Genomic DNA, 245,162 nt, shown 5'->3' on the forward strand with positions numbered 1-245,162 from the left:
TGCAGGATTTGGAGAGGGAAGGAGGTCCCGGCAGCGGCTGCTTTCCCCGGGAAGACCCCCCCGCAGGACCTGGGAGGGGGGAGCAGGAGAGGGGCTGGGGCAGTATGGGGCACCCTGAGGCTGTACTGGGGGCACACGGGGCATCCCGGGAGTGCGTGGGGGCACAGCAGGGCAGCTGGAGCTGTATTGGGGCAGTATGGGGCATCCTGGGGGTATATGGAGCAGTATGGGGCATCCTGGGGCTGTATATAGGGCATCCTGGGGGCATCCTGGTGCTGTATGGGGCATCCTGGTGCTGTATGGGGCACCCTGGGGTTGTATGAGGGCACAGTGGGGCACCGGGGGCTGTATAAGAGGCACATGGGTTATCCAGGGTGTATATGGGACAGTATGGGGCATCCTGGGGGTGTATGGGAGCATAGAGGGCCACCTGGGGCTATATAGGGGCACAGGGGCATCCTGGAGGTGTACGGGGCATTGTGGGTTTGTATTGGGCAGTATGGGGCATCCTGGGGGTATAATGAGCATCTTTCAGGTATATGGGGGCATAGGGGGCCACCTGGGGCTGTATAGGGGCACGTGGGGTATCCTGGTGCTACATGGAGCAGTATGGGGCATCCTGGGGCTGTATATGGATACCTTGGGCATCCTGGGGGTATATGGGGCATCCCGGGGCTGTATGGGGGCACATGGGTTATCCTGGGGGTATGTGGGATGGGACGGGACATCCTGAGAGTGTATGGGGGCACAGAGGGCTACCTGGGGCTATATAGGGCACACGGGCATCCTGGGGCTGTATGGGGCATTCTGGGTGTATATGGGGTATCCTGGTGCTGTGTGGGGCACTATGGGGCACCCTGGAGCTGTACGGGGGCACAGGGGGGCAGCCGGGACTGTATAGGAGCACCAGGGTCATCCTGGAGGTATATGGGGCATCCTGGGGCTGCATGGGGGCCACCTGGGACCGTATAGGGCCACATGGGCATCCTGGGGGTGTATGGGGTGGTATGGGGGGGCAACCTGGGGCTGTTGGGGGCATCTGGGGCTTTATGGGGCACCCTGGGGACATGGGGCACCCTGAAGCCGCCTGGGGCGATCGGGGGGGGGCCATGGGACAATTTGGGGTGTGTGGGGTGGGTATGGGTCATACCCGAGCATACAGAGGCACCCCATGTCCTGTAGGTCACCCTAAGGACGCATGGGGCACCCTAAGGACACCATGTGTCCCCCCGCCCGGGGCTGTGGGGCAGGCGGGGGGGGGGGGGGGGGGGGGGAGGAAAAGGAGGAGGAGGAGGAGGAGGAGGGAGGAGGAAGGGGCGGTGATGCCGGGCGGCTCTGCCCCCCCCCCCCCCGCAGCCCGGGCAGGGCGCGTTCGCCGAGCGCACGGAGGGACCCGCACCGGCCCCCCCAGGTAGGGGTCAGGGACAGGGACACCCCCCTCTCCAGGGGCAGGCGGGGCTGAAGGGTCACCCCCGGGCAGGGATAACCCCCCCCCGGGTAGGGGACCCCCAGGAAGGGGATGGGGGACACCCCCAGGTAGGGACACACCCCACACACACACCCCCGGTATGGGTTAGGGGCCAGCCCCGGGTCGGGGACAAGAGATGGGACATGGGACACCCCCTTCCCCAGGTAATGGGATAAGGACCACAGAGGTGTGCCGGGACAGGACAAGGGGACCAAGAGCCACCTCCGGGTAGGGGACTGGGGACACCCCCGAGTATGGGACTGGGGACACCCCCCAGGTATGGACTGGGGACAGCCCCGGGTATGGGATTGGGGACACCCCTGGGTAGGGGACGGGGGCTCCCAGGTAGAGGGGGACACGGTGGGGCCACCGCCACTTAGGGGACGGGGCACCCTCAGGTAGGGGACAGGAGGCTGTGGGGCTACCCGAGTGGGGGAGACGGGATTGCGGGGGGGGCTGTAAGGCCACCCCCCAGGTAAGGGACAGCGGGGCCCTTTGGGGAAGGGACATGGGGACGGCAAGGGCTGTGTCCCCCCAAACCTGTCCCTCCTCCCTTGGGCATTCTCAAAGTGCCCTCCAAGGGGTCCCCAGGTCAGGGGACAGAGTTGGGGGACAGTTCTAAGAGGGCCATGTCCCATCCCAATTTTAGGGGGGGGGGTGCCCCATAAGCGGCCCTGGCCCCGTCAGTCCCCCCTGGGCTCCCACCCCAGGAGATTTTGGGGTGACGCTTGTTGGGGGGGGGCCTTCCCAACCCGGTCTCAGCCATCCCAAACCAGGACGGAGCTATGGGGTAGGGGGGATCCCATTAAAAAAAAACGGGGGGGGGGAACCCCATTAATGCACCCTGAGAGCCTCGACCACCCTGAGAGCCCCAAGCTGGGGGGGCAGAGGGGGGGGGATCCGGGGGGTGCCACGATGGGGCCGCCGCGATCCCGTCAGCACAAAGAGGAATGCAATGAGCACATGGTTCCCATTAGCCCTGTAGAGGTTGGGTTTTTTTTTTGTCTTTTTCTGGTTGGTTTTTTTTTTTTTTTAAATGATTATTAATATATATATATTCCCCCCCCCCCCCATTTTCTGCAGCTCGGCCGGGGGAAGGAGGAAAAGCGGCGGCTCCTGCGGGCGAGGATTTGAGCGGCCGGGCGAAGGCTGGCAGCGCCGGAGCCCGTTTGGGGTTTCGCCGGCGGGGAGGGAGGGAAGGAAAGGGAGCGAAGCCATTTGGGGTTGGTTTGTTTTTTTTTTTTTTCCCTTTTTAATCCCTTCCCCTGCTTGACTCAGAGCCTGAACTCACCGGCGTGCACGGCCCGAAGCTTTTCCCCCCGCCTTGAGGGGGGGGACCGACCGCCCCCGAAACGATGCACCGACGTCCGTGAGCGGGATTTTGGGGGAGCAGAGTCACCCCGTGCCGGGTCATGAGACCGGGCAACTCGTCACACAGGTATTTTTTACCTCCGTCCATTTGTCTCAGAGATGAATCCTGCTTCACCGGTGCGGCGCCGCGGTTAAAGCCTCGGGGTTCCCCCCCCCCCTCCACCCCCAAAACCGTCCCATTTGGGAAGGGGAAGCTTCGCTACAGCTGCTTTTCCCGTTGGGAAGCTGAATAAACAGTCCTTTTCCTTCCCGAGCCGGGGTTTATCGGGGTCGGGCGCATCCTGCTTGCGCCACCGGGGCGATGTTTGGGGGGGGGGGGGCAACGGGATGTTTTGGTGACGGGCACGCAGCAATTCCTGGCACGGTGCCTCAGTTTCCCCATCTGCAAAAAATAAAGGGGGGACAGGAGGATGCCCCGAGCTGGGGGTGATTAGCGGGGAAAAGGGGGGGTAAGCAGGGAGGGAACGGGGAGGCGGGGGAACCTAGAAACACCCCCAAAAAAAGGGTTTGCAAAAAAAAACCCACCCAGTTTTTAAGAGGAAAGGTGGGGTTTTCCTGCTGCCCGTAGGGAATTTAATCCCAGGTGGGGGCAATAAGAGAAAATAAGGGGGGTTAAAACGCTTACAAAAGGGTGGGGTTTGGCCACAGAGGCATGAAAATGGGGGATTTTGGTGCTGCTTCGCTGGGACCCTTTACCCTATGTCCTCCCAGGCACGAGACCATTTATTGCTGTGACGTGGGATGGGGACGGGGACGGGGACGAGGACGCTCATTCCTTCTCCCTTTCCGGGAGGGCGAGGAGGGAGGCGGGTTGAGGCCGAAGGGCGGCGTGGCTGCGGGAGCTGCCGGTGTGTCCGTGGGTTTTGCTCCTTTTTATCTTATTTTACCCCCCCCCCCCCAAATCAAACGCAGGTCCGGCCCTTCCCCGGCTTCGGCGATGCTGTCGGGGAAAGCGGAGAAGAGGATCGCTTCGTCCGTCTTCATCACCCTGGTGCCACCGCGGAGGGAGGTGGCCACCAAGGACCAAACCCCCAGGGACACACGGCCGGTCGGTGCTGAGGTCCCGAGCACCCATCGCCCCCGGACCCCACCGCCACAGCCCCCTGTGGTGCCCAATGGAGGTGAGGGGTGTCCGCGAGGGGCAGTGAGCGGTGCCGGGAGGATGATGACGGAGATGTTTTGCTAAAGGATGTGCATGCAGATGGGGAGGGATGTAGGGGTTTTTTTTTGGGGGGGGGGTTATTCCCCAAATCCCTGCACCCACCCCGGGATGGATCCGGCTGCCAGGGAAGGGCTGTGTTTGCTCTCCATCACCGGGCGCTTATCGGTGTTGTTTGTCCCCTCTGGCCGGGATGGCGTTTGCTTTTGGGGCAGGTCAGCGAGCGCCGCTGCAAAGCTGTCGGGGCGTTATTGCGGCGGGGGGTTACTGGACGTTATTGCCCCCTCCTAAACCCACCGCGTATGGCTTTCACTGCAGAAACGCACCCAGCGGCCCCCATCCCTTTGTCTCCACCGGTCCTCATCCTCTCCGAAGGTCCCCAGCCCTTGTCTGCGGAGGCGCTGGGTCCGGCGCTGCAGCAACTGGACTTGGCAGCATCCACCACTCTCCAGGTGAGGACGATGGGGTGCAATCCCCCCCCAGTGCCTCAGTTTCCCCACCTGCAAGAACATAGATGTAACGTGTTTTTCCCCCGCTCGCCAGGCCCCTTCTGCCTTCCCTGCCGAATTGAGGCCGCCCAAATTTTGCCAGGAGCAAGCAGGCACGCCGCAGCGGCAGGATGCGAATGGGTATGCGGAGAGGGATAGCTCAAGAGGTAAGGGGCTGGGGGGGGGAAACCCAGCTGCGCAGTGCAGGCTCATCCCTGGTTGGGGAAACTGAGGCACGCAGCGCCGAACCCCTCTCCTTTCTTCCCGCAGACATCTGCGCCTTTTGCCACAAAGCGGTGGGGCCCCGGGAGCCGACGGTGGAGGCGATGCGGAAGCAGTACCATGCCGATTGCTTCACCTGCCGGACCTGCCACCGGCTCCTGGCCGGTCAGCGCTACTACCAAAAAGACGGGCGCCCCACGTGCGACGCCTGCTACCAGGTACACGTCCCCCCTCTGGAGACAACCAGCACCCTTGGAGGGGTGGTGGGAGATGCAGTCCCTCAGGAGCTGGCATCTCACGGCGGGTCTGTGTCCCGTGTCCCCCTCTGCAAATGCCAGGCCACGCTGGAGAAATGCGCCAAGTGCCAGGGGCTGATCACGGAGCGCATCGTCCGCGCCCTGGGTAAGGGTTACCATCCCGGTTGCTTCTCCTGCGCCGCCTGCGGCCGGGCCATCGGTGCCGAGAGCTTCGCTGTGGACGAGCGGGACGAGGTGTACTGCGTGGCTGACTTTTACAGGTTGGGGAGTGCGGAAATGGGGGAGAAACCCCCACTTTGGGGTGGTTCGCCTTGTCCCCGTCTCCCCACAGGGCTCACATCGCCTTGGTTTGCTCCCATCAGGAAATACGCCGCGGTTTGCAGCGCCTGCGAGCACCCCATCGTTCCCCGCGAGGACAAGGACACCTACAAGATCGAGTGCCTGGGACGCAGTTTCCACGAGAGCTGCTACCGCTGCGAGGTACGGGCCCCCGAAAGCCAAAGGGTTTGGCACCAAGCCTGCGCAAAGCACGGCCACAGGGCTCACGGCGTCCGGGGTTGCGTTTTAGCCACCAGTTTATTCTGCAAGCGGCGGGGACGGGGATGGGGACAGGAAATAAATCGGGTGAAAAGGAGGATGCGTTTGGCCAGGAGAGCTTCAGCTCCTCAGGCTTTTGACGTAGTTTGTCGCTTTTTCCGAGTGCTGGTGGGTTTTGCAGGAAAGATGGGGGATGCGAGGCAGCACGGAGACCCCTAAAACGTGGCCTTCCTTTCTCCTCTCGCCCCCAGAGCTGCGGGACACCCCTGTCACCAGAGCCGACGGAGAATGGGTGCTACCCCCTGGGCGATCACCTCCTCTGCAAGTCCTGCCACGTCCGTCGGCGAAACGAGTCGTCCTGCTAAAACGCTGTGGCTCCACCTCCGTCTTCCAGCGCTGAACACCAAAATAAAGGGGTGCACCCACCGGGATGCACCCCGCAGCTGGTCCCAGGTGCCCGCTGCACCCTCAAATAGCTGCAGGACCGGAGTTTTCATCACCAAAATGTACTCTGGACCCCGACCTGCAGGGCTGGCCAGGCACAGAAGGGCAGATACGATGTCCCAGCACGGCTCTGCGCTCGTCACAAACATAAAACGCCCTGGCAGAGCAGCGGTGGCAGAAAGGCTGAGGTTATATTCGCTTATTTCTTTTTTTAAACTCCTTTTCCGAGGCCAGTTTGGTTTCCTCGGGTATTTTTTTTCTTTTCTTTCTTCTCGAGCTTCCTCGGAGTTTCACTTAAACATTTCTCTCTGTGGTGACGCAGAGAGCGGGCACTGATTTAGTTACTCGCAGTTAAATAAACCCTCCGAATTTGAAAAGCCTCTCATTTCTTTCATCCGCCCTGCGCTCCAAACCCATGAAACGCAAATTTTAAAAAAAGAATTTTTTAGATTTTATAGACACGGCCAGGAGTCGGGTCGCTCGGGGCAATCGCACTTGGGGTGCAGTGATTTGGCCGATCATCCGCAGGAGGATCGTTTTTGGGGGCTGGATTTGGTATTTTGTGATGTGCTGCGGTGTTAAGAGGGTGTTTGGGGGGGCGAGGGGGGTGTGTATTTTTTTGCTGACAGCCTGCACTGCCTGGGCTCCATCCTAACCGAGTCCCGGAGCCAGCAGAGGGCAGCCGGAGCACAAATTCCTCCATCGCGCAGAAAAAATCCAGCTACTCTCTCTCCTATATCTGACAGCGCTGGGATGCCAGGAATGACCCGACAGCCCCATTTTTGCACCTTATCCAAGATAATATCGCTCCGCCATCGGAAGCTTTTTGATCTTCTATCAGTCCAAGCCCCAAACCAGCAGAAATTAGACCATTTTTTTCTGCATGCCCAACATCTGCACAACCGATGTCACCGGCGCTTAGCGGTTTCGTTTGCAAGGGTGTCGCAAACCAGCCAGAGAAAGAGGGGTTTTCTTTTTAACCAAAAGCACTTAAAAAGCCACAAATTGAGAGCAGAAAATAGCAAGAGCGTCTGAGACGATGTTTAATGTTTTCCTGATTAAAAAAATTGGAGGTGCTTAAAAAAAAAAACAACCACCAAACCAGCAGCCATACGCTTCTAGGTCACGGTGTATGTCTTTCCAGTGCGTGCTGTATTTATGAATGAAAGGGTTAAGATATATTTAATGTACGCATGGGATTAATCACACCAACCCCACAACTATTTCCTGCCGACTCTCCCCATCTACAAAGGCTATTACTCACTGGTTGTTAATGTGCGTCTACGACCCATCAATCAGGTCACAACTTGCTATAAACTTATTTATAAATAGGATGTTAATGTAAAGTTGCTGTCTGTCCTGGTCACATAAGTAGGTGGCTTTGGGTCTGGCCGGGTGGGGACCCCGCGTCCCACGCCGGGGAAGTCCTGTGCTCGAAGTCAGCTCTTGCTTTCTAAAGCCCTCGCACCCTGTGGGGAAAACCAGGCACCAAAATAACGCTAAAAAAGTAAAAAAGACGTGAGCAGGCTCGGCGGTGGCCAAAGGGAGAGGGGAAGGGAAGCCCCAGAGAGCGAAGTGTTGTGTTTTATTTCTGCAATATGGGCATTTTTTTCAAGCGAAGCTTTTTGGGGAGGATGGAAAGACCGATGCTGAGCGGCAGTTTTGGATGCGTTATCACATTGCAGGCTGGCTTAAAACCCTCGGCACGGCACCCTTGGGTGCTCAGCTGTTTGCATCGGGACTGCGGTGATTTTTGATCGGAGGCAGGCAGGGAGATAGTTTTCATCAACACAAAGCCTCAGAAAAGGCGCTGGAGGGAGAGGAGAAGAGCAAGGCGTAGCTGGAGAGTTTGGCAGCACAGTGAAGGGGATGCAGAAGTGGTCAGATTTGGCGTATTTTTCCAGGAGTGGAGGATGACAAGGGCCAGGGATGGCCCAACATGGTGGGGTAAGATGATAAAAGACCCATTTAAGCCATTTTCTTCTTCACTAATGGGAGAAGCATTACAAGCTGAGGCCCGGGGAGCGTCGCTAAGCCTGAAAAGCACAGCCCCGCGTTTTCCCCCAGGATGATCTCGAGGAATTTCCAGCGCCGGCCAAGCCGTGTGTGTGTGTGTGCGTGCGTGTGGAGGAGATTTCGCAGAGGCTGTGGGAGCTGGGTCCTTACCCCACTGCTGAGCAAGCCCACGTCAGCTGCGACAATTCAGCCCGACCTTGAGCTCCTTGCCCTGTTGCAAGTGCTTTTGCAAGCACTCAGCTCCGCTAGCAAAAATAAAACACATAGAAATCACGCACGGAGCAATACGAAGCTCCCGCTGTGCCCTGGGAGCTCCCCAAAAATCTTGCAGAGCCCCCCCCCAAAGCCATCCCAGGTGTAAAAACCCCCTCGAGGTCTCTCTTGTTTTATCCCGGTGTCAGGGCAAAAGGGCAAAAAGAATCGTACGCCTCCAAATTGCACCGGCCGGGCCCGGCCCTTCCCTTCCCTCGGCTGCTGCAATAAGCGCGTTTTTTCTTGCAATCCCTCTTGGCAGGCCTAGGAGAGCGGGGAGGGACCTGGCTGCCCTCCAAGGAGAAGCAAACACAAATATTTCTTCACTTCGGGCCGGGTGCGGCCCCGGGAATAAAATTTCCCCGGGCTTTCCCAGTGAAGGCATCCGATACCATACTCTGCTGCAAGCCCAGTTCGCTCCCAGGAATACAATGGCATATCCCCTAAAAACAAAAAAAAAAAAACAAACCCCAAAGGTTATCTTTCTTGCGACTCAAAGGACTGTCGGATTTTTTAAAATGAGCTTTTAAATTAAAGCAGGAGCTGGCAGGTATGGCTGTAGTATTTTTTAATCGGTGGTCAAAGTGTTGCTTCATAACAAATCACGCCTGGTTGCAGGGTTTCTTTGCAAGCCGAAGATTTTGGCGCAGTGCAAGGAAAGCGAGCCCGTAAAGGGAAATGGGCTGGAAAGCGCCTTTTTTCCCCGGCACTTCCCCTGGCCAAGCGTGAGAAATGCGAAAAGCAGAGCAGGGGGAGATGAGCCGGATTCCTTGCGTGCCTTCGCTCTGCCGTCGCTGCCTTTGAGGTGCCGGGAAGGAGCCAGCGGAGGAGAGGGAAACGCTGCGGGATGGGAAACTGAGGCCGAAGCCGCTGTCGGGGCTCTGATGGCTGGAGAAAGCACTGGGAGAAGGGTTGGGTGCTTAGTGTCGATGGCGTTTCGGTGTTGGGTTGTTTTTTGTTTTTTTTTCAAATGTGATGGAGAAAGCTGGAGGAAAAATGTGCTTTTCCTTTGGTTGACCTGGGTAATCGCAACTCAGCCGGCTTGCTGCAGCGTCGTCCTTCCCCGCAGAGCGTTCGGACCCATTTTCTGCACTTTCCCATCTTCGACACAACCTAAAAAACTAACATTTCTTACAGGAAAAGCACTCTGATCCTGATGGCTAAGGGAAGAGAGGGGGAAATACCAGCAGGGATTACTCTGGGAGCAGCCCAAGCCCTGAATTTCTCCAGCTTCATTATGCAGCACAGGAGGGATATATATAAATATATATTAAGAAAAGCAATATTATCCTTTTTTTTCCCCTATTTTTCCCTGCAAAATGAACACGCAGCCCCACGATTTATTTTTAAAGCACACTGTGTTTTGGATAACGTGAAGTGAAATCCATGCAGCTGGTTACGCAAGCGCGTTACCAGGCTGCAAATGATACACTGGGTTATTTAAAAAAAAAAAAAGGGAAAAAGAAAAAAAGAAAAACCAACTCCAAAAACCCAACCCACCCTACTTCTGAAAATAGATGCACGGCACACGCCTGCAAGTGGGGCTTTGACATTTTATATCCCAGTTTTCCTTCATCTTATCAGCAGCAATGGCAGCATCCTGCAGCCCTATTTCCTGAAAATTAACCATTTTCCCCCAGACCTGGCTTCAAGCAGTTTACGTTACATCTTTATTTTGCTGGAGAGTCCATTGGAGCCCGTAGGTGAAGGGTTTTATTAAAAAAAAAAGGGGGGGGTGGGGGGTGTACTTCTTGCAGAGGTTATCACGTTTGTCAAGGCAGCTTATTGACCTCGGTGATTTATCACCAGGGAAAAAAGCTGGAGGGAGGAGGAGGAAGGGGGAATAGCTCCTAAAAATAAATATATGCCTCAATTCACCGTGTGGCTAAACTTTCCCCACAGCTCAAACCAGGGGAATATATTTTAATCTCCTTTATCGGATCGCCCCGTCCGCGGCTGAATCTTGCTGAGGCGAAGGGCCTCCACTCGCCGTTTTACGAGCACAATGCTTTTGTGGGAGAGAAAAAAAAAAAAAAAAAAAAAAAAAAAGAGAGAAATAAGCAAGAAAAGGGAAGGTATTTGCCCCACAAAGGGGGAAGGAGGAGGAGGAGGCCCGGCCCCGCCGCCTCCGGCTCCACAGCGCCGCTTCGCCCGCGGTACTGCAGGAGCTGCCCCCGCCTCCCGCTTCACAAAATGGCCGCCCGGCGGGGCCGCGGCCAGCGGCGCCCAGGCGACAAAATGGCGCCGGGCGGGCAGCTTCAAGGGAGGGGGGGAGGAGGACGGACAAGCGGGGGTCGGGGCGGCGAGCGGGGACTTCAGCCGTGCCAGGAAGCACGGCGGAGGGGCTGCTGCTGATGTGCGTATCCTTTCCAAGGCGGGCAGCGAAAGCGCTGAGGGTGAAACCCGACTTCCCCCCCCCCCCGTTTTTCTCCTCGCCACCTGGGTAAAATGATGTGAAAATGCCCAGAAATGCGCATTTCCATTCGGCCGCGGTGGTGGTGGAGATCTCGGCCTCCCCCCGCCGCTTCAGGCGCCATTGCTGCCTCAGGGTCGTCCCCCGCCGCGGGCGCCATCGTCCTCTCATTCCCCTCACGGCACAGCTCGCCGGCACCGACCCCTGAAATGTTTCGGTTTTTCCTCATAGCGTGAAGATTTTTTTGGCCCAGAATTGCTCTTTCCACAGCCCCCTCCCATCAGCACCACACGCACCCCGAGGTGGGTAGTTTTATGCCTAATTCTTTCTCTTCCACCGCTTTTCTCCTTCACAGGGGTTGAAGCCATCACCTCCCGCTCTCCTCGCGGCATGGAAAATACCCAAACGCGCTTAAAAAAATAAAACACCCCAAACACCCGAGGATTGATTTATCTTCAGAGCCGGAGTGTCACGGGGAAGAAGCCATCGCCGCTCGCCTCGCTCCCCACGACAACCTGCCCGCCATTCCCTTAATTAAAAGCATACGCTTGGTGTGATCGTGATCAGACGTGGTAATACCATAAAAAAAAAAAAAAAATACCCCGTAACATCCAAACGCTCGTTGTTGGAGGCTGCAGCCAAGGTACCACGTATGCTTTTTCTTTTTTTTTTTTAATGTTGCCTTACCTTTTTCCTGCACCACAGTGTTGTTAGAGCGTACCTTATAACATTGTCCCTTCTTTGTTAAAAAACACATGCCTAAAATACTATTTTTTTCCCCTAGAATTACAGATTTAGGCCCATACAGATGGTCTTTATTTCTACATATATAGAAATATTTCCATGTATTTGCTACATATTTCTATGTATATATGTATCTTCTTTTTTCCAGGCACTGATTACAGAATATAAAATAAACCCCCACACCTAAACCACTATCATTTAATTTTATATAATCACTGTAATTTTGGCCCGTATATATGTTTGATTTTATATATATTACCTTTGTTTTCCTCCATTGGCTTTCTACTACAATACATCCTAAAAGCAGGAGAGAAAAACGCCATCAAAAAAAAAAAAAAAAGGGAAGAAAAAGAACAAAAAGCAACCCATCTCTTTTTTTACAGTCCGTGGTGGAAGTTTGTGCCTGAATGTTTTATTTGTTCCACAGAGATGCAGATTTTCCTTGGGAGGTTTGGGGAGGATTTTTTTTTTTTTAAATTAAAAGAGGAAAAAATACACCCAGAAAAACAACAATAAAAGAGAACCAAAAACGAGGAGGAAAAAAAAAAAACACCAAAAACACATAAACCCAAACCCCAGTAAGTGACGCTGCAAATGGAACCAAATAGTCCGGATCAGACAATTCACTGCCACACAAAAAGAGAAAAAAAAAAAAAAAAAAAAAAAAAAAAGACAAATTAGTGGAACTGCAACGGCAGTGCTGTGCTGCAGATCCGGGAGGAGGGATCAGCTCCTTTATCCCACCATCTCGCGCTCCCAACGCCACCATTTTCTATTTATTTTTTTAATTTTTTTTGGGGGGGGTGTGTGCTTTGTGTTGGGGCGTTTTATTTAAAGCCAAGCAGGCTGCAAAACCCCCGCCGAGCCAGGGCTGCCAATTTATATATCTTTCTCTATATATTTTTTCCCCCCTGCACGCACCCCATCCTTGTGCAATCCTTTCCCTTTTATTATGTGCTATATTGCTTGCGCTCTCTCTTTTATTTATTTTTTTTTTTTCCTCCTCTTTCTCTTTTCCTCTGTGGGTATAAAGGTTTCTCTCCTCTCCACAGCTCGGCTGATTATTCCAGAAGTTTCTACGGGGGAGGAGAGCACCCACTGCGGAGCCTTTGCCGCAGCGCCGGGCAGGCGTGGTCTTGCGCTGGGGAGGAGGAGGAGGATGAGGAGGATGAGGAGGAGGAGGAGGATGATGATGATGATGCAGAAGATGCACCACCTCTCCCTGCTTTCTCCCTGGCTGGCAACTCTTTTTTTCACCCCCCCCCAAGCCTCTCCCCCTTGCTAGATTCCCCCATCCTTGAAAAGGGTGCTGGGAGGTGTTTGCAAGGTTTGTTTTTTGGTTTTGGTTTTTTTTTTTTTAATTTTTTTTTCTCCCCCTTTCCTCCATAAATTAAAAGCAGAGATGTCTCCTGATGGAGATGGATGAGGCTGGGCTGGCAGCGATGGGGTTGCTTGCTGGCTCGCGCTGCCGCAGCCTTCATCTGGCGTAAGCGAGGGTACCGATGGCAGAAGTGACCTTTCCCAGGCGGTGGGAGGGAGGCTTTCCCCCCCCCCCCGCCCCGGCATGCTCCCGCTTGGAATTAATTTTAAATAGCAGGGTTATTTTTTTTATTTATTTTTCTTTCTCCCCTCCCCTTTAAGAACAGCTTGCTCTTTCAGTGATTTTTTTTTTCCTGGTAGCCTGTGGGTTGAAGCTTCCTCCTGAGCTGGTTTTTTTTTTTTTTCTTCTTTTTTTTTTTTTTTGTGTGTGTGTGTGTGTGTGTTTTGAATTGCGCTTTAAAATTGCCCAGCTGGAGACAAGTCTTGATTGGAGCTGGAACAATAGCTCCATTTTATTAATAATGGGAAGGATTTACAATCCTACAGCACCTTCCTTGGAAGGCTTTCAAAATAATTTGCAAACACTCACAAATTTAAGGTCTCGCAGCCCTTGGCTGTGAGGTGGGTAAGTATTTTGACGGTGCCACCACCAAAAATCACATTGGTGGGGGAATCTCCATTTCTGAGTGCTTTAAAAAAAAAATGATGTGAAATTCGGTGGGTTTTAGGGCTGTGAAGCTGGGCGGGGGGGGAGGGGGGGGGGATGTTGGTAAGCGGGGCTGGCTAAAAGCTGTAACCTAAATCCGTTCAGTGTTCTCCGTAGATGCAGGGCATTTTGCTGCGTCCTGGGAACTGGGTTCTTATTTCTCTGCCTGCTCCGCGCAGACGACCCATCCTTTTTGCTCTTTGCCAGAGCGAAGCTGCGGACTGCCTGCTTGTCAGTAAACATCTGCTTATAGATTATTTTTAAATTTTTTTTTTTTTTTAATTCATTACCTTTCTGTAGTCCCCAAGTGACCTCCTTTAGTGCTGGCTCTGCCGTGGTTTAACCGCAGCTTTGCATTAAGGCGGGTTTGCTTGCGCTAATGGGTCTCCCTGCGAGGCAGAGTGACCTTGCTCGGGGGACTGGGCCCACCGAGCTAATGCAGATGCTCCGCTCCGATTACAGAACCCCGCACGCACACCGCTTTTTTTCCCAGCGCATCCCTTCCCTCACCCAAGTAGCGCAGGGGGATGTCGCAATATTATGGGTGGAAGCTGTCTTATGCCTTATTTTTTTGTTTGTTTTTCCTTCCCAGGGAAATACAGGATTGTTTGTGTAACCCCTCTCCACAGCAGATACCTTCTTTGTAAGTATTCTAAACATGCAGGGATCTAAGAGCCGCCTGGGCAGTCGGGTCCGGCCTTGCCGAGGAGCGCGAGGCACAGTGCTCTGGTTGTGTAAACGTGTGTTGTACACGGGCCACAGAAACCCACAATGTTTCTGTGGTTACTTCTGTCTGGATAGCATGAGTAGGTCCCAGGGCTTCCCCTTCCCACCGCTAACTATTTCACAAAAGCAAAGGCTGGTGCTTCTGGAAAAAGCTCTGCCTTGTGGCCTTTAAAAAAAAAAAAAAAAAGAAAGAAAGAAAGAAAGAAAAACTGCTGTGGATTAGTCATCCTTATTTTTAAAGGAAGCTGTGTGTGCCAGTCCTATCTGTATAACGCATGTGCGTGTGAGATATTGACTATGAGCTTTATTTGCGGAGGCTGGTAGTGTGCTCTGGTCGCTGCTCTTTGGAGCAGTGCCACCGAGGCTCCGTCGAGCTGCCGCTGGCAGGTGGGAAAACCGACAGTCCAGCTCTTCATACCCTTCCCTCTGTTTTTCTTTTTCAGTGCCGGTAGCTCTGCGTTGGCAGGTGTGGAAACGTACAGGTCGTAAGAACGCTAAGCGAGGACGGATGAGCTGCCTTCTGGAGTCACTTCCAACACCAGAGGAGAAATCCAGGCGATTTTTTTTTTTTTCTTGCCTGTGGTAGCTTTTACTCTAAGCTCTGTTGTGTCTTGTGAGAAGACTGAGCGTGACCCTTTTGGATACTAAAAACGGTATCATTTGTAAACTTTGGTGTTTTTTTTTCCTTTCCCTTGTGGTCACCTAGAAGAGCGAGCCCTGCAATTAAAAGTGTAGCAAAGGACAGCTCCCTCCCCCTTTCCCCTTTCAAAAAAAAACCCACAACCTTCCAGAGTTGTGTGCTCTCGAACTGCTGCATAGGCAGAAAACATACAATGCAGTTGTCAGCATTGTGCTGATGTGTGGCACATTTAAAAAACAAAACAAAACAAAACAAAAACGCACAAAAGGGGTGGGGAGAATGGGTGCCTCCAGGGAGTAAAAGTGTGGGGCCCCTTTCCCTACAAATGCACAGCCCTACACGCGATAGGATATTACTCCTAATTTTGCTCAGGCAAAGGTGATGGGCTAACGTGGGAGGGAGCGTTGCGATGTGCTAAGTTGTGTCGGTGAAGCTCAGGGTCCCCTTGAACTATTTTTGTTTGTTTGTTTGTTTTCTCTGAACTTGCTCCTGTGAGGTTTCATTACTCGATTCCTCAAAGTCGCTCACCAGGAAGAAGGCAAATGCTTCCTTACTGGGTGCAATTTCTTTCGTTGTGTTGCGAAAGGTAATAAAAAGCTCCTGGTGCTGGTCTCTCCTAGGTCACGCGTGACTTCAAGGCGCAGAATCCCGGCAATCGTTAGCGCGCGAGGAGCGTTAGGTATCGGCGCCTCCTCGTTAACCTCCCTTAATGAGAATATTGGCATCGGTGTTGCGTGAATGCCTCTGGCTGACCAGTGGAGAGGCCCTGCCCTGCTAAGCTGGAGCAACACCTTAGGAGAAACGCGGCGATTGCACCGCCAGTGAGGCGGTCTGGTTGCTGATTTGTAGCACAGCTATGACTTTATGCTTTTCTGGCCAAAAAATTTAGCGGAGGGTAAGCATGAGGTGTCCGGGCCAGGTTTCATACCGTCCTCCCTGCGGTGGAGAGCTGGGGAAAGTTGGTGTGCGGTGTACGTGCAAACTGCCAATAGCTCCTGTGCCTAAAGCCTCGTCTATACCTGAAATAAACCAGCGTGGACGGGGATATTAATTTTATTCTCTCATTAGGGGTGTGTTGGTTTGGAGATATGCCTCATGCTCATCAGAGGCCTTTGCTGGCGTGGAGGTACAGTGGACCAAGAAGCTGGCTCGTTTGGGATGTTTCCACGTTTTTCAGGTTGGCACACCCCGTGGGACTCGGAATTACTTTTCTTTGGCAGTTTAGGACAAATGAGTGAGAATTAGCTTGTGAGCGCTGAACTTTTACCACCCTCTGCTCTGGGCTCAAGAATTACTAGAACTCCATCCATGAAGTTTCCAAGCTAAACAAAACCTGAATTTCCGGTGCCAAAAAGCAAACGAGCGATAGAAACCTCCGCTCCTCCTCCGTAAGGGGGGAAACCACAGTCTTTCGAGCTTTCCTGTTATCCCAAAGAGTTGAAAAGCTGCATCGGGAGATCTGCAGAGGTAAAATGAAAGCCAAAGCTCGCTGAGAAACTGTTCTCCTGCGCCGGATTGCTTGGAGAGGTTTTCGAGCGCAGCAGGTCTCAATGCACAAGTATTTCTCTTTTGTGCTTTACTCCGAGGTGAAAGAGCGATAACCATGCAGACGTGCGTTCAGTCTGCTCCGTTGAAAACACCGTCAAGTTGCTTCGGTATCAAAATGGTGTTTGGCGAAACAAAAGCTCCGATGGTGGCTGGCTCGATATTTATTTTGTGCTGGGTGTGCCGGTCAATCCGATGGGGAATGTGGGGAAGAGCAGCCTTTAGCTCATGGGTTTGGACTGTGGGTTTTGTGTTAAACCATTGTCCTGCAACGTCTCCAGCGTAATTTCTGTGATTTTTTGCTGGCCGTCGCACGCGGGGCCTTTACCATAGAATCATAGAATGGTTTAGGTTGGAAGGGACCTTGAAGATCATCGAGTTCCGCCCTCCCCCGTTTATGTAGAAACAATACAACAATTGGGTGTTAAAAGTGGCAAAGTACAGGGTACAGTGATCTATCCAGTCCTGGGGGATTTATATCCTTTGCAGTTGTTGCGTTTGGGTATCAAGTCACATGGGGCTGGCTCCTTTTGGGTTTGTTTTCTTTGGTTTTCCCCTAAAATGTAGTATTTTTTGCAGCCTGGAAGATGGAAGTCCTCTCTGTCTAGCTGATGAAATGTCCCGTGTTTGGGAAAAACCCTTGCGAGGTGAGCAGGTACAGCTCTTCGGTAGGTGGTGGCACAGAAGCTGGTGGGCAAGGAGAAGCAGGGCAGAAGCTGGCACTGTGATATTTCTAATTTTGCCCAACAACAGGCAGAAAAAAAAAAGGTATTAATTCTGATACATTTCCTATAGATTTCTAATAAATTTACTATATATAAGATTAAGCTTTTTGCAGTCCTGTGACAGCACACGGCGTTTAGGTTGCCTGGCTTAGCGATCGCACTGTACTCTGCTGCTGAAGAAATGTCTGGTTTTGTGTAGCAAAGTACTTTGAAAACAGAAGTGTGCTTTTTTTTTTTTTTTATATATACACACACAAATGGGTTCAGTGTAAACCGAGTTCCAGGGGCTCCTGAGCTGTGTTTACCGTGCTGCAGAGGGTAACGGGTGCTAACCCACCGGCTACAGTGCCGGTATTTTGTGGTGGTTCCCATAAGAACGCCACCACAAAGTCTAACGGGGAAGAGCGTTGGAAAATAATACTAAATCCTGCATTTCAAAAGCGTGAAGGGAGTTTTCTGGACACAGTCACCTCGTCGTGAAGATTTGGAGCACTGGCCCTCACAGTGGAAAAAACTGAAATCAGTCGCTGTATTAATACAAATCTTATACATTGTGTTGCTTAGCAGGCTTCGTGCTCAAAGCGTTATCAGCGTGTCAGCCAATATCCTCGGTCTTGGCAACAAATGAGCCCAAATATCAAACAGCACCGAGTCCTTCTTGGAGAAAATTATCCATTGCATAAAATGTAGTGGGTAAGCAATAAAATTAGGCCAGTAATTCAGGCTGGCTTAAAAAAAAAAAAAAAAAAAAAGAGATAAAAGCCTAGTTGGCAATTTGATATTCAGCTGCCGTACTGTCATTTTAATAAATATAGTCAATGAGCAGGAAAGGCGCGTAAATATGTTTTCTAATGGCAAGGTGGTGGCTGGAGCTGGCCGGCTCAAACAAAGAAACGCGCCCAGTGCTTCTGGTGACGTCTGAGGGCTCTTGTCTGGGTGACCGACTGCTTTTCTGGAAAAAGCAAAGCAAGCTGGGTGCGTTCTGGCCACTGGTGGGGATAATCCCTGCGTGCGGCTAACGCGACTGCTCTAATCCACGCGAGTCCCTGACCCGCGTCCACCTACCATGGCGAGGTGTGGTGCCTCCCTTCCCCACCTCCAGCTGCGCCGCTGTGAGCGCAAAACGCAGAGCTATTGCCGAGCCAGAAGCGCGTATAGGAAACTACACTCTTAGCAAATACGGTTCTGGTTGCTGTCCTTGTTCGGTATCTAATCTTTGCTTTTTTAAGTGTTTGGCAAGCAGTCTCGGTGACACGTGGCAGCGAGCTCCACCACTTGGGGTAAGACGCCGCGTTAAAAATGTACCAACTTGCCTTTTCAAGCGTTGTCTGCTCACTTCCATTTACTGACGTTTCCTCCTCGAAGTGAGCCTGGCTCCGGCTCTTTGTGTGCACCCCAAGGATGGTTTCTGATCCCCCTGCCCTTTTTTTTCTTTTTTCCTTTTTTTTTCTTTTTTTCCTTTTTTTTTTTTCTTTTTTCCTTTTTTTTTTTTTTCTTTTTTTTTCTTTTTTTTTTTCCTCCAAACTGGAGAGCTGCTAACTTTATTAGCTCCATATATGGCAGCACCATTTTCTCACGCCTTTAATGGCTCACTTTTGATCTGTCCTCTTCTTGCTTTGCTTTTCTGGAGGTGAACACGGTGTTCAGGCTGAGTTGGGTTTATAACCTGCTCCCTCATTAATAGATGACCTGGCATTTTAATCCTCTCCAAGTGCTGATAAGAAACGGCTAAATGTTTTAACTGCAGGGTTGGCCAAGATGCCCGGAGATAGCTGGGTTCTCGGCTACACCCACCGGTGTGGACATGAGTAATTGAAATTGCGCCTTGCGGTGCTGCAGACCCTGCCCGTGCGTGTCCTGAAGGCTGAGGGCCATCAGGTGACGGAGAGTAGCTGAGGTCTCTCCTCTTCCTTGGCTCTTTAACCCTCTGGGAAGGGTAGCGCGCAGGGATGCGTGTCCGTGTCTCCCCCTGGGATGCTCATCCTGTTGTCACCAGAGGCTGGGGCAAACGGTGGCAAGGACAGCGGTGGTTGCTGCCACGTGAGACCGGTTCTTCGCCGAGGTCCCTCTGGCCTGCTGAGGATGGTTGTGCTCACTCCAGTCTCTACCCTGGCTCTGTGTTCTTTAAAATCTTTGAGTTGGAGGGAGCCGGTTACAACGGCATCGCCTGAGCACGGTCGCGTGTTGCGACTGCAAAGAGTTTCCCTGCAAAGCCTATTAAAAATACCGGGATGGTCCAGAGCTTTGTTTCGCGTCACCGTCCGGGCTTTGTGCTCCCCTTCCAGCTGGCTTTCGCGTAAACGGAGCCCTTAGAGCACTCATTTCAACCGGCTCCTCTGTCAACGGAGTCCGATGGCTTTGTTCTCCGGCCATGGGTGTCCCTCCCTCCTGGCCAGCCTGCCTGCACCATGGCCCTGTGACAGCACTGACCCCACGTGAGGTTCCTTTGAAGGACCCGGGTGGTTTCCCCGTGTCCCCTGGAGGTGCCGGCCCAGCAGGGAGGGAGGGGGAGAGCGGTGGGAAATGCGGTTGCAGCAAGCGGGTTCGATTGGAGCGGGGAAAATTCGGCATCGAAAAGCCGTTTGACGCACGGTTGGGGTTTCTCCCGCTCCCTAACAGGTGTCTGTGGAGGTGTAGACACGTAGTGACTCCTCTTTGGACTTCTGACCAGTTAAAACAGAGAGCCAAGCCCATTTCCCCGCTGACGAAACGCGCATTTTAGCAGTGCATTTTCTCACGTGCACGTGGCTCCATCGCATGTTTTAAATAATAGATGGTTTGCGTGCAAAGAGTTGTTGGTTTTGTTTGTTTGTGGTTTTGTTTTCTTTTTAATTAATCAGTAGATCTCAATTTGGTGGAGCAGCGTAACGCCCCGTGGCGATTGGGGAAACTGAGGCGCGGGGCCGGGCTCGCATCAACCTGGCAGCGCTGGAGTTTGGGGCTAAGACCGCGGCTCGAGTTGCTGTGTGTCACAGCCCTGATTAAATTGTGGGATTTGCATGTTCATTAAGCCACCTTGATGACTTTGACCAGTTGCCGAGGTTGAGCACCGCTCGCCCCGGCAAATCAGAACGTGGTTTTAATTAATAAAAAAGCGCCGTCGGGAGGCTTTGGCTGCAGAAAATAGTGAAATATTGGTCTGCTCTCTGCGGGGAAAGCAGCTAACTGGCTTCAACCCCCCCAGCCCCCCACCCCCCAAAAAAATAGTACCGGTGGGCCCTGGGTGTACGTTGGGTTTAACCCTGACCTCACGCTGCTCGGAATCTCATGGTGGTGATGGGGCATTTTCCTTTTCGGGCATAGAAATCGGCAGTTTGATCCATGCGGAGGCACATTTTGGTGGAAAACTACCGTTTAGCTCCACGTCGCGGAGCCGCCTTTGGAGCGGGGTCAGCGGGGTCGTATCGGCAACCAGCGTTTTTGTCACCCCGTTTTAATTAAAAGCCCGCTGGGGGAGAAGGGGGACGACTCGCAGGCGAATCCCCCCCCCCCCCCCTCTCCCTGTGATGGTGGGAGTTTCTTTCCTGCCGTTCTTGGGGCACCGTGGCCTCCCCGTTTGGGTGGGTGGGAAGTATTTTTGGGCAGGCGGGAGGATTCCCTGAGCCCCCTCCCCGCTTCGGGTTTGCTGATAGCTCCGAAATCGGAGCCATTATGGATAAACACAGCTATGGGGGAGACCCTCATAGCCCCCCCTTTCCCAGGGACACCCCCCTCCCCTCTGAGCCTTCCGAGCCACTGGGTAACAACCGACCGGGGCGCTGGGTGACAGCGGCACACGGCCCTCCTGCTGCCGCCCCCCTTTATTTTTCGCAACGTAATTCCTTTATTTTTCACAATTTAACCCCTTTATTTTTTGCATAGCCCCCCCCCAAATTTGCAACGCAGTCCCCCCTTTATTTTTTGCAGTACAATCCCTACATTTTTTTAATACAATCCCTATATTCTTTAACACAATCCATATATTTTTTGAATACAATCGCTATATTTTTTGCAAGACAATCCCTTTATTTCTTGCGGTGCTGCCCCCCTTTATTTTCGCATCGCCCCCCCATTTTTTTTCCGCGCAACCCCCCCTTTATGTTTTGCCGTGTAACCCCTTTCTTTTTTGCAATATAAACCCTTTATTTTTTCACATAGCACCCCAATTTTTTGCAACACCCCCCCTTGAGTTTGTGCAGTGTCACCCCTTGATGTTTTGCACAGCCCCCCCCCCATTTTGCAATGCACTCCCTTTATTTTTTGCATAGCACCCCGGTTTTTGCAATGCAGCCCCCCCTTAATTTTTTGTATTTTAACCCCTTTATTTTTGCACAGCCCCCCATTTTTTGCCATGCATCCCCCCCTTTATTTTCTGCAATGTAATTCCTTTACTTTTTGCAATGTCACCCCTTTATTTTTCGCACAGCCCCCCCTCATTTTACAGTGCACCCCTTTTATTTTTTGCAGACCCCCTGTTTTTTGATGTGCAGCCCCCCCTCGATTTTTTGTGTACCCCTCCCTTTAGTTTTTGCAATGTAACTCCTTTATTTTTTGCATATCACCCCATTTTTTTGCAGCGCACCCCTTGATTTTTCCTAATATAACCCCTTTATTTTTCGTGTAGCCCCCCCATTTTTTGCAATACAATCCCTTTATTTTTCGCAATGCACCCCCTTTATTTTTTTTGCAGTTTAAACCCTTTATTTTTCGCACAGCCCCCCCTTTTCTGCAGTGCAGCCCCCCTTTATTTTGGCATAGTCCCCCCCCTTTATTTTTTCGCAATGTAACCCCTTCATTTTTTGTGCAGCCCCCCCTTTTTGCACAGCCCCCCCTCATTTTACAATGCACCCCCTTTATTTTTCACACAGCCCCCCCAATTTGCAGTGCAGCCCCCCTTTATTTTCGCATAGCACCCCGGTTTTTGCAATGCAGCCCCCCCCTTTTTTTTTTGCAGCGCACCCCTTTCATTTTTTTGCGCTGTAACCCCTTTATTTTTCGCGTAGCCCCCCCCAATTTGCAATGCAGCCCCCCCATTTTTTGCAATACAATCCCTTTATTTTTTGCTATGCACCCCCTTTATTTTTTGGAGTTTAAACCCTTTATTTTTTGCACAGCCCCCCTTTATTTTCTGCAACGTAAACCCTTTATTTTTCGCACAGCCCCCCCCCATTTTGCAGCGCACCCCATTTTTTCCCACGGCCCCCCCTCTTTTTTTGCCACGCAGCCCCCCCTTTATTGTTTTCCCAACGTAATTCCTTTATTATTTTTTTGCAGTTTAAACCCTCTATTTCCCGCACATCCCCCCCTCTTTGCAGCGCACCCCCTCTTTTGCACAGCCCCCCCCTCATTTTGCAGCGCACCCCATTTTTTCCCACGCCCCCCCCTTTTTTGCCACGCAGCCCCCCCTTTATTTTTTGCCCACATAATTCCTTTATTTATTTGCAGTTTAAACCCTTTATTTCCCGCACAGCCCCCCTTTATTTCCCGCATCGCACCCCTTTATTCCGCCTCCCCCCCCCCCCCCGCGCAGTGTCTCGCGCCACCACGCAGGCGCACTCCCTCATTCCCCCCCCCCCCCCTCCTCCAGCGCCCGCACGGGAACGGGGCGTTGCGCTCCCGCGCTCCGCCTCCGCCGCCGGCCCCGCGGCGCGCGCCCCGGGGCGCAGTGCGCCTGCGCGGGGGGCCCCCGTGTGGCGCTGCGCGAGGCGCGGGGAAGGGGAGGGGAGGGGGGGGGAAGAGCGAGCGGAGCCGGCAGAGGAGCGGGAGCGCGGAGGGGGGGGGGAAGGAGGAGGCGGCGGCGGCGGCGGCGGCGGCGGGGGGGGGGCGCCGCGCTGCCGCTGACGGAGGAGGAGGAGGAGGAAGCGGGAGCGAGCGAGCCAGGGCCGCGGCGGGGGGAGGCAGGGAGGAAGAAAACCGGCGTCGGAGGGGAAGCCCGCCGCCCGCCAGCCGGCCCGCCAACCAGGGGGCCCCCCCGGAGGGGATGGTGTCGTCCGCCGCCGCCGCCGCGGGGGGAGGCAGCCGGCGGCGCTGAGGACGGCAGGGCCCCGCGGCGGAAGAGGCGGAGGGCGGCGAGGAGGAGGAGGAGGCGGAGGAGGAGGAGGAGGAGGCGGCGGCGGGCGGCGAGCGGCGGCCGGCAGCGCTGCGCGGGGGGAGGCAGCGGCCGGGAGCCGGGGCAGGGGCGGCGGGTTCGCCCCGCGCCGCGCAGCATGGTCCGGGAAACCAGGCACCTCTGGGTGGGCAACTTACCGGAGAACGTGCGTGAGGAGAAGATCATCGAGCACTTCAAGCGGTGAGCGGGGAGAGGGAGCGGGAGGCCGGGGCGGGGGGGTGTGGGGGGTTCTGTGTGTGTGGAACGGGGCGGGGGGGGCCCTTCCCGCGCATTCGGGCCGCGCTCCCCCACCCTGCCCCCGGGGAGGCCCTTTCCGTGTGAGGAAAATCGGGGAAAAACATTAAAAAGGAAAGGAAAAAAAAAAAAAAAAAAGAGGGGGGAATGCGAGGGGACGGTGGTTCCCGCGGCCTGTGGAGAGGAGGAGGAGGAGGAGGAAAACAAAATCGCTGTAAATAAGCCCCGCGCCATGGCGAGGAGCGTCCGTAGGGGGCTGGCGGCGTGGACGGACCTGCCCGAGCGGAGGGAAATATAATTGTTAAAATAATTTAATAAGAATAAGGACGACGACAACAACAACACCACCACCACCGACGACGGCTGAAAATCACCCACCGAAAGGAGGAAAAAAAAAAAAAAAAAAAAAAAAAAGAGGGACGGAGGAGCGGCGTGCGGGAGGTCGGCTTTCTGCGCGGAGTGGATTTCACGCCGAGGGGCAGCCCCGAGCCTGGCCATCTTGCTTCTCCAGCGCTGTATTATTATTATTTTTTAAATTAGTCAACGTTTGGAGGTGTTTTTTCTTCTTTAATTGTTACTATTTTCCCCCCTTTTTACTCCATGTGGAGCCTTGAGGATGCTGCGTGTGTGTCCCCCACCCTCGAGGTGTAGCGATCGGTGGGGACCGAACCTGCAAAAACGTGACTCTTGAGGAAAAAAAAAAAAAGAAAAAAAATTTAAAAATATTTTTTAAAAACACACCAACCCACGAAGAAAACACCGGATCCCTCCACGCGGGAAGCGCTCTGGACTCCTTATTGGGTGGTGTGTGTTTTTTTTTTTTTTCTCCCTTTTTTTTTTCGTTGCATAGATTAATCCCGCTCATAAGGAAGTAGTAGCTGTTTGCATGGTTATATTATTTCTTTTTTTTTTTTTTTTTTTTTTTTTTCCCTCCTCCCACCGTCTTTTCGTGCGGGGGGGAGAGGAGGAGGAGGCGGCTTCTCCCCCGCCTCAGCAACACCTTTTTCCTCGGGAAATGTTCTCGCACAAAGTTGATACCCGGCACCCCACGCTGGAACCTCTTTCTTTTTTTATTTTGGGGGGGAGGGGGGAGGGGAAGAAGGTAACGAGCCCAGGGTGGCTGCTCAGCTTATGGTTGTTTTTAACACCCCCCCCCCCCCCCCCAAAAAAAACCTCCACACATCCCCCAACAAAAAATCAAACCACTCCCCCCCCTCACCCCACCAAAAAGGATTTTGAAGCTTCCTTTAATCTTCCTGCCTTGGAAAAATGACGGAGCGTCCTTAATAATGAGTCACCATGGGAAAAATAGATGCGGTGACACCGGGGGTGGGGGGAGAGCCGGTGTCTAAAATGGCGACAGGGCCCCCGGTTGGGGCTGGGGGGGACACCTGGGGTCACCCCGGGGTGCGGGACACACACACACCTCCGGGGGTCTCCTCCGTCCCCCCAGCCTGAGCTGTGGCAGCGAAGCCCCGTCCGGGCTCCATCAGCGCTCAGAAATGGCTTTTTAAAATTTTATTTAATTTTATTTTTAATTGAGTTTCACCTTGGTATTTTTCTTCCCCCGAACCCAGAATCGCTGCTTGGTCTGTGCCAGCGTGCGGGATGGTGGCTCTGCCTTCGAGGGGGGGTTGTCTTGTCCCTCACTCCAGGTTACGTGACCCAGCGTTGTACAAAGGCAGGGTTTCTTGGGGGGGGGGGGAAGGAGGGCAAAGAAAACCCGCTCCGGGGTTGGTTGTTTAATTCCAGGCATAGCTAGCTGAAGGAATAGGCACTCAGGAGTGGAAATTTGGCATTCCTGGATCTTATTCGGTCCAGTCCTCCCCCTTTTGTAAGATGTATTAAAGCAGGGAAAAAGTTGCTATGGTACTGTTGCTTAGAGATGGGTGGGAAAAAATGGCAGGCGCTGAATTGTTAATTACCTTTTTCTTGGTTGTTTTTACCTTGGTGAGTTTCAGTCGGTGGTTTGGGAAGGAGATTTGCAGCCGGGCAAACCTCCCTTGTCTCTATCATTTCTCGCTGTATTTCAAAACTGATTTTTTTAATTGAGGATTTGCGTGTTTGGGTGAGGTTGGTCACCGTTAAAATACGCTTCAGAACGCTTGGCTGTGGGTGCAGGTACTAATGCGTGGGGGGAGATGACACGCGCCGCCTCCCCGGCCCTTTTTGGGGAATGTAAAATCCTAAATATTTGTGGCTGTAAAAAGGGGGTGTACGCTGAGCCGGGTTCCGGGCTGGATGTATAGGTGCTGTAGGTGGACAATGGAGCAAGGCTCCCTTTGTATGCTGGTACTCGCCTGGGGGAAGGGACACGTTACACAAGGATTGCGTGGCCGGGTGGGAATATCCATAGGGAAGGCGGCTGCCCCAGTGCGGAGGTGGGATGTGGAAGGCTCCCTCCTTGGAAAGGACGGTTTAGTTTTGGAGAGAAAGTCTTTTCAGATGGAGCTGGGCTTGGCGAAACCCAGTTCCCACCCATCCCCCAGCCTGAGGAGAGCATGCGGAGAGGCTGAGCCACGGCAGGAGGAAGAATTTGGGAAAATACGGCTTAAAATCTCTGCTCTGAGGGCTGGGGAATAATGTCACCCCTAAAGCCTCTCTGCAACCCACGGGAGTGTTTGGTTTTCCACTTTGCTTAGGAAATACTGCCATTTCCATATTAAAGCCTGTACGCAAGCGGTCTTGCTGTTGCACAGTCTCTGCTAGGGGCAAGTTTGAGAAACACAACCATTTTGTTTCTAAAGAAGCAAAAATTCAAGGAGGACTCCTGAAACTTAAAACCCAGCAGACTTGTTCAGTGTGAGGGGTTTGCTGCTTTCCCCCTCCCCCTTCCATTAACCACTTACTGTGGGAACCGTACTTGGCTTTGCAGCCTCACCAGTAGTTCTTCAAAGGAAGGAATTAAGGTGAAAGAGGTGTTTTGCAGAAACTATTTATTTTTTTTTTTGTGATGTGCACTTGATATCTTTTGTTTAGTGTGAATTGAAATAATGCTCCCTGCTTAGGAATTCTCCTCTTGAACGAGAGAATGTTGAAGCTGGTCTCGAGAAGCTCTGGTTTATGTGAGCAGTGTTATTTTTTTCCTTAAAAGCCCCTTTTTTTTTTTTTTTAAATCTATTGTTTTGAAAGGGGATTGCAAAAGAATTATTTTCCTGTGTGTTTTTAACAAGTTGAAATCGTTACGGGCTTTCTGTTTCATACCCAGATACTCCCTTTTTAAAAACTTCTTTCTAATGTGCTGTATTTTCTTTCAACTGACTTACTAAGGCATTCCGGAATACGAAAGCAGTCAGTGCCAGGATTGGAAGCCTGCTGTTAGGATGGAATAAGCAGCGAATCCGTGTTAGGGTATGGGAGATGAGAGCTAGGGGCTCGGGGAAGCGGTGGTAGCAATCATTTGGGTTCACCTAATTAATGCTGTCTTGACTAGCAGGAAAAAAAGTCATTCACCATCATTGAAACAGATGCTCGGCAGCTTGCAGAACAAGGCGACTAAATATAGTAACAGTTGTCCCCAGCACAAGTGCTGGCCTTCCATATTTATTTTTTTTTTCCCCTGTGTTTTCTTCCAGTTATCTGAAAGAACATGGCTTTGTCCCTTTATTGGTGTTTTAAAGGGCAAAGAGGAGTAAAAGCCTCTTAATTATGAACCATGTGACTTTGGTATGCCATCTCCTATTCTGTGGGGGAATTAAGACCTTCAAAGAGGCAACTGAGTCTGGGAGAAGCCCCGGGTTTCAGGAAACAAATGTGCTCCTTCAGAACGGTCAGAAATAAGGTGCAGATCAGAGAAGTCTCGGAGAAGACAAATAACTGTTCGGGTTTCTTTTGAAAAATGTGCTTTTGTGGCTTGTTCTGATTTCTGTGTTGAGGAGGTGCGCAGAATCTCCTCTGGGAAAGCGCCTTGCGTTTTAAACACGACTGGTCCGAGGAGTTGTTCTGCAAAAAGGTGACATAAGGGCGGGTGCGTGTTTGTTTTCAATAACTTCTAGAAAACATTTGGTCAGTTTACAAGAAAATGTTTTGTCTTTGATGGCTGGGAGTGTAAATTCAGCCTGGGAGCGTGAAATCCCCATCCTTCTGCTCTGTATGGACTGCGGACTAAGATGGAGTAGAGGGCTTTTGGTCAGCTCTTCTACAGACTGTGTGCGGGGCAGAGCGGGGAGATGGCTGCTGGTGTGCTGGCTCCAAGCCCCGAGAAGAAAAACCTCTGTGCTTATTTTGGACCATGGCTGTTAGCACCGTTTCTGGTGCCTTTTTCCCATGTGTGACACCGACAGGTCTTGCGGTGCCTTTCCGCGGGAACGGGCTTGAGTCGGAAGTAATGGCGCTCTGATTTTTCTAGTAAAACTCTCAAATATGTTCCCAGGCTTTTATTGCTTATTATCGAGTAATAGATCTTGGGTATCACTTGGGATGGAGACACATGGATGGTTATACTGAATCAGCTTTGCCTATAGAGATCTCTATCCAGAAGTATTTTTATTTTAGAAAATACAGAAGTATGGTTACGGAATGAACTATTCCTGTTTTCTTCTCGATTTGTATAATTTTTAAGTGACGGTGTTTTCATGAATTAAGTAGTAGCCTTTTTAGTTCAGTGCCATTGGAGAGAGCAGAAAGTTCACGCCCGTGCTTTGCTGAAGCAAATCTCTAGAATATTGGGCAGTATAAGGACTTGTTTGTGCCACATTTTACAAATATCTCCAGTAAGGTAATCTTAGTCTTGCAGTTACAAAAACCCAAGGCGATGATGGGAGGACATTTGGTTGGGGGATTAGTGCAAGGGGATTACATTAATTGCCTGGAATCAGAAGGGAAAGAAAGAGGTGTGGAAGACACGAGGCGAGTCCTGCCTCCTCGAATCTCGGTCGGTTCCTAGCGAAAGTTGGCCTTGCCCTGGGTGTAGGTTCATCTGTCGGGTGGCTAATTGGGGACATGGTGGCGCTGGCTCTGGAGGTGGCTCGCATCTTGGCTAGATCTGCTTTAATAATTCTATTCCTAATACTGATTTGCGGAGCGCCATAAAGCAGTAGAGGCATCAGCTCCGTGGTGCACCGGGGGTGTTACCGAGCAGTGTTTGTCTGCAGCCACCTACTTCTTCTCCCGAGACTGAGTCACGTTGAGGATGGCTCCTCAACAGTTTAAGATTCATGAATTCTCTGGCTGCTCCGGGTTCTGCTCTTTGCATGCACTTGAGGTGGCAGCTTGTTGACGCCACGCTGGCCGAGGAAATGCCTATATAATTATTTCAAAGAAACTTAATGAAAAGCCGCAAAGAGTGTAGATTTGGACTAAGCTTCTATTAAGTGTTTTTATGTGTTGAGCCGTGTTAGAAAGATAAGTTGATGTCACTTGGTTACAAAATTCTGTCATCTGCCGAGCCTTTCTGGCATTGTTTCTTCTCTGAAGTTTCTTCAAAGGTCCTGGCTGTGTTTATTTGTGATTTGATGAGAGCAGCTTCTTTTGTCGCTGAGCCGCTCCAAAGTCACGTTGGCTTTTGTATTTCTTGTCCTTACTCTAAATTCCTTTGGTACAATGATAAAGTAATCCCAGCGTCCTTTCTTACAGACTGCAGGAAAGCAAACTCGCGTCTTGAGATCTTACCAGTCCTTGTGAGGCTCGTGGAGGTATTAAAGACATTCATCAAGTTAGAACAGAGGATGAGAAAAGGCTTAAATTTGTTTTGTGGTAGCCTTGTTGACTGTTTTTTTTCCCCTTCTTGCATTTCATAGGACAGAAAGCCGTGCCAAGTTCTCTGGCAAATGACCTTATTGCCGTCTTAAGGTGTGTCCAAAATTAGGTCCTTGTCTTTGCTGAGGGCGAAGAGGTGCTAGGTGGCTTTTCGTAAAAGGAAAAAAAAAAAAAAAAGGAAGTAAATATCCCAATGAGTAGAGGGCAGGTTGCAGGTTTTGGACGAGTCAGTGAGTCAGGATGAACCTGGGGCTCCTCGGGAGTTTTGTTTTTGTGAGCTGATGTGTCGCAACTGTAGGCTGTCTTGCTGTTGCAGTGGTGTCACGCTGTTGTCAGCTCATGAAGAGGAGGGGGAGATGTCTTCTGCACATGAAGACACGCCTGAGACATAACAAACATCAAAACAAACTCTTTTGAAGATGTTTGGGAAGGTGTAAAACTGAGGGTCAGCCCTCTCGGCTGGTTTTAGACTGCTAAAGGTTTTGGGAGAGTTGCTGGCAACCAGGGTGTAAATTGTTAATCTGCTAGTGGGGTGGATACATTCTGGTTTTGGTAGCTACCAAAAATAAGCACTTGTGAGATATTTTGCTTGTGTTTTTTATTAAGCTTCTTGAACTTGCCGAGGTCTGAGAACACCCTGAAACCAAAGGCTGCAAGGGCAAACATTCCTAAACAATGAACTGAGGAATAAACTAGAAAATATGATTACTCTCCATAATAAGATTTTGAGTTTAGCTGCATCTTCGGCATGCCGATTTAGAAATCTCGTGGGAGGAATATGAGCCTGAAGATGGAAATTCAGTGTGTACAACCAGCCTCGCGCCTTACCTTTGCCTGAGTCTTTGTAGTGTTCTGGAGACTGTTTGAACAGTTAATGAAAATCAGACAAAAGCTGCTTTTTCTTTTTTTCCTTTGCCTGAGCTACCAAGTCAGTAGTGTTTCCCACCTTGTACACGCTGGGGTAGCGCAGGAGGTTTTGCCTTTCTGTCTGCCTGGTGAATAATGGCAGCTCTGGTCTCCTCGAGTCTGGAAAAACATCTCCAGTGCTCTTCTGTGGTAATATATTAAGATGCGATGACGACTTCTGTACGATGGATAAAACACAGCAACTGCTTTGGTTTCTACATTTCCATAGTTATTGTTTAACCTACTAACACTGTGTAATCGTCCCATGCAATCTGTAAAATCCTGCAGTGTGAAGATAACAGCCTTTAATAAAAGAATAAACATTGTTACGGGCTTTTCATAAATATACCAGGACATATTCCAGGGCCTGCTGCAATCTGATCTGCTAACAGGATAGATTGAATATGAAGGCAGTGTCTGAATTTGGGTGAAACACCATCCTTCTCACTTTTTGGTAGTGTATCCTGCACGTGGCTGGCTCTGTACTATAGTTTGTATATTCATGCCTTGTCCGAGGTCCAAATGTTCATGGTGACTTGGGTGAGAGTGCAGCAGAATTCGGATGTGAAAGGAACATCAATTTTCCGCTCAGACAAACTAATCACGGGAGAAGAGCAGCAGTCTGTCTCAATGACCAGTTTCTATTTAAAGACCCAGACATCTTTCAAGAACAAAAGGCAGCTTTTTTGCTTGCTTTCTTTCCCTTTTTTAATTAAGTTTACCAACTTAAAATTGAAAGCATGTTTTTTTTAAGCGCACTTAGATCTGAAGCGTGAGCTTCCAAATCTGATCAAAATGTCCTGAACGTGCTCTCATCTCAACGCTGAAAAGCCAGATAAGTCCAAACATCTCTGGAAGGAGTGGGAATAGATGATCTTTGCCACTGTCTGTTGGGTACCGATGGCTCTCTACAGATGGAGACAGTGCTGATGTGTGTGTGTGTGTTCCTCTTGGATATCCCTCTATCCAAACGGAAGGGCTTACGTGTCTTTTGTTATCCCCTGATGCGGTAGGAAATCAGAGTTGAGTTCAAACCATGTTCTTGTCATGGAGGTGATCAGATACACAATCAAAGCTGGGTTTGAAATGAACTTTTAGCTCAATAAAAAGACTACTGTCAGATTGTACTTTTTTTTTTTTTTTTTTTTTTTTTTGGCAAGTGGTGAATCACCTTCAGTTTTTCTCCAGGTACAAAACTGAGCCAGTCATGTTTTCTGTCGTTGGGATTCATTACGAGTGACTTAATGTCCCTGTCGCAGATTTCCCCAACTGCGGTGTACGTGTCTTTGGTGCGATGCTCGCCGCTTCCGCGCGGCACAAAGCACCGAGCTGTGGTCCATCTGCTCCTGCCGCTGGTGTGAATACCTCCCGTCCTCATTAACAGTGATGGCTGCCAAAAAGCGCATAGAGGCTTATTTAAACGTTCCGTCTTTAGGCTCTCTGTGGCAGCTGTGGGTGACCTGTAATAGTTAATAGGGCAAAATAAGAAAAATAAATTGCCAAGTTGTATATTTAAAGTAGTCGTCTTTGGAGGAAAAAAGTCTTCCGGCCTCATTAGCATCCTAACTGTGAGGAGAATAAAAGCTCAGGATGGATCAGTATCTCCCTTGTATATGTAATCAACGTCTGATTTAATTTCAGGGGATCTGTGCTTGTATGTGTGAAAGACACTGCTCTTGGAAGGGCAGCTAAATACGCATCTAGACAGCTAACGATCTGCACAGTAACCTCATTGTAATCAAAGTCTAAATAAACCTTTGGTCTTTTTCTTAACTCTAAAGCAACTTGTTGGAAGTATTAGTAGCAGAGAAGCTTTGCGACATTTAAAAAATTGAAATGGTCTCAGCACTGGTGACCTGCTGAGTGATCTGCTGGTTGCGGGTACGGCGGGTTATGCTGGTTTTTGGCAGCAGCTGAGCTCAGGAAGCATCTCTTCCTCTGCATCATTCAGAGATTACAGTCCCTCGGTTGTGCTGGCAGTTCACATTCTTGCCTAGCTCGTGTCAGACTGATTTTTGAAAACAAGCATTTAAAGGTGAAGCTGCTCACTGAAATGGCATAAAATTAGAAAGCAGCTTTCCTGGCGGTTATGGTGATGTACCGGGTTGTGTTGGGGATGGGATGGGGATGGGATGGCTGATCCTTCAGCAGCAGGAGGAGCCCTGTAGGTTTGGTAGTGCCCCTGCACCTCGAGAGGAGGGTCTGCTGAGTTCTTCGGTGTGGTGAGGCCTCCTTTGGGTCAGCTCCTAAAACCGAGGTGAGAAACCTCACCCGTCGTTGCGACAAAATTCAAGCTAGTCTGTTTTCAGCTCAGCTTTGCAAAACCTTGACTTTTGAGTAGCATCAAAAGAAAAGCCATTAAAACCTGGCAGGTTATGAGCTCGGTTGTGGAAAGTTTTAAGCTCTCGCCTATGGCGAAAGCGCCTCGAGCGCAGGTAGTCACTGCAGACAAAACACCCAAGTGTGTGCCCGGCTCTCACCAGACGCTTGTCAGCGGGGAATATGAGTTTCCTTGGGCTGACACCTGGCTCGCGCCGAGTATCGTGCTGCCAGTTGGTTTAGTCACAGGAACGAGCACTTTCTCCAAGGCGATGGTAGCGGTGAGTCACCAACCAACAAAATAACATTTGCACATCTGTATTTGGGTGGCTGGCTGGTGCGGTGGTACGGGAGCAGCTGGCCAGCTCAACTGCAGGGCTTTGTGGAGGAGGCTGGGCTGGCTGGGAACTGACTTTTTTTTTTCAAGGTGATGGGGCTTTTTTTCCTCTCCGGTTTCAAGATTGTTCCCTTTAAGGAGTAGGTGAGCTTTTGGGGTTGTGACTTGAGTATGGCCATGAGTCCTTGGATCCAAAATGAATTCCAAGTTGTCGAACCTGTTGGCCGAACTGAAGCCGGTCGCTCATTCAAATGGAGTTGTGCTTCACAGGGGGAGAGCAATCCAGTCACTTGGGATGGTCTAAGAGACTGCAGAAGGATAAACTCTATTTTCTTCTGAAATACTGTTTTCTGGAAAACGTACAAAATCGTGGAGGTTATAAAGTTTGTGTTTGAGTAGAGAAGTATGAACCATCGAGCACCAAGATTTAGAAAGCCTTAAGATGATACATATTTAAAGTAGTCTGCAGCATGGCAGGGAGACCATAATGTTATGACTCTGCATTTTCCTCCATCTGCTGCCGAATACATGCGAAGCAGGGCTTGGAGAAGCAAAACCGAGATGGGGAATTACCCTTTCATGTAAGAATTAAAAACTCGATTAATCAAGAGATTCTCTACAGTTATGATGCAGTGTGTTCTTAAAATCGAATCCAAACAAATCCTAAAATTGGTCACACAAAAGAACAGGCTTGAGCAATTCCTGTGCAGAAAGCGTTTAATGCAGCCTATCGCCACTGATACTTTTGAAGCAAATCTGCAGATTATGCTTTAAGCTGGAAGAAAAAATGCCCTGGAGATGGAATTCAGCGGTTCTGTGTCTAGCATGTAGTAACGTGATACTGCGCATCTGTGTAGGTTGGAGGATAAAGAATCACAGGACTTGATACAACACAGCCGAACATGCCGAGTTTCTACCAATTTTTGTAACCTCTTCAGGCTTTTACAAATAGTCATATTTATTCTCATCTGCTTGGAGAGCAAGATTGATGCCATCTTGCTGTGCATAATATCTTCCTTAATCAATTTTGAACCCGTTAGCCAGTTTCAGCTGTACTTCAGGGTGAAGGGCATAATCGCAGTCTCAGAGATACGACGTTCTTTTGAGTTTCATGAAAACAAGCAGTTTTAATAGAGGAGAGAGACCTGATTAGTGGCCCCATGGAGAGAAAAGCTGCAGCGAGAGTGCAGCCCTTATTAGACATTAAAGAATCCACATGGGAGAGAGGTGTTCCTGACCGTGGGAAAAGCTGCAGTGGGAACTGGCAGTTATTGGACGCCGGAGAATTCGACCTCAAGACATGCATCCATAAGAAATGAGTCTTCATTATTTCTACTCACAAAGCCACTTTGATTCCTTTTTTTTTTTTTTTTTTTTTTTTAATAACTTGTACACCAATAAGCCCTGCTACGGATGCTTGCGTGCTTCTCCTTAATTGTACAGAAGTGACAACAAGGAAGAGTTCCTTAATAGCAAAGCTTCTGCCTCTTTTCTGGCTGGCTGAGGTGGCTGTGCGAATGAGAAACTTGTATCGTTCAGCTGCGTTGACGCAGCTTTAACTGGGTAATTTTGCATTAAGCCCTTCATTACAGTTGGGTCAGGATTCGCCCGCTGACTGCAGCCTGCGGATGGTCTGATGCAATGCTGGGTTCGCCTGACGTTGCAGGCAGCGGAACTGCTGACTTGGGCGAGGATATGAAATGCAGCCCGGCTGGATGGTGCTGAGGATGAGCTGAGGCTTTTTTTTTATCATACGGCTTCATGGAATCCCGGTGTCCAAAGCGTGGATTCGTCTCCCCCTCTCTGGTCTTCATCAGGTTGAAATGTTGCTCAGACTCCTTTTGAATGCTGTTTGATGTTGGGGGGGTGTTGCAGTGCAACAGATTTATATCTCAAGGAAAGGGTGTATCTTTATTCACTTTTCACCCGATGTGTACACGCTAGAACAACTCATCTGTGGCAAAATTTTTTGTCAGGGGGATACAGGAAAATTTCCTGATGTGTTGATTATTGGAAGAAAGAGTTGCTGCCCACAGTAGCAACCATGAACAAATGGTTTTAAATATTAGGTTTCTTCCCTCTCCGGTGGTACATAATAATTTCATTTGTGTATGAATACCTCAGTAGTATCCAAACAGTGACTTTGCAATAAAGACGTAAATAAAATGTCTTAATTAGGAATCACTCTTACTTTGTGTCTTAAAATGGAGCATTCGGCTGAGCCGTAAAGCAAGAAGCGAGCGCTTATTTCAGCACAGAGTTATCTACGGGACTATCTGATATGTCGAGCGGGTTGCTCTTAAATAACAGAGGTATCAGAAGTATCAGTGAATGTGCCTATGCTAGCTTTTTAATTTCCTACTTTGTCATCTCTTGGGGAGGGATTACGAGTGTAGACAAAGCCCGAGCTGTTTTCAGTGCGTGGCAGGAACACGTGCTGTATCTCATTAACAAAACCCCCGTTTGTAGTCGCAGTTGGGGAGATTTCCCGTCGAGTGTTGTTGGGGGCTAAAGGGAGCTGCGGAATCTAAGAGTGGTGTGCGTTCGACTCATTGGGGCAGCGGAGCAGGAGGGGAGGGTGGGGAGTGTCGTGTCGAGGTTTTGCCCCAGCCCTGTAAGCGCTCTGTAACCTGGTCAATGGTTTCTGCTCCTGCATTTCGAGGTTTCCCTGAAGATCTTTATTGCTAGGAGAGCTGTGGAGAATGCCCTGAAGAACGTTGTTTTTCTCCCCCCTACAAAGGTCGCGGAGCCAATAAAGATCACTCTAAACAGGTTTTAAAGCATCTCAGATTGCAATCTAGAAAATTACGGGAGCTCGGTAATTAGGGCATGTTTCTGAATCATTGCTGTCACAAGGTCTGTTCTCTGTGTGGCTTGAAAACCAGTGCTCCTTGTGATAGGGGGAGCTTTTATTTGGCTTGGCTTTGGAAAGTAAAGATTTCCAAAGCCTTCCATCGTGTGGATTTATCGCTGGCTGATGAGCTTTCCTGCTCGTGATCATCCAAAACGCTATCCCAGATGCTCACGATGGCTTATCGTTAGAAACAGCAATTTTGTGCCGAGAAAGGTAGAATTAGAGAGGCATTTAATTTGTTTTATTTTTAGCCATCTTTAAGGCGATGTAGCAGCTGGAGATAAGGAGAGCCAATACCATACATTGCGTCTCCTCTAGAGGCTGCTGGAAGTGCTCCATACGTTGCTGGCAGCCTTTGCGCTGGTACCCTCGTCCCAGTGGGTTTTCTCACTTAAACCTATTTCTTCAGAAAATCGGGGGAGGATCAGGTGTTTGGAGGAGTGTTTACAAAATGGTGCTGTCGGGCTCTTCGGAGGGGCGTGCGCGCGTATGTATATTAGATAAATATTCACCATATTTTTCACCACAATCCTGAATAGCCAGTTTTCGACTTTCAAGCTGTAACTGAAACGCCTGTGCGTTGGTGTGAGGGATTTCTGGGTGTCCCGAGCGATCTGGTGCCCTTGGGAACGAGGGCTACTGCCTTCAGCCGGCGTTGGGTCAGGCCCTCGGTGAGGAGACGTCGCGTGGAGTTGTCCATAGTAAATACTGATTTTGGTCTCCCTTAAGCGCAGCTGCGAGCGAAGGCCAGCGGCCGTGTGTACGTTGCCATATTTGTCGTTAAGCATTTGAGATATCGTTTGACAACTTCTCCGGGGTTGAGTGACAGTCCAAGCAATTGTGGCTCGTCAGGGGACGGTTCCCCACGTTTGTTAAATTGGATTTTAGGTGCAGTTTTCCAGGACGCTGGAATTCTGCTTGTTGTTTCTATCAAGATATATTTAAATTAACTTGCATTATTTTCATCCCAGCCCTGTGCACACACTTCTTTATGGTCTGTCTTTGGTTTTGCTGTCTGTTACAGATCGGTTACTGTGTTTTTGATAGGACCCAAACCGAATGGTGCATTTTTGAGTACCTTTTGCTTTAGATTCCTGTATTCTTCTGTATCTTAAGTCTTCCTTCCATGCTAGGCACATGATGGTATTTGAGCAGAGATTTTGAACAGATACTGTGCATTGCTTGAAGCAGAGTGTAATTCCAAAGACTTGTGCTGCTCGGGTCTGAAGGTGGTGAAATCCCGTCTCTTCCCACTCTTGATGCGAAATTCTCTTTCTAAAAAAAAATTTAGAAGTATGCAAATATTTTTCGTGGCAAGTAAAGTTATGTGGCTATAATGAATACGAAGCATGCAACATGGCGGTATGTAGCTTTCTTAGGCCAAGCATGTTATAACTATTATATGGTATATTTTATTTATTATAGTAATGGCCTCGTTATGGTTAATAACAGTGCCGTATTCTTTGCAAATGCCTGTGTAAAAACACAAGTCCCTTTGCGTTACTGGCTTAGGAACTTTTAAGGCAGTGAATATTTAACACTGCTTTTGGTGGTGGTGCAGGAGGGAGAGTCCCTGCGCGGTTCACGTCGTGAGCTGGTGATGCTGGAAGCTGGCGCTAAACTCGGAGCAGGATTTCTTCAGGGTAGCTGTCACTGTGGCTTGGTGTCCTGCTGCTGGTAAGACTGCAGCGCAGTGGGGTTTGCTGCTCTGCTGGTGTGTTATTTTGTGTATTACACGGATGGGAAGTAGATGCGTGTACTATTGTGGTGGGCCAAGTTCTTGGGCTGTAAAACGCATGTCCATGATAGCAGAAAACCCCAGAACTGATGTTGATGGAGTTCAGCCCCAGTGGAACTGGTGATGGCAACCTGCTTTATGTATGGCAGCTTTAGTATTTGCACACCTTGTGTTTCCCTGCTTTGTGCAGGGGGTAAATACAGGACTGGAGTAGCCCCTAACGTGGGGCATTGGACTGGGGTGGAGTTACGAAGGAGGAGAAGAGGCGCAGACGTCTGGAGAAGTATTATTTCAGGTCACATTATTTTGTTATGAAATAACAACAAAGCAGGAGGAACGCGATTGGCCAAGGAAAGCTTCAAGCTGTGCGAGCGTTTTAGTGAATAATGCAGGCTGGGGCTTGCCTGGCTTATATAATAACGGAGGGAGAAGCAGCGTGAGTGTGGCACAGCACCACCATCCCTGCCTTTCAGGTGGCTGAGGAGGTCTGCCTTTAGTAAAAGTGAATCCAAGTGAATCCGAAATATTCAGATGTGCCGCTGTATCAGGAGGTCTTGTCAAATCATGCTCTTAATGAGCGGTGCAGAAACAAGCACAACAAACTCCTGTGTTACGTTTGATCTTGCACCGTGTCTCGCATTTAGTAGTATCTGCAGCGTAACGTTGTGCCGGCTTCTAAATAAAAATGTGGTGAAGTTTTCCTAAACGGGGACGTAGCTGACCTGCAGAATTCTGCAGGAATGAAAATGGTTGGGTACAAGAGGTCTTCACAAGCTCAGGGTGAGCTCAACGTGAGAAATAGGAAGGTAATATGATTTAAAGTGGGATTCAGTTTAAATTCAAAAAGTGAATCTCCCTGGTTTCGACCTACCTTTTCCTATTGTGTATATATCATCCTGTAAAGGTCCCAATCCATTTACAAAATATTGCAGCTAAATGGTAACATTTGCTTACTAAATATTTGCTGGCTGCCTTTCTCCTCGTCCCTCCTTTTGTTTAAAATCCTTTTGCTTGGGAATGGCAGAGGCTGCGCAGAAAAATGAAAGTTTGGAGTAAGCACCAGAGGTGAAACGGTTAATGAGAAGTGGAGAGGCGAGGGAGCCAGGGTGCCGATGATACCCCCGCGCGGGGACGGTTGTGGGGTGACTTTGGCTGTGTCTGGGTGACACGTCGCCCCTGGGGAGGAGGAACCAGCCTGGCCTTACATTGGCGGAGGCTGCGTTTCCCAACCCGGCCGTGCTGTCTGCCGGTACGGGAGGAAGAGCTGGGGAGGAGGAAGGGCTGGAGAGCCAGAGAAACATGCCGAACAGCCATGCCAAGAGCCCAGAGACATTTCAGCTGCTTGATTATAGAGGTGCTTTGATCTACAGTGAATAAACCGATAATGCTTAAATTATGAATTCCTTTTCTTTGTCTGAAAAGCTGGATTAGCGTGGCTTTGTTCGAGCAGTGATTATCGAGCAACTTTTTTCTTCTGAAAGGGCAGCTAGATTCCTGTTTACAGCCGGGCGCTGCGATGATCGTGCTGTGCTGGCGGAGGGGCTCGGTGACATAACTGCTCTCGCACGTCCTCGTCTCCTCTGCTTGAACTGTAAACCCCTCCGAAAATATGGCCTTGGCCGCCTTCGTTACAGTACGGAGCTAATGATTAATCGGTGTGAGCTGCAGATGGGAAGAGGCACTAAACTGCCTTGTTTTTGTGAGGGTCTGCGGATTGGGAGCCGAGCGAACGAGCCTCTTTGTTTTCTGCTGGGTCTGCCAGCGGTTGTGAAACGCAGCCTTCTTGGATAGGGCTGACGCACAGGTATAAAGATAGGAGGCGAAGGTTGAGAGGAGCCGCTCTGCGAGCATTGCCAAAGGTCGCGCTGATGCCTCCCCTTGCCTTTTGTCCCCTCTTCCCAGCCCTCGGCGTCCGGACAAAGGTCGCTCCTCCAAGCGTGTTCGCCTCCATCTTGCCTTAACGTGCGATCCGCGTAACGAAACGCGGCGTTATCGCTGCCTCTCCTCTCCCAGCCCTCCAGAAAGTATCATTGTGTTTTTCTTTTCTCTCTTTTTTTTTTTTTTTCTTTCCCCGTGCAATGTATTATTCTGCTGCAGTAAACCCGTCTGGTGATGCAGCACTGCGGATCTCCCCTCCTCTCCCCTCGATGCGGTCCTCCTCCCCGGCAGCATCTGCCAAGACGGGAGCAGCTCGGAGAGACGCCAACGGGTGGGGCTGGGTCGGATCACCAGACAGATTAATCTTCACGGTGGGGGACCGAAGGATGTGTGTAATCACAGGACCACGTTGGGGCACGGAAAATGCAAACCTTCCTCTCCCAGCAGCTGTCCTTGAATACTCAGGGCTCTCTCCTTCTCGGTTTTCTTTCATCCCCCTCTCCCCAACCCCCCTTCTGCTCCCTTTCTCCTCCCCCCGTCTGCCTCCCTCCCTCGCTTTCAGCAAAGACGATTGTCACAGATTATCCTCGGGGCTCGTCAAGGGTACGGTGCAGGACACCAAAGCGCAGTGTATATTTAGGTATTTGGATAACGGATGGATTAAAAGGCACCATCTCGAAGTGGGGTAATTTAGGACCGTGGCTGCAGTGGAATACAGTAGTAGCCTCCCCCATCCATTCCAGTTTAGGAAAAAAATAATAAAATTAATAGCAACCGAAGTGCACTTTTCCCAATATAAAAAAATTAAGCTCCGACGGCAAGAGTTGTGCATTTGCTGGGTGATTTTGCTGGTCTGTGGGGAGCATATTACATCGATGTTCTTTATCTTCTGTGCTTTCTGGGCAGCATTAGCTTGAATATTTGAACATTTTAACGCATTCTGGATCTTTGGCAGCAAAAGAAAATTAATTGAGGTCTGTGCGTATGTGTTAACGTGTACATGTTACGATTTCAGAATGAGGAAATAAAGAATTGCCAGGACGGTGAGTGGGAAGAGGCTTTCAGAGCCCATTTCTGATGTAACTGGCAGGCGGCACTTCATATGCAGTAGGCTGTGGTGACTGCAGTCAGAAAGAAGGTCAGTTGGGATTTTAGGTTTTTTGAGTAGTGTTAAGATACTACCCACCCCCCCACCGAAGACTGTAGACAAAGTATGGGCTTGTGTTGCCAGAAACCGAATGTGTAAACAGTGAGCAAAAGGAAAGTACATGTTCTAACCAGTTGCTTCTGTAACTACATTATTTAGAAGAAAAACTCAATGGATATTGGAGTTGGAGCACTCTGTCCTACTACAACATCTCTTCTTTGCTGTCTGTAGAGAACGGGCACTGAAACGCATGTTAAAGGGTGATGCTAACTAGGAGACCTAATTATTTTCCATATTTTTTGTCACGTTCATTCATGACATGAACATTTTTTCAAATAGGTTCTTTCCTGTTTTCCTCCCTCCTTCTTCCTTTCCTGTTTCTTCTGCCTTTACAAGTGCCACCTCCAATTAGGCCATTTTTTTCCTCACACAAATTTTATTAACCGTATCCTCTACTTCTCTGGTCTTTCTGAATCGTGCCTTCAAGGCAAGATAACCATATCCAGCTTCAGAAGAGCGCAGACTTCAAGGAGTATCTTTCCTGCGGTACCACTCACCATTATTTGCTCCTTGGAGCTTTTAATTAGAATAAAAAATGACTAGTGCACCAGTTTGGTATCCCAGGTTAGGAAACTGCCGAGAATTAAACGTCACCGTGCTGTACGCAGGAGCACAGAGGTGACAAGCTCTGCTCTGGACAGCTTAGAGGCAAGAATGCGTTCCATTGGCGACCTTGCCTTTTTATGCCTAAGAAGGCGCTTTTTGGCTTGAAAGATGCTCTTGTTTGCGTGCGTATTCCTTCATGGGCAGCGCATTGTAGTCAGCGGAGTATAAACCAGAATAAAATGAGATCTAAATCCAAACCAGGTTATATATAAAGTATAGTAGGTCAGGTTGGAATGAGAAGCTGGCAGGCAGCGAGGCAGGTTTTCAAATCGTATTTAAGGATTAGTCATCCAACAACAATGATGAAATTTTAAGGTGTATGGAAAGTCATGCATAAACCTGAGGCAGATGCGGGTTCTGACAGCGTTTGCTCCTCGGTCAGGCAGTTGTGTTAGCTGAGTCCTGTGCGTATAGCTGAAAATGGCTTTTCTTGTTTAAGATCTGTTTACATCTGTTCAACATTGTGCTGCTTTTGGGAATAGAAGGGTTTTTTCCGCAAGAATTCTTCATAGCGTTTACAAATATTTCTTGATTAGTTTTTTATTTGTGTGTCCCTTTCCTGTTTGTCAGTGAATTCAAAAGTACGCTTTTTTGCCTCTTTTTTTGTCATGGATTAACAGCTGCAGTTAAAGCCCTTACCTGTTAACGCTCAAGATCTCTTGGCTGAGATAAACGAGCAACCCAGATGCGACCTGCAGTTTGCGGCTGTTTTAAAATGTTGCTGTGCTCTTACCTTCCCATTTTATCCTTTCGTGCTGTGAGCTGATGCAAGTTGTTTGAAAACATTTTTACATCATGCTTTCTGTGTGCACAAACATGTTTGTGTTTATTTTTTTTTCAGACGTTGGCTCATCCGTAAGTGCCTGTGTTGCAATGACTTAACATAGATAAGCAGGGTGGCGTCACGCTCCCGTCAGCTTTCCTCAGCGTGCCCATTGCGCGGTGTGGTCCACAGGGGAGAATGTAAAGTTGAACCCCAGGAGCACCCCGCTCCGGGGGTGACCGTGTCGCTGCGCTTCAGAAGTGTCGCGCGAGGCTGTTGTAAATTAAGGGGTTTTGAGATCAGGAACGAGGATCAGAATGAAGACTTTTGTTCTAGCGCTGAATGGATTAAATATAGATCGGAGTAGTGGAATTGCTGTGTCAAGGTCATTTTTTTTTCTTAAGAAAATTGTCGGGTTGTCTTTATTTTTACTTGTTGTGACACAGTTTTGTTTTAATTATGTCTTGTTCGTCAGATTAAAAATGAGAAGGGCTGCTCTAATTGAGAATACCTTTCTATTTCTGCAGCTGCTGTTGCTCCGTTATTATAAACAGGGCAATCTCATGGTAGACTAACCAAAAGAGAGGAGTTGAAAGTAGCGATGGAAAGTCCAACTGGCTTTTCCCTTCTTTCTGGAAACACATTTTCCAACCTCTGCCGTGCTCTGAGATTGGTTTTCCCGCTGTATGGGGAGGGCAAATGGTTTGGAACTGCTGTTGATTTTGCAGGAGGCAATGTTGTGAAATGCAGTCTTTTTCTACCAGCACTAATACGTGTGCTCTGCTTTGCTTTTCTTGCAGATATGGACGTGTCGAAAGTGTCAAAATACTCCCTAAGAGGGGGTCGGAAGGCGGAGTGGCAGCGTTTGTGGATTTTGTGGACATCAAAAGTGCGCAGAAGGCACACAACTCTGTCAACAAAATGGGAGATAGAGACCTACGGACGGATTATAATGAACCAGGAACCATTCCCAGTGCTGCTCGGGGCTTGGATGATACAGTTTCCATAGCATCTCGTAGTAGAGAGGTTTCTGGGTTCAGAGGAGGTGGTGGGGGGCCCACTTACGGCCCCCCACCATCGCTTCATGCACGGGAAGGACGTTATGAGCGGAGACTTGATGGGTAAGTTCCAAGGTTTCTCTAGGCAGGTATTTTGTATTTGATATGGTGAGAAACACAAACTCGTATCTAGGGCCCCCAGATGGATTTAAAATTTTGGGAATTATCTATGTTTCCTATTTTGGGTTGGAAACGGAAGTGATTTCTATCCCAGTGGCTGGTACCTTGTGGATCCATAGAGGATGTTTTCTGCAGCTGGTTGGATATCTACACTTGAAATAAGGTGGTTTTAAGATGGAAGATTTCCTTTGGCCAGCATCGATATTGGAGTTACTCTTTTCTAGAAGTAATGATTCCATTTCTTGGATAATATTAAGGCCTTGCTCGGATGTATCCCTGCTGCCAGATGGAGCTATCTTACTCTACAACATGTGGTGAAGTCCTCTGTGGAGTATCTTCGGAATACTAGAACCTAAAATTCTGTGAAAGCTTGATGCCTAGTTCTCAATTCTCACTGTACGCAGTTGGTATGTTAATTGGATTGTCACCACAAAATTTCTAGTAGACTTTAATGATGCAGCCCCTTGGATTCTACAGACAACTCTTAGCCATGGAAATAACGCTTGGATGGAGAAGACCGAAGGCAGCTTTTGATGTTTCCATTTTGGATCTACATCATTTCCAAGTTATTGGGATTATGCTTTCTGATGGTATTGGCAAAAAGAGATGATGGACATGACTAAATTTTGGAAATTATAGTGTTGGTTTTTTTAATGCTGGGATAAGAACTACTGCCTTGAATTTATTGGATGGTATACAGTCAAGACGCCAGTAGCCATGGGGAGTGGATTACTATCTAGCCTCTTAAAAAGCTCTTTGCTGCTCCACATTAAACATACTTTAGTTTTAAGGACGTGGTGCTAATACCAGTTTGTGGATACGCCTGTGAGAAATGACTGGGCTGGATGGTTACAAAGGCGGCTAGAGGATGCCTGCTGGCCAGCAGCGATGAGTGCCCTCGTGCATTGGGTGATCTTCTACCAGCTGCTTGATTCAGACATAGGGCTGGAAATTAAAATAACGGATCTATTTAAGTGCCTACTGTCTCAAGAAAGAAGTCTGGGGGTTTCAGAGTTATGGTTTCAGTCTGGGACTACTTCCTTCCAGTGGAATTTTTTTTTTTGTCTTGTCACTAAGATTTTTTTTTTCTTGTTGGTTCATCTAAAATATCATTTGACACCCTTGCCCATTAAGAAGGTGGATTACCCCTGTAAGAGGGGCCAAAATTGGGGAAGTTATGTTCACAATTCTCTCCCTAGATTTAATTGGGAATATAGGTCGTGTTTCCACACTTGGAAAAGGTTGGTATGTCCTGCCCTGTGTATATTAGCCCCTCTCCTAACCCAAGTCAAACCCTCTCTTTCCACTAACTCCAGTAGTATTTAGTACTAATAGATAAATCGAAAAAGCACTGTAGCCATTAGATTTTCAGCTCTGCTAGCTCCTCTGTCTGTCTTCTGTGTCCTTTTCACGGATAAGGACTTTGTTCTTTTATGTCAGCTATATAGCAGTAACCCTCTAGAAAATACTGCTTTTTCTCTTACCTCGTTAAATCAGCTTTCACCGATTAACATTTTGTAGGATGCTAAATGCAATTGTTTATAAAATTGTTGATCTCAGTCCTTCAAAAGGGGGGGTGGGGGGTAGGGGAAGAGAGACATGTTTCTGTGCCAGATCATGAAATATCTTTCAAAATGCCATTGTTGCGAGCAAGAAATAATGAAAATAGAAAGGCAACAATGAATTTCAAGCGGGTATGTATAAGCTAATGAAATTCTGTTGCACTGGTTAGGTGGTTTCTTACATACAGTGTGAGAGAAAAAATGCAGGCAAAAACATGAGCTTAGCTCTGTAGAAACCTTGAAAATGAGTTATAATTTAACAACAGAGGGTGAATATATTTGGAGGATTAAGGATCTAGTGATTCATTGGAGAAGGAATGGAAGGAACTTCCTGAGATGCTAATTGAAAAAGATTCAAATCCCATTTTCAGTTTATAAAAGATACCTGAAATATTTCTGCCATTTTAAATACAAGACAGACCTGTGATGCAGGAGAGGAGGAGGGAGCACAAGGCAGAATTGGGTTATTAGGATTCAGGGGATTGAAGTGACTCATAATTGATTCTGATGGAAGAATCTGAGAGAGAAGGCTGAAAAAAAAAAAGAAAAAAGGTTGAGATGTCCTTCATAAGATGGATAATTAAATTTTTAAATTCACTTTGGCTACCCTGACATATTTAGAATTTTGCAAGTATTTTTTAAACATTCAACATAATCATTCTTGATCTTTCATTTTGCGGATGTAACTTAGACATACCGTCCTGGTATTTGTCTAAATTAGACTACTAAACTATTTGTAATGTTCTTTTAACTTTACCTGTCGGTTTTACTATCTCTTTATTTGAGAGATCACACTAACTTTCTTAGAACATAGAGCCTTTCTCTATTGATATACAAAATGTTGGAAATACTGAAACATAACAGCCCTTAGTGATGTGAAAGTAGTGTGCTTGTGAAGATCTAAATCCTGTGATTGCAGTAACAACAGCAGTCTCAACAAACCAAAACACCTACTGAAAAATTTAATTTATACTCCTTGTGTAGGTTCTTTTGGGGGCCTGCACCCTTACAGCTTAACTATTCCGACGTTAGTAATCAAGATGTTTCTTTAGCGTATGCAGCTTTGATGAGAATTGAGTGTAGCAGTCAGATAAAAGCAAAATTCCCTCTAAGAGGGTGAAACGTTTTAGAACAGCAACAAGAAACCCCCTAATTTTCCGGGTTTTCTCTATGGGTTATGCTACCCCTTTTGAAAGCAGCTTCTTACCTCTGGGTCATGCTTTGCACGGAGGCTTTCATGGCTACAGCCCAATTTGTGATGCCATTTTTGCAAAAGGATAATTAGAAGAGCTCCAGTGATGACCAAATTCCAGAAAAATTTTTGAAGCTCTTAAGCAAAAATGGAGGGGGGGATGGGGAAGTTAATTATGATGTCCACAAACATGATTTTTTTTCCTGTTTACAGAATTTGAAAGAAAAAGAAAAAAAAAAACAAAAAACAAACAAAAAAAAAAAACAAAAAAAAAAACCAAACCACAAATGAGGATTCTGCACTGGAAAGCAGTATTTTTTTTCCTGTGCAGGCAAGATGCTGGTCATGAAAGCCCAATATTGTGATTAAAACAAAATGATTGCTCAGCTTTATCGCATACGAATATAACTTTGGAGTCAAGTAAAATGTTTTTAAGTTTGTCAGTGTTTGCTTGATAGTTTTTTGCTGTTTAGTGGAGAAGCAGTCGCAAAAATAAGTTCAGTGCTGACGTGAACGTTTGCATGATTTGCTTTTAGTTGTGCTTGCCCCTTTCTGATGAAATATTTTTCCCCCTTCCTAAATGCAGGGCTTCAGATAACAGGGAGCGTGCTTATGAACATAGTGCCTATGGACACCATGAGCGGGGGACGGGAGGATTTGATCGGACGAGACATTACGATCAGGATTACTATAGAGATCCTCGAGAGCGGACTTTACAACACGGGCTCTATTATACTTCTCGGAGTCGAAGTCCAAACCGTTTTGATGCTCACGACCCCCGTTACGAACCTAGGGCCCGGGAGCAGTTTACATTGCCCAGTGTGGTACACAGGGATATCTACAGGGATGATATTACACGGGAGGTACGAGGCAGAAGGCCGGAGAGGAATTACCAGCACAGCAGGAGTCGGTCGCCGCATTCGTCCCAGTCCAGGACCCAGTCGCCGCAGAGGCTGGCCAGCCAGGCGTCCAGACCCACCCGCTCCCCCAGCGGCAGCGGATCCAGGAGCAGATCTTCCAGCAGCGACTCCATCAGCAGCAGCAGCAGTACCAGCAGCGACAGGTAGGTCACTGCGGGGTTGTTGTTGCCCGACCCAAAGCGACCGTCCCCGTGGGTTTTGCGGGTCGTTTTCCGAGGAGTTGCGAGCCCGGGCTGTGAGAATAGAAGGTGTTCCGTGGCAAAGCGTTACTCGCTGATGTAGAAGTAAACCGGCGTGAAATGTAAAAGGGCTAAGTTGGCAGGAGGCAGATCCGAGGGGAATGCTGTTGCCATCATTAATTATTTTCCATGGTGGATCTGCACAGCATCCGTAAGGTGTTCGCTAGGCAAAGCAGGGATGTACGGACACGAGGCCTCGCCACACCCCTGGCTGCTGCCTGCGTCTTTGGAGAATGGCATAAATGTTTTACTGGCGTCAGTGAGGGAATAAGGAAATTTGAAGGGAACTTCTTTTTACAGAGCACCTTTGAAAATACTTTGGGAAGTGATGAGTGTTATTGTCCCGTTTCCCCTCGTTCTCTACCACCACTAACGTTTAGAAGGTTGATATGTTGCCTTTCCATTCGTGTTGCCTCACAGCAAAAATTGTAGGCTTGGAAAAAATAAAAAAAAAAAAAACAACAAATCCAAGTTTGTGTTTCCCAGTGATACAGCCATGTCCTCGGTTCTGTAACAGCCGTGATAGTTCTGTATTTGTGTGACTTTATACACTACATGTAGGGGAAAAAAAATAAGGCTAGTAGAGCTAATAATGGGATTTCTTTTAGTAATTTGAAAATTCCTGTTGAAATGCCTCTCGGATATTTAGTTTTTTGAGAGTAAATTCACCCTAAGAGTGGAAACCAGGAAGCTGCCATTGCAGCCGTGTGTGTTTTGTGCTCTGCTCTGCAGAAGGGTTTCCAGTTGGAAGCGGTTCCTTTGCATACCAGTTCTTTTTCAAAATGGAAAATGTTCATTAAGTAAAGAAATATGTCAGTATAATAAATACTTAGTGTTCGATTATCACTGTGAATGGAATTTTACCACTGGTAATTCTCTAATCAAGGTAATTATTCTCATAAAATCTTACCTGCTTGAACGTTGGACCTCGTGGAAGGGTCAGCTGGGCTGACACTGGGGAGCGTGCGCAGAAGGGAAGATGAGGGCATTAGTTTCTCCTCTTCTGATTTCCCCACCCCACACTCCCGATGTCTAAAAAACTGTGCAAAGATTTATTTACTTCCTTTAATTAATTGTTTTCTCCTCCTGGATTTACAAATCCAGATCCTGTCTTGGCTGGAGAGAGGGGCACCTCTAGAATATTTGAGATGACTTTTAGGCTGCTTTGAAGGCTTGTTTGTTTATTTCTACACCTCTCTCTCAATGAGATCTTCACACTTAGATAAAGACAACTCTTTGTCAGAGATTTTCACACTTGTTACAGCTTAAAAAAAAAGGGTGAGACTTCCAGAGGTCTCCAAAAAAAAATCTTCGAGGAGATGAATTGAAAGGAGCTGTGGTTACGTTCAAGGTTTAAAAAAATGCCAAGCAGGAAAAAAATCTCTCTTCTGGTGTTCCTTTACTTGTTGCAGAATGGATAGAGGGGAGTCTGAGAAACTTGTAATACTTATAAAATGTCATTGTTGGGATGTCAAGATGGGATGAAATACTGCTCTGCATTTGAGAGGGCTAAACATGATCCCACTGGAACAAAGTTAAAAGATGTAATCAGAAGATAAGCAGCATCTGCTGTGCTTCAGCATTTCATTTTCTTGGCAATTTCTAGTTGTAGTAATGGAAAAGTAGATGATACTCTGGGAGGAATGGGAAATAAACATTTTTTTTCTTACTAATACAGTAAATTCAAATTCAGTAGACCAAGTAATAGAATCTGGTGGACAATATATTTAGTTTTGAAGGATCAGAAAGGAGTTTTATGTGTTTCTAAGCAATGAGTTGGATATTAATAAACATTTAACCATATCTTTACTTTGTAAAGCAAAACCCCACCTGGCCTTGAAGTCTTTTAAAGCACAAGCGGACTTTTCTGTTTAATTTTTAACACGCTTTGAATTTAGCAATGTAAATACCTCGCCCCCTTTTTACGGGTAAGGTGTTCTCACTCGCTGTGTGATATATTCAGGTTTCACATACCCAGACCAGGCAGAAATTTATTTGCTTCTCCATACCCTGGGTAGTAAACTCTGCCTGTGTCACCCCCGGATTGAATTACCAAATTCTGGTTTTGTTTTTGTTTTTTTTTTTTTTCATTTCTGGAGTGAGATTTATCTGGAATAACTAAGGACTCTTTGTTATTGTCTGCAGTTTCCCTAGTAGGCCAGGTTGGACGTGGCCTTGGGCAACCTGGTCTGATGGGAGGTGTCCCTGTCTATGGCAGGGGGGTTGGAACTTGATGATCTTCAAGGTCCTTTCCAACCTCAACCATTCTATGATTCTATGATTTCTCAGGGGTTTTAGCAAACTGGAGGTCCTCTTACGGCTTTATTACAAGTGGAAATGGCCAGTTTTGTGATGCTGTGAAATTATGAAGGTCTTTATGCTGCTGAATTCTTCTGAAATTGCATGTCCTGAAGAGCTTTGTCACTCGAGTCTTGTCCTGTCTGTCTCAGCTGGCAGGGAGGGAGAGGCAGAACAAGTTGTGTTTAGGTAGAGAGGTACCCAGACTGGTGGGAGTGTTTGGGGACAAAAGCTGGAGCCTGTGAAAGCTCGTGGGTGTTAAACACTTGTGGGAATTTTTGTGCGTCCTTCAGGTGCTGTGAAACACAAGCAGAAAGGTGGCGAAGGAGAAGTTTGGGTTTCGTTCCTTGTGGTTTTCAGAGAGCCGTGTGAAGTAAATATAATTTTCATTAAAGAGAGGTGATTTTCCTGGACAATAACGTGAAAAAAGATGCCTCGCAGATTGCTTTAAAAAAAATAAATATTTCATAAAGGTTCAGTGTTTGTTGCATTGGATCTCAGCTTCACTTCGCTTTAAATGTGTATTGGGAGGCCTTTACAGGGGATTTGTAATGGGAGCTGCCAGGGAGTCATGTAGAAGATAAGACCAAAAAGAACATGGTAAAAATAAACCGTATTCTCTGAAGCGGAGCTTTATTTGGTGTATTTTGTGGCCTCTCAGAAGTTGCCCGTTGGGCCCAGGTGGGCAGTCACCCGGTGGAGGTGAACGCTTTCTGCGGGAGCCGCTTTCTCAGATGGTGTCACTTGCGCGGATTTGGGGAAGAGTTTGCGTTTTTTGAAGTTGTCTTAATGTGAGATTTCCCATTCCCCACCCGTATTATGGAAAAGAATCATTGTGTTTTGTTTTTAATCACCTTGAAAGAGTAAAAAAAAAAAACCTCAAAACTGATATTTGATTTTTTCGGCCACCAGAAGCCTTTATTTCTCCATTTTGTTGATTCCAACGTGCACCACAAATGATACATTCGCAAACATATTTTCTGTACTGTGTCACGGAAGAAGCTGAATATGCATGGAAGCTGTGTGATCCTGTGGGGAAGCAAAGCAGATTTTGTTTGTGCCCTGCCCAACCTCCTGAAAAAATCCCCCTCCGTTTTTTGGTTTTTTTTTTTTTTTTTTTTTTGTAGAAAATGATCTTTTTGAGGCTGCTTGTCGAGGTGTTCTAATGCGCTAAAAAAAAAAATTTCTCTGCATTTTTATTCGGTTATGTAACGTCAAATGGCTTTACACATTTCTTACTGTTCCATGTGTTAGTGCTTATTTTTAAAGCTTTGCTGCAGCGATGTACTGAGCCACATGGCGCTGAGCAGTGGGACCTTTCGCTCTTAAAAGCTGGGCACGTGTCGAAGCGTCTTGTGGAAAAGGGATTTTTATTTACAAATTCCTGGTGTAAGTGTTTGATTTCCTATAGGTGATGTCCAGAACGTGAAAATGCGAACACCGCCTGTGTATGTGTGTGGAAGTTTACAGATAACATGACCTGAGATTTCCTTTTGCCTTCTTTTCTAATTTATTTTTTTAAGAGTGCTTATTTGGTTGTCTGTTGTCGAGGATGTTGGGAGATTTACTGGTTAGATGAATAATTTCTTATGGCTTGTAATGGAAAAGAGATCTTGCTCTGGAATTAAAAAAGCAACTTCAGCTTAGAGGCAAAGTGACTTTATTTTCACCGAGATCTAGGAGAGCATAGTCATTCCAGTACTGCTGAAATAAAGCGGTGGTAAGAAGTTGCGCGTATAGATGTTTGAAAATGCATTATTTTTTTTTTCTCGATAATTGCGATAGTTAAAGTTCTAAAGAGAAGTGGGCAAGGCTTTCAGAAAGTAATTAGCGATTGTTTCTTCATTTTAGATTTCTCTGTGATGAAACGCTTTCTGGAGCAATGAGTTACAGTTGGAAAGGAATATGTATGTGTTATTTTATGTGTCTTAATATTGAAATAAACTGATGAAAAATACTGCCAAGAGAATTTTAATCATGGGAAAAACAGGCTCCCTGAAACCTCCCGTGGAGGCTGCAGCGTATTTTGTTTTGTTGGGGACTTTCTTACCCTGTTTAAACAACTGAAGTGAAAGTAGAAAAAAGTGAATTTTGTTTCATTACATAATGCAAACCTTTCCCTGCCATTGTCTTCATCTCCTCTTTTCCGCTTAGTTTGTCTGCCAGCAAGTGATGAATCACTGACTTAGAATGGGATTTAGGGTTTTTGAGTGGGTTGAGAGACGCCTCTGCTGGGGACAGCGGAAAAATCAGGAAGAATGAGGTTAAATGCAGCTGTTTGGTCTTTATTGAAGAATCTGGGAGACGGCCTTTGCCGATGTTAAATAATCCCACATAAATTTTGCACTGTAGAGATCACCTGAATGTTTTTAATTGCTCTTTCTGTGGGATCACAGGCTTCAGGGTTGAGCACACTCCTATTTGTATGGGAAAAAGAATTAACCTAAGATTTTAAATACATAAATAAATAAATAAATTGCATAGAGTAGGAAGCCACCTTTTCAGTTACCACAAAGGCAACAGTAAATCCTGTAAGAGTCAGGTGAAACACCTAATCTTTACCTTTTGTTCACATAAAGCCATGTGCTGCTTTGATGTTCTTTCTGCGCAGGGAAATGTGAATTAGGGAAAGGAAAATTAAAAAAAAAAAAAAATCCAACTCAGATGCTCTCAGGTTTTTGTTACCGACTGTCAAGCATTTTCACTTTGTTCTTTCTTGTGTTTCTGTTCATGTCAGCCTGCTCTGCTTCTCATCTAAATATAACCTAGACCATCCTCTTTTTTTTTTTTTACCCTTGGGAGTATATCAAGTTTCTTAAAATCGAGCCCGGGCAGAAAATTTTCAGATAGCTTTGAAGAGAGAGGGAGGTATTTTTGTGTGGAGATTCAAATACAGAAAGCAAACCTTCAGCCTCCCTTCTTAAAAACGGCCTGAAAAGCCTACCTGCGTACACACGCATGTTTACACATAAATAGAGAAGGAAAAAAAAAAAAAAAGGGCAATATATCGGCCGGGCTGTAAGATCTCCTCGCAGCTGGCGAGCAAATGGTGTCTCCGTCCCCCGGGGAGGGGAACCAGCGACAGCCCATCAGTCACCTCAGCCCCGGGGAGGCCGCGCCGTCCTCTCCCGCCCGAGCCCCGCCGCCGCCGAGCTGCTGACAGAGCGGCTCGGGGAGGGCGCCAACTCGCATTACCTCATCTGTATGCTCTAGAGTAATCTATTAAAAAAAAAAAAAAAAAAAAAAAGAAAGAAATGTGCGTTGCATAATAGATTTTTATCTCGCGCTGAAAATCCGCCGCTTTAGGTCGCCTCACAGCCTCTGCTGGCGGGGGGACGCCCGTCCCCGGCGCTGTAATGGCGGCGGGGCCGAGGAAAAGACAAGGCGGCCGGGGGGGGGCGGCGGGGCCGCCTCCTCCCGGGGATTCGGGAGCGAAAGGCGGGTGGTTTCCCCGCCGCGGTGCCTTTGTGAGGGGAGCGATGGCTGGGGGTGGGGGGGTGTCCCAGCCCCGGGCCGGCGGCCGCCTCAGCAAGCCGAGTGTGAGTGGGGGGGGGGGGGGTGGTTGTTTGTGGCGGAGAACCGGTCTGAACCGGCGGGAGCCGGCCGGGCCCGCCGCCGCGCCGCCCCCGGGGCGGGGCCGCCCCTCAGCCGCCCTGGAAACCCGCCGGTTAAAAATACCTCCGCTTTCTACCAAAAAAACCCTTTCTTTTTTATTAATATATAAAAAAAAAAAAAAAAAGCAAAACACCAACCCTAACGCTGGAGCGGCTTTCGCTCTTGCGTGAAGGGTTTAATTTATTTATTTATTTATTTTTCTCTCACACAGCGCAGGGAAGCGCCGCGGTTACGCAGTGAACTAGCAGCGCCTGTGTTGTAAAAAAAAAAAAAAAAAAAAAAAAGAGGGAGGTAACCGGGCTCTCCACCTAAACCTTTTTGAGTTTCTAGGTCGCTTTTTAGTTTTTGGAACCTTCCTTCGGCGCCTGATACTCTGCCCGCTCTAGAAATTAGCGCCCGTTTCCCCCTCACCGGAGGAACGAGCCCCAAAACTCCCCCAAAAGGGGTGACTTTGGAGCCTGTCCCCACATTTTAACACCACCACTGAAGCAGGTAGGATGCAGTTGCGAAATTAAATAGAAATTTCAACATTGATAGCCCCTCTGGAAGAGCCCACCCCCCATCTTTGACATGAATATACAATAAAATCCTTGAAAACATTATCATCAAGTTGTGGCTTTTTTATTTTATATGTAGTTTTCTTTGTATGAGCTGCCCAAGAAAGAGTGGATGCTTTGTGGCAATTAATACCACCCCCCCCATCTCCTGCAGTTGGTAATTGCTGGCTCTAAATGACAAAGCAATTAAGCCTCTTCCGAAATTTGCAGAAGTAGGTGTTTATCTAAATCTGGTCTGTCAGTCTTTGTTTCTGTCGCAGGGCCCCGAAGCTTAACTGCTGCTGCTGCTTTTTCAACGTGCATTTGATTTCTTTGCCTCTACGGGCAGAGAAAGATTTCCTTTTTTATTTTTTTCCAAATTAATTTCAGGTTGGGAGTCTTAAAAATACATCGTGTGGGGGATGGAAGCAAAAGAAAGGGGTCCTATGAAAATATATCTGTTTTATTACAATGATAACTCTAGAGCATCTCAAAGGACTTAATTGCTTTGCATTCTGTTAAAGAGATTATTAAAGGCTTCTTGCAATTAGCTCAGTCTTTGTTAGCAAATATGAGGATCTCTGGTGGCTAAATCCAGACCCTCGTGTGAACTCGCCTTATCCTCTGCTGGGGGAGAAGGACCTGCCCTGTTTTAAAAATAATGTTTCTAAGTTGCCTGTGGACAGCTACAGGTCTGGTGTGAGATTTCGCCATTTCAGGTCTTCCTTAATGTCCTTTTTTAGGAACGGTGGGAGAAATTGGAGCCGCGTGGAAGGCATTACTCCCGCCAGCATTCGGGGCAGACGTTGTCCTTGTGAGTTTTGCTGGTTTTGGGCTGTTCGTTAAGCCTGTGGGAGCTGCTGAGAATTGATTTTCTTCCCGCGGGAAGGTCTGGTGCTGTTGGTAGATCGGGTTTGACTTCGGGGTTGTGTGTGCGCGCATGCACGCGTATTAAACAAAATGGTCACTTCTAATTGCGTTTTTAAGGCTTTGATTTCCTTCCAAGTATTTTGCTTAATCATCTTGAGTAGGCTGAGGGAAGGAAAGAATTAGCTGAGGTCAGGGAAGTTGAAGCTGGCCGTGTTACTTCTCAGAAGCCAGGCTTAGTCTGAGGGATCCCGAAGGCAGGAAGAAATCTGCCTCCTGTTCCCTTCCTGCTGTACGCCGACAGAGCCGGTGGAAAGCAAACCCCGAAAAAGCCAAACAAAACAGGGAAATGGTGCAGTGCGATAGGCTGTGTTGGGTGCCTCCCTCTGCATGAATGGTCCAGATTCCCCTTTTCTTCGAGAGAAATACAACTGGGATGTGAATCATCGCTAAAATAGATTAGAGGGATCATAGTTGAGAAGTGCCTGCTTGTCTGCGCTGATGATGAAGGGAGTCTAGACGGCTCAGATGGAGACATACGTTACAGGCACCAAAAGGTGGGGGAGAGGATTCCCATTGTCAAGACCTTTGGAATAATGGGCAGTTTAATAATTTCTAATGAATATTCACATGGAGGGATGAATAGCAAAAGAGGAAGGCTGTATTGAACGCTTCCTGAAAAAAAAATAACCAGTCATTACAACGATCAAAGGAAAAATCCAGCCGCTGCCTGTGTTCAGTCATATGTCTTTCCATTAAAGCGTAGGCAGAACATCCCTTCACATCTTAAAGGTCGGACTTGCATATACAGGGATTTGGGTTTTTTCCCCAAAGAGGGTGTTTTTGGCTCTGCCAGAGGTGTGGATGCGGGTGCTGAAATACCTTCAGGAGGAGGACCTTCCCCTTAAAACCGAAGGGCTGGGAGAAGAGCTTTCTTCGCGGTGTAATTGTGAGACCTGGGCATTAACCTTAAAAACTACTTTAGGCAGAACATGCTGTGTTCAAACTAAGGTCACAAGGATGTGAATTAATGGTAAATAAACCTTATTGGAGAAAAAAAAGAGAGTATTGTCCCTCAATCACTGCCCATTGAATTAACTGTGTGACTGATGCACTTACGTTTGCCCTTAACGTCCAAGCATCAAGTGTAGACTGTCCACGATGTTGCAAGTGCCGAAACCACTAATGATGGCATCAAGGTTTTAAGTGTGAAAGCTTCTTAGTGGGAGATTAGATATCCCTCTCCCGATCATTACGGTCAGCTGGTAGTGCCGCTCGGAGGAGAGGATGCCGCACGTTTGCGAGTGGAAAATCACGGACTCGGACAGAAGTGAGGGCTTTGATGTTGTATAGAGCACAAACAATTTCTGTGTGTCAGGACGTAGTCCTATTTTTTAAAAATCTTTGAAGGAAGCAAAAGCTGAATTTCCAAAAGGAGGAAGAGGGAGATGTGCGCTGTGTAGATGCCATATTAATAAAACCCATTATTAAATGCCTAATAGAAGAACAAAAATAGCCCTTTTAGTGTGCGTGGCGTTAAGAAACAAGACTTCTCTCTGAATCCTTCCTTCTCGCAAGGATGCTGTAACAAAGGTAGGGGACCTGTTCTTTTGTTTCCTGATGCTTGTTGAGTTTGAGGAACAAACACCCTGTCTCCTTCCAACCACGAGCCCTCCTCCCTTCTGTAGGGAGAAGTGAAACCTGGAGCCTTTCAAACACTTCTTTTCGAAAAACGTCCGGGGTTCAGTGTGCTGTTGCTTTATTTAGCTCAAAGCGATGATTTTGGCTAGAGGACGCTCAGAAATCTAGGATGGCGGCAGAAGTACCTTTTGGAGAATCCTTTTATGAGTGGTTTTCACAGCCGTCTCCTCATTTCTTCCACAGTCACGTTATATTTTCCACAGACGCCCGGTAATCTTCATCGTTTTTATACCTGGGGAAAAATATGAAAGCCTCATCAAACACTTTAGAAATCAGGAGAGGAATTAAGGTGCAGAATAAGGGCGTTCACGTGTTTTTATTATCTTTTGTCCATTGGAGGGTAGAAAGCTTTTCTAGCGCAATAACGTGTGAAAGAAAGGCACTGTTCTCCTCCTGAAAGTGAATTCCCAAGAATGAGCAGCGCCGGGTCCCCACGGACAAACGGTGCCGGGCTGGGCTGATGGAGAGATGCAAAGTGCCCTACTTATTCTGGCTGCTACAGGTTTGACCTCCTCGTATCATCTGACACCTCGTTTGGTAAGAGGTTGCTGCAAGATCTCGAACCCTCAAATTATGTAAGATTTACACGGTTGCTTTGAAGTTAGTCCCTCCCTTCGATGTTTGTTTACTGCCTGGTATGTCCTGTTGTCTGGAGCGTGAAGGATGAATAGTCACAGAAAGGAAGCTATCGGGTTAGTACAAATTTTCTATTCCTCTTCGCTTTCTAAACGCGCGCGGAAATGTGTTCGTCCCTGTTTCAGAGCCCGGGAATACACTGAAGACGTCCTGCGCCTGTCGGGGCTTCGCCGGGTGACTGTTGGTGTGTAAGTTTTCTGTTTGTTTGTTTGTTTGTTTGTTTGTGGCAGAGGTAAGCGAGGAACGGCTTGTTATGTTTCTCCGACAAATAGATGCTATCTACCAATTATTTCAGAAGTAGTTTATGTTGGTTTTGCTCTTTAGTATGCAAGTTGCCCTGTGACTTTTAGAAATCACGTGTGGGGGAAAAAAAAAAAAAAAAAAAAAAGGAAGATGCTTAATTAATACTGTATGTGTGGCTTTGCAGACTGCGCCGCGCTGTGCTGCTATGGTTTGGAGGTTTGAAAGTCTGCTCTCCCGTCAGCGCTAAATCCCGTAAGGGAAGCGTGCAGGTGGGGCGCGTAGGCTTTGCGTGTGGGAATTCCTCGGAGGACTTTCCTTCTGTCCCGTAATCTCCAGTGCACCGGCTGAATTGCCTCGCGCTGCTCCTCCTTTCCCAGCCCAGGGAACTCTGTGCTGCCGCTGCCATGTGGTCTGGATGCCAGGGGTGGAAAGGCAGTCCGTCTGGGGACTTGTGAGGGCGTAAGGCGTTTTTCATTTGCATTTTACCCAACTTTTGCATTTTTTCCCACAAACACCCAAGTCCTCATCCTTGCTTCACGAGTTAGTGTGATGGAACTGTCCCAGGATTTTATGGGAAGGGGAGTCCCTGAACTTTTGACCATGTAGATGTTTAATCACTAAATCATAAGAAATACTGCTGAATTAAATTACAATAGCAAGCTTTGTCAGAAGTTACTCTTAAAAGGCGAACACAAAATCCGCTCTGTCGTGTGATTCCCAGGCTTTTTTGGGAAGGAGACTTTTGACCGTGTAGAGGTTTAATCACTAAATCATAAGAAATACTGCTGAATTAAGTTACAATCGGGTGCTTTTTCAGAAGTTGCTCTTAAAAGGCAAAACCGAAACTTACTCTGTTGTATGATACTGGCTTTGTTTTGTTGCTTTTGTTTTTAATTTCTAAGGTTGGTGTTACTCTACATAGTTGCTTGACAAATGTAAAGACCTGTTTTCCCCACCAATAAGTTGTACATTCACTGGGCTGTAGCGCTTCACCTGTTTCATACAAAGATTGTCGTGTTTTTTTTTTATTTTCGTGACTTAAGTGTTTTCTACCCATGTGAAATTTCACAGAAAGTTCTACTTTTAGTTGTATTTTTATTTGCATGTGGGCAGAAAATGAAGTAATTCCCAAATATAGTCCTAGCCAAGAGATCCATCTGTTCTCTGCATTTTTAAATGGCAAATTAATCCTTAGCATACAACTCATCAAATGCCTTCTCTTTCATAATGTATGCTGTCTGAGATCACAGAAATGACATTTTTTTTCCCAAGCCTTCCATTTTAAGTAGCCCTTTACATGAGAATAACAGCTACCGTTCCGGTTTGACGAAGTGTTCGTGTGCGTCTTCCAGTTGCTGTAGTTGGTCTAAAAAGAATATTAAAAGATAAAAAACAAAACAAACCCCTCCAAAATTATTCTTCCCTTCATCTCTTTGGCATTTCTTTAAAAGGCTGTAGAAGATAGAAATTCTGTTTGAAAACCACCCTTAATAAATGTCCTTATTTCTGATGGAGAACTAGGGTTGCTTTGTCTGTTTTCTTTTAAATTTCGCTCTTTGGATAATGGTGACCATTTTTAGAAGTACTAAACTTCCACGGCTTTATCTGCCATAAATGGAATTTCTATATTAAGCTTCCCATGTTCCCAATTTTACTTAAGAGCCATTGTTTATCGGCTGTGTATCTTGGCATGCCTTTCGTTGCGACTCCCAGCCCAAGAACAATCCCATTTGTTCATAAGACAGGATGCGCCGTTTCAAAACGCCTCCGAATCGGGAATTTTCAACAAACGGCGTTTTGTCTAACGCTAAAACCCAGTGCCTTGACGAGGGAGGCGATGATCTCACCCGCCTTTTGGCAGGGCAGAGCACAAGGTTAGGGGCTTGCTGCCCGCGCGGGCAGGGAGAGCGGCCCCGGGGAGCGGGAGGTAAGGAGCCACCGAGGGTGGCGTCGCTGGGGCGTGCGCGGGGACAGACAAATGAGGGACGTCGGGCATAAAAATAGTGCCAGGGCTGGTTTTGTTTGTTTGTTTGTTTGTTTTTTGTTGTTGTTGTTGTTTTTTTTTAAGGCAAGGTTTGATGCTTTTGTAAAACACGAAGAGGGAATTAATTCTGCAGGTCCGTTTGCCGTGATCTACCGACAGCTTTATGTTAAAAAAAACATTATACCTCTGCAAGACTGAAATAATCTGGGGGCGAATCCGAGCTTTTTTGGGTTTAGCGTATGTATGAAAAAGGCGTTTCTTCTGAAAAATGTCCAGCGCTCAACGTGACATCGCTATAGTTAAGGCCAAATGCTTTTAAAATTGTGTTCGGAAGTGTTTATTCCCAGGAAAACAGTTGACAGTGCTTTTAAGGCGAAAGAAGTTGCTTTTTACTCCTTAAGTAAACGTGTAGTGACATACTTGGAGGCAGTAGCGGTGGCATTTTAAATGGCATTTCACTCTGCCGGGTTATAGACGGTACTTGGAGTAGGGGTGGTTTTTTTCTAAACGTGCTTAGTAGATCCCTTCCTGAACACAGTGCAGTTGTTGTTTAGGAAACTGCCTTTTAATGTTGCTTTCTTGGTATTTTGAAAAGATTGGGCCTCCCGCGAGCCAGGAGATCAAGTTCCTCAGCCTGCTCCCTCGGTGATTCATTGAATGACCTTGGGCAAAGCCCTTGGACTCCTCTTACCTTGTTTTTCCATCTGCAATGCAGGGATGTTAAGACATACCTACCTCCCGTGAGTCTTGAACTAAGATATATATATATTTTTTTTAAAGATTCCATACTCTCTGAGGTGACAGTTGCAAAATATTAATTTAGATTGTCTGCAGATAGCAGGCAAAAGCTGTTTACTTTAACGGCATTAGGCTAAGTTTGGCCAAAGGGTTGAAAGCAATTTTTCTTCTAGACCGAACAAGCCGTTCGTCCGCCGTAGCGGGGAACTCTGCCCCGCCGTTTTCTTTTAAAAAACGCTGCGATTGCAGGCTTATCGGTGCTGGCAGCCTTGAGCGGCAGCTCTTCTGTGGGCAGGTCCCGACGGCGCTCGAAATAATTTGGCTGAGGCCCGGTGCGGTGGGAGGAGGTGGGAGTTTGGGGGAGCTGCAGTGGGACTTCTCGCAGGGGCTGGTTCTTGACCCAAGGCTTCCCTCCATGAAGGTAATGTTAAAAAAAACGGAGGCTCTTTGGGCTCGCACATTCTCACACCCACCCTCTTTCTATCCTCTTTGCATTGGTGGAAGTTTAATTGTGGGAAAGCTACGCCAAAGAGCTGGCTTTGTACTTCACCCTCAAGGCCTCGATGACTTTAATCTTTCCCAGCATCGAGCTCCGTCACCGTGGCTGTTTGCTGAGAAAGCGTTTCCTCCGGCTTCCCGGAGTTTCCTTTTGGAGCGTGAGCGGTCCCACCATTCCCTGGGAGCATCCCTCTTTCGAAACGGCGGCGGCTGGCGAGGGAGGCAACTCCAGCTGCTCCCAAGTTCAACACCAAACCCATCCATGGCCGAGTTAACAGCCAGCGCGGGGAGCAGAGGGCTCAAATAGCATCTTCCCAGCAGTACTAAGCTCTTGGTTGCTGATTCGGCTGTTTGCTACGTAGATAGGCTGATGTGTTTGTAACCAAGACTTTTTTTTTTTTTTCTTTCCAGGTTAGTGTTTTTTATTCTTGGCTGTGCAAAGTTCAAGCTTGAGGACAGAGGGACGTAGGTCGAGGAGCGAGGTGGTAGCCCCGACTGTGGGTTGGGCACAGTTTCCATCTTCCAGACTGGGATTAATATAAACATATATATTTTGAGCAATTGTAATGGATTATTTAGTTGCAGGGAAGAATTAAAAGGAACCCACGGCTGTCTGGAAACTCAGAGCGTGTGGCTTCAGCGGAGGGGTGGTTCTGGGGGTGGGAGCGGTCCTCCATCCTTCTGAGCAACGTCTTCATCTTTTCCATGATTGATTTCAGCCGGCTGCTTCCCATCCAAGTTTGGGTGTCAGACATTGTGATAAAATGACTGAAATGAATATATTAATATGGCCTGTCACGGAAATTAAAATGTGATGCTAATAAGCCAGTCTCTTGACCTGGGTTAAATATATGGTAAATACTATCTGGAGACTGTATCTTAACTTACTGGTCAAAGACTGACAGAAATACTGTGAACGGCCTGTGTTATTTGGCCAGCTAAAAGCCAGCGAGTTGTCATGGTTGTGTTACTTTCCCATGGCCTTTAAACATCATTTAATTTCATTTCTTTCGATTTAGGATTCCAGCCCAGCAGGAGGTTTCTTAAGTCTCCTTTCTGGGCGTGGTAAGACAGAAAAAGCTAAGGGGAAGAGGATGTCCTAATTCCCCTTGTCTGCAGTATTTAATGATCTTTCTTCAGAGCAGTAAATGCTTTTATTATTATTATTTGTCGTGTGCTTTTTGTGACTGTTTTCCTCTTATGTACAGTAGGTTCCCCCCTCCCCCAGTAGATTGTTTTATCATAGCTGTGTGTTGTTAAATACTTCTGAGGCTGCGTGTGTGACATGCACAAACCAAAGTTCCTTGGGTGGCGAGTTCTCAGCGGCTTGAAAGGGTGCCAAGAATGTCGCGCGGTCACATCCCGGCGTGCTTTGCACCACCGCCAGCCAGGGTGATGGGCGCAGAGTAATTACGCCGAGAGGATCTTAGGTGTAGCTCTCTGCTCCCCAGCTCGCTTTCTCCACCCTTTCATGCTGAGTGGCCAGGATCTGCTTATATACTTAATTAAAATGTAAAGCTTTGTTATGAAATGGAAGAGCAGGGTTCAAGCTCTTTGCGGTACGCGCGTGTGGGCTGAGCCCTTTCAGCTGCTCGCCTGTAGTCTGCAAAATATGGTAACGACTTCTTACCTCTTGATCTCTTCGTACAAACAAGCTTCAGATGTTTGACTGGGTTTTCTGATAGCTTTCACTTCAGGTTCAACAACTCCTTTTAACTAGGAAAAAAAAATCCCTGTATTTATTTCCGCAGATGTGAGAAATGTTTGGGGTTTGGTTTTTTTTTTTTTTCCTTACAAACGGGCTGGTGTTATGCAGGGCACATCCTGTGTACAAAACAACTACCTGCTGCTCACCTGCATATTTAGGTCAGCGTTGGAATCTGCTCCGACCAAGAGATGCGAACCCTCCGCCCAGAGCTCGCGAATCTTCATGCCGGTTATTCCTCCCTGAACGCGGCGGAACAGCCCTCTGGAGTGTCGGAGTAGCCTGGTGGGGTCTGAGTGCCGTGGGAACGGGTTACTGGCTGTTCTTATTACGTGACGTGTAATTTGATGTGCGTTTTTTGACTTGCACGTGTGTAGAGAGCGGAGGAAATTCTGGTTAAATACCTTTTTAGATTCATGTACTATTTAGTAGCAGGACAGAAATAGCAGCCTGTAATAAACCTGCGCATATATTATTTCAGTAGATCGTTTTTCATCCAGAAGAGAAGTCATGGGCCAAGATCCTTTAATCTAGAGCTAGAATGGAATGTAGTGTGTTTTTTAGGAGTTTTCTTTTTTAAGCAGTTCGCGTCGTATTTTTTTCTGGATGTTGGCTGGCAATAAGCAGAGTTTTTTTAATTCTTCCCCCCCAAAAAAAACACGTTGGTGCATTCAGGATACGTTGACCAATTTTCTGGTGCTTTTTCTTGGGTCCAAGAATTCTAACTGACGGTTTCTCTCTGAAACCTATTGCCGATATATAAAGTATCACAGGGATTTGTGTCTTCTGGATAGAGCTGACCGCACAGTGCTGTCGCTAGCGGACTTCTGCAGCTGGTGTTTTTTTGCATAGAGATCATCTACGGTGACTTCACTCGGATCTGGAAAGGGAGGGACGAGAAAAAAGGGTTCCTGTTGCCTCCGACTGTACATTAACTTTGGATTTCCTGACCTGACTTGGGAATCTGCTGCTGACATCAGCCGTGAGAATAACCTGCCGTCAGCTGGGACTCGTGCTGAGGGCGGTTGTCCTGTGTTATTGTCCTGAATAGATCTTTCTAGGAGATAATCTTCACTTTGAGATTATTTTGACAGAGTATTGAATCATAGCTGATCTAGGCGGAGTTCCTGATTTCAGTTAATTTTGGCAGGAAAAAAGGTAATTGCTCTGCATATTTCTGTAAAAAGAATCCTGGATCATTCACCAGTTCTGGTTACACATTTTTTGAAGGCAGCTATTGAAAAAATCCTACCCAACAACTTCATTTTTACTTTTTTTTTCCCTGCTGAAATATGTCATGTGTTCCTTTGAAAATTGGAAAGGGTTTCAGATGGGTTTAGGTGGTGTGTTTCTTAACTTGCTCTGACAATTGGAGGTTGGTTTTGGATTGTTTGGGTTGTTTTGTTGTTGTTGTTGTTTTTTAAACCTGAAATTTGGCAGCGTATCGCCCGCAGTGCATGTTAATGCTTTTTTCTGCTTTATTTTTCCACGAAGGCCGCGGTGTTTCCTGCTTGCTGTAACGAGAGCAGTCACCAGCCTTGCAGCTGACTCACCGTTCTCAAATCAATTCGCAGAAATGACGATTGTCCCACATTTTAAAATTGCAAAAGGGTAGGGCAGGTTGTGAGATCCCTTGATTCAGCGCGGCTGCCATTGACGAAAAGCAGCGGGTATCCTGTTACATCGACTGGTTTGGAGTCTCGCTTTTATCTCCTTTTTGCTGGGGAACAAAGAGAACGGCTCACTTTGTATTCTTTGCTCAAGTGCTTTCATTTTTCATACTTAAACGAAGCGTAACTTCGTAGTTAGTTACTAGAGCTGCAAAATGCAATTACTTGAAAATGAGGTATTTCGGTGGAAATGAGGACTGGTTATGTAGGCTGCGGGCACCGGAATTTGAAATGTCATCTTTGCAGTTATAAGTGAGAAAAGGAAAATTCTGTGTGCTAAATTAGCTGCAGCGTTCCGAAACCAGGGATGTTTGGGGCTCATTGTTGTGATCTGAAGCCCGTTGCTAGATTCTCACACGCTGAATCTTTGGGACTCTGCCCATATGGATAAAACTTCAGAACTGGATTATTAATAGATTTTTATCTAGATTAATAGAAAAAGATACATAGATAAATATTGGGAGTAAGAACACAGGCATCCTATGTACTTGTGAAACTCTGTAGGCAATTATGGAAGGGAGAGTAATATTTTAAAAGGGCTCGTAAAGCATGCTGGTAGTAGAGTGCACGTGTAAGAAAGGGATTTCATGTCCACCTCCCTACTCAACTAAGAACGATCTCCCTCTATAGCTCAGGTTTTCCATCTGATTTTGCCGACAGTAAAATCAAAAGTCTCCATTTTACATCTCTGTGATGCCATGATAAAAGCTGAAGTGAAACCAATCTTAGAAGCTCTCTGGGCCGGACAAAAGAGCATCTGAAATCCTTCCTGCTAATTGCTCCAGTTCTTCATAAATGAGCATACGTCAGCAGAAAAAAAGTCTGCGAACCACTGAAGAGGCAACTGAAGCTGTAAGCCTGAGATGTTTAAAAAAGCAAATTCCCAGCACAGGCTCCCTCTCTGTGAAACGCGTGTGTTGTGACAGCTCAGGAGATTAGTTTTTCTGCGTGCTGGCATTCTGCTCCGCTGAGTTTACATGGATGTTGAAGAGCAGGTTTTCCCGTGTTGGGAAAAGGCTGTGTGCCAGAGCACGCTCTGCTTCTGGAAGAAATCATCGCGGGTTTAATACTGTTAGCGGAAGCGCAAAATGAAGTTACAAAGCCATTTTCTTTATGCCATTTTTGGCCTGCCCCAAGACCTATTGATTACCGAAATTCTTTCGAGGAGGAGGTTATCAGAGCTGTTGCTTTAACCTATCTGTTATATATTCCCACATTAAAATTGCCCTAGCTTGTTCTTCTAAAAATAATTTTGCTAGAAGAATTTTTAATAACTTATTTTCTGCGAGTTGGCAAAGGACAGTTTTTTTTCAGAATTACTCACAGGGAAAAGAGAAGCCATATTCTCATTGTAACATTCTGGGAACGTAGCCTTGTGCAGCTTACGTGCTTTAGGTTTGTGTGTTTTTAAAGCTGGGGTAGTTGAAAAGGAGTTCTGTTTTTCTGTGTGAGACTACATGTAATTCACTGTCAGAGGCTTTATTTTGATTCTGCTGTGTGCTGTAACTGGATGACACAGCAGCTATAATTAACTCTTCCATCATTCTCCTATTGGCAGAACATAAAACCTTTGACTTACTTTTGAATTATTATATCCACGTTTCTTCAATTGGAAAGCGAAGAGGCTTTCCCTAAAGAAAGGGGAATTGTTCTTGCTGCCATTTTATTTTTGTTTTCCTTTCTAAAAACAGAGTCAGGAAATAATTAATTTTTTTTCCTGTAATGTCTCAGAAAGTCTTGATTTGCTTAAGGACAGATATCCCTGAAAAAACTCCCTGGGGAAGTGGAAATTAGCAGCAGCGTGATCCTTGTTTCCCAAAGTTGCGTGGAATTCAAACTCTTATTGTAGAATTTATCATCAAAATTTATCACAATTGATCACTATTTATCAGACTGCTGTTTCATCACTTGGAGGTCTTATGGTGTTACCCGGAGATTATCTTTTTGTCCCAGTGGAATGCTGTGATTTTAACAGTATGTACCATATTTTAAACATCCTCATAAAAAACCAAAACAAACCAAACCCAACTAAAAATAGCCTGTTCCCATTTTAAAGCACTGCTTAAATAGAAATTCAGTGCTGCCTCTTGCTTAAAAGATGCAATCTTAGCAAAGTAGAATATTTAAAATGCTTTAGGAAGTACCTAGTTGAACATAATGCCGAGCGTCAGGACGTGAGAAGGGAAAGTAGAAATGCGTAGAGGGGCAGAGGGTTGCTGCAGCCCTAAAAATCTTATTTTAGCCTTCCCCAGGGGAATGGTAAACCACGCGGTACTGCTCTCAGCTTGGGAATTATTTTTGGATTCTCCCCACACACATTCTCTGACTGTATTTGCGTATTAGAAGAAGTTTCTCTGTTCTTTGCCAATTTATTTCATAGTAGCAGGCGATTGCTGGTGTTACCCCTTGAGACTACTGACGGCCTTCCCGCGTGGGGCTGGGTTTGTCCTCCTTTTCCCTAAATTCTGTAAAGAACTTCAATTTAATGAGTACTTGAGGTGATCCAGAGTTAGCAAAAAAGTAGGAGGCAGAGGGAAGGGGCTAAAGATGAAGAGTGAATTGCAGTGTGCTTCACTTTTAGCAATTAAATAGTTGATTAATTAAGAGGGTGTGAAAGCAGGCTGCGCGAATGCAGGCGAGGCAAAAAGAAAAGTGATTTATGGATTGAGAAGAAAAATGAAGCTGTGAAGGGGGCATGTCAGCGGTGGGAAATTCAGAGCTGAGAAACAGGAGGGACTGTAGGTTGGTGGGGGAAATGTTATTCTGTACGAAATAGCGGGTTGGGTGGCGCAGGGCGCGCTGCCCCTCGGTGAGCGTGCAGCAGAGCCCGCCGTGGGAGAGGAGGGCAGGAGAAAGGGCTCAGGTTTTCGCTCCTTTCCTGGCACGGCTTTATTTTCTCTCCTCTCCCAAAGCGACGCTGAACTTCCTCCTCCGGGGACGGAGGAGTAGGAGGAGAGTGTGTGGGAAAGGCACCGACGTGTGAAGCGGCTCGATGTCAACTGGACGGGAGGGTTGTAATGAGAGGGTGAGACTGGGAGGAGAGTTTCTCATGTTTATTATTACTTCTGCATTTTTGACCTTTTGGTTTTGTTTTGGTCTGGTCTGGTGTGTTTCTATATCCTCCTTTGATTGTTTGTAAGCATTTTGGGATAGATACTGCCTTCTCTTCTGCGCCTCCAAATATAATGGGGAACAGAGCCCAGGGGCTTTTAGCAATGTGCCACAGCTCTCCTTACACCAAGAGGTTCAGAAAGAAAACCAATTTTCTGGAATGTTTTATGGAAAAGGACTCTCTCGCTGTTACCCTGGTGTTATATAAACTGTACACCCCCAAAAAAGGAGTGTAGTACAAGAACTCACAAAATCAAATCTTGAAAATGATTAGAAGCCTGAAATGGTTTCCATGGGAAAAGACTAGCAAAAAGTTAAATGGCTTAATGTAAAAAGGGAATAAAAGAAGCCTCTGAAATAATTTAAGATAAGAAAAAGATAAACTTGCATATCGTTTTTCTGATATGGTGGAACATAAAAATTAAATTGAAAGCAACAAATTTAAAACTGATGGGGTTATTTTTGTACGTGGCAGATCTCCCCCCTTCCAGCCTCCGAGTTAAAATTCCAGCAGAATTTTTTAGAAGGCTGCTCGTGTAATGGAGAATGAAAATCTCCAGGGTTATGTCAGACAAAATTATTTTTAGCGATGTTATAAGCCCTCGTGCCTCAGGGAAGAAATCAGCCACTGAAAAAGATGACGTGTCCCCACTGGGCAAGCTTTAATAACGTTATTCTCTGTATTTCTTACTCTGCTGTGAAGCGTCTAACGATCTGCACCGTCAAGAGTCGGTGGACTAGATTGACTCCCTGTATGATCTAATATGCAAATCCTGGTCTGCCGCAATTATTGTTTATAAAAGATGGTCTCGGGTCTGAATTCTTCATGCCCTGACGTTGGCCGTTGAGGCTGAGCCTGCAGATAGCGTTGCTGCTTCATACGCGTCTGCCCGGGTTATTCTCGAGCAGTTGACCAAAAAAACTTGCCATGAGATTTTTGCATCATCAGAAGTACGGATCTTTTTTTAAAGATGTGCAAGAGGCAATAAGGAGAACTCTGGGATTGACTCTGGGATTGACAGCGGCGCCTGAGAGCACGATAATATTTCTTTTTTGTATGTGAGAGCACTGGCAGGGATTTTTAGGTTCTGGCAAACCTGTGTACCCTCTCTGTATTTCTCCGGTCTTCCCACACAGCTCCTAAGCTGATACAACATTGTATTACACTTAATTAAATCTCCGCCATTGTCACGGAGCGTAAGAGGATCTATCTACCCCTATTCCCTTTCCCTGGCTGTCTCCTCTGAGGGCTTTGTAGGAGAATATTTGTAGAATGACTGTAAATTCCTGTGTGTAACTGGGCTGTGTTACGGAAACTGGATTTTCTGCATCAGGCAGAGGAGAGGGGAGGGCCTGTAGAGGAGCAAACACTCTGGCGTTTTGCTTTTTAAGTAAAATACCTGTGTGCTCTGGTCACTTTGCATGTCTGTGCACTCATCTGTCATTCCCTTTATGCCGTTGATAGCAGTGACTCCAGCAGCAGCTCGAGTGACGAGTCCCCAGCACGGTCAGTTCAGTCGACAGCCGTCCCAGCGCCCGCGTCCCAGCTGCTTCCGTCTCTGGAGAAAGATGAACCCCGGAAAAGTTTTGGGATCAAGGTTCAAAATCTTCCAGTGCGCTCAACAGGTAAATTCACTTGGGAAGGTGAAATAGGGAGGGGAAAGGAATAAGCAGCAGGTTAGGGACTGGTTAAATAATCTTTGTTGGGTCTTTGGCATGGCAGCTGCCTGCTTGCCTCGGAGGACAGGATTCTCTCTGTTTCTGCCTCGGTTCTTGTGTGACGGTGGGCAAATTGCTTCGTTAGTGACCGTCGGTGAGAAATCCTGCAGGTCCCGAGCTCGAGTCCCTGTCCTTGAGCACTTACAGCTGCTGGAGCTGATGCTTTGGATCAGTAATGTGGATTTCCCCAGGGAAAAACCTGAAACATCCCAATCTTTTCACTTAAAACTTGGACTGTATATCCTCGCCCTGCTTCAGTTTCTTTTTTTTAATACGAAAACTTCAGGGTTTTCTGTTGCTGTAAAACAGCCGTGAGCGTATTCGTAATGGCGTTGAATATTGCGCAGTAAATAATGCAAGAAACCACTTGCTGAGGAGTGCACACGATCGCTCTCTGTTCCCTGTGCTGATTGCGGGAGAGACCCCACAGAAAAAAACAGCATGGGATCATTTGTAAACCACTTGTAACGTAATTCATAGATACAAAGGCACTGGCTGAATTAAAATAATACATATTAACTTTGTGAGCAGCACCTCACAATGTTAATATTCTTTCTGTAGGTTTCATTTCTGTTCGCTTCCTTGAAGTGACACAACGCCAAGGGAAATACCCCACAGATCTCAGGCAGATTGTGTGGTCGTGAGTCAGATTTTGCCATATCTGCTGAATCTGCCTAGTTATCTTTCTGAATCGAGTGAACTGAATGCTGTATAACTTTGATCTCCGCTCCAGGTGCCTCATCCCAGCTTTGGAAAACTGCTCTACGCAGTGTCCATGTGGGATTATTAGTGAAGTAACACCGTTTATTTCTTCTTTGTCTTGAATTGGATGTCTCTTAGAAGTAATAACCATACGCTGCAAGCTTTAACGGTGTAAAACCTTGCGTGTGTAGTTTCTTGGGTTTAAAAATCAAGGCAAAGAGAAAGATCAGCCAGCAGCTTTTGGTAGTGGCAAAATTAACACCCAAAGTTAAAAAGGCGCTGTGAGCACTGAGATTCAGGTTAAACCGATTGAAGTCACATTTCAGAAAGAAGATCATATATCTTTGTCTTATGGTGCTATTAAATTGGTAAAAAATACAATTTTATAGTACTAATGTTTATTTGTTGGTTTAGATACAAGCCTTAAAGATGGACTTTTCCACGAATTCAAGAAATACGGAAAGGTGACATCGGTGCAGATTCACGGGGCTTCTGAGGAACGGTATGGACTGGTGTTCTTCCGACAGCAGGAGGACCAGGAAAAAGCACTAAATGCCTCAAAAGGAAAACTTTTCTTTGGCATGCAGATTGAAGTCACGGCGTGGATCGGACCAGGTGAGGTTCATGCCCTTCTTGAACCGGACACGTGAGTGCTCTGGGCAAGTTCACGGGCTGTTGTGAAGAGGCAGCACAGGAGTAGGAAGTGTTCAGAGTGCCTTTCTGCAGAAACATAATTTCAAGCAACTGGGAAATAGGCCAGAATAAATTCCAGAGCAAGAAGAGTGGATGCTCTTAGGTCAAACAGGGAGAGAGTTCCAGTCTGAAACCTCAGAGAAGGAAACCTGCCATCCTCTCAAACAGTGGGATCTGCTGGCTGCTGGAAGAAACAATCTCATCTTCCATGTCTCAGCGGAGCAGAAGCCAGTGGGTGGTGTAAGCGCAGCGCTGAGTCCTCACAGGCTTGGTTTTTCTGCTTTTAATTAAAACGGCTAACGATGGCTGCGTTTTTGAGGCTAAGGCAGCATAGCCTGAATGACCAACCAGTGAGAACTGCAGCTTTGAGGACGTGGTTGTCAGTCTGAACTCCGGTTTCTTGTTTAAAAATGGATTTGTGAAAACAAACTTATTGCATGTGCTGTTCCCCCCAAGTAGAGTGAAGCCTTACTTGAATTCATGGTACGCTTTAATATTTATTAAAAGAAAAAATTTCTAGAGAAGCAGTTGGCATGTGCAGCTACCTTTCACCTGAGGATGCTCAACGCTCGCCCAGTGGTGTGATGCAGAGATTTCAAATGCCATGTAAATAACACAATTCACAAGTGTAGTTGTACTGTGTATTTTTGTCAGAGACATCGGTTACTCTCGTTCAGATCGTATCTGCTCGTCAGGAAGTAGACTTGAACAAACAAATCGACGTGAACCGAAGCCACGAGAAAAACACCTCTGTGCATTACAAATTTCTTGCTCTCTTTTGCTTCTAGAAACAGAAAGTGAGAATGAATTTCGTCCTTTGGATGAAAGGATAGACGAGTTTCACCCAAAAGCAACAAGAACTCTCTTCATCGGCAACCTGGAGAAAACAACCACCTACCATGACCTTCGCAATATCTTTCAGCGCTTTGGTGGAATAGTGGTATGTGAATTCTCTGTATGATATCGGGCGTCATTGCCCATTCTTTCTCTACAGACCTGTAAAATGCTACGAGCAGCGGTAAATCATAGTGTTGATAACAGATAATACAGTCTTTATATAATAATCTGAGTCATTCATCTTACTAGAACGTACCTGGAAGCTTTTCCTTACGTTTTGAGTGAAATTTTGGCACACGTGTATTGAGGGGATAACATAGCAGCAGAAACAGTCCTAGGAGCATTTACCAGAAACGTGTCTTCTGCTAGCTCGGAGCGTGTGCGGAAAAGCCTAACTAGGTAGCTGGGACGTAAATACGCCTGGTGTTATTTTCATGTTGAGTCGGTACCACTCTGCGAAGTCTCAGTTCCCTGTCGGGTTCTGAAACGAGGGGTTTAGTTGCTGCGTGTGGAAGTGGCCATCAGCTATCACAGCATCCCCGACTGGTGAGGGTCGGAAGGGCCCTCTGGAGCTCCCCCAGTGCCACCCCCTGCCAGAGCAGGGGCACCTCCAGCAGTGGCACAGGACATGTCCAGGCGGGTTTGGAATGGCTCCAGAGTGGGAGACTCCCCCCCCCACTCTGGGCAGCCTCTGCCAGTGCTCTGCCGCCCTCAAAGTAAAGAAGTTCCTCCTCATGTTTAGATGGAACTGCCTATGGTCAAGTTTGTGCCCATTCCCTCTTGTCCTGTCACTGGGCACCACTGGAAAAAGACTTTTTCCCATCCCCCCGGCACCCTCCTGTTAAGGATTTATGAGCGTTGATAAGATGCCCCCTCAGTCTCTTCTCCAGACTAAAAAGACTCAGCTATCGTGGTCTGTGGCTTGGCAGTAGGGTGGAAGGGACGCTGAGCAGAAGGATTAGGGATGACATACTTAGGATTTGGGTTTTCAGCTGAGCAGGCATATCTGAACGAGACCAAGCAGCAGTCAGCCCCCTCTCCTCTCCTCATGCCACTTTCTATCAAGTCGTATCAATATTGCGTTTAAGAGAAATTTTCCAGAAAAGTAAAGTAACTCCCCACGGTCAGTTTAATTAATTGAATCTAAGCTTTGGCGCTGATAGTTTGTTTTATATTCTTGCTGTACAGTGTTCTCCTGGTAGTTGTGGCTGCTTATGAACGTGTTGTGCCTTATTCATTCCACTCTGAAATATTTTTGTAACCGTCGAGATATCAGTCACACATACCAGGAACCCCGTATGTACTCCCCCCCCCCCCAAAAGAAGGGGAGGCGTGCTTCCATATATGATGTGGACAAATACAAAATTTGCATTTTATGTTGTCTGGCAGCTCTTGTGCATCCAGCCTCCGCTCAATCCTTGACAACAACGCTGATTTATGAATTCACGCAGTGTCTGCGGCTTAAACCCTTTTCTAATGTTATACCAGCAGAGCTGTCCTGATAAAGATGCTTATCAGTAGTAGCGCGCTGCCTTCTAAATTGGCTTTTCTGTGAAATAGTGCTGTCCTGTCAACGTTATTAATCGGTCAGAATCCGGCAGCGGTGCTGCCTTGCACAATTTCCACGAAAACTTACAAGCTCAGGTGCAAAAGGGGCCAGCTTTATAACCTTTCCGGTGGATAATGAGCAAAGTAATGATATTTTATTTGCCTGTCAGAAGGAATTGCTTGCCCAGGGTGAGTGGTCAAGTACAATTTGCCATGGTTGCAATCGTGCTACTTCAGACTCTTGGAAACGTAGTCCTCTATTAGTATTCCACTTAAATCATTAGGCCAGGGCTATAGAAGTCTAATAGTTGTGTAAATCTCCCTGTTTACTTCTGTTTTCCCAGATAAAGAGCTCTTGGGTGAGACCGTATCAAACTGCTGCCTTGTCCCTAAATTTATTAACCATGAAATTAGTCTGTCTTGGATGTTGGGACGATGGTGCTTAAATTCGTGTGCTGGCGTTGGCGTGGAGCTCACAAAGGAAGCTGGTGCTATTTAAACAAATAAACCGAAACGCTCCACCTTCTATTTTCAGATCGGAATGAATCATAATATCATGAGTTTGTTCAGAGGCTTTCGGTACATTTGCCAGTGCTAGCGCTGAGCTTGAATGTTAACCAAATGTCAACTCCAAGCTTGCTGGGTTTTTTAAATCGATTAAAATCAGCCTTTATTAGGCTTTCGTAGCGTTCTCGTGACTTTTGAATGGGCCTGCGGTGGCTTGAGATCAAATACCAGCAGCGGTAGAAGTTGAGGATCTTTTTTGCCTTTGCCCTGTCAGTGCCAAGATGGTTCAAGAGACGAGTCCAGCCTCACTTTCTGTTTCTAGGAACAGGATGGATCATGTTTATTTGGAAAAGAAACCTTGCTTGCCTCCGGGCTCAGAAATGAGGATCGGAGCAGGTTGTTTTCTCTTGAGCCTTTGGGAGCCAAAATTAATCTGTGTTTCTTTGGTTCTCAGTTGTCTCTTTATGACATAATATTAACGAACTAAAGCGACCGTTTGTTGATCAGGTCAGGCTTACTTCTGCGGGGTTGAGTTCTAAATCTGCATTATGAAGAGCTTTCCCTGCGGCAGCAAGGATTTGGTTTTGCCATTGAGTGAGATACAGAGGAACAGTGAAGTTTTTTCTTCTAAGAGAGGATTTATACTAATTAAAGAGTCCTTGCTGTACCATGTGTGTCTCTCTCAAAAAAAGTTCACTTAGATCTAATTGATGCTGTCGAATGTCCTTTTTGGCCTGTTGCTCACTGCGGATTGTTTTGGTTTGCTTTTTTTTCCCCAGGATATCGACATTAAGAAAGTGAACGGGGTTCCTCAGTATGCATTCCTGCAGTACTGCGACATTGCAAGTGTGTGTAAAGCAATTAAGAAGATGGATGGGGAATATCTTGGAAATAACCGGCTCAAGGTAAAGAAATCCTCCCATGGACTGTATCCTTCTGCTTGTTACTTCCGTTTGCAGCAGCGTAGGATATTTTGCAGCAGCGTAGATTATGGAAGTAAGATGTTTTTTAATGCATAGGTCAGATTAGAGCGTGATGTTTTCAACCACCACCATAATTGGGATTAATTAGCATTTTTGTCGGCTGTCTCGGCAAGGAGCCCCAGGACTGAGTAGACTCGGAGACAGACGTTCCCCGGCCGTGAAGGTCCGTGCCTGGCGAGGCCGTGCGGGGAAGCTGTACCGGTACTGATGATAAACAGAGGCTGTCAGTCCCCAGAGCTGTCAACCTGTCACTTTTCAGAAGCATTCAAATTGTAGAAGAAACAAATGTTGTCAAACACTGCATTTGTTTAAGCATACAGAATTATTTTCATTAATTGCTATTTGATTTTTGTCTTGCTTGCACCTGTGCGAGATGCTAATTTTAGAAAATCGGTACAAATGACTCGCTTTCTTCAAATAACTCTTTAATTAGGCGTGCTCTGTGCAGTTAGTTTGACGCTTGTGAATTGTACTGATGGAAGTTTTGCCCTTTTGTGTTCAGCTGGGTTTTGGGAAGAGCATGCCTACAAACTGCGTGTGGTTAGATGGTCTTTCTACAAACGTTACGGATCAGTATTTAACTCGACATTTCTGCCGATACGGGCCTGTGGTAAAGGTAGGTGGGAGGCTTTGGCGTGTGGTTTGAAGTTGTTACTGTCTTCCTTTCTTCCCATCCTGTCCTTTCAACCCCGACTGTCCAGGGCTTTATAGCTCAGGTAGAAAAATTCTCTCTGGGGTGTAATTTGGCCGACAGGGCTCTGTAGCTTTGCATCCTGTTGATCCAATACGTAGAGCAGTCGCTTCTGGTGTTTTGGGAAAAAAAAAAATTAAAAAAAAGTATTTTGAATGAGCCGAGATAATGAGTATTGGAAACCATTTGTTGCTCTTGTGCAGTACAGTCTCTCCCCAACAAAATTGCTTTTGAAAAGCTAACATTGGAGGAACAGCAGTCTAATTACTTAGCTACACTCATGCATGCTAATGACATAATTAGACATAACTTTTTTTTTTCATCAGACCAAAAAACGACTTTTTAAAAGCCATTAGTGTAGTCACACTGACAGAAGTACATGAAAGAAGAATCACTGAAGGTGCAACATACCCATATGGCACGGTGGGAGTGTGGTACCTGCCCCGCTGTGGGTCGGTACGAGAGGTTTATCCACATGCTTAAACTTAAGCGTGTGAGTTGTCCCCTGTATTTCTGTTGGACACTGACGTGCTTAAAGTTAAGCAATGTGTGTAAATCTTCGCAGGATCAGGGTCTTGCCTCCTTAAAGGATTTTTGTGGGTTTGTGTTGCAGCTTTGTCATTCTTTGTTGTAGCTGTTGTTGCTTGAACACTTATGTTGCTAGAGGAAGCTAATATTTGGAAATTGGGCATTCAGCAACTGACGAGTGGTACTGCAGACTGTGATAACAAAACCTGTTTCCATTTGGGGATTAAATGTTCCCTTTACCTTTTTTCCCCCCTAAAACACATTGGAAATTTTTCAAAAACTAAAAGTAAACAAAGAGAAACGACAAAACTCAGTCACCAAAGACAAAGAAATTAAAAGTAAAATACAGAAAAACAAAATAAAGGCATAATATACCTCAAGCCACAATATCCACAATTCAAAGCAGTCCCGTGTCCTTTTATTGTCTCTTCATTACAATATGCCTCATCAGAAAAGCCTGGAAATTCACCTTGCTAAAAAATATTTCCTTACTGGTATCCTCATGACTTAGGATTTTGTTGGGACTGACATTAAGTCCTGTGGATGAGGCTCTTATTTGGTTTTTGTTTTGTTTTTTTGTTTTTTACAGGTGGTGTTTGACCGCTTAAAAGGCATGGCCCTGGTTCTCTACAATGAGATTGAATATGCACAAGCAGCTGTAAAAGAGACCAAGGGGAGGAAAATCGGTGGGAATAAAATTAAGGTGTGCAGAATGACCTCCAAAACAAACAAACAAACAAAAAAAAAAAGAGAAACAAATTGTATTTAGGCCTTACCCCTTAAATGCTGGCATTTGCAGACTGCCAGTCAAAAGGAATACTTAGCGGGACACGTATGTCCCAGACATTAAAGGCTGAAACTACTTTTTTTTTTCCATACTCGGCTTATCAAGCTGTTAGGGTGTCTTGAACCGTTACTTATAAAGCCTTTTCCAGTATTCTGCCGTTTGTTTCACTGAACTTGTCTCTCTAAGCTCCTGAGTGTTGGTGTCCGTGTTACTACCTCATTTACCCAAATCCACGGCAAGCTTTTGTCCGTTTTTCATGTTAGAAGAGTGAAATCTGAGGGCGTGAGTTCCTCCGGGATGACACATCTCTGCGTTTCGGCTGCTCCGTGCTGACGTCCAGGCTCTTGACCTGGCCGAGATGACCTGCGGTGGTTTGCACGCCGTAGTTGTGGGGTACAGCAACCCAGGCGTGCGGTCTGCTCTCGCCGTGGCAGCTCCTTCCTTGTAACAGATTAAAACCAAAAATAAATAAAAATTTAAACCGCTACTCTAAAAAAAAACAGATAGAAAGTACTTTTTCCTGGAGCAACGCTTAACATTTACAGGGATGTCTTGGATTTGGGTGAATGTGGTAATACCTGTTACGACTGTCCCATCAGTTCCGCTAACTGGGGACGTGAGGTGTCAGCCAACCCTCTGAATTATCTTCCTCCTCCTCCTTTCTTCTCTCCTAAAGAGTGGGTAATGATTTCGAGCATGATCTCTCATCTGATGTATTAACCTAGCAACTTCACACCCGTTGGGCTTAGGAGTTGGATGTACTGTAGTTTCTAAGCGTGGTGGTTGAATAAAAGTAGCCTTTATCTGCAATAAAATGTGTGGTCACTTAGAAATTTAATATCTCTGTTTGTGGGTCTTGCTACTTAACGACTTTGGAATAAGCAACACCCTAAATGAGTGTATGCTGTGGTTATACAAGTGTCTAGGCTGATAAAAAAAAAAAAGGAACTGGAGTAGTAAAAATACTGCATTACGTGGCATACACGTAGTTAAATCCATTCTCACCCTTAATTTTTTGCATCAGCTGTGCCATTAGCTTCTAAATATTGTCACCCGTGGCTAGAAAACATCAACTCTTCGAGTAGCTAGAGTAGGGCGCTGCAATTCGGGAGGCTTGGTTCCTTCCCTGTCCCTGCCCTTGCCTTTGTGTGTAACCCCGGGCCAACAACGTGGAGCCTGAACCAGATTAATTAATACTGACCTGCTAGAGCACTGCGTTGAGATAAAAGGGACTTTGGAACCTTAATTGGAATCGTAGTATTAGAAATGTCAATACCACGATAACGATGTGTATTTTTCCTGCTGGTTTACTGAACAGAAGCCCCTGGTCTTGCAGCTAGACCAAGAAACCCCAGTAAGGAGGGTGGTGTATAGCTCCACGCAGCTACACTGAGTTAAGAGAGAGATTTTTACTCCTGGGGGATGCGTAGGGCCGCTCCTGAGAAGCGTTTGATACTTTTTTGTTAAATATTATCATCCCCGTTTTCAGTCCTGCTCCCATCTTCAGGCTGCAGCAGACAGTGAAATGTTGTCAAAACGGGGTGTTTCTCTCGCTGAACGTGATTTACCCTTTGTTTTTCAGGTGGACTTCGCAAATCGAGAAAGTCAGTTGGCATTTTATCATTCCATGGAGAAAACGGGTCAAGATATCAGAGACTTTTATGAAATGCTGGCGGAAAGAAGGCACGTGTCAATATCTTTGTTACAGTCTTTTACTTTCCCAGTGTTCTCTTAAGTGCAAGTTAACCTTCTTCAGCCCGTAATTATTAAACAAACACTTGGTTTTGTTCCTCTCAACTTTATCCTTCTTTTTAAAGTTTTAACAACGTTTAGGGTATTTTTCATGTCTTTCACTTTTTCAGTGGTTTTTTTTTTGTTTTTTTTAAAACAAATTTAGGTGGTCAGACTTAAACTGCGCTGGTTAAAGCAGGCAGGACTATCACACGTCCAAAGTGTAGTCGGTTACTGAAATTCATACCCGGTGGAGTGTTTGGCGTGATCTATATATTTAGTATCCGGTTTCTGTGATGGGTCACCGGGACACAGTTGTGAGTCATTCGTCATTTTTTAGGAACGCAAGGAATTATCTGTAATGCCTTCCTGTACCCTCAAGAGAAATGTATATGTTAACGGGTGTATATATAGTCTGATAAACTACTGCTGCTCATCTGCTGAGCAGAGTAAAATTTGCTCTTCCACCGACCCCTTTTCAACAATTTAGCTTATTAACTTGATAAAATAATAAAACACAAGTGAGGCTGCAATTTATTTTAATTTTTTTTTTGCTCTTTGACGTGAAAAACACATTCTGTGTTGACGTCCTTCAACAGCAATTGTCATGAGGGTGTCTGCCCATTTCGCACACGCCGCAAAGGCTTGTGTTTGCCCTGCGTGGCCACTTAACCTCTGCGGGCCCTGGCTGAGAGCAGCCTGGCACAGAAGTACTTCGCATTTTGTGCCTTTTTTATTTTTTTCCTCCAGTGGCTGCGTTAACATCACCATTTTCATTACTAATCACTACTCTGAAGGCTGAAAAGGGAATAATTTTCTTTTTGTGTGGGTGCATTTTTAGTACTTTCAGAGGCTGGCTTAATTGTTAGGGCTCTGGTTTACTTATGAATAAGCCCAGCGTGACGCTGATTGTACCTGGGCGCTAGATAAATTCAGTGGTGTTTTTCGCAGCAAAATAGGTCGGTCTAACATATATATGCAAAATCGCCAGATTTAAAAGCGAAGAGGGTTTGGAAATTGGCAATAGGGATTTGCATAATGGAAAGAAATGTGTGCGTTCCCCAGTCCCCACCAGATGTTGTGATGTGCTTGCAAGCAGTCAGTAATCATTTCCTCTGAACTACACCAAATTCAAAAAAAGAGAAGTGCATTATCGGATGTCTTTGAACGCACAGGAGTCAGCTGGGCTTGTCTTCGCCATGAAATAATTCTGAGTAGAACACTGATTTCTGGAACAACATGAATCTTGGGTACACATTAGTCTTGTTTTCCCTTTACTGTCAGTATGCTCACGTAGTCATTGCAAGATACTTTGGAATAATGAATCACAGAGTGACTGAGCGAGCTCTGCAGTGAGTCTTGTAATTCTGCGTCTTCTGCTCCTCCTCCGAGCTCCTCTTGGCAGTTCAGTCTCTTGCAATGATCTGCACTAACCAGGTTCCCTTAGGTTGTAGTTGTAGCGAGTCTAAATAGGAACTAAAGGGAAAAAAAAAAAAAAAAAACCACAAAAAAAAACCCCAAACAAAACCCATGATTAATTTTTTTAACTTCACAGCTGCGTTTCGCAATGTCCCACTTTGCTTGCAGAATGAGGTTTTTGTCTTCCATGTTTTGTTTGTGGATTTTTTTTCAATTTTGTTCATTTCATAAAATGTGGAACCTGTCAGCTCTTAACCTAAGCTGGGAAGCCAAATACACGTATGTGAAATAGAGTGTGCAAAACGCTCTGTAATGGTGGAGAATCGGAGCACCAGCTCTATGCCACCCGTCTGCCAGAGACGCGTGTTCAGTGTTACAAACGGCTTATTTTTGCCATTCGGAGGTATTGAGATAATAACACTAATTGAGTGACTGACTTTGCCGAATGCTGCCCGTGAATTCACCTGCTCTCATAAACAACCTGATTTTTGTTATTGACTTGGTCTCTAAATAGGCAACGTCAGCATGTCACATGCAGCGAAAGAGCTAATTTGGGAATTAAATGATCACTTACAGGGTTTAGCATTTTTAAAGAAATCTTATTACCACTTTACTGCTTAGTAATGGAGAGGTTCCAGCTTTGAGTTTTGACTTGACTCATGTTTTCTGAGCTGGGTTTCGGGCTCGTGAGGTGGGGTGCTCTTCACTATGTCCGTGGGTGCCTACCTGCTACGTAGGTTTTAGCTTCGTTTAATGTGATATTTAAATTTGGCAAAATTGAAGCAGTGAGGGTGGTGAAAAGGTACTCGGCAGAGCTCTCACGAAATGGCCAATTAGCTGCGTATGGTATTTGATAAACTAATAAAGCATTTAATCCACTGCGCACAGATTCGTTGTTGTTAAATGCCTGTATGCAGCTGTGTACAGTTGCCTGGGTGGCGCGTGTAAAGAAATTACAACGTGATTCCCCCACATAGCAAAGACCGCGGTAACACCCTACGTTGGTTGAGAAGGAAAGTTAATCTCTTTATTCTTATATTTAGCAGAGATGAAAGAAGAGGATCTTACGAATATGCCCCTGATCGTACTTACTACGAGACTGTTCGGACGCCAGGGACGTATCCTGAAGATCCTCGGCGAGAATACCCAGCTCGAGGCAGAGAATTCTACGCGGAGTGGGATCCCTACCAAGGAGACTACTATGACCCGCGATATTACGACGACCCGCGCGAGTACAGGGATTACAGAGGCGATCCGTATGAGCAAGACATAAGGGAGTACAGTTACAGGCAACGGGAGAGGGAGAGGGAGAGGGAACGGTTTGAATCCGATCGGGACAGAGACCATGAACGGAGACCAATTGAACGGAGCCAGAGCCCGACGCACTCCAGGCGTCCACAGAGCCCTGGAGCGTCTCCCTCGCAATCGGAAAGGCTGCAGAGCGATTCGGAGAGGAGGATTTACAGCAGATCATCGGATCGCAGCGGCAGCTGCAGCTCTCTGTCTCCTCCACGATACGACAAGCTCGACAAAGCCCGCGTGGAACGCTACGCAAAAACCGAAAAACCAGAGAAAGAGCGTGCTTTCGACCAGGAGAGAGTCGACAAGGAGAAACGCTTGGTGAGAAAGGAAAAGCCGGAAAAACTAGAAAAGGAGAAACCGGATAAACAAAAACGAAAAGCAAAAATCCATTCGCCGAGCTCTCAGTCTTCTGAAACGGATCAAGAGAATGAGAGAGAGCCCAGCCCTGAAAAACTGAAGGGCAATAGTAAACAAAGTAAAGAGAGAGGGGACAAGGAAGGGACAGCTAAAAACCGCCTGGAACTAATGCCCTGTGTCGTGTTGACCCGAGTAAAAGAAAAGGAAGGGAAAGTTATTGATCAGCCCGCTTTGGAGAAACTGAGAGCAAAGCTTGATAATGACACGATGAAGTCCCCGCTTGTGGAACAAAAAACGCAGACATCTCAAGCTGAGCAAACCAAGTCTGATCAGTCTAAACTGGAACCTGTCAGAACCAAGGTACAAAAAGAGAAAGCCCTTGCCAGTCACGTAGAAGTGGTGGATAAGGAGGGAAAACTGAAACCCAAAAAGCACTTGAAGACAGAGCAAACTTCTGAGGGGGCCAACGCGGTAGATTTAGACAAGTTGGAGGCTCGTAAAAGACGTTTTGCCGACGCAAATCTGAAGCCTGACAGGCAAAAACTGGAAGTAAAAAGAAGCAGCCAGGATGAGGAAGATGCGCGCGTGGTTTTGAAAAAGCAGCTTGATGCAACGGCTTCGTCTAGAGAACCGACGGTGTTAAGGGAAGGAGAATTGGAGAGAAAACCCCTGAGGAAGGAGATGCTTAAAAGGGAATCTAAAAAACTCAAACTGGAAAGACTCATGCCTGTTACTAGTCCTAAAGAAATTCAGGAGACTCTTAATGTTGGTGGGATTGGCATGCGTCCCACCCTAGATCTGCAGGCAAGGCTGATGGAGACAACCGATGAACCAGTGGAAGTTCAGGAACTCTCTTCTAAAAAATTGAACCCAGTAAAACCCCAGCATAAACAGGTACAGCTACTAGATGACCAAGGAACAGAGAGAGAGGACGCGAGGAAGAATTACTCTGGTCTTCCTGAAGACACACCTGACCATAAACTTGGCCAAGAGAAACCTCAGTCAACTGATACAGAGGAGAAAATTGGCATCGACATTGACCACACGCAAAGCTACAGGAAACAAATGGAGCAAAGTCGCAGGTTAAAACAGCAGCTGGAAATGGAGATTGCAAAATCTGAGAAGTTCGGCAGTCCAAAGAAAGATGTGGATGAATATGAAAGACGGAGCTTGGTCCACGAGGTGGGAAAACCTCCGCAAGATGTCACCGATGACTCTCCACCAAGTAAAAGGAAAAAGACTGACCAGTTTGACTTTGAAATTAGCACTAAAAGAGAGAGAAACTACAGAAGTTCTCGTCAGGTGAGTGAGGACTCTGAAAGGACATCCTGTTCCCCTAGTATCAGACACTTCCCTTTCCATGAAGATGACGACACGCTCGATTCTCCAAGGCTAATGCCGTTAAAGGAAACCAAAGAGTCACCTAAAATAGAAGAGAAGGGTCTTTCGTACTCCAACATGACCGTGAGGGAGGACTCGCTGAAATTTAATCCTTACGATTCCAGCAGAAGGGAGCAGATGGCAGAAATGGCTAAAATAAAACTGTCCGTGCTGAGTTCTGAAGATGACTCGAGTAGGTGGGAAACACAAGTGAAGCAGGAGCCTGGTAGAGTTGATATCAGCTTTCCAAGCAGCATCGTCAAAAGAGACAGCATACGCAAGCGGTCTGTCCGAGACCTGGAACCGGGGGAGGTGCCTTCAGATTCGGATGATGACGGTGAAAACAAGCCCCACTCCCCAAAAGCCTCGTCCTTGTTAGAGAGTTCCAGGTTGTCTTTTTTATTAAGGGACAGAGAAGAGAAGTTACGTGAAAGAGAGGAAAGACTGTCGAGTTCCTTAGAAAGAAACAAATTTTACTCTTTCGCGTTGGACAAGACAATCACACCAGACACAAAGGCCTTGCTTGAAAGAGCCAAATCACTCTCTTCGTCCAGAGAAGAAAACTGGTCCTTTCTAGATTGGGATTCAAGGTTTGCTAGTTTTAGAAACAATAAAGACAAAGAGAAGGTTGACTCGGCTCCGAGGCCTATTCCGTCTTGGTATATGAAAAAGAAAAAAATCAGGACCGATTCAGAAGGTGGAAAACTTGATGATAAGAAAGAAGATCATAAAGAAGAGGAACAAGAGAGACAGGAACTGTTTGCTTCTCGGTTTTTGCATAGTTCAATCTTTGAACAGGACTCCAAGCGCCTGCAGCATTTAGAGAGAAAAGACGATGATCTCGACTTCATTTCTGGTAGATTGTACGGGAGACAGTCTTCGTCTGATGGGACTAATAGTGCAGCTGATTTGGTGCAAGAACCGGTGGTTCTCTTCCATAGCAGATTTATTGAACTGACGCGAATGCAGCAGAAAGAAAAGGAGAAAGATCAGAAACCAAAAGAAGTGGAAAAACAGGAAGATAAAGAAAACCGACCGAAAACACCAGAAACGGTTCCTGATAGTAAAGAACCAGAACATAAAACTTCCTCAGTAGTGGGTCCCTCTTCGGTCGCTGTCCTACCACAGGAACCAGCGCCGGTCGCTTCCGAGAAGGTAGCGAATGAGAAGGTAGTGGTGGAAACAACTTCTGTAAAAGAAGAAAAACCGTCTGAACCTGTTCCTACAGCAGAGGAACAAAAACCTTTTCCTGAACTTGCTCCTTCTGTCAAAATCGAACCGCCTGAGCAAACTGAACCCCCGCCAGTTGTAGAAGCTAGTAAAGAAGTTGTTGCTACAGCCCTGGCACCGGAGGAAGACGCTGTGGCAACAGAGCATCCTTCATACTTGGACACCAAGCCTCCTACTCCCGGAGCTTCATTTCCCCAAGCGGACACCAGTGTAGATCCAGAACCTGAAGCTGCCCAGTTGATTCCACCACCTCCCAAGCTAGTTCAGAAATCCGATGAGGCTGCTGAGCCTAAAGAAGAAAATCCTCCTCCTTCTGCCAACGCTGATGCTAGCGCGAGTCAAAAGGTGGAGGTGGCTGCTGAGGTCCTGCCGCCCGTTTCCGACAACGATATGGAAGTTGAACCCCCAGTTGTGGTAAAAGACAAAAAATCCTACAAGAGTAAACGCTCCAAGACTCCCGTGCAGTCGGCTGCAGCTAACATCACGGAAAAGCCCGTCACGAGGAAGAGTGAAAGAATTGACCGTGAAAAACTCAAAAGGTCGAGCTCTCCTCGTGGAGAGACGCAGAAGCTTTCTGAGTTGAAAGTGGAGGCGGAGAAGGTTTCGAGGAATGCTGCTAAATCCCCTAGCTCCGCTGCAGAGCCAGAAAACGTGGAGCCAAGCTTGCCAATAGGCCGGACTAGGCGCAGAAACGTAAGGTCAGTCTACGCTACCACAGGGGACAATGAAGGCCCATCTCCGGTGAAGGACTCCGTGGAGGTCACTAGATCCACCAGGAAGAGAGGGGAAAAGGAACCGCAGGAAACGGTGACGACTGTTCCTACCACCCCAAGGAGAGGAAGACCTCCGAAAACCCGTCGTAAGCCGGAGGAGGACATCTCTCCAATAAAGACGGAACCGGTGCAGCAAGAGGCGGAGGAGGCTGAACCTAAAGATGCGGTGGACGCTCCTAAGCCTGCAGAAGGTTGGAGGTCTCCTAGATCTCAGAAGCTAACACACAGTCACTCATCAGCTGCTACCAGCCAACAGGGGAAGAAAGGGAAGAACGAACCGAAAGCCGATACCTCAGCTGAATCTGAAGATGCTGCTGAAAGAAGCAGTCAGGAATCGAGCGTCGGTGACAACACCAACAAAGCAAAAGCCACGGAGAAAGAGCCGGCGGTGAGTGAGCAGAAACGCGATAGGAAAGAACTGGATACGGAGAAAAGCCAGCTAGAAATCCCCACGGTTGAGATCATTGAGAAGAAGCCGGTGCCAGAAAAGGTTACGAAATCCAAAAGGGGAAGGTATAAAAATACCAAAACTGTCGTCGATAAAGCATCTGTGTGTCTCAAAAATGTAGAAATACGCCTCAACGTGGATGAAGTCAAGGGCGCCTTGCGGCCAACGGATGAGGAGGCAGAGCCGGTGGCAGTGTCGCCGGCCAAAATGAAGAGCCCCCCAAAAGAGGACATCTTGCCACCCCATTTTGCTAAGAATGAGGTAGAAGATTCATTCCCAGAAATGGAAAAAGAGGTGATACGGGAACCAAAGCAGTCCCCCGAAGCTGCCCAGTTAGCAAAACAGATCGAACTTGAGCAGGCTGTGGAGAATATTGCAAAACTCACCGAAACTCCTCCGTCAATTGCTGCCTACAAAGAGCCAACAGCAGACGTGCCCGAAGTTCGTCAGGAGGAGGAAGGAGATAAACCAGCGCATCAGGCCAGTGAAACAGAGCTGGCAGCGGCCATCGGTTCCATCATCAATGATATTTCTGGGGAGACGGAAAGCTTTCCGGCACCCCCGACGTATCCTGCTGAATCGGAAGCTGAAATCCCCGCAGAGCCCTTGGTGTTACCGTCGCCTCGGGAGGAGATGGAGCCCGAGACTGATCAGGCAGTGAATAACATCCTGGAAACTGAGGCTGCCGTCGAGCCCACGGTTCAGCCGGTTCCCAGCTCTGCCCCGTCGGTGGTGGAGACGGAGAGCAAGGAGGCCGAAGTCAGCTTCAGCGAATCTTCCAACTCTGCGCAAGAGGCCGAGACCTTGCAGGAGGCTGAAGTTGCTCGGAAGGAAAAGGGCCGTCAGAAAACCACCCGGCAGAGACGCAAAAGGAGCACGGGCAGAAAGGGCGATGCCACTGAAGTCAATGCCTTCGAGCCGGAGAGGGTGCAGAGCAAGTCGCCCCCTGCCAATGAAGTAAAGACGAAGCCCGAAGAAGCCTCCAAGGAGGAAAAACAAACTAAAACTGTAGCTCAGGCGTCCATGGAGCCAAGCGCTTCCGATGCCAGCAAGGCTGTAGCTGCTGATGTGGTCGTGCACGAAGCTGTCACCGAGAGCAGCGCCTCTCCGAAAGCACTGGCTCCGACTCCTCTGGACCTACCCGCGCCACCGGTTCCTCTCGACGAGGGGAGTCAGAGCGGGTTCAAGATACGGTCGCCCGTGGAGAACGCCCCCATCACGCCGCCGAGCGCCCTGAATGCAGCCCTTCCCACCGTCCCTTCGGCAGCGGTGGCAGCCAAGCTGCCCACCCCGGTGCCCACCGCCATCGTCCCCCTTCACTCCGGCGCTGCCAAGGTGCCGGAGTGGATAGTAAGGCACGAAGAACCCCGTGCTCGTTCCACGCCCCCACCTGCTCTCCCACCGGACACGAAGGCATCGGACATCGATACAAACTCCAGCACTTTGAGGAAGATACTCATGGAGCCCAAGTATGTCTCGGCGACGAGCATAACCTCCACGCATGTGACAACAACGCACGCAGAGCCGGTGAGTGCACCTCGTTTGGAGGAAGCACCCCTCCACCCTGCGGTGGAAGCCATAAAGCCGGTTTCGGAGGAGAAGCCGGCAGTTCCCGTCACCAACGCTTTGGACCCACCGGTGGCTGAAGCACCAGTGTTCAGTGAGAAGGAAAAGATCAGTACTGTGATTGCTCCCAAAGCCACTTCTGTTATAAGCAGGATGCCCCACAGCGTGGATCTGGAGGAGGCTCCCAGGATCACCCTGGTGAAACAAGCTCCCCAAACCCAGACGTGTCTCGTCAACGCCCCCTCGCCGAAATTTAAGCAGAGGTCAAGCACGAATGACAACAGTAGGTTTCATCCGGGATCGATGTCTATTATCGAGGAGAGGCCTGTAGAGACTGGGTCCAGTCCGGGGCTGCGGGTGAACACCTCGGAAGGTGTTGTGCTTCTGAGTTACTCGGGGCAGAAGACAGAAGGTCCTCAGCGAATAAGTGCCAAGATCAGCCAGATTCCCCCAGCCAGCGCTGTCGATATAGAGTTTCAGCAGTCTGTATCCAAGTCTCAGATTAAACAGGAACCTATCACGCCGTCTCAACCGACGCCGAAGGGCTCCCAGACCTCAGCGGGCTACGGGACTGTTTCCACCCATTCTTCTTTGGTACTAGGAACACAAGCTTACAATACGTCGCCCGTCATCTCCTCCGTTAAACAAGAGCGCACTGCGCTGGAGAAGTCCGACTCGTCCCACCTTTCTGTCCAGACTCCAGCGTCTCAGCCCGGTAAAGTCCTCACTCAGACTGTAAACACTCCACCCGTACTCGTCCACAACCAGATGGTTGTGAACAAAAAACTGTCCGATCCGGCTGCTCTGAAAGTGGAGACCAAGACTCTGCAACCCTCCAACTTGAGTCCTGGAGTCAGTCCTCACCACCCTTCCCTCTCTGGGAAAATGCATTCGGAAGCAAACCATGTCAGCTCAGGACCCAGCACCCCAACCGACCGGGCCATTTCCCACTTGGGGGTCACCAAACAGGAGCCGCACTCGCCGCGTACTAGTGGGCACTCGCCGTCGCCGTTCCCCCGGGCTTGTCATCCTGGCAGTACCTCGTCTCCGGCTTTATCCAGCAGTACCCCGGTCATGCTGGCGCCGGGAATTCCCGTTCCTCAGTACATATCCAGCATGCATCCTGAGCAATCTGTTATCATGCCCCCTCACAGCGTAACGCAGACTGTGTCCCTCGGCCATCTGTCCCAAGGCGAGGTGAGGATGAACACCCCTCCTCTCTCCGGCATCCCTTACGGCATCCGCCCGGAAGCGCTCCATTCACCCAGAGCTGCTCTGCAACCCCAAATAGAGATCAAACCTCAGCGATCCAGCACGCCCCAGCCGGCTCCGATACGAGACATAGTCATGCCTCCTCTCTCTTCTCAGCACGCCCCCGAGGAGGAGATGCATTACCACCACACCACGGTGTGCAGGGGGCCAGCCCCCGTGCAGTCCGACGTGCTGGTGATGCAGCCGGATTACCGCATGCACCCCACGAGCATCCGGCTCGACCAGTACAACGTCCCTCGGGACGTGCGGATGATCATGCACCCGCACATGGCTGCTGTGGGCGAGCACCACTCGGAAACCAGACAATCCCGAACGCCTGAAGGGGCTGTGAAAACTCCCCCCGTCAGTAAGACCCCGCAACCTGGAAAAGAAACTCCAAAATCCTCCGAAGGCAAAATGGCACACTCTCCTCACAGCGAGCCGCGGCTCCTCAGTGTCCCCTCCAGCAGCCAGCTGCCTGGACTGCCTTTGACGCAGCCGGTGGTGGTACCACACGGGGTACAGATCATGCACCCCGCGGGGAGCTCCTTTCACGATTATCGGTCTGTGTATGGCGACATGAGGAATTACCATACGGCGGCGCAGCTCGGGCATCCTCAGTTCCCGGGCGCCTCGCCGATTGGGTTGCCTTCCCGGAGCATGACCCCATCTCAGGTGAGAAATAAAACCCTTTCTTCTCCTTCTACCTTGAAATCTGGAGCGCTTTGAGCTGATTACAGCCCCAGTGTGGCTTCGTGTGGCCGCAGGAGCTGAGTTCAGCTCTCTGTGATTAGTCTCCAAGCCAACTTCAGTTCGTAGCACAAGAGGAGCTTTTTTTGTTTGGGAAAAGAGGTTTGAATGCTGCTTAGGGAGAAGATAAAAAAAAAACCACCAACATTTTCTTAACTTCTCTAGGACTCGAGCCTACCTACAGGTTTCTAGACGTAGAGGTGTCGGGGGGAGAATTGTCAGCACCGAGGTGGCGTGCAGGTCCTTGGATGGACGGCATGGCTGAGGATGGGCTTGGGACAGGATTCGGGGGATGCGGTTTCGGCTCTTGGGCATGAGAAGGTGCTGGGAGCGCTTTGGACGGGGAGGCTGGTCCAAACACCGCCGCAGCACGGCTGGCGGTGTGGTGTGGAGACACAGATTTCTCCGCCAGCAATCCGATGGTGTCATGGCAGCCTTTACCATTGAATGAACGAGTTCTGATATGCCCCATGGCCTAAAATCTTTCCTTTTTCCCCCGCCGCCTGCTTCCCAGGGTCTGCCGGAGGGCGAACACTCGCACCCCAGCCAGCCAGTACGCAGCAAGACTCCTCAGATCCCGCAGGATCCCAAGGGCCCGCCGGCAGCAGGACCTGAACAGAGTCACCACCCCACTGTAAATAGGCATGCGGCACCGATGGACCCTCACGTCCACCTTCAGAGGGCACCAGCGGACACGGGTCAGACCTCCTACCCTTCGCCCGTTGCCATTTCGATGAAACAGGAGCTTCCGTCACCGCACCAACCTCAGGCGGTTCCCAAGCAATCCATGTTTATCCCCACGACGTCGGGTCCCGGGGCCCCGCCGGGGCTGCCCCTCAATCGCCCCGAGCCCCAGTCTGCTCTCAAACAGGAGCCATCTCCTCACCCCGTTTCACAGAGACCTGTGGATATGGTTCAGCTTCTGACAGTAAGTATCGCTCTGGCGTCTTCTCCTGGCCGAGTAACCTCGTGCCCCCTCGTCCGGGGAGAAATAATCAGGTTCTGCATAGCTTGTCTCACCCGTGGCACCGAATTCTGACCTCTCTTGGCATCAGCCGCTTCAGATATGGAGAAGGCGGTGGATCGTCTGTCCCCGGTGAAATTTAGCCGTGTTCACGTTTACATGGTGCGAAAGTAGAGGCTTAAAAAAAGGCGCAGTTAATGCAGAGCAGCCCGTGTTTCTCTCGTAATTGTTTCAAACAGCCTGCGGGCTCGGGCAGGCAGTGTTGCATCATGTTTACAGTCAGCAGGACTGTAAAATCTTCTTCTCAGGCAGGAAAGAGCGACGGTGAATTTAATTGGAAGCAAAAGGGGAAAAAATACCCCCACTCTCCAGAGGAAGAGGAGGGAGATGGTGAGGAACAGGCGCTGATGTGGAATCGAGGGTTGCGTTCAGCGCCGAGTATTTCCCCTGTAACCTTGAGCAACTCTGCTGCCGTTCCTCAATTCTCCCCGTTGCAAAAGTGAAAACGGCGTTTGGTAAGAGCCCCCGCTCCGCCTCGCGCTGTGCTGGGAGCTCGGGAAGTGCTCTGATGTTAGGATGAAGGGAGCCACGCAGGCGGCTGAGCCAGCGGGAAGAGAAAGGACTCCATTACTGATTTAGTGGAAGCTAACCCGAGCCCGGACCGGTCCGTATGAGGGGCGATAAGATGTTACATCTGTACCGAGTCCTTAAAGCGAAGCGGTGGTGTCTTAATTGCCTGTGAAAGTATCAGAGGCTAACGAGCAGCTCAGGTGGGATTTAAGATCCCCGTCTCCTTCGTTTGTGGTTTAACATTCCTTCTCCCTCTCTTTCCAGAAATACCCCATTGTCTGGCAGGGCCTTTTGGCCCTAAAAAACGACACGGCCGCTGTTCAGCTCCACTTCGTCTCTGGGAATAACGTCTTGGCGCACCGATCCCTGCCAGCGCCGGAGGGAGGACCGCCGCTGCGCATCGCTCAGCGCATGCGACTGGAGGCGTCGCAGCTGGAGGGCGTCGCGCGCAGAATGATGGTGAGGGGCCGGGCCGGGGCGAGGATGCGTGTTTGGGAAGATGAGTGCCAAAAGCTGGGCTGTTCTTACCAGTGCATAATGAAAAAAAAAAAAAAAAAAAAAGAACAAACCCCGATTCCCCGATTCTCGCAGAAACCTCAGCTCTCCTCCTCAGCTCTCCTTGCTCGTGCTGCGTTATTTTGGGGATTCTGGAAATAGCTGTGCGATTCCTTCATCCCAAAGAGTGTGACATCCAGATTGCAGGTGGTGAGCAACAGGTGTTGCTCTGCGTTCGTAGAAAAAGGGAATGGCGGAGTTGAGAAACCTTGGAAGTCACCCGTCCCTCGGCCCGGGAACCAATTCCCGCTGGCTCCGCGACGCGTCCGAGTGAGGTGGAAAGTGAAATTTGGTAGTTTTCGGTCCTTTTCACCGTCTGGGCTGGCTGAGCTTTCCGCACGTCTCTTGTAACTTCGAAAGAGTTCAAAGAGAGGATTTTCCGCTGCAGATAACGAATGTGTGTCAGGAAACGAGCCTGTTCCGAGCAAACCTTTGACTTTTAATTCCTGTATTTCCTTGCCAGGTGGAGAGCGATTACTGCCTGTTACTGGCGCTGCCGTGCGGCCGAGACCAGGAGGACGTAGTCAACCAGACGGAGTCCCTCAAGGCCGCCTTCATCAGCTACCTGCAGGCTAAGCAAGCTGCAGGGATCATCAACGTTCCCAACCCCGGCTCTAACCAGGTAGGGGCAGGGAAAGCCCTGAAACGCCGTAGATAAACCTAAATCCGTCGAGAAGGGGCCCTACGAGCCTTCCGCCTTGGCTCAAGATTGAGCCGTCCGTTTTTATTATTAAAACAAAATCCCCGCGTGTACCGTGCTGCCTTCTTACGTCACCCGCCGCGACGCACCGGCGTAACTGATAGATGAACCGCAAAGCCAAAAAAAAGACCCACAAAACCCCAAAAATACGTTCAGTTTGCTCACAACCTTTCGTCTTTGGCTGAAAACAAACCAAACCCCTTTTCCAGCTCTTTTTCTGCTCTGGAAGTAGACTCTTTGTTTCTTCCTCGTATCATATCCTCATTTTTCCAGGACGTTTTCCTGCTCTTGGCCGTGTAAAGACAAAACCCCTTTGGGTTTGGTGGTGGGGAGCCTTTATTCCAGCTGCGTTGCTGCATGAATCCAATTTAATCCGTTCCCTGGGTGTAAACAGCCCCGGAACAAGCGCTCAGCGCTGCGAGCGACGGCCGAAAAGATATTTAACGGGAATTTTTCCGCTTTTCCCGATAAAACCAGCCAGCTCTCTCATCCCCGGTGCGGAAAAACTCCCCGCCTTGGGAACCCCACCTGCGGCTGTGGGACGCCGACTCTGTCCTTATACGAATGCGCAAAATTTGTGAGCCTTTAAACAGCCCCAAAATGATCCGAATGTCCCATTTTTAACCATTTTAGGCCAGCCCTCGCCCGGCTTTTCTCGCTCATCCGTGGTTTTTTTTCCCTCCCTCGCAGCCTGCCTACGTTCTGCAGATCTTCCCACCCTGCGAATTTTCGGAAAGCCACCTATCCCGCTTAGCCCCGGACCTCCTCGCCAGCATCTCCAACATCTCTCCTCACCTCATGATTGTCATCGCGTCGGTATGAGCTGTTTTACCGCTTCCTGACTTTTTTCTTTTTTAATTTGAATTTTTATTTTTTTTTATTATTATTATTATTATTATTATTATTTTTTTCCAAGGCCCTGCAGCAAAAAAAAAAAAAAAAAAAAAAAGCCCACAAAAAAAAAAAAACCACAAACAATTTTAATTTTAAAATAAAAAATAAATAAAAACAGAGAGAGAGAAAAAGGAATGAAACAAGAAAATGCTGCCAGCCTACCAGCCTCCTGCCCTAACCGGCCTCGATCAAACTGTCGCAGGGCAGCGGTTCCGCTCCCTCGTATGTTTACATATTGCTTTAGCTTACGGACAACTGATGCACTCAGCAGGCGGACTGGTGTGGGGTTTCTGTGCCTCCTTTTGGGGAAAAAGAGAAAGGACGGCTTATTTTTTTTAACAAAAAAAAAAGAAAAAAAAAGAAAAAGGAGGAGGAAAAAAAAAAAAAAAAAAAAAACAAAACAAAGGAGAAAAAAAAAATAATAAAAAAGAAAGAAAAAAAAAAAAGAACCTGAACTGCCTTTGCACTAAATTAGTGACTCGGACCTTTGCACAGTTGGAGACACGCTGTGACGTTCTGGATGTCTTTGACACACATTTAACACGCGCCGTGGACTTAAACCGCAGGACCTGGGGACTTCTGCTGAAATTTGTGGGTCAAGGAGCATTTCACACATTACCTTTTTTTTGGGTTTGGTTTTTTTTTTTTTTTAAATTTTATTTTATTGGTTGTTTTTCGGGGTTGGTCTTTTTTTTTTTTTTTTTCTTCTTCTTTTTTTTTGGGGGGGGTTTTGATTTTTTTTTTTTTTTTTTTCTGGATGTGAAACCTTCCTCTCCTCCGCTCGCCCCTGCTGCAGCCGTCTTCTCTTCATCTGGGATGTACAGTTTACACTGAAAAAAAAAAAAAAAAAGAGGAAAAAAAAAATTGAAAACAGGAAAAAAAAAGAAAAGAAAAGAAAAAAAAATAACAAAAGGGAGAGCTATTTTCCTTCCCGGTGGGATATGCAGAACTCAGTGGGTGTGTGTATATATAAATATATATATAATATATATAAATATATATAATACTGACTTTAAAAAAAAAAAAAAAAAACAACAAAAAACAAAAAATCAAATCCCCACAACATACATTTTTTTTTAATCTGTGCCAAAAATGTGTTTTCAGAGAAAATCTTATTTTCATACTCAGACTTTGTATTGTCACTCATTTGTAAGTGCGCTTCATTTAAACATGCCCCTCCCCCCCCCCCTCCCCGAGCTGTGGAAGTGTTATACACTTGTACAAAAGACTTTCGCCCCTCCCCCCCTTCGCCTTCCCTAACACTTATTAATTTATGGAACTGTTTTTTTGGTTTTGTTTCGTTTTTTTTTTTGTTTTGTTTTGTTGTTTTTTTGTTTTGTTTTGTTTTTTTTTTTTCTCAGCGCAGTTTTGTTTTGTGTGTCCATTGGATTACAAACTTTATTAAAAAATACAAAACACTTCGGCGCCCGCCTCTCGTCCCTCGGCCGCTCGCGATTTAGGGGGGAGCGGAAGGAAGTTTGGGGGTCCCCATCCCCCCCCCCCGGACGTCATCACCAATCTCGTTTTTAAAAAAAAAAAAAAAAAAAAGCAGGAAAAAATGGTAATTTCGGCAGAGCAAACTCAAATCTCCGTTGGGTTTCCTTTGTGTGGCGTAAATATTTGTTGAAAACCGAAGTGGGGATTTTTTTTCCGCTTTTAATTTCGATACGTGCCAACGAGCTGTAAAAAAAATCCCAAATTTTGACATGCAAGAGCCGGACTTCATCTTTTTCACCGCTTTTCCCCCCGGAGCATGCACGCGGGAGGGAAGATCCCTCCGTCCGTCACCAGTGGTGGTGTAAATGGGTAAAAATCAAGAAGATATGGTAAAAAAAAAAAGGAGATCAAAGAGGAAATATGGGGGTTTCCCCCCCCACCGCTGTGGGTTTGGGGTTAAGGACGGGGGAGACGCTCCCCCCGCTCCCTCCCCGGCAGCAGAGCACAGCCCCGTTTGGGGTGAAAAAAGGGCAAAAAGGTGCTGCTGGTGCCCCAGGATTGCTGGGGGGGGGTGGGGGTGGGGGTGGGGGGAGAGCCCAGCCCTGTCCCGCCCCCACTGGCGTCTCAGTCCAGGCCATGACCCCCCCAGTGCGCTGGGCTGGGTGCATAGCGGGATGGACGGACAGACGGACACGCAGGCAGGGGTGTGAAGCTGATGGGTTTCGGAGCGGAGCAGAGCCTTTGGGGCAAAACGGCTGGTTTTGGGGGGGTTTCTGCTGGGGGGGGGTGGAGCAGATGGCTGGAGGGTGGGGAGGAAACTGTACAAGCACTCATCTGTCTGTCCTTCCGGACAGGCAACTGTCCGTGTGTCCAGCTGGCTTTGCCACCCCCCATGCATTGTCCCTGTCCCCTTACCCTCACCCAGGGTGGGGGGATGACTGTGGGTGCAGCTCCAGACGGACACACGGACAGTTGGACAATGGTCTGTCCGGGCAGAAGTGGGGAGGGTGGGACATGTGGCCAGACAGACGGACGGGGGGGGACAGATGGTGGGACGGCTGTACAGACACATGGATCAGGCCACGGACGGAGAGACGGACACATGGAGGGTGTCCTGTTGGACTGGAACCAGGGATGGCTGCAGGTCCGGGTGGACACACGGACAGGGGATGGACAGTCAGACATCCGGAGGGACACACGGACACGTCCAGACAGAGCGGCGGACACATGCACGGCCGGGTGCACACAGGGCTGGTGTACAGCTCATCGGCACCCCCCAGAAATGCCCCAAAAAGGGACTTTTTTGCCCCAAAGGCCACACTTGACCCCCCCCCCCCCAACATCCGTGTGTCCATCTGTCCATCCCTGTCTCTGTGTCCAGCACCCGCATTGGGGCTGGGTCAGGCCCCATCCTGCCTCTGGACACACGGATGGAGGATGGACAGATGGACTATTTGGGGTGCAAAGGGCCCGATCCTGCCCGCAGGGGGGGGGGGGCTGGGGTGGGGCGGGGGGTGTCAAATTGCTGATTTTGGGAGTGGGGCCTTTGGGGCAAAAAAAAAAAAAAAAAAAAAAAAAAAGTCCATTTTTAGGGCATTTATGCAAAGGGGTGGAAGAGACGAGTGTCTCGCCAGACATCTCTCCAGCTGGATGTGCCCGTGTCCCTGCGTCCGGCTGGATGTCCATCCATCCACCCAACTGTCCGTCTGTCCGTACAGGTGTCCGTCTGTCCATGCAGCCCCTCCTCTGTCCCCCCCTCAGTGCCCCAGGGAAGGGGTGTCTGAGACAGACAGACGGACAGATGGACACATGGACAGCGGGCTGGTTGGGAGCCATAGGGACACATGGCCAGGGCACGGCCAGACAGACAGAGGGACAGCGGCACGGACAGACGGCCCCACGGGCGGCGGGTGCAGCCGGACACACAGATGGCGTCGCGGACATCAGTCCCACAGGGAGGGAGGGGGGGGGACAGACAGACAGGCAGACATTCCTTCCATGGGACACAGGGACAGTTGCTGGCACAGCTGGACACACGGACACCTGTACATCCAGCCGGACAGATGGACACATGCCTGCCTGGACACTCATCTCCTTCACCCCTTGGCTTGCTTCCCCCCTCCCCCCCCCCTCCTGGTCCATGTGTCCATCTGTCCATCCCCATCTGTGTGTCCAGAAGCAGGATGGGGCCTGACCCAGCCCCAGTGCGGGTGCTGGACACACGGATGGGGATGCACAGATGGACACACGGATGCTGGGGGGGGTAATGCCTTTGGGGCAAAAAAGTCCCTTTTTGGGGCATTTCTGGGGGGTGCTGATGAGCGCCTGGCCAGCTGTACACCAGCCCTGTGAGCACCCGGCCGTGCACGTGTCCGCCACTCTGTCTGGACATGTCCGTGTGTCCCTCTGGATGTCCAACCATCCATCCCCCCCATCTGTCTGTCCCCCTGGACATGTCCCTGTCCGTGTGTCCACCTGGACCTGCAGCCGTGCCTGGTTCCAGGCCAACGGGACACCCTCCATGTGTCTGTCTCTCTGTCCGTGTGTCCATACGGCCGTCCCACCATCTGTCCCCCCTGTCCATCTGTCCGGCCACACGTCCCACCCTCCGCACTTCTGCCCATCTGCCCAGACGGACAATTGTCCAACTGTCCGTGTGTCCATCTGGAGCTGCACCCACAGTGGCCCCCCCCCCCTCCCCTGGTGGGGAAAGGGGATGGGGATGATGCACGGACAGACAGACAGTTGGGTGGACACATGGGGGGGGGGGGGGGGGCGGGGGGGTGGCACAGCCAGCTGGACACATGGACAGTTGCCTGTCTGGACGGATAGATGGACAGGTGTCCATCCAGCCTCCGCCCCACCCTGTGGTCAGGATCAGGCCCTTCAACATCCCCCCCCCCCCCCAGCATCCATGTGTCCATCTGTCCATCCCCATCTATGTGTCCATCACCTGCACTGGGGCTGGGTCAGGCCCCATCCTGCTTCTGGACACACGGATGGAGGATGGACAGACAGACTATGGGGGGGTGCAAAGGGCCCGATCCTGCCCGCGGGGGGTGGGGGAGGGGTGTGCGGGGGGCGGGGCGGGGGCGGGGCAGAGGTGTGAAATTGCTGATTTTGGGAGTGGGGCCTTTGGGGCAAAAAGTCCATTTTTAGGCCATTTATACAAAGGAGTGGAAGAGATGAGTGTCTGTCCAGGCATCTCTCCATACAGGTGTCCGTGTGTCCGGCTGTGCTGGCAACTGTCCGTGTGTCCCACGGCAGGAATATCTGTCCATGTCTGACCCCCCCCCCCCCCCCTCCCATGGGACTGATGGCCGCGACACCATCCATATGTCCGGCTGCACCCGCTGCCCATGGGGCCGTCTGTCCATGCCGCTGTCCCTCTGTCTGTCCAGCTGTGCCCTCCAACCATCCCGCTGTCTGTGTGTCCATCCGCATGTGCCCCCCGTCTGTCTGTCTGTCTCAGACATACCCCCCTCCCGGAGCACTGGGGGGCACAGAGTAGGGGCTGCACAGACAGACGGACAGTTGGATGATTGGGTGGATGCATGGATGGATGGACATACAGTTGGACAGACAGACACATGGACTATGGGGGTGTAGAGGGCCCGATCCTGCCCCAAGGAGTGGAGCCCTATGGCTGGCTCGGCCTCCAATTTTCCGTGTGTCCATCCATGCACTCGTCTGTGTGTCTGTCCCCATGTCCGTCACCCCATTCCGGGGCACAGGGGGGGTCCTGGGGGGAGGGGGTGTTTGTGCTCCTCGTCCTTCCCTCCGGGCACCCCCCCAAGAGCCTGGATCCTGCCCCTCCCCCCCCCCCACCCCGAGCCCCCCGGGGTCCCTCAGCCCGGACCCCCCCCGCCATATGTGTCCGTCCCCCCCCCCCCATGGGTGTCCCCCCTCATCCTGGGGGACACGCAGCCCCTTCCGCCCCAGCCCTGAGGGGGATAAACCCCAACCCCCCCCAGCACCCAGGTGGGGTCACAGGGATGGGGACAGACACACAGACAGGCGCACATCCCCTCACCTCAGGACACCACCACCCCCCCTCGAGTCCCCCCCTCCATGGCAGTGGGTCCGGAGGTCCCTGTAGGGTGTCCCCCTGCGCCCTGAGACCACTGGGGGGGCATAGCCCCCCCACCTTGAGCCTGGAGCACCGGCAGAACCATTTTATCCATTTTTTAACCCAAAACAGGCTCTGCTCTGCCTCTACAGCCCCACTCACCCTCTGCCCAGAGCGGGGGGGAGCAGGGGGAGGGTCTCCCCTCTCATTTACCGCAAAAACACCATCAGCAAATCCTAAACCACCTTTTTTTTCTTTTTTTAAACCTTTATCATCTCAATTATCCCCATTTTCAATCGATGGTGCCCTCGTTAGCGATTAACTGAGTATTTCGGTATCTCCTCCCTCCAGCTCAGCTGAGCCGAGGGCCTCCGGGTCGAGAGGTCCCCAACTTCCCCTCCAGCATCAGCTGGGGGGGGGGCCACGAAGTGTCCTTCCCCCTCCCGGCGCACAGCCGTTAGAAAATATTGCAATTTATTCCATCTCTCTGCTTCCAGAAATACACTTTTTACACCATTTCCAAGCAGCTGTCTTAAATAAAGGCGAAGGGGAGTCACTCGGGGGGGGGCTGAGCCTCCCCGGCTGTGGGCGCAGGGGTCAGGGGGGCAGCGGCAGCGGTGGGGGGTTCGGAGGGGCCGTCGCGGGTTCGGAAGAGCAGTTCTCCGGCGGGAATGACCTGTTCCGTTTGCCAAGCGGCGGCGGTGCCGTATTGCTGGTAAAAGTCCGTGTCGGCCTGGAACATGACGAGGGCTTGAGCCGTGTGGATGCGGACGTGCTGCGCCAGGCTGGTGGCATCCAGGAATTTTTCCCCGCAGGAATCGCAGGCGTAGAGGATTTGGGTGTTGGGATCTGTAAGGGGAAAAAAAAAAAAGGGGGGGGGGGTGTGACTGTGGGGTGGGGGGGTAAGAACGAACCGACCCCCCCCTCCACTTTCCTTCCCCGTCCCCGTTCTCACCTGCTTCTTGCACTTGTTTCACCGCTTTGGTGATCTCGGCTTTAAGTGCTTCGGTCTCGTCCGCCGTCACCGCGGCCGCTACGGGGACCACTGCAGAGGGAGAGAGGAGAGGCGACGGTGAGGGGGTGGGCGAGGAGATGGGGAGAGATCGCGGCTGGAGCGGGACGCTGGATTTTGCCCGTCACGGTGTTTAGGAGGGGGCTCCAGCCACGCCGAGACAGCTCCCAGGCCACGGCAAAGAGTGCTGCACCCCATGGGTAAGCCTCCACGCTCCTTTGGGATGGCTCCGGAACCCCCAAGCTGCACCCCGTGGATAAATGTCCCTTTTGGGATGGCTCTGGGACCCCTGAGCTGCACCCCGTGGATAAATGTCCCTTTTAGGACAGTGATTCCCCCCCAGCTCACCCGTGAGCTGTGTGACAGCGGTGGCAGCCAGCGCCTCGGTGGCCAACGTCACCATATCATCGGAAGCCACCGTGACGATGTTGACCTCATCGCCTTCCTCCGGCTCGAGGATTTTGATGCCCGCCTTGCCTTGGTGCACCGTCTTGACATGGGAACGCAAGTTGTCCACCCGGTTGAAGCCGCGGCCGCACTTGTCGCACAGGAACGGCTTCTCCCCTGGGGACGAAACGAGGAATTTGGGGACGGTTGAAGAGTTGGGGGGAGGAGAAGCCACCAGGGGTGGTTTCACGGGTACCCACCGGTGTGGATAATGATGTGTTTGGAGAGATCGCCCACGTTGACAAAGGCTTTGTTGCAGACGGTGCATTTGTGGGGGCGGATATTATCGTGGTGGCGGATGTGGTTGGCCAGTTGGCTCGACTGCACGAACCTGGGGAGGGGGACGCGGTGGTCACCGCCATCCCTGTCCCCAGCTATGACAACCTGGCACCTCCACCCACGGAACGGCACCCGGCCGTGGAGGGTGTGTGGAGGTGTCCCGTCCCCCCCCCAAAAAAATTCACGGGGTGGACCCTCACCTCTTGCCGCAGCGTTCGCAGACGTAGGGTTTCTCCCCCGTGTGCTGGCGCACGTGGGCGATGAGGGAACTCGCTTGGGTGAAGGCTTTCCCGCAGATCAAGCACTGGCACGGCTTCTCTCCTGGGGAAGACAAGGAAAAAAAACACACGTGGGGATCAACAAGCCGGGGATGGGGAGCACGAGGGGTCCCCCCCAGCCTCAAAATCCCTTGAGGAAAAGAGGGAGGGATGGCAGAGCTGCGTCCCTACCGGTGTGGATGCGGACGTGTCGCTGCAGCGCTCCGGGATCGGCGAATTGGCGCTGGCAGTGGACGCAGACATAGGGTTTTTCCCCGCTGTGGATCCGGAGGTGCCGTTTCAGGTTGCCTAAAAGCAGACGAGGCTCAGCCGTGGGGGACACCGGCACCTTCCCTCCATCCTTCCCAGAACCCTGGCAGCTGCCTTGGGAGAGCCCGTTGCTATTTAGGGAGCGGGGACCATGCAGGAGTGCCACAGAGCTGATCCCCGGGGCCGAGGATAATGCGGCGGTGGGGACAGCCAGAACAAGCACCTGATTTTCGAGGGGATGGAGAGACTCCATCAAGCTCGCTCGGACCCCTCCGGCTCTGCAGCGGTTTGGGGAGATGGGAGGAGACGTCTCCATCCCCAAAAGCTGGATCAAGGGCTCCTTCCAGGAGTGCCCCCAGGGTGCAATCCCATGGTGGGGGACACCAGCCCGGCCCCACAGTGGGGGAGAAATTCATGTGCCATAACCGTGGCACCACAGTAATAGGTTTAAACCCTCCTGTGACCAGCACGAAATCCTTCCTCCAACTCCGACCCCGCCACGGAGCGGTCCCTGTCTCCCTCCCGAGCCAGCCAAACCTCCGTCGCTTGGACCTCACCACCTACCAACCCCGGGCTACCTGAAGTGGTGAACTGTTTGCCGCACTCCCGACACTTCAGGGGCCCGTCCGCGATGTGAATCTTCAAGTGAGCCTTCAAGTTCCCCACCTGGGGACAGAGAAAGGGATTCAGAGAGGCCCCCCCCACCGCACCACGCCCCCGAAGGTCCTGAACCCCCATGGGTCCAGCTCTTCCCCCCATCCAACTCACCTGGTTGAATTTCTTGTCGCAGTGGGGACACTTGTGCTCCTTGTCGGTGTCGTGGGTCTCCAGGTGCCGCATTTTAGAGGTGGGATCGGAGAAGGAGCGCCCGCAGTAGTCGCACTGGTACGGTTTCTCCCCGCTGTGGACCAGCTGGTGCCGTTTGAGGTTGCCGGAGGTGGTGAAGAGTTTGCCACAGTCGTCGCAGCGGTATTTGGCCTCTCCTGTGTGCCGTTTCTTGTGGAGGTTCAGGAGGCTGATGAGGCGGTAGCTCTTCCCGCACTCCTCGCAGCCGTAGGGCTTCAGCGGGCTGTGGAGGAGACGGGGCTGTCACACCGGGGCAAAAGAACCAGCGCACCGAGCTCTCACCACCCCGATCCGAGCTCCACCACCCCAGTTAGACCCGTCTGGATCCCACAGGATGCCTTAAAGCAAAGCAGAAGGGAAGGATGGGCAGAAAGTGAAATCTCCTCCTGGACTACCCCACCACACTGATGGATTCTGCAAGGATTTGATCTTTTGCAGCAAAAGCCGCATTTTTTTGGTGCTGCCAGCGTCTTTCCGCGGCTGGCACCATCCAAACGAGCTGCTGGGAGTGTCGGTGCGTGAGGCAGAGCGGCGTTGGCTGCTGTACCGGCCTCTTGCTCAAATTCTTACACCCTCAGCCAGCCACCGGCATCGTCACAAGCTCCCTTCTCTGCCCAGCTTGGTCCGGTGACACCTCTCGGTCCCCGGCGTTGCCGTACCTGTGCGTCTTCTCGTGGGCTTTGCAAGCAGCCGGGTCAGAGAAGGCTTTGTTACACTCCCTGCAGGAGAAGGGTTTCTCACCGGTGTGGATACGGATGTGCCGCTTGAAGTTACCGGTGTGGGTGAACTCCTTGCCGCAGTCCTAGGGATGGAGAGAGACAGGCACAGGCGCGGCCGGTGACACCCTGTGTCCCCAGGGGACCGGAGACCTCGCTCGGGGCAGCGACCGGCCTCACCTCGCACTTGTGCGTGACGGAGCCGTAGGCTTTCGACTCCGTCCTGTCGCTGTAAGTACCCGAACGCAGCAGACGGGTTTCACCCGAGTTCTCCTGCCCGGAGTCGGTGCTTCCCGATTCGTTATCTTCAGCGTTTTCTCCGTTTTCTAACCGGGGCTGTTCTTCCTCAGGGATTTTAGCCTCCTCTTCGTCCTCCGCCGTCATCTCCCCCTCTTCCTCCTTCCCCTCCAGCTCCATTTCTGCAAGCAGTCAGAAAATAGGGACACTAGAGATCGGGAGCAGCATCAGAGACACAAAACTCTCCCGTATTTCCTAACTCTAAGCTCAGGTTTAAGGCACCAGGGATTAGACCTGCTGTACTCGGGGAAATCCCGGTACTCCAGCGCCCAACACCAGTGCTGAGACCTCTGCCTGGAGCCAGTTTGGATTTGCAAGTTATTAGCCCTAAAATCCAAAAGCCTGCACAGACAGAGGAGCGTTTCCCATGGAAAACTGCTCCCGTGTTTGCACAGCGAAACTCACGCTAACAAAATTAACTGCACGGAAAACAAAGGTTCAGTGCTTGCCTAGCTGTGCTTCAGCCCTGCCACCGCCCACGTGCACAAACGCACCTCCGGTTTCAGCGCCCGCAGAGATGTCGCCCTTCGCCGCGGGGCTGTCGCTGCCGACCACGCTCTCCGCCGGCTGCGGGTGGATGGGAAATTCGGTGGCGGGGCCCTCTTGGACAGCAGCGTCTGCTCCTACAAACAGGACGTCAGGCTCATCAGGCTCCGTGCAGCAGAGCCCAGCTGCAGGACAGGGTGTGTTGTTGCAGGGAGGGGGACAGTGGGATTTTGGGTGTCATCCGCTGGTGGCTCACCTTCTTGGCCACCCAGCTGCTCCGTCTGCGCCTTGGGCTGTGCTGCTGCGGTCGCGGATGTCTCTTCCTTCCCCTCCGGGTCGGGAGGAACTGGTTTGATTTTGTCAAGATCACCCAGCGCTTCTGCAGTCGACCTCTTGTCCTCCACAGTCGCCTTGTCGGCCCCTGCGAGGGATGAGGCAAAGCGCTCCAGCTTTTGCTGCCCGCGTAAGGGCACCCCGACGGCTGCTAGAAGGATTTCCAAATCCCATAAAGACTCAAGGACGCATCGGTTCTTCAACTGCTGGTGCCACACAAGGAGATCAAACCCCATCCAGAGGCCCTTGTGCACCAGGAGATGTGGGTTTGGATGGGGGCCACAGAGCGTGGCTGCTTCGTGGGGCAGTTTCCAGTCTCCCCAGATGAGGGAAAGCGAGGAGGCTACGTACCCATCCCGGCGGGGGGCTGCTGGCTCTCGGCGGGGCTCTCTGCCGGCACGGCGAGGGACTTGAGAGCGTTGCAAGCGCTGACAATCTCCTGCATCTGGAGGAAACCCGCCACAGCCAGCACGTCTTCCACATTGTCGGGGTTTAGGCTTAGTTTAGCCGTGTACATGAACTCCAAAACCTGGCCCAAGCCTGCAAGGGAGGCGACGCAACCAGAAATAAACTCTCTCCTCTCGGCCACGCAATTTTGAAAAGCCCAAAGTGCACGAAATCACAGGCCTCCCTCAAACCCTGGGCGCCAAACTGCTTCGTTTGAGCAGCTTGGAGGGATATCGGATGACGCTCTGCCTACCTGCCGCGTTGCTGATGTCGAGGTGCACCACGTCCTTCTGGTCGACGAAAAGCATCCTGAAATACTCGCTGCAAGCCGCCAGCACGGCTTTGTGGGCCTTGAAGTCGATGCCGTCCACCACGAAGGTGCAGTCGCAGAGCAAACCCAGCTGCCGCTGCTGGTTCAGCTGTTCCAGGACTTGTTTGCTGTGCTGGGGGAAATCCATGGCTGTGGGGTGAAAAACAAACCCCGGGAGGGGGGTGAGAAGGGTGCTGAGTCAGAAAGGGCCACAAAACAAGACAGATCACTAAGCCCTGGATCAACCACAAGCTGACTGCCCCGTTTTAGTTAAAAAAATGTGGCCCAAAAAGCCTAATTTCAGCTACAGCCGCCTGCCTCCCCCACCAAACACAACTCCAAAACCTCTCCTGTAACACGCACAACACCAGCGGGGGGGCTGCAGAGAGAGCTGATTGAACAGTCAATATTTTTGCCATCCTAACAGCATTTAAAACGCAGGTATTGCTCTTCATCCGGCCCAACCTGTGAGCAGGAACCCTCCTGCCTCTGCCAACGTGTCCCTTCGGCGAGCAGGCAGTGCCACTGCTCCCGACAAGGGCGCAGCGCAGAAAGCGTTCATCAAAATCTTCAAGCTCCCGCTCGTTTTAGGCGCTCACATCATAATACTGAGGGATTTTAATTTTTTTTGTTGTCTGCTTGGAGGGAGTTCTCCCTGCTCGAAGCATGACTTTGGCTGAGGAACGCTGCAAACTCCTGGAAACACTGCGAAAGCCCATTTTTCAACGAGGTCCTCATCGGCAAATGTTGAAGAGCACTGCGAGCTCCATCTGCTGCCGCGCACTGGGTTTTCTCCTGGGCTGTACTTGCAGGGCGCAGGGTAGAGAACGAAGGGTCTTCACTCGGCTTCGTTTTCCAAAAATGATTCCTCCGCAGGCTGAAGGGATCATTTCATCCATGAGCAAGGGAGGAGGAGAAAGCAAACGGGGACTATCCACAGTTATTTGTTCAACCTGCCAGACCAGGAAGTCCCTAAAACTCTGACTGCTGGCAGAGGCAAGGTTATGCCCAGGGAAAACCTTGGTTTTGATGCTAAGTTGATGCTCGGTGTGTCTCTGAAGGTTTCCAGCCCACAGCGGTCGCTTTTCCACTTTAGCAGCTCTTACAAACAGGATGGGGAGTCTCAAGTCGAGGAAAGGCAACAGGTCTGGATCCACAAAACCACGTAGCTTTCGGGCAGCCATGAGCACGACCCTTCCTCCGGATCCATTCAAGCGTGCACAAGCGCGCAGCAGGCAATCGCGGCGTGCAGAGGGAGCCTCCTCCTGTCTGCTGCGGGTGCTAGCAACGCGCTCCGTGAAAGATCTTCCGCCCAAGGATCGATCTGGCTTCCGAAATCATTCCCGGCAGGGATGAGAAGCCCAGATATCTCTGACAGCGTCAGATCACGCACAGAGGGAGACAATTTCACTCCCAAAAGATGCTGTTTGTCTTTGCCATTAACTACTTTCCCCAGATCTTCAAAATCCCCAGATCTTCCCCAACTTTCCCCAGATCTTCAAAACACGGGGTACTTTTTAACCAAACACTCACAGCCTATCCCAAAATACATCCCTTGAGAGCCGCAAAAATCAGTATTTGTATCAAAATCTGTCTCAACCCCTGCATATATATGATCCCTGTAAGGTTTGGAAAGGAAATTCCGGAAAAAAAGGGGAGGATTTTCCCAGGATTTGCTGCCCTTTGTGCTTGGAAAGCTCTGCACAGCAGGACCTGAGAAATCACGACAGTTTGAGGCACTAAAAGGCTATTTTTGGTAATTTGTAGGAAGCACTTTGCATCTGAATGATGATTTTTATCGCTCCCCGATCGGACTCGCCTCAGCTTCGCACCCAAGCTTTGCAAAAGAACCAAAATCCCAAGAAATGCAACGCCTCCTGAAAAAGTCATTTTTTTTGCAGTTTCCTGTCACGTCACATTACAGCTTCATTGGAGCATGCGAGCACAGCAGGGCAGAGGTTGGGACGAGCCACGTATCACCCTCACACCCAACCCCAATGTCCAACCTCCCCCAACAGCTGAGATCACCTTCATACACTAAAATCCCTGACTCCCAGACTTAAAAATCCGAAATATCTGGACCAAAAAAATGACATTGCACCTGAAATGCCACCCTGGTTCCTTGCCACCACTCGGGCAGGGCCAGTTCGCAGCTCCGGTGCCGAGATCTGTCTCCTTCCCCAACCGAATGGGATGCGCCTAAATGGGGATGGATCTGGGAGGGCAAATGCCAAATCGGGCAGTGCTGGTCCACCCGTCCCCTAAATTAATTAGTCCCCTTTAGCGCAAACCCATCGCTATCGGCTATTTAAGGGAGCGGCACTGTTCTGAGGACATGTGTCAGAGCTCCTCGTCTGAAAAAGAAAGATAAGCCAGGATCGGTGCCCGATCTCACCCCTGAGCTGTGAGAAGCGGAGATATCCAGAGGACCGAGGCTGCAGGTGAGATGGTTGTGGTTCTCCTCCAGAGTTTTCCCCCTTCCCTTCTATGATTCTACGATTCCCGGAGCTAAAGTCAGTCTCTAGGCGCCCATCCTGGGAGAAACAGGATGAAAAGCTCTGTTTTAAAACCCAAACCTTGCATACCAAAGGTGCCAAGGTCCAACACCACCGACCCAGGACCAGGCATACCCCGATTTCACCTTGTCGGAGGCACACAAGCACCATTTCCCCTCCCGACCTCTCCCCGACGTAGCTGTTGAGTCTCTCATTACCCGATTAATCATAGAAAAGCTGTGTTATGAGACCACCCACGCCTCCTGCACGCACTCGCAGAGATAAATACAGCAGCTACAGTCCCAGAGAGCTTCCCACACGGGCTCTCTCGCCTTATTAATGACATTAACCTCTCCCTGTACCTGCCACCCGAGTGTCTACCTATTAAAGAAAAAACCAAAGCTTTGATAATTTGGAACGAAGTCGTGATTTAAACATTGCCTTTCAATGCTGTCACCATCCATTCTTATGCTGAGAAGATAAAAAGGAAGGGAGGGTTTACTTTCTGCCTACCGTCATCTCACTTCTTGCGTGTCAGCAGCCCTAATCCTTTCAGTCTCTGCGAAGAGGAGCCTGTCCTCATTTCCAGTAACTGATTCTGCAACATTGTCAGTTAAAAAAATAAAGTTAAGAACTGATCTGACCGGAGCATTCAAGGTAAAGATGTGCTAATAATACAAATTATGAAATAGGGAAGGGCTCTGGATTTTGCGGTCGGCAGCGAAACCGGAAGGCGAGCTCACATTCAGCTGTAAGGAGGGGGAAAAAATAATCACATGCAATGACTGGCAGGAAAAAAATGTGGTAAGAAGGAACTTAAAGGAGAAAGACACAAGGACAGAGATGAGCAGAGACACTCTGGACCACCCCCACCCCCCCCCCCCCCCAGCAAACAGACACCCTGCAGACCCCTCAATTATTTAGTTTTCAGGCCCATGGATACACTCGTGCAGCTCCTGATGCGGCTGTGCAGGCAGGGCTGCCCGCAGGTAACCAGAGCCCTGGACTGCAGCAGGCAGGGAGCCAGCGGGGCGGCCGAGACACCACCAGACCTCAAGCTCTGCCGTCAAAACCACACGTTTCTGCAGCGCCCAGATGATGAACTACAAAACCACCGTCTTCTTGCAAAAATCCTGTCTTTGTGATGCTGCCCGATCTTTGAAATTTTGGCAGAAGCTTTTAATGCAGAAATGCAATTAAGGAAATATGGCTTGTCCATGAAATACATCACCCGTGCCTGAAAAGTGACTCCCACAGAGAGCATGTACAGCCGGTATGGGCTGTCATCATGCCAAAAAAAGACGCCAGAAGATGAGAAACTCCCTTTTTTCCTTGAGTTGCTCCATGATGCTCTGAAGTTTTTTCTGCTCTTCTGCTGGCGACATCCTTGACATGTATGTAGACAGCTCGTACGGTGTCAGGGGACTCATCTCGTACAGTGTTGGCTGTCAGGGCTGTGTCCCCCACAGACACCTGACCGTGTCCTGAAGGGATGGCGGCTGCCCCCATGCACAGGGGGGACAGGGCTTCGCTCCTGACCTCACCCCACATCACCCCATTAGTCGGTAGGGCGACACATGGACACTCTGGTGAGGGTGGACAGGCGAGGACCCCAGCAAACACCAAGAGCCTCCCGTTCCCCTCACCACGGCCGCCCTGAGCCTCAGCGCTGGGGCCGACAGCGGCCTGAGGGGGGGGCGGTCACACAGAATGCGGGGGCAAATCTGAGGGGGAAGAGCTGCCACAGCCCCCCCGAAGTCCTAAGGGGATGGGAGGACCCCCACGCATCTTCTTCTCAAAATAAAACCCGGCGGCGCAAAGCGGGGTGGCCCCAAAACCGGCTCCTTTTTGGGGGGGACCCCCCAAGCAGCGAGCTGGGCCGCAGCCCCCTTCCCCTCCCAGCCCCCACATCCCCCCGAGCCCCGCCTCAAGCCCTCCAGCCCCCTCCCCGGGCTCCCCGCAGCCCCCCTCGGTCCCCCCCGCCGCTACCTGCCATGCTGGGCCCGGCGGGGGCCTCACATCGCCGCCCGCGGCGCTCACCGTGACACCGTCCAGACAAAGGGCGCCGCCATCTTGGCACCGGGCGGAAGCGGCGTCGCCCTCCTCCGCCCACCGACGGCGCCGCCGCGCATGCGCGGCCCGGCGGAGGGGCGGGGTCGCGCATGCGCAGGTGGGGCGGCGAGGCGGATCACGTGGCACCGCGGCCTGTTTCTCACCCACCCTCTTCAGGAGCGCCGCCATGACAGTGCCAGGATGGCGGGCGGAGGGGAGGGGAGCTGTCAGGGGCCGCTAGGCCCCGGGGCTGGCCCTGCGGCTCCGTGAGGGGCAAAGGGCCCTGGCTCCGCCGTGCTGTAAGCCCCTGAGGGCTTCGTTTCCCCCCCTAAACGTTTCCCACGCCCCCAGGCATGGCAGCAGGCCGAGGTGTTGGGCAGCCGCCATGATGGCGGCTGGGCATCTCCACAGGGAACAGGCCCAGCGCTGCGGTCCCGGGAGGTCAGCACAGGCTAAAAGCTGTAGGTGTTGCCCGGGCAAACCCTCTCAGGTGGGTGTGCAGGGCCAAGGTGGCGTGAGGAGCCCTGCGTGGCTTTGAAGGCAGCTGTTTACTGGCGTGTGTTGGGGCCAGTGCAGGCAGCAGGCTGGAGAGCAGGCAGCCCAAAAAGCATAATATTCCTTTTCCTATCACTCTGTTTTGCCCTAAGGCCAGATTTCCCGGCCTGCCTGCCTGCCCAAAATGAGCCCGTAGTGGGGCCAAGCTGCTGCGGGGTTTGTTTGGCACTGGGGGTCTGAGCTGTCTTTTCACCCGCTGCCTGGCTCAGAAATCTCCTGTGCAAAACCAGCCGGCTTTGGGGAGAAAAAGGGGTTTTTGTTCATCCTCCTTTCGCTGGCTCCTCATGGATGAGGGCCACCCTCCAGCCTGTCACCACTAGATGGCAATCTGTGACTGCAGCGGGTGGCTCCCTGGGTGCTGGGGTGCCCTGGGCACCCAGGGGTGGCATTTTGGGGCAGAGCAGACACATCCCATGACGGAGGATCAACGACAGAGCATCTCCGCTGCTCCTCGCCTCCATTGGCTCCCATTTCCTAAGCTGTGCTGGGGGCTAATAACTTTTAGACATTTTTCCTCGCAGCCTGCGGCAGTAGGGAGTCCCCCAAATGACTGGTGACACTGATAGACAAACCACCCGAGGAGATGATGGAAGAGCCGCGCTTGTTTGTGTGCGTCCCCGACGCTGCAGGTGTGTTAATGCAAGTCACGAATCGTTAGGGGACAAGCAGGGACGAGTTGACCTCAAAGCCTGAGCGGCAACATGAGCCGGGCGGTGTGTGGTAGCTATAAACAGTCGCTCGCCCCAAACGGGCGCCTCGCTGTTGTTTGTACACACAGGGAGCTGGAGCTGGGCCCTCGGGGGGGATTTTGGGGAGTGTTTGGCTCCCAGAAAGAAGCCCCTGGGTTTGGCAGCCAGGCTGGGACCATCGTCCTGGCTCATGGGGCTTCCTTGAGGGCGATGGGTGCGGGTGGGCAAGGGGAGGAGAAGGAGGATTTGGTGACCTTCCAGGTGGGCTGGCGGCCGAACAGCTGAGGGAATGGCTCAGAAATAGAGCGGCGGGGAAGAAATGAGTCACCCCGGGCTGGAAATAAACGGGGCCGTGGGCACCGGAGGGGAGCCAGGGTGGCTCCTCACCCGTGTTTTTGTCAGGAAGGCGGAATAGCTCGCGGTACCCTTTACCGAGACACCCCTTGGGGCTGGACCCGCAGCCCTTTTTGGGGAAAAGCATCAAGAAAACATTAAAACACAGAGGAGGCAGCAGTCAGGCGTTCTCAATAATTTATCACAAGCTGTATATACAGAGACAAGCTCCGGCGGAGGGTTGGGGAAGGGAACCTCGCTCCTTGCTCCCGGCGGGGCTCTTGGCACACCAGATCTTCTCCATCAACCCTTGCTGGCTACAAACCACCGGAGCCAGGTCTCCCCTCCGGAATTTCTCCGGTGGGTGATGGGATGCATCTCTCCACGCCGATCCCTCGGCACGAGTCTGACCCTGAGGGGGAGCGTTCCCGTCCCCTACCCCACGTCCCACCTTCTTCCCAAATCACCCAAGTAATTAATGAGGAAGGGGGGAAAAGGGACCCCCCCCGACCCCTCAGATCTTGATTTCAGTCCGGAAGGTTTGCTGGACATGGTCGGCGTGCTTGGCGGGCTGTCGCTGAGCCCGGATGGTCAACGTGCCATCATCCCCCAGCGAGGATGACACTGAAGTGGGGTCCACATCTTCGGGCAGCTGGCATTTGTGGGTGAAGGTGTTCATGACGGTGCCGTCCGCAGCCAGCTGGGATTAAACATGGGTGAAAAAAAGGTGATTTTAGGGTGGAGGCGGGACGGGCGTTGTTCCCTGCCCTTGGGTGAGGCTGGCAGTTGTGCCTTGTGTGTGGTGTTAATATTTATCTCCCCGAGGGGACGGGCGGGATGTGGGTGGCATCGGCGGGAGGGGGAAGGGGGAACAAAGGTGCTTTTTTTCAGTTTCCACCCCCTGGGAGAGGGGTGATTACAGAGCACGAGTTTTTTGGGTCTTGTGGGCTTCGCTCCTGCGAAATACGGAGCGAAAAGATGAGGAAATGGTGAATTAAACCCTGCTGGGGATATGGCAGAGACCGTTAGGAAGTCGGGTGGGAGTTGGGGCATCCCCTTGTTGAGGATTCTGGGGATCCCCCAGGTTTTGGGGGTGAGCAGGGAAGGGAGGGAGCGCCCACCTTCTCGGCATGCACCTCAATCTGGTTGTTGGAAGTGGTGACGATGATGTCCTCGGGGGCAAAGTCGCAGACGTCCACCGTGAACTGATAGGTGTTGCCCAAGGTCTTCACCGTGCCGGTGTTGCTGGGCCGAGCTGCCGGAGAGAGGGGGGGATCACAGCCACAGTTCGGTGGGGGTTCCCCCCCCAAACACTTCTCCCACTGCTCTGACACTTGCCCAAACCCTCCAGGACAGAGATGTGCTGGTGTGAGGGGAAGAGAAGGCATCCCAGCCCTAAAAATGGGATGAACCCCCCAAAAAAACTCACCTGGGAACCCCAAGGTCTCGCCGCGGGGCCGGACGAAGCTCCCGAAAAGCTCCATGGTGCCGGCGGGCGACGCCGACCGGTGAAAACTGCGCTCTGATCGGAAAGCAGCCGAGGATTTCACGTTCATCCACCGCTTCCACCCCTCCCTCACCTCTGACCCCCAGCTCCCGCCGGGGAGGAAGAGCGAAGCCCCCCTTCCTCGTCCTCCTCCCTGCGCAGGCGAAGCGCGGCCTGTTATTTCAGGGGGGGGCCAACTTGACGAGCTTTTTAAAGCCTCGTTAAGGCTCCCGGCCGCCTGCCAGACCTCTCGTAAAACGGGCTAAATTTAGGTCTTGCGCCGGGACGGTGGAAATTTTTCCCCTCTCCGTCCCCCGTCATCCGTCCCCTGTCCCCCCCCCCAACGCTGTGGAATGCAATGCCGGCGTTCCTGCCTATTATTGAGGAATAATAATGATAATTAATTAAATTAGTTATTAAATACTCCCTGCCCTGGGTTGTATTTGAGGATTGGGAGCTTGGAGGTAGCGGGGTGGCAGGGAAGGGGGGGGGGGGGGAAACCCGGCTCGCTCCAGCCTGAGCGGGTCCGTCGGCTTCGTCAAGGTCGTTTTTAATGAGCTCGTTTGCAAACTCAGTGTGGCGGCGGCGGAGGCTGAGGCTGGTGGACCGGTGAGGGGGTGCCGAAAAAAAGAGGGGGGCGGGATCCTGTCCCCCAAAATATCCCTGGGATGGAGCGCCCTGTCCATGGGGGGCTGCGGGAGGAGGAGAGGGTGCTGGTGTCGGAGCAGAGCTGGAGACCCTGTCCCAAAGCCCGGAGGAGGCTCCGAGGTGAGACCCCCACCCAAAGAGGGGGACCTTGTGGATGTGGGGGTGTTTTTTTTTGGGGGGGGGGGGGGGTCATCACCCCGTTACCCCCCCCTCCCCTTCCCCGCAGGGTGTCTGGAGTGGGTGAAGCGACAGCTTTTCCGTGTCGGGGAGGATTGGTATTTCCTCTTCATCTTGGGGGTCCTCATGGCCACCATCAGCTTCATGATGGACCTCCTCGTCTCCAGGCTCTACGAGGGTAAACGAGAGGCTTCCCTGGGGGGGGCTTCACCTGGTGTTTGGGGGTTCACCAAGGATGAAGGGGGGGTCTTTTGGGGGGAGAGGGGGGCATCTCCCTTCCCGGTGCTTCTTCTCCAGCCCACCGGTGGCTTTACCAAGAGGTTGGTGACATCTTGGTGCTCAAGTACCTCTCGTGGACCATGTACCCCACGGCGCTGGCAGCCTTCTCCACAGGCTTCTCCCAAAGCATCACCCCGCACTCAGGAGGTGAGCTGGCTGCACCCCAACCTCCCCGGCACCCCAAAACTCCCCCTTAGTAGCGAGGGGACCCCTAAAATTTAGATACCACCACCACCACCAGGTTCCGGCATCCCGGAGCTGAAGACCATCCTGACGGGTGTGGTGCTGGAGGACTACTTGGCCATCCAAAATTTCGGAGCGAAGGTGGTGGGGTTGACCTGCACCCTGATGTGCGGCAGCACCGTTTTTCTCGGCAAAGTGGTGAGGGATCCCGCTTCCCCCCCCCAACACCCCCTCCGGTTCCCGGTGTGGGTTTCGGTCGGTGCCAGGCTGGGGGGGACGATGGACCATGTGTCCCCCCCCCCCTCGGCACCCAGGGTCCCTTCGTCCACCTCTCTGCCATGGCCGCCGTGTATTTGGGGAAGATGCGGACCTCAGTCACTAGGGAGTATGAGGTGGGGGTGCTTAATTAAAAAATTAAGAGGGGTGGATATTTCCCCCCCCCAAAAAAAAATTAGGGGGGGATTTTATTTTAAACCCCCCCCCCCCAAAAGAAATTTGGGGTTATGGCCATACCCCCTCCCTGCAGAACAAGTTCAAGCAGAACGAGATGCTGGTGGCAGCGCAAGCCGTCGGGGTGGCCACGGTTTTCGGGGCGCCCATCAGCGGTGAGGACACCACCCACCACCCTCCCAAGCCCACCCTGGGGACCCCCAAATCCCTCCCCCCAACCCCTTCTCCCCCCCCCCCCCCCCCCGTTTTTTTTTCCCAGGGGTGCTTTTCAGCATCGAGGTGATGTCCTCCCACTTCGCCGTGCGGGATTACTGGCGGGGCTTTTTCGCCGCCGCCTGCGGCGCCTTCATGTTTCGCCTCCTCGCCGTCTTCAACAGCGAGCAAGGCAAGGCAGGGCGGGCGGGATGCGCGGGTGTCCTTCCCCTCTCCCCCCCCCCCCCCCCCCCCCGAGGTGGGGGGCATAGCATTTTTGGGGTGTCCACCCCCAAAATCACATACTCATTCCTCTATCCACTCCCACCAGAAACCATCGCCGCTGTTTTTAAGAGCGACCTCAAGATCGATTTCCCCTTTGACCTCCTGGAGACCTTCTTTTTCGCGATTTTAGGGTAAGGAGGGCCCTGCCTGTACCCCTGCCTGTACCCCTGCCTGTACCCCTGCCTGTACCCTGCCCTCTCCTCCGCAGGGCCGTCTGTGGGCTCGTGGGCTGCGCCTACCTCTTCTGCCAGCGCTGGCTGCTGGCGGCCGTCAAGGAGAACCGGCTCACGGCCAAGCTGCTGGCCACCGAGTCCGTACCGGCTGTCTGTCTGTCTGTCTGCACCCTGCGTGTCCGTGCATCCGTGCTGTGCAGCCTGCCTGTCCGTCCTCCCCATGCACCCTGCGCGTCCGTGCGTCCGTGCCGTGCAAGTCTGCACGTCTACCCTGGGCGTCCGTGTCCCCCCCCCCCCCCCATGCCCCCTGTGCACTCTGCACCTCCACCCCGTGCGCCCTGGGTGTCCGTCTGTCCATCCCGTGCACCTTGTGCGTGTCCATGCATCCATCCCGTGCACCATGCGCGTGTCCATGCGTCCACCCCGTGCTCCCTGTGTGTCCAACCCATGCACCTTGGTTGTCTGTGTGTCCTCCCCGTGTACCCTGCATGTCCGTATGTCCACCCTGTGCACCCTGGCTGTCCCTGTGTCCGCCCCGAGCACCCTGCGCGTCCGTATGTCCCCTCCCCTGCACCCTGAGCCCACCCCGACCACCCTGCCCACCCACCCTGTGCGCCTTGGGTGTCCCTGTGTCCCCCACCACCACGCGCCCTTTTCACCCAAGGGTTCACCCAAGGGTCCACCCCACGCAGCCTGCGCACCCACCCTGTGCACCCCGGCCGTCCGTCTGTCCCTGCGCCCCCCAGCCCCACCTCTCCCCCCTCCAGCAAGCCCGTCTACACGGTGCTGGTGGTGCTGCTCCTCGCCTCCATCACCTTCCCACCCGGGCTGGGGCAGCTGATGGCCTCCAGGGTGAGTTCGGGAGGGGGGGGGGGACACGGGACATGACGCGGGGCTCCCCGGGGCACCCCACCAACGTCCCAGCAGGTGCTCAGGTTGTCCGTCTGTCCTTCCAGCTCACCATGAAGGAGTATCTCACCTCCCTCTTTGACAACCGCACTTGGGGCCAGCTGGTCCTCAACGCCTCCTCGGTGGCCGACCCTCGCGGCGGCGTGGACCCTCGGGGGCTCTGGCAGGAGTGGTGCCACCCCTCTGCCACCATCTTCGGCACCTTGGCCTTCTTCCTGCTGATGAAGGTAGCCATGGCACACCCCCCCCTCAGTCCCTATGTGTCCCCATGGGAATGACCCCCCTGTTCTCACCTGGGCTCTGTCCATCCCCCCCCCCCCCCCAGTTCTGGATGCTGATCCTGGCCACCACCCTGCCCTTGCCCGCTGGCTACTTCATGCCCATCTTCATCTATGGTGGGTCTGGGTCTCTGCTGGCCTGGACTGGGGGGGGGTTAGCCAGCCCTGGGGTGGACGAGGGGCCAGCCAGCCCTGGGGGGGGTGGGGGGTGCAGGGGGTGCATCCAGCCCTTGGAGGTGGGGGTGCAGGGAGGGTATCCAGCCCTGGGGGGGGGGGGAAGGGAGGACAAGGGCTGCATCCAGCACTGGGGGGGGGGCACCCATTCTGGGGGGGCTACAGGGGTTGTATCCAGTGCTGGTGGGGGGGCTGCATCGAGTCTGGGGGGGGGTACAGGGGTTGTGTCCACTCCCCAAGGGGTACATCCAGTCTGGGGGGGATACAGGGTTTGTATCCAGTCTGGGGGGGGGGTACATCCAATCTGGGGGGGGGGGGTGTACAGGTGTTATATCCAGTCCCGGGGAGGGAGCATCCAGTTTGGAGGGGCTACAGGGGTTGTATCCAGTGCTGGTGGGGGGGCTACATCGAGTCTGGGGGGGGTACAGGTGTTGTATCCAGTCTGGGGGGGGGGTACATTCAGTCTTGGGGGGGGTACAGGGGTTGTGTCAAGCCCTGTGGGTCGGGGAGGGGGGGTTGCATCCAGCCCCAGGGGGGCTGTGGGAGGGTGGTCACCAGCTACACTTTTTTTTTGGGGGGGGGGGGGGGGGGCACTGCTGGTGTCTCCCCACCTTCCCCCCCCCCCCGCCCCATCATTTTAGGAGCCGCCATCGGGCGCTTGCTGGGGGAGGTGGTGGCCCTGCTCTTCCCCCAGGGTCTCCGTTCGGAGGGGGACCTGCGCCCCGTCATCCCCGGTGGCTACGCCCTGGCCGGTGAGGACCGGGGACACCCATGGGTGGGGGACACCCACCACCCATAAAGTGACACCCCCTCCTCCCTGGTTCTCCATGACAGGCGCGGCCGCTTTTTCGGGCTCGGTGACCCACGCCATCTCCACGGCTTTACTGGTGTGCGAGGCCACTGGTCACCTGGGCCACGTCCTCCCTGTCATCCTGGCCGTGCTGGTGGCCAACGCCATCACCCAGAAGCATCAACCGTCCTTCTACGACGGCACCATCATCGTCAAGAAGCTGCCCTACCTGCCCCCCATCCGCAGCCGGCACATGGCGTAAGCCCCCCTCACCCCCCCCCCCCATATTTTGGGGTGATTTGCTGCGAAATGATGGAATTTGGGGGGTTTTATGGCTCACCAGCTCCTACCAAGTGGTGGTGGAGGAGTTCATGGAGCGCCGGGTGGTGGCCTTGGCCAAGGGCGATGGCTTCGAGGAGGTGCTGGGGGCTTTGGATGCCTCCGCCGATGCCGAATACCCCGTGGTGGAGAGCGCAGGTGGGATGTGGGATATGGGGGGGGTGTCACCATGACCAAGGGGGGGTGTCACCAGCCTTGTCCCTGTCTTCCAGGATCAGCCACGCTGGTGGGCACCGTCAGCAGAGTCCAACTGGTCACCTTCCTCCAGAGCCACAAGCATCCCCAGGCACCCCCAGGAGAGAAGGTAAATGAGGGGGGGGGGGGAGGGTGTGAGCACCCTACCGCACCCAAAAAAGCTGGGTTTTTTTCACCCAAAAATTAACACATCACCTTCCCCAAGCTGGCCACCGTGGGGACGCTTGGGGACAGCTGTGCCATCGAACCCATCATGCTCCAGCTCTCGCCGTGGACCTCCCTACACCAGGTTTGGGAAGGGGGGGGGGGATGACACATGTCCTGACACCCCCTCCCCCAATTCTGTGCCACAGTGCGGCGACGTGGCAGGGGTGGCTTTGTCCCCACGCGTCCCCATTGTCACCTCCCCAAGGCCCACCACCTCTTTGAGCTGCTGAAGCTGCAGCGCATCTTCGTCACCCGTTTTGGGGAGCTGGTGGGAGCCGTCAGCCGGGTGGAGGTGAGGGGGGAGACACAAGGGGGTGACAACGGCGGGGGGGGGGGGGGGGACACACACAAGGAAGGGACAGAGCCCCGACCCAGCTCCTCTGTCCTTGCAGCTGCGGAGAGCGATCGAGGAGCTCGCCAACCCCAAGTGATGGCTTTCGGGGACCCCAAGGGAGCCCTCCCCAGGGATGTCACCCATGGAAAAAGGGGGGGGTGTCCCCTCTCAGTCCCCTCCTGGGGGGGGGGCATCTGGGCTGGGGGTGGCGGTTCTCTGGCAGAGCGTGTTCTTGCATTAAATACATCAATCCATCAATGCTTCCTCTTCCTCCTCCTCCTCCTCCTCCTCCTCCTCCTCCAGCCCCATTGCGTTCATTTGGGGGGGGGGGGGGGGCATCACTCCCCCCATACACCACAACAGAGCTCAGAACCCCCCAAATCACCCCAAAACTGTGCTCAGCCTGGGGACATGCACCGAAGTGCCCCAGTCTCTGTGATTCCCCCCCCCCCCCCCGGACCACCCCTATAATTATCAGCGCATAATTATCCTTAATCATTGCAATTAATAAGGGTGGTTTGTGACCCCAAGATCCTGGGGGAAATGGGGGGATTGAGCACCCCCTCCCCCTCCCAACTGGGGTGCAGTGTTTTGGGGGAGAGCAGAGGGTGCGGCGGGCGCTAACGAAGACGTAATTAAGCCCGGCGGGGTAATTATGCTGAGTGGAGCAGGTTGGGCGAGGTGGGCATGCCCGGACCCAGCCGGAGGAGAGGTGAAGCGGGGTCAGCGCCAGGGAGACACCCCAAAACTGGGGTGGGCCATGGGAGAGGCACTGGGATGGGTGCTGGGGTGGGGGTGAGGCTGCCGGGAGCAGGGACGGGCTGCGGCACCCGTGTGCCCCATGGAGGGTGCTCGGTGGGGTGAGGGGACCATGGGGAAGGGGGACCAGAGCAATCCTGGAGGGTGCTCAGTGGGGATGAGGATGCTCATAGGGTGGTGGGACCACAGCACCCCCATCACTCGGGAAGGATGCTCAGTGGGGTACGGGGACCACAGCACCCATATCACCCATGGAGAGTGCTCAACGGGGTGAAGTGGACCATGAGAAAGGGGACCAGAGCACCCGTGGAGGGTGCTTGGTGGGGCACGGGGACCAAAACACCCACAATACTTATGGTGGGTGCTCAGCGGGGTGAGGAAACCACGAGGAGGGGAATAACAGCACCCATGGAGGGTGCTCCGTGGGGTGAGGGTGTTCATAAGGTGGTGGGACCAGAGCACCCATGGAAGGTGCTTGGTGGGGCATGGGGACAACGGAGAGAGGAACCAGATCACCCACGGAGTGTGCTTGGTGGGGCATGGGGACAAAAGCACCCATAATACTCGTGGTAGGTGCTCAGTGGGGTGAGGGGACCATGGGAGGGGGACCAGAGCACCCATGGAGGGTGCTTGGTGGGATGAGTGTGCTCGTAGGGTGATGGGACCACAGCACCTGCATCACTTGGAAAGGATGTTCAGTGGGGTATGGGGACCACAGCACCCATGGAGGGTGCTTGGTGGGGCATGAGGACAAAAGCACCCATAGTACTCATGGTGGGTGCTCAGTGGGGTGAGGGGACCATGGGAGGGGGACCAGAGTACCCATGGAGGGTGCTCTGTGGGGTGAGGGTGTTCATAAGGTGGTGGGACCAGAGCACCCATGGAGGGTGCTTGGCGGGGCATGGGGACAACGGAGAGAGGAACCAGATCACCCACGGAGTGTGCTTGGTGGGGCATGGGGACAAGAGCACCCATAATACTCGTGGTAGGTGCTCAGTGGGACGAGGGGACCATGGAAGGGGGACCAGAGCACCCATGGAGGGTGCTTGGTGGGATGAGTGTGCTCGTAGGGTGATGGGACCACAGCACCCACATCACTTTGGAAGGATGCTCAGTGGGGTATGGGGACCACAGCACCTATATCACTCATGGAGGGTTCTCAATGGGCGTGAGGGTGCTCGTAGGGTGACGGGACCACAACACCTATGTCAGTTGCAGGGGATGCTCAGTGGGGTATGGGAACTGCAGCACCCACGGGTGCTTGGTGAGGTGAGGGAAGCATGGGGAGGGGGACCAGAGCACTCATGGAGGGTGCTCGGTGGGGTGAGTGTGCTCATAGGGTGGTGGGACCACAGCACCCATGGAGGGTGCTCAGTTGCTCAGTGGAGCATGGGGACCACAGCACCCACGACACTCATGGTGGGTGCTCAGTGGGGTGAGGGGACCATGGGGAGGGGGACCAGAGCACCCGCGGAGGATGCTCAGTGGGGTGAGGGTGCTCATAGGGTGATGGAACCCCGACACTCATGTCACTTGCGGATGATCAGTGGGGCACGGGGACTGTAGCACCCATGGGTGCTGCCCCCATGCCTGGCTGTCACCCCACGCCTGCTCCCATGGGGATTAGGATGGGAGTTTCCCTGAAACCGAGCCAGACACCGGGGTGACAGCGGTGGTGGTGGTGGTGGTGGGACACCCCAAAGGCCCCGCTCACCCCGTGCCTCAGTTTCCCCATCGCCTTTATCCGGCCCCGCCGTAGGCAAACAGAGATAAGGTGCTGCTGGCTGCCGCCGCGCACCCAAATCCGGTGGTTCCCCACCCCCACCCCAGCTCCTCCCTGGGCGCTGCCGGACTTTGAGCCGGGACCGAGGGAGGCAGCGGGGCTGAGACCGGCAAACTCGTGCCACGCATGGGGCAGCTGCAGGCCCCAAAGCCCCGAAATAGGGCAAAACCAACCCAAACAGCGGCTTTTGCAGTCAGATGCTGGTGGTCCCCCTCCACCCCCCCCTCCTCTAAACCGTGCCCCCTTTTTTATGGTTTTTGGAAAAAAAAAAAAAAAAAACCAAAAAACCCAAAATTCCCTTTTTCCGGCTTTTTTTTTCCCCCACCCGGTTATTTGCAGGCACCGGGCAGCCGTCCCCGCTGAGGCTTGGGTTTGGCTTCGGGGGGAACGGCGGGTGGTAAAAAAAAAAGCCAAATTCCTCGTGGGTTTTGCTGAGGAAAAGAGGCCCCGGATGGGAAATGCTCCTCCAGCTGCCTGCAACCCCTTAAAAATCCCTTAAACCCCCTTCAAAACCCTAGTAACTCCTTAAAAACCCTGGTAACTCCTTAAAAATCCTTTAAAAACCCTTACACCTCCCCTAAAAGCCCTTAACCCCCCCTAAAAGCCCTTAAAAATCACTTTAACCCCCTTTAAATACCCCTACAACCCCCTTAAAAACCCCACTAAAACTCTTTATAAACCTTAAAAACCCCACCCCCCCCTTTAAACCCCCTTAGAACTCCTCCACACCCCTTAAAAATACTAAAACACCCTTAAAAAAAAAACCCTGAAGAAACCATTAGAACCCCTCAACACCTTTTAGAACCCCTTAAAAATCCTAAAACCCCATTAACTCCCACCTTAAAATCCCTTAAAACCCCCTTAAAACCAGGAGCAGCCCTCCCCCCCCCCCTCCTTCTTTGCCCCCAAATTCCCACAATCTCTGCAAGCCACTGGGAAACCACGATATTATAGAAAAAAAAAAAAAGCACATTTTTATTTGAGTCAAAACCCCACAAAAATCCCTCAAACCCCTGAAAATCCACGAGGAAAAAAAAAAAAAAGCATCTTTTTTTTTTTTTTTTCATTTTCCCCCTTTTTTCTCTCCCAAATCTGACACGACCTTTTGCTTCCTCGCAATAAATATACAAAAATAGAATAAATTAGGTTAAAAAATAAAAGGAAAAGGTAATACTGGCAAATCAGCATCAAAGGGGGGGGGGGAGAGAACCACCCCAAACCCGGCGGGAGAGGAATAAATAGGGAGAAAAAAGCAAAAATGAGACTTTTTTTTTTTTTTTGAAATGTGGGGGGGGTTAAAAAAAAAAAAAAAAAAAGAGGAAAAATCCCCCAAAACACCACCCCCACCCCCAGCCCAAAATGAGCTTGAAATTTAAATTTTCTTTTTTTCTTTTTTGGGGGGGGGGGGGGGGAGGGAGGAGGATGGGGGTGACACCCGTTTCATCCCCAACCCCGGGGATAATATTAATAATAATACTATGAAAAAAAAAACCCTTAATAATAATAGAAATAATAAATAAACCCCTCGGGGAGGAGGGGGGGGTGTCTTCATTTGGTTACTTTCAAGTCTTTTGGGGGAGTACGGGGGGGGGGGGTGTTAAATGGGGACCCCCCCGGCGCCGACCTGCTCCTGCAGCCCCAATAGGCTGTAGGCGATGCGCTTCTGGTGCCCCGGCAAACGCACCCCGATTTTCTTGATATCGCTGGAAATAAGGTGAAAGGAAAAAAAAAAAAAAAAAAGGAAAGGAAAAAAAAAAAAAAGGAAAGGAAAAAAAAAAAAAGGAAAGGAAAAAAAAAAAAGGAAAGGAAAAAAAAAAAAGGAAAGGAAAAAAAAAAAGGAAAGGAAAAAAAAAAAAGGAAAGGAAAAAAAAAAAAGGAAAGGAAAAAAAAAAAAAGGAAAGGAAAAAAAAAAAGGAAAGGAAAAAAAAAAAAAGGAAAGGAAAAAAAAAGGGAAGAAAAAAAAAAGGAAAGAAAAAAAAAGGGAAGAAAAAAAAGGGAAGAAAAAAAAAGGGAAGAAAAAAAAAGGGAAGAAAAAAAAAAGGAAAGGAAAAAAAAGGGAAGAAAAAAAAGGGAAGAAAAAAAAAGGGAAGAAAAAAAAAGGGAAGAAAAAAAAAAGGGAAGAAAAAAAAAAGGGAAGAAAAAAAAGGGAAGAAAAAAAAGGGAAGAAAAAAAAAGGGAAGAAAAAAAAAAGGGAAGAAAAAAAAAAAGGAAAGGAAAAAAAAAAGGAAAGGAAAAAAAAAAGGAAAGGAAAAAAAAAAGGAAAGGAAAAAAAAAGGAAAGGAAAAAAAAAGGAAAGGAAAAAAAAAGGAAAGGAAAAAAAAAGGAAAGGAAAAAAAAAGGAAAGGAAAAAAAAAAAAAAGGAAAGGAAAAAAAAAAGGAAAGGAAAAAAAAAAGGAAAGGAAAAAAAAAAGGAAAGGAAAAAAAAAAGGGAAGGAAAAAAAAAAGGGAAGGAAAAAAAAAGGGAAGGAAAAAAAAAGGAAAGGAAAAAAAAAGGAAAGGAAAAAAAAAAGGGAAGGAAAAAAAAAGGGAAGGAAAAAAAAAAGGGAAGGAAAAAAAAGGGAAGGAAAAAAAAAGGGAAGGAAAAAAAAAAGGGAAGGAAAAAAAAAGGGAAGGAAAAAAAAAAGGGAAGGAAAAAAAAAAGAAAAAAAAAATTATTGGGGTGGAAAGAGCTGGAAAAGGGTCCAGGTGGGAGAGGGGGGTTGGGGGGGGGGGGGGCAGAGGGATAGCATCCCCTGGGGCTAAATCCAGCCCCAAATTCTGCGTGAGGATGGATCCAGCCCTCAGCATCCCTCGGGGTCAAATCCAGCCCCAAATATCCCCGTCCCCCAGGGATGGATCCAGCCCTGAGCATCCCATGGGGCTAAATCCAGCCCCAAACACCGGCTGGATACGGGGCTGAACCCGGCGCCAAGCACCTCCTGGGATGGATCCAGCCCCGAGCACCTCCTGGGGCCAAATCCAGCCCCAAATCCTGTGTGGGGACGGATCCAGCCCTCAGCATCCCACAGGGACAAATCCAGTGCCAAGCGCCTCCTGGGAGGGATCCAGCCCTCAGCATCTCCTGGGCCCACATCCAGCCCCATCCCCTGGTTTTGGGGACCCGTCACTGTCCCCCACCCCCCCCTCGACTCCAGCTGGGCCATTCCCGGGGGACAGACAGGCGGACACGGCTCATCCCGACCTCTCCGGCCAGATCCCGGCCAGGGAATGTCTAATTTTATCCCATCCCTCGGGCCAACAACGCCAACGCCACGGAAGCGGTTTCCTTTCCCAGCACGTCCCCGTCCCCATGGGAGCTGGGAAGGGACAGTATGGGGACAGTGGGGGGACACCATAGGGACACACCATAGGGACAGCACGGGGATGGTATGGGGACAGTATGGGAATACCAAGGGGACAGTACGAGGACACACCATAGGGACAGCATGGAGATGGTATGGGGACAGTATGGGGACACCAAAGGGTCACACCATAGGGACAGTATGGGGACACCGAGGAGACACACCATAGGGACAGCATGGGGACAGCATGGGGACACCGTGGGGACACCAAGGGGACACACCATAGGGACAGCATGGGGACAGCATGGGGACACCGTGGGGACACACCATAGGGACAGCATGGGGACAGTATGGGGACACCGAGGGGACAGTAGGGGGACACCGAGGGGTCACACCATAGGGACAGCATGGAGATGGTATGGGGACACCATGGGGACAGTATGGGGACACCAAAGGGTCACACCATAGGGACAGCATGGGGACACCAAGGAGACAGTATGGTGTCTCCAGTACCGTGGGGACAGTATGGGAATACCAAGGAGACAGTATGGGGACACCGAGGGGGACACACCATAGGGACAGCATGGGGACAATATGGGGACACCGAGGGGACAGTAGGGGGACACCAAGGGGACACACCATAGGGACAGCATGGGGACACGAAGGGGACACACCATAGGGACAGTAGGGGGACACCAAGGAGACACACCATAGGGACGGTATGGGCATACTATGGGCACAGTATGGGAATACCAAGGGGACCCCAAGTGGAGGGCATGGGGACACCATGGGGACACCAAGGAGACACACCATAGGGACAGTACAGGGCTGGTATGGGGTCACTACGGGAGTACCAAAGGGACACCACAGGGACACCCTGACTCACTCGCTGGTCATCTGCAGGACCTTCTCGATGGTGCTGTAGCCCGAGGTCATGAAGTGCTCCGTGTACTGGGGCATCCTGATGGACTCCAGCCACTCGGGGACGGAGCGGAATGGGACACCCTCTGAGCCGCTGGTGCTGGGCAGGCGGATGGAGACCCTGGTGCCGAAAGGGGAGAGTGCAACGAATAATGCCAAAAATGGAAGGGTGCAAAAAGGAACTCCAAAAAACGGACGGGTGCGAGAAATAATGCAGAAACGGAAGGGTGCAAGAATTGATGCGAAAACGGAAGGATGCAAAAAGCAATGCAAGAATAGGAGGATGCATAAAATGATGCAAAAAATAATGCCGAAATGGAAAGATGCGTGGAAAAAAAAAAAAAAAAAAAAAGATGTGAAAATGATGGAAGGCTGCAAAAAAATAACACAAAAATTGAAAGACGCAAAAAAAAAAAAAAAAAAAAAAAAAATTGGAAGGATGCAAAAAGTGCTGCCGAAGTGGAAAGATGCAGAAAAAAGGTTGTGGGAATGGAAGGATGCAAAAAAAAAAAAAAAAAAAAAAAAAAAAAAATTATGCCAAAACGGAAGGCTGCAAAACGTAATGCAAAACCAGGAGGATGCAGAAATGGGAAGATGCAAAAAATAATGCAAAAACTAGGATGACGCAAAAAATAATGCGGAAATTGAAAGACAGGGAAAAAAAAGCACAAAAGTAGGAGAATGCAAAAAATGTTGCAAAAAAATGATGCAAAAAATAATGCAGAAACGGAAAGATGAAAAAAAAAAAGATGTGAAAATGGAAGGGTGCAAAAAATAATGCAAAAATTGAAAGATGTGAGAAGTGATGCAAAAACGGAATGATGTAAAAAACGACGAAGAAATGGAAGGACGCAAAAAAAAAAAAAAAAAAATCATTCAGAAATGGAAGGCTGCAAAAATAATGCAAAAATTGGAAGACGCAGAAAATAATGCAGCACTGGAAGGATGCAAAAAATAATGGAAAAATCGAGAGAGGGAAAAAAAAAAAAAAATGGATGCACAAAACGCCAAAAAGTAACAAGCGCGGAGATGCACAAAACAACGCCTCAATGCAAAAGACGCAGAAAGTAACGGCAAAATCCCGATGCAAAACGGCGTGCAGGAAAGCAAAAGTATAATGTATAGCGCAAAAAAAAAAAAAAAAAAGCGAGAAGTGATGCGAAAGTGCCCACACGTAAAAAAGAATGCAGAAATGTGGACGTGCAGAGAGTAATGCAAAAAGCGGAAATGCCAAAAAAAAAAAAAGATGCAAGAATGCAGAGGTGCGAAAAGCAATGCGAGAATGCGCTGAAGAAGCGCAAGAACGCGGCGATGCGAGAAGCGGCGTGCGAAGGCAAAACTGCCGAACCGACGCAGAAATGCGAAGACGCAAAAAGGAGCGTGAGAACGCGAAGACGCAAAAAGCAACGCGGAAATGCCGAGGTGCAAAAAAAAAAAAAGAGTGGTGCAAAAATGCAGCGACGTGAAAACGAGTGTACAAACGTAAAGACGCGAAAGAGCGTGCAAGAATGCAGAGATGCAAAAAAGCAATGCAGGAAGGCAAAAGGTGCCAAACCAATGCAAAAATGCAAAGGTGAAAAAAAAAAGAAAAAAAAAAAGGGGGCAAGAACGCAGAGATGCGAAAAACGCAGAGATGCGAAAAACGAGTGGAAAAACGCAGAGATGCGAAAAACGAGTGGAAAAACGCAGAGATGCGAAAAACGAGTGGAAAAACGCAGAGATGCGAAAAACGCAGAGATGCGAAAAACGCAGAGATGCGAAAAACGCAGAGATGGGAAAAACGCAGAGATGGGAAAAACGCAGAGATGGGAAAAACGCAGAGATGGGAAAAACGCAGAGATGGGAAAAACGCAGAGATGGGAAAAACGCAGAGATGCGAAAAACGAGTGGAAAAACGCAGAGATGCGAAAAACGAGTGGAAAAACGCAGAGATGCGAAAAACGAGTGGAAAAACGCAGAGATGCGAAAAACGAGTGGAAAAACGAGTGGAAAAACGCAGAGATGCGAAAAACGAGTGGAAAAACGCAGAGATGGGAAAAACGCAGAGATGGGAAAAACGCAGAGGCGCGATAAAGAAATGCAAGAATGCGGAGATGCGAGAAGGCAAAACTGCCGAACCAATGCAAAAACGCAAAAATGCCGAGACGCAAAAGAGCGTGCAGGAAGGCAAAGATGCAACACAGGAAGGCAAAGATGCGCGAACCAAGGCAAAAATGCAGAGGTGCAAAAAGCGACGCAGGAACGCCGAGATGCAAAAAGGAGCGCAAGAACGCAGAACCGCGAAAAAGGATGCGAAATAATCAGATGCCAAAATGCCGAGAGGCCGAAACGAGTGCAAAAATGCGGAGATGCAATAAAGAAGCGCAAGAACGCCAGGACGCGAGAAGCCACGCGGGAATGCAAAGGTGCGAAACCACTGCAAGAATGCCGAGACGCGAAAAAAAAGGGAGACGCAGGCGCAACGGAGCGCATGAAGGCGGAGACGCAACGAGCAATGCGAGAGCGCGGGGATGCATTAAAGGAACGCATGGATGCCGGGATGCAAAAACCAACGGGGAAGCGGCAGGGATGCGAAAAGCGATGGTGCAACGCAGAGGGGCCGGAAGGGGCGCGAAGAGCGCAAAGCTGCGAAAAAAACGGATGCGCGATAAAATAAATGCGGCGGCGGCGCGGCAAGAGCGTGCAGGACCGCGGAGTGGCCTCCTCCACCCGCCTCCCCGCTCCTCGTCCCGTCCCGTCTCTCCCCGTAACTCACCGGGGGTCGAAGTCCGCCAACGCCTTGAGGGACTCGGGGGCGCGGATGAGCTTGTCGAGGATGCTGACGATATCGGCGAACTTGGGGCGCCGGCTGCGGTCCTGCTGCCAGCATTGCATCATCAGCTGGTAGATGGCGGAAGGACAATCCAGGGGGGCGGGAAGGCGGAAGCCCTCGTTGATGGCCTTCATCACCTACGAGGAGGAGGAGGTGGTGGTTGAGCGGTGCTCTCCTCCCCCCCCCCCAAAAAAAAGCGGTCCGTTGGCAAGAACGCCCCCTAAAATTTGGTGGGGGAGGAAGGCGGACGCTCACCTCGTGGTTTGAGAGCTCCCAGTATGGTCGCTCGCCGTAGGACATCACCTCCCACATGACGATGCCGTAGCTCCAGACGTCGCTGGCGGAGGTGAACTTGCGGTAGGAGATGGCTTCGGGTGCCGTCCAACGGATGGGGATCTTCCCACCCTGCGACAACATTGGGGGTCAACCCCGCAGTCCTTTCCCAAACTAAAACCCCCCGACCCACCGTGGCCAACCAGCCCACCTCGGTGGCACTTACGCTGGTGGTGTAGGTGGCTTCAGGGTCATCTTCCAACACCCTCGAGAGCCCAAAATCAGACACTTTGCACACCAGGTTGCTGTTCACCAAGATGTTCCGGGCCGCCAGATCCCGGTGGACGTAATTCATGTTGGCCAAGTACTTCATGCCGGCGGCGATGCCCCTCAACATCCCCACCAGTTGGATGACGCCAAATTCCCCTTCTTTTTCCTGGGAAAAGGGGAGAATCCGGCTTCGAATCCGTCCCTCTTGTCCCACCTCCCGTGGTGGGTTTTGGGGGTTCCACCATCCGGTAAATCCTCGCCCGGGGGGGGGGGGAGGACGTTGTCACCGCGCTTCACCTACCCGCAGGAATTTATCCAACGCGCCGTTCTCCATGTACTCCGTGATGATCATGAAGGGCTTGTCTGGATGGAAGAGACCCAAAATGGGTAACCCCCCCCCAAAAAAACATCCCCTGTCCCCCTTCCCCCCAAAAAAAACCCCTAAAAAAATCCAAAACAAAAAAAGAAAGCCCCAACTCCTCCAACCCTCCCCCCAAAAAACCCACCCAAACTCCACAACCCCCCCAAAAAACACTAACCCCCTGCAAAAAAAAAAAACAAAACAGAAAAAAACCCAAAACACCCCACCCCCCAAAATAAAGTACCCCCCCAAAACCCCAACAGCCCCCCCAAAAGAAACAAACCCCCCAAAACCAAAAAAACAACCCCAACCCCTCATTAAACCCCCCCCAAACCCCCCAAAACCCCATCCCTCCCTCCCAAAATCCCCCCCTCAAAAAACTCCCCCCCTCACCAAAATCTCCCCCCCAAAAAAAACCCAAATCCCCTCCCCCCCCCCATTGTTGCTCAAAACACCCTATTGTTATATAGCATTTTTTGGGGTGTTTTGCAGAGAAATTGAGGGTTTTTTTTGGGGGTGGGTGGGTGGGGGGTGACACAAACACTCACACTTGGAGACGACCCCTTCCAGGCGGATGATATTGTGGTGGCAGAACTGGCCCATGATGGTGGCCTCGCTCAAGAAGTCCACCCGTTGCTTCTCCGTGTAGCCCACCTTCAAGGTCTTGATGGCCACTGGCACCTCCTTCTTCCCATGCTTCAGGGTGCCCTTGTAGACCTCCCCAAATTCACCTGCTCAGAGAAAGGGGGGGGGGGAGGGGGGCGGACATTGAACCCCCACCCTGGTCCAATTTTGGGGTGTCTTTGGGGTGACGAAGCCACCTGATGACCTACCGGCACCGATGACCTTCTGGCGGGTGATGGACGATGGAGGGATCTCAGTGGTGAACTTGAGCATGGCTTGGTTGGGGTCTTCGTAGGTGTGAGGGTCAACGTAGGTCTTGAGGGGCTTCAGCTGGTCTGTGGAGTGCCGGGGGGGGGGGGGTCAGCACCCACGTCATCCCCACCCATCCCCGTTGACCCCACCATCCTGTTCCTCACCTGACTTGGAGAAGTAGACATCCTCGGCGGACTGGCGTGGCCGTGACCTCCTCCTCCTGCAGAAAAGCAGCATTTTGCCCCCCAAAATCACCCCTCGCCCATCTTTGGGGGCAGAAAAAGGGTATTTGGGGTCTTTGGGGGATTATTTGGGGTTTTTTTAATCTCCTTACCGCCGGAGAACATAGAGGAGAGCAGCCAAGAGGAGGACAACGAAGACGACACCAGCAACGGAGCCGCTGATGACAGCAGCAGATGCCATGGCCTCAGCACCTGTGGGGACAATTCGGGGGGGCGTTTTGGGGTCACCACGCACCCCATGGACCCCCCATCCCAAAATTCTGCTCTCCCCTTGGTCCTCACCCTCAGGCAGGGTCTCGAACTCGTGCTGGGGGCTGTAGGCACCGTGGCCATCCTGGGTGAGCGCCTGGACCCGCACCACGTAGGCGGTGGCAGGGGACAACTTGGGAATGGTGACGGAGGTGCCCTCGCAGCGCAGGACCGAGTAGCTGTTCTCGTCCACCTGGAGACATGGGTGGGGACAAGGATGGAGATGACACAGGTGGAGGGGTGACGTGGATGGAGGGGATGCAGGTGGGGGGGGTGATGAGTGGAGGTGACATGGGCAAGGATGGAGATGACGTGGATGGAGGTGACACAGGTGGGGACAAGGATGGAGATGACAGATGGAGGAGTGACACGGATGGAGGTGACGTGGATGGAGGTGACACAGATGGGGGGGTGATGAGTGGAGGTGACACGGGTGGGGGCAAGGATGGAGGTGACGTGGATGGAGGGGGGACGTGGGGTGGAGGGGGGATCTGGGACGTGGGGTGGAGGCAAGGATGGAGGTGAGGCAGGGGACAGACCTTCTTGCTGTAGGTGACCTCGTACTTCCAGACCCGACTCTGCTGCCGCGGTGGCACCGTCCAGGAGAGGACCAAGCTGGTGGCTGTCCGTCCATCCAGGCTCACCGATGTCACCCGGGGTGGCTCTGCCATGGGGACAGGGTTGTCATGGAGATGTCCCCATGGGGGACAGGGGCATCACGGAGGTGTCCCCGTGGCGGAGGGAAGGTGTGGGAGATGCTGGTGGCCCCTCACCTGTCTGGTTGACGCTGATGGTGGCGGTGGCCACGCTACGGTGGTGGCTGTAGGGTGACACCCCGTTCCGGGCTTCGACGGTGAAGGTGTAGTTGACGTGTGGCTCCAGGTCGGTGACGGTGACCCCCGTCCCCGTCAGCCCCCGGGGGGGCTGCGAATAGCGGACCCCCCCGTCGCAGGGACGGCACTCCCCGCTCTCCGGCCAGCACTGCTCGCAGGTGACGCTGTAGGTGACATCCCCGCGGCCACCGGGGTCGGCGGGGGGGGACCACCGTAGCTGCACCGTGGCCCCCAGCCCCACCGCCGTGACGCTTTGGGGGGGCGAGGGGGGACCTGGGGGGGAGGGATGGGGCGGAGGGGGGAGACAGAGAGAAGGGTCAGGGTGGGGATGGCCGCGCCGTGCCTCAGTTTCCCCACCCAAAATGTCACTTACGGGTGCAGGGGTCGTCGGGGGGGTCGTCGGGGGCGCGGAAGAAGCCGTCCTGGCAGGGGCAGGCGGCGGCGGCGGGGGCGGGGGAGGGCAGGGTGTGGGGGGGGCAGGGCTGGCAGCCGCTCGGGGACACGGTGGCCTTGAAGGAGCCGGGGGGACAAGCTGGGGACACACACACACACACACACAAAATGACACCGGTGAGACCCCAAATCCCACCTCTCCCCACCCCCAGCAGCCTCAGTTAAGGGGGGTTCGGGGGTGGCAGCACCACCCCACCCCAGAACACCCAGAGTGGGGATTTTAGGGTATTTCGCCTTATTTTGCGCCTCCTATTATTACTGGGACCCCCCCCTCCAGCCCCCCCACCCCCCCGAGCCCTGCTGCGCTCGCCGCACCGGTGGTGCTCAGGGGTGAGGATGGATCCAGGACGGGAAAGGGGAGGGTTTGGTGCTGCCACCTCATTCCTCCAACCCAGATTGGGGATTTTAAGGTGTTTCACATTATTTTGGAGTGTCTATTATTACTGGGACCACCCCCTGCCCTCCCAACCCCCCCCCCAGCCCCCCCATCCCCCCCGAGCCCTGCTGCGTTCGCCACACTGGTGATGCTTAAGGGTGGGGGACCAGGATGGGGAATTTGGGGGCCAACACCTCATTTTTCCAACCCTCCCAACTTCTAACCCCTGGCGTGCACTGAGTTGGGGCGTCCTCAGCCCCCCCCCCCCCCAAAAAAAAACCCTCCAACCACTGCTTCTCCCCCCTCCAAAATCCCAATTTACCCCCCCCAAATCCCAATTTACCCCACCCCCAAGCGCTACCTTGGCAACTCTCTCCCACTTTCTCGTAGCCGGCCCGGCACAGGCACTCCCCGATGGGCACCAACCACTCGCCGTCGGCGTTGCAGTGCAGGACGGGAGGTTGGTCGGCCACCGCCTCCTCCACGCAGGTGCCCCGCACCTCGGCCAAGGTCTGCGAGTCGACGCCGGCCACCGTTTCGGGAAAGCGAGCCATACCCCGTAAAACAGCCGGGCACCTCTTGTAATAAATCCGAACGGAAAGCAAAGCCACGCAAGCTCCCAAATCCTGGAAAGCCAAGTAGAAACCTTTCCGACGGAGAGGTCCCACCGATCGCACCTCGACGTTGAGTTTAACGTTGCGGGAAGCGAAATCATCCTGGACGGTGATTTCATCCGGAGCGATGGTATCGATCTTCTTGAATTGTCTCTTCTGGAAGTTGGTGCCGTAATCCACATCGGATTCGGCGTAGTAGAGGTTGAAGGTCTCCTTGCAGGAGCCGCCGCCGGCGGTGGGGAAACTGTTGCAGTCGCGGACGGTGAATTGGAGTTCGATGAAGATGCGTTGGGCCACCCCGCGGTAGATCCAGTTGGTGCGGAGCCAGTTCTCCTGCTCGCCCTCCAGCACTTTGCACACCGAGTAGATGTAGATCAAGGAGTCGTTCAGAACGTACTGCAGCAGGTCCCACTGTCCCCCGGGAGAGAAACGGAGGCCGTGGAGGGGAAACTGAGGCAGGGTGGGTGGTGCCCTTTGTCCCCATGGATGTCCTCAGCCCCACGGATGCCCCTGTCTCCATCCCCGTGGGTGTTCCTGTCCCCGTGGAGGTCCCCATCCCAATGAAGGTCCCCAAACCCATGGATGTCCCCATCTCCATCCCTATGGAGGTCCCCATGCCCAGGGATATTCCCAAACCCATCCCTGTGGATGTCCCCATCCCCATGGAGGTCCCCATGCCCAGGGATATTCCCAAACCCATCCCTGTGGAGGTCCCCATCGTCATCTCCATGGATACCCTCGTCCCCATCCCCATGGAGGTCACTATCCCTATCCCCACCCCCATGGGTGTCCCTGTCCCCATGGAGGCCCCCAAGCCCATCAATGTCACCATCCCAATGAATGTCCCCAACTCCATGGATGTCCCCATCCCAATGAAGGCCCCCAACCCTGTGGATGACCCAATCTCCATGCCCATAAATGTCCCCATCCCCATGAATGTCCCCATCCTCATGGAGGTCACCACGGGTGTCCCCATCCCCATCCAGGTCCCCATCCCCTTGGATACCCTCATCCACATGGAGGACACTATCCTTATCCTTATCCCCATCCCCATGGAGGTCCCCATGGACATCCCCATCCTGGTATGGGCTCTCAGGATGGTGCTGGACACCTGGGTCCCCTGGTGCTCACCCCTTTGCTGTAGGGCTGAGCGAGCCAGCCCAGCTCCCCCTGCGCCTTGGCAAAGTCCAGCAGAACCACTGTGGGGAGAAGAGAGGGGCGTTAGTAGGGTGAGGGGAAAGCCTGGGAGATGCCACCAGGACGCACGGATGGCCCCAGGACATGCAGATGCCAGCAATACACCCAGGTGCTTCTTGGACCTGTGGATGTTCCTAGGACCTGCAGACGTCCCCCAGGACCCACAGATGCTCCCAGGATCTACGGATGTCTCTGGGATCCATGGATGCCCCCAGGATCCATGGATGTCCCTAGAACACATGGATATCCCCCAGGACCTACAGATGCCTCTGGGACCTACCCATGCATCTGGGACCCGTGGATGTCCCCAGGACCCACAGATGCCTCTGGGACCCATGGATGTCCCCCAAGACCCACAGATGTCCCTGGGACCTACAGATGTCTCTGGGACCCATGAATGTCCCCGGGACCCACAGATGTTCCCAGCACCCATAGATGTCTCTGGGACCTACAGATGTTCCCAGCACCCATAGATGTCCCCCAGGACCCACAGATGTCCCTAGGATCCAGAGATGCCTCTGGGACCCATGAATGTCCCCAGGACCCACAGATGTCCCTGGGACCTACAGATGCCTCTGGGACCCATGAATGTCCCCAGGACCCACAGATGTCCCCGGGACCTACAGATGCCTCTGGGACCCATGAATGTCCCCAAGACCCACAGATGTCCCTGGGACCTACAGATGTTCCCAGGACCCACAGATGTCTCCAGGACCCATGTGTATATCCCTGGGACCCATGGATGCCTTCAGCACCCACGGATGCCCCCCAGGACACAGATCCCCCTAGGATCCACAGATGCATCCGGTCCCCACGGATGTCCCCATGACCCATAGATGCCCTCAAGACCTACAAACACCCCTGGGACCCACAGGTGTCCCTGGAACCTACGGATGTCCCCAAGACCCACGGATGTCCCCTGGTCCCATCAGATTCCCCTGGGACCCCCATGAGAAGACCCTCAGGGACCCCCCAAAAAGAGGGGAATCCGAGGAAGCGCCGCACGGTGCGGAGGCCGGGGCAGACTTGCCGGGGCATGCCGGCCGCCCCGGCGAGGGCGGTGGCCGGATCCAGCGCCCGGGAGAGGAAGAGGAGGCCGCCGAGGGCCGGGAGGGAAGCGCTGACAGGTGACCCCCCCCACACCCCCCGCCGGATCGTGAATCACCCCCCAGGAATGCGCCCGGGCGCTTCAGTTCACGTCCCAACGGGGTGGTGGAGTGAGTTTCGGGGACGGATGAACCCCCCCCCCGACCCTCATCCGCTGAGAACGGGTGAGCTCGTGACATGTCCCAAGAGGGTAAAGTCTTGGGTGGGGGGGGAGGACCCCATGAACTTTTTTTTTGGGGGGCGGGGGGGGGTTCACGTGGCTCTGTGTCCTCCTCCCTATGCCCAGGGTCAGGAAGGATGCCGGGGCGGATATCCCGGCATTCCTACGGCTGGAAATCCCCCCCGCACACCTCCGGAGAGCGGAAAGCCGGCGGGAGGCTGGCGTGTGAGCTGAGTTTGGGGGGTTCTCTGCAGGGTGTCCCCCCCCTCCCCGATCCCATCCCCTCCCCGGACCGTGGCGGGGCTGAGTCAGGGGAGAAACCCGGGGCTGTGGCCGTTGAGTCAAAGGGTGCAGCACCCAAAGGCGCACCCACGCCCCGGGGCCACCGGCGCTGTTGGCACCCCCGGTGCCATCACCATCGGCGTTTACACCCCCTCTGCCGCCACTCTCACCATCACCACCACCATCACCACCATCTCCATCGTCATCAGCAACGCGGCCATCACCACCGCCACCACCATTTCCACCACCATCAGCAACGCGGCCATCACCACCACCACAGCCATGGCCATCTCCACCACCCCCACCATCAACACCTCCATCGCCATCACCGGCTGCAGCTGCAGCCCCCACGACACCATCCCCTTCCCTGTCCACATCTGCATTGCTGTCTCCACCTCCACCTCCATCTCCACCTCCACCACCAGCCCCGGCTGCAGCTGCAGCCCCGTCGCCCTCTGCGCCACCATCCCCACCACCACCTGCTGCCCCTGCACCACTGCTGCCACTGTCCCCATCTGCATCGCCACTGCTGTTGCCATCATCACCATCACCACCACCACCACATCTGCATCCCCGTCCCATCCCCGGCTGCATCCTTGTCCCTGTCCCCAACTGCATTTTCATCCCCATCTCTGTCCTGTCCCCATCCCGTGCCAATCCCGTCCCCATCCTCATCTCAATTCCACCTCAATCCCATCCCATCCCCTCCCATCCCCATCCTCATCTCAATCCCATCCCCATCCCCAACCTCGTCCCAATCCCATCCCCATCCCAATCTCATCCGCATCCTTATCTCAATCCCGTCCCCATCCTCATCTCAATCCCACCCCAATCCTATCCCATCCCAATCCCACTCCAATCCCATCCCCAGCCTCATCTCAATCCCACCCCAATCCTATCCCATCCCATCCCCATCCCAATCCCGTCCCGATTCTGCTCCCATCCCCATCCCAATCCTGTCCCCATCCCGTCCCCATCCTCATCTCAATCCCAATCCCATCCCACCCCATTCCTGTTCCCATCCCAATCTGAATCCCGATCCCATCCTGTCCCCTTCCCCTGTCCCGTCCCCTCCCACCCTCGGGCCGGGCAGTGCAGGATCTGGCCAGAGCACCCAGCACCCCCCAACCTCCCCTTTCCCACCGGATTTTACCCTTTCCAACCCATGGAAAGCAAAGCCCCCCCCCCCAAACCCCCAAATCCTGCTGCTCTCCCAACACTTTCCCCCTTTTTGCACTTTTTAAACCCCAAAATCGCCATATGTTCAAGTTCCCTCCTGGGAATCAGCACTTCGGGAACGCACCCCAAATTCCACAGCCGCGTTGGGATGGTTTGGGGTCCCCACCACGGGCTCACCCCCCTCTGCCTTCCCTCCAGCTCTTCAAGAAAACCCTAATTTTAGAGGGTTTTAGCCCATTTTTATTTTTTGGGGGGGGATTTTCCATCCCAAACCACCCTCCAGCCTCCCATTTTATTTGCATTCGGGGCCGGATCCTTCCGTCTTTCCCTCGGAAAGCGACGGATTAAACCCTTCAGACGGCGTTTTTTTGAAACCTCAATTTAAAAAAATAAATATATATATTTTTTAAAGTTACTTTTTCCTTTTTTTTTTTTCTTACCCAACTCCCCCCCCCCCCCACCCCCCCCAAATCTCAGCCAGGGACTGGTTGCGAGACGCTGTTTGTTTTTCCCAGCACTTTTGGGGGTTTTTCCTGACATTGTTTTCCAACTCTCCGACCCGGATCCTGCCCGGCCCATCGCTGCCCATGGGAAACGCTCCATTTTACGGTGATTTCCCCCCTTTTTGGGTTAAGTTTGGGGTTTTTTTTAACCCCTCTCCACCCTAACAGCTCTGTTGGACTCTATTTTGGGGGTGGGGGTGGGGGATCCAGCGGGATCCGGTCCCGGTGCGCGAGCCGGACACTTTGCATGGGGGAAAGTTGCCCAAAACTCTTGGATGTCCCCCCGTTTTAGCGTTTCTCCCCCGTTTTAGCTTTCTCCCCCCATTTCAGTCCCCCCCCCTTTAGCTTTTTTCCCCAACATTTTAACTCTCCCCAACACCCTTTTTAACTTTTATCCCCCTCATTTTAGCTTTTTCCCACCCAAACTGTCCGGCGCTTCACCACCGCACCCATGGGTGCCCCCTTGTTTTTTGTTTTTTTTTGGGGGGGACACTCCTCCATCACCCTTTTTTTTTGGGGGGGAGGGGGGGCGAGCTCCCAGCCCCCCCCAACCTTTCAGAGCCCCCCCCAAAGTGCCCAAACTTCCCCCCAAACCCCACCGCAACCCTTTGGGGGCGCACCCAGCCACCCCCCCTCAAAAACACCCCAATGTTTTGGGGTGCTACCCCCCCCCCATCATCCCTCCCCCCAAAAATGTGGTGCTCACCTTCCTCGGCTGCCACGGGCGGGGGGAGGAGGAGGAGAAGGACGAGGGTGAAGGCCGAGGGGGTACCCGCCATGGCAGGGGGGGTGGTTTTTTGGGGTGGGGGGGGTGGGGGGATATCGGGGTGCACCCCACAACCGGCGGGACGCAGCGCTGTGGGGCGTGTGGGGCTGAGCACCCCGCTCCTGTTCATTCATGCCCCGAGTGATGTCACCCGGCCACGCCCGCTCTTAAAGGGCCGGCAGCCTCTCCCAGTAGCCACCAGTACGGGACTGGGAGGGCCCGATCCTGAGGGAAGGGCAGGTTTTGGGGTGGGGGGGTGGGGGTGGCTGGGATCACTCCCCCCCCCGCGGGGGAGCAAAACAGTGTGGGGGGGGGGGTTGGGAGGTGGAGGAGTGGGTCTGGAGCCCCCCCGTGGTGTTTGGGGGGGGGGGTGTCCGTCCCGCAGCACCGCGTTTCCCCCCCCCCCTCCGGGCGCGAAGGGGTTAACGCGCCCCCCGCCCGCCCCCTCCTCTTTCATTCATGAAGCGGCGTGGGAAGGGACGGGGGGGGGGGCGGCAGCCAATGGCGGAAGGGGGCGGGGCCAGGTGGCTACTACAGGCTCCGCCCCCTCCCGCCTACCGGTTAGTTACTGAGTCCCTCCGCCCCCCGGACAGCGGCGGGGCGAGGGGGGGGGGGGTGTTGTGTGTGGCTAACCCGGGGGGTGAGTGGGTTTGGGGGGGCTCTGCTCGACCCCCCTCACTTCCCCGCATCCTCTGAGCCGGAAAAAGGCCGGACCAGAAATCGGCTTTTTCCGGCCTAAAAATAATGCTGGTTTTCCGCTGTGCCGGGGAGGGGGGCTGGGCCCGGCTTTGAGGGGTAGGGGGCTGGATCGGCCCCCCCAGGCCCCCAAATCTGGTATCATCCGGAACACCCCCAGCCCCAGCCCCCCAAATCCTCCATCCATCATCCTGCAGCTCCCCAAATCCTGCATCATCCATAGCACCCCCCAGCACCCCAACCCCCCCCCAGCATCCGCAGCACCCCCATCGCGAGCACCCCCCAGCACCCCAAATCCCACAGTACCCCCACTCCCAGCACACCAAATCCCTATCACCCCCCACCCCCAGCACCCCAAAATCCCCCAGCACCCCCCCAATCCCCATCACTCCAAAGCACCCCAAATCCCCCAGCACCTGCAGTACCCCAGCACCCCCACCCCCATGATCCTGCAGCACCCCAAATCCTGCATCATCCACAGCACCCCAAATCCCCCAACACCACCCCAGCACCCCCTGGGCCCCCAGCACCCCAAATCCCCCAGCAACTGCAGCACCCCCATCCCCATCAATCCCCAAGCACCCCAAATCCCCCCCAGTACCCCTATCCCCATGATCCCCCAGCACCCCAAATCCCCCAGCACCCCCATTCCCAGCACCCCCAAATCCCCCACCCCTTCCAAATCCCACAGCACCCCAAATCCCCCCAAATCCCCCAGCGTCTACATCACCCCCATGCCCCCAAAGCACCCCAAACCCCACACCCCAAATCCCCCAGCACCCCATCCCTGTGGTCCAGCAGCACCCCAAACGCTGCATCTACAGCACCCCAAATCCCGCAGCACCCCAAATTCCCCAACACCCCCTAGGAACCCCAGAACTCCCCAGCACCCCCAATCCCCCAGCACCCCCATAACCATCACCCCCCACCCCAAATCCCCCATCACCTCCCACCCCCAGCACCCCAAATCCCCCAATGCCTCAAATCCCCATCACTCCCCAGCACCCCCAATCCCCCAGTACCCCCCCTTCCACTCCCAGCACCCCCCAGCACCCCAAATCCCCCAGCACCCCCATAGCCATCACCCCCCACCCCAAATCCCCCATCACCTCCCACCCCCAGCACCCCAAATCAGACAAGCCAGTGCACCCAGGAATCTTTTTGGGGCAGAAACATAGATTTTGGTCAAAACGCCCCTTTTTCCCTCCCCCCCCAACCACCACGGGGGGGGCAGCAATGTTTAATGGCAGAGGGAGCCCAGAGGCTGCGGTGAGGGCCCCCCGGTGCCGCAGGGGCCCCCCCAAACCCGCTCCGCAATAGTGGGGTTCAGGCCGGGGGGGACCCCTCATCTGCCGGGGCGACGCCAGCGGTGATTTGGTCCCGACGCCAGAGCCTCTCAACCAGAGCATCGAGGAGGGGGGCGACCCGGGCCAGCCCCCCGCGCCCCCCTGCAGCCCCCGGCCCGCTGCTCGCCCGCAGCACCGGCAGCCCCCAGGTCCCCTCGAAGGCCGTTATGTCCCCCTCTGTCACGTCCGCCTGCGAGGAGAGGTCGAATCTGGGGCAGGGGGGGAACACATATGGTCAAGGGAAACACCAACATCCTGAAAAATCCCCCCCAACCCCTTAAAATTAAGTGGGAGCTGCTAATCCATTGGTGTAGTGAAGTGTGCGCGTTCTCAGCCTACCAGGGGATTGAGTGGTGGGGTGCAAAACTGCTTGGGGGGGGGGAGGGACACAGTCAGGGGAGACACCAACAACTTGAGAAATTCCCCCCCGGGAGGGCAAAACCCCATAAAAATAAATGGATGCTGTGATTCCATCGGTGTGATGAGTGTGCACGTTCTCAGCCTACCAAGGTACTGCGTGGTGTGAGATATGGACGGTGCAAACCCAATTGGGGCGGGGGGGGGGGCGGAACACGCGGTCAAAGGACACACCAACACCCTGAGAAATCCCCTCATGGCGGAGGGTGTGCGGGGGCAAAACCCTATAAAAATAGGTGGATATGGTGAATCCATCAGTGTGATGAAGTGTGTACGTTCTCAGCCTACTGAGATGCCAAGCGGTGCAAAACATAGGGGTGCAAACCCGCTTCTGGGGGGATTCAGACACCCCCCCCACCACCACCCCAAGACCCCCTCATTCCCTGAGAAGGATACTTGGTGCCGACGACCACCCTAACGAGGCTTTCTTCGTCAGGGCCGACCACCCGGCTCATGTGAGCTGGCAGCTCCTCAAAGGACGAGCGGTCGGTGAAGGAGAAGAGGAAGAGGATGGCGTCCGCTTCCTCCTTACAAGCCTGGGCGGGAGGGAAGGGGAGGGGACAGCCACCATCACTGGGGGGGGTCCCGAGTGCATGTGTGTGTGTGTGTGTGTGTGTCCCTGAAACTTGTGTGTGTCCCCCCCTGCAGCACGACTCACAGGCAGGAGATGCTCAAATTTTTTGAGGGCGCCGTCTCCGCAATCCCAAAAATGAAGCTGGAAGATGACGGGGCGGCCGCTGGCTCGCGGCTTGGCCGGCCAGTAGACGGTGGTGGCCTCTATGCCTGGAGGAGGTGACAGGACAATATGGTCACCCCCAGGTGACATCGGGGGTGCTGAGAGTGTGTGTCCCGTCGCCCCCCCCGCCGCCATGACGTACCCAGGGTCTCGTGGTGGACAGGGGGCACGGGGGTCCCGGCCAACGTGGCCACCAAGGCCGTCTTGCCCACGCCGCTCTTGCCGGACACGAAGAGTTTGTAGGTGACGGTGGGGGCAGCCAAGGAGGGGGGCAGCACCGGGTGCTCCAGCAGACCTGGGGGGAGCGAAGCAGGGGGAGAGGGGGTGGTGTATGGAGGGATTTTTGGGGTGCTGGCACCCCTTTTTTTTTTTTTTTTTTTGGGAGGGGGGAGGAGGAAGAGGGAAGGTGTGGGACTCACCGAAAACTCTCCGTTGGTTCTTCTGGAGGATGGAGTCCCGGTAGGGGCGGCCGGCGGGGGAGAGGAGCCAGCCCGGCTCCAGCATCGGGCCCCCCCGCCCCGCCATCAGCACCCCCCCTCCGCCAACCCCGTAACCTGGGGGTGCAAGGGAAGACCCCCCCCCTTTCCCCCATAGGGTCATTGCACCCCACAGCTTGGGGTAGCAGGGGGGCCCCTTTGGACCCCCCCCCCCTCGCCCCAGTGTCACTGGACCCCCGGGGTCTCTGACACCCCCCCCACCCCCCCGAGGTACCTGAACCCCCTCATAGGGCCTCTGCCCCCCCCCCGGTGTCACTGCACCCCCCCCTGGGGGCCCAGCGCCCCCCAATGGGGTCCCTGTGCCCCCGCCCCCCGGGTCCCTGACCTCCCCCCACCCCCACCTCCGAGGTACCTGAACCCCCTCATGGGGTCTCTGCCTCCCCCTCCTCGGGGTCACCGCACCCCCCATGGGGTCCCTATCCCCCCTCCCCGCCCCCCCAGACCTCCCCTATGGTGCTCCAATCCCCTCATGGGGACCTTGACATAACCCCCCCTCATGGGGCCTCTGCCCCCCTCGGGGTCCCTCAACCCCCCCCATGGGGTCCCTGGCACCCTCCATGGAGTCCCTGTGACCCCTCACCCTCCCATGGGGTCTCTGTGCCCCCCCCTCGGAGCCCCTGACCCCCCGCCATGGCCTCCTTGAAGCCCCTCGGGCCTTCTTGACCCCCTCAGCGGTCCCTGTCGCGTCCCCCGCGGTCCCAGCATCCTCCCATGGGGTCCTTGTGCCCCCCCGCTCCCCCGGGGTCATTGAACCCCCCCCCCCATGCGGTCTCTGCCCCCCAAACCATGCAAAGGGGATGCAGCACCACCCACCTCCAGGAGTCACACCCCCCCCCCCCCCCGCCGCGGTCCCTTTAAGGCCCCCCCTCTCCCCCTCGGCTGCTTCCGCCTCGGGATGGGGTCAGCGCGGGGGGTGTGGTCTCGCATCCGCCCCGCCTCCTTTGCCGCGGCGCATGCGCGGAGGTGGGAAGGGGGGACACGTGGAGCGGCGCGGAGCCCGCCCCTATAGGGGCTGGGGGAGATTCCGGCCCTATAGCGGATTGGGGGGGGGAGGGGGGGGGCTGGGGGAGACCCAGGCCCTATAGGGGAGGGGGGGTGGGAGCTGTAGGAGACCCGGGCCCTATAGGGGATGGGGGTGCCTGGGGGAGACCCGGGCCCTATAGGGGATGGGAGGGGGGGGGGGAACTGTAGGAGACCCGGGCCCTATAGGGGATGGGGTTTCCAGCCCTGTAGGTGATTGGGGGCCAGGGGGAAGCCCCCACATGGCCGGGCTGGCACGAAGCTCAACCTGTGTCCCTTGCTGCCCCATACAGGGTACCCAGTCTCCAGCACTGGCAGGATTTGGGGTCCCCATCCCTAATTACCGACACTACCAGTCTTTGGGGTCCCTAATTTGCGGCCCCATGGGCTTTGGGGTCCCCCATCTCCAGCACTGCCGGGCTTTGGGGTCTCCAGTCTCCAGCCCCAGCAGGTTTTGGGGTCCCCATCCCTCATTATTGACACTGCAAGACTTTGGGGTCCCCCATCTCCAGCACTGCCAGGCTTTGGGGGCTCCCCATCCCCATGGAAGGTGTTGGGTTCCCCAATTTTCAGCACTCTCCCCCTTCTCTGAACCTTCCCATTCCTCCCCCCAGCCTTGTGCCCCACCTTCCCCCCCCTCCCCCCCCCCCATTGCTCTAACAACCTCGGGTAGAAATACTGCCCTTTATTTACCCAGTAAGACCCCAAATCCTCCTTTTCATTCCCAAACTCCCACTGGGGGGGTTTCCTCCGTGGCACTGCCACCACTCCGACCCCCTCCCCAAAAGGACCAGCCATCCGTTTCTTTTCCTTTTTATTTGTTAAACTGCTAAAAATTCATCAGGATGGGGAGGGGGGGGAATCCATTAACACCCCATCCCCCCCAAAAAAAATGAAAAAAAAAATGTACACAAGATTTTAAATATCACCGAAAATTGCTTTTCATTCCTACGCTCGGCCAAGCCCGGGACGACGACGACAACGACGGGGGGGGGGGGGGGAAGGGGAACGGGATGACACACCTCGCTCACAGCACCAGCGGCTCAGGGGGAAAGTGGGGGTGTCAAAATTTGGGATGAATTTATCATTAACGGCGCAGAACATGCCTTTCCGCGACCGATGGGGATGGAGGAGGGATGGCCCCAGCCCCTTCAGCAGGTTTGGGGTCATTTAAGAAGATTTTGGGACCGGTTGAAGACAGAGACTAGGTAAAGGTTGGGAAAACACCCCTCGAGGGATGTCAACCCAAGGACCTGCTGTCCATCCCTTTTTTTTTTTTTTTTGACTTTTTTTTTGGGGGTGGATGACAAGAGACATGCAAAGGGGAGGAGGGAATCGATGCCGAAGCCCCGACCGCCCTCCCCGCAGTGAAGCGCTTAAAAGGGAGAAGAAAATACTTCTTAGATCACCTTAGGTGCTCCTGAGGTTTTTCGGGGGGTAAAAATTGCATTTTGCCTTCCCTTAGGATAAATCGACTGGGTTTGGGATTGGAGGGGGAAAGGGCTGGATTTAATGAGGGATTTATTTACAGAGGTGGAAACGCCGCACAGACAAAGCAAAATAAAAACTAACCCTCCCCGTCCCCACCACGGCTGGGATGCGATTTAAGGCTCCGACCGGCAAAAAGCTCAGTGGGGAGGGGGGGGGGGGGGGAGGGAAACCCACCACCAAAAAAAAAAAAAAAAAATTGAGAGGAAAAGGGGCCACATCATGGCGCTGCCGGTTTGGGGAGGATTCCCTATTTTTCAGGTGCTGGAGGTTGGTGACCAAAAACCTGGCAGAATCCACCCATTTTTCCCCCTCCTTTGCCCCCATCGTCTAGAGGAAGGGAAGGAGGGAGGTTATCCCAGAACGATGCGCAGGTTCAATCCCTTTGGATTTTCAGTCGTTTGAATCTTTGCGGAAGGAGGCACGTGCGAAAATGAGGCGCGGTTACTGCTACCGAGGCTGCTCATGCCCTCAAATTTACCAAAATTCAGCCTTTTAGGCTGGAAAAAAAAAAAACCCAACCCTGTTCCCAGGCTACGAGGTGCTGGTTCAGCCTTGAACAGGTTTGGGCTGTTGAGTGAACCGAAACCGTCAAGTCTAGAAGGGAATGGGCAGCCAGATTTCTCAGTTTTGGGGAAATAATGGGATTTTGAGAGTAAATGGTATGGGTTTTTTTTTTTTTTTGTTTTGTTTTTCCAATCAGGAGGGATCAGGGCTGATCCTGAAGCCTGATGCAGCACAGGGCAGGGAGAGGGGGATGCTAACACCCGGCTAATTCTTAATATTTTTGGCATTTTGACGCAAAAAACCTGTCTCTTTCTTCCTTCTTACGGTCCTGTACGGAGGACAGGAACGAGAGCGGCAGGTCAAAGGGGTGAGAGGCAGAAAAAAAAAAAAGGCATCGTGTTTGTGTCGAGCAAAGGTTTGCAGCGCTGGAAGATTCCTTCCTGGTGGGGTATTGCTGTGGTTCTCCTTACGGAGTCAAGCACGGAAATATTGAATGCGGGCAAGCCGACAAGCCTCCTGCCTGCCGGTATTTGGTTTGTTCGTATAAACCCGCTTTTACCCACGTCCCACGAGGAGTTTTGGAGAGACACGAAGCCTCTCAAACCCCCGGAAAATAAACACCAACCTCAAGAGGATACCGGATGGCGGATTTCCCTACCTGCTCACCCCCAAATCCTTGGCTTGGATCACGGCGGCGCGGGTCCTTCCCCGCCTGTAAACACGATTCGCTTAACTGGGGTCTTACCGGGAACCGGCTGGGCAGCGCTGGAGGTTTTTCTTGAGACTTTATTGGTTTCTCACTCCCTAATTCACAGTTTGAACGCCTGCGTGACAGAGTAAGGGCTTGGAAAGGAGAGGGAAGAGCCGCGGAAAGGGAGGGGAGAAGGTGGATGGCGGCGAAGGGCTCGGGCCACATTATCTTTTTGCTCGCACAAAGTACAAGGCATTTGTTTTGGGATAGTATTTCACGTTTTGTTTCTTGTCCATGAGGCCACCGAATATGATTAACTCCCCTCTGCCTTGCACCACCGTGTGTAAACTGGTTTCGGGCGGTCCCACCACCGAACTGCTGTTGAACACTTTCCATTTGACTCGTCCTTTTTCCTTGGTGTCTTTAATGTCCAGCACGTACATCTGCATGGGTTTGCAGTTCATGCTCTGGTATAAAGGCTTCCCCACGTTGAGGGATTGGGGAGGGTGGTGGCCCAGGCGGCGGGCGATGGGAGGTAAGGAATGGCCGTCGCCTTGCGTAGAGCCCGGACGCGCTGCCGAGCCCGTCTCGGCACCCGGGGACCCCGGGGAAGAAGCCAGCGGAGGGCTCAACGCCGCAGAAGCCGAGGAGGCTTTGGAAGAGAGGGCTTTGACGGCCTCCAAACTCCTCCGGAGCGCACCGGGAGAGACGGCCCCCGGGAGGGAGCTGGCGACGTGGGGAGGCGTGTGGATGCCGTTGGTTTGCTCGGGGGGGTTCCTCACGCTCGCGCCGACTGTCCTGCCCTCCACACCGTCCATCTGGCAGATGATGGAAGCCGGTTTCTGATCCCAGCTCAAGTCGACGGATCCCAAACGCAGGTCTTTCTGCTCCGGCAGTGATCCTCGTCGCGGCGCCAGGGCGAGCCCCACTTTTAGGTCGTATCCTTCAGCCGCGGAAGGCGTGCTGGGCGATACGAGCTGCACGGGGCTGTCCAAGGAGGCACCGCCGGCCGCCGTGGCTCCGGGTGATAAACTCCCACCGTTGAGTACAGGGGAACTGTCCCCTCTTGCTGGGGAGAGGCTGCCTTCCCGGGATCCCGAAGGGGTTTGCCGCTGCGCTCTGGGTCGCAAAGTGCCCCAGCGGCCGTTGACGCAGGGAGCTTCGTCCGTGTTCCTGACAGGAGATTGAGAGCGGTATTCCCGCGTTTCGGGGACCAGGGCGGGCGGCGTGGCGCTGATGGGAGAGGGGCGAGAGTTCAAGCTGGGACTCAGCGGGGCTCTCCCGCTGGGAGCTTGGCTAAAAACCACAACGCACTGTCCCACCTGGAAGAGGAGAAGGGGAGATAAGAGGTTACAAACAGCAGGATGACACCTTGCGCTGTACTGGGGGAAAAATAAGGGGGTATGGAGCATCCTGGGCAGGCAATAAAGATCAATGGATGTATATGAGAGAGCAGAGAGCCCACCGTGCCCATACCTTGCAGGCAGGATGGCACCACAGCTCCGGGGCTCCGTGGTCTTCGTTCTCCACCTTCAGCGGCTGCCACGTCCAGGGATTCGCGTGCATGTGCAGTAACCAGGCATCTTTAAACAGCTGTGAAGACAAGCGTAACAGATTTAGAAGCCCGGTTTGAGATTTAGGAGCCTGGCTTGCTGCTGAGATCGTCCCATCAGAGGGAGGAGCGGTGCTTTGCTGCTGCAGACAGAGGAACGGTGACCCAGATCAGGACCTGACCGCCCTGGAATGACTACACCCTACTCTGGCCATGGACAAATCCCTTCATCTCCATCTTCTACCCCAATATAAAATCAGGGCTCATTCTTCCAAGGCTCAATTAACTTTGTGAGTTGCCCAGATAGTGCCTAGGGTGCTTTTTTATTAATTAAAGCAGCTCTAGCAATAGCTAGACAGCTTCTTTGGATTATCTACTGCGTGGGTGCCCAGATTTGCAGGATAAAATGCCACCTGGGTAACGCGCAGAGTACTCCCTCTCCCCAGTCCAGCACCCAGAACTTAAAACTACAGTGAGGTGCGTGCAGTTCATGCCCATGCTCCCCCCAGGATACTTACTGCATTGGGACCGCCACAGCCACCCAGGATTAAAATGGTTTCGTTGTCTATTACGATCTGGAAGAGACAAAGAAGAACGTTTCAGACGCAGAAGGATGCAAAGCAGCCCCCAGCGCTTTCGGCAAGGCCTCCCAGTGCAGGCAGAGCCAGGTTACGGCTTCTCAGCCACACAGACACTGCCGAATTTTGTCCGACCCGGGATGAGAAGCAGAGCTGGGATGGAGAGCCGGTTTTGCTGGGCCCAAGGCAAAGTGGGATGCAGGGTTCACCCCGCTGCCTTGTCCCAAACAACTCGTAAACCAGTTCCTCTTACAGAGGAGAGCAATTACCCTTCCTGAAGCCGAGCCAAACAGCAAGGGACTCGACACCCCTCTTCAAATCAGGGAGAAGGTGGAAGGATTGTCTGGGAGGGCACATGCTTGCAGCAATACTTGTTAGACGCTGGTGGTGGGCGAGATAGTCCCTTAGTCTCCTTTTCCAGTGGATGGAGAGAAAGGAACTTTCAAGCACGATCCATCTTATCTCTTCCGGATGCCCTGCTGAGATGAACCGCACGCTGGGAACCACTGGGCACCATAAAGGGAAGGCAGGGATGCCAGCTGCGATGGAGACACCTGCATCGAGCTGGGTGACTCCTACGAGCTCCCTGTCCCAGGCAGGCAATAAAACAGGCGCTGCCAGACCTGTGCTTTGAGCAGGTACAACACAGAGTCACTCGAACTGAGAATCAGGAGAGCGGAGCAATCAAAAGGGCCCCGAGCCAAACCAGCTTGTGATAACACTTCATTGATCTTAAATGCCACGGGGAACGATCACCGGGAGAAAACAGCAATTTGTTTTCTAGAAACGCTCATTAGAGTTCTGAGTCATGTGCAAGACACGGCACGGTACCTGCCTGAGCGTCAGGGAGATTAAAAGCGCACCCTCACAGAACAGATGGCTGGAGAAAACACGGGCCCGTTGGGCAAAGGCTGCAAAGATAACTTGGAAATCGGGCGCTAGCTTTCGGGCGACCTGCTGAGAGCTGCCTGGAAGCTGGAAATTAAGCCGTGTCTGGTTTATCTTTGGCAGCTTGTGTCGGTGCTGGGGAGCCGAGCTAGTGAAGGAGAGCTCACCTGGGACTGGCCACCTCGCGGGTGAGGGCTGGGCCCAGAGATGTTGGGCTTGGACCAAGCCCACTGCTCGAGATCCAGCACCCAGACGTCATTGCTCCTGCAAGGACGAGAGAAAAAGCATTGATGATACAACCAGGCCCTCTGGGCACTTGAAACATGGGTTCAGGGCAGAGTTTTATGGCAAAACTGGGTTCTCCGCAGGCTGGAGCCTCGAGGGGATTCGGCACAAGATGCGAAATGTGCCCTAAGGCAGCCCATGGGCTCCAAAATCCTGCGGAGATTTCCCTCCGAAATGCTGTGAGCTACCCCAGGACCACCACAACACACTCCCTGCTTGCAGGAGCACTTGTCAGACACCCTCACCCCAGACTTACATTTGCCGAGATCCTAGCGAACCCCCAAAGACGATCATTTTGTCTTCGATGACACAGGAGGAGTGTCCTGCCATGGGAGGGGGGCCATGGGTGGTCACGATGCAGTTCCACCTGGGGGAAGAGAAAGACATTCACCATTGGGTCGGAAAGGAAAGCGCTGGATGAATGGCAAAACGAAAAATCCCGGGGGCCGTCAAAGTCCTCAAGAACATTTTACAGAGGAAAACCTCAGGGAAAACCTCCAAAGATCCAAATAATAATGAAACTAATTAGAAATACTAATGCGCTAAACATTTTTAAAGCATGACAAAGTCACAAGGCCAAGTTGGAAATATTGCCCCTTTCAATTAAGTTTGCCCTGAATTATTTCCAACGCGGTTTAATTACAGCGTTCTAACGACACTGCCCAAAAGTGCATTGGATAATTGACACTTTTGATGATGAAAAGTTCTCAATGAAAGGGGAGCAGGAACCATCGCCGCTTTGACACAGCATTCGCTCCTTTCTCACACACAAGTATCAGTGAGAAAGCCTGGTCTGAAAACCAGCTGAACGGTGTTTTAAAGCAGAAAGGAAAATTCCTGCCACCTCCACGGTCACTGCTGGATACTTTATTAACAGCCCAGGAGCTTTAAAGGCAAAGAGCTCGCTGAAGCAGTGCAGATACCCGATTTATTGCGTCTCCCTTGGAGGGCCACAGGAGCTTTGAGTTTTGGACCATCGCTAAAAGCAAGACCTCCAGGAGTTAAGGCTTTATCTCCTCCTTTCCTCAGAAAGACCTCACCGCTCACGGCCAAATCGATTACACGCTTGAAAGATTCACATCCAGATTTCCCACCTGGCTGGATGGGAACACTTGGAGAGTCTGGCATATTTTAGGTATGATTCGAGAGCTGTACGGAAGCAACCACCATCCAAGAGGTGCCCAACAGCACCATTGGAGCCCACATCTCCACTGTGCTCTTGTGTTTTTGGGGATTTTTTTTTTTTTTTTCGGTTTCAGTAAGAGCATCACAGACACACCAGGATTACGCACATCTAGGAAACCAGGACCGTGCAGAGCTTCCCAGGCGGGCTCGGAGAGACACCCTCCGGCATTCCTCCGGCTGCATTACAGACACATTTTTCCAGGATCAAAGCCTGGGCTTCGTATCCAGATGTGCCCTTACCAGTTTTTGGAGGGTGAGTATGTATGGATTTCATCAAAGAACCTCTCTGGCTGATGCAGAGGGTAAGGGCTCGGCCGCGTCCACCCACCGAACAGCACAAGCAAGTCCTTGTAGACCACCAGCGTGGCACCAGCCTTGGGCGAGGGGTATGAACCTGGGCAGGGATAGAGAAGGAGAAGGTTAGGAAACCACGCTCGGATACAGCCGCCGAACCTCGCATCAGTTTTACTGAAGTGCGACAACACGGAGAGTCCACCTTTGGAAAAAAAGAAATAATAAAACAGCAGAAAAGAAGGCAAAATTAGAGTTGGGAGCCTGGGAAGAAAACGACTGCCAATTTGTGTCATCGTAATTAGTAGGAGCCTGAAAGCACATCTCATGTATGGCAAAACATCTGTCACTCACTGGCAGGAAATTGCTAGCTTTCTAACATATCCCTTGAAATTACTGCTTTAGCACTGAATAAAAGCAATAATTACTTCCAAATACCTAGTAACTTCTCCCCAAGGAAGGAGGGAGAACGAATACCAATTCTAACGCATCCGGCGTTGCTCGTGGTAGATCGCTTGGGTACTCAAGCACCGAACCCGTTTTTTTGCGAAGTGGCAAGATTAAACCCTAAACGCTTTGCTGTGTGAATTAACACTCTCTCTCTGAATCTGCAGAATGAAGCGCTCCTCTAAAAATTTAAGAGACTTTTTGCTTGGCTTGTTTGAGGTTCAAAAGGCTCCGCAGGGGCCAGGGGCCTCCTGGGTAGGACCTGGGCAAACACGACGAGGCGACCTCTTGGGCTCGGTGCCGTCACGATTTGCTGCGCTCAGAAAATGCCGTGCATGCCGCAAGCTTTCCTGCGGCACAGCGAAGCGCCAAGCTCACCTCTCAACCTACAGCTGCTCTGTTACGACCCCAGCGCCTGCCAGTGCTGTGTCACTACCTCGCGGATGCGTTAGGCGCTGAATTGGCTTCCCAGGAAAAGCTAAAGCCAGGGCTGACGCGTCCGAGCATCCTCCTTCCCACAGCCGTCACCAGCACCCGGCAGATTCCTCCACCTCTGCAGTCACACTTTCAAAATAATTATTAATACATCACCCCCAAAAAACCCCACGGATGCGCGTGCCCAGCAGTGGGAATCGGGGGCAGCTCAAGGGCAAAGGCTGCGCACGTGGCCGCAGAAGCACCGTCACCCTCTCCAAAAAGGCCGGTACACCAAACCGACCTCTCTCCTCCAATGTCCTAATAGGACTTTTGAGAAACATTTTTAGCAGGTAATGACACGCAGAACCCAGACTATTTTTAAAAGAAACCAGAGCGGCTATTTTAAGATGTTGCAGCTGAGAAAAGCAATTTGATTGCGATGGGTTCCAGGTGGTGAGTGGGAAGAGCTCAGACAAAAATCAACCCCCAGCCAGACGCAGAGGAGATGGCCAGAGGGTCCCCGAGCCTTTCTCCAGGGAAAAAAAATACATTTTGCTGCTGCTCTCAGGTATATGGGTATGGGGAAAAAGGGATTAAAGTCATGTAGGAAACAATTTTTGTGCTGGGGCACATATATAACGTGGCCAGAGCTATACCCGAGTTCTCCTTACAGACGAGAGCGCCAGAAGAGGGTCACATTTGGTTACTCTTTGTTCCCAAATTCCAGTTTTCCTGGCTCGTTCTGTGGCTGTGTGCAATTCATTAATTCACACCAGCAGGTTTCCAGCCGAAATATTTCCCTGGCAGAGCGTAAAGTTGCTTTCCCGAGCTCAGCATCGCAAACTAGACTGCTAGAAACATTTCGACCCGACTTGCAGGGAATGGGCGGGCTGGGCTTCTCCATCGAGGATGCCACGAGGCGGCATGGGGTGAAAGGTGCTGGGTTTAAATGGGGTTATTTTTAAACCAAAAGGGTTAGCTGGTCATCCCAGGATGGAGAAACAGATCGGTACTTTGCTCAGCAAGGCCTGGGATGGTGCAGAGTGAGAAAAGCCACCCTCCTGCTGCTGCAACCTGAAGGTCAACCCCAGCCTCAGACACCGAGACGGTTCCCAAATGAGTCAACAACGTGTAAACAGCCCAGGGCAAAGGCTAGCCCTGGTTTTTCAGGAAGCTTTGCCTGTTATTGGATGTTGTACAGGTGTAAATGAGCGGAGTTTCATTCTGCAATGCAGGAAAAAAAAGTAATTCTGAATTTTACAAGTCAAAGGAAGATTTGGCTTCTCAAAGCCTCTTCCAACCAGACAGTTGGGATATCTACGGATGCGCGAGACGCACCACAAGCTTGTCGTACCAGAGAGAGCTTCAGCAATCTTGAGTTGGAGCAGAAATACGCGGGGCAGAGAGCGGCTGAAACCTGGAGAATTAATAGCACTTATCTCTAAAGCAGAGGAGAGCTGCCGGGTGCTGCCGCCACCCTCTCCGGGAGGGTCAGGAGCATCTCGAGGGAGGTAGAGCAACGCCTGCCCTGCCCAGGCGAAGGGGGAAGGCGACCGGCAGCCTTTGTGACTTCAGGTCTCAAGTATGCGGAGGAGCGAAGGGACGAAGGCAGCAGGGACATCAAAGGGACACGGCTCAATTACGTGGGGCCCCGTAACGACCTGCTCAAAGTCCAAGCTCCGAGAGCGGCGTTTCAAAGACTTGCAGGAACATACTTGACATGGGAGGGCTTCTTCCTCTCCAGGATTACATTTTTGCTAATGAAACGGCTTCTGTTCCTCGCCACCAGACTGAAGTGCCAGCAGAAGAACATCGTTAGCTAATTGCACTGGTTTCAACTGCTCCCTTGGTCAGGGCTGATGGAGAACGCAGAGAGGACTCTTCCTGGCTGGGTTTCTAAGCTCCACACCCTGATAACACCATCCAGCCCCGTATCAGATTATCTTTCCTTGGGGATAAAAATCCAAGTGCACAGAGTGTAGCACAACTAACTACCCCTAAACATAGAAGGCAACATCTCTTTACAGCTGATGCTGTTTATTCAGTCGGGATGAGCAGCTTAAAGCTGGTCCGAGCTATTTTTTTTTTTTTTTTCCCCCCTCCAGTTGATGGATTTTCCTGGCTCGCAAAGCAGATACATACTTTTCAAAAAACAAACAAACAAAGATCTCTGGCTTCCACGGATGTTTGGAAGAGAAATGCCAGCCTCTGATCCCTCCCGACACAAGCTCTGGATGCTATCTATTTAGGATCTGTCCTTATAAGCATTTTTTTAAAGCCCATTTATTCAGCTCTCTAATGCAACGGGAGCAGCACGCGCAGAGATCAGCGGCCACGAAAGAAAAGCCTGGCCGTAAGGGCACGTGTAACACGAAGTTCCAGACCAGCCTTTTACCTAACGACTCTAAAAACGACTATCAAGTGGAGCTAGAAATAAAAATGAAGGTGGTGGGGGGGAATAAGTCAGGCGGTGCCTGATTTGATGGGATCACCCAGATGAAAGGGTTGGTCAGATCAATATCGTTTGGGAGAATATTGCAAGAGAGACGAGCTGGAGCGGAGCCAAGGGTTTGTACCGGCTTGGAAGGGGGGGGGGAGGTTAAGGTATGGAAAGAGTTCAGGGGTTGTATCAAGGGGATATGTTTTTGGGGAATTTCATTACAGCAGACTAAGCTTTCTGGAGATAGACGAGATGAGAGGTACTAAGAATAACTGGGGGCCATTATTGCTGGATCTGATGGGTTTTCCAAGCTGCCTTAGCTCCAGCTACAGACTATGCTATTCTCCCCACAACTCCAGTGAGCTGATTGGAGTCATTGCCAGTTGATTCGATTTATTTGAAAAGCCAGGACAAACAAAAACAGGCCCACAGCCGTGTTTCCAATTTCAAAGCCAAGGAATTAAAGCCAGCTCATCCAGCAGCCAGTGGATTTCAATGCGCAAAGGCAGCCAAGCTCCCAAGGTTCAAAAGCCGCCCGCAATCTGCACACCAAAGGTGTAGGAAACCATCCCCGGGAAGGGCTCGCGGCTAACAGCCACTACCTGCACCAGCAAAAAAAAAAAAAAAAAAAGAGGCAAGATGATGCTCCTGCTCCGCCGTGGCTCAAACCACGCTGGAAACACGGCCGCTGCCAACAAATTACATTTGTTCAACAAATTATGTCCCATCACAAGGACGCGCTTAATTTGGTGGGTACGTTATCAGCAGAGCACATTATAATCCCAAAGAAAAAGCCAGAGGGAGATGCTGAACCTGTGTAGTCAGGTATGAAAAACATCATTTGCTGGTGGCCAGCGCTGGTGTTTCCCAAATGGTTTGTACCTCTGCCAAGTCGGAGCGTTTCAGTATAGCCCACCTGCAGAAGAAGTAGTTTTGCAGGATTTCACCCCGAGGAGCCTGTGTGGCTGAGGGAGACTCAAAAAGAAGTGGTAAAAAGCAAATTCTTTTTAAGAAGGGGGTAAAAACCTCAATTGACCCATGTTGGATGTCACAGCAGAAATGAGGCTAAAAGCATGGCACGGACCTACTGCACTCTTGATTTCCAACAGCCCTGTCTCAGGCCTTTCCTCGCAGGAGGAGTTGGCTCTCCCGTTGCTGGTTTAAATCGTGTACCTCTCTCGGAGAGCTGCCTGCAATGTGGAGAGCTTGTGTTCTCCTCGATGGCTTGGCAGAGGGGGAAACCTCCTGTGTCACCTCCGACTGACCGGCAGCAGCTGAGTCCTGACGCTCAGTCCGGATTTACGAGCCCAGCTTTTAGGCTGTCAGAGATTTAAAGATGTCAAATCACATCAAGTCAAACCTGGAGACCTCATCCACCCCAGCACCACCACCTACCCCAGCCGAGGGATTACCTCTACTACACTCCATCACGCAGAAGTCCATCCCAAACTCCCATGAGAGCACGAAACCCCCAAGTTTTCCCCCTTCAATGGGAAGGGAAACCAGAGAAGGAAAAAATAATAAATCCCTCCGCTTCCCAGGCCAGCCGGGATTTTTCCACAGCAGTCTGCAGATTCGCCTGAAAGCTTTTCCCCTGCCAGCAGTTCGTGAGGTTTCACAAGGGGAAAACAACAAGCCAGGGAGCAGCGGTCCAGAAGCCAGAACACGACGTGATCAGCAGAGGATGCGCATCCCGGCAATCCCAGCATTAGCATCGGATTTGGGAGACGCCAAAGGAGAGCTCCTATGAAAACTGCGGATGACTCCGTGGCACGTTGCCCATCTTTCCCTAAGTCAAACCCCAACATTTAGGACTCGCTGGTCTGCTGCCTCGGATCCAGCATCCGACATTCACCTGTTTTTCTCTCTGAGATGTTCAAAACAGGGCATTGGGATTACCAACGTTTTCAAGACTGGCCTTGACTGGGTCCGCCTAAACTTTAAAGCCTTTAAGAACCAGGCAAGTATCATCTTCCCTTACCAAAGCCACAGAAGATTTAGTGTTCCCTCAAATCTGGCTCAAAAAAAAAAAAAAAATTCCTTGCTCGGAAGCAGACAGGAATTCAGCTTTGCAAGAGAAAAAAAAAAAAAAAAGAAAAAACTGGACAAGATCTGATTTGTCTCCCCAACAGGGAGATAAAACTTTTGCGGGCACATACATCTGCTACCTGCAGAATACCTCTGAGGTAGTGCACAAAAATATCCGCTCACCATTGCAGAGGTTTGGGGTTTTTTTTGGCAAGTTAGGGGGGTATGTAACCAAACCCCAGCAGCCCCCCTGATGTTTCCACACGGAACAAGTTTCCGCTGTGCTCTCAGTGTTGAATTGCCACCCTGCTATGACACAGGCTTACGGTACAAGCCCAGTCAAACCCACGGCATTGAACCACAGGTCTGGTTCCTTGCAATCTTTACAAGGTGGAGGCAGAAATCCCCACGGGGGAGGATAAGTCACCTCTAAGCTTTTGCAATGTCACAGTCATTTTATTATTTTTTTTTTTTATTTTTTTTTTTTTTTAACCCAGGAAATTCCTACATGCTGCGACTCGGAGCCCGATAAAGCTGTTGAAAAGGAGAGGCAGTGCCCTCTGAACCCTCTGCAACAGGATTACTGAGTCACTCTGTACTAATGCATGGCAAAAATGTCCTTATGCAGCAAGTTGAGCAAACAGCTACGAGATAAGAGCGCCAGAATCTCCCGGGGCTTTGCCCCCCTTATTCTCTTAATAGCTGCAAACGAGGATCGCTGCGATTAATGCGCCTCGATGCTGCAGGAGAGGTTTTATTAAGGTCCATCCTGAGCGTTTCTCACCGGCAGCATCGCTCCAAGGTGCCGAGTACTCCTCACGGTGAGGTCACCCCGTATTCCCCTTCGCAATCATCTCACCGGGTTTTTGGGAAATGCAAATTTGGCCCTGCGGTAAAGGGTGCCACTGTTGCAAAAGCTGCTTTTCCCTCTAGGTGGGTGGAATCAAAACGCCAGCCAGCGATCCACCTTTCTCTGCTTTAGTACTTGTTTCCACCTCCCCCCCCCCCCGCTTAAGTGATACCCTGCAGACTTTCAAGTGATTTGAGTAACAGTCTGACATCCTACACAAAACTGCTCCGATGCTTAATTAAAGAGCTCAACGCTTGGAGAGAAAGGGTTGATCAGCTCCTGCGACTTGTCTTCCCTCCAGGAGGCAAACGGAGGGATGGAAATTGCTGTATCAGACTACACAACGCCATAATAAGCGGATAATTGTAGGGAAGGGACCGAGGTATGTGTGGGTTAGCAGAGGAGCGTGCCCCGGCTCTGCTGAGCTCCACACTTTTCGCTCAAGTCACGCTCCCGTTTTGTTTGCCGCAGCACGAGGGAAGGCAGCGGAGGCATTTCAGACAGAGAACCCCCAAATTACCAGCGTTTCAGGAAACGGCTGATGTGTAATTTGGTGAGGTTACAGCTACCACAGGGCTAGAAAACCCTTAAAGAACATCCTGTGGGCACAGCCAGAAAAGTTTACTCGACTAAAGTGTAAAAAGCTCAGCGTTGGGAATAGTGGGGCTATGCTGGTCTCAAAGTTTGCTGCAAGGAAAACGCAGCTACTTACTGAAAACCCAACATCTACCTACAGAAAAACCCCAGTACAACACCCAAAGGGATATTCAGTCCAGCTCTTTACGTCTCCCTTTTAACCAGCTCCTCCCTCACTTGCTGTCTTCCCCCTTATTTTCATTTTCAAGCCATCGGTTCCTCTGCTGCCCTTTCTTCAGGCAAGGAGCACGCTTTTCTCCCTCGTTCCCGTAAATCCAGCGCTTAATGCCAAACTCGCTAAATATTTCATGTCAGGAATAAACATTCACCTTTTGGACTGCAGACAAGCATGAGCTAGCGCTTCGTCATTCCGCATGCCTACCAGCTTTAAGGAGATTTTACAGCAGATGCTTTCAGGAAAGATATAAAAATCAAAGACTCTTTAAGTGCTCGCAGCCTGAAAGCACGTCACGCTGGCTAGGTATATACTGTAAAACGAATATTGCGTATTCAATCTTGAGTATTACATCTGTAATCTCGGTGGAGAGGGTCCTTAAGGCAAAGGCACATCAACAGCATCAGCTTAAAGAAGGAAAACCTCCAGTCGGGATGCGCGCCCGCTGGCTGGGAGGCCTTGGAAGGAGCTCTTGCCGATAGGTGTCAGCACAGCCTGCCCGAAGCCTCCCAGCAGGACCTTTCCCAAGGCTCCTGGAAGCTCCTTCCCAGCTGACAAGACTTCTCTAAGCCACGGGATAGCGGGGTTTTACTTCACTGACCCCAAAAATGGAGCTGCCCCCCGCAGGTGAAGGTACAAAGCCTTCCCTCCTCGGCAGGTAACAGACTTGAGAAAAGAAAGAACTCGATATAAAATGCCCGGGGGAGCTCGTGGTCAGAGAAACCTCCATCACACCTCGGTACCTCCTGCGCCTCTCGCTCAGGGCGGCATCCGGGATGACGGCATCAGCCTCAGGCAGGAGCCGGTTCAGGCTATCAGCTTCCTCTCTGGTGCAAGGCATTAATTATATCTGAGACAACACCAATGTAAACAACCAGTATGTGTGGCTGGGGCGCCCGTTTGCGTATTTTCAAGCCTTCTTTCCTGAAAAGGAAATAAAATAGAAGGTTTCACAGATGCCTTGGCTGCTTTCACAGCCTCCCGACAGCTTGCAAATACCTTTGGCCTCCAGTCAGCCAAACTCGGACAAGCAGATATCTGCAAGACATTAAATTCTCCGCAGGGCTGCGGAATCAAGCGTCAGGAAAAAAAACTCAGACCCCTGAAAGGAAAAAAAAAAATAATCCTCATAGTAAAAAAAACTCTTGCAAAATCAACCCTAACTTCTGCTTAGGGAAGTACCGGTTTGAGAGATTACAGGCTTGCACTTTGAGACCATTAAAAAGCAAACCGTTCTCCAAGCGCTGGCTTTCCGAAGCGCAGGCAGGAGTACCGCAGGAGAGAGATTTCTACACATCATTTCAACAGCAGGTACCCAAAATCTCAGATGGGCGAGACCTTCAGAAGTTCCCAAACTCATCAAGAGCTACCGGATGCTCAGCACCACCGAGACACAACTATTTACTTGTCTATATAAGGACTCCCAACCCCAGGAACCTATTTTTGCAAATCACAGACTTCTTATTTACCAACAGGGCTGCAAATAGTTTTCCCCAATTTTGGTACAGCACGTTTGTCAGCAGTATTTTCAGATGGCCTGGGGTCACATTTAAAATGAGCACGTACTACCCACGATGCTGAGAAGCGGCATGCATCAGCCAGCCCTCGCCAGCCAGGCGCCCCGTCCCTGCTCGAGGCTACCTTTGTGCGTCGCAAATGGGGATTCAGGCTAAAAATTCTCCGTATCCATCACAGAGGCCGATAAAGGCAACAGTGGGAAAAATTCCTCCATTAATCTCTGGAGGGATCTGCACCCAGGGAGCTTCTCTCCGAGAATCTAAATCCGACAAGTTTAAAGCAACAAGCTATTTTTCATGCCTTTCTGCTCGATCCATGCCGATAGCATCTTAAGAAGGGCTGCTCCATGCAGAGAGACACAAGAAAATTTCTGGAGAGATGAATGTCGTACGGGCAGATTTAAAATCCTGAAGAAATGCCTCTCCCTCTCATCATCCAGGAGGCAACAGCATCACCAAACCCATTCCTTATCATGTCTCTTGCTCTGGTAGATGCGCAGGATTGTTGGTTTTACCATGGCAAGGTTGTCAGCTCCCATGTGAGCAAGCACTCCCAAAAACTTCCTGGCAGCTCTTTGACCAGCTGGGTGTCTCCTTTCGAACATAAGCAAGGCAGGGTGAGAGCCAGCGAGCTGTGGAGTGCAACGGGGAAGGGAAGGACAACCAGGGCTGTCATGACTACAGCCTACACAGAGCCCCAGGCCTTCCGTATCAGGGATCTCAATGAAAGAGATCCAGAATCCTACAGACTAAAACAAACCCATGGGCTCAAGGATGAACAGAGGCATGGGATCTCCTCCTGCCTGACTCCATTTCTGCACCAGCATACAGATGCTCAGCTCTTCCCTTGCCTACAAGAGAACTGCAAGTCCCTGGACCTAAAAGGCAAGATCATAGAATCATAGAGTGGTTTGGGTTGGAAGGGACCTTAAAGCTCTTCCAGTCCCACCCCCCTGCCCTGGGCAGGGACACTTCCCACCAGCCCAGGTTGCTCCAAGCCCTGTCCAACCTGGCCTTGAACACCTCCAGGGATGGGGCAGCCACAGCTTCTCGGGGCAACCTGGGCCAGTGCTGCACCACCCTCACAGACAAGAATTTCTTCCTAATACCTAATCTCCATCTCCCCTCTCTCTGTTTAAAACTATTCCCCCTCATCCTATCGCTCCATTCCCTGGTCAAGAGTCATCACTTAAACGTCCATTTCCTTTCAAGCCACTTCTCTCCCAGCCTCCTCTGTTGCATTTTCCCCTCCGTATTCCCCCCACGACATATTCCTACCACGTCAGGCCAAGCTGTCTGAGGCAGGACAGGAGGGCATCCAAGGGGTAAAGCATCTTTCCCTGTGGAAGCGCCCCGGTCAGAGAGACATGCCTCGCTGACCTGCTGACGACAGCAGGGCAGCCATCACCCCGAAGAGCGAATTTCCCACAGCAGGGACTGGTTTTCCACCCCGAGTTTCATCCAAAGATAAAAATTTGCTGAGCTTCCAATTACTGCGACGCACTGAGAGTGGGAAATGGGAGAGAGAAACCACCAGTTGCTTTAGCTTGTGGATATAAAACCACCTCTACCAAGTCTCGGCACCACCGTCACAGCTCATTTAGCTGTCCCCTGGCAGAGATGGCCACGGGAGGACACACAGAGCAGCATCGACCCACCAAAAAGAAGCAGACAGAGCCATTTTGTCCCATACCACATGGCTCCAGCAGAGCCAACTCGCCCAACATCATGAGCGGGATCAGCCACGAGTTCATCCCCATCACAAGTGAGCTCAGCATTCCCTCGGGCAGAGGCATCGCCTGCGCCGGTGATGTGAGTTGGCTCTGCCGCCGCCGGCCTCCGCTCCTGGGCCCGTTCCCACCGCTGCGTGCGGGCGGGTTGGCTTCTTCAAAGCAATTCCTGCCCGCCTCTGGCGCCACATTCCTGCCATGCCGGAGAAGCGACGGCAGCAGCACCCCGGTGTCCCCGCAGACACGGTGAGGACCAGTTGCTCCTTATTTTAATTGCCAAACAGACTCTGCCCCCCACCCTCAAGCTGTAAGACAGGAACGTAGTTATGGAGTGACTTAATGACCTCTGCAGATTTGGAAATGCTACAGGAACCCGGCTCGGGCGCATTGATAAGGATAACTTACTCGGTGCCAGCTGGAGCAAGGGGCAGGCTGCAGCCAGGCGGGAGCAGGGGGAGGGAGGGATGGAGAAAGCCACGCAGCGAGATGGGTTTTTCAGACGCAGTGCTCAAGAACAGGAGGCGCAGGTGTATTTTTCACCCTGGTAGCGGCAGTCCACATCCATTTCCCATCACACAGACCAGCTACAGAGTTTAAGGGCTTTACTTCCGAAGCATTTAAACAACCGCTCTCTCCAAGCAGGTGCCTTTTTTTTGTAGGGAATAGATTCCCGGGCAAAAAGCCTCCAAGAGCCGTACGTGCCCCCGGGAAGAAGAAGGGAATCTTTCAGCTTTTCCTGCCTGGTTTGGCAAAGGTGTTTGCAGGATAGACCCCTTGCAAACAGATGGCGTGCCCGATGCGCACGTGTTTTCTACCTCTGCGTCCCCGGCGTAACTCACGCGACACTGCTGGGTCAGTGGCGGCAGTGTCCACCCCGAGGGGCGAGAGCTCCCCCGCACACAAGCGGCGATGCTGGATGAGCGCGATTCAGAAGACAACAGATGCAGACGACGAAAAGCTTTCAGAAGTTCAACACAAACGGCCAGAGAAACCCCGAGGACTGAGGAGGACAGGGGCTGGCAAACCAAAGGGAGGGTTGATGTGCGTTGTAAACCTAAAGCCACTCAGATCAGGCAACTAATCGCTGTCGCAGAGCAATCCTATCGAACCCAAACAGCGATAGATTAATCTCCCAGAAACCAGCCCTCCACGTACAGGCAGTGCCTTCCCAAGGAGGCACTGCTGCTTTTGAAAAAAACCAAACAAAACAAAACAAAACCAACCAACCAAACAAAAAAAAAAAACAAAAAACCACCCTTCACCTGCTGATTTTTCATCGCTTGCCCCTGAAATATTTCATATTTAATAACACAAATTCCATTAGACACATTTTTCAAAACCACCCAAGCGAAGAAAGGAACAAATTAGCATCCCGTCTGCCTCGGCACAGACTTAACCGAGGGACCGAAAGGCACCGAGAAACACCTGAGCTCCACAGAGCCGCAGCTCAGAGCCTGCCAAACAAGCTCTGGGCTCGCTCTCTGGAAGGGCGATAATGAAGTTTAAACTCTATATTCAAGGATGTTGCTTCCTTTGGACAGCAGGGCGTAGCTCGCCGTTTCCAAACGCAGCAAGCCCAGCTGCCTGCGCGCTCCCCGCAAGGCCGTCTTTTGCAGCAGAAATGGTTGAAGGTTTGTATGGAATCACAGAATTTCAGAGTTGGAAGGGACCTCTAGAGATCATCTAGTCCAACTCCCCTGCCAAAACAGGATTGCCCGGAGCACATCATTCAGGACTGCATCCAGGCGGGTCTTGAAAACATCCAGAGAAGGGGACTCCACCACCTCCCTGGGCAGCCTCACCGTAAAGAAGTTTTTCCGTGTATTTGAATGAAACTTCCTGTGTTCCAACTTGTGCCCATTGCCCCTCGTCCTGTCACTGGGAACCACTGAAAAGAGCCTGGCTCCATCCTCCTTCAACCCACCCTTTAGATACTCGTAAGCATGAATAAGGTCTCCCCTCAGCCTTCTCTTCTCCAGGCTAAAGAGTCCCAGCGCTCTCAGCCTTTCCTCACAACGGAGATGCTCCAATCCCTTAATCGTCTTAGTGGCCCTTCACTGGACTCGCCCTATCCCTCTTGAACTGGGGAGCCAAAAACTGGACACAGTATTCCAGTTGTGGCCTCCCCAGTGCAGAACAGAGGGGGAGAATGACCTCCTTTGACCTACTGGCCACACTCTTCCCTATGCAGCCCAGGATTCCATTGGCCTTTTTGGCAACAAGGGCACATTGCTGGGCCATGGATAATCTACTGTCTACCAGGACCTCCAGATCCTTCTTCTCAGAGCTACTTCCCAGCAGGTCTGCCCCTAACCTATACTGGTGCCTAGCATTCTTCCTCCCCAGGTGCAGGACCTTGCACTTGCTTTTGTTGCACCTCATTAGGTTCTTCTCTGCCCAGCTCTCCAGCCTGTCCAGGTCACGCTGGATGGCAGCACGGCCCTCTGGGGTGTCAGCCACCCCTCCCAGTTTGGTATCATCAGCGAACTTGCTGAGGATACACTCTATCCCCTCATCCAGGTCATTAATGAATATATTAAACAAGATTGGACCAAATATTGACCCCTGGGGGACACCACTGGTTACAGGCCTCCAACTAGACTCTGTGCCGCTGGACAGACAGAGGTACAGATGCAGTTTTCACCTGGGAGCAGCAGGCTCCTGCCCCGCACACGTGCAATGGGATGACCTCGGTGTGCTGCGCTTCATGGCATTTCCATACGTACCCCCAGCTAGATTACTTTAATTACCAGGATTCTTCCTCAAAAGACACACTTTACCTTTTTATTTCTGCACCGCAGCTGAAATTTCAGAAAGATTTCATCCTTCAGTGCTCCCTGCCAGGAGAGGATATGTGGCTGTCAAAGGCTACTACCGCTTTGCTGAGTGGTTACTCATCTCCTTGTAAACCTGCGAGCCCAAAAAGGGTAAAAACCTCAATATATTTAAATCGGAGAAAGCAATTCCGAGTGACCCAGCACCGAGACAGCATCCGTCCCAAAGGACGGCACAGAAGGAAGCCCAGAAATTTGTGGTTTTGTTTCAGAAGGGCAGAAATGAGCTGCATGATAAGCAAGCTCCGGTCAGGCAGCAGACTCACCAGAGTTCGGGCAGAGTTTCCAATGGGGTCAAGTGACTCCGGGCTTGAGGGCTCAAAGAGCATTTTGATCGTGGTGGGAAAGTCAGGATTTTTTTGGATGATAAGGCAGAAAGTTTTAGCTCTGCGAAGGCAGCAATACGCCCTACTGCTACTAAACTCAAAGGGCAATGAGGAAGAAACGAACCAGATCAGGAAAAGAGCTGGAGAAAAGCTTTCCTCTCTTCCAGGTTGCATTCAATACTACGACAGCAAAAAGGCACCGTACGTATGGCGAGGGATTTCCATCCGTTTCATTAATTTGTTCTACTTCGAATATCAGACACCCACAGCCAGTAGCTGCGGTCAAAATTAGAGACCTTATTCTGTGCCAGCTATCAATTTTTCACTCCTTTCGATTCCCAGGAGGCCAGCAGCTGTGATGCAGCTTCAGCGTGCTTAAGGTGATCCCAAGTTTTTATTAAAAAGTTCGGCATGCCTTCAATTAAAAAGGGGCGTTCAACACCGCACCGAATTCAGAAACACACGGGTACGCGAAGACCATTTTGCAGCCCTCCCCTCAAGGGCTGTAAGTGGAAATACGATGGGCTAAACGTTGAAAGTTTATTTTCAAAACCTGCTTCTCTTGGTTTCCTTCCTTGTGTACGTGGGAACGTGTAAAACACCTCGCGAGCTCTGTTCTGGTGTCTCGGGGACTGGCAGCAGTCCGCAGACTGAGAAATGCTGCTCTAGAGTGGCTACTGGCACAGTCAGGTCAGGATTTTGCGGTGTTTTTTTCATCCCCAAAGCAAGGATGTGTTTTAGATCGTTCGCTATGTTACCGCAAAGCAAGTCACTCTGCAACGGGAACAGAAGAATTGCAATAAGAGGTCGGGGCAGGGTATTTCAGTAACGAGTCTCAGCTAGTTACCTCTATTCAGAAAAAAAGAAGATGCAAAACACAGCCAAGGACTGAACAATCTGCACAGTCTCAGGAGATCTTCAGACACAGTGGGTTTTAAACCCAAACGCGAGGTGGTTTCCACTACTCTAACCGCTGTTTACTCTTTAGAAACCCCACGGATCCCTTGGACTGCCCTGCAGCCACAAGTCCCGCAAGTTATTTACACCACGAACGAAGGTGTCGCCGCGATCTGCAGATGCAGAGGGCTGGATGAAGGAGATGATGAAAACGGGGCTTTTTTTTTGCTCATGGCAATGTTTTCGCACAGCTTCGTCAAGGGCAAACCGCTCTGCTTGCGCTTGACGACTAACGGGCAGGTTTCTTGCGCTCTCAGCCAAAAGAGCCTCCCACCGCATGGGGACCACATCTGATACAACCACCTCAGGCAGGGGACAGCAGAGTCTCTCCTACCTCCTTTGGGCTGTTAGTTTTGTTGACGAAACACCATCAAAGGCACCTTCCCCTCAGCTCACAAGGGGAAACCCGATCCTCAAACCTCAGCAGCTCCCACTCAGAGCACGGAGGGGACCTGGGGGAAGAACAGAGCCAAGAACTGACATGGGAGAGGGTTTTCTTTGCACACTTACTGCGTCACGTTAAGGCTAAACAGAAGGTTTTAGTGCAAACTTCTAGTTGACAGTCTGTACTCATTTTCAGGCTACAGCAGTAAGACTCAGGGAGGATCAGCTGCTCTGATGTGGCTACGTATTGATGCTGTGAACGTGGACAAAGAGGATCAGAACATCTAACGAATGAGTTTTTCCTTCAAGACTGTTTTTATCCTGAAATCTCAAGAAAGAGATGAGAGGCGTTCCCATCTTCCCCAGCAAAAGCAAATGTAGCATGACTTCAGGGAGACAAAAACACCAGGAAACAAGTCCTGGGGAGTTTTACCCCCCTTACGGAAGGGTGGACGCAGGGCCGGCTGCACGGCGAGCCTTGTCGTAGCAAACAGGAAAAGCGGAGCCGTGAGCCTCCTGAATTCCTCTGATATCAGAGTGGGATATCACGGCTTGGCAGTGGGAAAACCCACTGCATCAAGGAGGGGACCGGGGTCTTTCCAGCTCTTGTCTTCCCAGGTGGTCGTTGAGAGGATGGGGATCACGCTTGGCTGAGGACGATAAAGCGAAAACAACAGGGATGATGCACAGACCCCGGAGGACTTCAGCTAGCATTCCTCTCCCTGCAAAGACCTGGCCTTTACGGTGTCATTCCTTAATTTATAAGTGCAGTGAAAGGCTCGGTTTTAAAAAGAAAACTTTTCCACCTCTGCCCCATAACCCCTGGGAGCACAGGCAAAACTACCGGCATTTTTCTCTCCGATTTAGAAAAGGTATTTCCCAGTATAGTGTAGGGTTCTGGCAGAGTGAGGCCAAGTGCAGGGCTCCTGAGGAATATAAACGAACAAATACAGGAAGGGAGAAAGTCTGCAGAAGTACAGTCTGAAATAGCACAAGCAGGCCAGAGCGATAACTGCCTGGGAATAGGCTCTCAATTCTGCCTATAAATGATCCGCTGCAGCCTGAGGATGACATGAACAGGACACAGACGATGGCAAAGGGCAATGGTAGTGCTGGTGGCCGAGGCCGCCTCTCCGAGGACCTGTCAGCAGTTTTCATCGCATGGGGATGGAAGGGATCCCATCAAGAGCATCTCACAGACCTGCACAGAAATAAGACGGACCCTCCTTGCCGCTGGCGTGGCAGATGCAGGGGTTGAACCCGGGCATCAGCAACCCCGCGCCAAAGCCCTCGCAGCTCCTGCCTTACCCATTGCATTAAGTCCCCGTTTCAAACGGGTTTTGGTTTCTTTCCTGGCTATTTCGGCTGCACGAGAGCTCGTTTCTGGGGAGCACCAGAGGACTATCGCCACCAAAGCCACCCTGCCTGCGCCCTTGCCGCGAGAGCGGCGTGCCGCAGCTTGAGTTACAGAGGAGTCGAGACTAACCCTCGCCTCTAGCTGGATAAACAGACTCCAGCGCAAACCACCTCCAGTCCTCCATCGGGTTCTCCTCTGTGCAGATAGGCTAAAAGTCAAAGAAGCGCCCAGATTAATTATGCAAATAAAGGCAAAGAAAGCATCCTCAACACAGGGAGAAAGGCACCGGCCTCCCAGGGACCACCTACCCTGGGATAACACTGCAGCTTCCCACGTAACACAGGCCATTAATTACCACTCCCCTCCTGCTCCAGCAAGATTCCTATGTGGGAGTGAAGGAGGTGGAAAGTAGCTCCAAAGCGGCCAGAAGAGCTCGAGGGAGAAGAGTTTAGAGGCATTCCTGTTCACGTTCCCAAAATAGAGATCCTGCTGCCTTACACCCGCCTTTGGAGAACATTAAGCCCCACCAGTAAAAAGCGCTACGTAAAAGCTAGGCATTAACTCTCTTGTTCTGCTCCAGCCTAATAAGTAGAAAGTCAATGCCATTGTTTTAGATCTAAGCAAAAAAAAAAAAAACAAACCAAAAAACCAACCAACTTTGAGACCTCAAAAATTAGGGTTTTTGGAAGCAATTATCTCCCTCCTCCGTCTCCAAGACTAAAAAAACATGGGCCAATTATTTCTTTGAAGGCTAAATATTTACTCCTCGATGAAGTGCAGCAGCTCAGGCTGGAGATGAATTATCCAGCTCTGATGTCATCTAATGCCTGCAAGTAAGAAAACCCAAATGAAAACAGGTATGAACAAAACAACAACAAAAAAGGGTGTTTTCTCCTGGAAGAGCCCTTCGGAGAGGGGGAAGGGATGAAGCTGTTTCAGCTCACCTGAGCCGTGTCCAAGGCATTTAGCACAGCCCTGGCACCACGCTCCCGTTCCCTTTAGGTAGCCCTACCCAGGTCTCGTTAGATAAGATGCCCATGCTTAACGAGGGCACAAGTAGAGCGTGTCAAACCTCCCCAAGCAAGAACTGGCCTTGTGGAGAAGCTGCCATCTTATTCTGGAGCGAGACCTACCCTATAGGGCCAGGGGTGGGAACTCCTCCTCACCTCCACAAGCAATTAGCCTGCGCACACATTGAGCATTAATCAATCAACGTCAGCTCTTCTTTAAAAAAAAAAAAAAAAAAAAAAAAAAATCCCTCCTGCCTTATTTACGTCTGAGTTCTGAGTTTCAAAGCTCTCTGCTTTTGCCCCCTCCAGTCACCATTCTTTCCCAGGCGGCGGGTGCCAACCCTCTGGTTAAGGGCATCAAAAAAAAAAAAAAAAAGAGCAGCTATGTGTGCAAGAAACCACCACCGGCACAAGCGCGGGGTGACTCATCTCCTCTGAAGACCGAGGAACAAGAGCGCTCTCTGTTCGGTGAGACTGCCTCAAGTTTCAGTTGCGATCCCATCTCGCTACACGCGCTCATGACAGCATACAGAAATATTTCCTCGGGGGATCTTCCCATGGGACTTAACTCTGACACATATTCCCACAGGACTCGTTCTTTTAAAAGTGTTATTTGTTAGTAAGGCAGTGGGAATTTGACTTTGCGAAATACCAAGAAGAGTGACTGAGATGCGGAGCTAGGTGCCGGCGGCTGGACTCGTTAACGCCACTGCGAGTCGTGCCCCGCATTCAATCCGACGGAAGAACTCATTGGGCTGCAAGAATAGATGTCCTGGGTCAGAGCAGAGGGCTGCATCGCCCGGCATCCTGTTTATGCTACCCATGGCCTCTTCTCCACCCCTGAGCAGCTACGGCAGGGAAGGAGGAAGAGCGAGAGCCAGTTTCCACATACGTTTAGACTGTGGTTTGTTTTCTTCCTCCATTTTAAGTCCACGACTGCTTAATTCTCACCTGTAGGCATCACACAGGGGATGCGCAGATGCAAAAATCAAATCAAAATATTAAGAGTTGCGTAGACTGACGTGCAGCCAGCAGTCATCGAGCACCAAGTTACACGTCAACATTTCAAAATGACATCCCACCAATTCCCAGATAACGTCACTATGCAGAAACATCTGGATTTTGGAGGACTTCATATAAGGAAAAAAGTGTCAGACAAGAAAATACGACTTGAAACTATAACTGAGTAATCCAAAATACTTAGACCACACGAAGCAGGGTCAGAGGGAGTCTGCACCCAAGCAGACAAGTCAGCAAGGAGCGCTTGGTGGATGCTGAGCTCCTTCTCCTCTCCCTACTCTTCGTTAAACATAAAGCTGTTGCTGAAAAGGCTAGTTTAATACTGACTTCCCCCACACACACAAGCTTCCCCCGATTCTTCTGCCTTTCTCGAAGTTATTTTAGTCAAATTCAGAAATATAAGGAAAACAAGCACGCCGTGCGTGATGTTTTGAGTACAAAAACCAGTGTGGGAAATCATTTGTGGCGTTTTCCTGCCCTGCTCAGAGCCTGTGGACCTGCAGGAATGTACCTGTTTTCCCACGCTCTCCCGCTCGCTGTGGGTAGCCCGCACGGGCATGTCTCCTCCACTCCTCAAAATACCTCAAGTGGCAGCTACCAGACTTATTACAAAAAAAAAAAAAAAAAAATTAAAAATTTCAGCTCTGGGACAACACTTCTTATCAGTAGAGGCTCTCGTGACCGCAGGTAAACGTCACTCAGCCTGCGTGGCACAAACCAGCTGCTCCAGACAAAGAGAAACAACTCAGCGCGGTGCCGCAAGCACGAGAACATGCATGTTCTGCGGCTAAAAAAAAAAAAAAAAAAAAAGGGGGATCTAACCTGAAAACCTGTCAGATAATGATAAAACACATGGGGAAAGACAGAGTCAGACCAACCAGCCCGAGGGAGGAGGCGAGTTTTGATGAAGTGGTGGGGGAGTTGCACATCTGCTGTCCCTCACCTGATGCCAGGGGCCGGATCCATTCCTTGCTATTCAGGTCAAGTCTCCAGAGGTCATTGAAGGCAGCGTTACAACTGCTCTGCGTGCAGCCACCGAACACGTACATCGACTGGTTAGCATCATAGTAACACGCACCTAGGAGACAAAAAAAAAAAAAAAAAAAAATATCAAACACACAGATTAGTCAAGTCTCTGAGTCTCTGTGACCTTCACGCTTTTGGGTGCTAAAAAAAGATCATTTTCTTTCCCCCCCTGGGTTTCAGACAGGAGAAAACCAGACAGGCTGCCCCCACTTCAATAAAACCACGGGCCAGCTTAGGGGTATCCCTGACCACCGTAAACCTCCAGCAAGAACCTTCCGAGACGATTATCCCCTCAAGCAGAGCTGTCCCTGAAAGTGCAAAGGAAGCTGCCTTAGAAGCTCGTAGTTAATTAGATTAGCTATGATTAACGCACTCAGGACGCTTACCCTCTCTAAGCTAGTTCGTATGGTTTATAAGGTTGCCAAATTAGACTGAGAAACTGGCCTGTGTACCAAGACCTGGTCGCTTATTCTCTTTTTCCAGTATTTCACCCCATCTCATCACAGAAAAGTACCACTGAAACATCCGGACCTTACGCATCTTTCCCCTTCACATCTTCGGGGAAAGGATTAGGCAGTGAGAAGGGGAACGGGGAGGCAACACGACGCTTGACAACCTTTCAAAGATACCCAGGGAAATAAAGAGCTTTTGGCCCCCAAGCAAACTCCGCAGCAAAAAAGAAAAAGTATGCAAGCGTCTGCAGTTAGTGTGCTGTGGTACCCGGGCACCTCTGACAAGAAGTAAATTAAACATAAGATAGAGCAGACAGGACTTGCTCATCTTATCTGCTGTGGAGGATGAGCAAGATTCAAACGTGTTCAGAAAGTTAAACCTCTTCAATTACAAAGAGGTTTTCCCAATTTCTGCCTTTGCCTCCTCAAACGCAACTAGTCCCGTTGACTTCGTACGGCAACCCCTCGCCTTCCACCTTCTTGAGTTCCCGGCAAGGCAGCAGCATCTCTTCCACGTCTTGCCTAACTCACGAGAAGCGGGACGAGTGCCTGATGGCGACGCCAGGAGAGCAAGCACATCCTTCGGCAGCAGCTTTGATAGACAAACGCACATCAGTTCCCAAGTTTGCACGCGAGGATTGAGGAGTGAAGGTGATCTTAGCCCCCGGGCTGGTCTGGGTGATGGGGCAGCAAGTTCTTCTGCACCCACACCCTCCCAGCCGCCGGGGGCCGTCTGCTCCGCTGACCAGTGCGCAATGGCAAACTGTTTGAAATTCAAACCTCCCTTGACCTGCCGCAGCCTGAAAAGTCTTAATTCTTGGGTTTTCTGTAAAAGTCTTCCCTTTCTTCCCCCTGAGTTTTAGCCAAAAAAAAAAAAAAAGGGTGCATGGCATAGCTAGCAGGAAGGACAAGCTCGTTTCTGAAACCTCGATCTGTCTGTCGGGTGTTGCTCTGTTAGTTACTGCATCTCCCAGGACATATTTAATGGTATCCAGACCCCAGGAATTCAGCATCACACATACGGGTGGTCCCAAAACACTAAATCCTGTGTGCAGTCCCTCAGCACCAGCCAGGGGAGCAGCGGGCTCTGACCTGGATACCTACCCGCCTGGCTATATTTAGACAAAGCCAGAAGTACCCAATTTCCTTCCAAAAAGGGACCAGACATCGCCCTGGCATTGTCTCAAAGAGGACTCACTGCCTGTATCCCGCTCAGAACTGAGGCATCTCTCTGTTAAAGCCCAACTTCATACACAAGTGCCCTCAAATAAAAATAATAAAAATTTAATATCAACCCTTTCGACGTGAGTAGGGCCTCCCCAGAGATTCCTCGAGCACTTATTATCAAGTCTGACAAGGGGAAAAACCACAATAAATCATATCCACACAGACATGCGCCAGTGCATAGTAGAAAGCCGCAGTGTTTTATGCTCTGGGAACGCTGAAGGGTACCAGCCAGGGCTCGGAGAGAGCAGGAGTCATCGCCCCCGCGATGACAAGCGATATATCGCCCAACACGAAAAGCAAGAGGAAAAGTCAAAGTTCAGGCGGGCAAGACCACGGCACAGGGCAGCATCTGGCCCTGGATCGGAGACGGAGGTGAGAAGCACTTGTGATTATGCCGGAGCCCCTCCGCAGAACATCTCCAGGTTGAGGACCACGTGCTGTCGCTTCCCTTGTGCTGGTTATTTACGACAAGATAAAGGATTAACATGCAAGTACAGCAGGTTTGACAAAAAACACCAATATTTATTCCACGTCGAAGGAAAAACAGAGATAGATGCAGGCAGGGGGGCGAGTTGCACTGTTCCTCCCCCCCCCCCCCCCCCCTCCATCACGTGTTGCACACAGCTGTTCACCAGTTAAAAAATAAAAATAGATTCAGATGAGCTGACCTGACGGGACACAGGACTGCTCCGGAACTTGTACTGACATAAAGGCTTTTTTCTATTTGAAACAGCAGCAATAAGATTAAAAAAAAAACTTGAAAAAGGAGCGTCTGGAGTAAAGAGCTGATAACCTACTTTTGGTAGCAAGAGAAAACGATTCAGAGCAAATCCCCACGAGAAGCCGTCCCTCTTCCAGCTTTGCTCTAGACCAGTACAAGCACGTCCCTGGTTTCCATTGATCCAAGCCCGCAGCCCCAGTTTTGCGGGCTGAAGGTATGCGTTTCCAGTGGGAAAGAACTCTTTAAGGCAGCCCACCCATACATACCGCCGGCGATATTCATCTGGCCGCTCTGAATGAATCGCAACGCCGTAAACCGGCGCATTCAAGCGCCCGCAGACAATACCGTGGGCCCAGCGGGGGATGAGATGATGCCCGGTGGCCTTTGCCGAGGGTCCCGTTGTCTGACCTGGGGCTTGTCATGCAGATCCCCTATTGAAAAGCCAGCAGCCCTCATGCCCTCGGCTTTTAGTGACAAGTCCGGGGCACTTTGCTGACCACACAGTGGGAACGGGGGAGCTGGGGACACGGGATGCACGAGGGCAACGGTGCTCGTAAGAGGAGACCACCCAGCTCTCCCCCGTGTGCATCCACACGACGTCCTTATGTGCACCGGAACCGGTCTTCATCTCAACCCACATCTCGCCAAACTAACACAACACACACCTACATGCCACGGCACATCGCTTCGGGGCTCTGCCTGGGGTGGAGGATATATAAATAGTGGTGTAGTGGACTTGCCTAGGATGGAATCGAGGAAGAAATAATGATTAAGAGCATTTTTACAGCTTTACCTACTCCCTAAGAGTCAACCCTATATCGGTTTTAGACGGTGAGACCCCTTGTAGGCTGCAATGTCACCTCCACCCAAGAAGGCACCAGCTGGCACTTCCCACCCTACGTACATGCAGCTAAAACCCAGTGCAAAGCAACGCTGTGGGTTTTTTTTCTACTTCACCTTTCTTGAAAGGTTTAGTTTCCATAGAAAACTAATCACTACCTAAACCATGACAGGTCGAGAGCCTCTTACCTCCTCCCCACGCCAAACCCTTGGCACGCACGGCTTTCACACAACAGCACAGCTCGTTTATTATTTTGGAGGGGAGGTGGCAGCATTCTTCTCCTCTATTTGGATTTAAAAACCAGGCCAGCCAGCCAGGCACCACGACGGCATGTATTTTAATCCTAGACCAAAATAATTTAAACTGCGCTTTCCTACTTCTTCTTAGCGAGCCAATTAAAGCATCTGAAGCGGAGGAAGACGGATCAGTTCGGGGGGAAGAAAAAAAAAAAAAGAGGGAAGGGGGAAAAAAAAAAAGCACAAGTGAAAACTCCAGTTTATATCAGCCTTGCAAAGGTGTAGAATAAATCAGGGGAGGAGTGCCTTTAGCTGGTGCCTTTAGCTCTTTTTTGAGTGGAAAACATTGGATGGATTTTTAAAAACAAAACAAAACAACTAAAGTCCCAGTAAAATGCAGTGATCCCCAGAGTTTCAGTATAGCAGAGATGGCGTATCTTTAACTGGAAATTAAGAGAACAAACATTTCTGATGTTTGAAGACACGGATACCCAAACAGACCGCAGAGTCAGCTTGTTTTGAACCCATTCCTACTTCCCCCCTCTGTGCTGCACAGCAAAACATCAGAGACACTCACCCGGAGCGCAAGATAACCGAAATGAAGATCAACTGGGACGGGAACACTGAATGCAAACCACTTGCCCTTTGCAATAATGAAAGGGCATTGACTTCTTAAACTGCGAGTCCATCAAATAAAGTCACCCATCCAAGTTCAAAGGTCGTATTCTGGGGGGAGATGGGGGGGCGGAAAGCTAGCTTGGCTACTGAAATCCCATTGCTACACGGCCCTCGGCTCAAAACGGCACCGCAGCTTTGGGGCTAATGGTTGACAGCCCTCGGTGTCGGCGTTCCCAGGAGCGCCCTTGCCAAGCCGATGCTGCAAGCATCGGCCGTTGAGCTGCTGGCAACCGCCTCCTCCAACGCAGGGCTGGGTTTTGAGCCGCGCTCGGCTCGAGAGCCGGCGGGACGGTGGCGCCGAGGAGGCAGGGCTGCAGATGAAAGCGCCCGGTCCCGCTTGGCTGGTGCAGATGTTTACACACCAACTACGCCGCAAGTTGCGGCACGATTAAAAAAAAAATAAAAATAAAATGCACCAGACCTCAGAAAGCTCAGCTTCTCCAAATGCCTCCACGTCTTTGTGGGGAGGGAAAGAAAGTCCCACAGCTATCTCTCTATTCTCTAAAACACTATTTTTCCTGCTCCTTGCAGTCCAGGGACTCGGTGCAGACAAGAGGCAGCGATATATTCAGCAAAGCTGGGCGATATGAAGAGCCGTAGCTCTGGTAGAAAAGCAGCCCATCCTGTAAAACAAACAACATTCCAGCTTTTACCTCTCCCTCGCCTCTGAGGGTAAACCCACAAAATTGCTTTAATTAGTCATTGTGGTGGTGCCATGCTCCCCAGACTGCGTGGAAAAAAAAAAAAAAAAAAGGCAGTATTTAAAATTAGTCACTCTTCCATCAAAGGATCAATATTTCTGGCACAACGGTCGGCATTCCTCTGCTGCTTTTCCGTTTCTGCATTCCTGCGCCTTCTGACATCGCTTTCTGATTGCGGCCAGTTATTTAACCACATGAGTCATCGCCCTGCTATGATATTTGTAGGCTCATACATTAGCGCTAAAGAAGAATTACATGACTACCGCAAACATTATAGCTGCTGTTCAGCTCCAAAACCTACCCATGAAGTATTTCTTCCAGTAAGCGCGTACATCGAGAAAACAGCATCACTGATACTGTATGATGTTCTGCAGCTTCAGTCTTTAAAAAAAAACTTCTAGAAAACCTTTAGAAAAGCTGCAGCTCATCCATAAAGTTCGTTATCAGTTGTACGATTAGCGCCCTTGCCAAACTCTCCCTCCCCATGAGATGACAGCAACTTCCATTAGTTATTCCTTATCAAACAGTTTTTCTATTACTCCCTTCAAAATTGATAGAAGACATAGCGACCTCTAACTACTTAAAATTCTCTCACTTGTCCTTTTGAGCATTTCTGGGATATTTCTAATAAACCCTGGAAGAGCGAGAAGCCCTAGCCACTTCTTTGACGCCAGCTACCGTTGCCTGTTGACTTCAAATCACTCGTGCCTGGTAGATGACGTCTTCCCACAAAACCCAGCAAATCCCTAAACCTGGCACATCCCTCACCCCTTAAAAAAAAAAAAAAAAAGGGGGGGGGGGGGTTGTGAGTCCTCCCTCACTCCCCAAACCTCCTGTTCTTACTTCACCTCGCCCCATCGCATCTTAGTATTTTAGGTCATAGCTTTACAGATACAGTTCAAATTTTTTGCTTTTAATGATTCGTAGCTTCAGTTTAATATTGGAATCCATCCACAAACACCCAACGCTTTGTCGTAGGGAAAGCAGATACCGCAGATCTGGAGAACCGCTTTAAAAAAAAAAAAAAAAAAAATCAGTTTAAGTCAGCAAACAAGTTAATCCAGATTAGCTTTCTGCGCATAAAGTGCATTAATAACGCTTCTGTAGCAACCGAGGGCCGACCAGAGCCAGGACACTGTCAAATACGAGGCTAATACAGATTACATGCTCCGAGGGCAATGGCTTTAGTAAGACAACTCATTTTGGATGGAGTACAAGAGCAGCACGCTCAGAGGAAGCCCCCGGCGGGCAGCAGAATAAATTACATGGCACACAGCAGTCCTCGGTGCAATATTTGGGTCTCCTTCAGGTAATTTCTTGCTAGCCTTAAAGCTCAGCAGTTGCAAAAAGGCTGCAAAAATTGAAGGGAAATACATGCAAATCTACAAGTCATTAATAAGCGCTTTAAAAACACGGCCGCTTAAAAACAAGCTATGAATGGTGGTGCCTTTTTTATTCTTTAGGAGGACAAGGAAATCTTTGAAGAGCACAATGACTTCACCAGAACTTCCCGCAGCGTCTCCTGGACTTGTCTCAGCAGGAGGCTGTGCATCGGTTGCTTCATGAATTATTACTAGGGAGTATGAAAATTTTATGCCTGCTCGCTCTTGGAATCGCACAGCTTACCCCATGTTTATTTACCTTTAGAAAAATGAAATTTGCTCCCTGGAAGATCCGCCTCCCGGAGGGCTCAGACCCAGAGACGAAGCCCCAAGGACTGAATTTTTGTCATATTTGACTACATCGCCTGGCAGAGCATGCTGAGGTAGCTAGATGCTATTGCAGTACAAATAACAAGTTTTATTTAAGTATCTTTCCCTCAACGGGAATGCTTTCTCTGTTCTCTCCCAGAAACCTGGAAGCAGGGCGAAAATTCACCCATACGTTAAGCGGCGTTGTCGATCGAATCGCTTACTTCTATCAGCAAAAATGTATTTATCTGCAAATAAATCCCTACCCCACCTCCCCAAATAAACCCTACATAATCGTAAGAGTCTTAAAATGATACAGAAATGTCTAGAGTGACAGATAGTTTGGTCACGATGCCTACCTATTTTCTATACTATTTTACGTATCAAAACACTTTTCTTTCTAGGTTTCAAGCACTAATTTGTCATCTTTTATTTTGGCATGGCTTCCAAGAAAGACAAGGCATTGCAGTCAGAGTGCGGTATCAGGTCTGTAATACGCTCTGACGTGCAAAGCATTTCTGCTGTCTTGGTCTCAGAGACATTTATTAATGAATGGGCCGATAATGTTCATTATGTGCCTGAGATACGCTTGCCTCAATGCCTCCCACCTGCAGTTCTGTGTTTTATTTTGAAGCAAGCCATACTTGGCCTCCTCCAAACTGTATTACTGACAGATGCAGAAGATGATCTGTTGTAAAAGCAGCCAGCATACATCCCCGAGCGCTGCGGGTACGCAAACTCGTTGGCTTTGCTGGTAATGACCCGAGTCTAGAGGCTAAGCGAGGTTCCTATTGAAGGGGACACAACGCTCAGTGTAAGGGCAGCTGCGGAAGAAGCCCATGCGTAAAATTTGCAAAACCAGAAAGCAAAAAATCCCACCCTAGCGCCACTAGCATCTCCTATGAGCCACGAGCCAATAACCACGACGAGCAGCTACCGAATTCCCTGTTTTTGCACAAAGCGCTTGCGTCGGCAGAGCTGTGCGTTACACCGACCGGCTGAAACTCTGCCGCAGCGACGGGCACCCACGGCGCTGCTCCATCGCTGGTGACACGGCGCAAACCCCACGTTACAGCCTCCCGTTGCAAATCAGAGCTGAAGAGGGGGCAGCGGAGCTTCTCCCAGCAGCTACTTACTGTGCGAGAAGCGTTGCGTGATGGGGGTCCCAGGGTAGGGGTAAGTGCGACTCTCCCACTGAATGTTTCCTTCTTGCACTGCTTTGATAAAGCCGTGATAACACTGATGGGCCACACCTAGGGAAAAACAAGATGTCAGCAAAATTTGGGGCGCGTTTGGAACAAACTGTGCCTGCACAGTTGCACAAGTGACAGCAATTATAAAGAAACCCTGTATTTAGATTACAAATACGCCGGTGGAAATTCGGAGGATTAAAGAGAATAAAGAACAGGGACTCTGCAAATGTGGAAATCAGCAACATTCACCGAACTGATTCACTACATTTCCGATATCCGTCAGCTCTAGCTTGGTAAAGCAAAGCCTTTGTGAAAGGTAAGCACATGAGAAGCCTTCGCGGAGCTGGTTTCCAGCCTCCTCTGCTGCAACACAAACCTGCTGTCCCCTAACCACAGCCCCAGAGGAGCAGCTGCCATTCCCTTAATGGACCGTAGGGGACAAATAATGTGCAATAATGAATTTTTAAGCACGTGCACGCAGCTACTGCACAGAAATCGACAATAAATACAAGAGGAGACATCAGTGATAAAACTCACTGTGTCTTAGGTGAAAATATTCCTCCTTAGCCGTGTGAGGGAGTAGATCCAGCTGACAACAACTCTTCCGTGGAGCAGGCCAGCCCCAGAGCTGTAATTAATTCTGTGTATGGAGTACACGTGTCTGTGTTTGCGCTGAGAGGGGACAGAAACTGCTCCCCATGGCAAAAAAAAAAAAAAAAAAAAAAAGTCTGGTGCAGATTTACAACGGTACAACGGCAGCAGCTCAGCCGATGCTCAGTGGCATCCGCTGTGCTACGGCAGCCCCTCGCACTGAGGATGCCACAACCTGCCCAGATTTTCCCCACCCCCCCCAAGGATGTGCTTACTGAAAGCCCCAGGCCAGGAACCCCTCCAGCAAGAAATCACACTTGAGGATATAAAGCAGGAAGTTTTAAAAAAATAAAATAAAATGAAGCCCAGGGTCCTCAAGCAGCTGGTCCCCCAGAGTCACGCGGGAAATGTAATCCGAACTATAGGATTTCACAGCAGATGTATCCTGACAAACAGGAAAAATTAACCAGAAGAAAACAAATCAAGTGTTTACCTCGAGTGACCTCTCTGCTTCCCAGCAAGCAGGTTGGCGATTAAACTCCCCTTTTTTTGCTATAATTGCTGCAAAAATGGCACAGCTGCCCAGCACCATTCATCCCCTGAGACTTGAGACACGGACAACTCATTCCAATGCCACGTTGTGCCTCGGGCTGCTCATCCCTTCCCCTCTGCTCCAGGGACGTTTCCCACAGTCTCTTTTGGGGTGAATCACCAGGTGCTTGTTCATTCCAGCTGCATCCTCTACATCTCTTAAGGCCACTCCAGGAACAAGCATGCGTGAGAAAGCACACCCAAGCAGCAACTCAAGGGCCTCGGACACTTTTTAAAAAAAAAAACCAACAAAAAAAACACAAACACACCCCTTTCAACAGTGGTGCATGCTGCTGCCGACCCAAAATTATGCAAAAAGAGTAATTTTGTGCAATGTTCGCTTCTGAAGTACCTGTGGTTTTTTTTTTTGTTTTTTTTTTTTTTTTTTTTTTTGTTTTTTTTTTTTTTTTTAAAACCTTCAGCCTGTTAAACTCCGGGCAAGGCAGAAAATGCCTGGAATCTGAGCAATGCTTTCACATGTGCAGAGAAGTTCACAAATTAGACATCACCCCACACGCCTGCCAAAGGCATTGCTCACTTGACAAGCGCTCTGCGTTTTCCAGAAGAAACAAGTTACCCTCGCGCAGCAGCCTGCCTCACTTCCTCCAGATTTAACTGTGGTCTCCTCTTAAACTGCCCGGTTTTTAATGAAGCTTGCCATCAAAATGCATGCCCCCAACAGAAACGTAACAGAAACCATCCAATGTATTCAAAAATTACCAAAGCAATTTGCTTGTACCCTCATCCAAACTTTACCTACCTAGCTGTTGTATCATATATATCTAGCATTAAAATATCCCCATAAGGCTTCGGAATTAATGCTGCATGGAGGCAAAGCAAAGTATCTGTATCTCAGGGCTACTCTTTCAGGAAGTCTGAATATGTAGATCTATATTAATGTAGATTTTATACACCACTTATCTTCAGCAGAGCCGTAAGAACCAGACACGGTTTTGTTTCCAGCCAAAAGGATAAGCTTTGGGAACGTTAATTACTGAGCAAGACGCAAACAAAGCACAATTACAGCCACATTAGACATGGGAGACCGGCAACGGGGGAATGCTGGGTGGTGGAGAGGAAGCTTGAATGCAAGCTCAACGGCGCTGCAGGTCAGCGGCGCACGAGGAGCGTTGAAAGGCAGCATAAGTGAGCAGCTGTGTCATGCAGGGTTTGGGGTTTCACTCTTTTAAAAGCACAAGAGGCTGAGGGGCTCAATTCTGCACCAGTATTTGCAACGTCTTCAGCAAAGCAAGCGACCCAGTGGATGTAGCTGATTTTCTTGCATTCTGTGGATGTCCAATTTTTGGGTTAAAGGGGGAAAACAACAGGCGAGGCTAAAGCAAAGCAAAGAGCAGCTGGGATAGGAATCTGTGTTCCCACAATTAAAAAAAATGCACTTTCACTACAGCTGTTTGTACCTTTGATTAGTCGATACCACTGTTTGCAGACAAGGGCAGCAGTTTTGTGCTCCTGATACGGTGAAAGGAAGGAGAGGATATATTCCAAAACCTCTTCTGGGAGCTCCAACATCGATCTGTTATGCCTGGTCTCCTCGACCTCCAGCTCAGCATGCGGCTCATCGTCTTGCTCCATTGTCCCTTCGACCACAGCGTCTTCTGGATCCACAGCCATGAAACCGTCATCTTCACTGTCCGAGGAACTGGCCATGGCATTCCACTTCACAGCTTCACGAGGGGCAGAAAAAAGACAACAGTAAGGTCACAAAGAAAATGAATAGCATCAGAAATGCCTCCACATCAAGCTCTACCACAGCAAATTCTAAGTTGAGGACGTGGTTTTTGCAAAGCTTTGAAGCAGGCTGCACACAGTTTAGGAACACGCCGTTCTCCATCGGCGCAGCGCTTTCCCAGGCCACTTCATCTCTCATCGCACTCAGCCCCACCATCGCCTACAGACGATACCAGAGAGAAAAAAAAATAAACCTGGTGCAGGAATTGCAGCCTCGCCAAGCCCTGCTTCCCTTGCTGGGCGCGAGAAGGCATCACACCGCCGCACTGGATTACCCCGGCTGGATTACACCGTGGGGCCCAGCAGCAACTGGGAAAGGGATCCCCATGGAACAGAGGGCAATCCAAGGCAAGCCAGGATGGAAGGGACAGCTTTGCAGCCCCTCCTCCCCTGTGAAACCAGTTCTGCCAGCCAGCCTGCTTTACCCCAAGCAACTTCTCAGCAGCAGGGGGGGAAAAATCCCTGTCCCATTCTGCCTTAACATCCCCCCTTTTTCCTTTTTTTTTTTTTTTTTCTCTTTTTTTTTTTTTGTGAAATACTTTCACACAGTTCTTACTGGCAATAAGTGAGGAAAGAAAAACCCCCACAGGATTTACTGCTGCTGAAAGGCTGGAATATCAAATATTGTATCTCCAGCTATTCAGAACATCTTAAGTATAAGGTAACGTACCGATGACAGAAATACATCATGAAATAAATCCATCTTAACGAGTGGCTGTGTCCAATTTGGCCATTTGGCAAGGTCTGCAGTTAAACCCATGCCCGTCGCTGCAAAACAAATCCCTGGACCCTATTTCCTAGGAAGCAGCCAACCTGTTTTGGGGAGAGCGGTGAGAGTTTTCCCTTCCAGCACCGCTGGGTGAAGACCAAGGGACGTAACTGCTCCATGACTACGCATGGATTGATAACTCAGACCAAAATAACTCATGAGGATGACACGTGGACTTTCTTTTCCAGAAACTACAATCACAAATTCCCTTTTTATCTTCACCTAGCAAAGCAGGTTGTAACGAGAGACCCAAAACAGGGCAAGCTCTCAGCTCTTATGTCTCTCAGCGTGAGTTTCTCCCAACACCACGAAGCAGAGGCTGCCCAGGTCCTAGATCGACTGAGATGATGGGATGCGGATCAACACACGGGACAAATCCCACCTGCAGCGAGCCCAGGAAGCAAACCTGCACCTCAGAAGGGAAGACAGCACACAGCTTTTTGCCCAACATACTTAAATACAAGTAACTTGGCACCACGTTGGTCATAAACTATAGTATTTTATTTTTACCACTCTCTCAGTATTGCAGAAAACATGACCGGAAGGAATTTAAGATACCTAGTTATGAGGAATAAACTAAGCTGTTGTCACAAGCTTCCAGTGATGCAAACTCTGCTGTCTTCCCCAGCTAAACCCAGGGTTTTCCCATCCCAGCATACACCGAGCCTGAAGCGTCATGGGAATAGCAGACGGCGGAGACGTGGAGCAGAAAAGCTTGGCATGACAACTAATTCTTGCTCAGAAAAATGACGTTCGACAGCATTACTCTCCACTTTTGTCAGGTTCCCTGATGAAGCAGCTTCAGAAAATCCGTGGGACTGTCAATCTATGGTAGAAACCACGTCAAAATTAAACTTACAGTTATCATCCTAACAGATGCTCCGCACGTTTTCCCGTGTCAGAAATCCTTCTTAGAGTCAATGTTATGACAGAGAAAGGCTGAAACCCAAACGCTTTGACACAAGCGCTGCTGCTGCCAAACTGCATTACACAGCAGATAATCTTTGGGAATTCGTGTATTAAGAAACAGAAAACTGGGGGGAGTGGGGGAGGCAAGCAGAGCTGCACTAAAAGAATAATTAAAAAACAGAGGGTTGGGTCTTTTCCAAGCAAAAAGGTCTATCGTCGTGAAATGTATGTGCTGATTTCCATCTTGACGCGGCATGGCAGGAAGCCAAGGGCTGCCGGTACTCCAACTTTGGGATGCGGTTTTGCTTGAGCCGGGGAGTTCGGAGTAAGGAGGGTCGGTCCCTATCTCAGGGTTTGGGAAAATCAGAGAGCAGCACATCTACCCAGGCAGAGCAGGCAGAGTTTCACACCCTAAAAACGTGCTAGAAAACCAAACAGAAGAGCATTTATATCCCGATCAGGTACAATGGGACACCTGCAGGTGACAACGCCGAACATAAGCCTGGGCTCCACAGGTTCACACAAGACATCTGTTGTGTTACTAAGGTTTAGAAGCAAAGATTATGTGTTTCCCCAACAGCTTTTATTTACCCTTTAAATAATGTCCAAAAGCTGCTGAAGGAACTCAGCTGAGAAGTGCAGGAATGCACGCCTGGCTAGCAAGGGTTTTTTTTGTTCCCAATTATTAAATCCCACTTTCAACCCTCTGGAGCAGGCTTGGGAACCACACAACACAGCAAGTTCATCACAGGCACAAAACAGTCTGGGGGTTAGAAAAGCATCTCTCAGGCCCGTTTTAAAAAGGCAGGAGGACCAGGGAAACCCTTCGATGCCTCCCAACAGCACGTGCTTGTGCAGATCTGGGGATGAAGAAGCTGCACTGAGTTCTGTCTGTCTTTAGCAGACCACTTGATAACATTATAAATATTCAAATACATTCCCTTTGCTAGATCCTCCTTTTTTAAATGTTTGAGGGTAAGGAACAACCATCCTCCAAGCTTTCACACCCACGCTGTGTTATTTTTCTTCAGGAAAACAAGACTAGCAATAAACTCAACTCCCAAAAGGCAAGGCGCCGTCAAAATAACCCTACAAGCTTGACCTGCCGTGGATTCAGCTTTTGCTCTTACAGCACAGAAACAGCGGGCTGGGAATAACCACCCCCGGATTGCAAAGCAGAAACAGCCCTGTCCTATAACCCTGCTCCAACATCAAAAAAGGGAAAAGGCTAAATAAACCCAGGCTCTTGGTAATAGGGAGCTAATGCACCCCAGCCAGCTCCTATTACCAATTATTCAGCAGATCCACAAAAGCAAATCCCATGCCAGTGTTTTTACTAGTTATTCCAGGAGCAGAACGGAGTGTTTCTGTACAGTTTGCATTTTAGGGGGATGCGGTAGGTGCTTTCTCACTCATCCTGGCTCTCCACTTGCACCGAACTGAGCTTCAGTTTGGAGTCAGCCTAGAATTAATCTCCGAGTACTCAAAAAGCCGCAGTAAAGGGCTTTAAGCAGTTGCATCTCGTCCAAAAGTACTTGCAATTCAATTAACTTGCCCAGACGGATCCAAGAGTCACTTTCTGCTTGGACCAACTGCAGTAAAAGCCAACACAAGCCCCTTGAAGCATCGTATTATATTTTGCACCCTACAGCCCTCCTGCTCTCGGAGAATCGCCTTTATATTCCAGCAGCAGTAATGTTTTACAGCGCTCAGAAATTAGCCTAAAGCACTACCAAAGAGGGATCGCAACTGCTTAAAATAACATGTAAAGAAATGTTAGAAGGGCAATCGAAACAGAGCTTTGCCAGCGCTGATCAAATTTGCCTGGCCCTTCCTAAAAGCTGTACCTCTGCCAGCTGGCAAAACATTTTATAAATCTTTTCCTCCTTTCAGAGCACTTCAATTTTCCCCTCTCTCCCCTCCTGAAATTATTTAAGAACCTGCTATTTATTCTGCTAAAGTAATTATCTGCTGCAGTGGAACAAACAGATGAGGAATATTAAATGCAGGCAAAAAAACCACCGGGTTTAAGCGCTTCTCGAAGCCTGGTAGCGACATCAGGCAGCCAGCAGCCTGCTCCTGCGAAAAGAAAAAAACCCTCGACCCAAGAAGGTTTCCCTACCTGCAGGCATCTCTCCCGGTCCCACGGACCCCAATTCACAGGCGTGGGTGGCATCAGTGGTTCCCATCCCGAACTACCTCCTCTTCTCTGCAACTCTCGGCTGTTTTAAGAAGTGCTTGAACCCGCAGGGTTTTTGACCTGGCTTTTTTTTTTTTTAATTTATTTAAGAAAAAAAAAAAAAAAGCCAACAGATTTTAGGAGAAAAAAAGCCTCCAAGGGAAAGATCTTGAATGAAAATAGGAGGCTGTGTAATAGTACTGAGTCAGAGCACATTAGTCATAAGGGAATGCTCATTTTCACATGCCACAAAAAAATTCTCTCCCCAAAACATAATCGTAGAAGCTATGTTCTCACCCGGGAAAAAAAAAAAATAAAAATACTAAAGGTGTGTGAAAGGACCCAGCCCTGGCTGGCGGACTGCTTCGGCTGGAAGGAGAAAGGGACTCCGCAGAACAGAACAATTAATTGCACTTGGCAATCAGGAGCTACAGCGTTAATTGAGGGGTGGAAGATAGCAACTGCCTCAAACCCGCTCCAGACTCTTCCTCATACTTTGCAACTGCTTATTCTTCTTGTCAACAGCCCCATCGGCACGGCAGGGTAGCATTTTGGGAGACATTTAGACCTTTTAGGCTTATTCTCTTACCCAGTTTAAAAAAAAAAAAAAAAAAAAAAGGCCTATTCCACCAGACAGACACATTTAATAATGTCTTAGGCTGCTTTCCTTAAAAAAAACCCAAAAAACAAAAACCAAAAACCCAACAAAACAACACACCAAACTATCTGTATTGGGAAGGATTATTTTTGCATGATATTTTCTTGTCTGTCTCGTGCAGCCATGCCATCGAGGACTTCAATGGCAGCTTCCCCCACCTCCAGTTCGGCTTTTGCTATGATCAGCTGCCCTACAGAAGCCCCGAGCCCTTTTCGAGTGATACAAAAGGAAAAATAAAGCACTATTTCCTAGGTAGAAGCACACTGTTTTATGAAAACAGCAGCACAGGGAGCAAAAGGTCTGTGGGAGCCACAGGATTCGGGGTAGGGACAGACACTGTTAAGTAAGAAGATGTTTCCAGTCCTCAAAAACTTGCACCAGTAAGAGCTGACCCATTTGAAAGTCAACTGCAAGAGAATTTCAACAATGGAAAAAAAAAAAAAAAAGCAGATTTTAGTAAAAACAAAACAAAACCCACAGCCGAACTCAAAGCCCCTGGGAAACGGAACGATGAGCAATATCCTGTCTGCGCCGCCGTCGAGCATCGTGCCCAGACCAAGGAGCGAGACCTCGGGGCCACCTGCACCACACTTTTCTCCTTCTCCCTGCAAAACAGGCAATTGCAAGTTCTTTGAAGCATAGCTTTTCCCTTTAGTTCCCTTTCAACAGGAAATTAGGCTTGCTTTTTTTCATATAAGACCTAGCTTCACCCATGAAAATAAAGGTTTCCTAAATTCCAGCTGCAAGTTTGAAAATATGACTTTCAGTACTAGCTCCCTGCTGCGTGTTTCGCCTATTAAACCAGTGCTTTTATAGACACTCCAGAGCCAAATTCAAAGTTACATGACTTCATTTTACAGTGCCATACAACCTGCATCATAATGTAATGAAACAGCATGATTACAATTGGATTTTAATTGATACTATTACAATAAAAAGTTTGAGTTACCAGAAATCCCTCCTGTCCCGACAAGGATGAGCTGACCCTCAGCTGTTCCAGATTCCTGCTCATTTTTATTTTAAGTTTTCAGAAAAAAACTAAAGTAGTAACTTTGCACAAATGGCACAGCAACCTAAAAATAAATTCCGCCTAATCTGTCTTCCTACAAAATTAAAAGGCTGAAAAAGAGAATGAAAAATTGAGGTTTATTTTGGATTTATTATTGAAATACAGACTTAGGTAGCAAATATTTTATCTACTTGTTGTTAGCATTGGGTTCACGAGCTATCCCTGCTCAACGCCGCTAAACAAGCCGAGATTTCCAACATCCAACAAAACCCCCCGAACGCATCCATAACAAAAGGGATTTGGAGACTTTCTAGTTTCTTTTGACAGTGTTATTACCCTTAAACCAGATTAAGTTGCTTAAAACCTGTTGAAATCTGGCTTGATAAGCACTAACACCACAGAAGAAGCTGTTACATTACCGATTTAGGCACTGCTTGAGCTGACAAGCATATTGTTGGCCAACGAGCCCCCAGTTTAATCACACTCGGCATTAAATACATTTATCCTTAGGTTAAAAAGATGATCTGGGTGGGCACGGCATCTACACGCGGGGCACCGTGCTCCGTGGGTTTCCCTGATAGTTATCCAAGTCTCCGCATGCACGCCTCCAACTCTGGCATCTCACTCATCGCTCAACAATGCCACATCCCTCCAACCAAGCCGAAAAAAAAATCTGTTAAGTTTGAATATCAACCCTAGCTGGGGTTTTCCAGGCATAGAAAGGGTCATTCCAGTAACTTCAACCCAAATTTGGCCTGTTTTGAAAACTCTTCTGGTCAGGCGCAATAATCAGCTGGACTGTATCTAGGTTCACTCTTGCAATCCATCCCCTCTACTGAAATCACCCTAAATTTCGTAGAGACGGAAATAAGTAGTATTTCGGGCTCACACGCTCCCTCTACTGGCTCCCTCCAAGCCGTTAATTAAAATTATGCTGGCCTGAACTTTTTCTAGGAAAACAAATAATCATGATCCATTTAAAAATGAATGCAAAACTGCATGTGAGCCAGAAAATGAGAACGATCCCTAAACAAGCAAATATAAAGCTTCGAGACTTGAAAATAGAGGATTTTACAGGAAGATGTGCAGATGTTTCTCCTGTTGTAACATACGCCGTCTGAGGATAAACAGTTTGCACAGCGATTGTCGGGATAAAACCATCCGATGCGATTTTCGGTACCTAACTAAACCTGCCTGTGATGATTCATCAGCGAGAATTCCTACTCCATAACGGCATGTGAACACACAAAGGCAGGTCCTGGAAATAATTATCACCTCCCTCCTTCGTTAAGACAGCACAGCAGGTCTGGAGCTCATGGCAGCACTCGGAAAGCTGCAATTAAGTTAATTATTTTGAGGACAGTCTGTGAAAAAAATGACACAGCACTCCTTACTTTTTAGGGACATCTCTTAAACTGACCAAAGCCACTAGAATTGGTTCATCTGTGTAAAGGTTACAGACAAATTTACAGCTGAACCATGAAGACGATGCATAGCGATGTAAAAGCCAGTCTAGTTTTGACTGCATGAGAAATAAGTCTGAAAAAACAACTCGAAAACATCGTTTCTGTATTTACATTTCCATACAGCCCAATGCCCATTTCAATGTCCAAACCACCCAGAAAACCTGCTCAGGCAAAATAATTACATGTAAAGCATGGAAATGTCTTCAAGAAGGGTTTGCTAACAAAACTAAGAGGTTCCCAAACATGTTGGGTGACTTCGTTCCTGATTTTTTTTAAGCAGACTGCATTATTTACTGTGGTTGGGATTATTATCTTTTTTTTTTTTTTAAATAAACTCTTTGCTTTGCACAGTGTAACCCAACGAATCCAAACAGCTGCTCCCAGCGCAATTCCCACTAAACTGCTGCCCACATGGAGGAAACCGCAGTCCCCGAGGTGCCCACGTGTCAAGCAAACACTGCCACAGGAAAGCAGCCCGCGGCAAGTGTCAGAGTCCGACCCGGCGCACGACTTCCTTGGCCGGGAAAGCCCTGGATCGCATCCACCTCCTCCAGCCCAGCCAGCAAAACAAGCAGCTCGGGAAGCAGCAGAATGTCATTTCCTACCGATGCATGGCTTGTGGGTGAGCCTCTGCCGCTGGCAGCAACCGGGCTGGGGGCGGTCAGACCGTTTTCCTCCCTGGTAGCTCCTCTGGTCTCCAGGATTTGGAGCTTTCTTGCCTTCGGTGGGGTCTCTCTTCTCCCTTTCCCCTCCTGTGAAACTTGGGGGAACTCAGGATCTTTTGAGACCTTTACGCTTCCGTTGAATTGGGCAGAAAGGGGCAACAGCATCAGGAATTAGCACGAGAGGGAAAGCGAACCGCAGAAGCCTTGTATCCAAAAAACCAACCCTGGCAAAGCCCATGGAGAGGCAGACACACACCGCTCCGCGCAGCTTCCTTCAGAACCTGCCAGCGCTTCAAGAGACTTTGCTCATCAGCGTTAATACCCACGCTGCAATGTTGCCCGTGTAAATCGGGCGATCTCTTGCTGCTTTAAGCAGTAGGACAAGCAGTCAAGGTTTAGGTTTCCAACACCACTGCAAAATTCAGGCTTAGCGTTTCCCTGCGGGAACAAAGAATGAAGTTTTAGCGCTCAGGAAAATTAAGTTAAGCAAACACTAGGGCAAGGTCAGGGTGTACCAGCGGGGCAACTTGTCCTGCAAGCTCTTACATTAAAGCCTCTGCTCCCCCCCACCCCCACCCCATGATGTGGTCTTTGGCTTAGCGCACACATGTGAAGGAGGAGGGGCACGGAAAAATTTCATTTTTGCAACAAAGAAAGTTATTCTGCAGCCTAAATTCACAAAAGACAACATTCCTCTATTGACTAAGAAAGTTGTGAGCAGCCCTGAGACATTTCATCTGAAGTGAAGATGAGCTCAAGGGTACTGACTTTCAAGCCAAAAAAAAAAGAGAAGGATGCACTGGAAAAAGCCACGTATTAGTGTAGACTAAGTAGCCAAGGTTTAATTTAAATCGATATCCACAGCTTTCAGATGGACTGCTGACTTCGCAGCAACGCGCTGATGCGATGTTTTTATCTTTGCTAGCAAGCAGGGTACCAAGATATCTAATACCATCTCAATACGCACATTATCAGCGTATGAGCACTGCAAATGATGCTCTCCTCCTGATCTTAACTCCTAGCAGATGAGCTGCTTGGCCGTAACACGTATTGTGTGTCCAACACACCGAAAGCGTGTTTTTGCGATGTCCACTCGCTTAATCACATCAAATAAATTTGTATGCCACCTTCAGACTAGCTCGCGTAATCCCCGGTGCAAAGCCTTTGATGAAAGCTGCCAACTACGGAGTTAACCATCTAGCAAATATTGCCCAGGAGCAGGGCTGGATCACACCAAAGAGAATTTAAAGGCAGATCTGTTTGCTAAACAGGGATTGCAACAATATAGAAAATATGTTCTCTTTCTCAATGATGGGAAAACAAAACAAAACAAAAAAAAAAAAAGAGTTTACATCAATAGAGATCCACCCAGCCAGAAAACTCTGTGGCCACGTAGCACATACCTGCCCAATGCAACCTTGAACGCCTACGCACATTACAAAAGCGCAGCATTGGCCTGGCGTGTGAGTGCCACAGCAGTAATTAACCCTATTTTGTAGGTAAAGGAACAAAAGCACCGAGAAGCCAAGGTCACGCAAGCCCTCGACAGCACCGGGATTACAATACCGGAGGTTTCTGGCTGCCCGACCAGTGCTGAAGAAGTTAGGCCACCACCTCTCCTGAGTTAAGATGAATATGCAGAGAGTGTCAAGAGCTCTGTTTTATTTTTGACGGGCGACTCGGCAACAAAGATACGCTAATCAAAACATAAAAGATTCCCATAAAAGAGGGAAAAGATTAAGATTTATGAAAAGCAAGCACAGAGCTTCAGCATTTGCCTCGACACCTATGAAGGGGGCTCGAGCGTATAAATTCAGAATGTGGTTGAATTCATCATTGGGTTTTCTTAGCAGAAGATATTAACTAGGGAGGGCAAACACCCGGCAGTCTCTGCAAAGATATGACTACGTACCCCCTCGTCGCACTGTGCAATGCAGGTGGAGAGAAGAATGGTGCTTAAGGGTTCACGAGCACGAGACGCGTGTGTTGAAGGGCATCGCCAGAGCCCGGCAAAGAGGCAAACATCGGCTTCAAGGCGGGACTCTCTTGGAGGCAGCGTGTCTTCTCCTCACTCAAAATCCTGCGGAGCTGTCGTTAGCTCGGTGACTGGCAGTCTAGACAGCGTCTCTTTTATTCACCGTCAATATGGTGTTGGCAGCGAGCGCTGGGAGAGCTCTTCTCCCACCGCTAAAGCTTCTGCAAAACACATTTCTCCCATAAACCGGCATCTTGGTGGGGGGAAAATCCCAACCAGCTCCCAGCAAACAGTGGTGTCATTTAAAATGAGCAACGGAGGATTCCTTTAAATCTTTCGGGAGGTATAGCAGATGGGAAGGGAAGGGAAGGAGAAACACCTTCCTCTTCGTCGATACGAGCGTGGAAAACAGCCCGCAGGGTGGTGGCGATTGCAACCCTATTATTATAAAACGGGAAGGACTGCTCCGCATCCCCTCCGCCACCAAGACTTTAAAGGACAAAGAAATAGGGCTGAAGCCGCAGGGGAGAGCCGCGCACGTCGGCGCGGGGGTTTGCGAACAGCACCGGTGACACCACCAAGCAGACCTCGCAAGCAACCGAGCCACCTACAGGAAAATACAGCCCAGCAATTCAATTAAAAAATCAGTTTCATGAGAACTAGTTTGACCCACCCAACAGGCTGGAGGAGGATTTGCTGCTGTTTCCACACATTTTGGGAGTTTGCCTTCCTTTTTATAGGCTTTTTTTTTTTTTTAATGCCCCAGCTAGTGAAAAAGGCAACGCATTGAGAAGCAAAAGCGCCGCAAGTTAGGGATGCATCACCACTGAGAAAAGCAAGGCTTATCTTTCAATCCCATATGCCATATCTCGAGTCTAGTTGTTTAGTGAGGCTTAAAAATACTAAATACCAAGAAAGAGAAGACAAAAATCAGAAGTCTAATCCACATTATGTTAATAAGCAAATAAAAATTCAGGGGAATAGCGCTAATTTCAAATTCATCCCTACCTCTTCATCAAAACCTCTGCTTCCCCCAGCAGCCCTTCATTAACATCCCAAATGAGAGAACTCCCTCTGCCGCAATGAGCACCCCTTTCTAGCAGGTAAGCACAGCCTGGCATCATACCGAGCATGACAGTGGGGCAAAACCACGTATTATCACCCCCCGTGATTTCACAGCATCCCAAGAGTGAGGATCAGAGCGGGCTAAAGCGTCCCACGTGTCCCCTCCTGGGCCACAACGCACGTCCATGTCCCTTCCAGGAGGTGCAGAGGAGTCCCCAGCAGCAGTTGTGATGGGGAAAGAAAACAGCCAGCCTAAAAACAAACGCAGGAAGAGCACGCATTCAACCGGACAGATTAAAGGTGGCTGCTCGACAGAGGAATTGAACTAAAGAATTGCAGAATGGATGTGACAACAATGGTACAGAAGTAGCTGTTATTTGGTTTGCTCATTTAAGGTGTTTTGGGCAGGCGCCTTCGCACGCTGGCAAAAGGATCTGATGTGCATCTGATACCAGGGACAAGAAAAAAAATAGAGATTCACTGAAAGTGTTTGACTTCTGCAGCGATGCTTTTTTAACAGGCTCAGTACCCTGCACACACTGAGCACCCTCCTCTGAAAGCTCACCACGAGGATAACTGCACCAAAGGGATTCGCGATCCTTTGTTAAAGCCCAAATAAATCACCTGTATCATTGCAGTATGATAAAAAGTCAGCCATAACAATTAATATGCATCACAATGTAAGTAGTTACGGGATGAACAGTTTCTTCCTGCAATCACCCCGACTTAACAGCAAGATTTTTACATTTATGAGCTACTTTTTACCCAGAAAATCTGAAATCGCTCAGCAAACCAGATATTTTGCCTGCTGAAATGTGTCACTTGCAGACAGACCATACCACCAGTAACAGCAAGAACAATAATTTCTGCAGCTTCACAGGGAGCTCTGCTTAGGCAGAACATATATGACAAAATACAGATTTTGCTAAGTTTATAATGTATTTTTTGGGATTGATTTGAAGCATTCAGCGACAGCCTCTTGCTTTTACACCTCTGGTACGAGGCAGCCCGGCAGCAGGACACCTCCTAACATCATCCCTTCACAACCAATTCAAATAAAAGCAGCTTTTCACCCAACACGACTTGCCATGGAGACCTGGGGTGTCGTTAAACACATCTCAAAGCGCCGACAGAGCCATCACCACTGATCTGAGGTTTGACAAGACCAGCAGAAGAAGGGAGCGTTACCACAGCACGTCAATATTAACCTAACGAGAAGCCCCAAATAAATTCAAGCAGCTCCACCAACTTACCTTAAGCCTTCAAAAGCCCACACTATTACAAAATTTGCACAAGTACAGAACAAAATAAGCCAGACAAGTGTTTCAAAATGAGTCTGAGACATAAAGAGATGCAGCACGTCTGAGTTGCAAATCACTGTTGCCTGAACTATGTTAAGTAGGGGGGGGGAAACGAACATTTTAAGTCACAGATGTTTCAGTAGATGTTCAGCTAGCAAAGATAAATATTTTAAAAATTGCCATAGAAATGGGGAAACAAATACAGTCCACAGCACGATCCAACGTGAATTAACCAAAGCTCTAGGAGAACATTTGCAGCTCTTGAAATAGCGAGCTCCTAAAGGCAAAGTCCAAGTTTTCTGCATCTTGCTCAACACAAGCCACAATTTTCAATGCGGATGTGTCACCCTGCTCCCCTTTAATCTAAGACACAAGTGCGCTCGAAAGGGATTTTGACCTGAATTTCTGAACTACATCAAAAAGCTGCATTAGCCGCTTGGCAGCACAGCCCAGATACCTTGATGCATCTCTCGGGGATGTCACCAACTGCAGATGGTCCCACTCAGGTCAGAAAATGAACTCCAAAAGGAGCTCTTACCTGCAGAAAGCACATTCTCAGAGCCACCAGAGTCCTCTTTTCACAGGCTTTTAGCTAGATTTGGACTGACTCTAAGCCTAGCTCTGGCTCTAACACCTTTTATAAGCCCTCACAGACATCCCCACGCAGTGCTGCATTTCAAAAGCCAAGGGGCTTGAAGCTTATTTACATTCAACCTTATGAAAATTTGCTAGGGTAAAGCCTGAATCAATGTTTTACAACAAAGCCTGCCATGACTAAATACACAGGGAAAAATAACTTCCCTCAGAGGCACAGCTCTGTTTATACAGAAAGTGGGAAGCCTTTTCCAGGAGCACTCGCTCACATCCTGTGGAAGTGGCTGGAATCGGCAGCAGGCGAAACAGGCTGCGCCGAAACCCAACGCCTCCCCGAAGCCCTGAAAACAGGACTTTAAAAGTCAGTCATGTGCTGGGAACGCGCAGAGAACAGACCATCCCCATCCTCCCATTCCAAAGCTACAGCTGGTGCCACTCCTGTTAAACATACAGATTATATATGTTAAATTTCCTGAGATTAAGGACAGGACAGTGGAGCACATCCCTGCTATCCTTGGGAACAAACATTCCCCCCCTTCAGAAGGTGCCTGATGCAGCAGCTAGCAATGCCAGTGGCTTGAAATCCCCAAGTCAAAGGTAACACACATTCAACAGCAGCAATAAACCATCCCGATCTTTATACCGACCACAGGCAGGACAATACCATTTGTTCTTCAGGTGAGATTTCTTCTAGGGCTTCTCCGACACCCAAACACAGAGGAAAATTTTGAGTCCCAGTGACTAAAGGTTGTAGTAAACTCAAATTAAAATTTTAAATTACACATACTGCCTTTAAAAGTCCACGAGCGTAAACCAGCGCAGGTTTGTACACCAGTGCAATAATAAAACCGTACGGTGCCTTTCAAACCCAAGTGTTTCACTTGCCACCGTGGAAAAAATGCCGCTTGGGCGGAGCCACCCATCAGTTAAAATACCAGGTAACACAGCAGGAAAAGCACGCACAAACATCTTTGCTATGTGAAAACAACCGCTGGATGTGATTCTGCTTCTGCTAGAAGCATGCAGATACAAAAGCAGTGGTGAACAGGATTGAACCCGCTGCAGTAACCACTGTAATTTCTCCCTCTGCGAAAGAAGCATCACCCTGCCTTGGAAATAGCCTGGAATCCTGCCCTCTTCTCTCCCAACTGTCACACAGAGAAAGATCGACCCCAGGCAGATCCGAAGGACACAACCTAAGCGAAAGCCACCACTATTTGGCCTTTCTCCGGCATGAGCATAAAGAAAAGGAAGGAGAGATGCTGGTGGGAACACTCAGGGCTACGGAAATGAGGAAATAACAGCGAATCTCTCTTAACTCTTGAATTAACGTCCAGCTCCGAGATTTGGCTCTCTAGAAGGGCCAAGCCCAATCTGCGACCGCTGCGTTGTGATATAAAGCAGTTCATTAGGACACTGCAGTGTCATCACCGATTTGGGGCTGCATGAGGCCACCTGCGAGGCAGCGGATCGATTGAGGCTTTGGGCTGCTACGCAACGGCAGGAGGTGGCTCCTTCGTTGAAGGGCAGGGTGGGTAAAGACATCGTTACACCCAGGTTACAAATTTAGGTCAGCGGCATCTCAAATGTAATTTATTTTAATTCATGTCCCCTTTAGTAAAGGGGAAGACTTCCAGCTGGTGACCTGCAGCATGAGCCAGTCTCACCAGTGATAATTAAAGCCATTTTAACACAAACAACATCCCCGGTGATCAACCAGGTTATCTTACAAACAGAACACAGTGCCCACATAACGAACTGCTTCACCGTACTGCAGGCGAGCATTTCAGTTTGCACGACTTCTCTTTTGTTCTTCTCCCAAGCATTAATTAGAGTTTAGGTTATTAAGAGTAAAATACCAAGGCTCTGCTGCTGCTCTAGTGGCTCCTAAGAAATGCCCTCCCCAATTTGAAAATCCAAACAGGCTTGAAAGCAAGACACTTTACCCTGGAGAGGTTTGGGCAGCATCTTGCAGGCACCATGAGATAATCCTCACGAATGAGACGCGTGCATGAAGGCGAGCCCCTGCAGTGTCTGCTCAGCCCAGCCTCGTTGTGACAAATAATAATAATGCCATTATCAAACCACCGACAAGAGATTAGCAGCAAAGACAATGGGGAGTAACACCCCGAACCCTGGTCGGGCTAACAAATACTAAGCTCACCGCCACTACTGATTTCGAACAAGACTTTCAGGACCAAAACAAATATATATACACACATATGATGAGCAGCACGCGAGGCACGAGCACAGATGCGAATCAAGATGTGGACTGGCACGGAATTATTTGGAGAAAAACTGGAGACTGAGCCTCACCTTTGTACATGTACGAGACGTGAGCCTTGCGGGTGGGGGGGCTGCCGCAGCCCCCCGTAGCCTCCTCAAAGCCAGCAGCACCCGTTCCCCCCCACGCTGCCAGCCTCCGCCTTGGCGCTGCCAAACCACAAGACTGATTTTTTGGGGGGGTGAACCCAGGGGTTTTGTGGGGGCAGGTTTTGCCCACCCTGGCGCTAAGGAAGACCCCGGGGCTGCCTTTGCCTTCCCCCCAGTCTGGGGCTGCCGCTACCCCCGGGGGGGGAGCGGGAAGAGGCTCTTCCCCCTCACAGGGAGCAGCAGCCCTCGGGGGGGGCCCTACAGCACCCCGGGGGGCTCTGACCTCAATGCGGGCCCCCCCAAAAAGAGGTAAGGTGTGAAAAGAGAGGCTCAAGCCCCCACATGGGGGGGGTCCCCCCCAGGCGAGGCCTGTCCCGTCCAGACGAGGCCTGTCCCGCCCTGAGGGGCCTGGCCCGCCGCCCCGCTCCCCAGGGAAGGGGCGCTGCCCACCGCCGCTTCCCTCCATTCCCCGCCGCGGGGAACCGCACCGCGGAAACCGCTCACCTGCCGCCGGCCACCGCCCGCCCGCGGCTGGGCCGGGCCCTCAGGGCTGCAGGCGCCTGGGCCGCCGCGTCTCCCGGGTGACGGCTCGCACCGGCGCCGCCATCTTCCCTCCCCGCCGCCGCCGCCACCGCCGCTCCGGCCGCGACAGAGACCGCACTGCGCAGGCGCCGGCCGGCCCCGCGTCACATGACCAAAGAGGGGGCGGGGAGATGGGGATCACGTGGAGACGGGCGCCATGATGGGAAGGTCAACTGGCCACACCTTCCGTAGTGCAGAGGCCTTCCTCTGGCGAAGGGGGGACCGCCATGTTTGGAGGGTCTGGCCAGGGGCACGCGTGCCTCCCCGCCGCCATGTTGGAAGAGGCGGGCGGGCGAGGCCGCCATGTTGGGGAGGTCGGCTCTGAGGCGAAGGTGGTAGGGCGGCTCCCTCTACTCCCTGGCCCCAGCCGCCGCCCTTTTCCTCACACCTAACCCTTTCCCGGGCTCACCTCCTCAACTACCCCCCGAGGAAGCACGGCTGGGAGTTAGGGACCCTTCCTGCCTGCCGGGCCAGGGTGTCCCTCGCTGCCCAGCATGGCCCCAGCATGTCGCTGCTTCTCCTCCGAGGCCTGGCCGCCTCCTGAGGCAGAGGGCGAGGTGGGGATGGCTCAGCAGGGAGAGGAGAGGGGATCCGTCCCCATCCCCGAAGGACAGCACGGGTGGCCATTTCGCCACGGAGGTGAGGAAAGGAGGGAGCCCTCGGCGCTGCTTTCCCCCATGTACATCTGGGAACACCAGGTCTGTGTTTTGACATGCTGCCGAGTTGTGGGGTGACATTATTCCTCTGGGGAAGGGGCAGAGGAAGGCAATGCCATCATCTCTGTCTTCCGTAGGCCTGCATCTACCTCAGAGGTTGCTGCTCAGCATGCCGGACACGTGCCCAAGATGCTCCAGATGCCTTGTAGAGGGCTGAGGTTACCTGAAAGGAGACGTGGAATTCGTCCACAAGCACGTAAGTAACCCAGCATTCACCCCGGGGGGGTGTGTACAACCGTTAAGATCACATTCCCAAAAGACCAGTGATGCTCCCGCGTGGTTTTGTGGGACGCTCGGTCTCAAACAGGAGTGCCGCGGCTGGTAATGGGATTTCTTACAGCGTGGGCAAAACCAGCAGGATAGAGGGAAACGTCCAAGAATAATGCTGTGGGGGACGCTGAATATGCTGCGGATCGAGCCAACAATGCTGGGCACTGCCTGCTAGAAAACACAGTTCCTGTTTCCTTCTGGAAAAAAACCCAGAATATGGGAAGGAACAGTCCGAGGCTGCTGCACCCTTTCCTCCCGCTCCCCTGAGCCCTGCGCCTCACCCAGGGAGGCAATGTTCAATCTCCCACCCCTCTGGGGTGCTGAAAAAATTGAAAACCGAGGCTTTAAATCCCCCCCTGAGCACCGTACACCCCACGACACCCCACTAGCGGTTCCGCTTTTGATAGACAACTCCGCAAAACTGGGCTGCGAGGGTGCGCAGTGGTTCCCTGCTCAGGTTTTGGGGTGGGCAGAGGAGGGGGAGAGCAGAGGGCTGCAGAGGGGGCCGGGGCAAACCGCAGTGTTTAGGTCAGGATTTCTCTGAGCTGGAGTAATTATTATTAATTTTTTTTAGCTGGTCGCCATCTGCTGGCAAGATGTGGCTCCCGGGCAGCGTTTGGGGGAAAGTTTAAGGATTTAAAGGCAGTTTCTCTAACTCCCTGTCCAAACTTTTAATTGTTTTTCAGGATGCTGGAAGCGGCATTTAATTTTGCAGCTAACAAAATTAAATGCAGCCCTCACCCCAGGTACCTTTGGATCACTCAAAACCCAAAGTGATACATTGATGCGATGAATATCTTGGCTACAAATGAGATAAAGCTAATAAATTAAGTTTTATTTTGGGGAAATCTAGCTGTTTTTAAAGGTTGGAGCTGAAGCGGGCCCTGCTGCCCCTCGGGAGATTTAAGAGTAGCTGAGGGCTTGGGTGAAAAGAGATATAAATTGGGGTGATGGAAGGACACACAGACGCCTCGAAGCCTGCAGGAGGGATGCTGTGGCGAGCGGTTGGTTTAATGGACAAGATTTGTTAAAAATAGAGTGGGTGCTTTGGTCAGTAACACCTAAATTCGGGGAAAAATGCCCCCAAAACCACCAAGCTGTTTGAGCGTGGAACCCTACGTGCTGCTGACGCCCCTCGGGGCGCTGCTGTGGCATAGCGTGGGCTGTTGGCTCCGTTTGGGGGGGATGAGTGTGCAAGCATGAGTGTGCAAGTGTCACACAGGCGTGTATCCCCCCGCCCCTGCGGCCGGTCCTCCCGCCCGCCAGGGGGCACGCTGCGCCTCCACACCGCTTGCTCGCACGTGGTCGCCCGCAGGGTCCCTATTGCGCATGCGCGCTGGGCGCACACCGGTAGGCGGGGGCGGCGCAGGCGCGCGAGGGGGCGGCGCGCGCATGCGCGGGGGGTGGGCTGGCGGCGGCGGCGGCGGAGGGGAATTAAAATGGAAGATGAGGAGGTCGCCGAGAGCTGGGAGGAGGCGGCCGACAGTGGGGTGAGGGCGGCTGTTTGGGGCGGTGCGGGCGGGCCGGGGGCGGCGGGGGAAGAGGGGGAAGGCGGCGCTGGCGGTGCTTGAGGAGGCGGTGGGGCGCGGCGGGTTCGGAGCGCCTGCTAGGCCTCTTAAAGGGACCGCGGCCTCGCTCGGTGTGGGGGGCTGCAGCCTGGCCCCAGCCCCTCCCGCTCGCCTCCTCTCCATCCCCCGGGGCTGCCGTACAGAGCCGCTCCCTGCCCGTTCTTCCGCCCGCGTTTTCTACTTGGTCTTCAAGCCCACTCTCTCCCCCCGGCCTTGTGGGGCTGTGGGCAGGGCGGCAGCGGCTGGTCAATGTGGGTCGCACCCGAGCCCGGAACAAAGCTCTTGCTGCCGGGGAGCATGCGGTAGGTGCTGGGAGGATGGCGGGTAGCTTGCTCCCTCTGCTGAGGGGCTCCTACAAAGCGTGCCTTCCCGGTGTCACGTTAGCCCTCGCAGGGCCTCTGGGGAGAGACAGGTGGGCTGTGTCTCGGGGGGTATAGTGGGGGAGCAGGGGGGTTCACGTCAAAAGCCGTTTCTCCCCCTTGCTCGAGATGAGCATGCTTCTTCGTTAGGATCAAACGTGGGGAGTCGTAGCATGGCCTAGTGCAGCTGCCAGCGTTGTAGCTGAAGTTCTCGCCTGCTTTTAATAGCCAGTTCAATAGCTGAAGTTTTCATCACGTCTCTCATGCTGTGAGACTCTGAAGCACTTCTGCGTGTTGCGCTTACAAAATAAAATCATTATTTTAGCAGGAGTGTGGGCGGGTGATCTGCGGGGTATTCACAACAACGTGACTAGAGAAAGGAAAGCGTCTCTGCCAGTCAAACTCCTGTTTTAATAAGATCAGTGGGCTCGTTAACGACTAGAGGGCAGAACAATGACTTGGTGAGAAGACTGAATTTGACTCTGCTCAGGAGATTGGGTTACGGCTGGCCAGAAAGAGGGTAGCAAAATAGACCCTGTAACTCAATGCCCTCGCCAAGCGGCCTGAGAGATGCCAGCAGCAGGCTGGCAGTGTAAGCAAAGTGCTCGCCCTCTCTTCTTGCCAATGCCATGAGACTGCAGTCATAGGAAGCCTTGCGCTGGGCGGCTAGGTTAATTCCGGTGGTTGTTAAATCATTCCATGAAGGGACATAGCTTGTGTTTCGGGAGCTGATGATAGCTGTGGCCTTGAGTAATGGTTTAAAATTGTAGGGCTGCTCAAATCGCAGCCATGTTTTTTCTTTCCTCTTTGTCCTTCCAGCTTATACCTTTTAGGTGTTCTTTTAAAGCCCTTAGAAAGAAAAAATTCTCTGTCATGTGTCCTTTCTCACATCCTTGTCCAGTTGAAACTGCTGAGAATTTGTGTTCATAAACTTGGTGGCGCTTGTGCCACTGAGCGGAGAGATTTCTTGGGGAGCTGCTGCTACGCTTGCAGCTGCTTTTGCAGTTGTCGGGGTTTGGATGTCTGCAGAAGCAGTTGGAGCAATGAGAAAAGTGAGCTGCCGGGAGCAGGAGTTCTTCTTACGTAAGAAAAGAGACAGGAGCTGCCTTTTGGCATCCGTCTTGGCTTAGAAAGGTCATTTTCAAACCCTGCCTGGCAGGAAGGAGACCCTCTGCTGCTGCTGGTGGCCACAGGAAGCAAAAAACCAAGCGGAATGGAGCGGAGGAAAGCCCAACATTGATTTAGTGGACTGAATGGATGCCCGTGCAGTCAGGGACTGCAGGCTCTCTGTGCTGCTACAGAAATCAAAGCTACCGGAGGTAGGCAGGTTGAGAAGAGAGGAAGAGAGGGCAGGAAGAGGCTCTGCTATAGAGCAGGCAGCGTGACCAACTCACTGGTTAGCAGTTGAAAGAGATTCAGGTGCACGTGCTGTTCTCTGTGCCTGAAACCCTGCTGCCGTTGTCAGGCAGGGGAGCCTGGGAACTGCATGAACGAGATGAGCCTTCTGTTGAAGGTGTGAGAGGAAGTGATGTGCAGGAAAGGCGTATAAGCTGGCCTGTCATCGAAACACATTTTTTTTTTTTTTTTTGTCTTAAGGAATTTTCTTTATTTTCTTCTTCCACTTTTATCTTATTTGGCGTGGGCCTGAGGCAGCACGAGACAGATCCCAACGTAAAGGTCTGAGACCTGGTAGTTGTGGTCAGTACTCAAGAAGAATATGCAGTAAAACATAAGAGACACCAAGGAGCAGCGTTAAACACATACTCTTCTCCTAATACTTTATGCAGTTGAAAACCAGAGTTGTTGTGGTTTTTTTTTTTTGTTTTTTTTTTTAGACCCTTCAGCACATCTCTGAGGGAATGGTAGAATTGTAGCAAGAGATCCACAGTGGGCTTCTGAGATATGTTGCCTGCTTCTTGGTATGTCATTTTTTTTAATATTCCACCCAGAGGATGTTCTTTAGGACAGAAATTACATCACATTTTCAGTGCTGGTCCTTTGTTGTGTGTCTAGGTTTTGGTGTTAGGCTGGAAATGTCTACTTGAGGTCTTAAAGAAGATGGTTCTCAGCAAGAGGCTGACCAGAGATGCTGTGGCCTCTGAGTTACAACGTCACTTCATTTATCTCTTGCAGATCTCCCTTCCAAAACAGGCAGCACTAAAATCTCATTAGGCTGAGGGAAAACCCCCAAAAAAACGAAACAGACCTTCTGCTTTGGTTTAGTCAGTCAAGTAGCTATAAAAAAGATCCTCAAGTATTTATTTATTTTTCTTTAAAGTGGCTTCTGTTTGTCTTTTAGTCTTCTGTGTCATCAGAATTACCCGGTGCTTGCCAGAACAAGGAACAGCTCCTCGGGAACAGCCACCCCCTGGGTGACCATATGCCAAGCAGATGCCCTCTGCTCTGGCAGCTTCACCTACCCCAGGAGTCCTGCAGGCGCTGCAGTGTTAATGCTGGTGCAGCAGAACTCCGTGGGGCCTCTAGATCTCTGTTATCTAATTGCTATCTAATTAGATCTTCAAAATGTCTGTTAAATGGGGAGTTGAGTCCGAGAGTTACAGATGGAAAACCAACGTGTGAATAACAAATGAGTTGTCTAAGTTGTGAGTAAGTATTGAAGTGCCAGGCTTCAAAGACGAAGTCTGGGTTAGTAAATGCTAATATGACTTAATGGACGGCTCGTTTTTCTTTTGTGTGGCCTAGCTGGCTTTAGGGAAGAGGGAAATCAAAAATAAGAGGTCTATTTGTGACATCCGAGTCTATTTACCTGGTTTAACTAATAGTTAAAGGCCAGGTGGGAAGCTGGGCTCCAAATCTGGAGCAGAAGCCCCGTGTCCAGGGTCACACGTAATCCTCAGCCCTGAGTTGGCACTTCTCGGCTGGATTGATTGCTTATTCCTTCACTAACTAGAATTTGAGTGCCTTCTTAATTAGTAACTTATTTCAAGTCAGAATCTGTGTAGATAAAACAGTAGTCTGGCAACCCAAAATAGTTAAAAAAAAAAAAAAGTGATTTCCTTGTGTGTTGGGTGTATTTTTTTCCCACTTAAGTTTGCTGATGGACAGTTTGCAGGGCAGTTAGTTCCCAGCTGCTGCCTACAACCCCCCTGCTGGCGCTTAAAACTTGCCCTGTTGCTTGGTTAGACTGCACCTCGCTTCACCGATCGCAAGCAGAAAGGGAAAATCCCCCCGATCATCTGATTACCACCTGCTTGGGGATGATGTGAGCAGCCGAACATGGGTAACTGAACTTTGTCCCTCGTGTGTGGGGATGGGGATTGTCACCGGCTTGCGTTGCAGCGCTCTGTGAGGACCGGTTCACCTGAGGTTTGCAAAAAAATCCTCATTTCTATCATCTCTAAATTGGTTGATGTGGGGGTGGCAGAGAGGGCTGCCCGCCTTGCACTTCACCCTCCAGCAAAGGCAGCGCATTCACTGGTGTTAAAAGTTTTGGCTAGTGTTGCTTTGAGTTGCTAAATATGATCAAAGTACAGAGAAGTCAAAAGGGAAATATTTCAGAGCATAACGCTGTGGCCTCCGGACTGCTAACTACTTGTGTGATCAGAGGACAAATTAACAGGGTTTTGGTATGCAGGAACTGTTCCTTGGAGGAAACTTGTGAGGATAACTGCTGATTTTTGATGTCAGGGCTGTGAGGATGGGATTTGATTTTTGTAAAACATTTCCAAAGTATTTGCTTTAGGTGTTTGTAATTGGTAAAAAAAAAAAAAAATTTGAAACCGGGAAATGAAAGTTTCTGTTCCTGCCGCTCAGTGTTGCTTAGACAGAGGCAGTTTGTCTTATAAGAAAAGTGGTGTTTGTAGATTGGGAATGAACAGGTACCTTAATACGGTGAAGCGAGCATTGGTTTGGGGATATTGCTGCGAGTCCTGCGTAGCCCTGTCTGGGTCACTCGGGAGCGGGCTCTGTTTCGTACCTGCTCTCGCAGACCTTGATGAGCACCTGGATGCGCTGACTGACCCCATGCAGGGATGTGGGGGCAGAAGGCAAGGGTGATCCTCTGGATTAAGAGGTGTTCCGAAGCCTTTGTGAAAAACCATGCAGAGGGCTTTTGCTAGGTTTTAGCCTCTATTTTTTTTTTATAAGGGGTGTAAGTATACTCCTGATCTGGATCTCCAAGGAGTGTCTGTGCGACCTGCCTGCCGCAGGAGGTGCGAAGGGTGGGGAGAGAGAAGGAGCTGCAGCTCTCCAGAATGCTTTCCCCCACCCTCCATAACATATCCGTGCTGGGAATACCGTGTGGCGCCTGCCAGGCTTGTTCCCAAAAATACTCTCGTGTCTTGTTTCCCAATATCCTAGCTGCCGAGAAGCGTTATCTACCTACGGAAGATGTAAACTCCAGCACAGCTTAAAATCTTCTTGTGGCTTTCTTGGGTACAGTCCACTGCCAGGATTTAACGTAAGCAGAATAACTTGGAGAATTAATTAATGGAGCAGTCTGATTCCCAATAGCCTCAGGAATTGGAATATTCTAGTGATTAATAGAAGATAAATTAATCTTCAGAGGAAAGAAATAAGTAGCTAATGAGGAGTCAGCTTGGAGATGGTTTAGGATTATCTCCTTCTGCTCTCACTTGATGGTGTTTTCGGTGAAGCAGTGAGTCGGATATCTGCAGATATAAGTTGTTTGGTACCCAGGAACAGCTTTGGTAACCTCAGATGTTAAAACTTAGTGTTTGTTTTTTTTTTTTTTTTCCCCAAATAAGAGAATGTTAACCAGGCCTTGAAGTTTATCTCCTGTCCTTTAGAAAATGCTAGAGTATCTGATGGTGCTTTTAATGAGCAGACCAGGCTTTGTTTTTAGCTTTGGCAGGGGAGGATGCAACTCTAGCCTAAATTCCCTCTTTCTGGGTTTGATCTTGTACATTACTTGAGTGAGCAAGGGTAGAAGGTTGTGTTCAGGAGAAATCTCCAGCAAATGCATTAAAGCATGTGGTTAATGGTTTTCTAGAGCTGCATATTTGAAACGTTATCAAATTTCTAGGAGAGCACAACTTCCTTTATTGGGGGACAATCCTGTGCTCCGGCAGGAGGGCTTGTAGGTATCTCCTCTCAATTTCTGCAAAGTAACCTAATTTTGGAGGTAGGGGGGGAAATATCCTCCTAGCATAAAGGATTTGTAGGAAGCCCAAGTCCCCGCCTGCCTTCAGACATTCAGTCGTGGTTACTCGCTAAACTTGAAATGAAAAATAGCCGGCAGTTATCTTGTTACTCCTTTCCCCTGTATCAGCAGAGCTTGGAGCTGCTGTTGTTTAGTCTATTTAGAGAGACTTTGCTGGCAACGATGTGCAGGATAATTCTTTATACGTGTCCAACGTATTATAGTTACTCCAGCAAAGTTCTTTAGACAACAGCTCGGGCTGACTGGGGCCTCTCCCTCTGCTTTGCAGTACACTGGAGAACCGGGTTTGCTTGGGAATGTGCCTAGAGCCCGTGTGAAACCGTGATGCGTAGGAGCCGACCTCTGTAGGGACATCCCTTCCTGAACGGCACGTTTCGGGGGTGTTGGGGGAGAGCATCTATCTCCAACTTGCCCGTAACATCGCAAAATTATCAGCTATATTGATGGCGTTCCTATTTAGGGAGACAGACCATAGGAGTGTCGGATCTAAGCAGCAGGTTTGTGTCTTAATGTCTGTGTGTAACTTTTTTCCAAGAGGTATTTTATTGATCCTATTAGGCATTGCTGTTTTTCTCAGGGTTAAGGGGTAGGAAGGATGGCTGTGATGGGGCTGGAATTCAGTTTCCATTACGTCTTCATCTGCAAATGCAGCTTAAATGTCAAAGAACAGTATCTTCTTCATGCTGTTTGTTTGGGTCCTTTTTAGTATCTAGACATAATAGCACTATAAATAGTTTGTTGAGATTCTTTGCTAATCTTTGGGGAGGGTGTTTTGAACCGGGGTGTAAATGAGGCTTAGTTTTTGGTCATATAAATAAGTTTGTTTGGGAAATGAAAGCTAGGAGAGCCTCAAGAAGATTAATAAGTGGGTTTTGTACGCTGCTATCTGCCCAGCTACTGGGTACGTGCAGCGTGATGGCCTCGAATGCCAACTCTAATTGCCTGCCCTGTGAGCTCGTGCCTTTGGGTTGTTGTAGTGCTTCTGGCACTTGTCCTGTAAGTCACATCCTAATTTTATCTCATTACCCACACAGCTTGGTGACAATGTGACATAGCAGGGGAAAGGGAATGACATCAGCAGACGAACAGATCTGTGCGGAGCAGTGGCAGGGATATTTTTGTTGTTGTTGTTAATTAAGAATAAGCCATGTCAAGGTATTTCTGCTTCTCAAGCTTATAAATTTGTGCAGTGTGACCCTGGTCCCGAACTGCTAGCTGTGTGAGGTTGCTAATGTCTTGGGTTGGTTTTGCAGGGTGATTAAAGGCTGTCCATCTGAATTGGTAACACTCTCCGCATCCCAACGCCTCCATACCTGCAACTCCGAACATAGTAGTATTGAACACTGAGAGTTTGCAGTGCTGTGTCTTTTGCTGAGAAAAGATGGGCTCAATCCCTGCATTTAAAAGAAAACACAACCTCTAACATCAAGAGGTGTGTGTGTGAGTGAGGTGGAGAGCTGCTTTTTTACTCTAGCTGTCCACTTTAAACACAAAGGAAGACTTTTTCTTCCCCAAAGCTCAGTGTATATCTGGAGGCAGCTGGAATCCCCTCAGCAGCACCGGGAATTATGAGGGTCATGTAGGAATGACGGTTGTTTGGATAGGGTGAGAGTGATACGTGTATATTTGGTGGGGATGATTGTTTTATATTATTCTGCCAGGATTTCGACGTGTGGAGGAAGCCTCTTGTTTTGGAGAGTACATAGTGGTTCTAAGAGCTGCTGATGTTATAACTTAGAGGATATTTTAGCTGCCTGTTACTTTGCTCCTTGGTGAGGAGCTCCCCAGGCACAGGGGAACCAGGTCCGCACGCGTTCGCTTAGTGACTACTGGCAACTGCGGAGGGATGAGAGGCAAAAATACTGAGTATTTTGCCAGAAGTGGACTCCACAGGAGTAGGAAGGAGTGAAACTGAGACTGTAAAGGGCTCGTTTGGGGAGGCGTGTCACGATGGCAGGGTTTGAAGGATTCCTTTGAGTAAGTTTGCATGTGTTGAGCACATTAAAGAGCTGTGGTGTTGGTTCTTTTTTTTTCTGGAAGGGGAAGCTGCAGGTTCTGGCGTCGGAGGATGCAGTCGGAGGAAGTTTGGCGCGCGTGAGGGTGTGAAGAGCTGTCCAGCAGCGCTCAGTGTGACAGTCGTGTTAATCAGCGTGTTTTTCAGACGTTGAGGTCGAACTGACGCGTTGCAATTACAGGATCTTGTCCGATGTACGCACCGCGACTTTAGCCCTGGGACTGACCTGCGAAGCCACCAGGAATGCAGAAATGTGGCTTTTATCAAAGCCATCTCTCCTCTGCCAGGAAGGAGAGAAGGGAGAGCAGAACAGAGCCTTCCTTGTGGCTACTGTGTGGCTCGTCGTACTTTTGTGCCCCACGGTCCTTGCCGTGGGCTGTCGAGCTTGTCTGCCCTCGCTGGATGGTTCGGCGCTGTGATTCTGACTCGCAGCTGGCTCCGTAGTCGCTGCTCAGCACTGAACACTAAGCGAAATGAGTTGAGATGCTCTTGAGTGTGCTTTCCCCCCTCTCCGCCCCGTTTTCCTGTCATCCCTCTTCCCCACGCACTGAAGTATTTAATAAGGGATATTTAAGGAAGCTTTCTTCCAGTCTACCGCTTCCAGGAGGCCCTGGCGAGGCACAGCTAACTGTTCGAGTTTGAAAAAGTGTTAAAGACTCTTCTATAGCCGGATATAACCTCTTCTGGTGTGGTGCGGGCAGATGAGCTAACCCCTTCCCCTTAATTGGACTTTCATTGTTTGCCACCAGACTTTGTACAACATCTCCATCCTTGTCGGGATATCCGTTTCCCTACTGCCTGTTCCCGGACGGCTGATCCTCTCTCTTTGTGGGCAGGAGGCAGCTGATGCGTGTTTTTCTCTGTCCTCCTGAGCAGCATTGGGATGGGATTTTCCTCCCAGTCCTCTCGAAGAGGAAGGAAACTGCCGGTGTGTTTGCCTTTGACGGGAGGCTCTAGCTGTGACCTGGCCTTCGGCTCAATGCCACGTGAAGCCCCTGGCTGGTTCCGTCCTTACAAATCGCCCATCGCCTCCCAGTACAGAGCTTGCTAGGAAATTCAACCTCCCACCCACCATTTATCTTCCTCAAACGGTTTATAACTATTCCCTTCTAGATGGAGGCTACTGTGGGCTGTTGGCCTGTGTAGCTGCGTGACCACGAGCAAACACCGTGGTCTGGCATCTTGTAGCGACTTGTGTTCATTCCCTGCTTACTGGGGCATCGGGGAATTACTGTGCAAACCAGTTTCCTTACTGGGTTGCGCCCGTTGTGGTTTTTGACAGCAGGGTAGGCTTGGCTGGCAGCAAGCTTTCAGCATAGTTAAGCAAACCAGCCTGAAAAGTAGAGCAGCTGCGTCCTGCCAGAAGCTTGGAATTTCCTTCGGTATTGCCGGTTATCGGCTGGTGAAACTAGGACACTCTCAGGTGGCTTTTTTTTTTTTATCTTCATTGATGATTAAATAAAACATATTGCTGTTTTGGAGGATCTTTTAATAGCATCGGCAGTCGTGAGAATCTAAAGATAGCCGTGAGGTTGGGGAAGGTTACCTAAAGAGAGATTGGGACTGAAAGCTGGCTTTATTTTTCTATTTAGCAAGATTTCTCTGCAGAATTGTTCCCATTGCAAAACGTAAGCACCTTTGCTAAGGTAGGTGCAAGCCTTGGACAGAAGTTGACATGCTTAAAGCCACGCTCTCTTGGCATTCAGGGGTGATTAATACGTCTTTCCGCCGATTCATGACTCGGCAGCTATGTTGCAAAGGGAAGGAGAAGTGCAATAAGGCGCCGCTCTGCCCTGACGAGTCCTTGGGTGCATGTCGGGCAGGGCAGGGAGGTTTTTTGTGAAGGAGGGTTATTGCAGCAAGCAGCAGGAATGCGGACCTGCCGGCTAGTCCTCCGAATGGCTGCAGGCTCTGGGGCTGAACTGCCCCGCTGAAATCAAGTGTGTAGACTGATTTGGATCGCCCCGGCTGGCGGCTGCTGCTGCTGCTTCTTTGCCTGAGAGGTTTGGTGCCGGTTCCTGCTCGGATCTGGGAATACCTTGCTGTGTATTCCCATGGCTCTTTACCCTTAATAGAGCTTTCTTGCCAGCCGAAGTCCTTAAAATGAAAGATGAGCGCCTCGCAGCTGCCTTCTCACCGTGATACGCAAAATCCACGGCCTGCTGTAGGTGTATTCATGGCTATGATGGAATATACGTGGTGGCTTTGCTTTTGTGTGCCTCTTGAGTTGCAACTCCTCCTCAGATGGAGTCACACTCTCTCTGCCCCCTTTATAGTATCGCTGTATGGAAGAGTGAAATTAAATGTGTGTGCAGACAGGCTCAAACGCCCATCTCCAAGAAGAGCCTTCAGGTTTTTGTTTTTATTTCCTTCTTTTGTAGGAAATAGACAGACGGTTGGAAAAGAAGCTGAAGATCACGCAGAAAGAAAGGTAATGATGCTGCGCGGTTTGGAAAAAAAACCTTATTTTCCTGTGGTGCCGTTGGACATCCGAAGGCCTGGGGAGCAGGAACAGCGGGGGAAACGGCTTCAAACTTAGCAGAGCGCACTGGGTTTGAGTTCAGAAATAGGGAATCTCTGTAATCGTGCCACTAGATGGCCCTTTCTATCTGTAGCAGGGTAGCGGAAAGCTTTTTGAGAGTGATTTTATTTCAGAGCCGGGTCTTCCAGACTGGATGTAGCTACAGCTATGGGGAAGCCATTTAAGAAAAAGACAAAGGAAGAACTGTCTTCTAGCAGAAATATTTCTTATCACTTCTGACAAGTCTGTTGTTGGGGTTTTTTTCCTCCTTTGATTCTTAGTAGGCCACTTAAAGTCATGATATTGCTTCTCTGGGACTTCCGCACAGAGAAGGGACCATAAAAAAAAAAATAAAATGATGAGACGGGGGCCAAGGCTGGCTCTGAGTTGTGAAGTGGCAGGGTTGGAGAGGAAGGCTGGGTATCCTGGAGAGAGGAGCCCTAAAAGTCCTTGCAGGGAATGGAATTGAGGTGCTTGTGCTGATATCTTCAGGTAGAAGTGCTAAAACATTTGCCTGGTGTCTGCTTCCCTTTCCTTCAGTCGAGTTTAAAGATGTGGAACGCAGCAGGCACTGGTTTTCTGTCCCTTACTGAGCTAATCTGCAAACTCGCCTGCCGCTCTAGTTTAGGGTTACAAATATAACAAGGTCTTTAATTATTACAGGCTGCCTTCTTAATCATGAGAATGACATCTGACTGGGAGGAATTCAGGCTCAGTGAAAAACATGCTTGCCGTAGAAAACAAGTACCAACCAAATGTGGTTTTGTTTTGTTTTTTTGTTTTTTTTTTTTTTTTTTTTTTGTTGTTTTTTTCTTTTAAACAGTAGAAAGTCAAAATCTCCTCCGAAAGTGCCGATCGTGATTCAGGACGACAGCCTTCCCGCAGGTCCACCCCCGCAGATCCGCATCTTGAAGAGGCCGACGACCAACGGCGTGCTTAGCAATCCCAACTCCGCCAGCAGACCGGCCTTCCCCGTGAAATCCTTGGCGCAGAGGGAGGCGGAGTACGCGGAAGCCAGGAAACGAATATTGGGCAGCGCCAGCCCCGAAGAAGAGCAGGAGAAACCCATCCTTGATAGGTGAGGGAGCCCCGTCCTCCGTAGCTGAGAGCAGCCTCTTGTTCCGCAGCAGCTTTGCCTGCGCTCCTCGCAAACACCTTCCTATCAGGAGGAGGGGGACGAGCTCCTTCAGGAGTCAAGTGAGGCCAACAAGGAGAGAGGAGGGCTTTGTTAGCGAGCAGGGCGTCATAAATCTCAAATATATGGGAGTTAAGGGAAGCACAAGTGCCTGATAAGGCTGTAAAGGTTTTCTTGGATCCTTGGAAGTGTGTGCTGGGGGTATAGAGAGGAGTGTGGCAACCAGAGTTATCCTGGCGGGGCATATCCTTGTCTTTCTGGAGGTTTTTGATGTCAGTTTTTTTTCCCGGAGGTTTTTGACATTGATTTTTTTTTATTTATTTATTTTTTTTTTCCCTGGAGGTTTTTGATGTTGATTTTTTCCGGAGGTTTTTGCCTTAAGGGAGCTGCTGCGTGCAGACGGGAGAGTGGAGCTTTCACGCTTTTAAACGTATGCAGGTTCTTTGAAAAAGCGCTGTGCTCTCCCTGGCGTTTCATTGTGGGTCTTGGCTACTTGAGAATAAGCCTCCCAAATCTTTGGAAAGAAATGAAGTCCTCGTTTGATTATTTTTTATTTTTATTTTTTTTTCTTCCTTTTTAAACCACGACAGCCTCTGATCTCCTTTCTCCTTGCAGGCCGCCGAGGCTCTCCCAGCCGGAAGACACCAGACAGCCCAACAATGTGATCAGGCAACCCCTGGGTCCCGATGGCTCACAAGGCTTCAAACAACGCAGATAAACGCAGGCGAGAGATGCTGCTGCGGAAGGCAGGGTCCGCCGCCACGGGTCGCACTGCCGTGACGGACAAACGGACTTGAGCAAAGGGAACTACCTGGTTTATTTGCACTGTGATTCCCCTTTGCTCTGCCCACTGTGACCTTCAACCCCACGCACTGTGACCTCCCCTCTCCACCCACTGTGACCGGCAAACCGAGAAGGGCTGTCCCTGAGTCGCTGTAACAGAAAAGGGGACGACGAGGTGGGGAGGGAGTATAAAGGACTCGGCCGGGTGCAGGGAGTCGTGTGTGTGTGCGCCACTTGGGTTGAAGCTAGCGCCAGCAATAATGTTTGTTGTACTCGTAACCTGGGATTTACGGAAAAAAGAAAAAAAAAAAAAAAATATGGGAAGCCTCCCCAGACGCGCATGTTGTCCTCATCACTTTAAAAGCAAGTTCTGTTTCAAAGGATCTCTTCTTTTTTTTTTTTTTTAATTTTATTTTTTATTTTATTTTTCCTGTTTGTTTTCTGTATATCAGCTTGATGGAGTGCACGGGAAGGGTTTTAACTGTTTGTTTTAATTGAGAAGAGGTAGTTAAGCGTTCAAAAAGAAGTTTCTGGTGAATTTCTACGACTTTAATGGCTTGGGTTTGGCAAGCTCTTGCTTCTCATTCTCTATTTCTACCGCTGCCGAGCGACTGGAAGCGGACTCCCGGATACCTGGCCTTTCCCATTGCCTTGGGAGCCGGTGGAATCCGATGACCTGGTTTACGTCTTGCACCTGGTTAAAGCTTGGCTAGTATTTTCTGCTGGCTTTGAAGAAAAGCTTAAAATACAATTTTATTTTTTTTTGTTGTTGTTCTTTTTGTATTTGGGGAGAAGGGAATGTAGACGAATCCCGTGAAAATGCCTGCTGCCCGCCCGCTGCTTGCGACAGAGAGCGCCAGGCGGCGAAGAATTAGGGCTCCGTTGCAAGGAGAATAGCCGGCACTGCTCCGTGAAATCAATCGGCGGTGAGGAGCCCCGCTCCAGATGGCCCGCGCTCGTCGAGGAGGGAGCGGGGATGTCCCCAGGGTCGGAACCCGAGTGGCTTAATGATGGAGTGAAGGTTCCCCATCCGTGTCACGGTACGAGCTGCGTTTGCCTCCCGAAATCACAGCTGATGGGAACAAAACCGGCATTGGATAAAGTCTGGATGATTCCTCTCATCTTCCTGGCGGCATCTGGCTCCCCGCGAGGCTTCGGGGAAGGGATTTTCCTCCACCGGCTTCTGGGAAGAGGACAGGGAGGCTGGTGGTCTGCAAGAAGGCGGATGTTTCCCCCGCCCTGGATGAAGCTGAGCTACCTTAATATCGCTTGATATCGAGGGATTCGATGAACACTAAATGCTCTCCTTGGAGGGGACGGTACCTAGAAAACAATTTCTGGTTATCGGCGGGTTATTCTGTACGGGGGCAGCCGTCCTGCTGCTTCGTGCTCAGTAGGTTCAAGGGTAAACGAGCAAATCTTAACTCGGTCTTCTACCTGAAAGGAAGCAACCGTACAAAAAAGACGTGTATGGAAATACGGCTTAAAAATACAAACAAACAAACAAACAAATACCGGTAAAATAAAACTACCTGTGTATAAAAAGAATCTGCTAGAGCGTTAATTAGCTGATTAAAGCTGATTAAAGCACCAAGGATGGTGGTGAGGTGGGGACGGGCGGGCAAAGGTCCCTTGGGCATCCCCAACCTCTGGCACTTTTTTGGGGGAGGGTGGTTTATATTTATTCCCCGCCTCCCCTGCGGGCTGGTGGTCAGGATGAGTCCCCAGGGGGGAGTGGGAGGGGAGAAGGTCATCAGCAATAACCGTTGTCACCGCGCCTTTCCTTAATTATTGCTAAAAATAGCTTTTAATGGCCAAAATATCCCAAATCCACCTGGTTCCTGGTGTAGCTGGCTGGTGTTAAAGCTGCTGCCTCCTCCAGCACCAAAATCTCCATTTCTAGCACCGAAATGTCCTTCTCCTGCACCAAAATGTCCATCTGGCACCGAAATTTCCATCTCTAGGTACCAAAATGTCCCGGCTCCTCCATCCCCGGTGACCAGGATACGTCCCCCCCGCGGGCAGGGCTGGGCGGCGTTCCTGCGGGATGCCCCTTCCGCCCGGGAAGGTGGAGGATAAAAACACGGTACCGCGTGTTTTCACCCCAAAATGTGCGCCGAAAAGAAAGCGTTTTATAAATTGTATTTTAAATAAATGTCTTTAAACTTTTAACGACTTTTTTTCTTCCCTCCTTCATCCCCATCTCTCACAGGGGCTGCTGCAAGAGGGATGTTTCGGTGGCAGTTTAAGCTCCCGGTGCAAGTAGGTCCTTAAAAATTCGTCAGGAAGGTAAAATTTGGGAGCGTTTGGCCGTAATTGTGCCAGTATTTACCCAAAAGGGGGAAATTTTGCCCCGTTTTTAGGCTCGCGGGGAAGATGCAGTCTGTGGAGGGCGGGAAGTGGCAGCGCTCAGAGGGCAGGTGGGGTTTCTAAACCCAGGCGTGAGCTGTTCCCATGGAGGATAAAAGAAGCGATTTTTATTTATTTTAATTTATTTTATTTCTTTTTTGTGCCATGCGCTGGCCTCCCTGCTCGGGCGCTCTCGGGGTGCCTCCAGCCGAGGCGAGGAGGGGTCGGGGTACTCAGGCAGCTCCCGAAGGCCCTTTTAATTCTTATTTTTAATACTTTTATTATTTAATGTGAAATCGGGAAAAAAAAAAAAGGTGACTTTTAATGACGGGGTGTTGCTAAGCCGGGGAGGAAAGGTCCTGCAGTGGAGCCTCCCGCCCGCCAGGGGGCGCTGCTGCTGAGGCGGCGGGTGCGGAAGGGCCTCTCCTCCTCTTTCGCCCCGCCTGGGCCGAGGGGGGGCGTTACCATGGAGGCGGACCGTACCATAGAGGCGGGAGGTTGGGGGGGGGCTAGAGCGGCGGCGGGCGGAGTTCCGCCGCGATGGCGGCCATGGCAGCGGAGGAGGAGGAGTACGAGGCGGTGCTGTGCGTGAAGCCGGCCGTACACGTCTACCGGGTGCCGCCGCGGGCCTCCAACCGCGGCTACAGGTGGGGTCTGCCCCTCTCCCGTGGGTGCCGTCCCGCTTTGGGGTGTTTCCGCCCCTCTTTGGGTTACGTGGCGTCTGTCCCCTCCCTCCCCATAGGGTATCTGCACCTCCTGTCATGGAGGTGTGGGGGGTTTGCCCCAATCCCCGTGGGGTGTGTGGGGTCCCCTCCCCATAAGGTGTACGGGACCTGCTCCTCGCCGTGGGGCAGCAAGGCCTTCCCCCCCCATCTCTGTCCCCCCATCCCGGCCCCCAGGGGGGTATCTCCATCCCCCTGGGGATTTTGGGCCTCCTCTGCTGTCAGCCCTCGGCCTGGGCTAAGGGCTGTCCGGGCAGAGCCAGACTATCGCTAACGCGGCTCAGCACCCCCGAGAAACTGCTTTCGAGCTGGAGATCCCATGGAAAGGGAAGCGAAACTTCTTATGCAATTCTCGCTCGGTCCCCGCTGGGACCTGATGCCTGGTTTTGTAGGGGAGCAGCTGGTTTGGAGTGAAACAACAGATGTCGTGACAAATCTACCTCCTTCCACGGCGAGCGTGGGTGCAAGTGGGTTCTCGCTTGCGCTGCTTCGGTGCTGTTAATGAGGGGAGTGGAGCAGATGAAATCCATGACATGTTGTGGGGGCATTAAAATAGGTCGGTGGTGTTGTCTGGGACACGAGAGGCAGTCGTCAGTCGCTGTTTCCTCTTTCTCTAGAGCTGCAGAGTGGCAGCTGGACCAGCCGGCGTGGAGCGGCAGGCTGCGGATCACAGCCAAGGGCAAGATCGCCTTCATTAAGCTGGAAGACAAGACTTCGGGTAAGGAGGAGGGCACGCGATGGCTCCGCGCCTCTTCATGGGGAGGAGAATGACGCAGAGATGCTGTGCCCCGGCGTTACCCCACTCCCACTTCTCTTTTTTCAGGAGAACTTTTTGCCCAGGCGCCGGTGGAGCAGTTCCCTGGCATCGCTGTGGAGAGCGTGACGGACTCCAGCAGATATTTTGTCATCCGGATCGAAGATGGGAATGGTATGTCGCAATATGTGGGGGACAGGTTGGGGGAATCGCCTCAAAAAGTCTTCAGTGCCCTCGCTGTTCTTATTTGGGAAGGAATCTTGCTTTCAAGGGCTAAATATTCCCTGCGTGTGGTGGGATTAATTATCTCGCTCCCATGTGCCAGCCATGTTCTGTCCTTCCCAGGAATAACACCAGTTTAATTTTGCTGCTCGACGTTAGCATGTGGACGCCTCTTTCTGAAAAATCTGTGCATCTGTGATGCCAACCCCTGCTTTGACTCGCTTAAATTAATTTAAAAGCTGGTTTTACTAAGCCTGTGTATGCAACCAATGGGCAAAAGATATCTCCAGTCCCATATCTCAGTCTGCGGATTCCCAGCTCCAGCTGGAGGAGGCGGCGGGCATGGAAATGTGCGGGACAGGGTATCCCCTCCCTCTTCTTCTGCTGCTTCGCAATTCCAGCCCTTACTCTTCCTCCTTCCCCAGGCCGCCGAGCATTCATCGGAGTCGGCTTTGTCGACCGAGGGGATGCTTTTGACTTCAACGTGGCTCTCCAAGACCATTTTAAGTGAGTTTGTGCCTCTCCTTGTGTCTCCTTCGCTCACCTTTTTTTGCGAGTGTCTGCGGAAATGGATCAAAAGAGGAAGTTGCGAGCTCCTGTTGCGCTTGAGTGGGCAAGCGTGGTGTAAAGAGGTAGAAACGCCAGTTCTTCTGCGCAGCCTTTGTGCAGGCAGCTCTCCCTCTCTCAGATGTTTCCCAGCAGGTTCCCAAACTGGGCTTCCCAGTCCAAAATTGGGCACGTTCCCTAATTCCTTTCCTTCTTTTCACATGCTGCTGGTAAGGGGCTGCTCCTGAGGGACTGGGACACCACTCCAGCTGCTGGCAGATAGTGGGGCTTTGGGAAAGGATTGGATGTGCTTCTGGCTGGAGGATCCATGCGGCTTGATAACTGGCAACTGCTGGTAGGAATCATTCCCCAGCGCTGCCCGTAGCACGTCACATCCAGCACCTTTAAAGAGCTGCTGCAAGGCTTGGGGGGATGATCTTGAGCAGGATTTGTCCGGGAGAGCCTCAGGCAGGTTGTTGACATGTATTTTGCTGCTTATTTAATTCCTGCAGGTGGGTGAGGCAGCAGAGCGAGCTGGCCAAACAGGCCGAGAACCCCGAGCAGGGACCTAAACTGGATCTGGGCTTCAAGGAAGGGCAAACCATCAAACTCAACATTGCGGTGAGGGGCTTTTCCAGCTAAATCCACTCCCGATATTTCCCTTGGGGTGGCACAGGAGGAAGCAGCGGCTTCTCCCCGAAATCCCCATGCAGGGGGACGCCCGGTGCAGGCCCTTTGTGATAATGTCGCATGCAGTGATTTGTGTGTGTGTGTGTGGGTGGGTGGGTGTTTAGAGGTTCCTGGTTACATATCCGGGTCTGTGGGTTCGTGGTGGGGCTTTGCAGGTAAAAAACATCCTTGTTCTGACACTTCTTGCTCCTCCGGCGGGGGGATGTTGCAGCACAGCAGGGTTTTTCCCCGGAATAAAGCAATTTGGCTTCGTGCAAGCCATGGCTGGGAGAAATCACACTCCAGTTCTGGTTTTAAATGTGATACCACTCAAGTTTCCCTCTCTTCTTTCAGAATATGAAGAAAAAGGAAGGAATAACAGGGAATACCAGACCACGTCCTGCAGGTCCTGTGGGCCTGAGCTTGCTCCCACCACCTCCCAGAGGAAAATCTTCTGCTCCGGTTTGCCCTTCCGGAGAGCGGCCGTCTTCGCTCTCCACGCCTGCCCAGCTCCCAGGCACCCCCATCACAGGTCCGTGGTGACGCAGCGACGACTAAAACTCTTCAGATTCCGTTTTATCCATCAAAGTTGGGAAAACAGAGGGGGAATCTGGGAATAAGAGTGGGAAATAACTCCTGACATTTGTTTTCTCTCTTCCTGACTTTCCTGCCCGCCAACAGACTCCCTCTTGTCCTGGCCGCAGCCCGCTCCTGCTCCCTCTGCCGCCGCTGCCGATGTCTGGGGAGACTTTGCCAAAGCTTCGGGGTGAGGCTGCGCGGGGTTTGCATGTGGCGTGGGTGATCCTCACAGCGTTAAAAAAACAAACCCCACCATCTGAACCAAATCCTCCTGGTTTTGCTGAAAACCCCTGCCAGGGGTGAGGGCACTGCTTCATCCAAAAAAACCCCTTTGGGATTTAAAAGCGGCTCTGACAGCGTGTGTCGCAGGTTCCCCTAGTTCAGTGCAGGCCTGTGGACACTGCCGTCCTCTTCCTCCCAGCGCCGGTGGCACATCCCGTCTTTCCCCACTGATCTGTGCCACGGTGAGAGTTTTCGGGCCACCCGAGAGGACCCATTTCTGCCTCTCCAGCTCCCTCCCTGCGTGCCGTAGTCCCTTTTAGGGTCTAAAGTCTCGTTTTCCCCCTCCTTTTCTCTTTTTCCAGGTCGGCTTCTAATCAGACTCCGGCGAATGCCGGCTGGGTTCAGTTCTGACCCCGGCTTCTCGTCCGCTCTTCCCCACGCGGGTGCTGGGATCATTGCGATTCCTTCAGGACCAAAGCAGAGACTTCGGGACATCCCGCTCCTGCCCTTAAATATCCCCTCCTCCCCGCCCCCCCCCCCCGGCATCGAAATGCTGAAATAAATGCCGGGGAGCAAACGAACGCGTGCCTTAAAACACTCCGCACCAGCGTCCTCCACGTTGGGGGCCTTTTATTTTCCACCTGGATCGCAGCGAACCTCTGAGGCTTCTCCTTTCTGGAAAAAAAAAAAAAAAAGCTGTCAGCTTCATCGCCTCTCCTTAATAACGAGAGGGTGAGTGAGTGCTCAGAGCAGGGGGACTCTCGCTCGCGGCGTTGCCCCATTTAAAGTAATTTTAGCCACCTCGGAGACTTCTCCACTTTCTCCTCGCATATTTGGGCTGGATAAAACCTTCCCGCGGTGGGGAGCGTCCTCCTGAAGACATCTCGCCTGCAAAAATCCAGACAGACGCCGAACGTCACCCCAGTTTTTTTCTGAGCGCTTAACTCCGCGCTGGGGGAGGTGGGGAGCCGGACCGCTGCGTTTTGATGCTGGAATTCCTAATTTCTTGCTCTGGGAAGATTTTTTTTGTTTTTCACACCTGTTTTTGAAGAGAAATTTTTACTTCTTTCTACGGACTTTTTCTGAAGCGATATATGCAATGAAGGACAAGAATGGAGTCGGTCTCTTTGACAGAGCTGGGGTTGAGATTCCTCTTTAAGCAAATAAATATTTTCTTACCTATTTATATTAAGGCCTTTCAGTGTACAAAGTCCTGCTTTGTTGTTGATTTTTTTTATTATTTTAACTATTTCCATTTCCAACAGGATGCCGAGCCGTTTCGGTTTCGGAGCTTAACTTTGCCTGGCAGCGAGCGTGCGAAGCCAGGGGAGAGATGTAACGCTTCAAAGCGAATAATAAAATGGTTTTGCTGCCAAATAGGGATTTTTTTTTTTTTTTTTTTTTTTTTTTACCGCTCGGAGGGACTGTGATGAGCTTTTACGGTTCCCCCTCCTTGCTGGTGGCGAGGAGACTGTCTGGGACAGCGAAGCACAACACACGCTTGTTGCTTAGCAGTGGTTTTATGGTTGTGAAGGACTCCGGGAGGGGAAGGTAAGGAAAGAAATGAGGAGAGGGGAAAAGAAGGATTTTTGCATCCCCAAAGCGCAGGGGGAGCCTCGAGGCAAACTCCCGCTGGCCGGAGGGATCTGAGATGCCATAAATCCTCAATCCTGTGGCTTTTGGGGAGGAGAAAAAGGCGCTTTCCCCAGGAGGAGAGCGGCCAGGAGACGCCGACCCCCTCCAGAGGGCGGCTCGGGGTGGGATCCGTGATTTATTTCGGGAGCGGGGATACCTCCAGCCTCCGGTATGGAGGATTTTGAGCTCGGGTTGGGGTTTTAACCACGACCTTCCCTGCAGGGGTGGGGGCAGAAAGTGTTTAATTACCCCCGGGGGGTAAGATTTGCTGTCCCGGGGTGGCTGCGACACAGGGGGGACGTGTCCCCAAGGCGTGGGGGGGGGGGGGGGTGTTTAATGCCGCTTTGCCCCCGTAGCAACCCTGGCACGCTCCACCCCGAAGCTTTTCCTGCCAGAGCAAACCCTTGGGCTTTAATGAGCTTAACGAGGGCCGGGATTTAACGAAAGGGCTGGCTTACTCTCCCCCAAGGAGCTCCTTTCCCCGGCGGGAGCCAGCACCATCCTGCCTGGTGGGGGACAGCGCCGCAAAGTAAGTACATTTCCAGCAATTTTGGGTACGGGAAAGCGCCGAGCGCTGCTATTTTTTTTCTTATATTTTCCTTTATTTGCCTCATTTCCCTCTCGCCGAGAGCCTCGTCGCTTGGTTTTATTTACAAAGAACCGCTTGGCTGGGTTTGGGGGAGGGGGCGGGAAATATTTTGGGATATTTTTGGGGGGTGGATGCTAAAATGTCACCGCTGGTGTCCTCATGCCGGTGGCGATGGGACACCCCCCACCCCCCCACCCCCCCCCAGGAGGTGGCCAGGAAGAGGAGGGTCCCCGGTCCCGCCGTCACGCGGGGAGGGGGAAAGGCGAAGATTTTGGGCTAATCCTGAGACCACACATCCGCTTTCCGCTCGCAGGCGCCGCAGTGAAAGGGACCCCCCCAAAAATCCCGGGAAAGGGATTTCGGAGAGAGGAGGCCGCGGGCCAGGGGTTGCGCAGGGCTCGGTGGACCCCCACCACCATCACCACCCCCACCCCCACACTGGGGAGCCCATGAGCGAAGCGGAGCCCACGGAGGAGGCTGTGGTTGAGGTGGGGGTCCCCATCCCGGTCCCCATCCCAGTCCCTGTCCCCCCCTTCCCCAGCGGGAACTGGTGGCAGCTCTCGCGGGAGCCACTACGGAGTCACTGGGAGGGGAGTGGGGGAGGGAGGGGGGGAGGGGAGAACGACAACGGCGGGTTCGTGATTGCAAATGGCACTTTTGCAGCGGGTTTTGGCGAGCGCAAACGGTACTTTTCGTGACGGGGACGGCCGAGCGGTGGCGGTTCCGTGACCGCCGCCGCAAATCGGCAGCAGTTTTGTGGCCGCAGCTGAAGTTCTGCAGCCGTTTTGTGAGAGTAGCGGTAAATCTGCAGCGCTTTTGTGCTGGAAAATAGAAATTTGCGGCGGTTTTGCCATTGCAACTGCGAATTTGCGCCGATTTGGGGGATCATAACTGCAAAGTTGCAGCAGTTTTGCGATTGCAGCTATAAATCCGCAGCGGTTCTGTGATTGCAGCTGCAAATCAGCAGCAGTTTTGTGGCCGCAGCTGAAGTTCTGCAGCCGTTTTGTGATGGCAGCGGTAAATCTGCAGCACTTTTGTGATGGAAAATAGAAATTTTCGGCAGTTTTGCCATTGCAACTGCGAATTTGTGGTGGTTTGGGGGATCGTAACTGCAAATTTGCAGCAGTTTTGCGATTGCAGCTATAAAACTGCAGCACTCTTGTGATCACAAACACAAATTTGCAGCGGTTTTGTCATTGCAACTGCGAAACTGCAGCGGTTTCGCGATGGCAAACACAGATTTGCGGCGTTTTTACTGTCATCACTGCAAATTTGCAGCAGTTTTGCGATTGCAGCTATAAATCTGCAGCGGCTCTGTGATTGCAGCTGCAAATCAGCAGCAGTTTTGTGGCCGCAGCTGAACTTCTGCAGCTGTTTTGTGATGGCAGCGGTAAATCTGCAGCACTTTTATGATGGAAAATAGACATTTGCGGCGGTTTTGCCATTGCAATTGCGAATTTGCGGTGGTTTGGGGGATCATAACTGCGAATTTGCAGCAGTTTTGCGATTGCAGCTATAAATCTGCAGCACTCTTGTGATCACAAACACAAATTTGCAGCGGTTTTGTCATTGCAACTGCGAAACTGCAGCGGTTTCGCGATGGCAAACACAGATTTGCAGTGGTTTTATGAACATAACCACAAATTTGCGGCAGTTTTGCGATTGCAGCTCTAAATCCGCAGCGGTTTTGTGACTGCAAACACAGGTCTGCAGGGCTTTTGTGATCGCAACTATAAATCTGCAGCGGATTTGCGATCGCAAGTGCAAATCTGCCCCGGTCTTGCGGTTGCAGCTGTGAATCTGCAGCGGTTTTGCGATGGCAGCTATAAATCTGCCGCACTCTTCTCATCGCAGCTGCGACTCTGTAGCGGTCTTGCCATCCCAACCGCAAATCTGCAGCGCTTTTACGATTGCAACGACAAATTTGCCGTGCTTTTGCGATCGCCGCTGGGACGTTTCCAGCGCTCTTGCGACTGCAACTGCAAACCTGCAGCAGTTTTGCCGTTCCGAACGCCCGTTTGCGATGGGTTTGCCGTTGCAAACGCACACCCGCAGCAGTTTTGCCGTTGCGGACCGCGTCGCTCGGCACGTCCGAGTTGCGCGGGGCGAAACGTTTGCAGCGGAGAGGGGGGAGAAATGCTTTTTGTGGCCTCGGGAGAGCGCGTGGGGAAGGCTCAGCCCACCCCACCCCCCTCCCCGCTGAAGGAACAAAGCAGCTTTTGGCTGCAAAGGGCATCTTGGCTCCATCCCACGGCTGGATCCCCATCCCGCGGCCGGATCCCAATCCTGCCGCTTTCCGAAGCCGGCCTGAGCCCCGTCCCCGTCCCGCAGCGGCCGTCGCGGGGGCCATGTCCTCGCTGCTGTCCCTCCAGCAGGAGAACCGCATCCTGCAGCAGGAGCTGTCGCGCGTGGAGGACTTGCTGGCTCAGAGCCGGGCCGAGCGCGATGAGTTGGCCATCAAGTACAACGCCATCAGCGAGCGGGTAAGTCACCCATTGGGTTGACCCCAAACCACCCATTTTTAACCCCAAAATCGAGACGACGCAAGCTGCAACTTTTGCATTTCCCCGGGCTCGGAGCGGGAGATGCTGCGACGTCCCAGTGATGGGAATTTTGGTGCTGTGCATTCGACTTGTCCAGACCTGTCCCGGCTTGTCGAGGCTTGTCCTGCGGGATGCACAAAGCATCCCCCCCCCCCCTCCCAATCCCTATTTTATTTATCCTGCTGCTTTTTGGGAAGCGGGGAACCCCCCTCCCCCCCGTCGGCATCCCTCGCCTTTGCATCCCTTTGCCGTGGCAACGGGGGAATTAAAAAGGGGTTTGGGCAGCGGCCAGATGCTGATTGTGGCTCCTGGAGAGACCCAAATCAAGGGGCTTTGGAGTTTTTTTGGGGGGGCAGCCCCTCTGTTGGTGCCTGGTTATTTACAAAAAAAAACCCAAACCCAAATATCAGGAAAATACCCCAAAGGGGATCACCACCGCTGAGCCCGAAGACCCTTTACCCACCGGTTAATCCTGCCCAAGGCGGGATGGGGCTTTGCCGAACCCCGAGATTCAAAGTTGTTTTTTTATTTTTTTAAAAGCAGCCCCAAATTTTCCTATTCACCCCCACCCTGCGCGTGCAAAATTTGTGATGCAAAATTTGTGTGTGGGGATATCTCAGCTTTGGCCATACTGGGGTTTGCTGTAGGACCACCCCGAAGTGATGGCTCTGGCCGGGATGGGGTATTGCGGGTGGAATCGGAGGGTGCTCAGCGGGTTCTGGGGGATGGAATTTAGCATCCCGATGGGTGGGTGCTGGGATGTCCCGCATCCCACCGCAGCTGGAGCAAACCCTGCGGCTGGAGACGGGCGAACGGGAGACGGCGGAGAGCCGGAGCCTGGCGCAGCACAACATCGAGCTGCGGCGGCTGCTGGAGGAGGAACAAGCCGCCTACAAGCGCAAGCTGCAGGCGTACCAGGAGGGCCAGCAGCGGCAAGCCCAGCTGGTGCAGAAGCTCCAAGCCAAGGTAAATCCTTCCCCCGGGAGGACGCAAGGACATTTTGGGGACCCCCCCGGTGTCACCCACCCCGTCCCTTCGTCCCAGGTGTTGCAGTATAAGAAGAAATGCGGCGAAGTGGAGCAGCAGCTGCTGGAGAAGGCGACAGAGCTGGAGCAGGAGAGGCTGACGGTGAGGGATGGTTTTGGGGGCGGTGTGTCCCCCTACCCCAACCCCCCCTAAAATTGGGTTTATGGTGAGCGGGTTGATGTCCCCGCAGAGCCAGCTGGATGCGAGCAGCTCACAGCCGGAGGAGGAGAGCAGCAACGAGCTGGAGAACGCCCTGATCCGGCTGGAAGAGGAGCAGCAGAGGTAAGCGGGGGGTCCTGGGGAGCTGCGGTCCTCCCGCCCCGCCGGGTGATGCTCTGGCCGTGTGTGACCCCCCCCATCCCAGGAGCAGCAGCCTGGTGCAGGTGAACTCGATGCTGCGGGAGCAGCTGGAACAAGCCAACGTGGCCAACGCGGCGCTGAGCGAGGACATCCGCAAGCTGACGGCCGACTGGGCGCGGGCACGGGACGAGCTGGAGCAGCGGGAGGCGGAGTGGAGGCGCGAGGAGGAGGTTTGGGGGGGCCCCGGGGATATGGGGGGGCCTGGGGATGCGACAAGGAGCAGGACGGAGGGTGGCGGGGAGAGGGATACGGGAATGTGGCATGAAAAGGGATTCAGGGAGGGATGAAGGATTGCTGGGAGGGATGCAGGACCACCGGGAGGGATGTAGGGCCATGGGGGATGTTGCACAGAGAATTTAGGGGTGCAGGGGATGCGGCATGTGATGGGAAGGTGATGCGAGGCAGAGGGATGTGGGAATGTGGCACGGAAAGGGATGTAGGGAGGGATGCAGGACCACCGGAAGGGATGTGGGGCCATGGGAGATGTTGCACAGGGAAGAATTTGGGGGTGCAGAGGATGCAGCACGTGATGCAAGGCAGAGGGATGCAGGGATGTAGGACCACTGGGGAGGGATGCAAGACCACCGGGAGGGATGTGGGGCCATGGGGGATGTTGCACAGAGAAGAATTTAGGGGCGCAGGGGATGCGGCATGTGATGGGAAGGTGATGCGAGGCAGAGGGATGTGGGAATGTGGCATGGAAAGGGATGCAGGGAGGGATGAAGGATCGCTGGGAAGGATGCAGGACCACCGGGACGGATGCAGGACCACCAGAAGGGATGCAGGGCTATGGGAGATGTTGCATGGGGAAGAATTTGGGGGTGCAGGGGATGCAGCATGTGATGGGAGGCAGAGGGATGCAGGGATGCGGCACGGAAAGGGATGCAGGGATGCAGAGAGGGATGTGAGGCTGCGGGGAGGGATGCAGGGCCATGAGGGATGTTGCACAGAGAAGAATTTGGGGGTGCAGGGGATGCAGCATGTGATGCGAGGCAGAGGGATGCAGGGATGTGTCACAGAAAGAGACGTAGGGCCATGGGCGATGCTGCACAGAGAAGAGTTTGGGGATGCAGGGGATGCAGCACATGATGGGAGGGCGATGCGAGGCAGGAGCATGCAGGATGCAGCACGGAAAGGGATGCAGGAACACAGGGAGGGATGTAGGGCCACCAGGTGGGATGCAGAGCCAAGGGAGATGTTGCATGGAGAAGAATTTGGGGATGCAGGGGATGCGGCGCATGATGGCAGGGCGACACGTGGCAGAGGGACGCGTCCCCCATCGCTCTCCGTGCAGGGCGGAAGGGACTCGGGGTGGGGGGCTGCTGGCTGTGCGGCCCCGTGGGGGTGATGGGTGCGGACGCGGAGGGTGTTGCGTGGAGATTTGGAGACCGAAGGGAGAGAGGGCTGGGGGGGGGCTGGGGGAGGCGGCGATGCTGCCGGGGGGGGACCAACACCGCTCCGTCCCTGTGGCCAGTCCTTCAACACCTACTTCAGCAACGAGCACAGCCGGCTCCTGACCCTCTGGAGGCAGGTGGTGGCCTTCAGGCGGCACTTTGGGGAGATGAAAGCCACCACGGAGAGGTCAGGAGGGTCCCGGGGAGGGGGAGTGGTGTCCCTGGAGGTCCCCACTGAGGACCACCAGATCCCCAAGGATGGCCGGCCGGGTCCGAGCCCGCATCTTGCCAATGCAGGGATCTATCGGAGATGCGGCACGAGGCGTCGCGGGCGGGCAGGGCTGCGCACGCCGCCTGCCTTCACCTGGCTGCCAACCTGCGGCTGGCCGAGAGCCAGGCCGGCGCCGCGCGGGAGAAGCAGGCGATGCGGCTGGCGCAGCTGGAGGAGCAGCTGGCGGCGCGGGCGCGGGACGCCGACCTGGAGAAAGCCGCCCTCAGCGCCAGGTACTGCGGGGGAACTCAGGTTTTGGGTTTTTTTTTTTTTGGGGGGTGGTGGTGGGTGGGATGTTACAGGGGGCTGCGGCGTTGCCCGGTGTCTCGCTGCAGGCTGGCGGAGCTGACGGCGGCCCTGGAGCGCCTGCGGGCTGAGGATGGGGAGAAGGAGCGGGCGGTGGAGGCGCTGACCCTGCAGCTGCAAGACCTGGTGAGCGCAGGGCACGATGAGTTGCGGGGTGGGATGCGTGCTGAGGTGGGGGGTGCAAGGATGCATGCTGGGGCACGACACATGCCACATGCCGGGGCAAGGATGCGCGCCAAGCTGTGCTGTGCGTTGGTGCACGATGCACAGCATGTACCAGGGCAGTATGCATGCCAGGCTGCAACACGCGATGCCCAGTGGGGCGCAGGATGCACGCCAAGCCACGATGCACAGTGGGGCAGGATGCATGCCAGGGTGCAGCGCATGATGCCCACCGGGGCATGATGTGCATCAAACCCGGGGCAGCAATGCACACCAAGCCATGACGCATGCTAGAGCATGATGCACGATGCACACCAGGGTGCGATGCAGGCAGGAGCACAATGCACGATATACGCTGAGCCATGATGCACCCGGGGATGCGATGCATGAGTGCAGTGCGTGCTTAGATGCAATGCACAATACATGCTGGGCTGGGCTGCACACCAGAGCGTGACGCTCATGATGATGTATGCTGCAGTGCAGTGCACACCAGGGGCATGATGCATGCCAAGCTCTGCACACTGGAGTGCGATGCACAGTGCATGCTGGGGTGTGATGCAGGATGCATGCCAGGGCATGATGCACACTGGGGTACGATGCATGGCGCATGCTGGGGTGCGTTGCCCAATGGACAGTGGGGGTGTGATGCACGGTGCATGCTGGAGTGCATCGCCCAATGCACGCCAGGGCACGATGCACACTGGGGTGCGATGCACAATGCACGCCAGGGCATGATGCATGTGCGGTGCATGCCAGGGTGTGATGCACACTGGGGGGAGTTGCATGATGCATGCCAGGGTGTGACGCATGCTGGGGATGGTGCATACCAGGGTGTGACGTGTGCCAGAGCGTGATGCCTGATGCCCTAAGCAACAGGCTGAGCCCATGCAGCGGGTGCAACCCCGTGCAGCGGGTGCACCCCTTGTGCAGCAGGTGCACCACCCATGCAGCATAGGTACCACCCATGCCGCGGGTGCAACCCCCAAGCGGCAGGGTGCGATGCGTGCCAAGGCGTGACGCGCGACGCATGCCGGGGTGCGATGCAGGCTGGGCTGCCATGCAGGGCGCATGCCAGGATGCGCCGGCCGGGCCTGACGCCGCGGCGGTGGGCTTTGCAGGAGGCCTCGCGCGCCCAGGCGCCGTCGCCGGAGGAGGTGGAGGCGCTGCGCTCGGAGGTGGAGCTGCTCCGTCAGACGCTGCAGGATGTCACCCAGGTGCTGGGGGCTCCCCACTGCCCCCCCCCCCCCCCGCTGCAGCCGGGGGGGTCCCCTCCCTGCCTCAGTTTCCCTTCACCCTTGCCACACTCCCCCCCCTTTTCCTGAGTTCCCCCCTCTTTCCTGAGTTCCCCCCTCTTTCCTGAGTTCCCCCCTCTTTCCTCAGTTTCCCCCCTCTTTCCTCAGTTTCCCCCCTCTTTCCTCAGTTTCCCCCCCTCTTTCCTCAGTTTCCCCCCCTTTTTCCTCAGTTCTCCCCATCCTCAGTCCCCCCCCTTTTCCTCAGTCCCCCCCCTTTTCCTCAGTTTCCCCCCCTTTTTCCTCAGTTTCCCCCCCTTTTTCCTCAGTTTCCCCCCATCCTCAGTTTCCCTGCCTTTTCTTGAGTTCCCCCCTTTTCCTCAGTTCCCTCCGCTTTTTCCTCAATTGCCCCCCTTTCCCTCAGTTTCCCCTTTTTCCTGAGTTTCCCCCCTTTTCCTCAGTTCCCCCCTTTTTCCTGAGTTCCCGCCCTTGCCTGTTCCCCCCTTTTTCCTCAGTTTCCCCCCTTGCCTGTTCCCCCCCTTTTCCTCAGTTTCCCCCCTTGCCTGTTCCACCCCTTTTCCTCAGTTTCCCCTTTTTCCTCGGTTCCCCTCCCCTTTTCCACATTTTCCCCCCCTTTTATCCTCACACACCCCCCCCCCCCTCGCCTCAGTTTCCCCTCGCTGACGGGGGGCACTCCCCCTCTCCCCTCACAGGCGGTGCTGGCAGACGACCCCGAGCAGCCACCGCCACCCCCGCAGTCACCCCCGTGTCCCCCCGCGTCCCCTCGCCGCAGCCTCGCGCCCAGCGCCGCCGCGGCCGCCGTGCATGCTGCCCTGCGCCGCCGCCGCCTGCAGCTGCAGGTGAGCGCCGGGGTAGGCCGCAGGAGGCTGAGGATGAGGGTGATGAAGGCCGACACCCCCCTTAACCGTGTCCCCCCCATCCCAGGACGCCCGGGGGCAGGCGGAGGCCGGCCGGGAGGAGGCCGGCAGCCTGCGGCGGGAGCTGGGGGAGAGCGAGAGGCGGCTGGGGACGCTGCAACAGCGGCTGGAGCAGCTCAGCGCCGAGGCCGGGGGCTGCCGGAGGGCGCAGGATGAGGCCCTGCGCGAGGTGGCCCGGCTGCGCGCCGAGGCCGAGGTCCTGCGCAGGTACCCGCCGGCCAGCCGTCCGTTTGTCCCGAGCGCCGTCCGTTTGTCCAGAGCGCCATCCAGCTGTCCTGAGCTCCAGCCATCCCTGCGTGGCTGTCCCTGTGCTTGCATCCTTGTGCGTCCGTCTGTCCCTCTGCATCCTTGTGTGTCTTCCTGTCCCTCTGCATCCTTCTGCGTCTGTCTGTCCTGCTCTATCTTTATGCATCCATCTGTCCCACTGCACCCTTCTGTGTCCATCTATCCTGCTGCATCCTTGTGTGTCCGTCTGTCCCTCTGCATCTGTGTGTCCGTCTGTCCCTCTGCATCTGTGTGTCCGTCTGTCCCTCTGCATCCTTGTGTCCCTGTCTGTCCCACTGCATACTTGTGTCTGTCTGTCCCACTGCATACTTGTGTCTGTCTGTCCCACTGCATACTTGTGCATCTGTCTGTCCCACTGCATCCTTGTGTCCGTCTGTCCCTCTGCATCCGTGTGTCCCTGTCTGTCCCACTGCATACTTGTGTCTGTCTGTCCCACTGCATCCTTGTGCATCTGTCTATCCCTCTGCATCCGTGTGTCCGTCTGTCCCTCTGCATCCGTGTGTCCCTGTCTGTCCCACTGCATACTTGTGTCTGTCTGTCCTGCATCCTTGTGCATCTGTCTATCCCTCTGCATCCGTGTGTCCGTCTGTCCCTCTGCATCCGTGTGTCCCTGTCTGTCCCACTGCATACTTGTGTCTGTCTGTCCTGCATCCTTGTGCATCTGTCTATCCCTTTGCATCCTTGTGCGTCCGTCTGTCCCTCTGCATCCTTGTGTCCCTGTCTGTCCCACTGCATACTTGTGTCTGTCTGTCCTGCATCCTTGTGCATCTGTCTATCCCTTTGCATCCTTGTGTGTCCGTCTGTCCCTCTGCATCCGTGTGCACGTCCTTCTGCATCCTTGTGCATCTGTCTATCCCTTTTATATCCTTCTGTGTCTGTCTGTCCCACTGCATCCTTGTGCATCCGTCCTGCTTATCCTTGTCTGTCCATCTGTCCCTCTGCATCCTTACATGCCCGCCCATCCATCCATCCCTTTTTATCTTTCCCTGTGCCCCCCTGCATGTCTGTCTGTCCCTGCCATCCCAGCCTGTCTGTCTGTCCATCCATCCCTTTGCGTCTTTCCCTCTACATCCATCTGTCTGTGTGTATCCGCCCCTGTGCTTCTTGGTCTGTCTGTTTGTCTGTCTCTCCATCCCTTTCTGTTTCTCCCTGTGTGTTTCTGCATGTCCATCTGTCCCCACACATCCTGGCTTGTCTGTCTGTCCATCCATCTATCCCCCTGGCCTGGCTGTTTATCCATCTGTCCATCCCTCCACACCTTCCCCTCTCAGTACGTCCATCCCTGGGTGTTTTGGCCTGTCCGTTGGTCTGTCTGTGCATGCACCCCTGCACACCATACCCCATGCATCCTGCCCGCCTGTCCATCTGTCTATCCCTCCCTGCCTCGCCGTGCCTGTCTGTCCATCCGTCCATCCAGTCCTACACACGCATCTCTGGATGTCTGCCCATCCGTGCGCATCCCCGCACATCCCCTCTGTTCCCGGGAGCATCACGCGTGTCCGTCTGCCCACCCGGTGTCCGTCTGTCCATGCGGGCAGGGAGCGGCTGCGGGCGGAGGAGGCGCTGGCGGAGGAGCAGCAGCGGGTGGGTGCCCTGCAGCAGGAGCGGGCGCAGCTGCAGCGCCGGGGCGAGGGGCTGGAGGACGCCCGGGACGAGGCCACCCGCGCCGCCGAGGACACCCGCCAGCAGCTGGAGCGCAGGTGGGGGCATCGGGAGGGGACACACACACACACACGACGGGTGGGTGCTGCCACCCCCCCCAGGGGTGCTGCATGACAGTGGGTGCTGCGACATAGTGGGTGCTGCAGCATCTTCCTCCCCATGTGGGATGCTGCAAAATCCCAGTGGGTCCCCTGCAGCCCCTCAAAGAGGGTCCCCTGATGTCCCCTCCCACCAGGTTGGGTGCTGCCACCTCCCTCCCACCCCCCAAGTGGGTGCTGCAACCTCCCCAAGTGGGTCGCCTGAAGCCCCCACCCCACCCCGGGTGGGTGCTGCAAGGTGTCCCCCTAAGTTGCGTGCTGTCACCTTACCTTGCCCCCCCCCCAAGTGGGTGCTGCGAAATCTCAGTGGGTCCCCTGAAGCCCCCCCAAGGTGGGTGCTGCCACCTCCCTCCCACCCCCCAAGTGGGTGTTGCAACACCCCCAAGAAGGTCCCCTGAAGCCCCACCCCACCCCCGATGGGTGCTGCCACCTTACCCACCCCCCAAGGTGGGTGCTGCGAAATCTCAGTGGGTCCCCTGAAGCCCCCCCCAAGTGGGTCCCCTGCAGCCCCCCCTTCATCCCCCCAAGTTGGGTGCTGCAACTGCCCCCGATGGGTGGGGTGTGAAACTTCAGCGGGTGCTGCAAAAGAGTGGGTGCTGCAGTGCTCCCCCTGAGCGGGTGCTGCAACCCCCTCCCCGTTCCCCATGGGTGTCGTGTGTGTGTGTGTGTGTGTGTGTGTGTCCCTGCCTGGGTGCCGGCAGCCAGCAGCAGGTGGAGGAGCTGGAGGCGCAGCGGGCCGGGGCGCAGCAGGAGCTGCTGGAGGCACGGGAGGCGCTGAGCCGGGCGGCGCTGGAGGCCGAGGTGGCGCAGGGCGAGCGGGAGGCGCTGGCTGAGGCGCTGAGCAAGGTGGGTGCCCCAATCCCTCCCCCCCCTTGCAGTGGGTGCACCCCCCGTACAGCGTGCAACTGCCATGCAGCGGGCTCGCCCCCATGCATCAGGTGCACCCCTATGCAGTAGGTGCAACAGCAAGTAGTGGGTGCAACCCTTAAGGCCCCCATGCAGCGGGTGCATCACCCACGCAGCGGTTACATCCGCAAGTGGCAGTTCCCCCCCATGCACTGGTGCCCCCCATGCACTGGGTCCCCCCTCCCATGTACTGGGTGCTTCTCCATGCAGCAGGTACCCCCCATGCAGTGGGTGCATCCCCATGCGCTGCATTCCCCCCCCATGCACTGGTGCCCCCGATGCAGCGAATGCATTCCCAAGTGGTGGTCATCCCCCCTCCATGCAGCAGGTGCATCCCCACACCGTGGGTCCCCCCCATGCAGTGCCCCCCCCCCCCAAGCAGTGGATGTCCCCGCATGCACTGGGTCCCCCCCCCCATGCGGTGGGTGCCCCCCATGCAGCGGGTGCATCCCCAAGCGGCAGTTCCCCCCCATGCACTGGATGTCCCTGCATGCACTGGATGTCCCCGCATGCACTGGGTTCCTGCCATGCAGTGGGTGCCCCCCCATGCAGCGGGTGCATCCCCCATGCACTGGTTACATCCCCAAGTGGCGGTCATCCCCCCCATGCAGTGGGTGCATCCCCATAGAGTGGGTCCCCCCATGCAGCGGGTGCATCCCCATGCACTGGTGCCCCTCATGCAGCGGGTGCATCCCCATGCAGTGGGTGCCCCCCATGCAGCAGGTGCATCCCCATGCGCTGGGTGCCCCCCATGCACTGGGTGTCCCCCCCCATGCACTGGTGCCCCCCATGCATCGTCCCCCCCCCCCCCGCTCGCCCCGTGCAGGCGCAGGGCAGCTGCGGGGAGCGGGCAGCGGCGCAGCGGGAGGCGGCGGCGGAGGCGAGGCGGCTGCGGGACGCGCTGGCCAAAACGAGCGAGCTGGCGGCCGGGCTAGCCCGGGAGCGGCGGGAGCTGGCCCGCAGCCTGGCCCGGCTGCAGCAGGAGCGGGAGAGCGGCCGCGGCCGGGAGCTGGGCCGGGAGCTGGCGGCGCTGCGGGGGCGGCTGGAGCGGGGCCGGCGGGCCGGGGCCACCGCCGAGCGACTGGGGCTAGAGCGGGCCCGGCGGGTGGCCCAGGAGGGCTGGAGGGGGCTGCGGGGCGAGCTGAGGGCGCTGCGGGGCCAGCACGGCCGGCTGCGGCTGCTGCTGAGCCAGGTGGGGCCACTGGGAGGGAAAGGCATGGGGGGGGGGAGCAGGGGCAGGCTGGGAGGGTGAATGGGGCAACTGGGAGAGTGAATGGGGCGACTGGGAGGGATGGGGAGGGTGAATGGGGTAACTGGGAGAGTGAGTGGGGCGACTGGGAGGGATGGGGAGGGTGAATGGGGTAACTGGGAGGGGTGGGGAGGGGGCAGGGGGAGTCTGGGAGGGTGAATGGGGCAACTGGGAGGGATGGGGAGGGTGAATGGGGTAACTGGGAGAGGGCAGGGGGAGTCTGGGAGGGTGAATGGGGCAACTGGGAGGGATGGGGAGGGTGAATGGGGTAACTGGGAGGGGTGGGGAGGGGGCAGGGGGAGTCTGGGAGGGTGAATGGGGCAACTGGGAGGGATGGGGAGGGTGAATGGGGTAACTGGGAGGGATGGTGGTGGGGTAGGGGGAGTCTGGGAAGGTGAATGGGGCAACTGGGAGGAGAGGGGGCAGGGGGAGACTGGGAGAGTGAATGGGGTAACTGGGAGGGATGGGGATGGGGCTAGGAACAACTGGGAGGGATGGGGATAGGGTTAAGGACAACTGGGAGGGTGAACAGGGTAACTGGGAGGGATGGAGAAGATGAATGGGGTAAATGGGAGGGATGGGGAGGGTGTTCGGGGCAACTGGGAGGGTGAATGGGGTAACTGGGAGGGATGGGGATGGGGCACGGGGCGACTGGGAGGGTGAATGGAGTAACTGGGAGGGATGGAGAGGGTGAATGGGGTAACTGGGAGAGATGGGGAGATTGCAACTGGAAGGGGTGGGGAGGATGCAGGGGGCGACTGGGAGGCTGGGTGGGGTAACTGGGCGGCGGGGCTGCCACTGACAGCCCGTGCCCCGGCAGGCGGTGCAGGAGCAGAGTGCGGCAGGCGAGGCGCTGGCGCAGGCGCGGGGGGAGCAGGAGCGGCTGCGGGACGAGCTGCTGCGGCTCAGCCGGGCCCGCGAGGGACTGGCCAAGGAGGGGGCCAGCCTGGCCGTCCAGCTCGCCGCTGCCCAGCGCCACGGTCAGGATCAGGCCCAGGAGGCGGCCGGGCTCAGGTGGGTGCTGGGAGGAGGTGTTCGTGTGTGTGTGTGAGGGTGTCTCCCCCCTCCCCGGAGCCCCGGGTTTGGCAGCGTGGTTGTGGCGGTGTTCCGGCAGGTCGGAGAAGGAAGGGCTGGAGAGCAGCATCTTTCAGCTGCAGCAGCAGCTGGCGCAGCTGGACACCCGCAACCAGCAGCTGGAGGCTGAGGGCCAGACCCTGCTCCAGGCCAAGGAGGCGCTGGAGGGTGAGGGGTCCCGGCCATCCCCATCCATCCTCGTCCTTGTCACCATCCCCATCTCCATCTGTCTCCATCCATCCTCACCTCCATCTGTCCCCGTCCATCCTCATCTCCATCTTCCTCCTCGTGCATCGTTATCTTCATCCTCGTGCCTATGCATCCCTATTCCTCTTCATCCCCATCTTCATCCCAACCAACATCTTCATTCTCATCCCCCCATTCATCCCCATCTCCGCCCTCATCCCCATCTCCATCCGCATTCCCATCCATCCTCATCTCCATCCTCGTCCCCATCCGTCCCCATCTCCATCCTCGTCCCCGTCCCCGTCCCCGTCCCCGTCCCCGTCCCCGTCCCCGTCCCCGTCCCCGTCCCCGTCCTCGTCCCCGTCCCCGTCCCCGTCCCCGTCCTCGTCCTCGTCCCCGTCCCCGTCCCCGTCCCCGTCCCCGTCCCCGTCCCCGTCCTCGTCCCCGTCCTCGTCCCCGTCCCCGTCCTCGTCCCCGTCCCCGTCCCCGTCCTCGTCCCCGTCCTCGTCCCCGTCCCCGTCCTCGTCCCCGTCCCCGTCCTCGTCCCCATCTCCATCCTCGTCCCCGTCCCCATCTCCATCCTCGTCCCCATCCCCATCTCCATCCTTGTCCCCGTCCCCATCTCCATCCATCCCCGTCCCCTTCCTCGTCCCCTTCCATCCCCATCTTCCTCATCTCTAGCCTCATCCCCATCCGTCCCCATCTTCGTTCTCATCCCCACCCACCCCTCTCCATCTCCACCTATCCTCATCCGTCCCCGTTCCCCCATCCCCATCCGTCCCTATCCACCTGCAACTGCATCACCACAAACCCTCTGCCACTGTGTCACCCCCCCCCCCCCCCGCCCCACGTCCCTGCTCCTGTCACTTAACCCACCCCCACTGCCGGGGGGATGTCCCCGCAGCGGAGCTGGGTGCTGCGCGGCTGGAGCGGGAGCGGGAGCTGCAGGCCCGGCGGCAGGCGGTGGCAGCGGCCGAGACAGCGGCAGTGACGGTGGCCCTGCAGAGCGCCCGCGATGCGCACCGCGACGAGCTCGACCGCCTCCAGCGCGAGAAGGCGGGTACCAGCGGGATGCTGATTTTGGGGGTGCAATGTTGGTTTTCGGGTTGGGATGCTGATTTTTTTGGGGGGTGTGATGCTGATTTTTGGAGTGCGATGCTGATTTTTGGGGATGAAATGCTGATTTTGGGGGTGAAATGCTGATTTCACGGGGTGCGATGCCGATTTTGGGGTGCAATGTTGGGTTTTGGGTCGGGGTGTTGATTTTTTGTGGGGAGTGATGCTGATTTTTGGAGTGCGACGCTGATTTTGGGGGTGAAATGCTGACTTTGGGGTGCAATGCAATGCCGATTTTGGGGTGCAATGTTGTTTTTTGGGTCGGGATGCTGATTTTTTGTGGGGAGTGATGCTGATTTTGGGGTGCAATGTTGGGTTTTGTATCGTGATGCTGATTTTTTATGGGGTGCGATGCTGATTTTGGGGTGCAATGTTGGGTTTTGTATCGTGATGCTGATTTTTTACGGGGTGCGATGCTGATTTTGGGGTGCAATGTTGGTTTTTGTGTCGTGATGCTGATTTTTTACGGGGTGTGATGCTGATTTTTGGAGCACGAGGCTGATTTCTAGGGGCGCGACGCTGATTGTTGGGGCGTAGTAGTGATTTTTAGTGCACAGTGCTGATTGGGCGCAGCGGTGCTTTTTTTTTTTCGGGGGTATGATGTTGATTCTTGGGGTGCAATGCTGATTCTGGGGGGTCTGATGCTGATTTTTGGGGGTGGCAGGAGGAGCTGGAGGCCGAGCGGAGCCGGCTGGCGCGGGAGCAGGAGGAGCTGGCGGCCGAGCTGGCAGCGATGCGGCAGCAGCGCGAGAGTGAGAAGCAGCAGGTGGGTATCCCCACCTTGTCCCAGCTCCGGTGTGACCCTCCTACCCTGGGCTGAGCCGTGTCCCCCCCCCAGGCGCTGGCGCTGCAGGAGGAGGAGAGGGCTGCGCTGGCGGAGACGTTGCGGGGGCTGCAGCAGAGTTTGGCCGAGGCCACGGCTGAGCTGGAGCAGCAGCGGCGGGAGGTCACCGGCCACCAGGAGAAGGAGCAGGTGGGTGGTGGTGGTGGTGGTGTCTTGGGATGCCCCCCCCCCCCCTAGAATGGCACAGAGCCCCATTGCAGTCCCCCATGTCTGGGCATCCCCAATGTCACCCCCCCACTGCAAACCCCCATGCCCAGGTGTCCACCTTGGCATCCCCATTGCAAACCCCCATATCTGAGTGCCCCATATGCCCCGCCCCCCATTGCAAACCCCATATCTGGTCATCCCCTCTGCCCCCCCTCCCCCCCCATTGCAAACCCTAGTGTCTGGATATCCCCTATGGCCCCCCCATTGCAAACCCCCATATCTGGGCATCCTATATGACCCCATTGCAACCCCCCCAGTTGCCAGCCCCCCCCATCTCCCCATTGCAAGGTCCCTGGCGATGGGGATGCTCCGGTGTGGTACCCAAGCATCCCCATCCCTGCACCATCCCCACCACAATCCCCCCGGGACCCCGACACTGCCAGGGGGGGACACTCAGGGTGCCATACCCCCCCAACCCCCTCCCCGCAGAGCCTGGCTGCGGAGCTGCGCAGCCTGCGGGCGCAGACGGAGGAGACAGCAGTGGCCCACGAACGAGAGACGAAGACTCTCCGTGAGCAAGCGATGGCAGCGGCCAAGCAGCGGGACGGTGCCCTGCGGGAGGTGAATTCCCCCCTCCCCCAGACCCGTTCCCACCCCCCAAATATGCCTCTGCCCCCCTAAATTCCATCCACCCTGGCTGCAGGCGGAGGAGGTGCGGGCGCAGCTGCGGCTGGTGGCGGAGGCGCGGGCGGCAGGGCGGCGGGAGCTGCTGGAGGCGCAGCGGGAAGCCCGGGAGAGCCGGGAAGACCGGGAAACGCAGAGGCGGCAGGCGCAGGAGGCACGTCGGGCCTTGGGAGATGAGGCCAGGGAGAAGGAAGCCCTGCGGCGCTCCAACGAGGAGCTGCGGGCGGCACTGCGGCGCGCCGAGGGCGAGCGCATCAGGTGAGGGTTGGGGGATGCTCAGGACAAGGGGGTGCCCAAGCTGGGACTTGCTTGGGGTGGTGTGATGCCTTGGAGGGTGATGCTCGGGGTCAGGGTGCTGCTTGGGATAAGGGGATGCTCAATTTGGGAGATGCAGAGGACATCACCTTGGAGGGTGATGCTTGGGGTTGTGGTGACGCTCAGGACAAGAGGATGCTCAAGTTGGGAGATGCAGGGAATGGTGTGATGCCTTGGAGGGTGATGCTTGGCGTGATGCTCGGGACAAGGGTGATGCTCAAGTTGAGATATATGGGGTGATGTGATGCCTTGGAGAGTGATGCTTGGTGTTGGGGTGATGCTTGGGACATGGGGATGCTCAAATTGGGAGATGCAGGGGGTGGTGTGATGCCTTGGAGAGTGATGCTTGGTGTTGGGGTGATGCTTGGGACATGGGGATGCTCAAATTGGGAGATGCAGGGGGTGGTGTGATGCCTTGGAGTGTGATGCTCAGGGTCAGGGTGATGCTCGGAGTTGGGGTGATGCTCAGGACAAGTGGATGCCCAAGCTGGGACTTGCATGGGGTGACGCAGCACCTCAGAGGGTGATGCTCGGGGTCAGGGTGATGCTTGGGACAAGAGGATGCTCAAATTAGGAAATGCAGGGGATGGGGTGATGCTCAGGATAGGGGTGATGCCTGGGACACGGGGATGCTCAAATTGGGAGATGCACGGGATGGTGCGATGCCTTGGAGAGTGATGCTTGGGGTCGGGGTGATGCTTGGGACATGGGGATGCTCAAGTTGGGAGATGCAGGGGGTGGTGTGATGCCTTGGAGGCTGATGCTCAGGGTTGGGGCAGTGCTCAGGACAAGGGGATGCTCAAGTTGGGACTTGCATGGGGTGATGCAGCACCTCGCAGGGTGTTGGGGGACAGAGGGGATGTTTGGGGTGGCAATGCTCAGGGTGGGGGCTGCTCTGATAGGGTGATATTTGGGAGGGGGTGCCCGAAGTGGGGGAATGCTCAGGGATGGGGGGATATGTGGGACTGGGATAGCTTGGAGCGGGATGCTCAGGACGGGGGCTGGCTCAGGGCAGGGCGATGCTGAGGGCGATGCCCCTGGGGGGGTTGGGGGTTGACAGCAGCCCCTTGTCCCCCCTCCTGCAGCCTGAAGCGTGCCAGCGAGGAGAAGGAGCAGCAGTTGGCTCTGGTGGAGGACGGGCGGGCGGCGGCAGACCGGGAGGTGACGGAGCTGCGGGCAGCCCTGCGGGAGCTGGAGCGCGCCCGCCTTGACGCCCGCCGCGAGCTGCAGGAGCTGCGCCGGCAGGTGAAGAAGAGGATGGCTAGGACACCCTCCACACACATGCACCCATTCGGGGTGTCCCCAAATTGTCCCCTATCTCCTCCTTGGGCAGCTGAAGGACCTGGACAGTGAGAACAGCAAGAGGAGCAAAGAGGTGGGCGAGCTGCAGGCGCGCGTGGCCCTGGAGGAGCAGCGGGAGGAGGAGAGCCGCCGCGAAGCCTTCGGCCTCAGGCAGAAGGTGGTGGAGAGCGAGGCCGACACGGAGGCCGCCAGGAAGGAGGTGGGAAGGTCCCCCAGGGTCCCTGGCACCTCGTTGCCCCACATCCCAAAGTGTCCCCATCACCCCACGGCTCTGTATCCTGTGTATCTGGGTGTCCCTGTTCCCTCACCCCATAGCTCAGTGCCCGTTGTCCCCAGGCATCCCCATTGCCCCGTGACTGGTAACCTGTGTCCCTGCATGTCCCCACTGTTCTGTTGCTTGATGCCATGTCCCTGAGTGGCCCTATCACCTCACTGCTCGGTCCCCTATGTCCCATCGCCCCACTGCTCTGCCCTGCATCGCTGGGCGTCCCTTGCATCCCCCATTGCTCTGTCCCTTGCATCCCCATCGTCCCCTTGCTCTGTGCCTGGTGTCCCTGGGTGTCCCCATCACCCTGTCGCTCCATCCCCTGCGCCCCTGGGGTTCCCCCATACCATATTGCATCCCCATCACGCTGTTGCGCCATCCCCTGCATCCCTGGAGTCCCCCACACCCTATTGCTCCATCCCTGGGGGTCTCACATACCCTATGACCCCATCCCTTGCATTCATGGGCGTCCCCAGTACCCCATTGCTCCATCCCTTGCATCCCTGGAGTCCCCCACACCCCATTGCTCCATCCCTAGGGGTCCCACATACCCTATGACCCCATCCCTTGCATCCATGGGGTCCCCCACACCCCATTGCTCCATCCCTGGGGGTCCCACATACCCTATGACCCCATCCCTTGCATCCATGAGCGTCCCCAGTACCCCATTGCTCCATCTCCTGCATCCCAACTGTCCCCACGCCCCATTACTCCATCCCTGGGGGTCCCACATACCCTGTTACTCCATCCATGTGCATCCCCCATACCCCACTGCTCCATCTCCTGCATCCCTGGGGTCCCCTACACCCCATTGCTCCATCCCTGAGGGTCCCACGTACCCTATTACTTCATCCATGTGCATCCATGTGCATCCCCCATACCCCACTGCTCCATCTCCTGCATCCCTGGGGTCCCCCACACCCCATTGCTCCATCCCTGGGGGTCCCACATGACCGATTACCCCATCCCTTGCATCTGTGGGCGTCCCCAGTATCCCACTGCTCCATCCCCTGCATCCCCACCACCCCATCGCCCTATCCCTTGGTGTCCCCCATACCCCATTGCTCCATCCACTCTGCACCCCAGCTATCCCCCCCCATCACCCCCTTTCCACCCACCCCCACAGCTCCAGCACCTGCAGCGGCAGCTGGTGGAGGCAGAGGGCGAATTTCGGCAGCGGGAGAAGGACCTGACCCGCAGCTTGGAGGAGGCTCGCGGCAATGAGAAGAAGCTGCTGGCCGATGCCCGCAACCTGCAGCTGAAGGTGGAGGCGGCGCGGGGCGAAGCGGCTGAGCTGAGCCTGCGCCTGAGCGCGGCCGAGGGTCGGGCGCAGGGGCTGGAAGCCGAGCTGGCCCGCGGCGAGGCGCTGCGCCGGGCTGCCGAAACCCGCTTGGGAGGCATCCAGTCCGCCCTACGCCGTACCATGGGCATCGGTCGGGTACGGACCGGCTCTCCGGGCAAGGGTGAGAGTCCTCGGAGACCCCCCAGTGCCCCATCCTTTGCTTAGGGGAAGGGGCTGCATCCTGCTGTGGGGCGTCCCGCTGCGGCGCTCCATTCCCTGCACCCCCGGGGGTCCCCTGTATTCCATTGCTCCGTCTCTTGCATCTGTGTCACTCTGTTGCTCCATCCCCTGCATCCCTTTGCGAGTGTCCCCTGTACCCCATTGATCCATCCCTGGAGGTCCCTCATCACCCCATTACTCCATCCCCTTCTTCCCTGGGGTCCCCCATACCCCATTGATCCACCCTCTGCATCCGTGTGATCCCCCAGACCCCATTGCTCCATCTTGTACATCCCTGGAGTTTCCCATATCCCATTGCTCCAGCCCTGGAGGTCCCTCATCACCCCATTACTCCATCCCCTGCTTCTGTGGGGTCCCCCGTACCCCCGTGATCCACCCCTGGAGGTCCCTCATCACCCCATTACTCCATCCCGTGCTTCTGTGAGGTCCTCCATACCCCCTTGATCCATCCCTGGAGGTCCCTCATCACCCCATTACTCCATCCCCTGCTGTGGGGTCCCCCGTACCCCCTTGATCCATCCCTGGAGGTCCCTCATCACCCCATTACTCCATCCTGTGCTTCTGTGGGGTCCTCTGTACCCCACTGATCCACCCTCTGCATCCACGTGATCTCCCAGAACCCACTGCTCCATCTCTTACATCCCTGGTGTCCCCCATACCCCGTTGCTCCAGCCCTGGGGGTCCCCCATACCCCATTACTCCATCCTTGGGGTTCCCATACCCCATTGCTTCATCCGTGGGGTTCCTGTACCCCATTGCTCTCCCTGGGGGTCCACCATACCCCATTATCCATCCATGGGGTTCCTATACCCCACTGCCCCATCCCTGGGGTCCCCTATACCCCGTTGCTCCATCCATGGGGTTCCCATACCCATTGCTCCATCCTGAGGTCCCCCACACCCCATTACTCCATCCTTGGGGTTCCCATACCCCATTGCTTCTTCCATGGGGTTCCCATACCCCATTGCTTCTTCCATGGGGTTCCCATACCCCATTGCTCTGTCCCTGGGGGTCCACCATACCCCATTATCCATCCATGGGGTTCCCATACTCCGTTGCTCCATTCCTGGGGTTCCCATACCCCATTGCTTCATCCATGGAGTTCCCGTACCCCATTGCCCCATCCCTGGGGTCCCCCATACCCCATTACTCGATCCATGGGGTCCCCATACCCCATTGCTTCATCCATGGGGTCCCTCATCACCCCATTACTCCATCCCTGGGGTCCCCATATCCCATTGCTCCATCCCTTACATCCCCAGGGGTCCCCCATATCCCATGGGCACATCCCATTGCGGCGCATCCGGCTGCGGCTTGTGACCCTCCCTTGGGTGCTGCGTCCCGATGTCCCCACACCCACCCAGTTTGTCCCCAATACAGGTGGGGGACCAGAGGGGTCGGGGAGCTCCGGCTCAACCCCGGACACCGATGCAGCCGCCGAGCCGGAGGCGGTGCGGGCAGCCCTGCGGGATTTCCTGCGCGAGCTGCAGGATGCGCAGCGGGAACGGGTACGGCTCCCCCTTCCCCTTCCCTCTCCATCGTTCCCTAAAAACCCCTTTCTCACCCCATTTTCTCACCCCAGGAGGAGCTGCGGGTGCAGGTGGGCAACCTGAGCCGGCGGCTGGCGGAGGCGGAGGAGGAGCGGGACAACGCCGGTGCCCGGGCACAGCAGCTCCAGAAGCTGGTGGCTGAGAGCGAGGAAGGTGATGGAGGGTTTGGGTTTTTTTTTTTGGGGGGGAGGGGGGTACATGTCCCCAAAATGGTGGGATTTGGGGTGATTTGTCCTATGGTGGTGGTGGAGCTTTACTGGCGAGCGGGGGCTTTTGGGGAAACTGAGGCATGGGGCGGGCGATGCTGCCGGGGGACTGCAGGATGCTCAGTGGGGTTTCCCCCCGAAATCCTGGTAAAAATCGGTAAAACTTTCTGTGTAAACCCTGTGAACCCCAGTAAAACGCCCACGCGTGCCCAGTCAACCCCAGTAAAACTAGTAAACCCCCCTATGGATTCCCTGTAAACCCCAATAAAACTGGTAAAAGACCCCTGCGTCCCCCATAAACCCCAGTAAAACTGGTAAAAGACCCCTGCGTCCCCCCTAAACCCTAATAAAACTGGTAGCCCCCCTCATACATCCCCCATAAACCCCAGTAAAACTGGTCAATGCCCCTGTGCATCCCCTGTAAACCTCAATAAAATGGGTAAAGCCCCTGTGCATCCCCCATAACTCCCAGTAAAACTGGTAAAAGCACCCATGCAGACCTTATTCAGCCCAGTAAAACTAGTAAACTCCCCTATGGATCCCCTGTAAACCCCAGTAAAACTGGTAAAAGACCCCTGCGTCCCCCATAAACCCCAGTAAAACTGGTAAACCACCCTATGCGTGCCCTGGTAAGGTGAGTAATCATGGGGTGGCTCTGGCAGGGCATCGCAGCGGGGAGCTGAGCAGCGCCCAGGCCACGCTGCTGCTGCAGGAGGAGACGCTGCGCCGGGGCGAACGGGAGCGCCGGCTGCTGCGGGAGAAGGTGACGGCGCTGGAACGCAACCTGCACGCCGCCGAGGGCGAACGTCGCGCTGCCCAGGTGGGCATTGCCGCAGGGGGGCCAAATCCTGCCCCTACCCCCATCTCTGACTGCTGAGTGCCAGGCAGCCGGTGCCTTGCAGGAGAAGATGAGCGCGGTGCGAGCCGGCAAGGCCGAGCTGGAGGATGCTAAGAGGCGGCTGGAGGCAGCGGAGAGCCGGAGCACCCGCCTGGAGCTGCAGCAGCGGGTGCTGGAGGGTGAGCTGCAACGGGCACGGCTGGCCCTGGGCGAGCGGCAAGCGGAGGCGCGGGCGACGCAAGACCGCGCCGAGCTGCTCCAGAAACAGGTAACCGCACAAATTCCTCTAAATCCCCGTTCTGTGGATTGCTATTTTTTTTTTATTTTTACCGATTCTCTTTAAATTTGCTGTCGTTTTGGGGTGCAGCTGGCTGAGAGCGAGCAGCGCGCCGGCGCTCTGCAGCAGGCGATGGAGCGGTTGAGCGCGGCGTTGGCAGAGAGCGGCTCGAAGGACGAGGCACCAACGGCAGCGTTGGCCGATGGCACCGTGGTCCACGAGCGGCTGCTGCAGCTCCAAAGCGCCCTGGCCGCCGGCGAGCTCGACCGCCGGGTGCTGCAGGTGGCAGCGAGCACCCTAGGGGGGTGGGGTGGGGTGGGGGGGACACACACCCCAGGGTGCTTTTGCTTGGGGGTCACCATGGATGTCATCTCCCCCCATCCCAGGAGGGACTGGAGGTGGCACGGCGGGCGCTGGCGGAGGCGCGGGAGGAGAAGGGAGCGCTGCGGGAGCAGCTGCGGGAGCTGCGGGAGGAGCAGGAGGCCCTGCAGCGCGGCAAGGAGGAGCTGGAGGGGCAGCTCCGGCAGCAGCAGGAGGTGAGGATGGGTGGGTGCACCCTACGCCGCCGGGAGGGCTCCCCCAGTTCACCATCCTTTGCCCCCAGGCAGCACCCTTTGCCCACCCCGTGCAGCGTCTTTTGCCCCCCTGCAGCCCCCTGCATCCTTTTGCCCCTCCACACAGCACCCTATTGCCCCCATGCAACGCTCCGCACCCTCTTGCACCCCCAGCACCCGATTGCAGCCATATAGCCCCCCCGCACCCTCTTCCTTGACCCTACAGCACCCTATTGCCCCTCTCATGCATTCCCCTGCATCCTTTGCCCCCCCCAGCACCCTATTGCCCCCATGCAGCTTCCTGCACTCTTTCGCCCACCCCTGCAGCTCCCTATTGCCCCCATGCAACACTCAGCACCCTCTTGCAGCCCCAGCACCCTATTGAAGCCATATAGCCCCCCTGCACCCTCTTGCCCCTCCCAGCACCCTATTGCCCCCATGCAGTCCCCTGCATCCTTTCACCCATCCCTGCAGCTCCCTAATGCCCCCATGCAACACCCTGCACCCCCCCGGGCCTTATTGCACCCATACAGCCCCCCCTGCACCCTCTTGCCCCCCTCCAGCACCCTAATGCCCCTCTCATGCAGCCCCCTGCACCCTCTTGACCCCCCCACCTTATTGCCCCCATGCAGCCTCTTGCACCGTTTAACCTCCCCATGCAGCACCCTGCATGCCTTTGGCCCCCCATGCAGCATCCTTTGCCCCCCTCCTTTCCTCACCCCCCCATATACCCCCAGCACCCTATCCCCCCCCCGCAGCATCCTTTGCCCCCCTTCTTGCATCCCCCTGTAGCCCCAGCACCCCCTTACCCCCCTGCAGCATCCTTTGCCCCCCTTCTTGCATCACCCTATACCCCCATCACCCTATGGTGCCCCCCCTCCCCCCATGCAACACCCTTCACCCCCCACTATGGACTCCCCTATACCCCCCCCGGTGCCTGACCCCCCGAACCCCGTCGCAGGCGCTGCGGCAGCGGCAGGAGGGGTTGCAGGAGCGGGTGTGCGGCCTGCAGCGCGCCCTGAGCCGCACGCAGGGCGAGAAGCGGGAGGCCGAGCGCGTGGCCCTGCGCCTGGAGAAGGACAGGGACGCCCTGAAGAAGACCCTGGACAAGGTGGGGCGGTGGGTGGCACCTGCAAGGTGGCTCCCGGGGGGACGGTGCCATGCGCGGCATCGCACCCGGGGACGGCGGGAGAGGGTGGGGGGGGGGAGGACAGGCAGAAAGAAAATGCGTCCTCGACGCAGGAGTGGGTGCAAATCAAATATCAAGCCCTGAACACAGATTAGTGACGGTGCGGTATTATTTTCCAAGCAGAAAATAGGCTTTTTTTATACATATATATATTTTATATATGTATATATAAAATATATATATGTATATATATTTTATATATATATATATATATATATGTGCTGTGTGCTGCTCCGCTGCGTGTAGAGTCTATACGCGCTTAAAATATAGATATATGTTTTAGATGGACGTCTGTTTCGTATGTGAAATATATCTCTTTTCTCTGTTATATTTTATATTTTATGTATATAATCAGCTGTATTTTATATGTCATATATGTTTTATATGTTATATATATTTTATGGTTTATATACGTTATACATTTTATATATTTGATACACTATATATTTTATGTTATATATGTTTTATACGTTATACATATTTCACACGCTATACATATTTCACACATTATACATATTTCATATGCTATATATATTTCACATATTATATATATATTTTTTACATGTTATACATATTTCATACGTTATACATATTTCATACGTTATACATATTTCATACGTTATACATATTTCATACGCTGTATATATTATACGTTGTATATATTATACGTTATATATATTTCATATGTTATAGATATTTCATGTTATATATTTTTTATACATTATATATTTTATATATTATATATTTCATATGTTTTATATACTCCATACATTATATATATTTGATTATACATATTTTATATGTTATATATTTTATAGATTAGATATTTCATACGTTATAGATATTTCATATGTTATAGATATTTCATACGTTATACATATTTCATACGTTATAGATATTTCATACGTTATAGATATTTCATACGTTATAGATATTATTTCATACGCTATACCTATATTTCACCTGCTCTATCCTATACGGCTTTTTTACCTCTCTCTATTTCACCCGCCCGGAGCGTAGCTGTGCAGCAGTGGGGGGGAGGTGGGGGTGATGGGAAGCGCCCCCCCCCAGCACCCCCGTTTCTCCCCCCGCAGGTGGAGCGGGAGAAGCTGCGGGGGCAGGAGGACTCGCTGCGGCTCTCGGCGGAGAAGGGTCGGCTGCACCGCTCGCTGGGCACGGCCGAGCGGGAGCTGGCGCAGGCGCAGCAGCGCATCCAGGGGCTGCAGGTGGGTGCCCTCTGCTCACCCCCCCCCCTCCCCCCGGGTGGGATGGGGGCGGGTGGGGGGCACCCCTGGGTGCTGACGCCCGCGCTGTGCAGCCGGGGATCGCAGCAGGGTGGTGCTGGGCTCCTCCGGGGGCTCATCCCAGCTTGGGGAGGGGCTGGTGTTTGTACTGGGAGGGCACTGGTCCCATTTTTGGCGGTTGTTCCAGCTTGGAAGGATGCTGGTGCTTGTACTGGGAGGGCACTGGTTCCTTTTTTAGGGCTCATCCCATCTTGGGGAGGTGCTGGTGTTTGTACTGGTATGGCACTGGTCCCCTTTTGGGGGCTCATTCTAGCTTGGAAGGATACTGGTGTTTGTACTGGGAGGACACTGGTCCCATTTTTGGGGATCGTTCCAGCTTGGAAGGATACTGGTGCTTGTACTGGGAGGGCACTGGTCTCACTTTTGGGGCTCGTCCCAGCTTGGAGGGATGCTGGTGTTGCACTGGGATGGTTCTGGGCTCATCCCATCTTGGGGAGGTGCTGTTGTTTGTACTGGGATGGCAGTGGGCTCATTTTTGGGGCTCATCCCATTTTGGGAAGATGCCGGTGCTTGTACTGGGATGCTGCTGGGCTCATCCCAGTTTGTAGGGATGTGGGTGCTTGCACTGGGGGGATGCTGGGCTCATTTTTGGGGCTCATCCCGTCTTGGGGAGGTGCTGGTGTTTGTACTGGGAGGGCACTGGTCCCATTTTTGGGGCTCATCCCACCTTGGAGGGATGCTGGTGTTGCACTGGGATGGTGCTGGGCTCATCCCAGTTTGTAGGGATGCCGGTGTTTGTACTGGGATGGCAGTGGGCTCATTTTTGGGGCTCATCCCATTTTGGGAAGATGCCGGTGCTTGTACTGGGATGCTGCTGGGCTCATCCCAGTTTGTAGGGATGTGGGTGCTTGCACTGGGAGGCTGCTGGGCTCATTTTTGGGGGGGTGAGGGGGAGGGAGGCCCCTCCTGGCTTGGGGCTGGATTTTTTGGGGTGACGGCCCTCCCTGCCCTCCCAGGCGCAGGTGTCGGCGCTGGAGCACCCGTCTCCCCCGAGCGCTGCGCCGGAGCTGCAGCGGGAACTGCATCGCCTGCGCATGGCCCAACTCCAGTCCCAGCGGGCGCTGGAGGCTCGCGAGCGAGTCCACCAGCACCGCGTCCGCGGGCTGGAGGAGCAGGTGAGCTACGGGGAGGGGGGGTGACACATGTGTCCCCACCATGCTACCCCCTCCCCAAATTTTGCCCCCCCCCCTCCTTTACAGATCGCGCTGCTGAAGGGGCAGGAGCTGCACCGGCACCCCACCAGCATTTAGGACCTCTCCCCGCAGAGACCGGCCACAACTCATCACACGGGTGGGGGACATGTCCTCAGCACTGTGCTCAACCCCCCCCTCCCCCGCTGTTTTTGTCTCATCATTCCCTTTTTTAAGCAAAAAAAAAAAACAACAAAACAACCCCAAAGCTGCACTTTACCGACGAGATGGTGACGCGCGTCTATTTTTGATACGCTCCGGGCCCCGACGGGCAGCGGGTTTTCCCCCTTTTCTTTCCCCCCCCTCCCCCCCCCCTTACAATTTTTAACAACAACAAAAAGTTTGGAAATACTCCTTTTTTTTGTTTTTTTTTTTTTAGGCTGCCCCCTGATTTATTCCCACCCCCCCTTACACGATGCTCCTCCTCCAGCCCTGGCGAGCCCCCGACCTTCGACGCGTCCTAATTTTTCCCCTTTTTCTAACAAAAAACAACTCTATTTTGGGGTTTTTTGTAATTATTATTATTTTTAGCGAATAGATGGATTTTTTTTTTTTTTTTTTAATATCGCTATTTTTGGAGTTTTGAGGGTTTTCCTGGTGCTACGGGGCCGCCCGAGGCGGAGGGGGGGTGACTTCAAGCGCCGCCCTAATAGTTCTGGCGCTATTAAAAGTGGTTAAACCCAAACCCACAGCCCCTGAGAGTGGTTTTTTTTTTGGGGGGGTGGGGGGTGGGGAGGCAGGGAGGGGTGGGGGTGGCATTTTGGGGACGCTTAAATGGGTCTCCATTGGGACACCAGGGTTGATTTCGGGTGCCTTGATAAATAATAGTCATAATAAAATAATAATAATAGCAATAACAACAGCAATAATAATTTATTATTTATAAATTTAGTATTAGTACCATTATTACTATTATTATTACCATTATTACCATTGTTACTATTATTACTATAACTATAGCTATTACTATAGCTATTATTACCACCCCTTTGGAGGAGAGCTGCCCCCCCCTCTTGTTTTAAGCCTTTTTGGGGGGGGGGGGGGGAATAATAATAATGACAACAACAACAACAACAACAATAAATTATTATTTATAAATTATTATTATTACCACTAATATTACCATTATTACTATTATTAATATCGTTACCATTATTATTATTCCTACCACCCCTTTGGAGGAGAGCTGCCCCCCCCCTCCTTGTTTTAAGCTTTTTTGGGGGGGAGGGGGGATAATAATAATAACAAACCCAACAATAATTATTTATTATTATTATTATTATTATTATTATTATTATTATTATTATTATTATTATTATTATTATTATTTATTATTATTTCCTACCACCTCTTTGGAGGAGAGCTCTCCTCCTCCTCCTTGTTTTAAGCCTTTTTTTTTTTTGGGGGGGGGGGATAATAACAAAATCAACAATATTAATAATAATAATAATAATAATAATAATAATAATATTCCTACCACCCCTTTGGAGGAGAGCTGCCCTCCCCCTCCTTGTTTTAAGCCTATTTTTGGGGGTGGGGAGGAACTGAGCCCCCAGGGAAGGATGAATCCCTTGTGGCCCCCAGGGGACGGGCCGGGGACGGGCGACGGCGCAAACCCAACGCCCACAGGTGCTTTTCTATAAGAGAACTGGAAAATGTAAGGACTGCACACCGCAAGCTGCACCCTATATGCGAGAGACACACGCTATAGGGTTCTATATCATATAAGAGCCACGCACCCTATACAAGAGCCGCACACCCTATATTAAGAGCTACACCCCATATAAGAGCTACACACACCCTATGTAAGAGCCACTCACCCTACGTAAGAGCTACACACACCCTATACAACAGCCACTCACCCTATAGGAGCTACACACACCCTATACAACAGCCACTCACCCTATAGGAGCTACACACACCCTATACAACAACCACTCACCCTATACGAGCTACACACTCTATATAAGAGCCACACCCCATATAAGAGCTACACACACCCTATATAAGAACCACTGACCCTATATAAGAGCCACACCCCATATAAGAGCTACACACCCTACATAAGAGCTACACACACCCTATATAAGAACCACTGACCCTATGTAAGAGCCACACCCCATAAGAGCTATACACACCCTATATAAGAGCCTCACACCCTATATAAGAGCCTCACACCCTATATAAGAGCCTCTCACCCTACATGAGCTACACACCCCCTATATAAGAGCCACTCACCCTACATAAGAGCTACACCCACCCTATATGAGCTACACCCACCCTATATGAGCTACACACTCTATATAAGAGCGACTCACCCTATGTAAGAGCCACACCCCATATAAGAGCTACACACCCCCTATACAAGAGCCATTCACCCTATATGAGCTACACACCCCTATATAAGAGCCACTCACCCTATGTAAGAGCCACACCCCATATAAGAGCTACACACACCCTATACAAGAGCCAGTCACCCTATATAAGAGCCACACACTGTAGAGAGCTATGTGCTACGAGAACTACACACTATATGACCCTCACCCTATGTAAGAGTATACCCCATATAGAGCCGCGTATATCAAAGTATAAAGGGATCTGCGCAGTATGTAAGAAACCCGCACAATATATATAATAATAATAATATATAAGGAACCGCCCACTCTATACGAGCCGCCCGCTCTATGAGCGGCACGCTATAGGAACACACCCTTAGGGCTACAGCCTATATGAGAGGCACCCTATATAAGAGAACTGCATCCTATATGAGCTATATACGCTAAGAGGACCGCACACCACGCGAGAACTGCATCCTATATGAGCTACACACTATATAAGCGACTTATGCATCCTATGAGAGAGC

General features: G+C 51.9%; 11 protein-coding genes and 3 long non-coding RNA genes across 21 annotated transcripts; 8 read left to right on the top strand and 6 right to left on the bottom strand.

Annotated features, from left to right (window-relative positions):
• The first annotated feature begins 2,892 nt into the window (after window positions 1-2,892).
• On the top strand, window positions 2,893-6,299 carry FBLIM1 (filamin binding LIM protein 1). The gene is made up of 8 exons (XM_082493531.1): window positions 2,893-2,906; window positions 3,752-3,960; window positions 4,317-4,450; window positions 4,542-4,653; window positions 4,757-4,926; window positions 5,047-5,225; window positions 5,328-5,445; window positions 5,754-6,299. The coding sequence occupies exons 2-8, from the start codon at window positions 3,777-3,779 to the stop codon at window positions 5,865-5,867; spliced, it is 1,011 nt and encodes a 336-aa protein (XP_082349657.1). The 5' UTR covers window positions 2,893-2,906; window positions 3,752-3,776; the 3' UTR covers window positions 5,868-6,299.
• Window positions 6,300-10,517: 4,218 nt separating this feature from the next.
• LOC309680156 lies at window positions 10,518-14,790 on the top strand. 2 transcript variants are annotated; one of them, XR_014269882.1, is made up of 6 exons: window positions 10,518-10,570; window positions 10,983-11,270; window positions 12,424-12,698; window positions 13,162-13,316; window positions 13,990-14,040; window positions 14,567-14,790. It is a non-coding gene; the product is annotated as an uncharacterized lncRNA (long non-coding RNA). The 2 variants fall into 2 exon arrangements; XR_014269883.1 differs by lacking the exon at window positions 13,162-13,316.
• An 8,364-nt stretch (window positions 14,791-23,154) lies between these two features.
• On the top strand, window positions 23,155-92,656 carry SPEN (spen family transcriptional repressor). Its single transcript, XM_082493588.1, is given in 18 exon segments — window positions 23,155-23,301; window positions 42,461-42,781; window positions 46,179-46,655; window positions 67,819-67,979; window positions 69,189-69,389; window positions 70,256-70,407; window positions 73,139-73,264; window positions 73,845-73,958; window positions 75,151-75,264; window positions 76,931-77,031; window positions 79,542-87,480; window positions 88,070-88,483; window positions 89,354-89,548; window positions 90,108-90,266; window positions 91,035-91,160; window positions 91,734-91,763; window positions 91,769-91,795; window positions 91,798-92,656. Coding segments are annotated over 18 exon segments (10,767 nt in total). The 5' UTR covers window positions 23,155-23,218; the 3' UTR covers window positions 91,825-92,656.
• Window positions 60,601-61,848, bottom strand: LOC309680044. The gene is made up of 3 exons (XR_014269867.1): window positions 61,722-61,848; window positions 61,498-61,583; window positions 60,601-60,635 (listed from the first exon to the last, which is right to left on the bottom strand). It is a non-coding gene; the product is annotated as an uncharacterized lncRNA (long non-coding RNA).
• Window positions 92,657-96,932: 4,276 nt separating the features above from the next.
• On the bottom strand, window positions 96,933-107,004 carry ZBTB17 (zinc finger and BTB domain containing 17). 3 transcript variants are annotated; one of them, XM_082493568.1, is made up of 16 exons: window positions 105,453-105,597; window positions 104,840-104,978; window positions 102,388-102,594; window positions 102,039-102,227; window positions 101,611-101,775; window positions 101,363-101,491; window positions 100,752-100,990; window positions 100,515-100,657; window positions 99,778-100,078; window positions 99,588-99,675; window positions 98,932-99,048; window positions 98,683-98,803; window positions 98,404-98,534; window positions 98,105-98,320; window positions 97,700-97,789; window positions 96,933-97,593 (listed from the first exon to the last, which is right to left on the bottom strand). In XM_082493568.1, the coding sequence occupies exons 1-16, from the start codon at window positions 105,456-105,458 to the stop codon at window positions 97,298-97,300; spliced, it is 2,577 nt and encodes an 858-aa protein (XP_082349694.1). In that variant the 5' UTR covers window positions 105,459-105,597; the 3' UTR covers window positions 96,933-97,297. The 3 variants fall into 3 exon arrangements, with proteins under 3 accessions (XP_082349694.1, XP_082349695.1, XP_082349693.1); XM_082493569.1 differs by lacking the exons at window positions 104,840-104,978; window positions 105,453-105,597 and adding an exon at window positions 106,929-107,004 and having other exon boundaries at window positions 96,934-97,593; XM_082493567.1 differs by lacking the exon at window positions 105,453-105,597 and having other exon boundaries at window positions 96,934-97,593; window positions 104,840-105,125.
• Window positions 107,005-108,749: 1,745 nt separating this feature from the next.
• On the bottom strand, window positions 108,750-110,240 carry HSPB7 (heat shock protein family B (small) member 7). The gene is made up of 3 exons (XM_082493595.1): window positions 109,998-110,240; window positions 109,690-109,823; window positions 108,750-109,268 (listed from the first exon to the last, which is right to left on the bottom strand). The coding sequence occupies exons 1-3, from the start codon at window positions 110,122-110,124 to the stop codon at window positions 109,083-109,085; spliced, it is 447 nt and encodes a 148-aa protein (XP_082349721.1). The 5' UTR covers window positions 110,125-110,240; the 3' UTR covers window positions 108,750-109,082.
• A 174-nt stretch (window positions 110,241-110,414) lies between these two features.
• LOC309680093 (chloride channel protein ClC-Kb-like) lies at window positions 110,415-115,888 on the top strand. The gene is made up of 19 exons (XM_082493596.1): window positions 110,415-110,822; window positions 110,929-111,057; window positions 111,177-111,305; window positions 111,400-111,539; window positions 111,656-111,733; window positions 111,868-111,946; window positions 112,051-112,176; window positions 112,315-112,399; window positions 112,477-112,578; window positions 113,209-113,293; window positions 113,398-113,577; window positions 113,676-113,745; window positions 114,444-114,554; window positions 114,637-114,850; window positions 114,936-115,069; window positions 115,144-115,235; window positions 115,332-115,415; window positions 115,539-115,625; window positions 115,726-115,888. The coding sequence occupies exons 1-19, from the start codon at window positions 110,723-110,725 to the stop codon at window positions 115,762-115,764; spliced, it is 2,064 nt and encodes a 687-aa protein (XP_082349722.1). The 5' UTR covers window positions 110,415-110,722; the 3' UTR covers window positions 115,765-115,888.
• A 3,722-nt stretch (window positions 115,889-119,610) lies between these two features.
• EPHA2 (EPH receptor A2) lies at window positions 119,611-135,098 on the bottom strand (the record flags this gene model as incomplete). Its single annotated transcript, XM_082493711.1, is given in 18 exon segments — window positions 119,611-119,912; window positions 122,377-122,532; window positions 125,167-125,360; window positions 125,479-125,628; window positions 125,723-125,932; window positions 126,068-126,129; window positions 126,676-126,858; window positions 126,961-127,086; window positions 127,168-127,223; window positions 127,338-127,437; window positions 127,528-127,687; window positions 128,034-128,158; window positions 128,268-128,600; window positions 128,701-128,859; window positions 129,518-130,181; window positions 130,902-130,969; window positions 134,905-134,989; window positions 134,991-135,098. Coding segments are annotated over 18 exon segments (3,045 nt in total). The 3' UTR covers window positions 119,611-119,806.
• Window positions 135,099-136,829: 1,731 nt separating this feature from the next.
• Window positions 136,830-138,756, bottom strand: CPLANE2 (ciliogenesis and planar polarity effector complex subunit 2). Its single transcript, XM_082493570.1, has 5 exons — window positions 138,579-138,756; window positions 138,302-138,454; window positions 138,082-138,206; window positions 137,820-137,959; window positions 136,830-137,215 (listed from the first exon to the last, which is right to left on the bottom strand). Exons 1-5 carry the CDS (start codon window positions 138,682-138,684, stop codon window positions 136,987-136,989), a joined length of 753 nt encoding a protein of 250 aa, XP_082349696.1. The 5' UTR covers window positions 138,685-138,756; the 3' UTR covers window positions 136,830-136,986.
• Window positions 138,757-142,173: 3,417 nt separating this feature from the next.
• FBXO42 (F-box protein 42) lies at window positions 142,174-176,897 on the bottom strand. The gene is made up of 9 exons (XM_082493347.1): window positions 176,636-176,897; window positions 173,979-174,095; window positions 166,213-166,347; window positions 147,091-147,244; window positions 145,922-146,032; window positions 145,548-145,644; window positions 144,433-144,489; window positions 143,839-143,955; window positions 142,174-143,684 (listed from the first exon to the last, which is right to left on the bottom strand). Exons 1-9 carry the CDS (start codon window positions 176,883-176,885, stop codon window positions 142,587-142,589), a joined length of 2,136 nt encoding a protein of 711 aa, XP_082349473.1. The 5' UTR covers window positions 176,886-176,897; the 3' UTR covers window positions 142,174-142,586.
• A 16,270-nt stretch (window positions 176,898-193,167) lies between these two features.
• LOC309679973 lies at window positions 193,168-194,267 on the top strand. The gene is made up of 3 exons (XR_014269863.1): window positions 193,168-193,209; window positions 193,305-193,423; window positions 194,184-194,267. It is a non-coding gene; the product is annotated as an uncharacterized lncRNA (long non-coding RNA).
• A 638-nt stretch (window positions 194,268-194,905) lies between these two features.
• SZRD1 (SUZ RNA binding domain containing 1) lies at window positions 194,906-207,356 on the top strand. Of its 5 annotated transcripts, none has more exons than XM_082493573.1 (4): window positions 194,906-194,987; window positions 204,963-205,012; window positions 205,926-206,180; window positions 206,853-207,356. In XM_082493573.1, exons 1-4 carry the CDS (start codon window positions 194,937-194,939, stop codon window positions 206,953-206,955), a joined length of 459 nt encoding a protein of 152 aa, XP_082349699.1. In that variant the 5' UTR covers window positions 194,906-194,936; the 3' UTR covers window positions 206,956-207,356. The 5 variants fall into 5 exon arrangements, with proteins under 5 accessions (XP_082349699.1, XP_082349701.1, XP_082349698.1 ...); XM_082493575.1 differs by having other exon boundaries at window positions 194,918-194,987; window positions 205,929-206,180; XM_082493572.1 differs by lacking the exon at window positions 194,906-194,987 and adding an exon at window positions 200,996-201,064.
• A 2,543-nt stretch (window positions 207,357-209,899) lies between these two features.
• NECAP2 (NECAP endocytosis associated 2) lies at window positions 209,900-214,460 on the top strand. Its single transcript, XM_082493612.1, has 8 exons — window positions 209,900-210,016; window positions 210,709-210,809; window positions 210,915-211,019; window positions 211,493-211,574; window positions 212,126-212,234; window positions 212,637-212,814; window positions 212,964-213,048; window positions 213,446-214,460. Exons 1-8 carry the CDS (start codon window positions 209,910-209,912, stop codon window positions 213,492-213,494), a joined length of 816 nt encoding a protein of 271 aa, XP_082349738.1. The 5' UTR covers window positions 209,900-209,909; the 3' UTR covers window positions 213,495-214,460.
• Window positions 214,461-217,655: 3,195 nt separating this feature from the next.
• Window positions 217,656-242,445, top strand: CROCC (ciliary rootlet coiled-coil, rootletin; the record flags this gene model as incomplete). The annotated part of the gene is made up of 34 exons (XM_082493646.1): window positions 217,656-217,790; window positions 218,631-218,816; window positions 218,895-218,978; window positions 219,067-219,158; window positions 219,241-219,406; window positions 220,711-220,817; window positions 220,928-221,134; window positions 221,237-221,333; window positions 222,488-222,583; window positions 223,312-223,458; window positions 223,544-223,743; window positions 225,360-225,521; window positions 226,283-226,427; window positions 227,314-227,679; window positions 228,557-228,750; window positions 228,851-228,978; window positions 229,901-230,052; window positions 230,777-230,878; window positions 230,951-231,085; window positions 231,593-231,724; window positions 231,807-232,045; window positions 233,188-233,347; window positions 233,436-233,603; window positions 234,796-235,132; window positions 236,572-236,699; window positions 236,774-236,904; window positions 237,620-237,767; window positions 237,850-238,053; window positions 238,153-238,344; window positions 238,449-238,598; window positions 239,578-239,727; window positions 240,900-241,031; window positions 242,066-242,224; window positions 242,309-242,445. The coding sequence occupies 34 exons, from the start codon at window positions 217,656-217,658 to the stop codon at window positions 242,357-242,359; spliced, it is 5,382 nt and encodes a 1,793-aa protein (XP_082349772.1). The 3' UTR covers window positions 242,360-242,445.
• Window positions 242,446-245,162: the final 2,717 nt, after the last annotated feature.

Source organism: Vanellus vanellus (assembly GCF_965231255.1).
Source record: "Vanellus vanellus genome assembly, chromosome: 20".
Lineage (NCBI taxonomy): Eukaryota > Metazoa > Chordata > Aves > Charadriiformes > Charadriidae > Vanellus > Vanellus vanellus.

What these genes read in the sequence shown, in the direction of transcription:
- NECAP2 (XM_082493612.1), top strand. Translation starts at nt 209,910, where the DNA reads ATGGCGGCCATGGCAGCGGAGGAGGAGGAGTACGAGGCGGTGCTGTGC. An exon ending in GCTCTCCAAGACCATTTTAA is followed by an intron (nt 211,575 to 212,125) that starts GTGAGTTTGTGC and finishes TAATTCCTGCAG; the next exon opens with GTGGGTGAGGCAGCAGAGCG. An exon ending in CCCAGGCACCCCCATCACAG is followed by an intron (nt 212,815 to 212,963) that starts GTCCGTGGTGAC and finishes GCCCGCCAACAG; the next exon opens with ACTCCCTCTTGTCCTGGCCG.
- CPLANE2 (XM_082493570.1), bottom strand. Translation starts at nt 138,684, where the DNA reads ATGGCGGGGCGGGGGGGCCCGATGCTGGAGCCGGGCTGGCTCCTCTCC. An exon ending in GAACCAACGGAGAGTTTTCG is followed by an intron (nt 138,455 to 138,578) that starts GTGAGTCCCACA and finishes CGCTCCCCCCAG; the next exon opens with GTCTGCTGGAGCACCCGGTG. An exon ending in TGTCCACCACGAGACCCTGG is followed by an intron (nt 138,207 to 138,301) that starts GTACGTCATGGC and finishes CACCTCCTCCAG; the next exon opens with GCATAGAGGCCACCACCGTC.
- ZBTB17 (XM_082493567.1), bottom strand. Translation starts at nt 105,110, where the DNA reads ATGGTGCTTGTGTGCCTCCGACAAGGTGAAATCGGGGTATGCCTGGTC. An exon ending in CCGCTTCTCACAGCTCAGGG is followed by an intron (nt 102,595 to 104,839) that starts GTGAGATCGGGC and finishes TTCACCCCACAG; the next exon opens with CCATGGATTTCCCCCAGCAC. An exon ending in TGCGGGCGCTGAAACCGGAG is followed by an intron (nt 100,991 to 101,362) that starts GTGCGTTTGTGC and finishes GACTGCTTGCAG; the next exon opens with AAATGGAGCTGGAGGGGAAG.
- FBLIM1 (XM_082493531.1), top strand. Translation starts at nt 3,777, where the DNA reads ATGCTGTCGGGGAAAGCGGAGAAGAGGATCGCTTCGTCCGTCTTCATC. An exon ending in CAGCATCCACCACTCTCCAG is followed by an intron (nt 4,451 to 4,541) that starts GTGAGGACGATG and finishes CCCGCTCGCCAG; the next exon opens with GCCCCTTCTGCCTTCCCTGC. An exon ending in GGAGAGGGATAGCTCAAGAG is followed by an intron (nt 4,654 to 4,756) that starts GTAAGGGGCTGG and finishes TTCTTCCCGCAG; the next exon opens with ACATCTGCGCCTTTTGCCAC.
- LOC309680093 (XM_082493596.1), top strand. Translation starts at nt 110,723, where the DNA reads ATGGAGCGCCCTGTCCATGGGGGGCTGCGGGAGGAGGAGAGGGTGCTG. An exon ending in TTTCGGGGCGCCCATCAGCG is followed by an intron (nt 111,947 to 112,050) that starts GTGAGGACACCA and finishes TTTTTTTCCCAG; the next exon opens with GGGTGCTTTTCAGCATCGAG. An exon ending in CGGTGGCTACGCCCTGGCCG is followed by an intron (nt 114,555 to 114,636) that starts GTGAGGACCGGG and finishes TCTCCATGACAG; the next exon opens with GCGCGGCCGCTTTTTCGGGC.
- SZRD1 (XM_082493572.1), top strand. Translation starts at nt 201,011, where the DNA reads ATGGCGTTCCTATTTAGGGAGACAGACCATAGGAGTGTCGGATCTAAG. An exon ending in GTGTCGGATCTAAGCAGCAG is followed by an intron (nt 201,065 to 204,962) that starts GTTTGTGTCTTA and finishes CTTCTTTTGTAG; the next exon opens with GAAATAGACAGACGGTTGGA. An exon ending in GAGAAACCCATCCTTGATAG is followed by an intron (nt 206,181 to 206,852) that starts GTGAGGGAGCCC and finishes TTCTCCTTGCAG; the next exon opens with GCCGCCGAGGCTCTCCCAGC.
- FBXO42 (XM_082493347.1), bottom strand. Translation starts at nt 176,885, where the DNA reads ATGGCCAGTTCCTCGGACAGTGAAGATGACGGTTTCATGGCTGTGGAT. An exon ending in GATCCGGCCCCTGGCATCAG is followed by an intron (nt 147,245 to 166,212) that starts GTGAGGGACAGC and finishes ATCCCTGCCCAG; the next exon opens with GTTCATACCCCTCGCCCAAG. An exon ending in TACTCACCCTCCAAAAACTG is followed by an intron (nt 146,033 to 147,090) that starts GTAAGGGCACAT and finishes CTCTTCCCCCAG; the next exon opens with GTGGAACTGCATCGTGACCA.
- HSPB7 (XM_082493595.1), bottom strand. Translation starts at nt 110,124, where the DNA reads ATGAACGTGAAATCCTCGGCTGCTTTCCGATCAGAGCGCAGTTTTCAC. An exon ending in CGAGACCTTGGGGTTCCCAG is followed by an intron (nt 109,824 to 109,997) that starts GTGAGTTTTTTT and finishes TCTCTCCGGCAG; the next exon opens with CTCGGCCCAGCAACACCGGC. An exon ending in TTGAGGTGCATGCCGAGAAG is followed by an intron (nt 109,269 to 109,689) that starts GTGGGCGCTCCC and finishes GTTTAATCCCAG; the next exon opens with CTGGCTGCGGACGGCACCGT.